The 242,359-nt window shown below is 48.2% G+C and overlaps 2 protein-coding genes across 24 annotated transcripts; one reads left to right on the top strand and one right to left on the bottom strand.

Annotated features, from left to right (window-relative positions):
* Nucleotides 1–1,462: 1,462 nt before the first annotated feature.
* GPR107 (G protein-coupled receptor 107) lies at nt 1,463–100,596 on the bottom strand. Of its 3 annotated transcripts, none has more exons than XM_069747499.1 (18): nt 100,448–100,596; nt 97,626–97,736; nt 97,074–97,124; nt 96,705–96,793; nt 96,452–96,600; nt 77,687–77,901; nt 75,913–75,954; nt 75,721–75,822; nt 74,296–74,429; nt 73,766–73,841; nt 73,584–73,657; nt 46,458–46,575; nt 45,568–45,698; nt 23,752–23,795; nt 11,080–11,129; nt 9,126–9,209; nt 8,573–8,700; nt 1,463–3,206 (listed from the first exon to the last, which is right to left on the bottom strand). In XM_069747499.1, exons 1-18 carry the CDS (start codon nt 100,517–100,519, stop codon nt 3,110–3,112), a joined length of 1,767 nt encoding a protein of 588 aa, XP_069603600.1. In that variant the 5' UTR covers nt 100,520–100,596; the 3' UTR covers nt 1,463–3,109. The 3 variants fall into 3 exon arrangements, with proteins under 3 accessions (XP_069603600.1, XP_069603599.1, XP_069603598.1); XM_069747498.1 differs by having other exon boundaries at nt 73,766–73,838; nt 97,611–97,736; nt 100,448–100,593; XM_069747497.1 differs by having other exon boundaries at nt 97,611–97,736; nt 100,448–100,593.
* Nucleotides 100,597–116,938: 16,342 nt separating this feature from the next.
* Nucleotides 116,939–226,037, top strand: FNBP1 (formin binding protein 1). 21 transcript variants are annotated; one of them, XM_069747502.1, is made up of 16 exons: nt 116,948–117,193; nt 142,081–142,196; nt 146,237–146,293; nt 146,780–146,927; nt 173,862–173,924; nt 175,080–175,184; nt 181,103–181,231; nt 181,548–181,694; nt 186,516–186,713; nt 187,994–188,183; nt 206,256–206,397; nt 206,823–206,955; nt 207,073–207,197; nt 222,377–222,513; nt 222,594–222,752; nt 223,980–226,037. In XM_069747502.1, exons 1-16 carry the CDS (start codon nt 117,170–117,172, stop codon nt 223,985–223,987), a joined length of 1,881 nt encoding a protein of 626 aa, XP_069603603.1. In that variant the 5' UTR covers nt 116,948–117,169; the 3' UTR covers nt 223,988–226,037. The 21 variants fall into 21 exon arrangements, with proteins under 21 accessions (XP_069603622.1, XP_069603603.1, XP_069603623.1 ...); XM_069747522.1 differs by lacking the exon at nt 223,980–226,037 and adding an exon at nt 197,175–197,189 and having other exon boundaries at nt 187,994–188,176; nt 206,270–206,397; nt 222,374–222,513; nt 222,594–222,900; XM_069747501.1 differs by having other exon boundaries at nt 116,953–117,193; nt 222,374–222,513.
* The last annotated feature ends 16,322 nt before the right edge of the window (nt 226,038–242,359 follow it).

Raw genomic sequence — 242,359 nt, forward strand, 5'->3', positions numbered from 1 at the left:
CACTGTTCTATTACCGCTGTTCTATCAGTGGTAATGCAGTGGGAGCAGCATGGACGCCATGGGGGCCTCGGTGTATCCTAAGGGTTCGCTCCCCTAGGATTTCACAGGGCCGTGTCTGGCTGTAAGCCTGGCTCAGAAGGGGGTACATAGACGCGACACTCCATGTTCCTGTCTGTTGTGGGGAGGACGGTGCCCTGAAGGGAACCGTCGCCCCTAGAGTAGCTCAGGCCTGGCATCCCACGTCGCAGGAGAGGATACTGGGAGGCAACACTCGCCGTGCTCACTTGTTGGTTGTGGGGAGATCGGCCCTTTGAAAGGGTCAGTCGCCCCAGTCTTTCTTGTGGAAAAAAGGTTTAAAAACAAAAAGTTGAAAAAAAAAGTATGGTCTGAATAGTTGTAGATTGTGAGCCCTTGCGGGCAGGGTCCTCTCTCCTCATGTACCAGTCGGGACTTGTATTGTATAAGATTATTGTACTTGTTTTTATTATGTATACCCCTCCTCACATGTAAAGCGCCATGGAATAAATGGCGCTATAATAAATAATAATAATAGCAGACCCCAGTGTGCCTCCTACGGACACTAAGCATGAACTGGAGCTAACCCTTTTTTATATTCACTTAAGTGTCAGCCTCCTAGTTGCAGCAGCAGACACCCATGGTTCTATGTCCCCCAATGTGGCGAAGGAGAAATACACAGATTCCACAGCCCTGCCTACTACAGGGACTTGCTGTCCGCTGGGGGTCCAACTCCAGAGACCCTTACTGAAGCAGACAGGGCTCTGAAACCCCTTGATGGAATGGACCGGCGGCCATGCAAGAGCACAGTCCTAGTCATTGTCTATGGGACCCCCAGAAATATCCGAGCTCTGTACTCAGCCAAAGGGGGCTATCTCAAAGTTCCATTCACAGATCAGTCAGGGTCCCCGCAGTCAGAACCCCGCAATCCCCATGGAGATCAGTAGTCCTGTAAATGTGCCCATAACGCCTAAAAAACTTTACCCTCCGTCATCCCTCCTGACTCCCCCCACACACAATGCACCTCATGTCCTGGGAGAAAAAGACATAGAAATGCAGCATTCCTGACCCCGAAGCCCCCACACCCATTAGATGATCAGCGCGTCCCGCCACAATCATTGGCTTCGCTGGCCTTCCTTCTCTACGGTGTATATGGTGCAGGGGACACAATGACCATCTCTACGGACAGTTTAGTGGGATATATTCTCCTGCTCGCTGTTATCAGCCACGTCTGCCATCAGTATTTTACAGCAGGATTAGGGACAAGGAGTTGGAAACCTTCCTGCAGCCCCCCAGAAGACTATTTCATGTCACAGCATTGTGCTTTTTTCAATGTGACTATGAGGCGGACCCCCAGCGATCAGTGCTACGAGCTTCATCCCAAAAATGAGCATCGATATTATACAGAGTTGTATCTGATCATAAACTGGACAAGGACATGAGAAGCTGCTTTTCTGTCGCTCCCCTTTTATTTCACTTGCATAGAAGGTAAAATATAAAGACCCTCATTCCACAATCCTCCCACAGACATCACGGGCCGGGTCCTTGGCTACACGGACAACAGGGGGGCAAGAATTAATAAAACAAAACTTTAGATTTTATTCACAAAAAAAAAAAAAAAAAGAATAAATGCATCAATTAAAACACTCAGCGTTCAGCGGGGGGGGGGCCTCAGACCTGCGGCTTTAACCCTTCCACCTCTGCAAAGAAAGGAAAATAAACAAAACCCATCACAACCCACACCCAAATCCCACCTGATTTACACCCTCATACCAAAGAACCCCACCAGCCAAGAATGCTTAACCCTTTGGTCCATTGTCGTCTCCACTTAATTCCATTTATTTTTATAAAGTTTAATTTTTGATTAATGATAAGTTTTGTGATTTTCTAGCCATCTGGGTCTCAATTTCTCAACGTGTTTGAACCTCTGCTTGCAGTCAGTGGATGGAGTCTTGCAGCTTTTCAATGTTTCATTTCCCTGACTGCAAGCAGAGATCCTGAAAACGTACAGTAATTGAATTATAAAGCGTATTAGAAAGTTGTACGACTGTCAGCTTAATTTACAGCAAACAGGTGACCCGAGATAGAGAGTAAAGAGAAGACGTTCTGCAGCATCTGAAACCCTCTTATATATAGAGCCGATGTCTGACCCTTGCACCCCCTGGACTACTACATGATAAGAGATTCATTCAGAAATCAATATTTGCCATAACGCAGCATGGAAAGGGTGAAATTGACACCGTATCTGCGCCCCCACCAAACGCCCCAGGCCGTGAAACTAACTCGTGAATATTTATGAGCACCAAGACTGTGCAGCCCCAAAACAGGTGGAAAACGGAAATCTACGTATCCCGCCATAGAAAAATGTGCTACAGGCGGTGTCAGAGCGAGGGAGAGGCTGGGGCACACCCGACCTGTGGGTAAGGTGGCACGACGGGTGATAACCACCAGACACATGGCTCTTGTTTTGCTACAGCTGGTACTGATCACCCAGCTTTCCCAGACACAGAAAAGTCTCTTCTAAGTCTCACAACAGGCGACACTGGAAAGGGGTCATCTCCCGGATCTCACCCCAGTACTGAAAGAGGCCGCAGGGCCCTGGAAGCACGATATACAGCCCTGCCTGCGCCTCGGGGACACAGAGCATCACTCCCTCTAGAAACCATAGAGATCTGCTAAAAAAATGAAAATTATATTTACAGACACGAGTCTGCCGCAGGGGAGGAGGGGCGCGACCTGGAAAGGAAGATTCTCACACAGCAGCCGGGCTCCTATGTACCGTTACTTGCTGGCCCACAGCGTCCTGGACCGCCAGAGGCAAAACTAGGCAGATTTATTGTTATTTTACACTGGTAAATTAATAAATCCTGGATTTGTTGACGTTCTCATCACCTGGCATCAGAGCAGTCTGGTACTGGGGTCTCCAAACACCAGGGCTAATTTTTGGAGTGGAAGCTGAATGAGTGGTGCTGGTCCTGTATTGGGGGATGATGGGGGTAATAGGTGCAGCAGAGAGGATGGAGGTGCAGAGTTTCTCAGTGAACCGCGTATCATAGGAGTAAATAAATTAATTTCCAGGTGCTCAGCTGTCCATTCAGGCAGAGTTCTCCCACTCTGATCGGGGGTCCGACGACCCGTTCACGACTTTTTTCACTTTCTTGATACCCTCCGTGGATCCTGTGGTCGTCACTCTGAAAGAGGCACAAAAGCAGCTGCTCATTAGTTCGGGCAGAGTAACAACAACCCAAGAAACATAATTCAACATCTCCAAGATCTCTGCTTGCTTCTATTGAAAAGAAACCAGTTCACTGATCTGCAGTTTCTGATTGGGCGCTTGGATGGCTTTCTCTCTTTATTAGCAGGTCGCACTGTCTCCTTAACTCTGCGCTCACTGACCTAATGACAGAGGAGCTCTGTCTAGTAGCATGAGCAGGATAGTATGTGGCTCCCCCGTTAGACCAGAGGCAGAGAGTCATCTGCTGCTACCATTACCTATAAGGGAGCTGGTCACCTTTAAAAAGCCTTTTGACAAGTCCACATGCGGCGACCTCCACCGTTCACTAAAATAAAGGGGTAGAAGTGCAGACTCCTTATTTTCGATAAAGCCTCCATAGAAAATCTACGAATCCACACTCCACACCACAGAGAGAGATGGCGAGGTCCGCTGCTATGAGTGGAGAGGGTGTGAGGCCTGGGGCTCCTAAAGTAGAGGCCTAGCACTCAACTGAACGAAGTCTGTGCCTTTTTTTGTGATTGCTTAGACTCCACTGATAAACATGTCCTTAAGAGATAATGATAGTTTCTTAAAGTCATATGTGACCCTTAAAGGTGTTGAACAGTCTAAGGCTTCTTTCACACTAGCGTCGGAATCTCCCCGTCGCAATGCGTAGGGGAGAGATTCCGACGCTAGCGTTTGCTGCATTGCACAATGGGTGCAGCGGATGCATTTTTCCGACGCATCCGCTGCCCCATTGTAAGGTGCGGGGAGGTGGGGGCGGAGTTCCGGCCGCGCATGTGCGGTCGGAAAAAGCGGTCCATCAGGAGAAAAAAACGTTACATGTAGCGTTTTTTTTCTCCCGACGGTCCGCAAAAGCACGACGCATCCGTCGCTCGACGAATGCGACGTGTGGCAATCCGTCGCAAATGTGTCGTCAATGCAAGTCTATGGGGAAAAAACGCATCCTGCAAGCACTTTTGCAGGATGCGTTTTTTCTGCAAAACGACGCATTGTGACGGATTGCAGAAAACGCTAGTGTGAAAGTAGCCTTAGGAGGAAGATCATGGAGTAAAATGAAAAAATAATTTGTCACCTTTTTCACCAGATAATTGGTGCAAAGCCACAAATACAGTTATGTGCAAAATAACAGCAGTGTGTTTAAAACAACTGAGATAAAGCCCAATCTTCATAGCAGTATTTATTTCATACTAGATGGTGGCCCAATTCTAACGCATCGGGTATTCTAGAATATGCATGTCCACGTAGTATATTGCCCAGCCACGCAGTATATTGCCCAACCACGTAGTATATTGCCCAGTCACGTAGTATATTGCCCAGTCACGTAGTATACAGCACAGAGCCACGTAGTATATTGCCCAGTCACGTATTATATTGCCCAGCCACATAGTATATTGCACAGTGACGTAGTATACAGCACAGAGCCACGTAGTATATTGCTCAGCCACGTGGTATATTGCCCAGACACGTAGTATATTGCTCAGACACGTATGTAACAGGTTAAAAAAGACTTAAAATAAAAAGTAAACATATACTCACCTTCCGAGGGCCCCTTGTAGTCCTGGCGCCTGTGTGCGGTGCATGCGGCAGCTTCCGGTCCCAGGGTTGGTATGAGCGCAGGACCTGTGATGACGTCGCAGTCACATGACCGTGACATCATGGAAGGTCCTTCTGGCATAGCATCCTTGGCACCGGTGCCTGCCGCTTGCACTGCCGAGGACAGCGCGACGTCGGAGGGTGAGAATAACCTTTTTTTTTTTAATTATTATTATTATATTATTATTTGTAACATTAGATCTTTTTACTATTGATGCTGCATACGCAGCATCAATAGTAAAAAGTTGGTCACACAGGGTTAATAGCTGCGTTAATGGAGTGCGTTACACTGCGGCATAACGTGGTCCATTAACACTGCCATTAACCCTGTGTGAGGGCTGACTGGAGGGGAGTATGGAGCGGGCACTGATTGCGGGGAGGAAAGAGCGGCCATTTTGCCGCCGGACTGTGCCCGTCGCTGATTTGTTGTGGCAATGGTTGTGGGCGTTTTGCCACGACCAATCAGCGACTTGGATTTCCATGACAGACAGAGGCTGCGACCAATGAATATCCGTGACAGACAGACGTAAGTGACCCTTAGACAATTATATAGTAGATACACACAGGCTCTGGGAGCTGCGCAGTTACTGTATTTTTGAGATTATGTGACGCACTTTTTCCCCAAAAATTTTTTGGGGAAAATGGGGGTGCGTCTTATAATGCGGATATACTTTACCAGCCGCAGTGGAGCAGGGTCGCTGCTGGAAGAGGAAAGAGTGGAGCGTTGCTGCAGGCTGGGATGAGAGGGTGTTCGGATGTGCACTGCTGCGGATGTTCAGTGGTGCGGGGGCTCTGCCGACATTTTGTGAAAGCCCAGAGCCCCCACACTTACATGGTTTACTATGCGGTGGACTTTGGGAAAATGGCTGCCGAGGCGGCGCATGCGCGGATGGAGATCTCGGCACCAAGATCTCAGGAGATGAGGCCTTCAGACCCAATAAGAACCATCTTGCTCTATCTGGCCACAGAATGTTGCACCTCTTCTCTTTAGGCCAGTCATTGTGTTCTTTGGCAAACTGTAACCTTTTTTTCAGCAATGGTACTTTATGAGGGTTTCTTGCAAATACTTTGGCGTCACGTAGGCGTCTTCTGATGGTTGCAGGACTCACAGGTAACTAGATCTTCTTTGATCTCCCTGGAGCTGATCACTGGATGCTTCTTAGCCATTCTTGTGATTTTATGATCCATATGGATGGTAGCATCTATTTTCCTACCACGTGTTTAGTTTGCCATTTTAAAAAATTGATAATCTTTTTAGCTGAGCAGCAAAATTATTTTCTGCAATTCTTTATGTTTTCCCTCTCTAATCAATTTCTTGATAAAAGTTCTTTCTCCTTCTATCCTAGGATGTGAATATCCAGATATCCATTGATAGGAGTGTTAACAACTCAAGGACCCACAGGCGTAATATCCTCCTTATATACCTTTCTACTAAACTCCAGAAATGTTTCTACTCAACCTGCTGTAGCTGATGATCAGTGGAACGATGCCCTATAGGCACATACGATGGTGTCGACTGCCGCAAATAATAAATTAATTCAACTATGTATCCTACATCAATCTTACCCTACTCCAATCAGACTACATAGATTTGGCAGACTAGCGTCGGATGAATGCCATAGGTGTGGGGAATCGGGAGTGGACTCCTGGCATCTTATTTGGAGTTGTGGGATAATACGAAGATACAGGAGTGAAGTGATAACTACATTAGAACGGATAATTGGGATACCTATTGAGCGTGTCCCAGAGATACGTATCTTGGGTATTGTGGATGAAGAATTGTGGCCGCACTATGATAGGATACTTCTCCGGGAGGTTACAGTTATTGCTAGGAAATAAACAGCCTAAAGTGGATGGGGAGAAGCCTCCCACTATCAACCAGGGGAAAAAATGAGTTAATAAAATAATACCATATGAGAATATATTATAGAAGATGTCCCCAGAAGTTCCACAGGATTTGGGAGAGATGGTGTGACTCACTCTTAACACATTTATCCCCTAATGCCATGACTTGGTCAATTTCACGTTGCGAGCCCTGCTGTGTGTTCCTTTAAACACATGGACTGTGATATATGATATTGCATAGACTAAAAGAGTGTTCTTCTGATATGGCCCGAATTGGTACGTGTTCGGAATTTTGATAAGAAACCAGCTAATTTAGTTGAGAGTGCACTGCTTCATAACGGAACCTGCCTAATACATTACCTTCCAATCTGTTTGCTTTTCTCTATTATTAAGAGTGTGATGTTACATCCATGTTATTGTATTGCATGGATAAAGGTAAATGTCTGAATCAGTCTGACCTTATACTGCGATATTATATGTTTGTAACTTTTGTCCTGTGGAATCTTTCAATAAAAAGAGTTTAAAAAAAAAACCCTCACTCTCTCACTGAGCAAGGGCTAAAACCAGCGGGTACATTTGCGGCCCTCCTTCATTAAATAAGGGCCATAATTGACACCTGCTTCTTCACAGAATGAATGACCGCACTAATTAAACTCTGCACTGCTATTAATCAGAGCATCCCCCTTTCATTAAAGGAGTCAATTACACCCAATTAGCAGCGTGCACGTCATGACTGTTGATTCTGCCCATTACTCGCCTACATCTTCATTTTTTTTCCCCATGTTGTATGATCTTTTCTGTCAAAAACATGCATTATTGATGTTAGACTGCCATTTTGCACACAACTGTAAATCTCAATTCACGATCTCAGTTTGCTGTCAGAATCAGAACCGAAAAGCTAACAGAGTTCATTGCACCACGTTTTTAAACCTGGAATTGCTTGCTGTAAGCGAATTGGAACAACCCTCTATACAATGGCCTCAGAGACGAACACATTAACTGTGCAAACTAGACTGAAAACCGCACCCGACTTCGCAGCTGAGGGTTTGTGTCAATCGTATCCAGTGTGGCCAACCTTGTACAAAGTAAACCTTGCATGTCCACATTGGACGTTTCCTGCAGAGGAATGTGAAGACCAGACCCAGGTGCAACTGTAACAGACCCTCAGCTATGAGAAGCAGAAGGTCAGGATGGGTGTTTAGCCTCTGGATATAAGCAGTAATGCTCATATTCACAAACAGCAAGCAGATATGTTCCTTGACCCCGGCTCATGACTGCAGGAAGATGGAAGAACTATGCAGGGTGTCACCGCAGGAGGAACTTGGTCTGCAGCCACAGTGCGTGTATATATGTACGCAGATGGCTGCAGACATCCAGGCACATATGACTCTGATGTTCGAAGAAACAGGACCCAGCTGCCTAAACTAGGACATCTGACCAGGGGGGACACTAAACAGACGCCAGGAGAGGGGTGGGGCGCCCGCGAGGAGAAAATCTCCATCCATAGAGAGGTGACACCCTGAAGATGAGAATCACCTATTTTCCTCATCACCAGCATGCTCTGAAGGCATGCTGAAATACTCTGTGCTGCTGGAGACTGATATACTACTTAACTTCCTGACCTCCAGCAAGAGGGGTACAATCCTGTACTGCAACACTCAATACTCTGTGCAGCCAGACATTCCTGATCCTCTCATTTATGCTCCTTCCCTCTCTTCACATCATGTGAAAGCACACCTTCCCCTGTAATACTCTGTGCTGCTTAGACTCCTGTTCTAAGTTTGTGACCCCCGCCCAACGACTTCATGGCATAATAGATAGTCTCCCCCAGGGTTAAGTGTCACGGGGAGTCTGCCAGCTGCTTATCCCTCCTGTACTCACACTGCCTCCATCTCCAGATCATCCGTGTCCTCGTCCTGGGGAAGCTGAAGGTACGGGTTGTCCGATGCCGGCCGGAACTTGTACCCGGTCAACACGAAGAAGATGAAGGTGGCGAGTTCATCCAGAAGCTGTGGAAAGTCAGAAGATGTCTAGAGCGGACCACCATGGTGTAAATTAAACCTGTCGCCATCTTCAATATTTTGGCTTACCATCAGTGAATAGGAACATTTTTGTTTACATTCAGAATCTCAAAACCTGTCCTAAAACTTCTCGCAGCTCAGGGTTCGGTACAGTGTATCAGTGCAGATTAGATACAATTGTAACCAACCCTCAGCTGTGAGAACGTCCCAATGGGTTTTGAACATCTGGATGTAGAGAAGATGGTTTATGTTCACTCACAGGGATCTAAAAAAAGGCAATGAATTTTACTACGTCTTACACTAGGAATATGCAGAATACATGCAAAAGGATTTTTGGAGTGTAGATATCAACCCAGGTACTCATGTTTGGATATGCAGCATGGACTGGGCACCAGTGGGGGGCACCTACCTACCTGGTACATCCACTTCCACTGGAATGGCACTGCCAGCTTGATGAGAAAGGCGATAATCCGGGTGAAGTATATGAAGCACACGATCTACAGAAAAACAAAGAGTTAAAACTAAGACGTAAAAGTCTTCCTCTGTGTTGATGATCCCACCATCCCCGCAGAGCCTAGCCTGTGCCCCCCACTAGTCTGTGCTGATATTGCTGAGAAGCACAAGTCAGGCTGCAGATCTGGGATTAATCTCGCTAAGAGGAATTTATGGCACCCACTTAATAGATTGCTCCTGGTGCTGCAAGTTATTATGTCTGTATCTCAGGCACAGAGATCACCTAATGCAATTACCGCAGGAGCCGACTATCAGCCCATCCAGTAACCTCAATGTCACAGCCGCAAAGGGCCACGGGAAGGAGACGGAAAATGGGGCAAGCCGGATATGAAAGGACATACTAACAATATGAGCAGTATTATAGTAGTTATATTCTTGTACATAGGAGCAGTATTATAGTAGTTATATTCTTGTACATAGGGGCAGTGTTATAGTAGTTATATTCTTGTACAAAGGGGCAGTATTATAGTAGTTATATTCTTGTACATAGGGAGCAGTATTATAGTAGTTATATTCTTGTACATAGGGAGCAGTATTATAGTAGTTATATTCTTGTACATAGGGGGCAGTATTATAGTAGTTATATTCTTGTACATAGGGGGCAGTATTATAGTAGTTATATTCTTGTACATAGGGGGCAGTATTATAGTAGTTATATTCTTGTACATAGGGGGCAGTATTATAGTAGTTTTATTCTTGTACATAGGGAGCAGTATTAGGCTACGTTCACATTTGCGTTGTGCGCCGCTGCGTCGGCGACGCAACGCACAACGCAAATAAAAACGCACGCTAAAATGCTGCGTTTTGCGACGCATGCGTCCTTTTTTGCCGAAATTTGGACAAAAAAAAAATGCAACTTGTTGCGTTTTCTGCGCCCAACGCTTGCGGCAAAGAAAACGCATGCATCGCACAACGCAGCACAACGCATGTCCATGCGCCCCCATGTTAAATATAGGGGCGCATGACGCATGCGTCGCCCGACGCAAACACGCAAAACGCTAATGTGAACGTACAGGGCAGTATTATAGTAGTTATATTCTTGTACATAGGGGTATTATTATAGTAGTTATATTCTTGTACATAGGGAGCAGTATTATAGTAGTTATATTCTTGTACATAGGGAGCAGTATTATAGTAGTTATATTCTTGTACATAGGGGCAGTATTATAGTACCGTATTTACATTCTTGTACATAGGGAGCAGTATAATAGTAGTTATATTCTTGTACATAGAGCAGTATTATAGTAGTTATATTCTTGTACATAGAAGTATTATAGTAGTTATATTCTTGTACATAGAAGTATTATAGTAGTTATATTCTTGTACATAGGGAGCAGTATTATAGTAGTTATATTCTTGTACATAGGAGCAGTAGTATAGTAGTTATATTCTTGTACATAGGGAGCAGTATTATAGTAGTTATATCCTTGTACATAGGAGCAATATTATAGTAGTTATATTCTTGTACATGCGGGCAGCACGGTGGCGCATTGGTTAGCACAGCAGCCTTGCAGCGCTAGAGTCCTGGGTTCAAACCCCACCAAGGACAACATCTGCAAAGAGTTTGTATGTTCTCTCCGTGTTTGCGTGGGTTTCCTCCGGGCACTCCGGTTTCCTCCCACATTCCAAAGACATACTGATAGGGAATTTAGATTGTGAGCCCCAACAGGGACAGTGATGATAATGTGTGTAAAGCGCTGTGGAATATGTTAGCGCTATATAAAAATAAAGATTATTATTATTATAGGGAGCAGTATTATAGTAGTCATATTCTTGTACATAGGGGGCAGATAAGACGCAGATGTTTCCTTGTCAGATACATCACTTCCGTCTCCTCCTTTCTTCCTGACTCACCATGACGTAGTAATGTCTGAAAAGCTTCAGTTTTGCCAAGTTGATTGCAGCTGACAAAAATAAGAATAAATAAGATTAATAATGAGTGTGAGGAAATATCAGTGCTCGGTCACTCCTCACAATCTACTGGAAACAGGCAACTACAGACTTTCTTGAGCAGTCTCTCGTCCTGCGGTATGGTGGACCTGCGCATCGCTCCTTATTTATTATTATAACGCCATTTATTCCATGGCGCTTTACATGTGAGGAGGGGTATACATAATAAAAACAAGTACAATAATCTTGAACAATACAAGTCACGACTGGTACAGGAGGAGAGAGGACCCTGCCCACGAGGGCTCACAATCTACAAGGGATGGGTGAGGATACAGTAGGTGAGGATAGAGCTGGTCATGCAACGGTTCGGTCGATTGGTGGTTACTGCAGGTTGTAGACTTGTCGGAAGAGGTGGGTCTTCAGGTTCTTTTTGAAGGTTTCGATGGTAGGCGAGAGTCTGATATGTTGTGGTAGAGGGTTCCAGAGTAGGGGTGATATGCGAGAGAAATCTTGTATGCGATTATGGGAAGAGGAGATAAGAGGGGAGTAGAGAAGGAGATCTTGTGAGGATCGGAGGTTGCGTGTAGGTAAGTACCGGGAGACGAGGTCACAGATGTATGGAGGAGACAGGTTGTGGATGGCTTTGTATGTCATGGTTAGTGTTTTGAACTGGAGTCTCTGGGTAATGGGGAGCCACTGAAGGGATTGACAGAGGGGAGGCCGGGGAATAGCGGGGGGACAGGTGGATTAGTCAGGCAGCAGAGTTTAGAATAGATTGGAGGGGTGCGAGAGTGTTAGAGGGGAGGCCACAGAGCAGGAGGTTGCAGTAGTCAAGGCGGGAGATGATGAGGGCATGGACTAGGGTTTTTGCAGATTCTTGGTTTAGGAATGTACGGATCCATTAAATATTTTTGAGTTGAAGTCGGCAGGAAGTGGAAAGGGCTTGGATATGTGGTTTGAAGGAGAGATCAGTGTCAAGGATTACCCCGAGACAGCGAGCTTGTGGGACTGGGGAGAGTGGGCAGCCGTTTACTGTAATGGATAGGTTCGTTGGGGGGGGGGGGGGGGGGTTGCGTGAGATGGGGAAAGACAATGAATTCTGTTTTGTCCATGTTAAGATTTAGAAATCTAGCGGAGAAGGATGAAATAGCGGACAGACATTGAGGGATTCTGGTTAGTAGGGAGGTGATATCTGGTCCAGAGATGTAGATCTGTGTGTCATCAGCATAGAGATGATACTGAAAGCCGTGAGATTCTATGAACTGTCCCAGGCCAAAGGTGTAAATGGAGAAGAGCAAGTGCCCTAGGACTGAACCTTGCGAGACTCCCGACAGATAGGGGGGAGGTGAGGAGGTGGTGTGTGAGTGGGAGATGCTGAATGTTCGGTCAGTTAGGTATGATGAGATCCAGGATAGGGCCAAGTCTGTGATGCCAAAGGATGAGAGGGTCTGTAGTAATAGGGAATGGTCCACTGTGCCAAAGTCAGAGGACAAGTCCGGAAGAAGGAGGACAGAGTAGTGTCCCTTGCTCTTGGCGGTTATAGGTCATTGGTGACCTTAGTTAGGGCAGTTTCAGTGGAGTGGTGTGACCAGAAGCCAGATTGTAAGCGGTCGAAGAGGGAGCAAGAAGAGAGGTGGGAGGACAGTTCAAGATGGACATGTTGTTCCAGTAGTTTTTAGGCATTGGGGAGAAGTGATATAGGGCGATAGCTCGATACAGAGGATGGGTCAAGAGAAGGCTTTTTGAGGCTAGGTGTGATGGAGGCATGTTTAAAGCTTGAAGGGAAACCACTGTTCCCTCTAATATGGATGAAGGGTCATTGATGAAGGTCTATGTCACTCGTTAGTGGGGACTGTGATTCTCTCAGTTCAGTGGATTACTATCTGGTCTGGAAAAGATTGGAGCAAATAGATCCCAAAATTCAATATGTGAACACAGGACTGGTGATGCCACTCCTTGTAAGGCGGAGATCTCCTTTAACCATTCTGTCTATGAGCAGAAATAATGTGAATTCTCCATGGAACTGATCATCCATACCTGGCACATTCTGCTCCGCTAATTGAATGGCTCATAGTAAACGTCGCCAAGAATTGGTTTAGGAAAACAGTGAGCTGAGAAGGGGCAGCTGGGAGATCTCCGGCCTCGGGGCCATGTGGAGATCATCTCCTGGTGACGTCCCGTTGCTCCAAACCTTTTGTACAGAGTATTGCACTTCAGAGCAGAACAGCCAGAGACAGATGATTTATTGTGCGGGTCCTCATTAGCAGCCACCAGCAGGAACTCCAGATTTTATGGGAGGACTGTCAAGGTTCTTATGTGCTCATAAGAAGTCAGATGATACGGGAAGAAGGAAAAAAAAAGTATGCAAAAGCCATGGGATCACCACATAGAGGTGAGAGACTCTGATAAGACCAAGGTATCCAAGAACAGTAAGGAATAGAAAACCCAATAATAAATGCATAACATGCTGAGATGAACAACACTCATAAAGAGGAATATATACAAAAAGGACAGAATTGGAAGGAATGTCCAATGTTAGGCCATATGGGATCACTATGATAAATGGAGAAAATAGAATTATTCTTACCGTTAATTCGGTTTCTAGGAACCTTCCACGACGGCATATGGAGGTTGTTTCTTTGCCCTAATGGGGAACAGGAAACACAGAGAGGTTTAAAAGGACCTCCCACCTACCACCTGCCAGTGACTTACAACTGAAACCATAGCACCGATTTACTTTCTGAATCCCAGAACTAGTCCAGGAATATGTATCGGGTGGGAAATTAGTGCCGTCGTGGAAGGTTCCTAGAAACCGAATTAACGGTAAGAATAATTCTATTTTCTCTAGTCACCTTCCACGACGGCATATGGAGGAATACCAACTAATTTGGCACTAGGGAGGGACAACGGCCTGCAGAACTTTACGGCCGAAGACTAAGTCCTTATTGGACAATACATCTAATCTGTAATGTTTAGAGAAAGTATGAAGTGAAGACCACGTTGCTGCCCTGCAGATCTGCTCTGGGGATGCACCTGCTCTTTCTGCCCAGGAGACTGACGTAGATCTTGTTGAATGGGCCTTGATCCCTACTGGAGGTATTTTGTTTTGAGCAAGGTAGGCTTCCGTTATAGCCTTTTTGATCCATGTAGCAATGGTACTTTTAGCTACTTTTTTACCCTTATTTTGCCCAGAGGGATGGACAAAGAGGTTATGATCGATTCTGAAAGCACGGGTCTGATCTAAGTATTGCAGCACAATACGCCGGACATCCAGAGTGTTGAATCTTCTTTCTTCCGAATTTGCAGGATTATGGCAAAAGGTTGGTAGAACAATCTCTTGGAAACGATGAAAATCAGAGACTACCTTCGGAAGAAAAGAAGGATCTAGACGAAGTACTATTGAGTCATCTCTCACTAGAAGATACGGCTCTCTTATAGATAAGGCTTGTAGTTCACCCACTCTTCTAGCCGAAGTTATGGCTACCAAAAACACAGTTTTATAGGCAAGATTTTGAAGAGAGCAGGAGGACAAAGGTTCAAAAGGCGGGCCTGTAAGACCTTGAAGCACCACATTAAGATCCCATGGGGGAACTATTATCTGTTTTCTAGGATTCATCCTAGTTGCTGATGTTAAGAATCTTTTGATCCAGCGATGACCTGCTAGATCTTGATCAAAAAAGGAGCTAAGTGCCGATACCTGGACTTTGAGAGTACTGGGCCTAAGACCCATTTCTAAGCCTTTTTGTAAAAAATCTAAGATGTTAGGTATATTAGGCTTGAGAGGGTCTGGAAGGTTAGGTAAACAAAAAGACGAAAACTTTTTCCATATTTTGTTGTATATGGCGTTGGTTACTGGCTTTCTCGACTTTTGGAGAGTAGCTATGACGGGGTCCGATAGACCTTTTGCTTTCAACACGTGGGCTTCAGTAACCACGCTGCTAAGTTCCATTTCTGAGGGTCTGCGTGGAGAATAGGACCCTGAGAGAGGAGATTGTTCTTTTGAGGTAATATTACCGGTCCATCCACTTGTAGTTGGATGACCAAGTTGAACCAACTTCTCTTGGGCCAAAAAGGAGCTATCAAGATAGTCGGAGTCCCTTCTGATCGTATCTTCCTTAGAACCTTTGCCAGGATTGGGATTGGCGGAAATGCGTAGGCAAGCTGGAAGTGCCAATCTTGGACTAGAGCATCCAGACCTCTGGGATTGCCTCTCGGGTTTAAGGAAAAGAAGGTTTTGACTTTTGCGTTCTGGTGAGAGGCAAAGAGGTCGACCTCTGGAAGACCCCACTTTTGAACTAGCATATTGAACGTCTGAAGATCCAGGCTCCATTCGCCAGGATGAATGTCCTGGCGACTCAGGTAATCTGCTTGAATATTTGCAGTCCCTTTTAGGTGAATTGCCGTCAGGGACAGCAAGTGTTTTTCGGCCCAATAAAAAATTCGAGCGGAGATCTTTTTCAGACTGAGGATTTTTGTACTGCCCTGGTGCTTGATATGAGCCACCGTGGTCATATTGTCTGAATAGATCTGGACATGTTGACCAGAAATCTGATGGCTTGCTGCCAACAGGGCCTCTTCCACAGCTTTGAGTTCTCTGAAATTTGACGATTTGTTGCTGATTGACTGGTTCCAAAGACCTTGGTAAGGAACATGATTTATTATGGCTCCCCAGCCCCTCCTGCTGGCATCTGTCTTGATTGTGACTAGCGGAAGCTGAATCCAACTTACACCTTTCAGGAGGTTTGTGGAATTCATCCACCATGTTAAGGATGCTTTCACTCGACCGGGTGTGTGAATCCTTTTTATTAGAGTGCCAGGACGACCATCCCATCTGTCTAGAATGTGGGCTTGAAGAATTCTCGAGTGAGCTTGAGCCCAAGCCACTGATTGTATGCAGGCTGTCATGGAGCCTAAGAGAGACATTCCCTCCCGAAGAGTAGGAAATCTCGTCTCCTTGAATCTTCTGACTTTTGCTACTAATGGTAGCCTGTGATCGTCTGGGAGAAAGGACATCTGTTTTGCTGAGTCCAGAACCACACCCAAGAACTTTCTGGTTTTTGAGGGTTGAAGCTGTGATTTCTTCATATTTGGAATCCAACCCAGAGACTTCAATATCTCCAAAGTGGTTGACACATGGGACATCAGGAAAAGAAGAAAAGCAGCATCCATACCAGGTGATGAAAATCCAAAACGTATCTTTATTCTGCCATGGTAAAATACAACGTTTCGGCCAGGTTGGCCTTTGTCAAGTATGATGGGACATCAGGGTCATCTCGGTGGGGGCTACTATCAGGAGATCGTCCAGGTAGGGCACTATACAGACACCTTGGCTCCGGATAAATGACACTGCCTCTGCCATGATCTTGGAGAATACTCTTGGTGCTGAGGAAATGCCGAAGGGAAGGACTCCAAACTGATAGTGCTCCACACGATGACTCCCCTGTATCGCAAACCTGAGGTATTTTCTGTGTCTCGGGTGGATAGGGATGTGAAAATATGCATCCTTTAGGTCGATGGTTGCCATAAAGGAGTGATGTCCTATCAGAGGAATTGCAGATCTTACAGACTCCATCTTGAACTTGCGATATTTCACATGTTGGTTTAGACCTTTTAGGTTTATAATAATTCTTACATCCCCTGAGGGTTTGGGTACTAAGAACAGCCGGGAATAATGTCCTTTTCCCTGTTCCAAAAGTGGAACTGGGGAGATCACATTTGATTTCATAAGATCCCTGAGACCTAACGTCAATAAACTGTGATCTCTTGAAGTCGGAAGGGTAGTAATTTTTAGACCCTGAGGGGGGGGGGAAGAAATTAACTCTATTAATAGGCCCTCCTTGATGACATTGAGGACCCAGTGGGAACTGGTGATATTTTCCCACTGACCCACATATTTCGAGAGTCTCCCCCCTACCGGGTCGGAGTCATTGCTTGTCCTGTTGGGACTGTTGCTGCTGCTGCTGGGGGACAAAAATATTTTTCCCTCTACCCTTTGCGTAACTCCACCTGCCGGTTTTGCCTTTCCCTCTTTGAGGGGGCTGAGACTGTGGGGCACGAAAAAACCGTTTTCTCGGTTGTTTTTGCTCCGGGAGTGCCTTTTTCTTGTCAGTAGCCTTGTCAAGAATATCGTCTAAGGCCGGACCGAAAACATAATCTCCCTTAAAGGGTATAGCACACAACTTGGCCTTTGAGGTGATATCACCGCTCCATATTTTAAGCCAGAGGGCTCTTCTAGCAGAGTTGGAGAGTACGAGAGATCTGGCAGCCACTAACAGATTCTAGAGAAGCGTCAGCCAGAAACCCAGAGGCTCTATGCAGGATGGGAAGTGAATCTAATAATTCACCTCTCGGGGTACCCTGAGATATATGAGACTCTAATTTCTCCAACCAGCAGGAGAGGGCCCTGGCAACACAAGTGGAAGCGACATTGGCCTTAAGGATAGACGTAGAAGTTTCCCAAGATTTCTTTAGGAGACTTTCAATCTTTCTGTCCATAGGATCTTTTAATTGTGAAGAATCCTCAAAAGGGAGTGCTGTTCTTTTGGCGACTCTAGCCACCTGCACATCAACCTTTGGAATGTCCAATTTGATTACTTCACCCTCTAGAGGAAATCTATGCTTCATTTCTGCAGGGGTAGTGAGGCGTTTCTCAGGCTGTTCCCATTCCTGATTAATCATACTAACAATGTTAGCGTGCATCGGGAACCCCACTCTCTTCTCCGATCTGAGTCCACCAAACATTTGATCCTGTACGGACTGTGGTTCATATTCCTCTTCTAGGCCCATAGTATTACGGACAGCAGATACTAAATCCTCAATATAATCTGAGGAAAAGAGGTATTTCCTGACCTCAGCTTTAGGTGATACAGGATCTTCCCAGCCCACAGATGAAGTATGGGAGAGGTCTGAATCAGAGTCCGATTCGACCACCTGAATTTTCCTCTTTTTAGCTGGGGAATGTGGTGGCGGTGGCGGAGGTGGAGGAGTAGTAAAAGCTGCTAACGAAGATTGCACCTCCTGTTTTACTAAGGAGCGAATTTCATCCAGCAGAGATGGTTGCTCAGCTTTTACAATCTTGTCAGTACATGGCTGGCAGAGTCTTTTGTCCCAGTTAAGAGGGAATTTAGTAGAACAGACTGGGCACTTCTTTTTAATAGCGGCTTTAGGGGCAGACTTCTCTCCCTGAAATGACAAGGGAGAGGGGAGTGAGGATATTAAACCCCCTATAGGTACTACCTCCCGGATCCTATCCCTGCAAAACACTTACTGTAGCAGGGGTAGCGCTGGGCTCCGCAGATGCAGGGCACAAGGAACCATCCATACTGGGAAAAATAGTCTTACCTCAGTGGTGGTTCAGCAGGGTTTAAGAACGCTGTCCGCACCTGCCTCCAGCAATCAACAGTTCCCCCTCCCCCTCCGGGATCCATGTGAGGGGACGCCATCAGTCCGACACGCCGGCCGGCGAACCCGGAAGAAGCGGCCTCCAGGAGAACGAAGGACCGGAAGTGACGCGCGAGACCGCCGACGTCACATCCGGAACGCCGAGCCGGCAATGGAGGGGGAGAACGCCGAGCAGCTCATAGAGGAGCCCGGCGAGGGATCCCAGGCCTGCTTTGCCCTCGTGGGGGCGCGGGAAGGCCGGGAGGGGGTCCCTGAGGCACCTGCATAGCAGGACGACGGGAGCAGCAGGGGAGGAGGCGGAGCGCGACCATCAGCTGCCCGGCTACAACAGGCAGAGCCTGCACAAAGGTACCGCAGTCGCCGGCCACAACAGCACCTGGAGACCTCTCCCTGTCCCATGGGGAACAGGAAAGACACTGGCAGGTGGGAGGTGGGAGGTCCTTTTAAACCTCTCTGTGTTTCCTGTTCCCCATTAGGGCAAAGAGACAACCTCCATATGCCGTCGTGGAAGGTGACTAGAGAAATCAAGCATACAAGCCAAACCTGATAAGTGAGCAACATCCATGATATAGAATATAGAAGTATAACCCTCAGGAAAAGCTATGTATGGGAGAGGAATGTCCAATGTTAAGCTGAAGTAGGATCACTAGAATAAGAGTCAAAGGGCAGACAAATATTGCTTACTGTTGGACTTTCCCCTCTCATACATTGCTTTTCCTGAACGGTTATAAAATAATATAAAATATTATATATATATACAGGGTGGAGCGCGGTAATTTGCTTTTTTGCACTGCATGCTGTGGCAGCACTGTCGGTCGAAGAGAGGGGAGAGTGGGTGTGGCTTACAGTGGCTGATGGGAGATTTGTATTCCTCTGCCTTTCAGTTGCCATCATGCAGTGGACACGTGAGGAGAGGTCATTTTGTGTTGAAGCGTATTTTTCAAATGCCCACTCGATCATTGCAGTGCAGCGTGCTTTTCGTTTACAATTCGCTGTTCCTCCACGCGGACGTGTTCCTGGACGGCAATCAATTGTAAATTGGGTGAATGCATTCAGAACAGCAGGGAATGTGTCATGTGTACGAAGGGGACCTGAGAGAAGGATTACAACACCACAAAACATCGAGAGAGTTAGAGCAGCAGTACTGCAATCTCCGAAACGCTCTGCTCGGAAGCAATCATTTGCTCTTGGCATTTCAAGACGTTCTCTCCACCGGATTCTTCATGATGAACTGAATTTTCACCCGTATAAAATGTGCGTGGTCCAACATTTGTCAGCATGGGACTATTTGACACGGCGGACCTCTTGTGAAGACATGTTAGCAACGATACCCCGTGACGCAATTGTGTTTTTTTCTGATGAGGCACATTTTCACCTCAGTGGGTGTGTAAACAAACAAAATATGCGTTACTGGAGTGAAACAAACCCCAGAGAAGTTCACGAGAGACCTCTGCATTCGGACCGCGTCACTGTGTGGTGCGCCATATCACGAGTAGGCATCATTGGTCCTTACTTTTTTCAGGATAATGGTTGTGCCATAACTGTGAACTCCGAACGGTACTTGTCTATGATACAGGATTATTTGAGGCAAATGTTTCCTGGACGGCTTATCTCTTTGAGGGGAGATGTGAACTGGCCAGCACGCTCACCAGATTTAGCCCCATGCGATTTTTTCCTTTGGGGTTACCTGAAGTCTAAGGTGTATATCAACCGTCCCAACACCTTGGAAGACCTAAGGAACAATATTGAAGCTGAAATTGGCAGAATACCAGTGGACATGCTTGTTAGAGTTCATGAAAACTTCAGAAAACGTATGCAGCAGTGTGTGGATAGCGAAGTTCGACATTTGCCAGATACACTATTTAAAACCATGTAATTTAAAAATGCCATTACTGTTCAGTATAATTAAAATATAAAATAAATTTTTCTAATGATCATAATTTTTTTATTTCATTCCCAAATCAGCAAATTACCGCGCTCCACCCTGTATATATATATATATATATATATATATATATATATATATATATATATATATATATATATATATATATATATATATATATATATATATATATATATATATATATTTCATCGATTAATTTGACAAATGAGCGTAGGTGTTAGCCCTATCATAGTCTCACATCTCTGTATATATGTATGGCACATTGGCTTTTTAATGTTTTTAACTCTGTATTTTGCATCACTAGTTTTATCATTAATTTACATCTGTTAGCCAGCATAAATACATGTGGGGGTTGCCTGGTTGCTAGGGAATCCCCACATGTACTTATAATGGCTAAATGATGCAAATCATTCAGCTGTGGCAAGAAAAACAATCTCCGAGGACCCCCGAGCATGCTCGAGAAATCTCGAGTAACGAGTATATTCGCTCATCACTAGTCGCTACGTCTATACATATACCCTCAATATCTCCATACAATGATGGCAGCTGCAGCAGCACAATCACTAGCACTGAGGAGCGGGTAGCAGTATTTATAGGGAGGAGGGAATGCTAGAAATAGTGCTAATCTCTATCTGTGGCGGTGGACCCCACCAGCACCCGTCTCCAGAAGATAAACATGTGGTCACTACTGATAACCCCGATTGCATCCTCCTTCATACGTGGTTACAGGCTTCGCCGATCCTCCCCCATCAGTATAATCTGTGTACACTGGAAAATAGGCGTTGGGGACCCCAATCTACGATGCCCGGAAGGAAAAGGCCGATGATGCTGCAGTGACAGGTGAAGGCAGGTACCCTGACCCACCATCAGCCGTGGCAGAAGTGGAAAGCACCCAGATATCCTCCATCTAAACCGCTCCGAGACCGAACCCTCATTGTGCCCCAGACGGGGCCAATACAGAGGCCCCAGAAAAGATCCTCACACCCATCACTGCTAAAACCTGGCTGTAAGTGACGTGAGGCAGCGCACATCCAGCCACTGCGTCCTTCTTAACTAAACTGCACTGTTGGAAAACTTTGTGGCATGACGCGCTGCCAGATGACAGCGAATAAAACGCAGCAGCCGATCACTGCGGGCCAATGTCAGTAATGGAGGTTATGTTTACATGTGTAACCATGCTGGGCTCCCGGGGTCACAGCACCAGGCGGAGGCACAGCAAGCAGCCATATATAGACAGGTCAGGGGAGAGGTATGTGACGGAGGAGATCTGCTACCTAAACCCAGATATTAATTACTAACACAGCCTGTACGTGGTGAAGAAGGGCGACGGGGGAGGACGGGGACCCACACACATCGCTCATCCACACCACTCCCAACCCTACAGCTGCTGGACCGGCCGACCATTCATGGGGTCGCAGGGAAACGGGACAATCACTAACTATAAACTGCACCCGCCCCGGCTAAATCTATCAATTTAACCCAAAATTCAACATCTCTGCTTGCTGCCTGTGAATAATAAAATTCTTATGTATTAAACTAAGACATCTAACAAATAAGAATTTTCTACAAGTCGTATTCAGCCTGATACATTGCAGCTAGCTAGAAGATCTGTGCAGTGTGGACTACATACAATGGGAGACATGCTAGGCCAGCTCGTCTCACACTGCATGTAGTCCACACTGCACAGATCTCCTGCTTACGGGGAGGTCGGCTTCTGCTAAAAATGAGTAGACTCCAACCTTAGGCACTGCTGGAAGTTGTAGTTCTACAACAGCCAATCAGACTCATTGGTCAGGACCCCCCAAATTCAAGCTCTTTCCTTGCTTTCAGTGAGAACAATACGGAGTCTACTCATTTTTAGCAGAAGCCGACCTTCCTGCAAGCTATGATGCTGCTGTAATCGGTCTCCACTATTTCCTCCCTTCGATGCGTTCTTGGCACGTCATCAAACCCATCACTTTGTGAAGAGTAAACATGTCTGACTTCACCCCCGGAAATCGTCTACACTCCCACCCACGCCCTCCACAATTATCCGGGGTGCCATTAACTAATGGCAAAGACCATTAAATCAGGGATCGATAGCTGGCGGCGGCAGGGGAAGGGTGGGGTAGATAATGCAGGATGTTGGATGCAGGTGATGGGTTTTTGGGCACAGGAAGGCTCATGTCCATACAGGAGAGGCTTCGAGGAGCAGAAGAGATGCAGAGTCATATGGAAGCTGGATTGGCGCCTTGTAAAAAGCAATGGAAGCACTTAATATGCATGGCTATATACTGGGCACAGCTGGGAATGGATATAAACTACCCATCATGGTGGAGTATCAGAAAACGATCTGCAGCCAAGAGTAGGAACATGGCTTCCTATACTCCACGAGAGGTGACCGGGTGGCGCAGACAACAGGGACACTGTATGTGCAGCTGCCTATGTTAGTGCATGTGAACACCGATGGAAACTTTCTATTACTATAATGCAGCTAAAATAAATAAAGGTATGCAAATAATCCAGTGTACAAATACCCTGCCGTTACATGTACACAGCTTATATGCGGATGTATGTGTGCCCATGGTTGCAGAGCTACTAACAGATCTGCCTGACTGCTACATACAAGATGAAGGTGATTTTTTTCTTAGAGCTGGGCTGAGATGGGCATCTGGACTGTCAGGGGGCTTCAGAAGTCTCAAGAACGGATTATCCTGAACGATGCGATGATTGCAGACATTTCTATGCATATTTGTATACTGTGAGGCCTCGCAAGCAGGGTCCGCTCTCCTGTACCAGTCCGTGACTCAGATTGTTAATCATCATTCTACTTATTATTATGTATACTCCCTTTTCACATGTAAAGCGCCATGGAATAAAAGGCGTAATAATAATAGTAATAAGTGCTGCGATACCAATCACACACGCTGGGAGATTTACTACCAACGATGATGCCTGGTCATGAAGGCAATTCCCATCATTTCTAACCAAAGCCAAATACTGGAGAAAAAAGTGCCATCGTGTTTGCTTTCTCCAGACACGGACCCTGCAGCAATGACGTATTCTGCGAGCGCTTACTACACATGCTATATACCATGTTGTATACAAGCTGCCGTGCAGAAAGAGACTGTCCCTGTGTATGACGTGCTGCGATAAAGTGGCAGCGCGAAGATTTATATCGCCACCTGCTGGAGAAGAATGGCATTACATTGGCAATGGAGCAGCCCAGCACGGTGCCTCCGAGATCAGAGGCGGCTGTGATTTAAGGGCACCAACTCCGACTACAATAACTGAGCGCGTTACTCAACACTAAGCATATGCAAAAAAAACAACAAAAAAAACAGCTTTACCTTTTCCATCTGTCGCTGAAGCTTCCTGAAGATGTCGGATGGACCTGGGGGGAAATAGAGAATTTAAGAGCTCATGGAGACGGTCAGCACACAAGGCGTGTAATGGGACAGGATGAAGAGAAATCACTAACTCTAAACTACAGCCGTACAACCAGACTGGTATAACCATAGTTTAGAGGATGAGGAAGAAGATGGATGGCTCCAAAATCTGCCTCGTTACCTGCAAAACGATCGACAGCAGAAGATTACCCCTGTAGTTCCTAGACGGATGCAGGATGATATAGAGGGTGAAATAAGTATTTAACACGTCACCAATTTTTTAAGCAAAGCAATCCTGTCACTTACTGAAAAAACAGGATTTTTGGTTGCTTACCGTAAAATCTGTTTCTCGGAGCCTTCATTGGGGGACACAGGAACCATGGGTGTATGCTGCTGCCACTAGGAGGCTGACACTATGCAAATAAAAAAGTTAGCTCCTCCTCTGCAGTGTACACCCCACCGACAGGAAGTAGGATATTCAGTTAGTGAGAAAGCAGTAGGAGAAGCAACGTGTAAAAGAAAAAATAATAATATAATAATAATAATAAACTTTATTTATATAGCGCCAACAAATTCCACGGAGCTCCACAGATTAACAGTTTCAAACACTCCAAGAGTGTTCAAAGAACTCAAACGTACACAGTAAACAGAGCTGTTCAACTTGGGAGGGTGCTGTGTCCCCCAATGAAGGCTCCGAGAAACAGATTTTACGGTAAGCAACCAAAAATCCTGTTTTCTCTATCGCCTTTCATTGGGGGACACAGGAACCATGGGACGTCCCAAAGCAGTCCCTGGGGTGGGAAAAACATACTTCCATCAGGTCCGAGGACTCACCACTGCCGCCTGCAGGATCCTTCTGCCCAGGCTGGAGTCCGCCGAAGCATAGGTATGGACCTTGTAGTTCGGTGAAACGTGTGGATGGAAGACCACGTTGCCGCTTTGCAAAGCCGTCGGCGAAAGCCCTGTGACGTACCGCACTGGATGCGCCGACTGCCCGGGTAGAGTGAGCCTTTATCTCAGGAGGGGGCACTCTGTTCTTGACCCGGTAAGCTTCCAAAATTGCCGTTCTAATCGAGCGAGCAATAGTCGCCTTGGGAGCCGGCAGGCCTCTACGCACGCCATCAGGGATGGCGAAAAGAGAATCCATCTTTCGGAAAGCGGCCGTGCTAGCCAGGGAGATCCTCACTGCCGTGACGAGGTCCAGCCTGTTCAACGATCGCTCCAGAGGATGAGTCGGAGCTGGACAAAAGGAAGGAAGAACGATGTCCTCGTTGAGGTGGAAAGATGAAAACCATCTCGTGAAAGGAAGGAAGGCGGAGGCCTGGGACCACCTTGTCCTGGTGGAAATCAAGAAAGGAGGTCGGCAAGAAATGGCCGCCAACTCAAAAACGCGGCGGATCGAAGAGATGGACCTGAGATAAGCCACCTTCCGAGATAGAACTGACAGAGAAAAACTCCCTGAGAGGTTCAAAGGGGGGAACCCCTAGAACAACCAGCACAACCTTTAAATCCCATGAATCCACAGAGGCCCTGTACGGAGGGACAGCGTGGGCTACTCCTTGAAGGAAAGTCTTAACCTGTGGCTAAGAAGAAAACGTCTTCTTAAAAGGGAAGAAGAGCGCAGGAACCTGGCACTTTAGGGAACTGAGAGCGAAGCCCGAATCCAGTCCTTCCTGAAGGAAAACCAAATGGAAGGCAGGGAAAAGGACATAGGTGAAAAGCGGTTGGACTCGCATCAACGAAAGTAAGCCTTCCAGGTACGATAGAAGATCCTTGAAGAAGACGAAGGCTTCCTAGCCTGGATTATAGTGTGACTCATCCGGGCCGAAAGACCGGACGCTCTTAGAACTGTGGAGTCCACAGCCACGCCGTTAAACAGAGCGACCGATAATTCGGGTGGCAAATCGGACCCTGAGACAGCAGATCGGGTCTGTTTGGAAGGCACCAGGGGTGTCCGCGAGGAGATTGACGATGTCTGCAAACCAAGACCTCCTGGGCCAATCCGGGACGATCAGAATGACCGGCACCCATCCCGCCTTGATCTTTTTCGACAGCTTGGAAAGCAAGGGAAGGGGAGGGAAACGATAGGGTAGCACGAACTGCGACCAAGGAATGGCCAGAGTGTCAACACCACTGTGAGAGGATCGCGGAACCTTGGGCCGACCCGAGGGACCTTCCTGTTCAATCGGGACGCCATGAGGTCCACCTCTGGAGTCCCCCATCGAAGAACAATCCGATAGGAAACCTCCTGAAGTACCATTCCCCTGCAGCGAGGCCCTCGCGGCCGAGGAAGTCGGCGGCCTAAATGTCCACGCCAGGGACATGCACTGCAGAGCTCACCAGGACCGTTGCCTCTGTCCAAAGGAGGATCCTGGAATCTCGGCCGATGCCAGAGAACGCCGAGTCCACCCCTGGTGGTAGACATATGCCACAGCTGTGTCATTATCTGTCTGGATTCGAATTGGCAGGCTGCCGAGAATCCTTGCCCAGTGAAGGAAAAGACAGAAAGAAGATCCGGAACTCGAGGACATTGATCGGCAAAGAGGACTCCTGCGCCGACCAAACAACCCTGAAAAGAACAGGTGACAAAGTCCCGCGCCTCCGCCGAGCGGGCTGGCGTCCGTCGTCACCACCTGCCAGGGAACTGGAAGGAAGGATATGCTGTGAAGGATCTACTCCGGGATAAGAGAAGCGACCTCGGCCACCAGTCGAGGAACCGTTTGACCCGGGAGAAAGCCGGATCGGACAATGCAGGAGATGAGAGACCTGTCCCCCTGTGATAGAATACCCTGCTGAAGAAGTCTTGAATGAAACGGGCAAAGGGAAAATTGCTTCCGATGTTGCAACCAACCTCCTTAGGACCTTTAAGGCCCATCGGAAAGGAGGGGAGCCGAAAACCCTGGAGCAAGCGAACTTCCTGACAAAGGAGGGATATCCTGTCTTCGGTAAGGAAGACTCTGGTCCGACAAGTGTCGAAGAACATGCCCGGAGATACGAGGCACTGAACAAGACTGAACTTCTTCCTGTTGACGAGCCACCCGCAACGGCTAGAGTGTCGGGAAAGATGGATAGACTTTCGGTAGCCTGAAACCGAAGTTCCTGAGCCTCCATGGAAGCGATTACTGAACGAGGGAATATCATCCTGAAGTGTCTCCGACGAAAACTTCCTGTTCAGCAATTTGAGATCCGGACTGGGACGAACCTTGTCGTCCTCTGTCAGTACAAAAGGATTCTAAGAGAAGCCTGTGAACCGTTGAACCGTTCCTGTTCTGGGACGGGAACGATTACCCCGGATTTAAGGAGGGAAAGAATGGCTGTAAAGAAACACGGGACCAGAGCGGGGTCTCTTGGAAGTTGGGATTCGAAGAAAACGATCCCAGGGCCGAGAAATGAAGATTTTGTATCTAGAGGATACAAGTGCCCTGGCCCAAGCGTCCTCTACTGAGGAGACCCAGACGTCCTTGAGGAACAGGAGACGGCTGCCCAGCCTGAGAAACGGGCTGGGGTCTAGTCGTGGGTCCTGCCTAGGTGGAACTTCCAGACCTGGACCTGGAGAATCCACCTTAGGAGTAGCGGGAACACCAGGAAGGAGTGAGTCGAAGAATACCTTCTTCCCTTAACGTGCCTGTGGCCTCTGCTGAGAAAAGGAATATGATGTCGCGAAACGACGAAAAAAAGGCCGAAAGGACCGAAGTTGCCGCCTAAGAAAAGAACTGGTGCCGCCAGTGGCGTTTTTAATAATTTGGTCCAGCTTGGAACCGAAAAAACGTGATCCTTGAAGAAGGCAGGCTCGTAAGGGACTTCTTTGATGACTCGTGTGCCAAGCAGAGCGACGGCTGGCAACATTACTGGGTGTCTGAGCAGCAGAAGACGCGACATGCAGGGAACAAATTATTCCCCGGCGTGATTAATCTGGGTGGCAACTTCCGCCAGCCAGACTGGTGGAGCTCCGGCTTGAATGCCCCAACGGAGTTGTTTTAGCCCCTTCGGATATCGACTTCGAAACCCAAGTGGAAGCAAAAGCCGGGCATAGGGATGATGCGGCAGGTTCGAGAGCCGAATTCACGAAGGATTCCATGATCCTATCGATGGAATCTGTCAGAGTCGCCCCACCGGACCGCATGAGGACTGTGTTAGTGGCAAGTCTAGCAGCCGGCGGATCCACAGAGGGAGAGGTCGTTCTCCATCGCCTCTCATTCCGGTTGGCGATGAGATCCAGAGGAAAGAGATATGAGACTCCAAGACGCTTTCCTCTTTGAGAAACGTCTGGTCGAATTCTCTCTCTCTCTGGCCAGAAGCTCCTCGATTCAGGATGAGGAGCGCATCCCTTGGGAGGAAGTTTAGACCGTCTAAACGAAACCGCCTGATCTGCGGGTTCCGTAGAGGAATCTTTGATGCCACAGGTCAGATTGGACGCTCCAATGAGGCTTTGAACCATATCCCTCATGTTAAGATATGGTTCGACTCCGGTTCCAAATTATCCTCCGAAGGCACATCAGAGAAAGCCTCGCCTGACTCCGGGGGTGGGGAAGGGTGGGGGGAGGATAAGGGGGAGCTCGACCACAGAGAAGGACCGTGAGATGGATCGAGAAGAGAACTCAGACCGGCGTTCCCGTCTGGATCTTACGCGGCCTGTATTGGAAGACTCGGACAGAGCTTCTTGCGACCCACTGGCTACTACGGAAGTCTGCAGGGGCAACCGATTGAGCACGGACACAAGGGTCTGGGAAACCGGAGTTAGATCCGCTACTGATAGAGACAGAGGGGAGACCCAGCCTGTGGTTGGGACTTCGCTCTGAGGCGGAGCTGAACATAATGTGGGCTGCTGCAGGCCTGTCTGAGGGGAGCTTGCGGGTACAAGGCGAACCCTGAAAGTGTTTCACTAAGACACAGGAAAAGGTAGGAGGCCGGGAGCGACCTCCCTTAAAATTAGACCGCACGGGCCCCTGAGGGAAATGTCAGAAGATTAGGGAACGGGGGGGGGGGCAGGGGATTGAGTGAAACTGCGGTGCAGAGGTACTCACGGCAGACGCTGCAGTGTCCAGATGGAAGGCTGCACTGCTTGGAAGATGCTCCTCTGGAACGATAGCCCCTAGGAGAACAGGTAGACACATCTGGGGCACTCTTGTCCGGAACTTTCTGCAGGCCTGAAGAACAGCAGTGGAACAGAAGGATGGAGCTGCTGCCCTGCGGCCTCTGTTGCAACGATGTGCTGTGCCCCCAGGTGAAAATGCGGGCACGAGTGAAATCTCCTGCCCTGTGCTCAGCAGCGACGTGGAGGAAGGGGCGGAGTCAGCCCAGATGGCGCCGGTGGGCGGAGATTGCAGGGCAGTTTGTCGGGCGGGAGAAAGCCCGCCCGAAGAAACCGGAAGTGGAGGAGAGCGGTACCGGAAGTAGGCCCCGGCGGAAGCCGGGCCCTAAATTAGAGGCCGGCGCCGCTGGAAAAGAGACTGCGGCCCCGGAACAGTGCGCCGCAGAGCAGCATGGCAACCTGCCAGGGCCGCAGGGTGAAGCGGAGCTGAGGGACGCGACGCCGAAGTAGGCCCCGGCAGAAGCCGGGACCTAAATTAGAGGCCGGCGCCGCCGGAAAGAGGAACGCACCACCGAAGCCCGCAGGGCGGCCGCAGGGGAGAGCGGTGTCAGCGCCGCCAGAAAAGTGACATTGCGGCCGCTGCGCAGTGCGGCTGCAGGGAGGACACTGCGGCCCTGATGAAGGGGATAGCCAATAGTGCAGAGCTACTGCTCGTCTTGGTGCCCCAGGGATCCCTTTTAAAATAAGATCAGCGCCGCCCTAGAAGATAGTGCAGCGCGCATTTAGGGACTTCTACTCCCCCACACTGCGAGAGTAAGGGGAAGATCTGGAAACTTAGGGGAAATACTCACCTAAACATCCCACGCAGTTACTAACCTGAGGGGATTGAGACGTCCACGGAGCTGTGATGGACGTCCTCGTCTCCTCCAACCGACAGGCTCTGGTGGGCGAGTGGGTGGGGGACGGAGCCAGGACCGGACTTCTGAGCACGCTTGTGTGCTAGGATCTTGGTCCTGGTGAGGGATCTATGAGGATACGGGGTGGCAGTACACGCCGTACTCATAGTCCGCATTGTGGGATTACAGGTGTGACTATTCACCCTGTATTCCTCTGGAAAAACCTGAAAAGGAACGACGCACATTGAGGTAGATAAGGGTCTAATGAAAGACCCGTGTCCACCTCCTACTGACACTAAGCTAAACTGAATATCCTACTTCCTGTCGGTAGGGTGTACACTGCAGAGGAGGAGCTAACTTTTTTATTTGCATAGTGTCAGCCTCCTAGTGGCAGCAGCATACACCCATGGTTCCTGTGTCCCCCAATGAAAGGCGATAGAGAAATAATATCAGCTGGTTCAACTGATGGTCTATAAAAAGGTGACTCATAACAAAGGTGCCACACAAGAAACATCTCATGAAACCAGTGAGCTGTCTCAAGACATTCGCAACCTTATTGTTGCAAAACATACTACTGATGGCATTGGTTACAGAAGAAATTCAAAATTTATGGCAATAATCTTAAAGTAGAAAGAACATAATTTCACCATAAACTGGCCACTACTAGGTGACCCCCGCAAGATTTCAGAGGAGTGAAAAAAATCGCAAGAGTTGTCCAAGAGCCAATGACCACCTGTAGAGAGCAACATAAATACCTGGAATCAGCAGGTACAATGGTTTCAAAGAAAACTATAAGTAATGCACTCAACCTCCATGGCCTGTATGCATGCTCACCACACAAGACTCCATTGCTGAACAAAAAGCATATTCAGTAGAGTTTATAGTTTGCTCAACAACATTTAGACAAGTTTGTGAAATACTGGGAGAGTATAGTCTGGTCAGATGAGACCAAAATTGAACTCTTTGGATGCCATAATACACACCATGTGTGGAGGCCAAAATACACTGCATATCACCCAAAAACACTACACGAACAGTGAAGTTTAGAGGTGGATACATCTTGGTGTGGGGCTGTTTTCAGCATACGACACTGGCAAACCATGTGATTGAAGGATGAATGGATAAATATCTGCTGCCATCTACCAGGATGATGAAGATGAAACGAGGGTGGACATTTTCAGCAAGGCATTGATCCGAAACCCACAGCAAAGGAAACTGTGTAGTCAGTAGAGGACTGGCCTACACTGTGAATGGTACAGTGACCAGTCCCTACTACTTGGATAACATCATTAATCCAGTCACTGTGCCTCTGCACGAACAGCACAGTCCTAATTACATCTTCATGGACGACAATGCTCCAGTTTATAGAGGTCGCATCACTAGGGAATGGCTGCTGAAGTCGGGAGGACCTCAAATACAGCAGCCTGCACTTTCTCCAGACCTGAATCCATAGAAAACCTATGGGATCAGCTGAGTCGCCATGTAGAGGCTCATGACTCTGTACCCCACAACCTCAATGACCCGAGGGCCGACTTTCAAGAAGACTGGGATGCCTCAGACAATAACTCGTGCACTTGTGAGGAGCAGGAGATGTCGTTGTCAAGATATAATGGATGCTCAAGGCCACACGACAAGTTACTGAGACATTGACATTTCTTGGGGTGTATACCACCACTGTTGTTGGCTTGTGTTTCAATAAACTGTTTGAGATGAGGAAATCACCATTGCGGCTTCCATTTAAATGCCCAACTCTCATGAGGAAATATCACTGTAGCATGAACTTTTTATTTTCCATAAATTTCACCCGAAAGCCAAATATCCTTAAGATTTTGTGACTAGTGTACATACACATAAGCTCCCTGTGGGTTCCCCAATAACCGGCCTAGTAGCAGAAGCTAGAGTTGAGCGACCTTGACCTTTTTAGAGTCGAGCCGGGTTTTGCGAAACCCGACTATGTCCAAAGTCGGGTCGAGTGAAATCGGCCGATTATGACGTAAAGTCGGGATCGACCGAAACACGAAACCCAATGCAAGTCAATGGGGCAGCATAGTCGGCAGTGAGTGGGGGCCAGGAAAACACCTAGAGTACCCATTTTAATGTCAAAACCATCCATTCTTCTTAATGAAGCTTGTCAAGCGTAATTTACCTTATAATAATTGGAAGGCATTTGAAATTGGGGGTCATTTGGCTAAAGTTGTGGGGGGTAGGGCTGGTTCAAGTAATTAGTGGGCCCAGGAAATCTGGACCACGTCACGGCAGTGGAGCAGGGAGAGGTAAGTATTTCAACTTTGCAAGTGCTGTGAACCTGAGCAAGCAGGGGGGGCCCACTCGTTGGCATTGGCACTGGCACAGGGCCCCTCAAAGTACAGCGGTGTGTTTGCACGGCGGGGGCGCCTCCCACCGGCAGCAACACTTTTGCGTACTATGAGAGGCCCTGTGCCAGTGACGTCGCCAACTAGTATTCCTCCCCCCACCTGATGAAGGAACCTGCACTTTCATCTGCACCTTCCTCTTTGTCCCCGTGTAAGGTGGTATGGTATGCGGGAAGAGCAACCTGACTTTCAGCAGGGTCACAATGTTGTTGTGTAGCGTGCACGGGGAATGTTGCGTTATGGGTCAATGTACCAGCAGACTCATCTATCACTGGCTGGGCAATGGGCACGATGAAGTGGAAACACAGATATAGGCCCAAAGAAGAAAGTGGGCTAAATGCAGTTCAAAATTGGTAACACAGGAATAACCAGGGGGCATTGCAGTGGAGGACAACTGGAATGAGAGGCTGACACAGAGAGTAGGGCCAAATCAGTAAGTAGTCGAAATGCAGTTCAAAATTGGCAACCGTAGTAAACAGGCGGCACAGCTTTGTTCAGTGGAGGAGAACAGCAAGGAGTGGCAGACACCGATAGTAGGCCCCAACCCAACTAGTAGGCCAAATGCAGTCTAACATTAACAACTACTTAACGAGAGGCTGAAAATGGAATTTCAGGACAGGAAACCAGGAGAACAGCAAGGAGTGGCAGACACCGATAGTAGGCCCCAAACCAACTAGTACGCCAAATGCAGTTGTTCCATTTAACCACAATTTAATGAGAGCCTGAAGATAGAAGCTCAGGAAAGGCAACCTGGGGAACACCTTGGAGTGTAACACACCATCTCTCTCCACCCCATACCCATTTTGTAGGCCTAATGCTGTGTACTTTTCTACAACTACTAAACGAGAGTCGGAAGACCGAAGCAATGGCAAGGAAACCTGGGGAACACCTTGGAGTGTAACACACCATCTCTCTCCACCCCATACCCAATTTGTAGGCCTAATGCAGCCTACTTTCCGACACCTAGTAAACGAGAGCATGAAGATCGAAGTTCAGGAAAGGCAACCTGGGGAACACCTTGGAGTGTAACACACCATCTCTCTCCACCCCATTCCCCATTTTTTAGGCCTAATGCAGCCTACTTTCCGACACCTACTAAACGAGAGCATGAAGATCGAAGCTCAGGAAAGGCAACCTGGGGAACACCTTGGAGTGTAACACACCATCTCTCTCCACCCCATACCCATTTTGTAGGCCTAATGCAGCGTACTTTTCTACAACTACTAAACGAGAGCATGAAGATCGAAGCTCAGGAAAGGCAACCTGGTGAAAACCTTGGAGTGTAACACGACCTGTCTCTACACCCCATACCAAATTTGTAGGCCTAATGCGGCGTAGTTTCCACCAACTACTAAACGAGAGCCGGAAGATCGAAGCTCATGAAAGGCAACCCGGGGAACACCTTGGAGTGTAACACAACCTCTCTCTACACCACGAAAGGGCTGATTCTTAGGAAGGAAGGCTGTTGTAAATAAGCATTGCGCGTCCGAGGGTGATTATATTCTTATTCGGTATCTACTCACCCTCGGACGCGCCATGCTTCTTGATTTGTAATTAATGTTTATTTGCAATGTGCTTTTGACTTACTCAATTATTTTTTTAATTATTGATTTTATTAAATTAATAGTTTAACATCTTATTGGAAATAATTTAAAGGAGACGCGACAGGACAACACTCGGTGGATGCCATATCTGTGTTAACAACTCCAAAAAACTTTCAGTTAACTTCTTGCAGGAGAAAGAAATTGTAGCTGTTGGACCTTTGTAGTACAGTTCCAGATATTTGTTGTGTGTTTGTTTTGATTGTTAAAATGTCTGCATTTGAGATCTCAACACGATCTTATTTTTTATAATCAAATTAATTTTTTAAATATTTTATTAGGTTGGTTCAAGGGGTACACGGGCCGCAGTAGACAGGTCAGTGGAGGCCTAGTGGAAGGAGGGACCGCAGATGCGCCACTGTTTCACCCATACACAATTAGTAGGCCTAATGCAGCGTAGTTTCCAACAGCTACTAAACGAGAGCCGGAAGATCGAAGCTCAGGAAAGGCAACCTGGGGAACACCTTGGAGTGTAACACAACCTCTCTCTACACCACGGAAGGGCTGATTCTTAGGAAGGAAGGCTGTTTTAAATAAGCATTGCGCGTCCGAGGGTGATTATATTCTTATTCGGTATCTACTCACCCTCGGACGCGCCATGCTTCTTGATTTGTAATTAATGTTTATTTGCAATGTGCTTTTGACTTACTCAATTATTTTTTTAATTATTGATTTTATTAAATTAATAGTTTAACATCTTATTGGAAATAATTTAAAGGAGACGCGACAGGACAACACTCGGTGGATGCCATATCTGTGTTAACAACTCCAAAAAACTTTCAGTTAACTTCTTGCAGGAGAAAGAAATTGTAGCTGTTGGACCTTTGTAGTACAGTTCCAGATATTTGTTGTGTGTTTGTTTTGATTGTTAAAATGTCTGCATTTGAGATCTCAACACGATCTTATTTTTTATAATCAAATTAATTTTTTTTATATTTAATGATGTTGGTTCAAGGGGTACACGGGCAGCAATAGACAGGTCAGTGGAGGCCTAGTGGAAGGAGTGACGGCAGACAGGCATCAAAAGCCTAACATTGGGCTGGCTGTAGGCAAGTTAAAATTGGTTCCAGGGGAACACGGCCATCAGTGGCCTGGTCAGTGTAGTTGTAGTTGAAAGAACGGGACGCAGACAGGCTTCGAAGGCCTAACATAATAACATAGGGCTGGCTGTAGGCAAGTTAAAATTGGTTCCAGGGGAACACGGCCATCAGTGGCCTGGTCAGTGTAGTTGTAGTTGAAAGAACAGGACGCAGACAGGCTTCGAAGGCCTAACATAACAAACTTGGGCTGGCTGTAGGCACTTTTAAATTTGTTCCAGGGGTACATGGGCAGCAGTGTATGGTCAGTGGAAGTCTAGTGGAAGGAGTGACCGCAGACAGGCTTCGAAGGCCTAACATAACAAACTTGGGCTGGCTGTAGGCACTTTTAAATTGGTTCCAGGGGTACACGGGCAGCAGTGGTCTGGTCAGTGGAAGTCTAGTGGAAGGAGTGACCGCAGACAGGCTTCAAAGGCCTAACATAACAAACTTGGGCTGGCTGTAGGCACTTTTAAATTGGTTGCAGGGGTACACGGGCAGCAGTGGTCTGGTCAGTGGAAGTCTAGTGGAAGGAGTGACCGCAGACAGGCTTCGAAGGCCTAACATAACAAAATTGGGCTGGCTGTAGGCACTTTTAAATTGGTTCCAGGGGTACATGGGCAGCAGTGTATGGTCAGTGGAAGTCTAGTGGAAGGAGTGACGGCAGACAGTCTTCGAAGGCCTAACATAACAAAATTGGGCTGACTGTAGGCACTTTTAAATTGGTTCCAGGGTAACACGGCCAGCAGTGGCCTGGTCAGTGTAGTAGTTGTAGAAAGAAGGGACCGCAGACAGGCTTCGAAGGCCTAACATAACAAAAATGTCAAAACAATGGCATTGTCAGTGCCAGGCATTGAAGGATGTCAGCGCCTAGACTACACATTGGTGAAGCTGTGAGAGATAATTTTGCTAGTGGTAGAGCACTGTTTGAGCTGGGGGGGGGGGAACTGTCTTGTGGCCGGCGGTACAGGCACAGGGCCCCTCATATTACAACGGTGTGTCTGACGTTGGGTGCGCACCACCACCGCCAGAGACACTTTATTGTACTATGAGGGACCCAGTGGCAGTGCCGTCGACCAAAAGCGGCCACACCCACCTCTTCAGACAAACAGCACTCTCAAGGGTCCAAGCGCAAAGTGGCGATAGCACGGCCCCGTGTGGGGAGTTTGGCCATTTCGTGAGGTGGAAACATGTCGTATGCTGGACAATCAGGTGAAGAAAATTACGAGATTGGAAAAGTCATTCAGAATAGTCCACAGGCAAGACCTTTTCATAGGAAAGCTAGGTGTCAGCCGGGCAGGGTGGGGCAAAAGATTTTGAAATCCAGTTGTGGTTCATTTTAATGAAGGTTAGATCATCTACATTTTGGGTAGCCAGACGAGTCCTTTTTTCTGTTAGTATTGAACCTGCAGCACTGAATACTCTTTCTGATAGGACACTAGCTGCCGGGCAAGCAAGCTCCTGCAATGCATATTCTGCCAATTCTGGCCAGGTGTCTAATTTGGATGCCCAGTAATCAAATGGGAATGACGGTTGAGGAAGAACGTCGATAAGGGATGAAAAATAGTTTGTAACCATACTGGACAAATGTTGTCTCCTGTCACTTTGAATTGATGCTGCAGTACCTGTCCTGTCTGCGGTCATAGAAAAATCACTCCACAACCTGGTCAGAAAACCCCTCTGGCCAACGCCACTTCTGATTTCTGCCCCTCTAACACCTCTGGTCTGCTGGCCCCTGGAGCTCGTGTGAGAACGATCACGGGCGCTGTGTGCAGGGAATGCCAGAAGCAAACGGTCAACAAGAGTTGATTGTTTTGTTGCTAATATTAGTTCCAAGTTCTCATGTGGCATAATATTTTGCAATTTGCCTTTATAGCGAGGATCAAGGAGGCAGGCCAACCAGTAATCGTCATCGTTCATCATTTTTGTAATGCGTGTGTCCCTTTTGAGGATACGCAAGGCATAATCCGCCATGTGGGCCAAAGTTCCCGTTGTCAAATCTGCGGTTGTGCTTGGTTGAGGGGCAGTTGCAGGCAAATCTACGTCACTTGTGTCCCTCAAAAAACCAGAACCCGGCCTTGCCACGCCACCAATTTCCCGTGCCCCCGGGAAAGCTTCCTCATTAAAAATATACTCATCCCCATCATCCTCCTCATCCTCCACCTCCTCTTCGCCCGGTACCTCGTCATGTACACTGCCCTGACCAGACAATCGCTGACTGTCATCAAGGCTTTCCTCTTCCTCTGGTGCAGACGCCTGATCCTTTATGTGCGTCAAACTTTGCATCAGCAGACGCATTAGGGGGATGCTCATGCTTATTATGGCGTTGTCTGCACTAACCAGCCGTGTGCATTCCTCAAAACACTGAAGGACTTGACACATGTCTTGAATCTTCGACCACTGCACACCTGACAACTCCATGTCTGCCATCCTACTGCCTGCCCGTGTATGTGTATCCTCCCACAAAAACATAACAGCCCGCCTCTGTTCGCACAGTCTCTGAAGCATGTGCAGTGTTGAGTTCCACCTTGTTGCAACGTCTATGATTAGGCGATGCTGGGGAAGGTTCAAAGAACGCTGATAGGTCTGCATACGGCTGGAGTGTACAGGCGAACGGCGGATATGTGCGCAAAGTCCACGCACTTTGAGGAGCAGGTCGGATAACCCCGGATAACTTTTCAGGAAGCACTGCACCACCAGGTTTAAGGTGTGAGCCAGGCAAGGAATGTGTTTCAGTTGGGAAAGGGAGATGGCAGCCATGAAATTCCTTCCGTTATCACTCACTACCTTGCCTGCCTCAAGATCTACAGTGCCCAGCCACGACTGCGTTTCTTGCTGCAAGAACTCGGACAGAACTTCCGCGGTGTGTCTATTGTCGCCCAAACACTTCATAGCCAATACAGCCTGCTGACGTTTGCCAGTAGCTGCCCCATAATGGGAGACCTGGTGTGCAACAGTGGCAGGTGCGGATGGAGTGTTTGTGCGACTGCGGTCTGTGGACGAGCTCTTGCTTCTGCAGGAGGAGGAGGAGGAGGAGGGGGTGCGAACGGCTAAAGACAACTGTTTACTAGACCGTGGGCTAGGCAGAACTGTCCCAAACTTGCTGTCCCCTGTGGACCCTGAATCCACCACATTTACCCAGTGTGCCGTGATGGACACGTAACGTCCCTGGCCATGCCTACTGGTCCATGCATCTGTTGTCAGGTGCACCTTTGTGCTCACAGATTGCCTCAGTGCATGGACGATGCGCTCTTTAACATGCTGGTGGAGGGCTGGGATGGCTTTTCTGGAAAAAAAGTGTCGACTGGGTAGCTCGTAGCGTGGTACAGCGTAGTCCATCAGGTCTTTGAAAGCTTCGCTTTCAACTAACCGGTAGGGCATCATCTCTAACGAGATTAGTCTAGCTATGTGGGCGTTCAAACCCTGTGTACGCGGATGCGAGGCTAAGTATTTCCTTTTTCTAACCATAGTCTCATGTAGGGTGAGCTGGACTGGAGAGCTGGAGATCGTGGAACTAGCGGGGGTGCCGGTGGACATGGCAGACTGAGAGACGGTGGGAGATGGTATTGTTGCCGCCGATGCCCTAGATGCAGTGTTTCCTACTACGAAACTGGTGATTCCCTGACCCTGACTGCTTTGGCCTGGCAAAGATACCTGCACAGATACAGCAGGTGGTGCGCTAAATGGTGGTCCTACACTGCCGGAAGGGATGTTGCGTTGATGACTAGCTTCATTGGCCGAGGGTGCAACAACCTTAAGGGTCGTTTGGTAGTTAGTCCAAGCTTTCAAATGCATGGTGGTTAAATGTCTATGCATGCAACTAGTATTGAGACTTTTCAGATTCTGACCTCTGCTTAAGGAAGTAGAACATTTTTGACAGATGACTTTGCGCTGATCAATTGGATGTTGTTTAAAAAAATGCCAGACTGCACTCTTTCTAGCATCGGATACCTTTTCAGGCATTGCAGACTGAGCTTTAACCGGATGGCCACGCTGTCCTCCACCAGGTTTTGGCTTTGCCACGCGTTTTGGGCAAGATACGGGCCCGGCAGATGGAACCTGTGGCGATGTTGATGCCTGCTGCGGCCCCTCCTCCTCCTCTGCTTCAGAACTGCTGCCGCCTGCACCCTGTTCCCCCAATGGCTGCCAATCGGGGTCAAGAACTGGGTCATCTAATAACTCTTCTTGTACCTCCTGCGCAACTTCGTCTGTGTCACCGTGTCGTTCGGTGGTATAGCGTTCGTGATGGGGCAACATAGTCTCATCAGGGTCTGATTCTTGATCAGCACCCTGCGAGGGCAATGTTGTGGTCTGAGTCAAAGGACCAGCATAGTAGTCTGGCTGTGGCTGTGCGTCAGTGCACTCCATGTCAGATTCAACTTGTAATGGGCATGGACTGTTAACTGCTTCACTTTCTAAGCCAGGGACGGTATGTGTAAAGAGCTCCATGGAGTAACCCGTTGTGTCGCCTGCTGCATTCTTCTCTGTTGTTGTTTTTGCTGAAGAGGACAAGGAAGTGACTTGTCCCTGACCGTGAACATCCACTAACGACGCGCTGCTTTTACTTTTACCAGTTTCACGAGAGGAGGCAAAAGAGCTAGAGGCTGAGTCAGCAAGATAAGCCAAAACTTGCTCTTGCTGCTCCGGCTTTAAAAGCGGTTTTCCTAATCCCAGAAAAGGGAGCGTTCGAGGCCTTGTGTAGCCGGACGACGAACCTGGCTCCACAGCTCCAGACTTAGGTGCAATATTTTTTTCCCCACGACCACCTGATGCTCCACCACTACCACTACCCTCATTACCAGCTGACAATGAACGCCCCCGGCCACGACCTCTTCCACTAGACTTCCTCATTGTTTTAAAAACGTAACCAAACTAACGTTATTTGTTGCAGTCACACAACTTACACGGTGAGCTATAACTTCAGTATGATTTAGCTACCCCTTTACAGGTTGGTGAGACCACAGCGAAAATCAGGCCCAATGTTACACACTCTTTTTTTGGTGGCTGCAAATTAGAGAGATGCCACACACGCAGGACTGTCACTGAAGCACAAATGTTAATATTAATGTCACACTATTATTTTTTTTTTATTTTTATTTTTTTCAGGAACACTTTAGAAACCCCCCAAAAAAAAAAAATAGATTTTTGCAGGGAGAATTTAGAAAACAAATGTAACAAACTATATGCTTTCTATGGGCCACTGAGTGAGAGATGACGCACACAGGAATCAGGAGTGGCACACAAGCCCAGAGGCCAATATTTTTCTACCAATGATTGATGGAGTTATTTTCTCTGGTAGATTTTGGAACCCAAATCAAGGAAAAAAAATATAGGCTTTCTATGGACCACAATTGGAGAGAGAGAGAGAGAGAGAGAGAGAGATGGCACACCCAGGAGTCAAGACTGGCACACAAGCAGAAAGGCCAATATTAATCTCCCACTGTTTTTTTTGGTTGTTTTTTTTTTTTTTTTTTCAGGGAGACTTTAGAAAAAAAAATAATAAAAAAAATATGATTTTATCAGGAAGAATTTAGAAACCAAATAAAATAAAATGATTTTTTCAGGGAGAATTTATAAAACAAATAAAAACAAAAATAGGCGTTCTATGGCCCACTGACTGAGAGATGACGCACACAGGAGTCAGGAGTGGCACACAAGCCCAGAGGCCAATATTTTTCTACCAATGATTGATGTAGTTATTTTCTCTGGTAGATTTTGGAACCCAAATCAAGGAAAAAAAATATAGGCTTTCTATGGACCACAATTGGAGAGAGAGAGAGAGAGAGAGAGAGAGATGGCACACCCAGGAGTCAAGACTGGCACACAAGCAGAAAGGCCAATATTAATCTCCCACTGTTTTTTTTGGTTGTTTTTTTTTTTTTTTTTTTCAGGGAGACTTTAGAAAAAAAAATAATAAAAAAAATATGATTTTATCAGGAAGAATTTAGAAACCAAATAAAATAAAATGATTTTTTCAGGGAGAATTTATAAAACAAATAAAAACAAAAATAGGCGTTCTATGGCCCACTGACTGAGAGATGACGCACCCAGGAGTCAAGACTGGCACACAAGCAGAAAGGCCAATATTAATCTCCCACTGTTTTTTTTTTTTTTTTCAGGGAGACTTTAGAAAAAAAAATAATAAAAAAAATATGATTTTATCAGGAAGAATTTAGAAACCAAATAAAATAAAATGATTTTTTCAGGGAGAATTTAGAAAACAAATAAAACCAAAAATAGGCGTTCTATGGCCCACTGACTGAGAGAGAGAGAGAGAGATGGCACGCTTAGTACTGGCACACAAGCCCAAAGGGCAATATTAATCTCCCTTTTTTTTTCAGGGAGAATTTCTAAAACCCAAAAAAAAAAAAAAAATAGGCTTTCTATGGCCCACTATTTGTGAGAGAGATGGGACGCTCAGGACTGGCACAGATGGCACGCTCAGGACTGGCACAGAAGCCCAGAGGCCAATATTAATCTCCCTTTTTTTCTGGGAGAATTTATAAAACCAAAAAAATATTTAAATAGGCTTTCTATGGCCCACTATTTGTGAGAGAGATGGCACGCTCAGGACTGGCACAGATGGCACGCTCACAACTGGCACACAAGCCCAGAGGCCAATATTAATCTCCCTTTTTCAGGGAAAATTTATAAAACCAAAAAAAAAATTAAATAGGCTTTCTATGGCCCACTATTTGTGAGAGAGATGGCACGCTCAGGACTGGCACAGATGGCACGCTCACAACTGGCACACAAGCCCAGAGGCCAATATTAATCTCCCTTTTTTCAGGGAAAATTTATAAAACCAAAAAAAAAATTAAATAGGCTTTCTATGGCCCACTATTTGTGAGAGAGATGGCACGCTCAGGACTGGCACAGATGGCACGCTCACAACTGGCACACAACCCCAGAGGCCAATATTAATCTCCCTTTTTTTCAGGGAGAATTTATAAAACCAAAAAAAAAAATTAAATAGGCTTTCTATGGCCCACTATTTGTGAGAGAGATGGCACGCTCAGGGCTGGCACAGATGGCACGCTCACAACTGGCACACAAGCCCAGAGGCCAATATTAATCTCCCTTTTTTCAGGGAAAATTTATAAAACCAAAAAAAAAATTAAATAGGCTTTCTATGGCCCACTATTTGTGAGAGAGATGGCACGCTCAGGGCTGGCACAGATGGCACGCTCACAACTGGCACACAAGCCCAGAGGCCAATATTAATCTCCCTTTTTTCAGGGAAAATTTATAAAACCAAAAAAAAAATTAAATAGGCTTTCTATGGCCCACTATTTGTGAGAGAGATGGCACGCTCAGGACTGGCACAGATGGCACGCTCACAACTGGCACACAAGCCCAGAGGCCAATATTAATCTCCCTTTTTTCAGGGAGAATTTATAAAACCCAAAAAAAAATTAAATAGGCTTTCTATGGCCCACTATTTGTGAGAGAGATGGCACGCTCAGGGCTGGCACAGATGGCACGCTCACAACTGGCACACAAGCCCAGAGGCCAATATTAATCTCCCTTTTTTTCAGGGAGAATTTATAAAACCCCCCCAAAAAAAAAATAGGCTTTCTATGGCCCACTATTTGTGAGAGAGATGGCACACTCAGGACTGGCACACAAGCCCAAAGGCCAATATTAATCTCCCACTGTATTTTTATCAGGGAGAATTTATACACCCCACAAAAAAAAATACAGAAAAATGAAAAGGCTTTCTATGGCCCACTATGTGAGAGAGATGGCACACACAGGGATGGCACTCTAGCAGAAATGCCAAATTGCCAATCTTAATCTCCCACCAAAAAAAAAAAAAAAAAAAAAAAAAAAACAGGGAATGTCCTACAATTACTATCTCCCTGCCTGCAGTAATCTCAGCCAGGTATGGCAGGCAGCTACTATCTCCCTGCCTGCAGTAATCTCAGCCAGGTATGGCAGGCAGCAATAAGGAGTGGACTGATGCACAAATGAAATAAAAAGTGTGGACAAACAAAAAAGATAGCTGTGCAGAAAGGAAGGAACAAGAGGATTTGTGCTTTGAAAAAAGCAGTTGGTTTGCACAGCGGCGTACACACAGCAATGCAGCTATCAGGGAGCCTTCTAGGGCAGCCCAATGAGCTACAGCGCTGAGGGGGGAAAAAAAAAAAAAAACTTCCACTGTCCCTGCACACCGAGGGTGGTGTTGGACAGTGCAAATCGCTGCAGCACAAGCGGTTTTGTGGTTAATGGACCCTGCCTAACGCTATCCCTGCTTCTGACAAAGCGGCAGCAACCTCTCCCTAAGCTCAGATCAGCAGCAGTAAGATGGCGGTCGGCGGGAACGCCTCTTTATAGCCCCTGTGACGTCGCAGACAGCAAGCCAATCACTGCAATGCCCTTCTCTAAGATGGTGGGGACCAGGACCTATGTCATCACGCTGCCCACACTCTGCGTTTACCTTCATTGGCTGAGAAATGGCGCTTTTCGCGTCATTGAAACGCGACTTTGGCGCGAAAGTCGCGTACCGCATGGCCGACCCCGCACAGGGGTCGGATCGGGTTTCATGAAACCCCGACTTAGCCAAAAGTCGGCGACTTTTGAAAATGTTCGACCCGTTTCGCTCAACCCTAGCAGAAGCAGCTGCGGCCTCGTCCATTACTCGTCAGTCAACTACTTAATTCTGACGACTGGAGCCAGCGGAGTTACGTCTCCCTGACAAACTAGTGGAAGCGGTGGGATCTGCATAATCTCTCTGGCTGATATCCGTGACAATATTATATATACAGTGGTGTGAGAAAGCATTTCCCCTCTTCCTTCCTTCTCTATTCCTTTGCATGCTTGTCACACTTAAATGTTTCAAATCACCAAACAAATTTAAATATTAGACAAAGATAGCACAATAAACACAAAATGCAGTTTTTAAACTAAAGTCTTTATTATTAAGGGAAAAAGAAATCTAAACCTAGAGGGCCCTGTGTGAAAAAGTGACCCCCCCCCCCCTTAAAACATAAATTATCTGTGGTCTATCACATATTTGGGAAGCTGAGTTCAAACTCCCTACCCACACCCAGGCCTGATTACTGTTACACCTGTTCTTAATCAAGAAATCATTAAAATAGGACCTGCCTGACAAAGTGAGGTAGACCAAATGAACCTCAAAAGCTAGACATCTTGCAGCGATCCAAGAAATTCTGGAACAAGTAAGAAAAAGTAATTGAGATCTATCAGTCTGGAAAAGGTTATAAAGCCATTTCTCAAGCTTTGGGACTCCAGCGAACCATAGTGAAAGCCATTAACCACAAATGGCAAAAACATGGAATAGTGGTGAACCTTCCCAGGAGTGGCCGGCCGACCAAAATGACCCCAAGAGCGCAGCAATGACTAGTCCAAGAGATCTCACAAGACGACACAACATCATACAAAGAACTGCAGGCCTCACGTAAGTTCAGCGTTCATGACTCCACCATTAAGAAAGACTGTGCATAAATGGTCTGCATGGCTGAGTGGCAAGACAAAAACAACTGCTGAGAATTAAGAACAAAGACTCGTCTCAGTTTTGCCAGAAAACATCTTAATGATCCCCAAGACTTTTGGGAGAATACTCTGTGGACTGATGAGACAAAAGTTTAACTTTTTGGAACCTGTATTGTTTCATTACATCTGGCATAGAAGTAACACAACATTTCAGAAAAGGAACATCATACCAACAGTAAAATATGGTGGCGACAGTGTGATGGTCTAGGTATGTTTTGCAGCCTCAGGACCTGGAAGACTTGCTGTGGTAATGGGACCATGAATTCTGCTGTCTACCTAAAAATCCTAAAGGAGAACGTCCGGCAATCTGTTTGGGACCTCAAGTTTAAGTGCACTTGGGTTATACAGCAGAACAATGATCCAAAACACACCAGCAAGTTCACCTCTGAGTGGCTTCAGAAAAACTAAATTAAGACTTTGGAGTGACCTATTCAAAGCCCTGACCTTAATCCAATTGAGATGCTGTGGCATGACCTTAAAAAGGTTGTTCATGCCAGGAAACTCCCCAATGTGACCGAGTTACAACAATTCTGTAAGGATGAGTGGGCCAAAATTCCTCCAGAGCGTTGTAAAAGACTCATTGCCAGTTATCACAAATGCTTGATTGTAGTTGTTGGTGCTAAGGGTGGCCCAACAAGTTATTGGGTTTAGGAACAATCACTTTTTCACACAGGGCACTGTAGGTTTGGATTTCTTTTTCCCTTAATTCTGTAGAAGGACGTAGATCTGGGTATTTATTATGATGGAATATAGGCTGAACTGGATGGACAAATGTCTTTTTTCGGCCTTACTAACTATGTTACTATGTTACTATGTTAATGATAAAGACCTTCATTTATAAACTGCATTTTGTGATTACTTGTGTTATCTCTGTCTAATATTTACATTTGTCTGGTGATCTGAAACATTTAAGTGTGACAAACATGGAAAAGAAAAGGAAATCAGTAAAGGGGCGAACACTTTTTCACACCAATTTATATATATGGTTGTTGGTCTCCTAGCAGGAAAAAGGATACATACAGTAGCTGCAGGCGATGTGACCACCACTGACCTCCATGTATACGTCACTCCTATTCAGAACCTGATATGAAGGCAAAGCAAATCTTCCTCATCCACAAACCATCCCCCCATAGAGCAGATGAATGAGCATTGCTATAAGCAATGCTGCAAATGTTCTGTTAGGTGTAGGCCCAAAACATGAAGTAAATAGGAGGAGACGCACAGATTCATATTCAACAGTGGCTTGTTACATAAAATAATGTGGAGACTGCTGCCATATATTACCATATAACAGGGAACAAGATGGCGCCACAACACATGAGGTCCACAAGGAACAGGATCTCTTTCCACAGCCCGGAATCCGTGGTGCCCTCCTCTGTCGACTCTATGATGATATAAGCCACATTGGCCAAAACCTAAGAGTAAAAGCGAGATGTTAACCCCTAAAATCATACTGAAGACACACTATATGGAGAAAAGTATGTGCAAACAGGTTCCCATAAAGCTGAAGATACAATTGTTCACAATGTCTTGTGCTGAAGATTAAGATTCTCCATCACTGGAACTAAGGGGCCGAAGCCGAGCCCTGATAAGGCCATGGCTTTATCCTCCTCCACCAAACTGTACAGCGGGCACAATGCAGTCAGGGGGGCGACGTTCTCCTGGCATTCACTAAACCCAGACTCATCCACCAGACGTAAGATAGAGAAGTGCGATCCATCACTGCACACTTAATGAGAATCCGGAATTCAACAGGTACAATGTGCGGCCCAGGACTTGTCTATAGAGCGTATGTGATCCACACCTACGACTAATATGAGATCACGGCACTATTACTAGGAGTGGCTTGATTACTGCTGCACAGTTATAAGATCTGGATATAACGTCGGGGCACAGTTAACCCTCGACTTCCTGCAGCCATTTCTTTTATTCCTTTTCCCAGCACAATACCTTTTCCACTTTCCCAATGGTAATGCTTTATGAGCCGTTGTCCAACCACTTAGATGCTGCAGCCCATCACAACTAGGTATGTAGATGGCGACTCATACGGTTATATTGCTGGAAACCTGAAAGCCCACAACTAGAGCGATATGGACATCCTCCATATAAAAGGCACGGATGTGTATGACCCAAGGGTGAAGGCAGCACAAATGTGCACTGCGTCCTATCCCTACCTGCAGTGGGATCACAATCATGAAGATCTTCTTATCCTTATCGGACAGAATGTGCTTGACGAAGGCCCAGCCGGTTCCGATCAGAGCGATGGTAATGAACAGCAGTGCACCTTTCAGCCTGTCAGGTAACAATCCCAGGGTTAGTACCAGATTGGGCAGGAAATGTTATCACACACTGTACAGCAGCAAGCCATCCGCTCCACATCCGTCATCTGCAAATCACTGGAGGACACAGACACCGGGAAGAGAAGTCCTGTGCAAATGTCAGGGATATTAATGTATTATCACTGTCTGTATCAGCCAGAGAAGAATGGTGAATACCGCTCTGGAAACTGTACGAATAGACTTTATATCTGAGCACCGAAGTGTCCATTACTAGCCTGACCTGGCTCCAGTGCTGTGCCACAGCTCCTTCTCCTGTGGCCGGCTCTTTCTGTACTAGGCTGTCCTAGGTGACCCTGAAAGCATCTCAGATTTCATCACCCAAAACCTTTTGAGGCTGGCTCAGGCAGCTAAGAGATGCCAGAGTATTCAGGAAGTATAGCACCTAGCTAACACACGTTTTTGTAGGCTTTAGGCTATGTGCACACGTTCAGGAATTCATGCAGAAAATTCCTGAGAATTCCGGACATTTTCTGCATGAAATCCACAAGAAAACCGCATGCGTTTTTGCCGCGTTTTTGCCGCGGTTTTGACGCGTTTTTTTCCGGACACTTCCCAATGCATTTTGGAGTGGGAAATCCGCAAAAAAAAACACAAAAAGATAGAGCATGTCCGGATTTTGTGCGGTATGCGTTTTTTTTGCGGAAAAAAACGCATCATGTGCACAAAACATGCGGAATTCATTCTAAATGATGGGATGCTTATTGTATGCGTTTTTTTTGCGGTTTTATAGCGTTTTTATCGTGAAAAACCGCGAAAAAACCGCAACGTGTGAACACAGCCTTAGTCTCATCTTCCTCCAAACTCTGCTTCAGCCAGATGGTTAATTATCCTCCCTACAACTCCGGTCTGCTCCCCAGCATCTACTTCTACCTCCAATTCCCCGACCCATAAATTCCCTCTCAAGCTAATCGCTGCTATCACGGTACTGACTGCATATATGTCTCTGCTATTAACCCCATCCCTGCTGAAAGTTCTTGATTACATAAATGGATAGAATTAATGTGAATCAATTCACAGGGCAGTAATCTCTGGCTGCTGTACTGAAGCCTTGAGAGCCACCCCTACCTCCTGGCATCTAAGGCTCTTCTTCTGAGCTGTCACCCTGGCACGACACCACGTGTGACACAACAACGTCATACCAGACAGACTAATCAAAAAGAGCTGCGGAGGCCAGGAGGAAGGAGGCAGTTCTTGGACTGTCTAGACGTGGCCCCTGGACCGGGTCATATGAATCAATTTGAACCAACTCCAGTCTCTGCTATTAACATCATCTCTGCTGCAAGTTCTCTGATTGCATAGATAGTACTGTGAAAAAGCTCTAGGCAGGTGTGGAAAAAATGATGCCGAGTTAGAAGCTTTCATATATAGAAATGTTAATAGATAACTGCATGGCTTCAAAAAAATTTCACAGAAAACTAATATTTGTAATTTCTCCAAAAATTATAAATACATTTTTCACTGTCAGTGAAAAATAACTGCGTCACTTCTTCTCGTCACTTGCACACAGGTTATGAAGGAACTCAGCAGGTTGTTCCAAACATCTTGGAGAACTGACCACAGATCTATAATATAACGCTGGGAGCGTCACTCTGTCCGAAGCCGTTATAGACTGCGCAGGCGCGACGCTCCTAGCGTTACATTATAGAGTGTCAGGAAAACAAAAAATGGCGCCGGAAGGCGCGGACTGCCGGGAGCAGGGGTACACCGTGCACATATTTGCGCCCTGATTATGCTGTGGCACTTCATGCCCCAGCAATTTGTTACTTACGCCATTCCTTTCCGCCCATTTTCTTCGTCCTGCTGCCGGAATCGGCGCCTGCGCACTGCAGTGTGTCTTCGAGAAAATGGCGCCGGAAAGCGCGGACTGTGCAGGCGCCGATTCCTGCGGAAAGGGCGGAAAGGAATGGCGTAAGTAGCAAATTGCTGTGGCATGAAGCTGTGGCACTTCATGCCACAGCAATTTGTTACTTACGCCACCTGATTCCTTTCCGCCGCCATTTTCTTGGTCCTGCTGCCGGAATCGGCGCCTGCGCAGTCCGCGCTTTCCGGCGCCATTGCAGGGTGTCTTCAAGAAAATGGCGCCAAAAGCGCGGACTGCGCAGGCGCCGCTTCCGCCAGCAGGAGGACCAAGAAAATGGCGGCGGAAAGGAATCAGGTGGCGCGAGTAACAAATTGCTGTGGCATGAGGCTGTGGCACTTCATGCCACAGCTATTTGTTACTTACGCCACCTGATACGGGGAATATACTATGGAGCATCTTATGGAGCAGCGTATGGGGCATATGGATGGGAGCAGCAAATTAAAGAACGGTGGCGCAGGATGGGAGCAGCACATGACAGAATAGGGCAGCACATGACAGAACGGGGGTGCAGGATGGCAGCAGCACATGACAGAACGGGGGCGCAGGATGGGAGCAGCACATGACAGAACGGGGGCGCAGGATGGGAGCAGCACATGACAGAACGGGGACGCATGTCATGTGCTGCTCCATCCTGCGCCCCCATCCTGGTATGTGCTGAACCCATCCTGCACTCCCGTTCTGTCATGTGCTGCTCTATCCTGCGCCCCCATTCTGTCATGTGCTGCTCCCATCCTGCGCCCCCGTTCTGTCATGTGCTGCTCCCATCCTGCGCCCCCGTTCTGTCATGTGCTGCTCCCATCCTGCGCCCCCGTTCTGTCATGTGCTGCCCTATTCTGTCATGTGCTGCTCCCATCCTGCGCCACCGTTCTTTAATTTGCTGCTCGCATCCATATGCCCCATACGCTGCTCCATAAGATGCTCCATAGTATATGCCCCGTATCAGGTGGCGTAAGTAACAAATAGCTGTGGCATGAAGTGCCACAGCCTCATGCCACAGCAATTTGTTACTTGCGCCACCTGATTCCTTTCCGCCGCCATTTTCTTGGTCCTCCTGCTGGCGGAATCGGCGCCTGCGCAGTCCGCGCTTTCCGGCACCATTTTCTTGAAGACACACTGCAGTGTGTCTTCAAGAAAATGGCGCCAGAAAGCGCGGACTGCGCAGGCGCCGATTCCGGCAGCAGGACCAAGAAAATGGCGGCGGAAAGGAATCAGGTGGCGTAAGTAACAAATTGCTGTGGCATGAAGTGCCACAGCTTCATGCCACAGCAATTTGCTAATTACGCCATTCCTTTCCGCCCATTTTCTTCGTCCTCATGCTGCCAGAATCGGCGCCTGTGCAGTCCACGCTTTCCGGCGCCATTTTCTTGATTACACACTGCAGGTGCAGGCGCCATAGCATAATCAGGGCGCAAATATGTGCACGGTGTCCCCCCTGCTCCCGACCCCCTGCTCCCGGCAGTCCGCGCCTTCCGGCGTCATGTTTTTTTTTCCTGACACTCTATAATGTAACGCTAGGAGCTTCGCGCCTGCGCAGTCTATAAAGGCTTCGGACAGAGTGACGCTCCCAGCGTTATATTATAGATACAGCTGCAGAGCAGCGTATCTAATCCAATCACGTGTGATACAGTCTGCAGTGCCACGTATCTAATGACATCATGTGTTATACAGCCTGCAGCACCACGTACAGTACAGTCCAAAAGTTTGGACACACCTTCTCATTTAAAGATTTTTCTGTATTTTCATGATTATGAAAATTGTACATTCACACTGAATGCATCAAAACTATGAATTAACACATGTGGAATTATATACGTAACAAAAAAGTGTGAAACAACTGAAATTATGTCTTATATTCTAGGTTCTTCAAAGTAGCCACCTTTTGCTTTGATGACTGCTTTGCAAACTCTTGGCATTCTCTTGATGAGCTTCAAAAGGTAGTCACCAGGAATGGTCTTCCAACAATCTTGAAGGAGTTTCCAGAGATGCTTAGCCATGTTGGCCCTTTTGCCTTCACTCTGCGGTCCAGCTCACCTCAAACCATCGTGATTGGGTTCAGGTCTGGTGACTGTGGAGGCCAGGTCAGCTGGCATAGCATCCTATCACTCTCCTTATTGGTCAAATAGCCCTTACACAGCCTGGAGGTGTGTTTGGGGTCATTGTCCTGTTAAAAAATAAATGATGGTCCAACTAATCGCAAACTGGATGGAATAGCATGCCGCTGCAAGATGCTGTGGTAGCCATGCTGGTTCAGTATGCCTTCAATTTTGAATAAATCCCCAACAGTGTCACCAGCAAAGCACCCCCACACCATCACACCTCCTCCTCCATGCTTCACTGTGGGAACCAGGCATGTAGAGTCCATCCGTTCACCTTTTCTGTGTCGCACAAAGACACGGTGGTTGGAACCAAAGATCTCAAATTTGGACTCATCAGACCAAAGCACAGATTTCCACTGGTCTAATGTCCATTCCTTGTGTTCTTTAGCCCGAACAAGTCTCTTCTGCTTGTTGCCTATCCTTAGCAGTGGTTTCCTAGCAGCTATTTTACCATGAAGGCCTGCTGCACAAAGTCTCCTCTTAACAGTTGTAGAGATGTGTCTGCTGCTAGAACTCTGTGGCATTGACCTGGTCTCTAATTTGAGCTGCTGTTAACCTGCGATTTCTGAGGCTGGTGACTCGGATAAACTTATCCTCAGAAGCAGAGGTGACTCTTGGTCTTCCTTTCCTGGGGAGGTCCTCATGTGAGCCAGTTTCTTTGTAGCGCTAGATGGTTTTTGCCACTGTACTTGGGGACACTTTCAAAGTTTTCCCAATTTTCCGGACTGGCTGACCTTCATTTCTTAAAGTAATGATGGCCACTTGCTTTTCTTTACTTAGCTGCTTTTTTCTTGCCATAATACAAATTCTAACAGTCTATTCAGTAGGACTATCAGCTGTGTATCCACCAGACTTCTGCACAACACAACCGATGGTCCCAATCCCATTTATAAGGCAAGAAATCCCACTTAATAAACCTGACAGGGCACACCTGTGAAGTGAAAACCATTCCCGGTGACTACCTCGTGAAGCTCATCAAGAGAATGCCAAGAGTGTGCAAAGCAGTCATCAAAGCAAAAGGTGGCTACTTTGAAGAACCTAGAATAGAAGACATAATTTCAGTTGTTTCACACTTTTTTGTTAAGTATATAATTCCACATGTGTTAATTCATAGTTTTGATGCCTTCAGTATGAATGTTCAATTTTCATAGTTATGAAAATACAGAAAAATCTTTAAATGAGGTGTGTCCAAACTTTTGGTCTGTACTGTATTTAATCCCATCATGTGTTATTACAGCCTGCAGTACCACATATCCAACACCATCATGTGCGATACAGCCTGCAGTACCACATATCTAATCCCATCATGTTATACAGCCTGCAGTACCACGTATCTATCACTATCATGTGCGATACAGCCTGCAGTACCACGTATCTATCACTATCATGGGCAGCACGGTGGCGCAGTGATTAGCACCGCAGCCTTGCAGCGCTGGAGTCAACATCTGCAAAGAGTTTGTATGTTCTCTCCGTGTTTGCGTGGGTTTCCTCCGGGCACTCCGGTTTCCTCCCACATTCCAAAGACATACTGATAGGGAATTTAGAGTGTGAGCCCCATCAGGGACAGCGATGATAATGTGTGCAAACTGTAAAGCGCTGCGTAATATGTTAGCGCTATATAAAAATAAAGATTATTATTATTATCATCATGTGCGATACAGCCTACAGTACCACATATCTAATGCCATCATGTGAGACAGCCTGCAGCACCACATATCTAATGCCATCATGTGAGACAGCCTGCAGTACCATGTATCTAATATCATCATGTGAGACAATTTGCAATACCACATATGTAATACCATCATGTGAGACAGCCTGCAGTACCACGTATCTAATACCATCATGTGAGACAGCCTGCAGTACCACGTAGCTAATGCCATCATGTGAGACAGCCTGCAGTACCACGTAGCTAATGCCATCATGTGAGAAGCCTGCAGTACCACGTATAATACCATCATGTGAGACAGCCTGCAGTACCACGCATCTAATACCATCATGTAAATCAGCCTAACACAATATACAGGAGGACACATAGTATATAGGTGCATAAAAATATAATTCATCTACTTCATAAAATATAAAGGTATGGCACAAAAGACACTTTCAGGAATCGACAGAAACATAGGGGTCTTGGTTTGAAAATATACCAAAATCGCACGTACCCACAATATCCAAATCTTGTAAACTAAATGCTGTAATACAAATGCTTATATCCAGGTAAGTGATCACTGGGTGAAGAAGTATTCCAGCAATGTAGTCATATTTAAATGGCGTAACGTCCCGAACCTGGTACAGATGGTCATCGCATAAGGGGCTACACAGTGTTAAAGTCAATACTCCTAAATAGAATTATATATGCCCCACATTATACCTAAGGAAAGTGCGATCGTGCTATATAACAAAGGAAGGTACCGTTCAGTAGTATACCATATTTTTCAGACTATAAGACTCAATTTTTTTCCTCCCAAAATATGGAGGAAAATGGGGGTGTGTCTTATAGTCCGGATATATTTGCTCTGGCGGGGGAGCGGTATCGGAGGAGCAGCGGGTCACAGTGGCAGGAGCCAGCGGCTCCAGCTAACTCCTGTGCCCGCTGCTAAAGAGAAATGAATATGCACTGCATTCCACGCCCATGGGCGTGGAAGGCAATGAATATTCATTGCATCCTGGTATGATTGATTGGCCCCATCCCCTTGTTGGTATGATTGGCCCCATCCCCTTGTTGGTATGATTGGCCCCATCAGAAAAGAGTTAAAAAAAAAAACCCTTACTCTTACCTTATTCCACTCCCTCGCAGTCGCAGCGTCCTGCTCCGGTGCCAGCAGTTGCTTAATGCTTGTAAGCGGCGCATGGCAGGGACATCATGCACTGCTCACAAGCAGAGCACAGCTCCCAGAATACTCACCGGTGTTCATCAGAGATCGCGGTATCTATTCCTCTTCAGTAGTGCGCACTGTCAGCCGCCTGCTTCCTGCGGCTGCCGGTAGTCACATGTGTTGATACTTAAGAGAAAATGAATATTCTGAATATTCATTTCTCTTTAGTATTGGCATATGTGACCGTAGGCTGAATATTCATTTCTCTTAAGTATCGGCACACGTGACCGCCGGCAGTAGCAAGAAGCAAGCGGCTGACAGTGTGCACTACTGAAGAGGAATAGATACTCACCGTGATCTCTGATGACCATCCGGGTGAGTATTCTGGCAGCTGTGCTCTGCTTGTGAGCAGCGCATGATGTCCCCGCTATGCGTTGCTTACAAGCATTAAGCAGCTGCTGGCACCGGAGCAGGACGCTGCGACTGCGAGGGAGTGGAGGAAGGGAAGAGTAAAGGTTTGGCTTTTTTAATCTTTTCTGATGGGGTCATGGATACCAGGACTGGGATGGAGCCAATCATACCAGCAAGGGGGTGGGGCCAATTATTATTATTATAGCGCCATTTATTACATGGCGCTTTACATGTGAGGATGTGTATACATAATAAAAACAGGTACAATAATCTTGAACAATACAAGTAACAACTGGTACAAGAGGAGAGAGGACCCTGCCCGCGAGGGCTCACAATCTACAAGGGATGGGTGAGGATACAATCAATCATACCAAGAACTGGATGGGGCCAATCAATCATGCCAGGAACGGGATGGGGCCAATCAATCATACCAAGAACTGGATGGGGCCAATCAATCATGCCAGGAACTGGATGGGGCCAATCAATCATGCCAGGAACGGGATGGGGCCAATCAATCATACCAAGAACTGGATGGGGCCAATCAATCATGCCAGGAACTGGATGGGGCCAATCAATCATGCCAGGAACGGGATGGGGCCAATCAATCATGCCAGGAACTGGATGTGGCCCATCAATCATACCAGGAACGTGATGGGGCCAATCAATCATATCAGAATAAGAATGGGACCATGCATGCCAGGACTGGGATGGGGCCAATCATACCAGGATGGGGATGAGGGCCATGCATATCAGGATATGGCTGAGGGGACCATATTTACCAGGATAGGTGATCTTGGTACAGGATTGACCACATTTTTTGCTCCAGGTTTTTTTTCTCCCCAATTTCCTCCTCTAAAACCTAGGTGCGTCTTATGGTCCGGTCTTATATTCCGAAAAATACGGCATCATCATGGTATTTGGGAAGTAATCATTATACCCTTATCTAGCAGGTCCTTACCAAAGGCAAAACAGTGACACCCCAAGTCAGGTGAAGCAATCCCGACGCACGTTTCGTAGGTGTAGCTCCCCGCTTTCTGATGAACAGATCCGTCTCACCCTAAGAAACTGCCCGACCGGGACGGCCCCTATAGCGGCTGGATTATGTGCGCCGGCTGCCTCCCGTGTGGTGTGCTGGTATCGATACATTGATGATATTTTGTTTCTGTGGGATGGGATGGCGCATCAGCTCGATAATTTTATAAAGGACTTTAATCATAACTCATGTAACATTCATGTTACTTACAGTTATGATTATAAGAAAATTAACTTCCTGGACATCGCTCTGGAGGTAGACGAGTGTGGATGTATCCAGACTGATGTCTATAGTAAGCCTACGTCCGTTAATGCTTTAATCCATGCCACATCGGCACATGATCCAGCCACTACAGGGGCCGTCCGGGTCGGGCAGTTTCTTAGGGTGAGACAGATCTGTTCATCAGAAAGAAAATTTGGGGCACAGGCTTTGGACCTGAAAAAACGCTTTCAAATACATGGATATAGTCGCAGGTGCATAAAACGAGGATATGGACAGGGCCAGAAAGACCCCCCCCCCGAAGTGATCTTTTACATTCACAGAAATGTTCTATGGGTAACGGAGATGGACCTATTAGGTTCATATCCACATACAATCATGAATGGGAACAGATGCGCCAAATTCTTTAAAAGAATTGGGCAATTTTGGGAGCCGAGCCTTCCCTGGGCACCGCGCTGGGGGACTTCACCCTAATAACATCTAGAAGATCTAAGAATCTAAAGGACCTACTAGTCCGGAGTCATTATACTCCAGCTCTGGTTAATCCATCTGGGTCCAGAGGCCCTACCCCTGGATCAATACCCTGTGGCCACTGCCTTGCCTGCGCTAATGTCCTGCGCTGCTCTACCTTTCAATCCTCTGATGGAAAGAAAGAACTTAATATCCGTGAACAGATTTTGTGCAATAGCACTAACGTTATATATTATTGTACACTACGTGTGGGTGCCCTAAGATCTATATTGGCCTCACCTCCAGAGAGTTGAGGGTGAGAGTGCGTGAGCATGAGCGGGACATTTGCGCGGCCAAGACAGTGACCGATCCCTCTGACCTGAAGACTATTCCGCGTCACTTTTTGCAATATCATAATGGTGATGCTAGGACCTTTAGGGTCAGGGGATTGATGTATTACACTTAGGTATCAGGGGGGTAATAATAGGAAGATCCTGGCCCAAATGGAAACAAAATGGATAGTGGAGAGGAAACCGCATTAACCCCCGATGACCAGAAAGGAAAAAAGATCTTAAACGGAGGGAAACCAGATCTGCCACAAATCCAAAAATGGATCGTGACATGTGCACTCACTGCTGTGTCATTACACCCTACTAGTCTGGTGTTTTATTTTTTTTGTTTTTATGTTATGTTTTAGTTATATATTGCTTGTAATTTTTTGTTTTTCAGTTTACATGATCTTCTATATTGTGCATCTATTGGATTTTATTGTCACATACTATATAATCGACTCTCCTCTACACGTTACCCTGGATAGATTCTTTGAACAGAAAACCCACTATTTCATCATCCAATGTTCTCACCTTAACCCCTTCCTGACCCATGACGCCACGTAGGCGTCATGAAAGTCGGTGCCAATCCGACCCATGACGCCTATGTGGCGTCATGGAAAGATCGCGTCCCTGCAGATCGGGTGAAAGGGTTAACTCCCATTTCACCCGATCTGCAGGGACAGGGGGAGTGGTAGTTTAGCCCAGGGGGGGTGCCTTCACCCCCCCCCCCCCCCCCCCCCGTGGCTACGATCGCTCTGATTGGCTGTTGAAAGTGAAACTGCCAATCAGAGCGATTTGTAATATTTCACCTATTATAACTGGTGAAATATTACAATCCAGCCATGGCCGATGCTGCAATATCATCGGCCATGGCTGGAAATACTAATGTGCCCCCACCCCACCCCACCGATCGCCCCCCCAGCCCTCCGATCTGTCCGGTACACTGCCCCGCTCCCCTCCGTCCTGTGCTCCGCTCCCCCCCGTGCTCTTGTCCGCTCCCCCGTGCTCCAATCACCCCCCGCACTCCGATCCACCCCCCTGCAGTCCGATCCACCCCCCCTGCAGTCCGATCCACCCCCCGATGCTCCAATGCACCCCCCCGCGCTCCGTTCCACCCCTCCCGCGCTCCGATCCACCCCCCCATGCTCCGATCACCCCCCCCCCCCGTGCTCCCCCTCACCCCATCATACTTACCGATCCTGCCGGGGTCCGTCCGTCTTCCTCCCGGGCGCCGCCATCTTCCAAAATGGCGGGCGCATGCGCAGTGCGCCCGCCGAGTCTGCCGGCCGGCAGATTCCTTCCAAAGTGCATTTTGATCACTGAGATATAATCTATCTCAGTGATCAAAATAAAAAAAATAATAAATGACTCCCCTTCCCCTTTGTCACCCCCATAGGTAGGGACAATAAAAAAATAAAGAATTTTTTTTTTTCCACTAATGTTAGAATAGGGTTAGGGGTAGGGTTAGGGTTTCGGTATGTGCACACGTATTCTGGTCCTCAGCGGATTTTTCCGCTGCGGATTTGAGAAATCCGCGGTGCTAAACCGCTGCGGATTTATGGCGGATTTACCGCGTTTTTTCTGCGCATTTCACTGCGGTTTTACAACTGCGATTTTCTATTGGAGCAGTTGTAAAACTGCTGCGGAATCCGCACAAAGAAGTGACATGCTGCGGAATGTAAACCGCTGCGTTTCCGTGCAGTTTTTCCGCAGCATGTGTACAGCGATTTTTGTTTCCCATAGGTTTACATTGAACTGTAAACTCATGGGAAACTGTTGCGGATCCGCAGCGTGTGCACATAACTTTAGAATTAGGCTATGTGCACACGGTGCGGATTTGGCTGCGGATCCGCAGCAGTGTTTCATCAGGTTTACAGTACCATGTAAACATATGGAAACCAAATCCGCTGTGCCCATGGTGCGGAAAATACCGCGCGGAAACGCTGCGTTGTATTTTCCGCAACATGTCAATTCTTTGTGCGGATTCCGCAGCGTTTTACACCTGTTCCTCAATAGGAATCCGCAGGTGAAATCCGCACAAAAAACACTGGAAATCCGCGGAAAATCCGCAGGTAAAACGCAGTGCCTTTTACCCGCGGATTTTTCAAAAATGCTGAAAAATCTCACACGAATCCGCAACGTGGGCACATAGCCTTAGGGTTAGAATTAGGGTTAGGGTTGTGGTTAGGGGTGTGTTGGGGTTAGGGTTGTGATTAGGGTTATGGCTACAGTTGGGATTAGAGTTAGGGGTGTGGGGGGGGTTAGTGTTGGAGGTAGAATTGAGGGGTTACCACTGTTTAGGCACATCAGGGGTCTCCAAACGCAACATGGCGCCACCATTGATTCCAGCCAATCTCGTATTCAAAAAGTCAAATGGTGCTCCCTCAATTCCGAGCCCCGAGGTGTGCCCAAACAGTGGTTTACCCCCACATATGGAGTACCAGCATACTCAGGATAAACTGCGCAACAATTACTGGGGTCCAATTTCTCCTGTTACCCTTGTGAAAATAAAAAAATGCTTGCTAAAACATCATTTTTGAGGAAAGAAAAATGATTTTTTATTTTCACGGCTCTGCGTTGTAAACGTCTGTGAAGCACTTGGGGGTTCAAAGTGCTCACCACATATCTAGATAAGTTCCTTTGGGGGTCTAGTTTCTAAAATGGGGTCACTTGTGGGGGGTTTCTACTGTTTAGGCACACCAGGGGCTCTGCAAACGCAACGTGACGCCCGCAGACCATTCCATCAAAGTCTGCATTTCAAAAGTCACTACTTCCCTTCTGAGCCCCGACGTGTGCCCAAACAGTGGTTTACCTCCACACATGGGGTATCAGCGTACTCAGGAGAAACTGGACAACAACTTTTGGGGTCCAATTTCTCCTGTAACCCTTGGGAAAATAAAAAATTCTGGGCTAAATAATTATTTTTGAGGAAAGAAAACGTATTTATTATTTTCACGGCTCTGCATTATAAACTTCTATGAAGCACTTGGGGGTTCAAAGTGCTCACCACACATCTAGATAAGTTTTTTTCGGGGTCTAGTTTCCAAAATGGGGTCACTTGTGGGGGGTTTCTACTGTTAAGCCACATCAGGGGCTCTGCAAACGCAACGTGACGCCCGCAGAGCATTCCATCAAAGTCTGCATTTCAAAACGTCACTACTTCACTTCCGAGCCCCGGCATGTGCGCAAACAGTGGTTTACCCCTACATATGGGGTATCAGCGTACTCAGGAGAAACTGGACAACAACTTTTGGGGTCAAATTTCTCCTGTTACCCTTGGGAAAATAAAAAATTGCAGGCTAAAAGATCATTTTTGAGAAAAAAAATTTTTTTTATTTTCATGGCTCTGCGTTATAAACTTCTGTGAAGCACTTGGGGGTTCAAAGTCCTCACCACACATCTAGATTAGTTCCTTTGGTGGACTAGTTTCCAAAATGGGGTCATTTCTGGGGGATCTCCAATGTTTAGGCACACAGGGGCTCTCCAAACGTGACATGGTGTCCGCTAATGATTGGAGCTAATTTTCCATTTAAAAAGCCAAATGGCGCGCCTTCCCTTCCGAGCCCTGCCGTGCGCCCAAACAGTGGTTTACCCCCACATATGGGGTATCAGCGTACTCAGGACAAACTGGACAACAACATTTGGGGTTCAGTTTCTCCTTTTACCATTGGGAAAATAAAAAAATTGTTGCTAAAAGATCATTTTTGTGACTAAAAAGTTAAATGTTCATTTTTTCCTTCCATGTTGCTTCTGCTGCTGTGAAGCACCTGAAGGGTTAATAAACTTATTGAATGTGGTTTTGAGTACCTTGAGGGGTGCAGTTTTTAGAATGGTGTCACTTTTGGGTATTTTCAGCCATATAGACCCCTCAAACTGACTTCAAATGTGAGGTGGTCCCTAAAAAAATGGTTTTGTAAATTTCGTTGTAAAAATGAGAAATCGCTGGTCAAATTTTAACCCTTATAACTTCCTAGCAAAAAAAAAATTTGTTTCCAAAATTGTGCTGATGTAAAGTAAACATGTGGGAAATGTTATTTATTAACTATTTTGTGTCACATAACTCTCTGGTTTAACAGAATAACAATTCAAAATGTGAAAATTGCGAAATTTTCGCCAAATTTCCGTTTTTCTCACAAATAAACGCAGAATTTATTGACCTAAATTTACCACTAACATGAAGCCCAATATGTCACGAAAAAACAATCTCAGAACCGCAAGGATCCGTTGAAGCGTTCCTGAGTTATTACCTCATAAAGGGACACTGGTCAGAATTGCAAAAAACGGCAAGGTCTTTAAGGTCAAAATAGGCTGGGTCATGAAGGGGTTAAGCATTTTATTGCTGCAGATCATTGTTGTTAAATGCTGTGTATTTTGGTGATATGTTGCTTTAAACATTGGTGATTCGTGGCTGTGCACATGCGCGCTGTTGCTCGTGGTGTCCGGCATGTTGCTGGGCATCCTTGGGCTTAGCACGTGCGCCCGGGGACCTCACCCCTCCCCGCGCAGTGACGCTGGACGTCTATGCAGCACTTACCGGGACCTTTCAGGTGCACTGTGCATGCGCCACGATGATTGGTGATTTCTGGTCATGTGACCGGCAATCCGGGGCTTAACAAGGTCCTGTCAGCACAATAGAGCACTTTCCCTTGAGAAAGCGGGGAGCTACACCTAAGAAACGTGCGTCGGGATTGCTTCACCTGACTTGGGGTGTCACTGTTTTGCCTTTGGTAAGCACCTGCTAGATAGAGGTATAATGATTGCTTCCCCAATACCATGATGGTATATTACTGAACGGTACCTTCCTTTGTTATATAGCACGATCGCACTTTCCTTTGGTATAATGTGGGGCATATATAATTCTAATATAGATAACGATATATCCGCGCTAGGAATAATAGCCTTTCATTTGTATAAAACAAGATCCCTGAAGAAGGAATACGTTTATTCCGAAACGCGTCGGTTTTTGGTCCATCGCGCTATCCGTAGCCGGTCACGTGCGTGTACACGTGACTGTGACGTCACGCTAGGTCCTGCATTGTCGGGAGACCTAGCGGCTAACTTCTACAGCGCGCAGCCACCCCACGCTGCTGAAGCACAAACAGCGGCTGTGTTAGAGCGCTGCTTCCGGCCGGAGCAGCGTTCACCGCCCGCCGAAGCTCGTGAGCTTACCTGCAGGTCAGGCTATATCAGGAGGACTTCTCCAAGTGACGTAACAGAGAGAAAACAACCGGACCACAGGAGGTAATCTCGTCCTGGATAGTCTCCTCGGTGCAACTATACTGTTTTATATATGGTTCCATGTGTTCTTCTCATATACAGATTTTATGTATCCTCTTGGTAGGATTTTTTCAGTGATTTAAAAGTGAGTGCGCCCTTATAATATTAAAACACTTTTATATTATAGTATCCAAATTGTGACGAAACTCACATTGAAAAGCGCCCAGTGGGTAAAACTGAATGGAAAAATACTGAAGGTCTTCACTGTGTTTAAAAAGGTACAACCATAGATAGAAGTGGGGCTAATTGGTAATCAAGATCTGATAGGCTGTTTTTCGGTCTATTGTTTTATACAAATGAAAGAGTATTATTCCTAGCGCGGATATATCATTATCTATATTACTTTTAGTATACGACGCAGATAAGTGGTACTGTGACAATATCTGCTGCAAGGAAGGAGTGTAGCAAGCGCCACTGATATCCTTTATACGAAATTTCATATATAATTCTGTTTAGGAGTATTGACTTTAACACTGTGTAGCCCCTTATGTGATGACCATCTGTACCAGGTTCGGGACGTTACGCCATTTAAATATGACTACATTGCTGGAATACTTCTTCACCTAGTGATCACTTACCTGGATATAAGCATTTGTATTACAGCATTTAGTTTACAAGATTTGGATATTGTGGGATAGGTGCAATTTTGGTATATTTTCAAGCAGTGACCACTATGTTTCTGTCGATTCCTGAAAGTGTCTTTTGTACTATTGTCACGCTCGCACCCAGACTGGTTGGCGCGGGCGTGTGGCCCCACTGGACCACAGACCAAACTTCCCTTGAAGGGTCGTAACTAAGTAGTTTCCTAGGTGTTCGCTGGAGCCTCTGATGGTGAGGTCAGACTTGTGCAATAGGAAGCTACCAGGTACCACTCCAGGGTGGAGTCTGACTGTGGATGCTGATCCCACCGGAGAAGGGAACACAGACAGGCAAGTGGGCACGGCTGGCACTCTGGCAGACAGGCGGGCACAGCTGGGACACAGGCAGACAGACGGGTACAACAGACACTGGCAGGCACGGCTGGCTCTCTGGCAGGACAGGCGGACAAGGCTGGTATACTGGAAGAACCGGTAGGGACCGGTCTGCAGACAGGTATATAAAACAGGTAAGAACCTGTTCAGACAGGAGGACTTAAGAAAAGGTAAAGGAAGACCGCAAGAGCAGATGCAGAGTGAAAGCACAGGAGCTAGAGCCAATAACAGAGATGCCGGTGGCGGAGCCAAAAGCAGGCGGCGGAGCCAAGTGCAGGAATGCAGGAGGCGGAGCCAAGAGCTGGAGGCGGAGCCAAGTGCAGAATCACAGGAGGCAGAGCTAAGAGCAGGAGAAGTAGAACCGCAAAGAGCGGAGCCAGGTAGAACCGCAAGGAGCGGAGCCGCAGAGCTAAACGACAGAGTGCAGAGCAAGGTCAGAGTGCAGAGCAAAGCCACAGAGTGCAGAGCAAGGTTAGAGTGCAGAGCAAAGTTACTGAGAGCAGAGCAAAGTTACTGAGAGCAGAGCAAAGTCAGAGTGCAGAGCAAGACACAGAGTGCAGAGCCGAGAGCAAAGCCACAGAGTGCAGAGCAAGGTAACAGAATGTAGAGCAAGGAGCAAAGCAAGGTCGCAGAGAGTGGAGCCGAAAGCGGAGCAAAGCAAGACACAGAACGCACAGCAGGGAAAGGAAATCAAGACAGGGATATAAACGAACACAGGAACAGGACGAGACTAAGACAGAGTCAGGAATGAGACAAGGCACAGAGACATGGACACAAGCCAGGGTACGATGCCCCTCTGGGTGGCAGACATAGGCCAGGGCACGAAGCCCCACTGGGTGGCTACACAGGACACGCACCAGGGTACAACGCCCCCCGAGTGGCGGAACACAAGAGTAACAGAAACATGGCCTGGCACTTCAGCAGCTAAGAACTGACTGAAGGAGTAAGTGGCACAGGCCCCCACCAATGGGTGAGGATGTCTTAAATACAGGAAGCCTCATGGCGATTGGCCAGGGACACCTTAGCAAGGTGCACACAGTCTCTATAAGAAACAGGAGTTGCCGGCGCCACCCCCCTATTCTCACAGACAGAGCATGCACAGAGCAAACAGCAGACATGAGGCACACAGCATGGAGATGGCAGCAGCGAGAAGTCACAACAAGGCCCAGAGAAGTAAGTGAGTTTGAGTGTAATGCAGGTGAGAGATTGGAGGCCATGCAGTGATGCCAGCAGGGCTGTTACAACTATACATTTATAACGAAAAATGTAAGAAAAACGAGCACTCACCATCCGTACAAAAAATGTCCTTTCTTTATTGAGGCTTCATGATAAAATAGCAGAGTATAGCAGGGAGAACCCGTAGAAACTCAGGAGAGCGAAACGGCCGTCGTCACTTGGAACCACAGGTTCTCCCTGCTATACTCTGCTATTTTATCATGAAGCCTCAATAAAGAAAGGACATTTTTTGTACGGATGGTGAGTGCTCGTTTTGCTTACATTTTTCGTTGTTGCAGATACTGTCTCCTGTTTTCAATGAGCACCCGATTCCGTTGTGGCTTACATAACGCTGACTTGTCCGAGGGTGGTGTAAGAGGTGTTTAGGAGCGGATTGTGCGTCAAACTTTTTTCTTTTTTGATTTTCTTACTATAGATTTATATTTTATGAAGTAGATGAATAAAGATTATATATTTTTTATGCACCTATATGCTATGTGTCCTCCTGTATATTGTGCATTCTGCTAGAGTTGGTGTTCGTTTATTTGGGGGCGGACCACCACTGTGTGGTACCCCCCCTTGGCATACAAAATGCAACTGAGTGTTTTGTTTGCATGTGAGACAGCCTACAGTGCCACGTATCTAATCCCATCATGTATGATAACCTACACTCAGCCCTGTATCTAATCCCAGCAAGTGACAGTGAGCAGCACCAACTAATGGAATTGGAGCTTCCAGTTGTCTTCAGTGACACTATCCACATCTCACTCTCACTTTGCAGCCTGCAGTTATCTCTCGGTACTGTGATCCTAAACTTCATCCTCCCTTATCCTTTTGCAAGAGCCCAGAAGGTGAGGAGAAAAGTGATGTCACACAGGTGAGCAGACTCCGCCCACTTTTACTACAGTCATAGTGCGAGCTAGCACTTCACTAGGTTTTCATGGCAAATTTCAGCAGATGCTCCCCCTAGTGTTTAAAAGTGGAAAAACCTTTTTAAATTATTTTTGATATTTTATACCATTAAAAAAACATTCCACAAGATTTAAAAATAAATAAATAAAACATTAATGACACATTATCTTCCCAGTGGATTGACCCTAGAAAGCTCCTAGCGTGTTTATCTATATGATTGGACCCATATTCACAAGACAGGGGTCAACAATGTTTTCTAGGCCCAATCATCATTCTCGTATATCACAATCCATTGTAGAAAAGAGTGGATCCAGCTTCGAAAGTTCCATATAAAACGTAGAAAATTTATTGAAGTGGTTTTAACCCCTTCCCGACCTGTGACACAGCGTATGCGTCATGAAAATCGGTGCCAATCCGACCTGTGACGCATATGCTGTGTCACAGAAAGATCGCGTCCCTGCAGATCGGGTGAAAGGGTTAACTCCCATTTCACCCGATCTGCAGGGACAGGGGGAGTGGTACTTCAGCCCAGGGGGGGTGGCTTCACCCCCCCGTGGCTACGATCGCGCTGATTGGCTGTTGAAAGTGAAACTGCCAATCAGAGCGATTTGTAATATTTCACCTAAAAAACTGGTGAAATATTACAATCCAGCCATGGCCGATGCTGCAATATCATCGGCCATGGCTGGAAATACTAATGTGCACCCACCCCACCGATCGCCCCCCCAGCCCCCCGATCTGTGCAGCGCTCCCCTCCGTCCAGTGCTCCGCTCCCCCGTCCTCCTGTCCGCTCCCCCTGTGCTCCAATCACACCCCCCGTGCTCCAATGAAACCCCCCCGTGCTCCGATCCCCCCCCCGCACAGCGAGCCCCCCCCCCCGTGCTCCGATCCACCCCCCTGCACAGCGATCCTCCACCCCGTGCTCCAATCCACCCGCACGCACACCGATCCTCATCAATGCTCCGACGCCCCCCCCCCCCGTGCTCCGACGCCTCCCCCCCGTGCTCCGACGCCCCCCCCTTATACTTACCGAGCCTGCCGGTGTCCGTCTTCTTTCCCGGGCGCCGCCATCTTCCAAAATGGCGGGCGCATTTGCAGTGCGCCCGCCGAATCTGCCGGCTGGCAGATTCGTTCCAGAGTGAATTTTGATCACTGAGATATAACCTATCTCAGTGATCAAAATAAAAAAAATAGTAAATGACCCCCCCCTTTGTCACCCCCATAGGTAGGGACAATAAAAAAAATAAATAATTTTTTTTTTTCCCCACTAAGGTTGGGGTAAGAACTAGGGTTAGGGGTAGGGTTAGGGGTAGGGTTAGGGTTCGGGATGTGCACACGTATTCTGGTCCTCTGCGGATTTTTCCGCAGAGGATTTGATAAATCCGCAGTGCTAAACCACTGTGGATTTACCGTGGTTTTTCTGCGCATTTCACTGCGGTTTTACAACTGCGATTTTCTATTGGAGCAGTTGTAAAACCACTGCGGAATCCGCAGAAAGAAGCGACATGCTGTGGAATGTAAACCGCTGCGTTTCCGTGCAGTTTTTCCGCAGCATGTGTACAGCGATTTTTGTTTCCCATAGGTTTACAATGAACTGTAAACTCATGGGAAACTGCTGCGGATCCGCAGCGTTTTCCGCAGCGTGTGCACATACCTTTAGAATTAGGCTATGTGCACACGGTGCGGTTTTGGCTGCGGATTCGCAGCAGTGTTCCATCAGGTTTACAGTACCATGTAAACATATGGAAAACCTAATCCGCTGTGCCCATGGTGCGGAAAATACCGCGCGGAAACGCTGTGTTGTATTTTCCGCAGCATGTCAATTCTTTGTGCGGATTCCGCAGCGTTTTACACTTGTTCCTCAATAGGAATCCACAGGTGAAATCCGCACAAAAAACACTGGAAATCCGCGGAAAATCCGCAGGTAAAACGCAGTGCCTTCTACCCGCGGATTTTTAAAAAATGGTGCTGAAAAATCTCATACGAATCCGCAACGTTGGCACATAGCCTTAGGGTTAGGGTTGGGTTGGAATTAGGGTTGTGGTTAGGGGTGTGTTGGGGTTAGGGTTGTGATTAGGGTTATGGCTACAGTTGGGATAAGGTTTAGGGGTGTGTTGGAGTTAGAATTGAGGGGTTTCCACTGTTTAGGCACATCAGGGGGTCTCCAAACGCAACATGGCGCCACCATTGATTCCAGCCAATCTTGTATTCAAAAAGTCAAATGGTGCTCCCTCACTTCCGAGCCCCGACGTGTGCCCAAACAGTGGTTTACCCCCACATATGGGGTACCAGCATACTCAGGACAAACTGCGCAACAATTACTGGGGTCCAATTTCTCCTGTAACCCTTGGGAAAATAAAAAATTCTGGGCTAAAAAATTATTTTTGAGGAAAGAAAACGTATTTATTATTTTCACGGCTCTGCGTTATAAGCTTCTGTAAAGCACTTGGGGGTTCAAAGTGCTCACCACATATCTAGATAAGTTCCTTTGGGGGTCTAGTTTCCAAAATGGGGTCACTTGTGGGGGGTTTCTACTGTTTAGGCACACCAGGGGCTCTGCAAACGCAACGTGACGCCCGCAGACCATTCCATCAAAGTCTGCATTTCAAAAGTCACTTCTTCCCTTCTGAGCCCCGACGTGTGCCCAAACAGTGGTTTACCCCCACACAAGGGGTATCAGCTTACTCAGGAGAAACTGGACAACAACTTTTTTGGTCCAATTTCCCCTGTAACCCTTGGGAAAATAAAAAATTCTGGGCTAAAAAATTATTTTTGAGGAAAGAAAACATATTTATTATTTTCACGGCTCTGCGTTATAAACTTCTGTGAAGCACTTGGGGGTTGAAAGTGCTCACCACATATCTAGATAATTTCATTTCGGGGTCTAGTTTCCGAAATGGGGTGACTTGTGGGGGGTTTCTACTGTTTAGTCACATCAGGGGCTCTGCAAACGCAACGTGACGCCCGTAGAGCATTCTATCAAAGTCTGTATTTCAAAACGTCACTACTTCACTTCCGAGCCCCGGCAAGTGCCCAAATAGTAGTTTACCCCCACATATGGGGTATCACCGTACTCAGGAGAAACTGGACAACAAATATTGGGGTCAAATTTCTCCTGTTACCCTTGGGAAAATTAAAAAATTCTGGGCTAAAAAATTATTTTTGAGGAAAGAAAACGTATTTATTATTTTCACTGCTCTGTGTTATGAACTTCTGTGAAGCACTTGGGGGTTCAAAGTGCTCACCTCACATCTAGATAAGTTCCTTTCGGGGTCTAGTTTCCAAAATGGGGTCACTTGTGGGGGGTTTCTACTGTTTAGTCACATCAGGGGCTCTGCAAACGCAACGTGACGCCCGCAGAGCATTCCATCAAAGTCTGCATTTCAAAACGTCACTACTTCACTTCCGAGCCCTGGCATGTGCCCAAACAGTGGTTTACCCCCACATATGGGGTATCAGCGTACTCAGGTGAAACTGGACAACAACTTTTGGGGTCAAATTTCTCCTGTTACCCTTGGGAAAATAAAAAATTGCGGGCTAAAAAATCATTTTTGAGAAAAGAAATTTTTTATTTTATTTTCATGGCTCTGCGTTATAAACTTCTGTGAAGCACTTGAGGGTTCAAAGTGCTCACCACACATCTAGATTAGTTCCTTTGGGGGTCTAGTTTCCAAAATGGGGTCATTTGTGGGGGATCTCCAATGTTTAGGCACACAGGGGCTCTCCAAACGCAACATGGTGTCCGCTAATGATTGGAGCTAATTTTCCATTTAAAAAGCCAAATGGCGTGCCTTCCCTTCTGAGCCCTGCCGTGCGCCCAAACAGTGGTTTACCCCCACATATGGGGTATCTGCGTACTCAGGACAAACTGGACAACAACATTTGTGGTCCAATTTCTCCTATTACCATTGGCAAAATAGGAAATTCCAGGCTAAAAAATCATTTTTGAGAAAAGAAAAATTATTTTTTATTTTCATGGCTCTGCATTATAAACTTCTGTGAAGCACCTGGGGGTTTAAAGTGCTCAGTATGCATCTAGATAAGTTCCTTGGGGGGTCTAGTTTCCAAAATGGGGTCACTTGTGGGGGAGCTCCAATTTTTAGGCACACGGGGGGCTCTTCAAACGTGACATGGTGTCCGCTAAAGAGTGGAGCCAATTTTTCATTCAAAAAGTCAAATGGCGCTCCTTCCCTTCCAAGCCCTGCCGTGCGCCCAAACAGTGGTTTACCCCCACATATGAGGTATCAGCGTACTCAGGACAAATTGGACAACAACTTTCGTGGTTCAGTTTCTCTTTTTACCATTCGGAAAATAAAAAAATTGTTGCTGAAAGATCATTTTTGTGACTAAAAAGTTAAATGTTCATTTTTTCCTTTCATGTTGCTTCTGCTGCTGTGAAGCACCTGAAGGGTTAATAAACTTCTGGAATGTGGTTTTGTGCACCTTGAGGGGTGCAGTTTTTAGAATGGTGTCACTTTTGGGTATTTTCAGCCATATACACCCCTCAAACTGACTTCAAATGTGAGGTGGTCCCTAAAAAAAATGGTTTTGTAAATTTCGTTGTAAAAATGAGAAATCGCTGGTCAAATTTTAACCCTTATAACTTCCTAGCAAAAAAAAATTTGTTTCCAAAATTGTGCTGATGTAAAGTAGACGTGTGGGAAATGTTATTTATTAACTATTTTGTGTCACATAACTCTCTGGTTTAACAGAATAACAATTCAAAATGTGAAAATTGCGAAATTTTCAAAATTTTCGCCAAATTTCCGTTTTTATCACAAATAAACACAGAATTTATTGACCTAAATTTACCACTAACATGAAGCCCAATATGTCACGAAAAAACAGTCTCAGAACCGCTAGGATCCGTTTAAGCGTTCCCGAGTTATTACCTCATAAAGAGACACTGGTCAGAATTGCAAAAAACGGCAAGGTCTTTAACCCCTTCATGACCCAGCCTATTTTGACCTTAAAGACCTTGCCGTTTTTTGCAATTCTGACCAGTGTCCCTTTATGAGGTAATAACTCAGGAACGCTTCAACGGATCCTAGCGGTTCTGAGATTGTTTTTTCGTGACATATTGGGCTTCATGTTAGTGGTAAATTTAGGTCAATAAATTCTGCGTTTATTTGTGAGAAAAACGGAAATTTGGCGAAAATCTTGAAAATTTCGCAATTTTCACATTTTGAATTGTTATTCTGTTAAACCAGAGAGATATGTGACACAAAATAGTTAATAAATAACATTTCCCACATGTTTACTTTACATCAGCACAATTTTGGAAACAAAATTTTTTTTTGTTAGGAAGTTATAAGGGTTAAAATTTGACCAGCGATTTCTCATTTTTACAACGAAATTTACAAAACCATTTTTTTTAGGGACCACCTCACATTTGAAGTCAGTTTGAGGGGTCTATATGGCTGAAAATACGCAAAAGTGACACCATTCTAAAAACTGCACCCCTCAATGTACTCAAAACCACATTCAAGAAGTTTATTAACCCTTCAGGTGCTTCACAGCAGCAGAAGCAACATGGAAGGAAAAAATGAACATTTAACTTTTTAGTCACAAAAATGATCTTTTAGCAACAATTTTTTTATTTTCCCAATGGTAAAAGGAGAAACTGAACCACGAAAGTTGTTGTCCAATTTGTCCTGAGTACGCTGATACCTCATAAGTGGGGGTAAACCACTGTTTGGGCGCACGGCAGGGCTTGGAAGGGAAGGAGCGCCATTTGACTTTTTGAATGAAAAATTGGCTCCACTCTTTAGCGGACACCATGTCACGTTTGGATAGCTCCTGTGTGCCTAAACATTGGCGCTCCCCCACAAGTGACCCCATTTTGGAAACTAGACCCCCCAAGGAACTTATTTAGATGCCTAGTGAGCACTTTAAACCCTCAGGTGCTTCACAAATTGATCTGTAAAAATGAAAAAGTACTTTTTTTTCACAAAAAAATTCTTTTCGCCTCAATTTTTTCATTTTCACATGGGCAGTAGGATAAAATGAATCATAAAATTTGTTGGGCAATTTCTCCCGAGTACGTCGATACCTCATATGTGGGGGTAAACCACTGTTTGGGCACTCGGCAGGGCTCGGAAGGGAAGGCGCGCCATTTGACTTTTTGAATGGAAAATTAGCTCCAATTGTTAGCGGACACCATGTCGCGTTTGGAGAGCCCCTGTGTGCCTAAACATTGGAGCTCCCCCACAAGTGACCCCATTTTGGAAACTAGACCCCCCAAGGAACTTATCTAGATGCATATTGAGCACTTTAAACCCCCAGGTGCTTCACAGAAGTTTATAATGCAGAGCCATGAAAATAAAAAATAATTTTTCTTTCCTCAAAAATGATTTTTTAGCCTGGAATTTCCTATTTTGCCAAGGATAATAGGAGAAATTGGACCCCAAATATTGTTGTCCAGTTTGTCCTGAGTACGCTGATACCCCATATGTGGGGGTAAACCACTGTTTGGGCGCACGGCAGGGCTCGGAAGGGATGGCACGCCATTTGGCTTTTTAAATGGAAAATTAGCTCCAATCATTAGCGGACACCATGTCACGTTTGGAGAGCCCCTGTGTGCCTAAACATTGGAGATCCCCCAGAAATGACACCATTTTGGAAACTAGACCCCCAAAGGAACTAATCTAGATGTGTGGTGAGGACTTTGAACCCCCAAGTGCTTCACAGAAGTTTATAACGCAGAGCCATGAAAATTAAAAAAAAAATTATTTTCTTAAAAATGATCTTTTAGCCTGCAATTTTTTATTTTCCCAAGGGTAACAGGAGAAATTTGACCCCAAAAGTTGTTGTCCAGTTTCTCCTGAGTACGCTGATACCCCATGAGTGGGGGTAAACCACTGTTTGGGCACACGTCGGGGCTCAGAAGGGAAGTAGTGACTTTTGAAATGCAGACTTTGATGGAATGGTCTGCGGGTGTCACGTTGCGTTTGCAGAGCCCCTGGTGTGCCTAAACAGTAGAAACCCCCACAAGTGACCCCATTTTAGAAACTAGACCCCCCAAGGAACTTATCTAGATATGTGGTGAGCACTTTGAACCCCCAAGTGCTTCACAGACGTTTACAACGCAGAGCCGTGAAAATAAAAAATCATTTTTCTTTCCTCAAAAATTATGTTTTAGCAAGCATTTTTTAGATTCACAAGGGTAACAGGAGAAATTGGACCCCAGTAATTGTTGCGCAGTTTGTCCTGAGTATGCTGGTACCCCATATGTGGGGGTAAACCACTGTTTGGGCACACGTCAGGGCTCGGAAGTGAGGGAGCACCATTTGACTTTTTGAATACGAGATTGGCTGGAATCAATGGTGGCGCCATGTTGCGTTTGGAGACCCCTGATGTGCCTAAACAGTGGTAACCCCTCAATTCTAACTCCAACACTAACCCCCCCACACCCCTAACCCTAATCCCAACTGTAGCCATAACCCTAATCACAACCCTAACCACAACCCTAATTCCATCCCTAACCCTAAGGCTATGTGCCCACGTTGCGGATTCGTGTGAGATATTTCCGCACCATTTTTGAAAAATCCGCGAGTAAAAGGCACTGCGTTTTACCTGCGGATTTTCCGCGGATTTCCAGTGTTTTTTGTGCGGATTTCACCTGCGGATTCCTATTGAGGAACAGGTGTAAAACGCTGCGGAATCCGCACAAAGAATTGACATGCTGCGGAAAATACAACGCAGCATTTCCGCGCGGTATTTTCCGCACCATGGGCACAGCGGATTTGGTTTTTCATATGTTTACATGGTACTGTAAACCTGATGGAATACTGCTGCGAATCCGCAGCGGCCAATCCGCAGCCAAATCCGCACAGTGTGCACATAGCCTAATTCTAAAGGTATGTGCACACGCTGCGGAAAACGCTGCGGATCCGCAGCAGTTTCCCATGAGTTTACAGTTCAATGTAAACCTACGGGAAACAAAAATCGCTGTACACATGCTGCAGAAAAACTGCACGGAAACGCAGCGGTTTACATTCCGCAGCATGTCACTTCTTTGTGCGGATTCCGCAGCGGTTTTACAAGTGCTCCAATAGAAAATTGCAGTTGTAAAACCGCAGTGAAATGCGCAGAAAAAAACGCGTTAAATCCGCCATAAATCCGTATGGTTTAGCACTGCGGATTTATCAAATCCGCAGCGGAAAAATCCGCAGAGGAACATAATACGTGTGCACATACCGAAACCCTAACCCTAGCCCTACCCCTACCCCTAACCCTATTCTAACATTAGTGGAAAAAAAAAAATTTCTTTATTTTTTTATTGTCCCTACCTATGGGGGTGACAAAGGGGGGGGGTTCGGCGGGCGCACTGCGCATGCGCCCGCCATTTTGGAAGATGGCGGCGCCCAGGGAGAAGACGGACGGGACCCCGGCTGGATCGGTAAGTATGATGGGGGGGGGGGGGGGGGGGCGGGAAATCGGAGCGCGGGAGGGGTGGAACGGAGCACGGGGGGGCTGGAATGGAGCACGGGGGGGTGGAACGGAGCACCGGGGGGGGGGGGGTGGATCGGAGTGCAGGGGGGGTGATTGGAGCACGGGGGGGTGATTGGAGCACGGGGGGAGCGGACAAGAGCACGGGGGGGGGGAGCGGAGCACTGGACGGAGGGGAGCCGGAGCAGTGTACCGGCCACATCGGGGGGCTGGGGGGGGCGATCGGTGGGGTGGGGGCACATTAGTATTTCCAGCCATGGCCGATGATATTGCAGCATCGGCCATGGCTGGATTGTAATATTTCACCAGTTATAATAGGTGAAATATTACAAATCGCTCTGATTGGCAGTTTCACTTTCAACAGCCAATCAGAGCGATCGTAGCCACGGGCTAAACTACCACTCCCCCTGTCCCTGCAGATCGGGTGAAATGGGAGTTAACCCTTTCACCCGATCTGCAGGGACGCGATCTTTCCATGACGCCACATAGGCGTCATGGGTCGGATTGGCACCGACTTTCATGACGCCTACGTGGCGTCAAAGGTCGGGAAGGGGTTAAGGTCAAAATAGGCTGGGTCATGAAGGGGTTAAATAAATTTTCTACGTTTTATATGGAACTTCCGAATCTGGATACACTCTTTTCTGCTATAGATTGGTCTCCTGCGGCACTGCTGATTTTCCACGCTCCGTACTTAATCGGTGAGCTGACAACCTTTCTTTTTCATTCATTCGTATATAACAATATTTCTTTATCCTGCACAACGTGCTGCCTTATTCCGTAGCGAGTTCTTCAGACCTGTAGAGAGCACACATCACGTCTCCGAGTGCCATCGAGGACATATATCACCCACTATGTAGATATGTGATGGACACTTTGTGAAGAGGTGGAGGACAGAGCGGTACCTGGTTACTTACAGGTGGGTGATGTAGTACACCACGGCCCAGCCCTCGATCGGATAACCCTGAGTTGCGATATAGTGATAATCGATCTGGAGGTACAAAAGGCAGAATTAGTGACTGGCAGACTCGTGTCCTAATATTCTCCTATGCGGCCGCCCAGCACGGAGCCCTGGTATACCAGGGAGTCAGGTACCTACCGTGTGGAACACCAATGAAAGTGACTTGGTGAAGGGCAGCGCAGCCATCAACCAGTGGATCTTGAATACATCACTTCTAGAAAAGAGGGGCACAGATTATTAACCTTTTCTACACTGGAGCCATTGCTGTGCATTTATCAACAGCGGCAAATCCAGCGAGGAGCAAGTAAAGTTGAACCCAAACGTCAGATCCTAAGCGCAGAGACTGCAGGACCCGATGTGAAAGGACTTGGACACTATGTGCCCCCTCTGATATACACAGCTCCTTATACTGTCATTTTCATGGGGCTCACGCAGTGGCAGCCATATTTCCTGTGCACGCGAGGCAGAATGTCCCATATCGGGTTAATGACACTGCAGTAATCAGATGGAGCCTGAGAAGTCTCAGTGGATTACTGAATGCATCAGTCATTTCACCGCATGCTTATGTGAAAAGGATTTATCAAAAAAGTGTCCGGCACACAGTCAGACGGACGCAAGCGCAGAGGACGCTGCAAGAAGATCAATGCAAGAAGGAGGCGATGCTACACCTGCGCTTCCGGAGGATGTGAACCCAGATGAGGCCGGAGATGAAGAAGAACAGAGCCATGGAGATGTACAGTTTAGGCAGAGGGATCTCATCTGCAGACAAGAAGCTCTCAGGATTTCTCTCGGTGATGGAGATCTAGAAGACGAGCAAACAGAAGAAACAGAAATCCATTTTTAACCCCTTCCGGTGTCAACCATCATTTTTGGACTTGCCTTTATATTTCCCTTCTTCTTCTTGCAAGAGCCGTAACCATTCCCCACCCCCATCTATACGGCTGTAGGAAGCCTTGCTATTTTTGCGGGATGAGTTCACTGTTCACCCTTTTACCATATAATATGCTAAAAACGTGGAAATAAATTCCAAAGTGTAGTGAAATAATGTAACAAAAATTGCAATGACCCCGCACTTTCATAATTCTCCCCGATCAGTGCGATTACGGCGTCATTCAACTTGGTTGTTTTTTTTCTCTTATTTTAGTGGTACAAAATGTCAGAACTTTGTAGAAAAAAAAAAAAAAAGTGTTTTATTTCTTTTGCTATTTTCTTAAAGCCGCATATGTTTTACTGTTATGTAGACAGTTGTGTGCGGGCTTGTTTTTTTGTGTGGCGAGCTGCAGCTTTTATTCGTACCATTGCGGGGTACGTACGTCATTTTGGGTTATTTATTCCATTTCTTGGGGATGTGAAATGTGCTAAACGTCCAATCCAACTTTTTTTTCTTTCTTTACGGCATTGGCACTATGGCTTTATTAATTTTATTGGACTTTTACCTAATAAAGGAATATTTTGCTTATTTTTAAAATGAAATCAGTGGTGAATAAACTACCGCAATATCTGAAATAATTTCTATAATTCTTGATACTTTTATTTTAGACTTATTCTTTTAGTTCTGACGGGACTGGAGCCTGCGATCATTTGATCTCTTGGACTATATACTGTAATACCCAAGCATCGCAATATATAGCAAAAAGGACGATCTATGATTGAGCTTCATGGGAGCATGAAGATAGCAGTGACTGGGCCCTTCGGTAAGGGTGGCTTCACACCAGGGTATTTCATGATCCGCATACGGACTCCAATGCCCAGACTGACTATGGGTCTCCTGACCCAAACGAGCAGGACACATATTAAGCCGCAATTTCGGCCTCGGAGATACGTGGACAGTTTGGGCATTACCGCTCCTATGAGGACCATTAAATATGCTGGTGTGAACCGGCCTGACCCATTGGAACCCACGTTCTTGTTGCAGGTTGATCGCAACAATTTGCTTGCGGCTGTCAAAAATTCTCAATGGCATCTAAGTAGTCAATCGTCCGTAATCGGAGCTGCCGATAGCGGCAAGTTCTGGCAAAAAACCCGATGTACGATTATGGCACATCCTTACGTCTGACCACAGGGGTCCAGAGATGACACAACAGTACACTTACATCCAAACTGAAGGGGTTCTGCTGCTGGTTGTCGCTGATGCAGCTGTGGAAATAAAGGCTGTACTGCCCCTCCATCTCTGGCTTGGTCACATTAAATGAGAACTAAGGAAGGAGGAGATGGATGAATAGATGATGCTGATATTGACCAGTGCCAGGTAATAGCAGTGAGCGCATATTATATTCATAACTTACCTGAAATGAGGCCACCCCGTCCTTCACCAGCATCTTGTAACACTGCAATGACAGGTGACATTAGGAAAGGGAACAGTCCTATACCCCATCATACATCACAGCCTAAATCACAGACTACTTCTTCCCTCACTGACATTTCCCCAGCCTACAGCCCAATCATGCCTTGTATTTATAATTGTTAGAACAGTTTCCAGACAATGTGATGGAGCCGCAGTACCTGGCATGGCCATAACCCAATATGCAGCGCTATGCCTCGTATACAACGAAGGGAGAATAAGCAATTCCTATAGAAATGGATCATGTATCGATTCTAATTCTGGTCTGAGCAACACATTTCAGAAGGAAAATAAACATTGGGCCGCTGACAGATCAAGATTTACAAGCAGATTAAGTCTGGCATCATTACACCATGTGAAGATGGGCATACGTCTGACTGATGGAGGGGCGAACAGAAGCACCACTGATGGAGGGGCAAAGAAATTACCAACACAAGGACTAGTGATGAGCGAGTATACTCGTTGCACGCTCGGGTGGTCTCTGAGTATTTGTGAGTGCTTGGAGATTTAGTTTTTGTTTAAAGCAGCTGCATGATTTATGGCTGCTAGACAGCTTGAATACATGTGGGGATTCCCTGGCAACCAGGCAACCCCCACATGTACTCAGGCTGGCTAGCAGCCGTAAATCACGCAGATGTAGACGACAAAATCTCTGAGCACTAACAAATACTCGGAGACCACCCGAGCATGCTCGGGAAATCTCGAGCAACGAACATACTCGCTCATCACTAATAAGGACCAATATACCGGTGAGGGATCAGGAGGGAATGTGAATCTCTCACTAGCGCCACCTCAAGCACTAGGCCTGTAACTTCAAGGATTCCTTAAAGGGCCACTGTCATCCCCCTCCAGCCGTTATAAACTAAAACAGGGGTCCCCAACTCCAGTCCTCAAGGCCCACCAACAGGTCATGTTTTCAGGATTTCCTTTGTATTGCACAGGTGATGCAATTATTACCTGGGCAAGACTAAGGAAATCCTGAAAACATGACATGTTGGTGGGCCTTGAGGACTGGAGTTGGGGACCCCTGAACTAAAAGAGCCACCTTGTGCAGCAGTAATGCTGCATTCTAACAAGGTTGCTCTTTTAGTTTTAGGTTCAAGTATACCCCAAATAAAGCGTTTTTATACTTAGCCACAATTCCTGTCTCTAGCCAGGGAGGCGGGTCCTCACTCCCCAGCTCTAACCGCTCCTCTGCCGTCACTCCAATCTTCCTGCACTTTCGGCGCCGCCCCCTCAGCGCTGTGTACGTTTCAAAACCGGCGCCTGTGCTGCGCAGACTCAGTACTGCTGTGCTGCGCAGACTCAGTAAGCTCTGGCCGTCTGACGTCCCAGCCAGGCTTGCAGACTGCGCCTGCGCAGGCATTGCGGCCAGCCACCTTTGGAATCCCCGCCCCGCACTGGGCATAATGCATAAAAGTGTGGGGCGGGGATTCCAAAGGTGGCTGGCCGCAATGCCCGCGCAGGCGCAGTCTGCAAGCCTGGCTGGGACGTCAGACGGCCAGAGCTTACTGCGTCTGCGCAGCACAGCAGTACACTGCGCAGGCGCCGGTTTTGAAACGTACACTAAAAGAGCCACCTTGTTAGAATGCAGCATTGCTGCTGCACAAGGTGGCTCTTTTAGTTTATAACGGCTTGAGGGGGGTGACAGTGGCCCTTTAAAAGGCAAAATTTAGAAATATCACAGCCACTATAGTTTTCTATCACAAGAAACTTACAGTGTTTTTTTTCTTTTCTTTGTCATTTTTCACAGCCTTGGGGCCCTCCTTGGCCTTGGGGCCCTCCTTGGCCTTGGGGCCCTCCTTGGCCTTGGGGTCCTCCTTGGCCTTGGGGTCCTCCTTGGCCTTGGGGTCCTCCTCATCTCCCAGCTTGCTATCCGCCTTGGTTTTGGATTCAGTCTTTTCCTCCATATTTTTATTTAGCTTTTTTTCATCTGCATCAACAGAAATTGATGTGATTGGATTAGAGGGATTCTCCAGAACCTTCCAATATCTGGATGAGCATTACAATATCCAGAAAAAAATAAAAAGATTACTACTTAAAAGGGTTTACCCCCAAAAAACTGTTATTTCCTCCTCAGCCCCCGACTATTCATGTGACACCAGAAGCACAAAAACCATCAGTAAGAGCCCCTGTCCCTCGTGTCACAGTGGTGAACACTAGAGTTAAGCGTATTTGTTTGGGTTCCCTCTTATTCGGCAAGCTATAGAGCAGAGGGACCCCGGATACCTGGATCTCGCCGGCTCATCAGCTGATCGACACCGCAGCTGCATATGTTGCGGCTGTGTCACAGTCACAGCACACGCATGGAAAGCCTGCATGTTGGGATCTCCATGCATGTGCTGTGACACAACCACAACACATGCAGCTGCGGTGTCGATCAGCTGATGAGCCGGCGAGATCCAGGAATCCAGGATCCCTCTGCGCTATAGCTTGCCAAATAAGAGGGAACTAACAAATTTGCTCAACTCTAGTGAACATCCCCAGCGTTGGCACATCACAGTATCCTGTGCCCATAATAGTGCCCTCTCCTCGCTTGTCTTTCTCCTCTACAGGCTCGCTATCCGCATGGTGAAAAGAGAGGAGATCTTTGCTGCGCTCAGTGAAGGACGGGCTTAGGAATGTAAACAAATGACAGAAAAGCCGCCAGGACTGAAGACACGACCGTCTTTATCTGAGTGGATGGGACAGTAGTATTTAGCAGTTAAAAAGATTTTAGTTGAAGACCCTTTAACCCCTTAGTGACAGAGCCAATTTGGTACTTAATGACCGAGCCAATTTTTATAATTCTGACCACTGTCACTTTATGAGGTTATAACTCTGGAACGCTTTAACGGATCCCGCTGATTCTGAGATTGTTTTTTCGTGACATATTGTACTTCATGTTAGTGGTAACATTTCTTCGATATTACTTGCGATTATTTATTTTGCAATTTTCAAACTTTGTATTTTTATGCCCTTAAATCAGAGAGATATGTCACGAAAAATAGTTAATAAATAACATTTCCCACATGTCTACTTTACATCAGCACAATTTTGGAAACAAAATTTTTTTTGTTAGGGAGTTATAAGGGTTAAAAGTTGACCAGCAATTTCTCATTTTTACAACACCATTTTTTTTTTAGGGACCACATCACATTTGAAGTCATTTTGAGGGGTCTATATGATAGAAAATAACGAAGTGTGACACCATTCTAAAAACTACACCCCTCAAGGTTCTCAAAACCACATTCAAGAAGTTTATTAACCCTTTACGTGCTTCACAGGAACTGAAACAATGTGGAAGGAAAAAATGAACATTTAACTTTTTTTTGCAAACATTTTAATTCAGAACCATTTTTTTTATTTTCACAAGTGTAAAAACAGAAATGTAACCATAAATTTTGTTATGCAATTTCTCCTGAATACGCCAATACCCCATATGTGGGGGTAAACCACTGTTTGGGCGCACCGCAGAGCTTGGAAGTGAAGGAGCGCCGTTTGACTTTTTCAATGCAGAATTGGCTGGAATTGAGATCGGACGCCATGTCACGTTTAGAGAGCCCCTGATATACCTAAACAGTTGAAACTCCCCACAAGTGACACCATTTTGGAAACTAGACCCCTTAAGGAACTTATCTAGATGTGTGGTGAGCACTTTGAACCCCCAAGTGCTTCACGGAAGTTTATAACGTAGAGCCGCGAAAATAAAAAATATTTTTGCCCCCAAATTTTTATTTTCACAAGGGTAACAGGAGAAATTAGACCACAAAAGTTGTTGTGCGATTTCTCCTGAGTACGTTGATACAATATGTGGGGGTAAACCACTGTTTGGGCGCACGGCAGAGCTCGGAAGGGAAGGAGTGCCGTTTTGGAATGCAGACTTTGATAGAATGGCCTGTGGGCGTTATGTTGCGTTTGCAGAGCCCCTGATGTACCTAAACAGTAGTAACCCCCCACAAGTGACCCCGTTTTGGAAACTAGACCCCCCAAGTAACTTATATAGATGTGTGGTGATAACTTTGAATGCCCAAGTGCTTCACAGAAGTTTATAATGCAGAGTCATAAAAATAAAAAATATTTTTTTTTTCCACAAAAAGATTTTGTAGCCAAGTTTTTATTTTCACAAGGGTAACAGGAGAAATTGGACCCCAGAAGTTGTTGTCCAATTTATCCCGAGTACGCTGATGCCCCATATGTGGGGGTAACCCACTGTTTGGGCGCACGGCAGAGCTCAGAAGGGAGGGAGCACCATTTGACTTTTTGAGCGCAAAATTGGCTGTCGTGTTTGGAGACCCCCTGATGTACCTAAACAGTGGAAACCCCCCAATTCTAGCTCCAACCCTAACCCCAACACACCCCTAACCCTAATCCCAACCCGATCCATAATCCTAATCACTAACCCTAACGATAATCACAACCCTTACCCCAAAACAACCCTAATGTCAACCCTAACCATAACCCTAATCAAAACCCTAAATCCAACACACCCCTAATCCTAATCTCAACCCTAACCTCAAACCTAACCCTAATCCCAATACACCCCTAATCCCAACCCTAACCTTAACCCTAATCCCAAACCTAACCCTAATCCCAAGCGTAACCCTAATGCCAACCCTAACCCTAATCCAAACCCTAACCCTAACCCCAACCCTAGCCCTAACTTTAGCCCCAACCCTAACCCTAGCCCTAAGGCTACTTTCACACTTGCGTCGTTTGGCATCCGTCGCAATCCGTCGTTTTGGACAAGAAACGGATCCTGCAAATGTACCCGCAGGATGCGTTTTTTGCCCATAGACTTGTATTGCCGACGGATCGTGACGGATGGCCACACGTCGCATCCGTCGTGCACTGGATCAGTGTTTTGGCGGACCGTCAGCACAAAAAAAGTTCAATGTAACGTTTTTTTGTACGTCGCATCCGCCATTTCTGACTGCGCATGCGTGGCCGTAACTCCACCCCCTCCTCCCCAGGACATAGATTGGGCAGCGGATGCGTTGAAAAACTACATCCGCTGCCCACGTTGTGCACAATTTTCACAACGTGCGTCGGTATGTCGGGCCGATGCATTGTGACGGCCCCGTACCGACGTAAGTGTGAAAGAAGCCTAACCCTAAATTTAGCGCCAACCCTAACCCTAAATTTAGCCCCAACCCTAGCCCTAACCCTAACCCTAACTTTAGCCCCAACTGCTCTTCTCCTGCCGGCCGGCAGTTGGAGACAGATGGCGGGCGCACTGCGCATGCGCCTGCCATTTTCTTTTCCCCGGCGGCCAGGAGGAGCAGCAGGAGGACCCAGGGACACCGGTGAGTATGATAGGGTCCCTGAATCTCCCTATTTCTCTGTCCTCTGATGTGCGATCACATCAGAGGACAGAGAATTACACTTTGCTTTTTTTTTTTTTGCGGTCACCGGTAAACAGTTAACCCCTTCAAGACCCAGCCTATTTTGACCTTAAAGACCTTGCCGTTTTTTGCAATTCTGACCAGTGTCCCTTTATGAGGTAATAACTCAGGAACGCTTCAACGGATCCTAGCGGTTCTGAGATTGTTTTTTCGTGACATATTGGGCTTCATGTTAGTGGTAAATTTAGGTCAATAAATTCTGCATTTATTTGTGATAAACACGGAAATTTGGCGAAAATTTTGAAAATTTCGCAATTTTCACATTTTGAATTTTTATTCTGTTAAACCAGAGAGATATGTGACACAAAATAGTTAATAAATAACATTTCCCACATGTTTACTTTACATCAGCACAATTTTGGAAACAAAATTTTTTTTTGTTAGGAAGTTATAAGGGTTAAAATTCGACCAGCGATTTGTCATTTTTACAACGAAATTTACAAAACCATTTTTTTTAGGGACCACCTCACATTTGAAGTCAGTTTGAGGGGTCTATATGGCTGAAAATACCCAAAAGTGACACCATTCTAAAAACTGCACCCCTCAAGGTACTCAAAACCACATTCAAGAAGTTTATTAACCCTTCAGGTGCTTCACAGCAGCAGAAGCAACATGGAAGGAAAAAATGAACATTTAACTTTTTAGTCACAAAAATTATCTTTTAGCAACAATTTTTTTATTTTCCCAATGGTAAAAGGAGAAACTGAACCACGAAAGTTGTTGTCCAATTTGTCCTGAGTACGCTGATACCTCATATGTGGGGGTAAACCACTGTTTTGGCGCACGGCAGGGCTTGGAAGGGAAGGAGCGCCATTTGACTTTTTGAATCAAAAATTGGCTCCACTCTTTAGCGGACACCATGTCACGTTTGGAGAGCCCCCGTGTGCCTAAAAATTGGAGCTCCCCCACAAGTGACCCCATTTTGGAAACTAGACGCCCCAAGGAACTTATCTAGATGCATAGTGAGCACTTTGAACCCCCAGGTGCTTCACAAATTGATCCGTAAAAATGAAAAAGTACTTTTTTTTCACAAAAAAATTCTTTTAGCCTCAATTTTTTCATTTTCACATGGGCAACAGGATAAAATGGATCCTAAAATGTGTTGGGCAATTTCTCCTGAGTACACCAATACCTCACATGTGGAGGTAAACCACTGTTTGGGCACATGGTAAGGCTCGGAAGGGAAGGAGCGCCATTTGACTTTTTGAATGAAAAATTATTTCCATCGTTAGCGGACACCATGTCGCGTTTGGATAGCTCCTGTGTGCCTAAACATTGGCGCTCCCCCACAAGTGACCCCATTTTGGAAACTAGACCCCCCAAGGAACTAATTTAGATGCCTAGTGAGCACTTTAAACCCTCAGGTGCTTCACAAATTGATCTGTAAAAATGAAAAAGTAATTTTTTTTCACAAAAAAATTCTTTTCGCCTCAATTTTCTCATTTTCACATGGGCAGTAGGATAAAATGGATCATAAAATTTGTTGGGCAATTTCTCCCGAGTACGCCGATACCTCATATGTGGGGGTAAACCACTGTTTGGGCACTCGGCAGGGCTCGGAAGAGAAGGGGTGCCATTTGACTTTTTGAATGGAAAATTAGCTCCAATTGTTAGCGGACACCATGTCGCGTTTGGAGAGCCCCTGTGTGCCTAAACATTGGAGCTCCCCCACAAGTGACCCCATTTTGGAAACTAGACCCCCCAAGGAACTTATCTAGATGCATATTGAGCACTTTAAACCCTCAGGTGCTTCACAGAAGTTTATAACGCAGAGTCATGAAAATAAAAAATAATTTTTCTTTCCTCAAAAATGATTTTTTAGCCTGGAATTTCCTATTTTGCCAAGGATAATAGGAGAAATTGGACCCCAAATATTGTTGTCCAGTTTGTCCTGAGTACGCTGATACCCCATATGTGGGGGTAAACCACTGTTTGGGCGCACGGCAGGGCTCGGAAGGGATGGCACGCCATTTGGCTTTTTAAATGGAAAATTAGCTCCAATCATTAGCGGACACCATGTCACGTTTGGAGAGCCCCTGTGTGCCTAAACATTGGAGCTCCCCCACAAGTGACCCCATTTTAGAAACTAGACCCCCAAAGGAACTAATCTAGATGTGTGGTGAGGACTTTGAACCCCCAAGTGCTTCACAGAAGTTTATAACGCAGAGCCATGAAAATAAAAAAAAAAATTATTTTCTCAAAAATGATCTTTTAGCCTGCAATTTTTTATTTTCCCAAGGGTAACAGGAGAAATTTGACCCCAATATTTGTTGTCCAGTTTCTCCTGAGTACGGTGATACCCCATATGTGGGGGTAAACTACTGTTTGGGCACATGCCGGGGCTTGGAATTGAAGTAGTGACGTTTTGAAATGCAGACTTTGATGGAATGCTCTGCGGGCGTCACGTTGCGTTTGCAGAGCCCCTGATGTGCCTAAACAGTAGAAACCCCCCACAAGTGACCCCATTTTGGAAACTAGACCCTGAAAGGAACTTATCTAGATGTGTGGTGAGCACTTTGAACCCCCAAGTGCTTCATAGAAGTTTATAATGCAGAGCCGTGAAAATAATAAATACGTTTTCTTTCCTCAAAAATAATTATTTAGCCCAGAATTTTTTATTTTCCCAAGGGTTACAGGAGAAATTGGACCCCAAAAGTTGTTGTCCAGTTTCTCCTGAGTACGCTGATACCCCATATGTGGGGGTAAACCACTGTTTGGGCACACGTCGGGGCTCAGAAGGGAAGTAGTGACTTTTGAAATGCAGACTTTGATGGAATGGTCTGCGGGTGTCACGTTGCGTTTGCAGAGCCCCTGGTGTGCCTAAACAGTAGAAACCCCCCACAAGTGACCCCATTTTAGAAACTAGACCCCCCAAGGAACTTATCTAGATATGTGGTGAGCACTTTGAACCCCCAAGTGCTTCACAGACGTTTACAACGCAGAGCCGTGAAAATAAAAAATCATTTTTCTTTCCTCAAAAATTATGTTTTAGCAAGCATTTTTTTAGATTCACAAGGGTAACAGGAGAAATTGGACCCCAGTAATTGTTGCGCAGTTTGTCCTGAGTATGCTGGTACCCCATATGTGGGGGTAAACCACTGTTTGGGCACACGTCAGGGCTCGGAAGTGAGGGAGCACCATTTGACTTTTTGAATACGAGATTGGCTGGAATCAATGGTGGCGCCATGTTGCGTTTGGAGACCCCTGATGTGCCTAAACAGTGGTAACCCCTCAATTCTACCTCCAACACTAACCCCAACACACCCCTAACCCTAATCCCAACTGTAGCCATAATCCTAATCACAACCCTAACCCCAACACACCCCTAACCACAACACTAACCCCAACACACCCCTAACCCTAACCACAACCCTAATTCCAACCCTAACCCTAAGGCTATGTGCCCACGTTGCGGATTCGTGTGAGATATTTCCGCACCATTTTTGAAAAATCTGCGGGTAAAAGGCACTGTGTTTTACCTGCGGATTTTCCGCGGATTTCCAGTGTTTTTTGTGCGGATTTCACCTGCGGATTCCTATTGAGGAACAGGTGTAAAACGCTGCGGAATCCGCACAAAGAATTGACATGCTGCGGAAAATACAACGCAGCGTTCCCGCGCGGTATTTTCCGCACCATGGGCACAGCGGATTTGGTTTTTCATATGTTTACATGGTACTGTAAACCTGATGGAACACTGCTGCGAATCCGCAGCCAAATCCGCACCGTGTGCACATAGCCTAATTCTAAAGGTATGTGCACACGCTGCGGAAAACGTTGCGGATCCGCAGCAGTTTCCCATGAGTGTACAGTTCAATGTAAACCTATGGGAAACAAAAATCGCTGTACACATGCTGCGGAAAAACTGCACGGAAACGCAGCGGTTTACATTCCGCAGCATGTCACTTCTTTGTGCGGATTCCGCAGCGGTTTTACAACTGCTCCAATAGAAAATCGCAATTGTAAAACCGCAGTGAAATGCGCAGAAAAAAACGCGGTAAATCCGCCATAAATCCGCAGCGGTTTAGCACTGCGGATTTATCAAATCCGCAGCGGAAAAATCCGCAGAGGACCAGAATACGTGTGCACATTCCTAACCCTAACCCTACCCCTACCCCTACCCCTAACCCTACCCCTACCCCTACCCCTAACCCTAACCCTACCCCTAACCCTATTCTAACAGTGGAAAAAAAAAATTTCTTTATTTTTTTATTGTCCCTACCTATGGGGGTGACAAAGGGGGGGGGGGGGGGTCATTTATTATTTTTTTTATTTTGATCACTGAGATATAATCTATCTCAGTGATCAAAATGCACTTTGGAACGAATCTGCCGGCCGGCAGATTCGGCGGGCGCACTGCGCATGCGCCCGCCATTTTGGAAGATGGCGGCGCCCGGGAGAAGACGGACGGGACCACGGCTGGATCGGTAAGTATGATAGGGTGGGGGGGGACCACGGGGGGGGGGATCGGAGCACGGGGGGGGGGAATCGGAGCGCGGGAGGGGTGGAACGGAGCGCGGGGGGCGTGGAACGGAGCACGGGGGGGCTGGAATGGAGCACGGGGGGGTGGAACGGAGCACGGGGGGGGTGGATCGGAGTGCAGGGGGGGTGATTGGAGCACGGGGGGGTGATTGGAGCACGGGGGGAGCGGGCACGAGCACGGGGGGGAGCGGAGCACTGGACGGAGGGGAGCCGGAGCAGTGTACCGGCCAGATCGGGGGGGTGGGGGGGCGATCGGAGGGGTGGGGTGGGGGCACACTAGTATTTCCAGCCATGGCCGATGATATTTCAGCATCGGCCATGGCTGGATTGTAATATTTCACCCGTTATAATGGGTGAAATATTACAAATCGCTCTGATTGGCAGTTTCACTTTCAACAGCCAATCAGAGCGATCGTAGCCACGAGGGGGTGAAGCCACCCCCCCTGGGCTAAACTACCACTCCCCCTGTCCCTGCAGATCGGGTGAAATGGGAGTTAACCCTTTCACCCGATCTGCAGGGACGCGATCTTTCCATGACGCCGCATAGGCGTCATGGGTCGGAATGGCACCGACTTTCATGACGCCTACGTGGCGTCATGGGTCGGGAAGGGGTTAAATACCGGCGATCGCAAAACGGTTTTACCGACCCCGATCATGCTCTTTGGGGTCTCGGCTACCCCCGGTAGCCAAGACCCCAAAGATTCTCCCGGGGCCGGCCGGCGGGCGCACTGCACATGCGCCCGCCATTTTGAAGATGGCGGTGCCCATCGGGAGCCACGAGGAGCACCGGGGGAGACAGGTGAGTATCGGGGGGCGACCGGGGGACCCCTTTTATCTGTCCTCCGATATGCGATCACATCGGAGGACAGAGAAATTAAAAAGAAAATCTCGTTTTATTTTTTTTTTTGCGATCACCGGTAAACAGTTAATTACCGGCGATCGCAAATGCGGGGTCGGTACAAAACCCCCCGAATCATGTTCTCTGGGGTCTCGGCTACTCCCGGCAGCCGAGACCCCGGAGAAAATCCGACTCTGGGGGGCGCTATTCACTTTTTCCACAGCGCCGTTAATTAACGGCGCTGTGGTTTAAGTACCCTTAGCGGCCGCCGTTAAAAGGCGTATCGGCGGTCGCTAAGGGGTTAAAGGGAATCTGTCACCTCATTTTGCCGCTATAAACTGCGGCCACTGCCATTAGGGGCTTATCGACAGCATTCTGTAATCTAGATAAGCCCCCCCCCCGATGTATCCTGAAAGATAAGAAAAACAAGTTAGATTATACTCACCCGGGGGCGGTCCAGTGCGGTTCGGGTCCGATGGGTGTTGCAAGTCCTGGTCCGGCGCCTCCAATCTTCATACGATGACGTCCTCTTCTTTGCTTCTGTCGTGGCTCCTGCGCAGGCGTACTGATTTGCCCTGTTGAGGGCAGAGCAAAGTATTGCAGTGCGCAGGTGCTGGGCCTGACTTTTCCCGGCGCCTATGCACTGCAGTACTTTGTTCTGCCCTCAACTGGGCACAGAATTACACCTGCGCAGGAGCCGCGATAGAAGCAAAGAAGAGGACGTCATCGTATGAAGATGGGAGGCGCCGGACCAGGACTTGCAACACCCATCGGACCCGAACCGCACCGGACCGCCCCCGGGGGAGTATAATCTAACTTGTTTTTCTTATCTTTCAGGTTATATCGGGGGCTTATCTACGGCATTACAGCATGCTGTAGATAAGCCCAAAATGAGGCGACAGATTCCTTTTAAATCCCTCACTGCTCTGATGCATCCCATCGGAACTGGAAGTAAGGACATCCCATCCATGAATCAGCGCCCTGACCACTGAGCAACTGAAGGGCTGGATGGCTGGTGAACAGGACATGAACAGTCATACGACCCTGCTGCCACCCAGTGGTCTGAGAGATCACTACCCCACTGCCTGTCGAGGTGCATTGTGGGAGTTGTAGTCTGTATTACGCTGCCTGTCGGGGTGCATTGTGGGAGATGCAGTCTATATTACACTTCATGTCGGGGTGCATTGTGGGAGATGAAGTCTGTATTACACTGCCTGTCGGGGTGCATTGTGGGAGATGTAGTCTGTATTACACTGCCTGTCGGGGTGCATTGTGGGAGATGTAGTTTATATTACACTGCATGTCGGGGTGCATTGTGGGAGATGTAGTCTGTATTACACTGCCTGTCGGGGTGCATTGTGGGAGATGTAGTTTATATTACACTGCCTGTCGGGATGCATTGTGGGAGATGTACAGTGGGGCAAAAAAGTATTTAGTCAGTCAGCAATAGTGCAAGTTCCACCACTTAAAAAGATGAGAGGCGTCTGTAATTTACATCATAGGTAGACCTCAACTATGGGAGACAAACTGAGAAAAAAAAATCCAGAAAATCAGTCTGTTTTTTTATCATTTTTTTTGCATATTATGGTGGAAAAACAGGATTTTTGGTTGCTTACCGTAAAATCTGTTTCTTGAAGCCTCCATTGGGGGACACAGGAACCATGGGTGTATGCTGCTGCCACTAGGAGGCTGACACTATGCAAATAAAAAAGTTAGCTCCTCCTCTGCAGTGTACACCCCACCGACTGGCATTATACTCTTCAGTTAGTGAGAAAGCAGTAGGAGATAATGAAACAAGGTTGAAAAACCATAACCACAAACTTGAGAACTGTAACGTGAGAACAGTCATAGAACAGATAACAACAGAAAACATTGGGAGGGTGCTGTGTCCCCCAATGGAGGCTTCAAGAAACAGATTTTACGGTAAGCAACCAAAAATCCTGTTTTCTTTATCGCCTCTCATTGGGGGACACAGGAACCATGGGACGTCCCAAAGCAGTCCCAAGGGCGGGAAAACGGACTTCCATCAGGTCAGAGGACTCACCACTGCCGCCTGCAGGATCCTTCTGCCTAGGCTGGCGTCCGCCGATGCGTAGGTATGGACCTTGTAAAATTTGGCGAACGTGTGGATGGAAGACCAAGTTGCCGCTTTGCAAAGCTGTAGGGCGGAAGCCCTGTGGTGCACCGCCCAGGAGGCGCCGACTGCCCGGGTAGAGTGAGCCTTAATCCCAGGAGGGGGCACTCTGTTCTTGACCCGGTAAGCCTCTAAAATTGCCGTTCTGATCCAGCGAGCAATAGTCGCTTTAGAAGCCGGCTGGCCTCTGCGTGTGCCATCAGGAATGACGAAAAAAGAATCCGTCTTCCGGAAAGAGGATGTTCTATCCAGATAAATCCTCACTGCCCTGACTAGGTCTAGCTTGTTCAACGATCGCTCCAGAGGATGAGTCGGAGCTGGACAAAAGGAAGGTAGAACGATGTCCTCGTTGAGGTGGAAGGTGGAAACCACCTTAGGAAGAAAAGAAGGTGGAGGTCGGAAGACCACCTTGTCCTGGTGAATGACCAAAAACGGAGGGCGGCAAGACAGTGCCGCCAGCTCGGAAACGCGGCGAATGGACGTGATGGCCACAAGAAAGGCCACCTTCCAAGATAAAACTGATAGAGGAATCTCCCTAAGAGGTTCAAAGGGAGAAACCTTCAAAACGTCCAGTACCAGGTTTAGGTCCCAAGCCTCCACAGGGGCCCTGAACGGCGGGACGGCGTGGGCTACCCCCTGAAAGAAGGTCTTAACCTGTGGCCGAGAGGCCAAGGTCTTCTGAAAGAGGATGGAAAGCGCAGAGACCTGACCCTTCAGGGAACTAAGAGCCAGGCCCGAATCCAGTCCTGCCTGAAGGAAGGCCAAAAGAGAAGGCAGAGAAAAAACCATAGGCGGCACGCGGTTGGACTCGCACCAACGGAAGTAGGCCTTCCAGGTGCGGTAGTAGATCCTGGAAGACGAAGGCTTCCGAGCCTGAATCATGGTGTGAATCACCCGGTCCGAAAGGCCGGACGCTCTTAGAACCGCGGTCTCAACAGCCACGCCGTTAAACTGAGCGACCGAGAATTCGGGTGGCAGATCGGACCCTGGGACAGCAGATCGGGCCTGTCTGGAAGGCACCAGGGAGCGTCCGCGAGAAGGTTGACGAGCTCCGCGAACCAAGCTCTCCTGGGCCAATCCGGGGCGATCAGGATGACCGTCACCCCTTCCGCTTTGATCTTCTTCAACAGTTTGGGAAGTAATGGAAGGGGTGGGAACAGGTAGGGCAGCTCGAACTGTGACCAAGGAATGGCCAGAGCATCGACGCCCACTGCGAGAGGATCGCGGGACCTGGAGACGAATTGCGGAACCTTCCTGTTGATTCGAGACGCCGTGAGATCCACATCCGGAGTTCCCCATCGAAGACAAATCTGATGGAAGACCTCCGGATGCAGGGACCATTCCCCTGCCGCGAGACCCTCGCGGCTGAGGAAGTTGGCGGCCCAGTTTTCTACGCCGGGGATATGCACCGCGGATATCACCGGAACCGTTGCCTCTGCCCAAAGGAGGATCTTGGATACCTCGGCAAGGGCCAAGGAGCTCCGAGTCCCCCCCTGATGGTTGACATATGCCACAGCCGTGGCGTTGTCCGTCTGGATCCGGACTGGAAGGCCCCTGAGGATCCTTTCCCAATGGCGGAGGGACAGAAAGATGGCCCGAATTTCGAGGACGTTGATCGGCAGCGCAGACTCCTGCGGCGACCAACGGCCCTGAACCGTCAGGTGGCGAAAAACCGCACCCCAGCCGATCAGGCTGGCATCTGTTGTCACCACCTGCCAGTGAACCGGAAGGAAGGACCTGCCCTGGGAGATGAGAGGAGACGTCAGCCACCAGTTGAGAGACCGCTTGACCCGAAAGGAGAGTCTGATCGGCCGATCCAGGGAGAAGACCGACCTGTCCCACTGAGACAGAATGGCTTGCTGAAGGGGTCGAGAATGGAATTGGGCGAAGGGAATCGCTTCCAAGGTAGCTACCATCCTCCCCAGAACCTTCATGGCCGATCGGAGGGAGGGAGGCCGAGGACCCTGGAGCAAGAGTATGTCCCGACAAAGGGTGGATCTCTTGTCTTTGGGAAGGAAGACTCTGGACTGACGAGTGTCGAAGAGCATGCCCAGAAAGATGATGCGCTGAGAAGGAATAAGGCAGGACTTCTTCCGGTTGACCAGCCATCCGAAACGGGATAAGGTGTCGAGAACAATGGACAAGCTTTCGTGGGCCTGAGCAAAGGACGGAGCCTTGATGAGGATGTCGTCGAGGTATGGAAACAGGACCAAGCCTCTGACCCTCAAAATGGCCATCAGCGCCGCCATGATTTTCGTGAACACCCTTGGCGCGGTTGCGAGACCGAACGGCAGGGCGACGAACTGAAAATGATCTTGTTGCACTGCAAAGCGCAGGAAACGGTGATGTCCGGGAAATATTGGAACATGTAGGTAGGCGTCCTGGATATCTATAGAGCATAGAAATTCCTGAGCCTCCATGGAAGCAATTACTGAACGAAGGGATTCCATCCTGAAGTGTCTCAGGCGAACCCTCCTGTTCAGCAATTTGAGGTCCAGAATGGGACGAACCTTGCCGTCTTTTTTCGGTACCACAAAGACGTTCGAGTAGAAACCCGTGTACCGTTCCTTTTCTGGGACGGGAACAATTACCCCGGATTTTAGCAGAGAAGCGATGGCTGCGAAGAAGCCCGGAAACAAAGCGGGATCTTTTGGAGGACGAGATTGGAAGAAACGATCCCTGGGTCGGGAGGCGAACTCTATTTTGTATCCCGAGGATACAACTTCCCTGACCCATGCATCCTCTACTGCGGAAATCCAGACGTCCCTGAAACGGAGAAGACGGCCCCCCAACCTGGGAGTTGGGCTGGAGTCTTGCCGAGAGTCATGCGGAAGTGGATCTTCCAGTCCTGGGCCTGGACGATCTACCCTGGGAATAGCGCGGACGCCAGGACGGAGTGGGCCTGAAGGACACCGCCTTCTTCTCTTGACGTGCCTGTGGCCTCTGTTGCTGCTGGGAAAAGGAGTTTGATGCAGCGAAGCGACGAAAAGGCCGAAACGAGCGAAACTGCCGTCTAGGGGGAGGGCGACGAGGTTTAGCCTGGGGGAGAAGGGAACTTGTGCCCCCAGTGGCGTCCTTAATGATCTGGTCCAGCTGGGAACCAAAGAGACGAGAGCCCTGGAAGGGCAGACTAGTGAGGGACTTTTTGGAGGACAAGTCCGCCTGCCAGGCCTTGAGCCAAACGGTCCGGCGGATGGCAACGGCATTGCTGGAAGCCTGAGCCGCACAAGAGGCGACATCCAGGGAGGTGGAAACCAGGTATTCACCCGCGTGGGAAATCTGGTTGGCAAGTTCCGCTAATTGCGCGGGAGGAGCCCCGTCCAGGATACCTCGCCGTAGATACTTGGCCCATTTTGAGATGGATTTTGAAGCCCAAGTGGAAGCAAAGGCTGGGCATAGCGCTGCTGAAGCCGCTTCAAAGGCAGATTTCGCGAAGGATTCTATAACTCTGTCGTTAGAATCCTTCAGAGACGCTCCGCCGGACAGTGGAAGCACCGTGTTGGTGGACAGCCTGGAAACAGGGGGATCCACCGAGGGAGAGACCGTCCAATTGGCGGTAAGATCTGGTGAAAAAGGATATAACACCCCCAGGCGTTTTCCCCTCTGAAAACGTCTGGTCGGATTCTCTCTCTCTCTGGCCAGGATTTCCTCGAATTCAGGATGAGGAGCAAAAAATTTTGAAGGTGGTTTGGCCCGTCTAAACGAAACCGCCTGATCTGCGGGTTCCGTAGAGGGATCCTTAATGCCACAGGTTTGGTTTATAGCCCGAATGAGGTTCTGGACCGACTCACTCATGGTGGCGATTTGGCTAGGATCCAGCTCCGAAATCTCCTCTGAGGGCGCATCAGATAAAGCCTCGCCTGACTCAGGGGAGGAGGAACGGTGCGACACCAACCGCGGGGGAGGGCCGGGCGGCGAGATGGAACGCGAAGAGGACTCAGACCGACGTTCCTGTCTGGACCTTTTGTAGCTTGGCAAGGAGGTCTCGGGTGGCGGTTCCTGCGACCCGCTGGCCACGGCAGGGGTCTGCAGGGGTAACCGATCCAGCGCGGACACCAAGGTTTGAGATACCCGTGTTAAATCGGCCACCGATTGTGACAGAGAGGCGGCCCAGCCTGGGATGGGGGGATCACTCTCGGGCGGAACAGTCGGGGGATCCTGGGCGGTGGGAACAATCGGGTTGCTGCAGGACTGACACAGCGGAGAGGACTGACCTGAGGGAAGTTTGCTGTTACAGGACGAACATGCAAAGTACGTGACTAAGGCAGAAGATGAAGAGGTAGGGGGGCGAGAGCGGCCCCCTTTAGAAGACATTTTGAGAGATCCCTGAAGATGCCAGTGGGTTAGGGGACAGTGGGGCAGAGAAGGGTGTCAGTCTGCAGTGCAGCTACTCACGGACCCGGTCCTGGAAGATGTCCCACTTGTTGCTGTATTCTTGCGATGCTGAGCCCACAGAAGATGCGGGCGAAGGAGCGTGGCGCGCTGCGTGAGGTGCTGCGAGGGCTGCTTGCTGTGTGAAGCGGCGCACACCAGCTGAGAGTCCCACGAGGAAGGGGGGCGGAGCCAGACGTAGAGGCGCCGGTGGGCAGGGCGCAGTATGTCGGGCGGGAAAAAGCCCGCCCGCAGAAGCGGAAATGGAGAAAGCCAACAACCGGAAGTAGGCCCCGGCCGAAGCTGGGGCCTAAATTAGGGACCGGCGGCCGAGAAAAAAAAAAAGGCCGCGGCGCCGAAATAGAGCGCCGGAAACAATGCGGCGTGAGGGAGGCTGGCGCCGCTGAAGGGCGCCGCAGACAACACCCTCCCGCGGCGCCAGAGCAATGCGCCGCAGGGAGAAGCGGCGCGACAGCCTGCAGGTCACAGAAGGGCGCCGCAGATAACCACCTCCTGCGGCGCCAGAGCAATGCGCCGCAGCGAGAAGCGGCGCGACCGCCTGCAGGGCTGCCGCGCAAAGGATGTGCCCAGAGTAAAAACCGCAGCGCCGGTAATGCGCCGCGGAAGGAGCGTACGGCAGCCATAGAGCTGTCGTGGAAGAAATGCTGGCCACAGGGGAAAAGAGCGCGGTGGCCTAAAAGGGGGGCCCCGCGCTGGAGAGCAGAAGGCCCCTGCAGAAAAGGGGAAGAAATGTGGAAATACCAGCCGCGCCACCGAAAGACAGGCGATGACCGGGTAAGCGAGTCGCCAGGGAGCCCCTAACAAGAACCCTATCAAAGGTCTGGGATGGGAGGGGAAGGGAGAATATACTCACCTAAAAATTCCACGCGTACTAACCTTGAAAAAGGGTTGAGACGTCCAGGGAGCTGATGGACGTCCTCGTCTCCTCAACCGACAGGCTCTGGTGGGCGAGTGGGTGGGTGACGGAGCCAGGACCGGACTTCTGAGCACGCTTGTGTGCTAGGCTCTTGGTCCTGGAGAGGGATCTATGAGGATACGGGGTGGCAGTACACACCGTACTCATAGTCCGCCTTGTGGGACTACAGGTGTGACTGTTCACCCTGTATCCCTCCGGGAAACCTGTAAAGGAAGTGACGCACATAGAGGTAGATAAGGGTCTAATGAAAGACCCGTGTCCACCTCCTACTGACACTAAGCTAAACTGAAGAGTATAATACCAGTCGGTGGGGTGTACACTGCAGAGGAGGAGCTAACTTTTTTATTTGCATAGTGTCAGCCTCCTAGTGGCAGCAGCATACACCCATGGTTCCTGTGTCCCCCAATGAGAGGCGATAAAGAAATAAGTATTTGGTCAGAAACAAACAATCAAGATTTCTGTCTCTCACAGACCTGTAACTTCTTCTTTAAGAGTCTCCTCTTTCCTCCACTCATTACCTGTAGTAATGGCACCTGTTTAAACTTATCAGTATAAAAAGACACCTGTGCACACCCTCAAACAGTCTGACTCCAAACTCCACTATGGTGACGACCAAAGAGCTGTCAAAGGACATCAGAAACAAAATTGTAGCCCTGCACCAGGCTGGGAAGACTGAATCTGCAATAGCCAACCAGCTTGGAGTGAAGAAATCAACAGTGGGAGCAATAATTAGAAAATGGAAGACATACAAGACCACTGATAATCTCCCTCGATCTGGGGCTCCACGCAAAATCCCACCCCGTGGGGTCAGAATGATCACAAGAACGGTGAGCAAAAATCCCAGAACCACGCGGGGGGACCTAGTGAATGAACTGCAGAGAGCTGGGACCAATGTAACAAGGCCTACCATAAGTAACACACTATGCCACCATGGACTCAGATCCTGCAGTGCCAGACGTGTCCCACTGCTTAAGCCAGTACATGTCCGGGCCCGTCTGAAGTTTGCTAGAGAGCATTTAGATGATCCAGAGGAGTTTTGGGAGAATGTCCTATGGTCTGATGAAACCAAACTGGAACTGTTTGGTAGAAACACAACTTGTCGTGTTTGGAGGAAAAAAAATACTGAGTTGCATCCATCAAACACCATACCTACTGTAAAGCATGGTGGTGGAAACATCATGCTTTGGGGCTGTTTCTCTGCAAAGGGGCCAGGACGACTGATCCGGGTACATCAAAGAATGAATGGGGCCATGTATCGTGAGATTTTGAGTGCAAACCTCCTTCCATCAGCAAGGGCATTGAAGATGAAACGTGGCTGGGTCTTTCAACATGACAATGATCCAAAGCACACCGCCAGGGCAACGAAGGAGTGGCTTCGTAAGAAGCATTTCAAGGTCCTGGAGTGGCCTAGCCAGTCTCCAGATCTCAACCCTATAGAAAACCTTTGGAGGGAGTTGAAAGTCCGTGTTGCCAAGCGAAAAGCCAAAAACATCACTGCTCTAGAGGAGATCTGCATGGAGGAATGGGCCAACATACCAACAACAGTATGTGGCAACCTTGTGAAGACTTACAGAAAACGTTTGACCTCTGTCATTGCCAACAAAGGATATATTACAAAGTATTGAGATGAAATTTTGTTTCTGACCAAATACTTATTTTCCACCATAATATGCAAATAAAATGTTAAAAAAACAGACAATGTGATTTTCTGGATTTTTTTTTTCTCAGTTTGTCTCCCATAGTTGAGGTCTACCTATGATGTAAATTACAGACGCCTCTCATCTTTTTAAGTGGTGGAACTTGCACTATTGCTGACTGACTAAATACTTTTTTGCCCCACTGTAGTTTATATTACACTGCATGTCGGGGTGCATTGTAGATGTAGTCTATATTACACTGCCTGTCGGGGTGCATTGTAGGAGATGTAGTTTATATTACACTGCCTGTCAGGGTGCATTGTAGGAGATGTAGTTTATATTACACTGCCTGTCAGGGTGCATTGTGGGAGATGTAGTTTATATTACACTGCCTGTCGGGGTGCATTGTAGGAGATGTACTCTATATTACACTGCCTGTCAGGGTGCATTGTGGGAGATGTAGTTTATATTACACTGCATGTCGGGGTGCAATGTTGCATATGTAGTCTGTATTACACTGCCTGTCAGGGTGCATTGTCGGAGATTGTGGTAAAGTTTACAACAACCACGAGTGATCCAGTACATCGCTATTAATGCAGCACATCGGCCTTTATCCTTCACAGACCCTGAACATGCAGATCTGAAGCCTGAGAGCTCACGGATTGGCAGCAGTGTTTTGCAGAAAGGACAGGCTTTGGTTTACCTGCGTCTCTGCGCTCCTTCTTTCCGGCTGAGGGTTTGGGCTCCGTCTTCTCTGCAGACCTCTGAGTGGCAGAACTTTTGTCGCCCTCCTTCGGGATGGTGAAGACGAGGTGAGGTAGAAGGTTGTCGTCAGCAGTGTTCACACAAATGCTGCGAGGGAGGGAAGAGGAAGACGAGGGGAGGCGGCAGAGATGATGACGATTGTATAAAAGATACAATGACAGAAGATTGCAGAAAAAAGCAAAAAAGTACACCTTCTATTAGAGAAGTTGAGCTGCAGGAGGGCGGCATCTTTGGGGCGACTATCCACCTTTTTTAGGATGCAGTCATGGATTTCCTGGTCCTGGTCGAGAAAAGGCACAAAATCATCTATAAAAGTAACTAAGCTGGAGAAAGTGATCAGGGCCGCAGAGTAAAGCAGAAGTGACAGAACAAGAACTAATGGGCCAGGTAGGAGAATTCATGCTCCAATATGGAACTTTTTAAGATAAGATCAGAACATAAACAGATAAATAGGGATTGGACTACAGCAGGGGAACCAGACTGCACAAGGCGAAGGGGGCAGAGTGTTACGTAAATGACCCCCACTGCCTGTCCATTATGGCATAAGCCGAGCCTCTTACCAGATATGTAGAAAAGCCGTCATTTTTGGTTCGGTCCAAGCTGAATCCAAACTGCAGAAGAACAGAATGAAGGTGAGAAGAAGAAAGGCCGAGATGTCCCCCCCCCAAAAAAAAAATGCTCAGTTAAAAAAACAGAATCCGTCCCCGGATTCCGTCATTTGATGGATCTGGTGCTCATAGGCTTCCATTCGAGCAAACGACGGATCCGTCACTAACCGATTTTTCGACGTACACAAAATTTTTTTTACTTTGTCCGTTGTCTCCGGCCACCAGACAAACAATTTTCGTCGGATCCGGCAAACGACGGATGAATCGTGAGGCCATCCATCGCAATCTGTCTCTAATACAAGTCTATGAGAAAAAAAATGGATCTGGCGGCATCAGTCACCGGATTCGTTTTTTTCAAAATTCGACAGATTGCGACTGATAGCAAGAAAACTAATGTGAGAAGAATAAACCTGGGCAACAACCTCCACCCATCAAAGGAAGCCAACAGTGGCTGCATCACGACACCCACACAGCATGCCCATCACGTACCACCCGGTTGCTCACTTCTGGGAGGTTGCTGAAGCCCTTTATAGAGAGGCTGGTGACTGTCACATTCATGTAGCCGTTACTGAAGAAGCCGAACGTGTTCAGACGAACCTTCTGCCGTGGGTCATCCTGTGCAAAGGTGAGAAACACAGAGTCAGGGGGTCTGGCCATCAGAGAGCCCCAACATGACACTGCATCACCTGACACCCCCTGCACTCCTGTTACCACCTCGTACTCTTCTCATCCTACCGTCACCCCTCATGTGTAGCCCCCACATCACCCTGAACCCACACATGCTCCTCTCTCCTCCAGCCACTCGCCCTCACCTGCTCATCCCTCCATCCAGTCGTGACCTCCTTTATTCCATCTCTTCTCCTCACTCTACCGTCACTGTTCTCACCCATCCTCTTCTCTATCGCACTTTTTATCACCCTTTGTCCAATTTCCTCACAACCGGACACCTCACGTTTCCTCGTTTTATTTTCATTGCCAACATGATGCTCTCCTCTCAATCCTGTCTCTCATCTCCCCCTCTCCTACCACTACTGCCCCTCTCTACTTCCATCTGTCACTGTCCTCCTACTACTGTCACTCCCCACCCTCTCCTACCCCTACTGCCCCTCTCATCTCCTACCTGTCACTCTACTCCTATTGCTCTTTCCCTTTTTTCCCTTCTGTCATTCCCCCCACCCTCCCTCTCTTCTTCCTCCGGTCACTCTCTCCCACTTCCTATCACACTCTTCTCTCTCCTCCTCCTACTTGTCACTCTCCTACCGCGACTACTTACCTTGACTCTCCTCTTTCTACTGTCCCTCTCTCCTCTCCCTCCTGTCACTCCTTTTCTCACTTACCCTCTGCCTCTCTCTTCCCCTTCCTGTCCCCTGTCCCTACTGTCACGCTCTCCTCCCTCCTATCCCTCTCTCTTACCTCCTGTCCCCTTCCTCCTGTCACTCTCTCCTCTCCTTCCTATCACTCTCTCATCCCTCATGTCCCTCTCCTCCATCATGTCCCTCTCTCCTCCCTCCTGTCCCTCTCCTACTTCCTGTCCCTCTCTCCTCTCCTCCCTCCTGTCACTCTCTCCTTTCCTTCCCATCACTCTCTTCTTCCTCTTGTCCCTCTCTCCTCTCCTTCCTATCACTCTCTTCTTCCTCCTGTCCCTCTCTCCTGTCCCTCTCCTCCTACCTGTCCCTCTCTCCTCCCTCCTGTCCCTCTCCTCCTACCTGTCCCTCTCCTCCTACCTGTCCCTCTCTCCTCTCCTTCCTATCACTCTCTTCCCTCCTGTCCCTCTCCCCTCCCTCCTGTCCTCTCCCCTCCCTCCTCCCTCCTGTCACTCTCTCCTCCCTCCTGTCACTCTCTCCTCTCCTTCCTATAACTCTCTCCTCCCTCCTGTCCCTCTCTCCTCCCTCCTGTCCCTCTCGTCACTCTCTCCTCTCCTTCCTATCACTCTCTCTTCCCTCCTGTCCCTCTCTCCTCTCCTTCCTATCACTCTCTCCTCCCTCCTGTCACTCTCTCCTTCCTATCACTCTCTCCTCTCCTTCCTATCACTCTCTCCTCCCTCCTGTCCCTCTCTCCTCCCTCCTATCACTCTCTCCTCTCCTTTTTATCACTCTTCTTCCTCCTGTCCCTCTCTTCTCCCTCCTGTCCCTCTCTCCTATCACTCTCTCCTCCCTCCTGTCCCTCTCTCCTCTGCTTCCTATCACTCTCTCCTCCCTCCTGTCACTCTCTCCTCCCTCCTGTCACTCTCTCCTCCCTCCTGTCACTCTCTCCTCCCTCCTGTCACTCTCTCCTCCCTCCTGTCACTCTCGTCACTCTCTCCTCTCCTTCCTATCACTCTCTCTTCCCTCCTGTCCCTCTCCCCTCCCTCCTGTCACTCTCTCCTCTCCTTCCTATCACTCTCTCCTCCCTCCTGTCACTCTCTCCTCTCCTTCCTATCACTCTCTCCTCCCTCCTGTCCCTCTCTCCTCCCTCCTGTCACTCTCTCCTCTCCTTCCTATCACTCTCTCCTCCCTCCTGTCCCTCTCTCCTCCCTCCTATCACTCTCTCCTCTCCTTTTTATCACTCTTCTTCCTCCTGTCCCTCTCTCCTCCCTCCTGTCCCTCTCTCCTATCACTCTCTCCTCCCTCCTGTCCCTCTCTCCTCTCCTTCCTATCACTCTCTCCTCCCTCCTGTCACTCTCTCCTCCCTCCTGTCACTCTCTCCTCCCTCCTGTCACTCTCTCCTCCCTCCTGTCACTCTCTCCTCTCTCCTCCCTCCTGTCACTCTCTCCTCTCCTTCCTATCACTCTCTCTTCCCTCCTGTCCCTCTCCCCTCCCTCCTGTCACTCTCTCCTCCCTCCTATCACTCTCTCCTCTCCTTTTTATCACTCTTCTTCCTCCTGTCCCTCTCTCCTCCCTCCTGTCCCTCTCTCCTATCACTCTCTCCTCCCTCCTGTCCCTCTCTCCTCTCCTTCCTATCACTCTCTCCTCCCTCCTGTCACTCTCTCCTCCCTGTCACTCTCTCCTCCCTCCTGTCACTCTCTCCTCCCTCCTATCACTCTCTCCTTCCTCCTGTCACTCTCTCCTCCCTCCTGTCACTATCTCCTCCCTCCTGTCACTCTCTCCTCTCCTTCCTATCACTCTCTTCTTCCTCCTGTCCCTCTCTCCTCCCTCCTGTCCCTCTCTCCTCCCTCCTGTCCCTCTCTCCTCCCTCCTGTCCCTCTCCTCCCCCTTGTCATTCTCTTTCCCTTCCTGTCACTCCCTTCCTCACTTACTCTCTCTTCCACTTTCACTTTCTGCCCTCCTCCCTACCCCGTCCTCGCCCCTGTCCCCCAGGGTCACTGCTCCGGGCGTCGCCCTCGGTACCTTGAGGACGAGGTGATGGACCCGCGCCGAGCACAGCGGCAGCAGCAGGAGGCTCAGGACCAGCAGCGCCATGTTTATTCCAGCATCAGCATCCTCTCACTTCCGGGAGTTGGCCCCGCCCCTATCACGTGTCCCTCCGCTTCCTCCTGACACTAATCCGGAAAGTGACGTCAGCCTCGTGCGCCGTGGCAGCAGAACCGGAAGGCATGCTGGGACTTGTAGTGTAGGTTGGTGTACAGCTGTCCTCGGGGACGAGGCTGCCTTCATCTGTCACTCTCCACCATTCGCCTCGTGTGTCTTGGGGACGAATGCAAAAACCGCAGCGACCAGATATGGCGCAATGTGAACGTGACCGCGGACAGGAGAAGATGCGGAGTCCTGAGAGCAGAACAGCGTGAAAGATGCCACTGCCTCATACCTTACATGCCGCTCCTTTTTCCAAGACGTCTGCTTGCTGTCAGTGAATGGAACCAGTCATCTTTACATTCAAAAGCCGGGGCGTAGATAGAGAATACGGGCAGAAGTCCTGATGGCCCCACAACTATAGTATTCGGCGGAGTCACATAAGAGCACAGCTCACATCTCGGCATTGCAAAGTAATGTTCCTACGATTGGAGCTCGGGGTTCCCCTCTCATTGCCCCCTAAGGCTATGTGCACACGGATTTTGGAGCTCTGCGGAAAAGGCACTGCGTTTTACCCGCGGATTTTGTGCGGATTCCACCTGTGGTTTTACACCTGCGGATTCCTATTATGGAGCAGGTGTAAACTGCTGTGGAATCCGCACAAAGAATTGACATGCTGCGGAATGTAACCCGCGGCATTTCCACACGCAACATGGGCACTGCGGATTGCGGTTTCCATGGTACTGTACACAGCATGGAAAGCTGCTGCAGATTCTCTGCGGACCCGCAGCAAAATCCGCAACGTGCACATAGCCTAAAGGATGATGCCAGGAAAAGTGCCACACAAACACTGGATGATTCCCCACAGTGACTTCCTCCGCAGTACCCCCGACACACGGTGTGATGACCCTACTGTATCCCTCCAGCAAAAGTATGGTGACCCCAACACAGTATGATGCCCAACTGTAGCCCCCACACAGCCCTCCATGCGGTATAATAGTTAATATTGGATCTCAATAGAGGTGCAGGAAGAGTTCCCCTTTTAATAACTATAATTTAGTATTTTATGACATCTTGTCCTTTATTAGATAGATGAAAAGCCTGCAAATGATCTGCATACAGTATAATCACAGAGTGACAGGTTAGACTATAAATACAGTGCCCGCACCTCTGCTAAACAGACCTATTTCACCAACCTTGTATGTTCATTATCCTATAACCCAAAACAACTCTCCCCTCTGCCCACCACTGCCACCTCCAACTCCCCTCATCTCTTCTGAGGGCTTTGCCACCTACTGGCAAACCTTTACTGTTCCACCACCCCATATACCAGCAGACCTCTGCCCTTCACTAATAACCTCGCTCTCCAACACTGTCATGTTAATGTAAAAATGCCATGTTCTGAGTAATTCTTTAGAAGGTAATATGGTGGCAGACACACGCTGTGGGCTCTCTGACCCCCCCCCCCTCTCTGCCTGTCAGCTAGGGGAAATTCTAAGTCACTCTTTTCCCCCCTCCATCAGGAATGTCTTTCTTTGCAACTGTGAAACCGAAAGTAAAGAGTAGCAGCACATGGCAATCCCTTTGTGTAGCTACAGTGGTCCTTTAAGACCAAATATATCAAACCATGATAGTCACAGAAATAGGCAGTTCATATTTCCGGAAACAGCAGGGACCGGGCTCCCAACTGGTGGTTTTTGTGAGCTCAGCGCTTAGCAGAAATTGAGAAACGCATTACTGCTTAACTGGGGCTCTTAGCCAAGACGTGTTTACACTTAAACGAACCCCCAGGTCTCGCGGAGCATAATAATAACTTTGTCTTTCTTCTACGAGGTTCGTACACCAAGATATGTATATGAATGGCTTGTCATAACTTTAAGAAAGGGGTGTATTCAGCCTCTGAATGAGGTCAACACAGGGGGAGTGCTTTGGTTTTGGGCACAGGGATAAGTGAGACCTCAGTCTACACTAGTCTTTGTCCAAGGAACGAGCTGAGAGTCACATCTGCGAGGCACTGGGTTATATGCACCCATGATATGAAAGAAGTGTAAGTCTATTTTCCCAGGACGTCCCTCCTGACAGCACCACCAGGAGGTTGTCCTTCATATCTTTGATAGGGACAGGAAATACAGAAGAGGTTTAATAGCCCCTCCACCCTTCAGTGTTTTTCCTGTCCCTATCAGGCACAGACGCAGGAAGAGGAGCACAGACGTGCGAAGATCTGGTTTACCTGGGCTCCTGCGGGGTTCGGGGAGCGGGTGGGGTATGTCCGCAATAGCGCTGTTACCGTGAGAGGTCCCTCAGCGTTTGGTAGAGCAGAGCTCCCGTGTGCAGCCACATTCCCTTTGTGGACCCTGGGCTGCAGCTGCTGCGCGGCGCCCTCTCGGCGGGCATCCGCGATGCTCGATACGGTGCCACTGCAGGTGGCTGAGAAGTTGCCGCTCGCCGGGTCGGCGTCTCCCTCCAATGCGGCGCCATGACACTGGAAGTCGCGTGGTGACGACTTCCGGGGGCGGAGCTGAATGGGCCGGCAGGCGCTCCTGGAGGGGGTGTGGCGTATGAGCACAGGTCCAAGATCAGGGTGCGTTCCACGCGGCGAATGCGCTGTCAGAAGCGACAGCAGGATCCAAACAAGCAGCAGCTGTGATCGGAAGGAGGAGGATTCAGAAGGCGGGTAAGACTGACTAAGACAGACAGCTGACAGCACACACTGACCCAGTAACATGGAGAGTGCTAGCAGTCCTTACATCCAGTCCGAATCTCCCTTGGACCATGTGAGTGAGCTATGATAGCATCTTCCAAGGCAGTCTATATACATTAGCTATAGGACCTTCCTTTCCGTATCTTTTAGGATAAGGAAACGTCTAAGCGCTCCACAACAGCGGTCAAAAGAAGATCTAATATGTGCCCATTATGTGCCATGAAACTTCCACATACGAAAAAAAGCTGTGCGAGTCATGCATCGCCAAGCTGCTCAAACAGGAGCAATCATCCTTATTGGATAATATATGCACCATGATCAGAGAGGAGGTGCACGCCACTATAACCAGTACTGAACCGGCCCAGGTCCCCTCCCCTAAGAGATCCAGATGGAACATGGATACGAGCTCTGAGGAAGGAGAGGTATCGGGCTACTCTGATCTAGATTCAGTAGAAGGTGAATCTTTCTCTGTACTCCCTGATCAGAAGAGATATCTATTTTCTTTTGAAGACATGGACACTCTATTGCAGGCAGTCCAAAACACCATGAAAGTGGAAGAAACCACAGAGCCAATGACAGTCCAGGATGAAATGTTCGGAGGACTTACAGCTCGAAGAGATAGGGTCTTCCCCATGAATAATCACATATCGGCAATGATATTAGAGGAATGGGAAGATGTGGGGAAGAAACTTATAGTCCCAAAAGACTTTAAATTCCGACTTCCCTTTAATCCGAAGGATACTAAAACATGGGAAACAGTTCCAAAAATTGACATACCAGTAGCCAGAGTGTCGAAGAAAACAGCCATCCCATTCGAGGATTCCTCAGGCCTTAAGGATCCCATGGACAGGAGAGCGGAGGATCTCCTTAAAAAATCATGGGAAGCCTCTGCAGCAATTATAAAGGCCAATGTAGCTGCGACCTCAGTAGCAAGGTCAATGTGTATATGGGTTGAAGAGTTGGAAACCCAAATAAAAAATAAAACTCGAGAAGAAATATTAAAATCCTTACCACTGCTTAAGATGGCAACTGATTTTATGGCAGATGCCTCGGCGGAGTCAGTCCGCTTTGCGGCCAGGGGCAATGCATTGTCTAATGCTGCAAGGCGTGCGGTATGGTTAAGATCATGGTCTGGAGACACTCAATCCAAAAATAAACTGTGTTCAATCCCATTTTCCGGTCTCCACGTATTTGGACTGGTATTGGATGAGTTACTGGACAAAGCATCCCATAAGAAGATGGTCTTCCCAGAACAGAAACAAAAGAAAATGCCAGTGTTTTGCAAGCCCCGAGTCAATCCCAGGCAGGATTATAGTGGCAGGGGTAAAACTGGAAGATGGAGCTACCCTAAAGGAGGCAGGGGTAGAAGCGCCTTTCGTGAACAAGGGACTGGGTCAGGTAAACAATGACGTCAAGCGCATCGGAGCAAGACTTCAACGGTTCAGGGAAGGATGGCAGGGTATTACCCCCAAACCATTGGATACTTCAAACAGTCTCTCAGGGGTACAAAATAAAATTTATTCAAAAAACCCCCAGAAGATATTGTCTGACCCGCAGCCAATCTCCAGAGGTCCATCGAAGACTTTTAGAAGACATACAAGAACTCAGACAGAAGCCATAGTTCCGATACTCCTGACGGAACAATTCCAGGGCCACTATTCCAGTCTCTTTTCAATAAAAAAGCCAGGAGGCGAATACCGGACCATAATAAACTTAAAACCACTGAACCAGTGGGTCCTTTAAAAGCGCATATTATCATGTGCCCATTCATCCCATACACCAAAAATACCTCAGGTTCGCTATAAAAGACCGAGGGAAAATTCTTCATTTCCAGTTCCAGTGTCTGCCATTCGGACTATCATCAGTTCTAAGAATCTTTACAAAACTCATGGCAGAGGCGATGCCCTTCCTACGGACAAAAAATGTCATTATAGTGCCATACTTGGACGACTTGTTGTTGGTGGCAGACTCAAGTCAGCAGATGGAACAATGTCTAAAAGACATTAGGTCGCTTCTGGAAACCCTAGGATGGGTAATCTAAAAAAGTCAAGTCTAGAAGCAGAAAGGAAGAAAACCTTGGGGGTCCTTCTGGACTCAGAAAAAGAGTATTCATTTCTTCCAGCTCACAAACAACTAGCTGTCTCACGAGAGGCTCAGATATTGGGAAAAAAGCAGTACACCACTATCAGGAAAGCCATGAGACTTCTGGGTCTGATGACCTCATGTATTCTGTGCGTCCAGTGGAGCCAGTTCCACTCAAGGCCATTACAGCGAGACATACTCGCCAGATGGGATGGAAAACAGACGTCATTGGACGACAAGATATCCTTCACCATAGAAGGAAGACGCTCCCTGTCCTGGTGGGTCAGCATCCCAAATCTGCAGCAGGGCAAACCTTAGCGAGTGTCTCCATGCATAAATATAATGACGGACGCAAGTGTCAGCGGCTGGGGAGCCCACATAAACGGTCGTTATCTTCAGGGAACATGGCCCTCATGGATACGCAACAGCTCCTCAACCTTCAGAGAACTCAGAGCAGTTTGGGAAGCGCTGAGCAGATCTCAGCAACAGCTCAACGACCTTCACGTCAGAATATTCTCCGACACCTCAACTACATTCTCTTTCATCCTACATCAGGGAGGTCCAAGACACCATCATCTTCAGGACCTAGCAAACATATTCTCTTGGGCAGAGCTCAACGTAAAATCCCTAACGGCGATACATCTGAAAGGCGAAATAAATCAGATAGCAGATTTTCTCAGCAGAAAGAAGATCCAACCCACAGAGTGGGCCTTAAATCAAGAAGTCTTTCTACATCTTACCGACACCTGGGGCTTCCCAGAGATAGACTTATTCGCTTCAAGGATAAACGCAAAAATAAGACGCTTCTTTTCGCTGAATCCTGGAGACAACCCGGGAATTGGGATATGGAACTGGCTTATGCCTTCCCTCCACTGCCCTTCATTCCGAGAGTTCTACGGAAGATTCTGGAAAGTCTGACGACAGTTATCCTAATAGTGCCGCATTGGCCCAGGAGAAGCTGGTTTCCAGTAGTGAAGCAGATTGCAGTAGAAGATCCAATCATTCTACCACTACAGCGAGATCTCCTAACGCAGGGCCCTCTTGTCCATCACAATCCAGAGTTCCTACAGCTTTCAGCCTGGATCCTGAGAAAGAAATGCTAAAATCAAGAGGTTTCACAGAATCGGTCATATCTACCTTACAAAAGAGTAGAAAGCCAGTCACTTCAGCTGTTTATCTTAAAGTCTGGAAAACATTCTGCTCATGTTGTACAGGTCCAATTTCCCTTAAACAGGTACCTGATATTTCTCAAATCATAGATTTTCTTCAGGCCGGCTTTGACAAAGGTCTAAAGCCCAGTAATCTCGGCTCTGAGCTCCTTCTTGGATTACCCGCTGGCAGAACACCCTTGGGTGGTAAGGTTTATCAGAGCCACTCAACGGATTAGACCTACAATATGTAGCTCCGTCCCTCCTTGGGACCTAAATTTAGTTCTAAATAACTTACGGGAAAATCCTTACGAACCCCTAGACTAGGCAGATCTCAGAGCGGTAACACTTAAAACAGTGTTTCTGGTGGCAATAACCTCAGCCAGATGCATAGGGGAGATTCAGGCCCTTTACATAAAGGACTGTGATGCAGCGGTAGGACCATATACAGTGAAACGACAGTGACCCAAGCAAGTTCAAACAAAACTTTCTTTTATTGTGTTACTTCACACAGTCAATATAGTATACGGCTTCTTCATATAGTCCATTAATAATGCATGGCTATATGACACAGTCAATACAGAGGCCGAACTTCCCTCTGTCCCGTTTCCCTGGGTGACCGCATGCCGGTAACAAGTCTCTGTACTCATTCAGCGCACTGCACTCTTCATCCTCTGGAGTGCAGCCGGGTACACATAAGACAGACCAAGACGCAGGGTGTCAGTCTCTCTGGTTCCTTTAGTCTCTGTGTTGCTCCACACAGAGAGAGCTCTGCAGACAACTGCCCTGTCTGCTTCCAAGAACACACTGACACCCTTCCCCCAGTACTACAGGGCTTTTTAATCAGTCACTGCTTCACTCTTCTAATTACAGCCACAGCTGTGTCTGTAGTACGCCCTCATGGCTTCACTACGCTTCCTTGCACATTCTGGAGAGCACATACAGCTCCCCCTAGCTGTAACAGGGGTCACTGCCTCACATATCCTCCCCCCCCTGTTCATACCTGTGGGGTTGAACATTTGTTACCCCGTAAGGGCGAAAGACAGGGCATCGGTATGCCCCCCTGACATCCCCGCTCACTACATTAAGAAACCAAAGTAGGGACCGGAACCATCGCTCAATGCATGCATCCCTCCCCTTTGCGTTTCTCCTCCATATTTCATTACGGGACCACCCACCCTGATTTCTATTGCAGAAGCCAAACCCTCTTTTCTGATTTACCGCAGATTTGGGCCAGTTTTGGGTGGTCTTTACTTTGTTTACTTCAGGTTCACTAACCCCACGGGTCATCCTGTCACCTAAGTATCTACTTTCGGGCCCCTGATACCGCTTCTTCTGTACCCTTACCCGTGCCTCAGTGACTATATCACACTGAAACGCCACGGACCGCGCTGGCAACTCTGGGCACATATCTGTACTACGCCGCACCCGAACCGGAGCCTCCCGACACTGCGGTCTAGCGAGCGCTCTATCAAATTTATTCTGACCTCCGGCCCCTTCCTTGACCGGTGCCAGAGGGTTCCTCATGCGCACGTCCCCAGTCGCCTCTGCGATCGTACACCCTTGGCTCTTATACCTGCGTCTTTTATATCTGCGTCTCCGAAAAAGACCCTGGATCTGAGCTGTCCCAACCTTACCAGGGAACACCTCCAGCTCAGGGTTCAATGGGGACCCCACAATCTCTACTGCCACAACCTCTAGAGGGAGCCTATCGGGATTACACTCTAATCCTAAATTGGCGACCCCTGTGGCATACATCTTATGATCTTCGGGTTCTACGCCCGAAACATCTTTAGCTTCTCCTTCAATTACCTCTAGGGGGAGCCTGTCGGGATTACACTCTGTCCCTAGGTTGGCGACCCCTATGGCAGGTATTTCAACATCTTTGGGTTCTGCACCCGGTATAACTTTTTCCATGAGAGGGTTTACCCTGGTCTCCCACAGCGACCAAAACAGGGAAAATCTCTTCCCAACACAGTCCCATAGGGAAGGGTCTTTGCCACTCCCACCACATGTCTAATGTCTCCACATGGTGTAGAAACGTTGACCGCCACGGTCGGGTACTCCCGGATTTCCCCATGGATACCCATCACCTCCACTTTCTGTCCGTTGGTGTTGTCCACAGCAACAAGAGAACAGTGGACCAGAGTCACTTTACTCCCCGTGTCCAGGAGAGCCTCTGTTCGGCACCCATTCACAAGTACCTGGCACAGCTCTGGTTCGCCGCTAGCTGTGACCCTAGTGGTGACACAGACAGGCTGGGCACACATAGACTCCTGACCAGTGTTCCCACAGTCCATGGGCTTAGATGTTACTGAACAGTTACTAGGTCCATGCCCGGGCTCTGGTGCAACGTCCTGAGTGGACTTAATTCAATCAATTCTATCAGCAGTTCCAGGTGGCCTAGGTCCCTCAGCCCGACCCAACGCTGCATAGCGGCCGGCAGAGCCCTCACCATACGATCAGCCACGATTCTCTCCATCATCTCATACGGAGAACAGAACTCAGGCTGGAGCCACTCCTCCACCAATTGCAACAAGTCACTTGCTTGAGACCTGGCAGACCGAGTCTCTACATAGGACCACTGGTCCACCCAATGATCGCCCCTTACCTTTGGGGTCTCTTCAGGACTCTGCTGTTCACCCCTCACATTAGAGGTCTCCACTTTACATCGATGAAGCTCTGCTAGCTCCTTCTGCATTGTCTCCTGCTGCTGCCGCTGCTGCTGCTGAAAAATCTCTTGCTGGGAATGTTGAAACTGCAGCATCTCTTGTTGAAGCCTTTGCTGACTGAGCACAACCTGCTCCAAAAGTTCCTCCATTTTTCCAGCTGGCTCAAACTGTAGCCTTGCAGGCTTAATCAGTGACATGCAGCACGCTCTGGGTATGCCTCAGTTCACATGGCCCGCATTCTTTCCACCATATGTGATGCAGCGGTAGGACCATATACAGTGAAATGGCAGTGACCCAAGCAAGTTCAAGCAAAACTTTCTTTTATTGTGTTACTTCACACAGTCAATAAAGTATACGGCTTCTTCATATAGTCCATTAATAATGCATGGCTATATGACGCAGTCAATACACAGGCCGAACTTCCCTCTGTCCAGTTTCCCTGGGTGACCGCACGCCGGTAACAAGTGTCTTTACTCACTCAGCGCACTGCACTCTTTATCCTCTGGAGTGCAGCCGAGTACACATAAGACAGACCAAGACGCAGGGTGTCAGTCTCTCTGGTTCCTTTAGTCTCTGTGTTGCTCCACACAGAGAGAGCTCTGCAGACAACTGCCCTGTCTGCTTCCAAGAACACACTGACACCCTTCCCCCAGTACTACAGGGCTTTTTAATCAGTCACTGCTTCACTCTTCTAATTACAGCCACAGCTGTGTCTGTAGTACGCCCTCATGGCTTCACTACGCTTCCTTGCACATTCTGGAGAGCACATACAGCGCCCCCTAGCTGTAACAGGGGTCACTGCCTCACAGGACCCATAGCTAAAGATACAAGATGACTATCATTCTCAAGCTAAATCCGGCATTCCTTCCAAAAGTAGTAACTGACTTTCATAGGAGCCAGGAAATAATATTGCCCACCTTCTGTCAGGACTATAAAAAGAAAAAGAACGTACACTCCATTCGTTGGATGTTAAGAGAACAGTCCTACAATACCTGAAACTCACAGAAGTGTGGAAACTAGATTCAAATCTCTTCGTACAGATGGCAGGGAAAAATAAAGGAAGGAAGGCATCAAAAGCCACTAGCTAGGTGGATAAAACTAGCCATTTCCACAGCATATATCTCGGCAGGGAAAATTCCGCCGGAAGGCCTTAAGACTCATTCGCTGAGAGCAGTCTCGGCTTCTTGGGCAGAGAGTGCAGGGGCCTCTATGGATCAGATTTGCTGGGCCGCAACTTGGTCCAAAATAGATACCTTCTGTAAACATTACAAACTGGATGTTCTGTCAAACCAACAGATGGCCTTTGGGAGGAACGTCCTCCAAGCAATAATCCTGCCCTAATAGGAGTTATTTGGTACTTCTCCTGGTGGTGCTGTCAGGAGGGACGTCCTGGGAAAGTAGGAATTAGTCCTACCGGTAATGTAATTTCCAGGAGTCCATCCTGACAGCACCCCTTATATTCCCTCCCGTATATTTTCTATCTGATGTGATATAAACATTTGTAATGGAAATTTAATTAAAGAGTGTTGAATCCATCTTGGTGTGGTACTTGGAAAAGACACTGAAGGTGGGGAGGGGCTATTTAACCTCTTCTGTGTTTCCTGTCCCTATCAAGGATATGAAGGACAACCTCCTGGTGGTGCAGTCAGGATGAACTCCTGGAAATTACATTACCGGTAGGACTAATTCCTACTTCATTCCGTTAAGCCCTTTTTATTTGTAATTGTCTGTACACAGGATACTTGTCTTCTTTTATAATATTCTTTTACCCTTTTGTAAACACTGCCTACCTTTTTGGAGTAAAATATATAAAATTACTAGCTTCGTTTCTCCTTGCTCTGTAACGTACTGTCACATCCTCTGAAGTGAATTATGCTACTAATTGGGTCGGCTCCTGACCCGTTAATTCAGAGATAGGAGCTGGTGGCAGCGGATTTGTCCTGCCCCTTTGGGAAACTTGGTAGAGACGAACGGCGTTGATAATTATTGTTCCCGCCTGAATGTTAGTAGTTATATCGCCCTCGCTGCAGTGTGCCCATTAGCCAGTACATAATAAGGCAGCCTTTCTGGCAACTAATTATCCTAGGTGCAGTACCCTGTCTGACCTAAGGGTAATTGGGGTGCTAGAGAACAGCAAGTTCCAAACCGGACCTGGGAAGTGGGATATAGATAAATCCCCTTCAGAAAAGAACTGGGGGCAACTAAACAACCCCGGTTCATGACATATTGGGGTCAGCAGGGTGAGTTGATAAAGTTATCCCCCTGTGATTCGTGACAATCACTGAAGGAGAGCTTACCTCCTTTCCAAATCACACCTCACCACCTGTGCACTTGACCCCATCCCTTCCCACCTGCTCCCCAACCTCACTAACACGCTCATTCCAGCCCTAACCCATCTCTTCAACCTATTGCTATCTTCTGGTACCTTCCCCTCTGCCTTCAAACATGCCACCATCACACTCGTCCTCAAAAAAAGAACCTTGACCCAACTGCTATGCCCAGGTATCGCCCCATATCACTGCTCCCATTTGCTTCCAAACTCCTTGAGCAGCATGTCCATGCCCAACTTTCCTCCCACCTCTCATCTAACTCTCTCCTTGACAACCTTCAATCTGGCTTCCGCCCCACCACTCCACTGAAACTGCCCTGACCAAAATTACTAATGACTTACAGTCAAAGCTAACAGACAGTTCTCCATCTTCCTCCTTCTCGATCTGTCCTCTGCCTTCGACACAGTCGACCACTGCCTACTGCTACAGATTCTTTCTTCCCTTAGCATCAAAGACCTTGCCCTGTCCTGGATTGCCTCATACCTTTCCGACCGCACATTTAGCGTCTCCCACTCCCACACTACCTCCTCACCCCGCCCCCTCTCTGTTGGAGTCCCTCAAGGCTCTGTCCTGGGGCCCCTACTTTTTCCATCTATACCCTTGACCTAGGACAACTCATAAAATCCCATGGCTTCCAGTACCACCCGTATGCGGACGACACTCAGATCTAACTCTCTGGCCCAGATGTCACCTCCCTACTGTCCAGAATCCCGGAATGTCTATCAGCCATATCCTCCTTCTTCCCCTCTCGCTTCCTAAAACTCAATGTAGACAAAACCAAACTCATCATCTTTCCTCCATCTCGCGTATCTCCCCTATCCGATCTATCTATTATGGTAAATCACGCTCATCGCACCTGTAATCCGTTGCCTTAGAGTAACCCTTGACTCTGCCCTATCGTTCAAACCGCACGTCCAAACTCTTGCCACATACTGTCGCCTCCGACTCAAAAATATTTCCAGAATCTGTCCCTTCCTCAGCCCTCAATCTACTAAAACTCTTGTGAATGCCCTCATCATCTCCCGCCTCGACTACTGCAACACCCTCCTCTGTGGCCTCCGGCTAACACTCTTTATCCACTCCAGTCCTCAACTCTGCTGCCCACTTAATCCACCTATCTCCTCGCTACTCCCCTGTTTCTCCCCTCTGCAAATCCCTCCACTGGCTCCCAATTCTCCAATGAATCCAGTTCAAACTATTAACACTGATCTACAAAGCCAACGACAATCTGTCCTCTCCCTATATCTCTGAACTAATCTCCCAATATCTTCCCTCACATAATTTTTGTTCCTCCCAAGACCTCCTACTCTCCTCCACACTTATTCGCTCCTCACCCAGCCGCCTCCAAGATTTCTCCCGAATATCCCCCATCCTCTGGAATTCCACGCCTCAACACGTCCGATTATCCACCGCCCTCGGATCCTTCAGACGGAACCTCAAAACCCATCTCTTCAGGAAAGCTTACAACCTGCAATAACCATTCTGCCGCCTCACCACCCAAGCTGCCGCCTCACCACCACCCGAGCTGCCGCCTCACCACCACCAGAGCTGCCACGTCACCACCACCCAAGCTGCCGCGTCACCACTACCAGAGCTGCCGCGTCACCACCACCAGCGCTGCTGTCTCACAACCACCGGAGCTGCTGCACCCCGACCTTCTGTCTCTTCCCCATTATCCCGTAGAATGTTAAGTCCGCAAGGACAGGGTCTTCTCCCCTCTGTACCAGTCTGTTATCGTAAATTTGTTTACTGTAAATATCTGTAACTTTGTATGTAACCCCTTTTCATGTACAGCACCATAGAATTAATGGTGCTATATAAATAAATAATAATAATGGCCCCCACACAGCCCCCATACAGTATAATGGTTCCCACACACCCACCATACAGTGTAATAGCCCCCACACAGCCCCCATACAGTATAATGATCCCCACACAACCCTCCATACAGTATAATGGCCCCTATACAGTATAATGGTCCCCACAGAGCCCTCCATACAGTATAATGGCCCCACACATCCCTTCAAACAGTATAATGGCCCCCTGTACATTATAATGGCCCCTGCACAACCCTCCATACAGTATAATGGCCCCCATACAGTATAATGATCCCCACACAGCCCTCCATACAGTATAATGGCATCCACACAGCCCTCCATACAGTATAATGGGCCCCACACAGCACTCCATACAGAATAATGGCTTACACACAGCCCTCCGTACAGTATAATGGCCCCCACACAGAAGGAAGATGAGACACCAGACCCAACAATGCAGACGAGCTGAAGGCTGCTATCAAAGCAACCTGGGCTTCCATAACCCCTCAGCAGTGCCAACAGGCTGATCGCCTCCATGCTACGCCGCATTTATGCAGTAATTGATGCACAAGGAGCCCCGACCAAGTATTGAGTGCATTTACTGAACATACATTTCAGTAGGCCAACATTTCGGATTCTAAAATATTTTTTCAAGCTGGTGTTATAAAGTATTCTAATTTACTGACATAATGGTGCAACACCCCAGGTAACCGGTTGTTGCAGTAATGTTGCCTTCCCCTTGAGGAGGGTGATGTCATGCTTGGAGGCAAGAGAGATTCTTTCTATCAGGCAAGGCACTTGGATTCAACACATCTGAATCTAGGCCAGGAGGGGGAGCTCAGGACCCGAATTCAGGGGAGCTTCCTTACACTTTATGTATCCTGGTCTGGAGGAGGGGCCAGTCACATCTTAGCCAGTCAGTGTTAGACAGTGGAGGGGGATTATTGGTCTCCAGGAGTGAGAAGAAGGACGTCTGGAGCAGAAGTGGGGGCCGAGCAGCCACGAGGGAGCGGCAACCCCTGGATAGAGGACTACTGAAAGAGTTGAATTGTGGAGGAGCTTAGAGGGAACAAGCACAGAGGAGGAAGAGGCTCAGCAGGGAAACAGCGGAAGGACACCCTGGGAGCCAGAGTGCAGAACTGGGTACCGAGAGCCCAAGGCTATAGTGGGACTCTAGGACACTTCAGGTCAGGTCATGATAGAGGTCATGATAGAGACCCTATAAACAGGCTTGCACTGCCTATCGTACAGACATCTGTATTAGGACAGGAGAGAGGGGACTTGCACTAAACTTCAAGCGGCAGGGACCTAAATCAATTAAAAAGCGCAAGTAGGAAAGGCTCACCTGGGAGAGGGATCTCCTATTGCCTCCAAGCCGGCCGGACTACAGCTACCCTGCACTTGGTACCCTGGACTGAGGACTACTACCATCAGTAAACCAGGTAAAGACTGCAAACCTGTGTCCTCATTCTTTCCTATACCATCCACCACACCATCGGTGCCCTACACTTGGGAAGCCCTGGGGACCCCGCTTCACCTGTGGGAAGCGTCACCATCTTGCTGCATACCATCACCCCAGAGGACCCCTTTAAGCAGCGTCGGTCCCCACTGACCGAACACCACAGGTGGCGTCACGAACATAGACTTTAACAATACCCCTTAAAAGACCGATCCCCTTTAATTGGGCACCCAGGGCCACGCACCGGGTCGCAGCCACCGTGACATCCCCTTTAAGACCGGACCCGGTACCGAGTATCCCCAGTGCCCTGGTAGGGCGATTCAATGACGTTTGGGTTTTCATTGGCTGTAAGCCATAATCATCAACATTAACAGAAATAAACACTTGATATAGATCACTCTGTATGTAATGACTCTATATAATATAAATTTCACTTTTTGTATTGAAGAACTGAACTAAATTAACTTTTGGATGATATTCTAATTTTGTGAGAAGCACCTGTATGTTAATAAAGTTCTGTCAAAGCAAAAAAACAGGAAGTGTCAAAAACAAAGCAGCTTTATTTACAGCACAACAAACTAACAAGAGGCCAAAGTGCAGGTGAAAAAAGGCAAGAAACCTAATGTACATGATAGGTGGAGAAATTCTGCCACATTAGGCTGGGTTCACACTTGTGAGTGAGTCTCTGGCACCAATACCCGGCACTGCCGCTGGCACTCGGACCGGCGCAGGAGGCTGCATGTATTTCTATGCCGGCGGCAGTGCCGGGTAGTGATGGCAGAGACTCGCATTGCACTCACAAGGGCGACCCCGGCCTTAGTGACTGATCAGCGGGCTTTGTACGTCTCATCGCTGCTGCCAAGGAGTCTTAACTTTTCCCTCTTCTGCAGCCATCGCAGGGGAAAGGGGAAAAAACGCAATTATGGGAGTTCTTGGTAACTTTTTTATTTCCAAATAAAAAAAAAAAGTGTAAAATCCAAGATTCCTCATCTATAGGACATGGCGATGAGCACCGCACCTGATCGTATCTGTACTACAGGGGCAGCAATGGAGATATAGGGCCTGGGGGGGGTGAGCCTATAAGGCACGTGCAGCAGAATGAAGCCCCTAGAGACCATAGTAGAGGGGATCAGAGGTCACTGAGGTCATTATCCAGAAGGCCTGGGCCACACAGCGGCTCCTGCACTGCAGGACTTGCTGCACAGACTACCCCCATGGACCAATCATAATGGTGCATTTCTTTCTGCTGTCACCAGAGGGCGCTCACTGCACTGAAATGATGGAGCTCATCTACTCCCCCTGCTGGCGGGTACCTATCATTCTACTACGTGACTTGAGCTGAGCGTGGATTTCGGAGCAGTGTCTCAAAAAACTGGGGCTGCGACCATCCCAGAAGACTGATGCATCAACACTTTATAATAATCTATAATAATCTTTATTTTTATATAGCGCTAACATATTCCGCAGCGCTTTACATTTTGCACACATTATCATCACTGTCCCCGATGGGGCTCACAATCTAAATTCCCTATCAGTATGTCTTTTGAATGTGGGAGGAAACCGGAGTGCCCGGAGGAAACCCACGCAAACACGGAGAGAACATACAAACTCTTTGCAGATGTTGTCCTGGGTGGGATTAGAACCCAGGACCCCGGCGCTGCAAGGCTGCTGTGCTAACCACTGCGCCACCGTGCTGCCCATGTAGCCCTTTAACAGCAAATAAATGATGTAGGCCACCAGGTACAACGCCTACAGACCCCGTACCCGTCTCTGTATGAACCATATGAGGTCATTCATGTAAATAGTTGAGAGACTCCGTATATTGGAGGCCTGCGCATTCGGACCTCAAATAAATAACCATAATAATCCGAAATGTCGCTGTGCAGATTTTGGCCACCAGGGGTCGTCGCAGCACCTTTACCCATTGGTCTCCGATAAACCGTTATAATGCGAGATCCGCGCTCCCGAGCTGTCAAATCTGACCCCGCCCACTGAGCACCGCCTCCTAGCACATTTTGCATGAGGGTGGAGCCTGTTGTCATAGTGGAGACGAGAAGGGTGACGCCTCTTTTTCGGTTCTGCCACAGAGTGACTCGGGGCGGAGCCTGTTACCACAGCACTGGCAGCAGACCACGCCCACCACCAGGACGCGCATCTCTCACAGTGCGCGTTCACGCGGTTCCTCCCGTACTGGCAGTGGTCCAGCTCCTGCGCTCCTTCAGGGGAGACGCTACACCCGGATCCCGCGGACACAGGCAGGAGACCCGGGGACACCGGAGGGACGCCCGACACTGACACCGGAGAGGGCACCGCAGAGACACGCCTCCCCGGACACTGCCCGTTATCCTGCGGCACTGAGCGGGAGACGGTCCCCGCCGCCCCGGGACACCATGAGCTGGGGCACCGAGCTGTGGGTGAGGGGACGTCTGTAAATACCGAGTGTATCGTATATACCGCATCATATACTGTATAAACCTACAATATGTACCTCTAAATACCACATATACACCCGTATACTGCACCATATACTGTGTATACCACACATACACCCTGTATACTGCACCATATACTGTATACAGCTCTATATACCACACATACACCCTGTACACAACACCATATACTGTATACACCTCTATATACCACATATACACCCCGTATACTGCACCATATACTGTGTATACCACACATACACCCTGTATACTGCACCATATACTGTGTACACCTCTATATACCACATATACACCGTATACACACATATATGCACCATATACTGTATACACCTCTATATACCACACATACACCCTGTACATAACACCATATACTGTATACACCTCTATATACCACACATACACCCTGTATACTGCACCATATACTGTATACACCTCTATATACCACACATACACCCTGTACACTGCACCATATACTGTATACACCTCTATATACCACACATACACCCTGTATACTGCACCATATACTGTGTACACCTCTATATACCACATATACACCGTATACACACATATATGCACCATATACTGTATACACCTCTATATACCACACATACACCCTGTACATAACACCATATACTGTATACACCTCTATATACCACACATACACCCTGTATACTGCACCATATACTGTATACACCTCTATATACCACACATACACCCTGTACACTGCACCATATACTGTATACACCTCTATATACCACACATACACCCTGTATACTGCACCATATACTGTATACACCTCTATATACCACACATATACCCTGTACACTGCACCATATACTGTATACACCTCTATATACCACACATACACCCTGTACACTGCACCATATACTGTATACACCTCTATATACCACACATACACCCTGTACACAACACCATATACTGTATACACCGCTATATACCACATATACACCCGTATACCGCACCATATACTGTATACACCGCTATATACCACACATACACCCTGTATACTGCACCATATACTGTATACACCTCTATATACCACACATACACCCTGTACACAACACCATATACTGTATACACCTCTATATACCACACATACACCCTGTACACAACACCATATACTGTATACACCGCTATATACCACACATACACCCTGTACACAACACCATATACTGTATACACCTCTATATACCACACATACACCCTGTATACTGCACCATATACTGTATACACCTCTATATACCACACATACACCCTGTACACAACACCATATACTGTGTATACCACACATACACCCTGTATACTGCACCGTATACTGTATACACCTCTATATACCACACATACACCCTGTACACAACACCATATACTGTATACACCTCTATATACCACACATACACCCTGTACACAACACCATATACTGTATACACCTCTATATACCACACATATACCCTGTACACAACACCATATACTGTATACACCTCTATATACCACACATACACCCTGTACACAACACCATATACTGTATACACCTCTATATACCACACATACACCCTGTATACTGCACCATATACTGTATACACCTCTATATACCACACATATACCCTGTACACAACACCATATACTGTATACACCTCTATATACCACACATACACACGTATACTGCACCATATACTGTATACACCACACATACACCCTGTACACAACACCATATACTGTATACACCGCTATATACCACACATACACCCTGTACACAACACCATATACTGTATACACCTCTATATACACACATACACCCTGTATACTGCACCATATACTGTATACACCGCTATATACCACACATACACCCTGTACACAACACCATATACTGTATACACCTCTATATACCACACATACACCCTGTATACTGCACCATATACTGTATACACCTCTATATACCACACATATACCCTGTACACAACACCATATACTGTATACACCTCTATATACCACACATACACACGTATACTGCACCATATACTGTATACACCTCTATATACAACACATACACCCTGTACACAACACCATATACTGTATACACCGCTATATACCACACATACACCCTGTATACTGCACCATATACTGTATACACCTCGATATACCACACATACACCCTGTACACAACACCATATACTGTATACACCGCTATATACCACACATACACCCTGTACACAACACCATATACTGTATACACCGCTATATACCACACATACACCCTGTACACAACACCATATACTGTATACACCTCTATATACCACACATACACCCTGTACATAACACCATATACTGTATACACCTCTATATACCACACATACACCCTGTATACTGCACCATATACTGTATACACCTCTATATACCACACATATACCCTGTACACAACACCATATACTGTATACACCTCTATATACCACACATACACCCTGTACACAACACCATATACTGTATACACCTCTATATACCACACATACACCCTGTATACTGCACCATATACTGTATACACCTCGATATACCACACATACACTCTGTACACAACACCATATACTGTATACACCGCTATATACCACACATACACCCTGTACACAACACCATATACTGTATACACCTCTATATACCACACATACACCCTGTATACTGCACCATATACTGTGTATACCACACATACACCCTGTACACTGCACCATATACTGTGTACACCTCTATATACCACACATACACCCTGTACACAACACCATATACTGTATACACCTCTATATACCACACATACACCCTGTACACAACACCATATACTGTATACACCGCTATATACCACACATACACCCTGTACACAACACCATATACTGTATAAACCTCTATATACCACACATACACCCTGTACACAACACCATATACTGTGTATACCACACATACACCCTGTATACTGCACCATATACTGTATACACCTCTATATACCACACATACACCCTGTACACAACACCATATACTGTATACAGCTCTATATACCACACATACACCCTGTACACAACACCATATACTGTATACACCTCTATATACCACACATACACCCTGTACTCAACACCATATACTGTATACAGCTCTATATACCACACATACACCCTGTACACAACACCATATACTGTATATACCACACATACACCCTGTACACAACACCATATACTGTATACAGCTCTATATACCACACATACACCCTGTACACAACACCATATACTGTATACACCGCTATATACCACACATACACCCAGTACACAACACCATATACTGTATACACCTCTATATACCACACATACACCCTGTACACAACACCATATACTGTATACACCTCTATATACCACACATACACCCTGTACACAACACCATATACTGTATACACCTCTATATACCACACATACACCCTGTACACAACAACATATACTGTATACACCTCTATATACCACACATACACCCTGTACACAACAACATATACTGTATACACCTCTATATACCACACATACACCCGTATACTGCACCATATACTGTATATACCACACATCACCCTGTGTACTGCACCATGTACTGTATACACCTCTATATACCACACATCACCCTGTACACAACACCATATACTGTATACACCTCTATATACCACACATACACCCTGTACACAACACCATATACTGTATACAGCTCTATATACCACACATACACCCTGTACACAACACCATATACTGTATACACCTCTATATACCACACATACACCCTGTACTCAACACCATATACTGTATACAGCTCTATATACCACACATACACCCTGTACACAACACCATATACTGTATATACCACACATACACCCTGTACACAACACCATATACTGTATACACCTCTATATACCACACATACACCCGTATACTGCACCATATACTGTATATACCACACATCACCCTGTGTACTGCACCATGTACTGTATACACCTCTATATACCACACATCACCCTGTACACAACACCATATACTGTATACACCTCTATTTACCACACATACACCCTGTACACAACAACATATACTGTATACACCGCTATATACCACACATACACCCTGTACACAACACCATATACTGTATACACCTCTATATACCACACATACACCCTGTACACAACACCATATACTGTATACACCTCTATATACCACACATACCCCCGTATACTGCACCATATACTGTATATACCACACATCACCCTGTGTACTGCACCTTGTACTGTATACACCTCTATATACCACACATCACCCTGTATACTGCACCTTGTACTGTATACACCTCTATATACCACACATACCCCCGTATACTGCACCATATACTGTATATACCACACATCACCCTGTGTACTGCACCATGTACTGTATACACCTCTATATACCACACATCACCCTGTATACTGCACCAAGTACTGTATACACCTCTATATACCACAATTCATCCCGTATACTGCACCATGTACTGTATACATCTCTATATACCACACATCACCCCGTATGCTGCACCATGTACTGTATACACCTCTATATACCACACATCACCCGTATACTGCACCATATACTGTTTATACCTCTATATTCCACACACCACCCCGTATATAGCACCATGTACTGTATATATCTCTATATACCACCCATCACCCCGTATACTACACCATGTACTAGGAGGGATGTGGAAACCTCAAAGAAACGACCAAAAGGAAGAACTATAGGCAATAAAAACAACTCTTTATTAGATACAAATATTATAAAAATGTATAGACAATGATGGAACAAAAAATGGGGGAAATGGCACAGGTCATAATACGAATACTGCCGTATAGATACCGAACGTGCAGGCCCAACACTGTCTCCCTACAGTATATAAGATGTTAGTATGGGGAGTAGACACCAATACACCAGAGTGGCTGGTATGTACATAACGTAGCAACGCTCAATCATTAACCCCTGGAACACTCCATAAGTACATCCCCCACTTGTATAAAACTACTATAACAGTGTGTGTGAGAGGCTCAAGAAAACAATAACTTGAATGTCCAAGGATGCTGACAGTGCTAGTCATCAATAGCAGCCATCACTGGACTCGTGTAACCCCGCGCCAGGCAAAACACCAAGGTGGCAAAGACACTACCCATAAGTCAAACAGCCCATGCTGTATCAATATATTACCTGGTCCTGGGCGGTGCACGAATATATGTCCAGTGTGCGGCCCGCACGTCTACCCGACGCACGTTTCGGAGCAGGGCTCCTTCGTCAGGGGGCGTGTCGGAAGGCCGGTGTGCCGGGGCTTAAATACGCTCGCGCCATGTACTGTATACACCTCTATATACCACCCATCACCCCGTATACTGCACCATATACTGTTTATACCTCTATATACCACGCATCACCCTGTATACTGCACCATATACTGTTTATACCTCTATATACCACGCATCACCCTGTATACTGCACCATATACTGTTTATACCTCTATATTCCACACACCACCCCGTATATAGCACCATGTACTGTATATATATACCACAGATACGATACACTTTATTGATCCCGTGGGAAATTATAGTATCACAGCAGCACAACTTAAATCATAAAAATACACCCTGTATACTGCACCATATCCTACTGCACCATATCCTGTTTATACCTCTATATTCCACACACCACCCCGTATATAGCACCATGTACTGTATATATCTCTGTATACCACCCATCACCCCGTATACTGCACCATGTACTGTATATACCTCTATATTCCACACATCACCCCACATATAGCACCATGTACTGTATATATCTCTGTATACCACCCATCACCCCGTATACTGCACCATGTATTGTATTTACCTCTATATTCCACACATCACCCCGTATATAGCACCATGTACTGTATATACCTCTATATACCACACATACACCCCGTATACTACACCATGTATTGTATATACCTCTATATTCCACACATACACCCTGTATACTGCAACGTATACTGTATACACATCAATATACCACACATCACCCCATATACTGAACAGCCGTACAGCCAGCTCTTCCCTCTCCTAGTGTATCCTCACCCATCCCCTGCAGACTGTGAGCCCTCGCGGGCAGGGTCCTCCCTCCTTATGTACCCGTGTACCTGTTATCTGCTCATGTTTAATGTATTTGTCTATATTTACCTCATATTCACATGTAAAGCGCCATGGAATAAATGGCGCTATAAAAATGTATAATAATAATAATATACTGCACTGTATACTGTATACACCTCAATATACCACGCATCACCAAGTATACTGCACCATGTACTGTATATACCTCTATATACCACACATCACCCCGTATACTGCACCATGTACTGTATATACCTCTATATACCACACATCACCCCGTATACTGCACCATGTACTGTATACACCTCTATAACCTGTAAACCTGTAACAGCATATTTCTCCTGTATGTAATGTCCTTATACAGAGGTGACCCCCCCCGCTGTATACAGTGTGGGTCTCCTGTATATAGTGTCCTTATACAGAGGTGACTCCCATGTATACAGTGTATATCTCCTGTATATAATGTCCTTATACAGAGGTGACTCCCATGTATACAGTGTATATCTCCTGTATATAATGTCCTTATACAGAGGTGACCCCTCCCCTGTATACAGTGTATATCTCCTGTATATAATGTCCTTATACAGAGGTGACTCCCCTGTATACAGTGTATATCTCCTGTATATAATGTCCTTATACAGAGCTGACCCCTCCCCCGTACACAGCGTATATCTCCTGTATATAATGTCCTTATACAGAGGTGACCCCTCCCCTGTATACAGTGTATATCTCCTGTATATAATGTCCTTATACAGAAGTGAATCCCATGTATACAGGGTATATCTCCTGTATATAATGTCCTTATACAGAGGTGACCCCTCCCCTGTATATAGCGTATATCTCCTATATATAATGTCCTTATACAGAGGTGATCCCTACCCTGTATATCTTCTGTATATAATGTCTTTATACATAGGTGACCCCTCCCCTATATACAGTGTAGATCTGTATATAATGTCCTTATACAGAGGTGACTCCCCTATATACAGTGTATGTCCCCTGTATATAATGTCCTTATACAGAGGTGATCCCTCCCCTGTATACAGTGTATATCTCCTGTATATAATGTCCTTATACAGAGGTGACCCCCATGTATACAGTAGATCTCCTGTATATAATGTCCTTATACAAAGGTGACCCCCATGTATACAGTGTATGTCTCCTGTATATAATGTCCTTATATTATTTATTATTATTATACCCCATGTATACAGTGGAGATCTCCTGCATATGATGTTCTTATACAGAGGTGACCCCCATGTATACAGCGTCTATCTCCTGTATATAATGTCCTTATACAGAGGCAATTCTCCTGTTTACAGTGCAGATCTCCTGTATATAATGTCCTTATACAGAGGTGATCCCTCCCCCCTGTATACAGCGTCTATCTCCTGTATATAATGTCCTTATACAGAGGTGACTCTCCTGTATAGAGTGTATATCTCCTGTATATAGTGTCCTTATACAGAGGTGACTCCCCTGTATACAGTGTATATCTCCTGTATATAATGTCCTTATACAGAGGTGACTCTCCTGTATAGAGTGTATATCTCCTGTATATAATGTCCTTATACAGAGGTGACTCTCCTGTATAGAGTGTATATCTCCTGTATATAGTGTCCTTATACAGAGGTGACTCCCCTGTATACAGTGTATATCTCCTGTATATAATGTCCTTATACAGAGGTGACTCCCCTGTATACAGAGTAGATCTCCTGTATATAATGTCCTTATACAGAGGTGACTCTCCTGTATAGAGTGTATATCTCCTGTATATAATGTCCTTATACAGAGGTGACCCCCATGTATACAGTGTATATCTCCTGTAAATAGTGTCCTTATACAGAGGTGACTCCCCTGTATACAGTGTAGATCTCCTGTATATAATGTCCTTATACAGAGGTGACTCCCATGTATACAGTGTATATCTCCTGTACATAATTTCCTTATACAGAGGTGACTCTCCTGTATACAGTGTAGATCTCCTGTATATAATGTCCTTATACAGAGGTGACTCTCCTGTATACAGTGTATATCTCCTGTACATAATTTCCTTATACAGAGGTGACTCCCATACTATTCAGTGCAGATCTCCTGCATATGATGTTCTTATACAGAGGTGACCCCCCCCCCCCCTTTCCCCCCCTCTGTATATTAGTCTGACTTTTTGTTCTGCTCTCGGCCCAGACCTATATACTGCATAAGGGGCCATGGAGATGACTGCAGCCCAAGGGACCCTAAAATGTCAGCTCCGCATGTAACAACCGTGTGGTGGGATGTCTCCCTATATAGTGGACTCACAGAAAAAATCCCCCCAAAAAAAGAAAAATATACTAAAATTTATCCTTTATTAATATATATTAAAACCATACATGTGCACTTGACAACACCATCACCAATAGATGCAAGCGTACTACAGGAAAGGCCGGGTGGTGCCAAGCCCTACACTTTCTCAATACTCCCTACCTGCCAGCGGAGGTTGGCACCCTATTATCCTGCGCCGTGGCGCCCCCGCTCCTCGTCGGCTAACCCTGCTATCCCTATAGTGCCCTAATAAGGTCAGGAGAGAAAATCTCACTTAAACAATAATTAAATATGGATAGCTTGAGAGGGCATGAATATGTCAGTAAAATATCTGACTAAATCTAGGGGTCTCACCTGACTTGGTAGTCTGTGTCCCTTACTTCTTATATATATACATAAAGATTATTATTTAAGCAAGATGATATAAGCAACAGGTAGAGATGTTACAAAGAGACTAAAAATACATATGTGATCTTGGTCTAGCTATATATGTATTACGGTCACCAGATACTGTGATGACAATAGGGAAGATGTATTTGCTGTAATGTCAAACATATCCCATACAGCCATAACGAGATCAAGCTGCAGCTCTCATTAAATAATCAATACAAAGTAGCCACACGCCGTCCCCATATACTTGTTTGTTGTGACCCACGTGCTGACCAGATCCATAAACCACCTCCTATCTCATACCGAGGTTAATAAACATATCCCTTTTCTACTCAACGCGTTTCTCCCCTTCTGCGCTACTAAGACAAGGGGATCGGCCCGGTGGTGCAGCTGTCTACCATGCCAATGTGCTGTTATCTTATTGCAAGCTAAGTAACCCTTTGTTATTTGGATGTACTCCTGATGAACCCCTTTTCATCAGAAGGGGAGAAACGCGTTGAGTAGAAAAGGGATATGTTTATTAACCTCTGTATGAGATAGGAGGTGGTTTATGGATCTGGTCAGCACGTGGGTCACAACAAACAAGTATATGGGGACGGCGTGTGGCTACTTTGTATTGATTATTTAATGAGAGCTGCAGCTTGATCTCGTTATGGCTGTATGGGATATGTTTGACATTACAGCAAATACATCTTCCCTATTGTCATCACAGTATCTGGTGACCGTAATACATATATAGCTAGACCAAGATCACATATGTATTTTTAGTCTCTTTGTAACATCTCTACCTGTTGCTTATATCATCTTGCTTAAATAATAATCTTTATGTATATATATAAGAAGTAAGGGACACAGACTACCAAGTCAGGTGAGACCCCTAGATTTAGTCAGATATTTTACTGACATATTCATGCCCTCTCAAGCTATCCATATTTAATTATTGTATAAGTGAGATTTTCTCTCCTGACCTTATTAGGGCACAATAGGGATAGCAGGGTTAGCCGACGAGGAGCGGGGGCGCCACGGCGCAGGATAATAGGGTGCCAACCTCCGCAGGCAGGTAGGGAGTATTGAGAAAGTGTAGGGCTTGGCACCACCCGGCCTTTCCTGTAGTACGCTTGCATCTATTGGTGATGGTGTTGTCAAGTGCACATGTATGGTTTTAATATATATTAATAAAGGATAAATTTTAGTATATTTTTCTTTTTTTGGGGGGATTTTTTCTGTGAGTCTAGTTCAATTTACCCCAAGTGTATATTTTGACTGTGAGATACTCCCTATATAGTGCCGGTGCTTTATCTCACCCTCCCTGTCTGTGCCTTGTACCCCCCTTCCTTATGTGTCCTTGTCCTTGGGGGGCCTCGGGTATGCCATCTTCTGCCTTTCTGTGGCGCCCACAGTTATACACAGAGATCTCTGACTACTTGCTCAGATGTCTCCTGCAGTTGTCAGAGCTTCCATCACTGTCTGCTCTCAGCTGATCAGGTGACAGCGCTTGGTGCTGCCCATTACTGCCAGGACCTGTGAGTTATCATAGAGCTGACCTCTGACCTTCATGGCCCCCTACCCCCTGACTGCTGCCGGTTGGCGGGGCACACATTCGGAGGTATTGTCTGTTCTGTGTCTCTGGGGGGAGTGAGGGGGCTTGTTACTTTGTATCTCGTCCTTTCTGTTTTCCAAGAAATATCGTTTCTCCTTACGGAGACCGACATGGTAAGCATACCGAGATGAGGAGACTTAAAGCCGCAATGCTCTTCTGGGTAATATGCTAATTATGCAAATTGTCTCTTCAGAGAGGAAGAGAGCTAGAACTCTAGTGCCACCTATTGGAAGGTAGCAATCCTAAAAGTCAATGTTGACCCTTTAACGAGCCTTGTCACATGACTTAGGATAATAGCCAAACCAGAATCTTAGTTATCCTAAGTCCTTTCTGTTTGAAATTATTTGATAGAATGTACATTGTATCCTGCAGAGTCCTGACCAATAGGAACAGTTGTTGCAGAGGTGAGGGGGCAGTTTCTCTGCTCTGACTAATAGGGAGTTTCCTCACTAGGGGTTCCCCTCTTTTGCTAATAGCTCATATGCATAGAGGTTGGCACAGTGGGCACCTCTTAGTCATTTCCTGATTTCACTGGTTTTGATAATTCTTTCCTTTATTTACCTTCTACTGATCTAGAATCTTCTACTCCTGTCACATCTAAAGCAGCATTAAAGGTACCTTCACACATAACGATATTGTTAACGATATCGTTGCTATTTGTGACGTAGCAACGATATCGTTAATGAAATCGTTCTGTGTGACAGCGACCAACGATCAGGCTCCTGCTGGGAGATCGTTGGTCGCTGAATAAAGTCCAGAACTTTATTTCGTCGCTGGACTCCCTGGAGACATCGCTGGATCGGCGTGTGAGACACCGATCCAGCGATGTCTTCACTGGTAACCAGGGTAAACATCGGGTAACTAAGCGCAGGGCCGCGCTTAGTAACCCGATGTTTACCCTGGTTACCATGCTAAAAGTAAAAAAAAACAAACACTAGATACTTACCTACAGCTGTCTGTCCTCCAGCGCTGCGCTCTGCACTCCTCCTGTACTGGCTGTGAGCCGGAAAGCAGAGCGGTGACGTCACCGCTCTGCTTTCCGGCTCCCAGACAGTACAGGAGGAGAGCAGAGAAGCAGAGCGCAGCGCTGGAGGACAGACAGCGGTAGGTAAGTATCTAGTGTTTGTTTTTTTTTACTTTTAGCATGGTAACCAGGGTAAACATCGGGTTACTAAGCTCGGCCCTGCGCTTAGTTACCCGATGTTTACCCTGGTTACCGGCATCGTTGGTCGCTGGAGAGCTGTCTGTGTGACAGCTCTCCAGCGACCAAACAGCGACGCTGCAGCGATTCGGATCGTTGTCGGTATCGCTGCAGCGTCGCTAAATGTGAAGGGGCCTTTACTCTTCACTTCTCACAAGCTAATAGTTGGTGCAGTGACTGAAGTCACTAAAGATAAGAGGTGTCACATATATTCACTTGATGCTTATCTTCACCAATAGCTGTGTATGGCGTAAGGACTGGAGTCCTTGTGGCCCTAGTGACTGCAGCTCTGGATATGACTGGAGGATAAGACCCGATGTAACAGCAGAATAGTGACTGCAGCTCTGGAGGTGACTGGAGGAGAAGACACGATGTAACAGCAGAATAGTGACTGCAGCTCTGGAGGTGACTGGAATATAAGACATGATGTAAAGGCATCATTTTCACTGCAGCTTTGGAGGCAATTTGAGTACAAGACATGATGTAAGAGCAGAATAGTGACTGCAGCTCTGGAGAAAGAAGACACAATGTAAGAGCAGAATAGTGACCGCAGCTCTGGAGGAGAAGACACAGTGTAAGAACAGAATAGTGACTGCAGCTCTGGAGGTGACTGGATGCACCCTGATAATTGCTGGAGTAGACCTCCACTGACATGGTGCCAGAGATTTTGGGTGCAGTTCACTAATAGGTCATATAAGTGTATATTCTCTTGTGCGAGAGAATCGGGTCTGATTATGCAAAAGACAATTCGCTCAAACTCACTGTGCACTGTGCTCAGATTGTCTCGCATGACAAACCTAAATTTCTGTGAGAGCTGCTCGTACGCTTGCTATAGAAACAAATCAGAACCCCTGCTTTACTGTGCAAGACTTTCAGAAAGATTTAGACTTTGGAGTTTTGTTACATTGATCTACTGTTTAGAGACACCTGCACAAATATGGCCTTAATGGTAGAGTCATGAGAAGAAAACCTCTCCTGCATACTCACCATAAAATTCAGTATCAAAAGTATGCAAAAGAACATCTAAACAAGCCTGATGCATTTTGGAAACAAGTCCTGTGGACTGATGGGGTGAAAATAGAACGCTTTGGCCACTATGACCAAAGATATGTGTGGGGGAAAAAAGGGCACAGAATTTCAGGAAAAGAGCATCTCGCCAACCAATAAGCATGGGGTTGGATCAATCATACTTTGGGGTTGTGTTACAGCGCATGGCACGGGGAACATTTCACAGGTAGAGGGAAAAATGCATTCAATGAAATTTCAACAAATTCTTGATGCAAACATAACAGCATCTGTAAAAAAGCTGAAGTTGAAAAGAGCATGGCTTCTACAAATGGATAATGATCCTAAACACAAGTCATAGTCCACAACAGACGACCCAAAAAGGCACAAGATGAAGGTTTTACAATGGCCCTCACAGTCCCCTGATATGAACTTAGTTGAAAATCTGTGGCTAGACCTCAAAATAGCCGTGCATGCAAGACGACCCAGGAGTCTCAAAGAACTGGAAGAATTTTCCAGGAAAGAATGGATGACAATCCCTCAAACAAGAATTGAAAGACTTTTGGCTGCTACTAAAAGTGTTTACAAGCTGTGATACTTACAAAAGGGAGTGCTACTAGGTACTATCCATTCAGGGTGTCCAAGCTTTTGCATCGGCCCATTTCCCTTTTTTCATTTTTAAAATGTAAAACCTGAAAATATATATATTTTTTGCCTAAAATACGAAGAAAATATTTCATCTTTAGCTTTACTCCTTTTAGAGATCATTTCATCTTCAACTTACTTAACTGTTATAGCAGTAATACTAATAACAATAACAGTCATTTTTACCAGGGGTGCCCAAACTTTTACATGCCACTGTTTCTGCTGGGGTCTGGGAGGTGATATCTGTTGTGGTGTGAGTGGTGATATCTGAAGGGTTTGGGGTATGATATCTGATTGGAATCTTGGTGGTGATATCTGTTTGGGGTCCGTGGGATGACATCTGTTTGGCGTCCGGGAGGTGACATCTGGAGGACTCATGGGTTATATCTCATTGTGGCCCGGGTGATGATACCTGGAGGGTTCAGGGGTCATATCTGGTTGGGGTCTGGGAGGTAATATCTCTTGGGGTTTGGATGGTGCTATCTGGTTGTGATCTTGGAGGTGATATCTGGTTGGGGTCTGTGGGTGATATCTATTGTGGTATAGGTGGTGATTTCTGGAGAGTTCAGGGGTCATATCTGGAGTGTCTGGGGGATGATATTTGGTTGAGTTCTGGGGGGTCATATCTGGAGTGTCTGGGGGATGATATTTGGTTGAGTTCTGGGGGTGTCATATCTGGAGTGTCTGGGGATGATATTTGGTTGAGTTCTCGGGGGGGGGGTCATATCTGGAGTGTCTGGGGATGATATTTGGTTGAGTTCTGGGGGGGTCATATCTGGAGTGTCTGGGGGATGATATTTGGTTGAGGTCCAGGGGATGATATCTGGTTGGCATCTGGAGGACGATATCTGGTTGAAGTTTGGGAGATGATATCTGGGCTGGAAGGGGGTCCTAGTGTGATGTCCTGCCTCCCCTTTGCTTGAAATGACCTCTTAATACCACAATGCAGGGGTCAGACTCTGGATCTGTTTCCTGTGATGATTAAGGAATAATCCAGGGGCCGCCACTGTGATCTTAATGCTCCCCCCACCATCTGCTACGCATCATATAATGTATCATGTGTCGCCTTCATCATTACATTGGACCGTCTTCTACATTGGGCTCTGTATATTATCTGTATACGATAAATAAAGCTCAGATCGTTTCTTTATAGCAAATTGCCCCCTGGGAATCGCAATTTTATGAAAGGGGACAACCCTTTTAACTTGTCTGCACCCTCTGTCACACTGGCGCTGTGTGTAATTTGCCGGGTTTCCTCTTGGCTGTGGCTTGTCATTTTTTGCAGAATTAATTTTTGCTGCTTCTTTTCCTGACAAATGTCCAAACAAGATCAGTGCCGACAGGAGCTGCATGAGAGAGACCTAGACCCTGAGAAAGAATGGGGAGATGAGCTGCATAAGAGTGTCCTAGACCCGAGACTGGAGAGTTGAGCTGCGTAAGAGGGTAGACCCTAAGACTGGAGAGATGAGCTGCATGAGAGGGACCTCGACCTGAGACTGGAGAGATGAGCTGCATGAGAGGGACCTCGACCTGAGACTGGAGAGATGAGCTGCATGAGGGTCCGAGACTGGAGAGATTAGCTGCATGAGAGGGATCTAAACCCAAAACTGGAGAGAGGAGCTGCTTGAGAGGGACCTTGACCTGAAACTGGAGAGAGGAGCTGTATGAGACGGACCTAGACCCAAAACTGGAGAGAGGAGCTGTATGAGATGGACCTAGACCCAAAACTGGAGAGAGGAGCTGTATGAGATGGACCTAGACCCAAAACTGGAGAGGGGAGCTGCATGAGATGGACCTAGACCCGAAACTGGAGAGGGGAGCTGCATGAGATGGACCTAGACCCGAAACTGGAGAGATCAGCTGCTTAAGAGGGATTTGTAGGTAGAGGGGAGCATGTTGGTAGATAATCTATGTGTAGGTGTTGGGGTGGAGGGCGGTAGATAATCTATGTGTAGGTGTTGGGGTGGAGGGCGGTAGATAATCTATGTGCAGGTGTTGGGGTGCAGGTCAGTAGATAATCTATGTGCAGGTGTTGGGGTGCAGGTCAGTAGATAATCTATGTGCAGGTGTTGGGGTAGAGGTCGGTAGATAATCTGTGTGCAGGTGTTGGGGTGGAGGTCGGTAGATAATCTGTGTGCAGGTCTTGGGGTGCCGGTCAGTAGATAATCTGTGTGCAGGTCTTGGGGTGCCGGTCAGTACATAATCTGTGTGCAGGTGTTGGGGTGCAGGTCGGTAGATAATCTGTGTGCAGGTGTTGGGGTGCAGGTCAGTAGATAATCTGTGTGCAGGTGTTGGGGTGCAAGTCGGTAGATAATCTGTGTGCAGGTTTTGGGGTGCCGGTCGGTAGATAATCTGTGTGCAGGTCTTGGGGTGCCGGTCAGTAGATAATCTGTGTGCAGGTCTTGGGGTGCAGGTCGGTAGATAATCTGTGTGCAGGTGTTGGGGTGCAGGTCAGTAGATAATCTGTGTGCAGGTGTTAGGGTGCAGATTGGTAGATAATCTATGTGCAGGTGTTGGTGTGGAGGGCGGTAGATAATCTGTGTGCAGGTCTTGGGGTGCCGGTCAGTAGATAATCTGTGTGCAGGTGTTGGGGTGCAGGTCAGTCGGTGACCTATGTGCAAATTCAGGTGTTCTTAGGGTGGTAAATGGTCACTCTGAAGATTTTGGGGTTCAGGACGGCAGATGACCTGTGTGCAGGAGTTGGAGTGTCCGTCTTCCTCTCGCCCTGTGCCTTCCTCGCCCTCTTCCTCCTCTGGATTCGCGGTATGCATACTGATGAGGGATGTGAGGAGCGGCACATTCACAGGATTAACCTTCAGTGATGAGTCAGTCACTGTTCCTGCTTCTAAAGCGCAAAGTGGGCGCTCCAGATGCTGCACCTGTGGCTCTGCTGGACTCCTTTCACTGTTCATCCTGGGCCTGCTGGTTCTTGAGTACAATGCTAGATCTCCAGTGTGGACTGACATAGAGAGCTGGGCTGTAGATATTGATGCTACGTACGAGGGGGTGAGGTGTCACCTGCTGACCTAATTAGCAGTAATCTGGGCAGGGTGTGAGTCTGGGGTGCAGGATCCCTCGCCCCATTAATATTCATGTCATTCCTAGCGAGTTTCACATAATTACTGTAACTCACATGGCGGAGATCACATCCCCCGAGCCAAGACCGCTGGCAGCTGGGATAAGGATTCTGGTACCGGTCTATCATTAGAACCTCGCTGCTGATACCAGAGAGCAGTAGTTTTCACTTTGAAGCTTGGCAGTACCTGACCTTGCATGGTGTCGCATCTTCCCCTCTCTGCTGATCCCAAAGTGTAGGAGTCAGGGGTTGGCATTTTTAGCGGTTCAGATGCTCCTAATAGTTCCGATTCTTCAGATCCAGTTCTGTCTTCCTGTGACCCTTATTTTCCCGGGGTGTTGATTAGTTTCACACATGTTTAGCAGATCCTTCGTTTTTGTACGTCTTTATCTCACATAACATAAACCACCACCGACCCACGCCATCACGTAAAGGAGCTATGGTCCTGGATTAAAGGGATCCCGCAGCAGCATTCTGTCTCTTCTGCATTTACTGTTCAAGGCATGATGGCTCATTGTCCCCAGATATCAGCCATTACTGGGGAGAGGTGACTGTAGGATAAGTAAGTACAACCTATTACTCCCTGTTATCAGCCATTACTGGGGAGAGGTGACTGTGGGATAAGTAAGTACAACCTATTACTCCCTGTTATCAGCCATTACTGGGGAGAGGTGACTGTAGGACAGGTGAGTACAATCTATTACTCCCTGTTATCAGCCATTACTGGGGAGAGGTGACTGTAGGACAGGTGACTACAATCTATTACTCCCTGTTATCAGCCATTACTGGGGAGAGGTGACTGTAGGATAAGTACAATCTATTACTCCCTGTTATCAGCCATTACTGGGGAGAGGAGACTGTAGGATAAGTGAGTACAATCTACTACTCCCTGTTATCAGCCATTACTGGGGAGAGGTGACTGTAGGACAGGTGAGTACAATCTATTACTCCCTGTTATCAGCCATTACTGGGGAGAGGTGACTGTAGGATAAGTACAATCTATTACTCCCTGTTATCAGCCATTACTGGGGAGAGGAGACTGTAGGATAAGTAAGTACAATCTACTACTCCCTGTTATCAGCCATTACTGGGGAGAGGTGACTGTAGGATAAGTAAGTACAATCTACTACTCCCTGTTATCAGCCATTACTGGGGAGAGGTGACTGTAGGACAGGTGAGTACAATCTATTACTCCCTGTTATCAGCCATTACTGGGGAGAGGTGACTGTAGGACAGGTGAGTACAATCTACTACTCCCTGTTATCAGCCATTACTGGGGAGAGGTGACTGTAGGATAAGTAAGTACAATCTATTACTCCCTGTTATCAGCCATTACTGGGGAGAGGAGACTGTAGGATAAGTACAATCTATTACTCCCTGTTATCAGCCATTACTGGGGAGAGGTGACTGTAGGATAAGTACAATCTATTACTCCCTGTTATCAGCCATTACTGGGGAGAGGTGACTGTAGGATAAGTGACTACAATCTATTACTCCCTGTTATCAGCCATTACTGGGGAGAGGTAACTGTAGGAAAGGTGAGTACAATCTATTACTCCCTGTTATCAGCCATTATTGGAGAGAGGCAACTGTAGGACAGGTGAGTACAATCTATTACTCCCTGTTATCAGCCATTACTGGGGAGAGGCGACTGTAGGACAGGTGAGTACAATCTATTACTCCCTGTTATCAGCCATTACTGGGGAGAGGTGACTGTAGGACAGGTGAGTACAATCTATTACTCCCTGTTATCAGCCATTACTGGGGAGAGGCGACTGTAGGACAGGTGAGTACAATCTATTACTCCCTGTTATCAGCCATTACTGGGGAGAGGTGACTGTAGGACAGGTGAGTACAATCTATTACTCCCTGTTATCAGCCATTACTGGGGAGAGGAGACTGTAGGACAGGTGAGTACAATCTATTACTCCCTGTTATCAGCCATTACTGGGGAGAGGATGCCACTGTATTGTTCATCATTGAAATGAGTGACATGAAGTGTAGATGCCTCCTTGCCCCTTGACAAATACTCCATGTCACTTCGGCGATCTCTACCTATATGTGTGATTGAGAAATACCACTCTAGAATTTATAGTTAATGGTCCCTTAAAAGATGGGGAAAGCTGCAGCTCTGGGGCCCCGTGTTGTGAGTTATCAGGGACCACATCCCCAGGACGTCACTTTGTTCTGTGCTTTCCTCTTGTCCAGATGTGAGGGCTGCCATGTTGGTTATCACCCAGCTTTTCCCGGAGCAGATAAGACAAGAAGTGTTGCCTGGGGTCTGGGGCAGTGAAGGTCCACTGATGATTTATTCATGACCCTATTACACAGTAGCCGTGTTTTCTTTGTGGCCGCTCAGCACTTCTGTAAATGTCGCTCATTTTCTGCCCTCCCACGTTCACAACGGGCGCATTCCTCTCTGGCCAGAAACAATAAACCGCCTCTGTCGTATCCCTGGCACAACGGCGGAGCCCGGGACCCGTGACGCCACTCAGTGAGATAATGTTATTGCACTGGAAGCGGCCGGATCCGCTCCGATCAGCAGCTATATCAGTGTTGGGGAAAGCCTGGTAACTTTCAGTGCAACTCTGGTTCTGGCTCGTGTACTGGCATCCACCCAGCTTTCTCAGGTTCCAGAATGTCAGCTTAATGCTTACAATCGGGCGCTGCGTCCTCACATCTGCTTATTGTTCCTTTGCACATGGAGGATAGCCTGGGTGGCAGACGCTGATCATAAAGTAATGTTGCCCTGGCGGCGGCTGCATTGCCTTTGCATGAATGGCACAGTCTCCGGAGAGCTGGCGTCTGTTTACAAAGCAAGAATTAGGAAAATACAAACGTGTGATGCGTTCCAGCACAGACGGATCCCAGCTGAGCGTGAGTCACCCCGCAGGCCGCCAACCAAGAGAGGAGAGTAATGTGCGCCAAGCGGAAACAGTGATGTGAGGTCAGGGCTTGGAGGGGTTAATATTGATAAAACTCCATCCTGAGCCCCCTGGTGCATGCTGAAAATGCTAGAATAGCAGTAAAGGCTGCAGAAACCTGTGTGTCATAAACAGTGCCTTCCCCCTTCCCACCAATCCTGTAATGAAAACATCGACAGGCCTGGATGGGTTGAACAGGTCGGTCACAGTTTTTGATAAGCAGAGAAGGGCAATTACATTTCGCAACGGGCTCATCACTGAATGCCCTGTCTGTGACCGCCAGACGAGCAAGCCGATGAGCGGTTACGAACCTTTGCCCCCCTCTACACTGCCGACATGGAGGATCATGTGTATGACTTGCACAGGACTCCGACCCCACACCTACCCCTACAGTCACCTCTCCGCAGTAATGGCTGATAACAGGGAGTAATAGATTGTACTCACTTGTCCTACAGTCTCCTTCCCAGTAATGGCTGTTAACAGGGGGTAATAGATTGTAGTCACCTGTCCTACAGTCACCTCTCCCCAGTAATGGCTGATAACAGGGAGTAATAGATTGTACTCACCTGTCGTACAGTCACCTCTCCCCAGTAATGGCTGATAACAGGGAGTAATAGATTGTACTCACCTGTCGTACAGTCACCTCTCCCCAGTAATGGCTGATAACAGGGAGTAATAGATTGTAGTCACCTGTCCTACAGTCACCTCTCCCCAGTAATGGCTGATAACAGGGAGTAATAGATTGTACTCACCTGTCGTACAGTCACCTCTCCCCTGTAATGGCTGATACCAGGGAGTAATAGATTGTACTCACCTGTCGTACAGTCACCTCTCCCCAGTAATGGCTGATAACAGGGAGTAATAGATTGTACTCACCTGTCGTACAGTCACCTCTCCCCAGTAATGGCTGATAACAGGGAGTAATAGATTGTACTCACCTGTCGTACAGTCGCCTCTCCCCTGTAATGGCTGATACCAGGGAGTAATAGATTGTAGTCACCTATCCCACAGTCACCTCTCCCCAGTAATGGCTGATAACAGGGAGTAATAGATTGTACTCACCTGTCGTACAGTCACCTCTTCCCAGTAATGGCTGATAACAGGGAGTAATAGATTGTACTCACCTGTCGTACAGTCACCTCTCCCCTGTAATGGCTGATAACAGGGAGTAATAGATTGTACTCACCTGTCGTACAGTCACCTCTCCCCAGTAATGGCTGATAACAGGGAGTAATAGATTGTACTCACCTGTCGTACAGTCACCTCTCCCCTGTAATGGCTGATAACAGGGAGTAATAGATTGTACTCACCTGTCCTACAGTCACCTCTCCCCAGTAATGGCTGATAACAGGGAGTAATAGATTGTACTCACCTGTCGTACAGTCACCTCTCCCCAGTAATGGCTGATAACAGGGAGTAATAGATTGTACTCACCTGTCCTACAGTCACCTCTCCCCAGTAATGGCTGATAACAGGGAGTAATAGATTGTACTCACCTGTCGTACAGTCACCTCTCCCCTGTAATGGCTGATACCAGGGAGTAATAGATTGTACTCCCTGATAATGGGGAGTAGAAGCTCCTCGGCGATGCAGTGTGCGGCCCTCGCCTCTGACCCCATACTTTGGTGTGTCTGCAGTTTGGCCGCGGCTCCTCATTCCTTTTCCTCCCTCTGATCTGGATGAGTAAACCTTGTTTTTCTCCTCGGAGCTGCAGATGTGTGATCCCGTCCAGCGCTGAAGACTTTACATAACCACCATCCACCACTACTATAACCCCCACCGTCCACTCTGCTCTCAGACTCTGGAGCGGCCGATAATTCGGAAGCAATGAACACAGTGGCTTCATGTCTTAGGATGGAGATGAACTACATGCCACCCATCACCTCCCAATATACGGAGTACTCGTCGGCCGGCTCACAGCCATCAGTCCTATTCGCCTGTCGGCATTGCTCATCAGAGCCATCAGTCATCACCCAATATAACCAACATCATCTTTAATATTTTCTGCGTTTTATTTCTCATTTTTTTCCTTGTTTGCCCCTTTAATATCAGGCCTTTTATGATATATGTAGGTCACCCTGTGTTTCCTGGCCCAGGGGTCATCCTAGAGGTCAGCGCTGACCGTGATGGGCGCTTCGGCTGAGCTGATCTTGGCCAAGACTCAATGAGCCGGGAATCTTCATAATACATTCCTTCTAGATAAACTCAGCTAATGTTGCTTGAGTCACTGAGCCGTCGGGTGCGGTGAGAAGACTCCTGCAGTGTCACTGCCGCTTCCCGCAATCTGCAAATATTAATGATAACTGATAGTATGCAGTGGCTACGGGACTGCACATCCTGCAACCACGTCCACTCCATCATCTGCCACAGATATTGGGTCTCTGATGTTCTGTTCATGAAGCAGAACATATCCTTAGACAGCTGACGGGGCCGGACTGGGCATCTGGCAATTCTGGCAAATGCCAGAAGGGCCTGTCTGGTCGTGGGCTGCCTTGTCTGCTACGTTGTTAACAGAATCAGTGTTCTCAAGACCCCCATATTATTAACTGTTGAGATGGAGCGCAAAGTCACTGACTCCGTCACTTACCCCACCAGGCCACCGGTATCATTCAAAATATTGGTCTTGTAGTAAATCTTGCTTTTCTCCATCCAGGGGAATATCTATATATATAATTGTCTAAGGGGTACTTCCGTCTGTCTGTCTGCAACTTCCGTTACGGAAATCCCGCGTCGCTGATTGGTCTCGCCAGCTGCCTGTCATGGCTGCCGCGACCAATCAGCGTCGGGCACAGTCCGATTAGTCCCTCCCTACTCTCCTGCAGTCAGTGCCCGGCGCCCGCATACTCCCCTCCAGTTACCGCTCACACAGGGTTAATGCCAGTGGTGCCGGACCGCGTTATGCCGCGAGTAACGCACTCCGCCACCGCTGCTATTAACCGTGTGTCCCCAACTTTTTACTATTGCTACTGCCTATGCGGCATCAATAGTAAAAATATGTAATGTTAAAAATAATTAAAAAAAACAAAAAACCTGCTATACTCACCCTCCGTAGTCCGCTGAGTCGCGCTTGGCCTCCGCCAGCTTCCGTTCCTAGTGATGCATTGCGAAATTACCCAGAAGACTTAGCGGTCTCGCGAGACCGCTAAGTCATCTGGGTAATTTTGCAATGCATCCTGGGAACGTAAGATGGCGGCAGCTGCGCGCACATCGCCAGCGCTTCGCTGGATTGGATCCCGGCGGGTGAGTGTATAACTATTTTTTATTTTAATTATTTTTTTTTAACAGGGATATGTGCCCACACTGCTATATACTACATGGGCTGTGTTATATACCGCGTGGCTGCTATATACGACCTGGCCAGTGTTATATACTGCGTGGGCTGTGCTATATATTACGTGGGCAGTGTTATATACTGCGTGGTCTGTGTTATATATTACGTGCCCAGTGTTATATACTGCGTGGCCTGTGTTATATACTACGTCGCCTGTGTTATATAATGCGTGGCTGCTATATACTGCTTGGCCTGTGTTATATACTACGTCGTCTGTGTTATATACTGCGTGGCTGCTATATACTGTGTGGCCTGTGTTATATACTACGTCGCCTGTGTTATATACTGCGTGGCTGCTATATACTGCGTGGCCTGTTATATACTGCGTGGCTGCTATATACTGCGTGGCCTGTGTTATATACTGTTTGGGCTGTGTTATATACTGCGTAGCCACTGTTATATATTGCGAGGCCTGTATTAACGCATCGGGTATTCTACAATACATACATATACATAGCAGCCACATAGTATATAGCACAGGCCACGTAGCATTTGTCTGCTATATACTACGTGGCCTGTGCTATATACGATGTGGCTGTTATATACATACATACATACATACATACATACATACATATTCTAGAATACCGATGCGTTAGAATCGGGCCACCATCTAGTTAGTAATATATCCCATCTGGTTCATGGGGACGGGGACAGCATGGGCCTGTGTGATTTCACATGCCAGGACTGAATTTCAGCCCCAGTCCGTACCTGAGAGCTGATGTGTAGGGTTTTGGGTAACCCCCGAGGTGACATCCATAACGTCCTATAAGTAAATGCTGGGATACTTGCGGCCTTTTCTGCATGGTCTTGGATGCTTCTTTCATAGAAATCGTTTTCTCCTGAACCGATTAATTTACCTCCGCCCCCGCCATGCTGCAGAGGTCCAGAGATAAGTGCTTGCTGATGTAGGATTTCTTGGCTCGGAGCTAACCATTATGCTATGAGATGAGAGATCATCAGATCAAATTCTCCATTCTGCAATACTGCATCTACAGACTGATAGACACTGACATGTAAAGGCAATTCCATCTTAACCAGAGCTGCACAAAGAGTTACATCCTGTATTATACCCCAGAGCTGCACTCACTATTCTGCTGGTGCAGTCACTGTGTACATACATTACATTACTGATCCTGTACTGATCCTGAGTTACATCCTGTATTATACTCCAGAGCTGAGCTCACTATTCTGCTGGTGCAGTCACTGTGTACATACATTACATTACTGATCCTGAGTTACATCCTGTATTATATCCCAGAGCTGCACTCACTATTCTGCTGGTGCAGTCACTGTGTACATACAATGCATTTCTGATTTTGTACTGATCCTGAGTTACACCCTGTATTATATCCCAGAGCTGCACTCACTATTCTGCTGGTGCAGTCACTGTGTACATACAATGCATTTCTGATCCTGTCCTGATCCTGAGTTACATCCTGCATTATACCCCAGAGCTGCACTCACTATTCTGCTGGTGCAGTCACTGTGTACATACATTACATTACTGATCCTGTACTGATCCCGAGTTATATCCTGTATTATACCCCAGATCTGCACTCACTATTCTGCTGGTGCAGTCACTGTGTACATACATTACATTACTGATCCTGTACTGATCCCGAGTTATATCCTGTATTATACCCCAGATCTGCACTCACTATTCTGCTGGTGCAGTCACTGTGTACATACATTACTGATCCTGAGTTACATCCTGTATTGTACTCCAGAGCTGCACTCACTATTCTGCTGGTGCATTCATTGTGTCATTGTGTACATACATTACATTACTTATCCTGTACTGATCCTGAGTTACATCCTGTATTATACTCCAGAGCTGCACTCACTATTCTGCTGGTGCAGTCACTATGTACATACATTACATTACTGATCCTGTGCTGATCCTGAGTTACATAGTAACATAGTTAGTAAGGCCGAAATAAGACATTTGTCCATCCAGTTCAGCCTATATTCCATCATAATAAATCCCCAGATCTACGTCCTTCTACAGAACCTAGAAGGACGTAGATCTGGGGATTTATTATGATGGAATACATCCTGTATTATACTCCAGAGCTGCACTCACTATTCCACTCCTTGTCCTTTTGTATGTGTAGTTTGGTCCATGTGTAGCCGTCGCCCCCAGTTTAGATGGTCACCCCTCTCCCTCTTGTCATGACAGGACCAGTTTGATAACCTGGAGAAGCACACGCAGTGGGGGATCGAGGTGCTGGAAAGATATATCAAATTTGTGAAGGAAAGAGCGGAAATCGAGATCAACTATGCAAAACAGCTGCGGTAAGTTGTCTGCACCTTACATATGGTCGGAGGGTGGTCCTGGCTGTGGAGGGAGAGCGGCGCAGCACGAGAGAAGTCAGTGTGTCTCTATGCATGTATCATGGGCAGATTCTACAGCACAGGAGCAATCACTCCCATCATCCATGACCACAGGAGCTCGCACTCACCATACATTACACACGGAGTATCACTCTCATCATTCCCGTCCCCAGCAGCTTACACTCTAACCTCGTACACTGCGTCAGGGCAGAGTATTGTGCAGCCACTGATCCCGGGAGCTCGGCTGCTTCCTTCTCGCTTTCTGTGTTTTTGGTTTACTTTTTATTTTAACACATGAAGATTTCAGCAGTAAGTGTGTTGGAGAGGTTGTGGGCAAAGGGGGACACTGGCTCATACATGGTGGTCATGTCCGGTTATAGCTCACTTTTGGGTAGATATTGGTGACCTAATACGAGAGGTCTTTGGGGTCCGGTTGGTTTGGAGTCCAGTATGGGAGTCTGACATATTGGCATAGATAAAGTACCGCAGGTTCTTTCTCGCATATTTTGATTGCAGCCAGGTTAGCTCTGTTGGGTAGGTGGAGGGGGACGGGTTTGCCATCCGTAAAAGAGGTAATTGAGAAAGTTGATATACACTGTCAATATGAATTGGCTCATTCCATCTCAGCCAAAAAGAGAATTCCGGGTATATGGGATCCATGGCTGGATAGCCAGAGGTCAGCACCTGTTCCCTGAAGATGTAAAACCTTATTTGGCCCTATGAAACTTCCATTATTGGGATGATGTCACCATGCTTTAACCCGGGAGCTCCCGTGATGTCCCTGTGGGACGGTGAAGAAGTCACCTTTTAATGAGTATACGTAGAATGTGCACAGGTGCATATTGGACTTTGTTATTGTACATGTTTATGGGTTTTGTATGACCCTTTGTGTGTTCAAAAATTTTCTGAAAATGTAATAAAAAAAATTAATGGTTAAAAGAAAAAAAAAAAACTTTCAGCAGTAAATGTATCGTCTTAAAGGGTCCCCAACACTAACTACCGTACCATTTACAGGGGGATCATAGGTAAAATATGAGTGGTGGCAGTGGTTCAGCCCAGCAAACTCATCAGTATCCACATTTTCCTACAGTTGCCTCCAGAGCTGCAGTCACAATTTTGCTGTTACATCATGTCCTATCCTCCAGTTACACCCAGAGCTGCGGTCTTTATTCTGCTTTTGCTTAATTTCTTATCCTCCAGTCATCTCCAGAGCTGCAGTCGCTATAATATTACATTGTGTCTTATCTTCCTGTAGCCTCCAGAGCTGCAGTTACTATTCTGTGGTTACGTCATGTCATATACTCCAGTCACCCCCGGTGCTGCAGTCACCATTCTATTACATCATGTCTTTTCTTCCTGTCACTTCCAGAGCTGCAGTCACTATTCTGCTGTTACATTGTGTCTTATACTCCAGTCACTATTCTATTACATCATGTCTTGTTTTCCAGTCGCCTCTAGAGCTGCAGTCACTTTTCTGCTGTTACATTGTGTCTTACACTCCAGTCACCTCCAGAGCTGCTATAATATTACATTGTGTCTTATCTTTCTGTCACCTCCAGAGCTGCAGTTACTATTCTTTGGTTACATCGTGTCTTATACTCCAGTCACCTCCGGAGCTTCAGTCTCTATTCTATTACATCATGTCTTGTTTTCCAGTCACTTCCAGAGCTGCAGTCACTATTCTTTGGTTACATTGTGTCTTATACTCCAGTCACCTCCAGAGCTGCAGTCACCATTCTATTACATCATGTCTTGTTTTCCAGTCACCTCCAGAGCTGCAGTCACTATTCTTTGGTTACATTGTGTCTTATACTCCAGTCACCTCCAGAGCTGCAGTCACCATTCTATTACATCATGTCTTATCTTCTTGTCGCCTCCAGAGCTGCAGTCACTTTTCTGCTGTTACATCATGTCTTATACTCCAGTCACCTCCAGAGCTGCAGTCACTATTCTGCTGTTACGTCGTGTCTTATACTCCAGTTGCCCCCGGAGCTGCAGTCACCATTCTGTTACATCATGTCTTATCCTCCAGTCACCTCGAGAGCTGGCAACTTACAGATTTCTTCTGTTGAGTGTATGATTGGGCCTGCTCCGACCAATGGCCCCCATTATTACTCCGTCGATCGCAGTTTGTTTGTGTCTCATCCTGTCACGGTGAGGGGGGCCCGAGGCGTATGAGCCGGCGGATCTGCGTATCCATAACACAGCGACAGGTGTGGGAATAACCATCACCAAGGCTCACCTATAGGTTGAGTGTTAAAGGGACAGTATCAGAATGAGGCCCAGTGGGGGTCCGAGCTCTAGCACCCCCTTCTCTTTCACAGCTATCTGTTTGGCTTCTTTTTGCAGTGATGTTGGGGGGTCCTGTTCCCCACCCCGTTGTTGTGATTTCCGCGACTTTCTCCATCAGTGGTGTCGTTCTCGTGTTGCATTGTCGCCCCTGCGGCGGTTAGACGAGCTGGGCTGCCGATGATCTCATGTCACATTTTGACTGTCACAGCCAAATATAGGTGTGCTGTCACCAGCGCTGGTTAGTGGCGTCCACCCTTCTGTACCTCATTTACTAGAATGACTGGAATCCCGTTTATACAAAAATTCCGACAGAGGCCCCTAGGGTCCAGCTGCGGCCCCCCCACGTGTTACTATTACCTGCCCCGGGCAACAGCACTGATCCTCCCAGATGATCGCAGCTCTGAAGGTGCGAGCTGTGGCTATAGTGAGCGCAATTGTTTAGTAACTATCAGTAATAACATCATCCGAAGGGACAGCTGAGTGTCGGCTAACACAGCTTTCCCACACTCATATAGCCATAGACCAGCTAGGAGGGATCAGGGGCAGACCTGCCTGTCAGGGTTCTGGGAAAGCTGGGTTATACATTTATAATAAGAGGAGGGGACACTGCAGAGTCACACCGGCTTCCTACATTATACACAGTGATGGGATTACGTGGAGTGATGCTCCCCAGCATGTTAGGGGGGTGTTCTGGTGGGGACTGGCGCACGCCTCTCTGCCTGAGGGTTTTCTGCTCATTTACTCCTTTCCCATCAGAGTCCTGTTCTCAAATGTCTCCATCCACACCCTGCTCGTCACATAGTGCACCTCCAAATTCCCAGGGAAAACCCCAGACTCTGGTAAGATTTATCCGTTCTTGGGAAGGTTGAGTGATTGATCATGTGTGGAAGGCTTTTATTCCAGCTCTTAAAGGGGTAGGGTTACCTAGCTTTCCCAGGAGCTGCTAAAACTGATCTGATCTGCCAGAGTGCTCACTTGTGACTACAATTTATATTTGCTCTTCTGAATCTTGGGAAAGCTGGATTCCCTACCTTGCACTTGAAGGTGAAGGTGGCTTTTCCTTCATTATTCCACCGTACTCTCTGGATCATTTTTCCTGATAGGATATTACAATATACAAACAATCCCCCACCCTCCACAACCACCACCCTTTAAGATGGTAAAAATTATATGTTTGTTCTCAGGAAAGCTGGGTGACTACCACAACTTGTTTAGCTTTTAAGGGGCCATACTGAATTTTCCTTTCAGTTATGTAATGATAGATCTGCCCAGTGCGCAGGATGGGCTGTGTCATTACATAACTGGAGTGATTCAGCTTTCCTGCTTCTGGGAAAGCTGAGTGATATCAGAGATGTGCCCTTTTAATAGCTTTTAAAGGGCCAAACCCAGCTTTCCTAAGAATGGTCAGTTCTGAGCAGATCTGACAGAGGAAGATATATCATTATAAAACTAGGACATTTTGACACTCAGGGGCCCTGGGAAAGCAGGGTGACGACCAGTATGGGCTACTAGCATTGCGCAGAGGTCAGGTCTGGGCTTCACTGATAATTTCTGTCTTGAGTCATTGTGAAACTAAGAATGAGAACCTCGTCCCCCCCGATGGATATGGAGCACTCTGGCCAGGTGGAGGGGAACTTGACTCTTTTGAGAAGTTTCACTGATTTTTCAAGTTCTGATCGCCTTTGTTTCTTCTTCTTCTTTTATTACAGGAATTTGTCAAAAAAATATCAAACCAAGAAAAACTCCAAAGAAGAGGAAGAGTCAAAGTGAGTGTCCGGCGGGGGGAGGGTGCAGCCGTACAGATAGAAAGTCCCCACACTGCACTGTCCCTTAAAGGGACATTCCCAGTACAGTTTTAGAACGTGCCAAGAAGAGCTGACTTGTGGGATGAATACAGGACAACTCTCTGTCTTTCACCATTGAAATTAAAGGGGAGTGTGCACTTCTATCATCTCTCCAGTGCATCTAAAACAAAACACTGCTACAAATTTGTTCAGAGTTCTCTGTCGCTGTGGTAACAGACTACAAACAATCCATTCGTAGTCAGGGGTAATCCTGCAGACTGGACAGATGGTGCGGATCAGACTGCACAGGATTTGTCTGCTTGCAGAAGTTTTCCCACCCTTTCATAGGAGTCGCGTCTTCATGCATTTTCCCCAGCTCGCATTCCTTCCGGAGGGGATTGGGGGGCACATACGGGGGGGGAGCTGTAATTCATGAGTAGTCACTGACCGGCTGCTGTCATACGGCAGGTACACATCATGTAAAGCCTTCCAGACCACACTGAACGAGATGAACGACTACGCCGGGCAGCACGAGGTCGTCTCCGAGAACATGACGTCCATGATCATGGCGGAGCTGACGCGCTTCGTGCAGGAGCTGAAGCAGGAGAGGAAATCGGTGAGTACCGCGTCTCTGCGCGAGACGTCACATCTGATTGGTCGGGAGGTTCTGCCCATTCAAAGAATGTTCCACAGCTTATCAAACACTCTGCAGTTCTCACAAGTTTGATGCTTGCTGTCAGTGAATGGAAACTTCTTTGTTTTTATCCGAAAGCTGAAAATCAGGCTGGACCTTATACTTCTCACAGCTGAAGGGTTGTTTCAGTTGTAGCCTCTCTGTGAGCTGAACACATCCGCACCAGGCTCTCCTCTGCCCTGATAGCTTGTTACAATAAGTCACAACCTCCATAAGAATGAATAAAAATCTGTTTTTATTTATGAAAAAAATGCACAAACACCATAAAAATGCCATGCTGACTAGTGAATGGCATAATGAATAAGGGAACAATATCCGTACAATAATGATAGATAGAGGTTAACAGCGCAAAAACAGGAGGCACAGAGGAAACATGGAATATAAAGGTGAAAAAGGTTGTTTTGTATAGCTTTCAGTTATACAGGCATATATGTAGGCATATACTGTGTATTTAAGGTTCAGTGCCAGAGAATATAGAAAGGAAAAAAAAATAAATATCTATATATATAATTGCCTAAGGGTTTTTCCGTCTGTCTTTCTGTCTGTCTGTCTGTCTGTCCTGGAAATCCCGGCCCTCTGATTGGTCGAGGCCGCCAGGCCTCGACCAATCAGCGACGAGCACAGCGACGATGATGTCATAAAGGACGTAGACTTCCTGCGCCTCTGATTGGTCGAGGCCGCCAGGCCTCGACCAATCAGCGACGAGCACAGCGACGATGATGTCATAAAGGACGTAGACTTTCTGCGCCTCTGATTGGTCGAGGCCGCCAGGCCTCGACCAATCAGCGACGAGCACAGCGACGATGTCATAAAGGACGTAGACTTCCTGCGTCTCTGATTGGTCGAGGCCTGGCGGCCTCGACCAATCAGCAACGGGCACAGCGACGATGATGTCATAATGGTTGCCATGGTGACGATGATGTCATAAAGGTTGTCTCGACCAATCAGCAACGGGCACAGCGACGATGATGTCATAATGGTTGCCATGGTGACGATGATGTCATAAAGGTTGTCTCGACCAATCAGCAACGGGCACAGCGACGATGATGTCATAATGGTTGCCATGGTGACGATGATGTCATAAAGGTTGTCTCGACCAATCAGCAACGGGCACAGCGACGATGATGTCATAATGGTTGCCATGGCGACGATGATGTCATAAAAGTTGCCTCGACCAATCAGCGACGGACACAGTCTGCTGCGAATTCTGGAATCATCATTGTCCATATACTACGGGGACATGCATATTCTAGAATACCCGATGCGTTAGAATCGGGCCACAATCTAGTGTGTATATATATATATATATATATATATATATATATATATATACCATAAAAATTGGAACAGCACAATGCTCACCGGTGGGTGCCTGGCCTCCTGGGCAAGATGGTCCACTCATCTGCCCACATGTATACAAAAATAAGCAAATGAAGGCAGCACTCCAACTCCTCTTGAAGGTGAAAAATGTGACTTTATTGAACCCACATCTCTGTGCGACGTTTCGGCTCACACTGAGCCTTTCTCAAGCCTTTCTGAGCCTTTCTGTCTGTCTGTCTGTCTGTCCTGGAAATCCAGGCGGCCTCGACCAATCAGCAACGGGCACAGCGACGATGATGTCATAAAGGATGTAGAAATCCCACGTTTCTGATTCAGCGACGGGCACAGTATCGACGTAGATGTCATAATGGTTGCCATGGCGATGATGATGTAATAAAGGTTGCCTCGACCAATCAGCGACGGGCACAGTCTGCCGCGAATTCTGGAATAATCATTGTCCATATACTACGGGGACATGCATATTCTAGAATACCCGATGCGTTAGAATCGGGCCACAATCTAGTCTAGTGGAATATAAAGGTGAAAAAGGTTGTTTTGTATAGCTTTCAGTTATACAGGCATATATGTAGGCATATACTGTGTATTTAAGGTTCAGTGCCAGAGAATATAGAAAGGAAAAAAAAAAAATATCTATATATATAATTGCCTAAGGGTTTTTCTGTCTGTCTGTCCTGGAAATCCCGGCCCTCTGATTGGTCGAGGCCTGGCGGCCTCGACCAATCAGAGACGGGCACAGTATCGACGTAGAAATCCCGCGCCTCTGATTGCTGTCAATCAGCGACGATGATGTCATAAAGGACGTAGACTTCCTGCGTCTCTGATTGGTCGAGGCCGCCAGGCCTCGACCAATCAGCAACGGGCACAGCGACGATGATGTCATAATGGTTGCCATGGCGACAATGATGTCATAAAGGTTGCCTCGACCAATCAGCGACGGGCACAGCGACGATGATGTCAATGGTTTCCATGGCGACGATGATGTCATAAAGGTTGCCTCGACCAATCAGCGACGGGCACAGTCTGCTGCGAATTCTGGAATCATCATTGTCCATATACTACGGGGACATGCATATTCTAGAATAACCGATGCGTTAGAATCGGGCCACAATCTAGTATATATATAATTGCCTAAGGGTTTTTCCGTCTGTCTGTCTGTCTGTCCTGGAAATCCCGCGTCTCTGATTGGTCGAGGCCGCTAGGCCTCGACCAGTCAGCGACGGGCACAGTATCGACGTAGAAATCCCGCGTGGCGGCCTCGACCAATCAGCGACGGGCACAGCGACGATGATGTCATAAAGGACGTAGACATCCCACGTTTCTGATTCAGCGACGGGCACAGTATCGACGTAGATGTCATAATGGTTGCCATGGCGACGATGATGTCATAAAGGTTGCCTCGACCAATCAGCGACGGGCACAGTCTGCCGCGAATTCTGGAATCATCATTGTCCATATACTACGGGGACATGCATATTCTAGAATACCCGATGCGTTAGAATCGGGCCACAATCTAGTATATATATATATGATATTAAGTGGCACTGACAAGTCAGTATTGGTGTAAAGATATAATGTATCCTGGCAATCCCTCACTATAGTGCTAATTCACAGCCCATTTGGGAAATGGGTCAGCTCTACCCCCGTAGAAGCCCACGCAGAATGTGTGTGGGGGTATTGGGGAGTACACCCTGGGACATGGGTGAGGCGCTCTAACCTTTTCTATATGTTATGTAGCATGCAGATTGCCTGTGTTTCTGGATTACAACAATGCAGATATACACATATATACAGTATGGGCTGTGAATCGGCACTTTAGTGAGAGACAGCCTCCATTGTATCTTTGCATCAATATTGTCAGTGCCACCTAATATATATATTTTTCCTCTCTATATCCTCTGGCACTGAACCTTAAATACACTGCATATGCCTACATATATGCGTCGGTGGCTATCCATGGTGTATACGTCCAGGCTTATAACTGAAAGATATACAAAGCAACCCTTTTTCACCTTTATTCCCATGTTTTCTCTGTGCCTCCTGATTGAGCGCTATCTGTTAACCTCATCTATCATTCTTGTATGGATATTAGTCCCTTATTCATTATGCCATCTACTAGCCAGTATGGCATTTTTTGTGGTGTTTATGCTTTTTTTTATTAAGTAAAAACTGATTTGTATTTATTTATTTATTTTTTTGGGAGGTTGTGACTTCTTAGGCTATGTTCACACTTTGCGTTGTCCTTCTGCGGGTTCTCCCGCAGCGGATTTGATAAATCTGCAGGGCAAAACAACTGCGGTTCTCCCTGCAGATTTATTGCGGTTTGTTCCGCGTTTTCCGCTGCGGGTTTCCGCCTATACTATTGATGCTGCATATGCAGCAATATGCAGTATCAATAGTAATGTTAAAAATAATAAAAATTGGTTATACTCACCCTCTGACGTCCCGATCTCCTCGACGCTGCACCCGGCGGTCCGGTTCCAAAGATGCTGTGCGAGAAGGACCCTTCGTGACGTCACGGTCATGTGACCGCGACGTCACCGCAGGTCCTGGTCGCACAGCAACTCTGACCGGACGGCCGCGTGCAGCGCTGAAGACTTCAGTGGGTGAGTATAACATGATTTTTTATTTTTTAACCCCAAATATGGTTCCCAGGGCCTGGAGGAGAGTCTCCTCTCCTCCACCCCGGGTAGGAACCGCACATTATCCGCTTACTTCCCGCAACGTGGGCACAGCCCCATGCGGGAAGTAAGCGGTTCAATGTATTCCTATGGGTGCAGAATCGCAGCGATTCTGCACAAAGAAGTGACGTGCTGCGGGTTGTAAACCGCTGCGTTCCCGCGCGGTTTTTCCCGCATCATGTGCACAGCGGTTTGCGGTTTCCATAGGGTTTACATGTTACTGTAAACGCTATGGAAACTGCTGCGGACCCGCAGCATCAAAATCGCGGCGGTTCTGCGGTAAAAACCGCAAAGTGTGAATATAGCCTTAGTCTTTATAGGTTATATTCATTGTTCAGTCCTCTCCTAATTCAGGCCTGTTAACCCCTGCAGGGGTGGTGGTGGCGACTGTAATCTACTGCAGACGTGAAATGAGCGTGATCCTGATCCTGCCGCAGGACATTCTGAACAATTAGAGGATGACTGTGTGCCGGACCACCGGAGGGGAGAACCCTTACGTATCAGGATGGGGGAGGGGCGGTCATGCGAGGCCATTCACGTCCTCTCAGCTGCACATAATGCATCATCATACAATGGAGGGACCAGCAGAGATGCCGAGGATGGTGCCGCTTGTTACTGTCCTGTCTCTTGAGAGAAGGCGGCTGCTGCCAACCCATTGTCAGCCCGCATCTGCTAGCTCTCTGACAACAGCCCCACACCGGCATCATAAATAATGCACATATCGACCATGCACCGCTCTACAGGGTGAGCCACCTCCTCCGTGTTATCCTGTTCTCACGGTTCTGCAGGGTGAGGGGCCTCCTCCATGTTATCATCCCGACCCAGTTCTGTAGGGTGACTCGCCTCCTCCGTGTTATTCTGTGCACACGGTTCTGCGGGGTTGTGCCGCCTCCTCCGTGTTATCCTCTGCGCATGGTTCTGCAAAATGAGCTGCCTCCTCCATGTTATCCTCCGCGCACAGTTCTGCAAATTGACCTGCCTCCTCCATGTTATCCTTTGCGGACGGTTCTGCAGGTTGAGCCTCCTCAATGTTGTCACCCGAGCACGGTTTTGCAGGGTGAGGTGCCTTCCGTGTTGTCAGTCGAGCACGGTTCTGCAGGGTGAGGGGCCTCCTCCGTGTTATCCTCCGTGCACGGTTCTGCAGGGTGAGCGGCCTCCTCCGTGTTGTCAGCCGAGCATGGTTTTGCAGGGTGAGGTGCCTCTTCCGTGTTGTGAGCTGAATACAGTTCTTCAGGGTGAGGGGCCTCCTCCGTGTTGTCAGCCGAGCACGGTTCTGCAGGGTGAGGGGCTTTCTCCGTGTTGTCAGCCGAGCACGGTTCTGCAGGGTGAGGGGCTTTCTCCGTGTTGTCAGCCGAGCACGGTTCCACAGGGTACTCCTCAGTACTGTCAGCTGAGCACAGTTCTGCAGGGTGAGGTGCCTCCTCCTTGTTGTGAGCCGAGTATGGTTCTTCAGGGTGAGGGGCCTCCTCCATGCTGTGAGTCAGGCACGGTTCTTCAGGGTGAGGGGCCTCCTGCATGCTTTGAGTCGGGCACGGTTCTTCAGGGTGAGGGCCTCCTCCATGTTGTGAGCCGAGCACAGTCCTGCGGGGTGAGGTGCCTCCTCCATGTTGTCAGTCGAGTATGGTTCTTCAGGGTGAGGGGCCGCCTCCGTGTTGTGAGCCGAGTACGGTTCTTCAGGGTGAGGCGCCTCCTCCGTGTTATCCTCCGTGCACGGTTCTGCAGGGTCAGGGGCCTCCTCCGTGTACGGTTTTGCAAGGTGAGGGGCCTCCTCCGTGTTATCCTCCGTGCACGGTTCTGCAGGGTGAGGGGCCTCCTCCGTGTTATCCTCTGCGCATGGTTCTGCAAAATGAGCTGCCTCCTCCATGTTATCCTCCGCGCATGGTTCTGCAAATTGAACCGCCTCTGCAAATTGACCCGCCTCCTCCATGTTATTGTTTTCGGACGGTTCTGCAGGTTGAGCCTCCTCAATATTGTCACCCGAGCATGGTTTTGCAGGGTGAGGTGCCTCCTCCGTGTTGTCAGTCGAGCACGGTTCTGCAGGGTGAGGGGCCTCTTCCGTGTTGTGAGCTGAATACGGTTCTTCAGGGTGAGGGGCCTCCTCCGTGTTGTCAGCCGAGCACGGTTCTGCAGGGTGAGGGGCTTTCTCTGTGTTGTCAGCCGAGCATGGTTCCACAGGGTCAGGGTACTCCTCAGTACTGTCAGCTGAGCATGGTTCTGCAGGGTGAAGGGCCTCCTCCATGTTGTGAGTCGAGCACGGTTCTGCCGGGTGAGGGGCCTTCTCCGTGTTGTGAGCCGAGTATGGTTCTTCAGGGTGAGGGGCCGCCTCCGTGTTGTGAGCCGAGTACGGTTCTTCAGGGTGAGGCGCCTCCTCCGTGTTATCCTCCGTGCACGGTTCTGCAGGGTCAGGGGCCTCCTCCGTGTACGGTTTTGCAAGGTGAGGGGCCTCCTCCGTGTTATCCTCCGTGCACGGTTCTTCAGGGTGAGGGGCCTCCTGCATGCTTTGAGTCGGGCACGGTTCTTCAGGGTGAGGGCCTCCTCCATGTTGTGAGCCGAGCACAGTCCTGCGGGGTGAGGTGCCTCCTCCATGTTGTCAGTCGAGTATGGTTCTTCAGGGTGAGGGGCCGCCTCCGTGTTGTGAGCCGAGTACGGTTCTTCAGGGTGAGGCGCCTCCTCCGTGTTATCCTCCGTGCACGGTTCTGCAGGGTCAGGGGCCTCCTCCGTGTACGGTTTTGCAAGGTGAGGGGCCTCCTCCGTGTTATCCTCCGTGCACGGTTCTGCAGGGTGAGGGGCCTCCTCCGTGTTATCCTCTGCGCATGGTTCTGCAAAATGAGCTGCCTCCTCCATGTTATCCTCCGCGCATGGTTCTGCAAATTGAACCGCCTCTGCAAATTGACCCGCCTCCTCCATGTTATTGTTTTCGGACGGTTCTGCAGGTTGAGCCTCCTCAATATTGTCACCCGAGCATGGTTTTGCAGGGTGAGGTGCCTCCTCCGTGTTGTCAGTCGAGCACGGTTCTGCAGGGTGAGGGGCCTCTTCCGTGTTGTGAGCTGAATACGGTTCTTCAGGGTGAGGGGCCTCCTCCGTGTTGTCAGCCGAGCACGGTTCTGCAGGGTGAGGGGCTTTCTCTGTGTTGTCAGCCGAGCATGGTTCCACAGGGTCAGGGTACTCCTCAGTACTGTCAGCTGAGCATGGTTCTGCAGGGTGAAGGGCCTCCTCCATGTTGTGAGTCGAGCACGGTTCTGCCGGGTGAGGGGCCTTCTCCGTGTTGTGAGCCGAGCACAGTTCTGCGGGGTGAGGGGCCTCCTCCGTGTTGTCAGTCGAGTACGGTTCTTCAGGGTGAGGGGCCTCCTCTGTGTTGTGAGCCGTGCACGGTTCTGCAGGGTGAGGGGCCTCCTCCATTTTATCCCCCATGCACGGTTCTGCAGGATGAGGGGCCTCCTCCGCGTTATCAGCTGAGCACGGTTCCGCAGGGTGCCTCACCTCCTCCGTATTTTTAGCCAAGCACGGTTCTGCAGGTTGACAGGCCTCCTCCATGTTGTTAGCCGAGCACAGTTCTGCAGGGTGAGGGGCCTTCTCCGTGTTGTTAGCCGAGCATGGTTCTGAAGGGTGAGGGGCCTCCTCCTTGTTTTTAGCCAAGCACGGCTCTGCAGGTTGACAGGCCTCCTCCATTTTGTGAGCCGAGCACGGTTTTTCAGGGTGAGGGGCCTCCTCCATGCTTTGAGCTGAGCACGGAGGGGCTCTGCAGGGTGAGTGGCTTCATCAGTGTTGCGATCCTTGCACGGTTCTGCAGGGTGAGGTGCCTCCTCCATGTTTCCCTCCGTGCATGGTTATGCAGGGGCAGGGGCCTCCTCCGTGTTTTCCTCCGTACACGGTTCTGCAGGGTGAGGGACCTCCTCTGTGTTATCCTCCGTGCACGGTTCTGCAGGGTGAGGGGCCGCCTCCGTGTTCTCCTCCGTGCACGGTTCTGCAGGGTGAGGGGCCTCCGTGTTTTTCTCCGTGCACAGTTCTGCAGGGGCCTCCTCCGTGTTTTCCTCCGTACACGGTTCTGCAGTGTGAGGGACCTCCTCCGTGTTTTCCTCCATACATGGTTCTGCAGGGTGAGGGGCCTCCTCCGTGTTATCCTCCGTGCACGGTTCTGCAGGGTCAGGGGCCTCCTCCGTGTACGGTTTTGCAAGGTGAGGGGCCTCCTCCGTGTTATCCTCCGTGCACGGTTCTGCAGGGTGAGGGGCCTCCTCCGTGTTATCCTCTGCGCATGGTTCTGCAAAATGAGCTGCCTCCTCCATGTTATCCTCCGCACATGGTTCTGCAAATTGAACCGCCTCTGCAAATTGACCCGCCTCCTCCATGTTATTGTTTTCGGACGGTTCTGCAGGTTGAGCCTCCTCAATATTGTCACCCGAGCATGGTTTTGCAGGGTGAGGTGCCTCCTCCGTGTTGTCAGTCGAGCACGGTTCTGCAGGGTGAGGGGCCTCTTCCGTGTTGTGAGCTGAATACGGTTCTTCAGGGTGAGGGGCCTCCTCCGTGTTGTCAGCCGAGCACGGTTCTGCAGGGTGAGGGGCTTTCTCTGTGTTGTCAGCCGAGCATGGTTCCACAGGGTCAGGGTACTCCTCAGTACTGTCAGCTGAGCATGGTTCTGCAGGGTGAAGGGCCTCCTCCATGTTGTGAGTCGAGCACGGTTCTGCCGGGTGAGGGGCCTTCTCCGTGTTGTGAGCCGAGTATGGTTCTTCAGGGTGAGGGGCCGCCTCCGTGTTGTGAGCCGAGTACGGTTCTTCAGGGTGAGGCGCCTCCTCCGTGTTATCCTCCGTGCACGGTTCTGCAGGGTCAGGGGCCTCCTCCGTGTACGGTTTTGCAAGGTGAGGGGCCTCCTCCGTGTTATCCTCCGTGCACGGTTCTTCAGGGTGAGGGGCCTCCTGCATGCTTTGAGTCGGGCACGGTTCTTCAGGGTGAGGGCCTCCTCCATGTTGTGAGCCGAGCACAGTCCTGCGGGGTGAGGTGCCTCCTCCATGTTGTCAGTCGAGTATGGTTCTTCAGGGTGAGGGGCCGCCTCCGTGTTGTGAGCCGAGTACGGTTCTTCAGGGTGAGGCGCCTCCTCCGTGTTATCCTCCGTGCACGGTTCTGCAGGGTCAGGGGCCTCCTCCGTGTACGGTTTTGCAAGGTGAGGGGCCTCCTCCGTGTTATCCTCCGTGCACGGTTCTGCAGGGTGAGGGGCCTCCTCCGTGTTATCCTCTGCGCATGGTTCTGCAAAATGAGCTGCCTCCTCCATGTTATCCTCCGCGCATGGTTCTGCAAATTGAACCGCCTCTGCAAATTGACCCGCCTCCTCCATGTTATTGTTTTCGGACGGTTCTGCAGGTTGAGCCTCCTCAATATTGTCACCCGAGCATGGTTTTGCAGGGTGAGGTGCCTCCTCCGTGTTGTCAGTCGAGCACGGTTCTGCAGGGTGAGGGGCCTCTTCCGTGTTGTGAGCTGAATACGGTTCTTCAGGGTGAGGGGCCTCCTCCGTGTTGTCAGCCGAGCACGGTTCTGCAGGGTGAGGGGCTTTCTCTGTGTTGTCAGCCGAGCATGGTTCCACAGGGTCAGGGTACTCCTCAGTACTGTCAGCTGAGCATGGTTCTGCAGGGTGAAGGGCCTCCTCCATGTTGTGAGTCGAGCACGGTTCTGCCGGGTGAGGGGCCTTCTCCGTGTTGTGAGCCGAGCACAGTTCTGCGGGGTGAGGGGCCTCCTCCGTGTTGTCAGTCGAGTACGGTTCTTCAGGGTGAGGGGCCTCCTCTGTGTTGTGAGCCGTGCACGGTTCTGCAGGGTGAGGGGCCTCCTCCATTTTATCCCCCATGCACGGTTCTGCAGGATGAGGGGCCTCCTCCGCGTTATCAGCTGAGCACGGTTCCGCAGGGTGCCTCACCTCCTCCGTATTTTTAGCCAAGCACGGTTCTGCAGGTTGACAGGCCTCCTCCATGTTGTTAGCCGAGCACAGTTCTGCAGGGTGAGGGGCCTTCTCCGTGTTGTTAGCCGAGCATGGTTCTGAAGGGTGAGGGGCCTCCTCCTTGTTTTTAGCCAAGCACGGCTCTGCAGGTTGACAGGCCTCCTCCATTTTGTGAGCCGAGCACGGTTTTTCAGGGTGAGGGGCCTCCTCCATGCTTTGAGCTGAGCACGGAGGGGCTCTGCAGGGTGAGTGGCTTCATCAGTGTTGCGATCCTTGCACGGTTCTGCAGGGTGAGGTGCCTCCTCCATGTTTCCCTCCGTGCATGGTTATGCAGGGGCAGGGGCCTCCTCCGTGTTTTCCTCCGTACACGGTTCTGCAGGGTGAGGGACCTCCTCTGTGTTATCCTCCGTGCACGGTTCTGCAGGGTGAGGGGCCGCCTCCGTGTTCTCCTCCGTGCACGGTTCTGCAGGGTGAGGGGCCTCCGTGTTTTTCTCCGTGCACAGTTCTGCAGGGGCCTCCTCCGTGTTTTCCTCCGTACACGGTTCTGCAGTGTGAGGGACCTCCTCCGTGTTTTCCTCCATACATGGTTCTGCAGGGTGAGGGGCCTCCTCCGTGTTGTCCTCCATGCACGGTTCTGCAGGGTGAGGGGCCTCCTCCGTGTTATCCTCCGTGCACGGTTCTGCAGGGTGAGGGGCCTCCTCCGTGTTATCCTCCGTGCACGGTTCTGCAGGGTGAGGGACCTCCTCCGTGTTATCCTCCGTGCACGGTTCTGCAGGGTGAGGGGCCTCCTCCGTGTTATCCTCCGTGCACGGTTCTGCAGGGTGAGGGGCCTCCTCCGTGTTATCCTCCGTGCACGGTTCTGCAGGGTGAGGGGCCTCCTCCGTGTTGTCCTCCGTACACGGTTCTGCAGGGTGAGGTGCCTTCTCCGTGTTGTCCTCCGTGCACGGTTCTGCAGGGTGAGGGACCTCCTCCGTGTTATCCTCCGTGCACGGTTCTGCAGGGTGAGGGGCCTCCTCCGTGTTTTCCTCCGTACACGGTTCTGCAGGGTGAGGGGCCTCCTCCGTGTTTTCCTCCGTACACGGTTCTGCAGGGTGAGGGACCTCCTCCGTGTTTTCCTCCGTGCACGGTTCTGCAGGGTGAGGGGCCTCCTCCGTGTTATCCTCCGTGCACGGTTCTGCAGGGTGAGGGGCCTCCTCCGTGTTATCCTCCGTGCACGGTTCTGCAGGGTGAGAGGCCTCCTCCGTTTTATCCTCCGTGCACGGTTCTGCAGGGTGAGGGGCCTCCTCCGTGTTATCCTCCGTGCACGGTTCTGCAGGGTGAGGGGCCTCCTCCGTGTTATCCTCCGTGCACGGTTCTGCAGGGTGAGGGGCCTCCTCCGTGTTATCCTCCGTGCACGGTTCTGCAGGGTGAGGGGCTTTCTCCGTGTTATCCTCCGTGCACGGTTCTGCAGGGTGAGGGGCCTTCTCCGTGTTAGCCTCCGTGCACGGTTCTGCAGGGTGAGGGGCCTCCTCCGTGTTATCCTCCGTGCACGGTTCTGCAGGGTGAGGGGCCTCCTCCGTGTTATCCTCCGTGCACGGTTCTGCAGGGTGAGGGGCCTCCTCCGTGTTATCCTCCGTGCACGGTTCTGCAGGGTGAGGGGCCTCCTCCGTGTTATCCTCCGTGCACGGTTCTGCAGGGTGAGGGGCCTCCTCCGTGTTATCCTCCGTGCACGGTTCTGCAGGGTGAGGGGCCTTCTCCGTGTTATCCTCCGTGCACGGTTCTGCAGGGTGAGGGGCCTCCTCCGTGTTATCCTCCGTGCACGGTTCTGCAGGGTGAGGGGCCTCCTCCGTGTTATCCTCCGTGCACGGTTCTGCAGGGTGAGGGGCCTCCTCCGTGTTATCCTCCGTGCACGGTTCTGCAGGGTGAGGGGCCTCCTCCGTGTTATCCTCCGCGCACGGTTCTGCAGGGTGAGGGGCCTCCTCCGTGTTATCCTCCGTGCACGGTTCTGCAGGGTGAGGGACCTCCTCCGTGTTATCCTCCGTGCACGGTTCTGCAGGGTGAGGGGCCTCCTCCTTGTTTTTAGCCAAGCACGGCTCTGCAGGTTGACAGGCCTCCTCCATTTTGTGAGCCGAGCACGGTTTTTCAGGGTGAGGGGCCTCCTCCATGCTTTGAGCTGAGCACGGAGGGGCTCTGCAGGGTGAGTGGCTTCATCAGTGTTGCGATCCTTGCACGGTTCTGCAGGGTGAGGTGCCTCCTCCATGTTTCCCTCCGTGCATGGTTATGCAGGGGCAGGGGCCTCCTCCGTGTTTTCCTCCGTACACGGTTCTGCAGGGTGAGGGACCTCCTCTGTGTTATCCTCCGTGCACGGTTCTGCAGGGTGAGGGGCCGCCTCCGTGTTCTCCTCCGTGCACGGTTCTGCAGGGTGAGGGGCCTCCGTGTTTTTCTCCGTGCACAGTTCTGCAGGGGCCTCCTCCGTGTTTTCCTCCGTACACGGTTCTGCAGTGTGAGGGACCTCCTCCGTGTTTTCCTCCATACATGGTTCTGCAGGGTGAGGGGCCTCCTCCGTGTTGTCCTCCATGCACGGTTCTGCAGGGTGAGGGGCCTCCTCCGTGTTATCCTCCGTGCACGGTTCTGCAGGGTGAGGGGCCTCCTCCGTGTTATCCTCCGTGCACGGTTCTGCAGGGTGAGGGACCTCCTCCGTGTTATCCTCCGTGCACGGTTCTGCAGGGTGAGGGGCCTCCTCCGTGTTATCCTCCGTGCACGGTTCTGCAGGGTGAGGGGCCTCCTCCGTGTTATCCTCCGTGCACGGTTCTGCAGGGTGAGGGGCCTCCTCCGTGTTGTCCTTCGTACACGGTTCTGCAGGGTGAGGTGCCTTCTCCGTGTTATCCTCCGTGCACGGTTCTGCAGGGTGAGGGACCTCCTCCGTGTTATCCTCCGTGCACGGTTCTGCAGGGTGAGGGGCCTCCTCCGTGTTTTCCTCCGTACACGGTTCTGCAGGGTGAGGGGCCTCCTCCGTGTTTTCCTCCGTACACGGTTCTGCAGGGTGAGGGACCTCCTCCGTGTTTTCCTCCGTGCACGGTTCTGCAGGGTGAGGGGCCTCCTCCGTGTTATCCTCCGTGCACGGTTCTGCAGGGTGAGGGGCCTCCTCCGTGTTATCCTCCGTGCACGGTTCTGCAGGGTGAGAGGCCTCCTCCGTTTTATCCTCCTTGCACGATTCTGCAGGGTGAGGGGCCTCCTCCGTTTTATCCTCCGTGCACGGTTCTGCAGGGTGAGGGGCCTCCTCCGTGTTATCCTCCGTGCACGGTTCTGCAGGGTGAGGGGCCTCCTCCGTGTTATCCTCCGTGCACGGTTCTGCAGGGTGAGGGGCCTCCTCCGTGTTATCCTCCGTGCACGGTTCTGCAGGGTGAGGGGCTTTCTCCGTGTTATCCTCCGTGCATGGTTCTGCAGGGTGAGGGGCCTTCTCCGTGTTAGCCTCCGTGCACGGTTCTGCAGGGTGAGGGGCCTCCTCCGTGTTATCCTCCGTGCACGGTTCTGCAGGGTGAGGGGCCTCCTCCGTGTTATCCTCCGTGCACGGTTCTGCAGGGTGAGGGGCCTCCTCCGTGTTATCCTCCGTGCACGGTTCTGCAGGGTGAGGGGCCTCCTCCGTGTTATCCTCCGTGCACGGTTCTGCAGGGTGAGGGGCCTCCTCCGTGTTATCCTCCGTGCACGGTTCTGCAGGGTGAGGGGCCTTCTCCGTGTTATCCTCCGTGCACGGTTCTGCAGGGTGAGGGGCCTCCTCCGTGTTATCCTCCGTGCACGGTTCTGCAGGGTGAGGGGCCTCCTCCGTGTTATCCTCCGTGCACGGTTCTGCAGGGTGAGGGGCCTCCTCCGTGTTATCCTCCGTGCACGGTTCTGCAGGGTGAGGGGCCTCCTCCGTGTTATCCTCCGTGCACGGTTCTGCAGGGTGAGGGGCCTCCTCCGTGTTATCCTCCGTGCACGGTTCTGCAGGGTGAGGGGCCTTCTCCGTGTTATCCTCCGTGCACGGTTCTGCAGGGTGAGGGGCCTTCTCCGTGTTATCCTTCGTGCACGGTTCTGCAGGGTGAGGGGCCTCCTCCGTGTTATCCTCCGTGCACGGTTCTGCAGGGTGAGGGGCCTTCTCCGTGTTATCCTCCGTGCACGGTTCTGCAGGGTGAGGGGCCTCCTCCGTGTTATCCTCCGTGCACGGTTCTGCAGGGTGAGGGGCCTCCTCCGTGTTATCCTCCGTGCACGGTTCTGCAGGGTGAGGGGCCTCCTCCGTGTTATCCTCCGTGCACGGTTCTGCAGGGTGAGGGGCCTTCTCCGTGTTATCCTCCGTGCACGGTTCTGCAGGGTGAGGGGCCTTCTCCGTGTTATCCTCCGTGCACGGTTCTGCAGGGTGAGGGGCCTCCTCCGTGTTATCCTCCGTGCACGGTTCTGCAGGGTGAGGGGCCTCCTCCGTGTTATCCTCCGTGCACGGTTCTGCAGGGTGAGGGGCCTCCTCCGTGTTATCCTCCGTGCACGGTTCTGCAGGGTGAGGGGCCTTCTCCGTGTTATCCTCCGTGCACGGTTCTGCAGGGTAAGCCTCTACCTTCCGCCCTCGGCTTTTCTTAGAATACCGGCTGCGTTTCCTGCATCGTTTTATGGCTTCCTGTTTGACTTTTGCTATTCTCACCTTTCCTTGCACCTCGCTCTTCTTCTTTGTCCTGAATCAGGTGCTGCTCATCCTGAGCTTTTTTCCCTCATGAATGAACCTTACCCTTGTACATAGCGGTTCTTGTTTTGAAGTTAGATTTTATTAGTTCTTCACCATATTCATCATTTTTGCTTTCTGTAAATTTTGGTTTCCTGCTAAAGCAGCATCCTGCTCACACAGCTGAGGGTTTGCTCCAATTCCATCCAACCCAGGCAATCCTGTGAGCTCCAGTCTGGTACATTACACCTACACTGATATATCGTCACAAGGTGTCGGAGCAGGAGAGATTGATGCAGATGATTGCCTACAGTTGATACAATTGTCACAAACGCTCAGCTGTGAATAATGACAACTGGATCAGGAAATTTTTATAGCCACAATGTATAATCTATTCACTGACAGCAAGTCGACATCTTGTAAATGATGATGTAAAAAAATCTTACTCCGCCTTCACCATGTTTTCTTCAAGAGTGGAGAAATGCGACCAGCAGAGACCTTTTTAATGTGCACTGGCCCTTTAAATACACTTGATCATTGTTCGCTTTTTCACCTCTGTTCTTTGCAGAGTTTTCCCCAGTTAGTTGCCAAATAATGTGCAAATCCATTGTGCTAGGTGGACCTAAAACTCGGTGCCTAAGAATGCTGGGAGTGATGGTCCGATCTTCCCACAGGGATTCAGTGATTGTCCCGCTCTCACTGTGATGACACATCGGCCGCTTGTCCTGTCAGTGCTCTGCATATATGAGCAATCGCTGAGCTAATATTTACCATCAGCCCATTCTGTAATAATGTAATGGCGCTGGTGGGGATGGGGGGCGAGGGCGCCAGTGGGTATAGGGGAGAGGGCACTGGTGGAGATGGGGCAAGGGCGCCAATGGGGGCAAGAGCAGTGGTGGGGATGGGGGTGATAGCAAAAGTGATGGTAAAGGCTATGGTGTTGGGGATCGGGGGTGTGTGCAGATGGGGAGGGCGAGGGCACCGATGGGGGTGATGGCACCAGTGAGGGTGGAGGCTATGGTTTTGGTGAGGGTGGGGGCAAGGGCGCTGGTGAGGATGAAGGTGGGTGGGGATGTGGGTGATGGCACCAGTGCGGGTGGAGGCTATGGCTTTGGTGAGGATGAAGGTCGGTGGGGATGTGGGTGATGGCACCAGGGAGGGTGGAGGCTATGCACAATAAAAAAGCAAAGAATCCGCACCACTGCTACAAGGGTTCACTGCGTCTCACAATCACCACAGCCACGTGCCATAAACGCCCCAAAAGGATCGGGTGCTCAATGTGAGAAAAGTATGCAGGAAAATTCCAATGAAAGAAGAAAACTGAGAGCACTCACTGTCCTAAAAATATTCCTTTATTGCAATGGAAAAATCTTCAGCAGGGGAGAATGTGAATAGTGACAGACGACTATACCTGTTCAGGCATGGAGGTCGGTGGGGATGTGAGTTATGGCACCAGTGAGGGTGGAGGCTATTGTTTTGGTGAGGATAAAGGTTGGTGGGGATGTGGGTGATGGCACCAGTGAGGGTGGAGTCTATGATTTTGGTGAGGATGGAGGTCGGTGGTGATGTGGGTGATGGCACCAGTGAGGGTGCAGGCTATGGTTTTGGTGAGGATGGAGGTCAGTGGGGATGTGAGTTATGGCACCAGTGAGGGTGGAGGCTATGGTTTTGGTGAAGATGAAGGTTGGTGGGGACGTGGGTGATGGCACCAGTGAGGGTGGAGGCTATGGTTTTGGTGGGGATGTGGGTGATGGCGATGTAAGTTATGGCACCAGTGAGGATGGAGGCTATGGTTTTGGTGGGGATGTGGGTGATGGCACCAGTGAGGGTGGAGGCTATGGTTTTGGTGGGGATGTGGGTGATGGCACCAGTGAGGGTGGAGGCTATGGTTTTGGTGGGGATGTGGGTGATGGCACCAGTGAGGATGGAGGCTATGGTTTTGGTGGGGATGTGGGTGATGGCACCAGTGAGGGTGGAGGCTATGGTTTTGGTGGGGATGTGGGTGATGGCGATGTGAGTTATGGCACCAGTGAGGATGGAGGCTATGGTTTTGGTGGGGATGTGGGTGATGGCACCAGTGAGGGTGGAGGCTATGGTTTTGGTGGGGATGTGGGTGATGGCACCAGTGAGGGTGGAGGCTATGGTTTTGGTGGGGATGTGGGTGATGGCACCAGTGAGGATGGAGGCTATGGTTTTGGTGGGGATGTGGGTGATGGCACCAGTGAGGGTGGAGGCTATGGTTTGGGTGGGGATGTGGGTGATGGCACCAGTGAGGGTGGAGGCTATGGTTTTGGATGGCACCAGTGAGGGTGGAGGCTATGGTTTTGGTGGGGATGTGGGTGATGGCACCAGTGAGGGTGGAGGCTATGGTTTGGGTGGGGATGTGGGTGATGGCACCAGTGAGGGTGGAGGCTATGGTTTTGGTGGGGATGTGGGTGATGGCACCAGTGAGGGTGGAGGCTATGGTTTTGGTGGGGATGTGGGTGATGGCACCAGTGAGGGGGTGGAGGCTATGGTTTGGGTGGGGATGTGGGTGATGGTACCAGTGAGGGTGGAGGCTATGGTTTTGGTGGGGATGTGGGTGATGGCACCAGTGAGGGTGGAGGTTATGGTTTTGGTGGGGATGTGGGTGATGGCACCAGTGAGGGTGGAGACTATGGTGCTGATGAGGTGTGTCTGTGAGAATGGGGATGGTCAGGATTAGGATGGTGGCACTCATAATATTATATTAGGGAATTGTTACTTATGCATTTTTTCTGGTAGACTACTAATAAAGTTCCATCCACAGTGGCGTTCCATTTTAAATGCCGCGGTACTGTGCCGGCAGCCTGGTGAACAGACCACCCTCCCCTCACCCCGGCCATAGGAAGCTCTGCAGGAAGTGACAGCGGTCACACTTTGGTTTTGTAGTGAGCGGCTGCAGGAAATGGATGATGAGAGTTGAAAGATGCTGATGGCGGGTTTGTCTAATTAAAGGGGAACACTGCTCTGAGATTTCAGGATTTATCTCTTGCTCTACTAATGACTGACATCAGTGCTGACTGCTTTATGCAGCAGGAGGCACTGGATGAGCGCAGCTATCCCTCCCTGCTAGTAGAGCGAGTTTTCATCTGTCTGTGCTATTTCTGGGCCTCGGTGATAAGATGCGCGGCCCCCATTGGTTCTGGTTGTTATCTGTGGAGTGTCCCCGGGAAGTGATGATGTATTGAGGGTCCGGGGGTCTTAAGTTTTCCTCTGTAACACGAGACTATCGGACCCTGAATCCGAAATAGAAGAGAAGGAGGCGCTGTGCTGAGTAATTATAGACCCTGAGTCACAGCCAAGAAGAGCAGCGACAGGTTCCCTGAAGTGTTCACTGCCCCAAGCTCCAGCAATGATGGGGGTTAACATCTCTTAAAGAGGCAGTCATGCCATAGTACTTCATATGTTGTGCATGTATGTGGAAGCTATTGTCCCCTGTTATTATTATTATTATTATTATACATTTTTATAGCGCCATTTATTCCATGGCGCTTTACATGTGAATATGAGGTAAATATAGACAAATACATTAAACATGAGCAGATAACAGGTACACGGGTACATAAGGAGGGAGGACCCTGCCCGCGAGGGCTCACAGTCTGCAGGGGATGGGTGATGAAACACTAGGAGAGGGTAGGGCAGGTTGCGCGGCGGTTCAGTATATGGGGTGATGTGTGGTATATTGATGTGTATACAGTATACGTTGCAGTATACAGGGTGTATGTGTGGAATATAGAGGTATATACAATACATGGTGTAGTATACGGGGTGTATGTGTGGTATATAGAGGTATATACAGTACATGGTGCTATATACGGGGTGATGTGTGGAATATAGAGGTATATACAATACATGGTGCAGTATACGGGGTGATGGGTGGTATACAGAGATATATACAGTACATGGTGCTATATGTGGGGTGATGTGTGGAATATAGAGGTATATACAGTACATGGTGCAGTATACGGGGTGATGGGTGGTATACAGAGATATATACAGTACATGGTGCTATATACGGGGTGGTGTGTGGAATATAGAGGTATAAACAGGATATGGTGCAGTAGGATATGGTGCAGTATACAGGGTGTATTTTTATGATTTAAGTTGTGCTGCTGTGATACTATAATTTCCCACGGGATCAATAAAGTGTATCGTATCTGTGGTATATATATACAGTACATGGTGCTATATACGGGGTGGTGTGTGGAATATAGAGGTATAAACAGTATATGGTGCAGTATACAGGGTGATGCGTGGTATATAGAGGTATAAACAGTATATGGTGCAGTATACAGGGTGATGCGTGGTATATAGAGGTATAAACAGTATATGGTGCAGTATACGGGGTGATGGGTGGTATATAGAGGTGTATACAGTACATGGCGCGAGCGTATTTAAGCCCCGGCACACCGGCCTTCCGACACGCCCCCTGACGAAGGAGCCCTGCTCCGAAACGTGCGTCGGGTAGACGTGCGGGCCGCACACTGGACATATATTCGTGCACCGCCACCATATACTGTATACACCTCTATATACCACACATACCCCCGTATACTGCACCATATACTGTATATACCACACATCACCCTGTGTACTGCACCTTGTACTGTATACACCTCTATATACCACACATCACCCTGTATACTGCACCTTGTACTGTATACACCTCTATATACCACACATACCCCCGTATACTGCACCATATACTGTATATACCACACATCACCCTGTGTACTGCACCATGTACTGTATACACCTCTATATACCACACATCACCCTGTATACTGCACCAAGTACTGTATACACCTCTATATACCACAATTCATCCCGTATACTGCACCATGTACTGTATACATCTCTATATACCACACATCACCCCGTATGCTGCACCATGTACTGTATACACCTCTATATACCACACATCACCCGTATACTGCACCATATACTGTTTATACCTCTATATTCCACACACCACCCCGTATATAGCACCATGTACTGTATATATCTCTATATACCACCCATCACCCCGTATACTACACCATGTACTAGGAGGGATGTGGAAACCTCAAAGAAACGACCAAAAGGAAGAACTATAGGCAATAAAAACAACTCTTTATTAGATACAAATATTATAAAAATGTATAGACAATGATGGAACAAAAAATGGGGGAAATGGCACAGGTCATAATACGAATACTGCCGTATAGATACCGAACGTGCAGGCCCAACACTGTCTCCCTACAGTATATAAGATGTTAGTATGGGGAGTAGACACCAATACACCAGAGTGGCTGGTATGTACATAACGTAGCAACGCTCAATCATTAACCCCTGGAACACTCCATAAGTACATCCCCCACTTGTATAAAACTACTATAACAGTGTGTGTGAGAGGCTCAAGAAAACAATAACTTGAATGTCCAAGGATGCTGACAGTGCTAGTCATCAATAGCAGCCATCACTGGACTCGTGTAACCCCGCGCCAGGCAAAACACCAAGGTGGCAAAGACACTACCCATAAGTCAAACAGCCCATGCTGTATCAATATATTACCTGGTCCTCAGGCCTTAAAGGGACTCTGTCAGCACAGAATGACTGTTCTAAATCCCTCTGCTTAGTGCATAATGGTGCGGCCAGTCATTTATTCACACCTGCTTGTTTTCCCTCTTTCTTCACCTCCTCTTCTTTGATTGACAGCTCTGGCTTCATATAGAGCAAAAGAAAGGTGGAGATGGATGGAAAACAAGAAGATGGGAAGGGGAATATAAATCAATGGCTGCACCATGGAGCACCGAGCACCTGTACTTTCTGTGGACATTCTTTCTGTGCCGACAGTCCATTTAAACGGACTGATTTTTGTATAAGTGACCACAATCTTTTACTCCGTTATCAGCCATTACTGGGGAGATGTGACCATAGGACAGGTGAGTACAGTCTATTACTCCCTGTTATCAGCCATTACAGGGGAGAGGAGACTGTAGGATAGGTGACTACAATCTGTATGCAGGCGTTGTATACCCTCCCCATGGTGGCCGTCTGTCACCGGTGAACCCTTCAGGCTGTGTGTGATCAGCAGCTGACACGTTTTGCTCTCCTATTGTTTGATCTGTACCCAGCAGACTTCTCTTCACACCAGTGTCCCCCTGTCTGCACACTATAATCCAGCCATGTCGCCTCCGTCCTGACACCTCATCATTATATCAGGTGTGGACAAACAGGATCAGTTCTGATCTAGTGTGTGAATGGCACTGGATGAGCGCCCCTATAATTTTGGTAAGAACGACCTTGTTCCTGCTGTCACATTACCAGGAGATGGAAAAGATTTTATGTCTCATCTAGTCGCTGCACACTCCGCAGATATTCTTAAGGCTTCACATCCAGATCTGCAGTCAATGATCTGTTATATCAATTCACACACTCTAGTCCCTCCGAGAGCTGCAGTCACAGTTCTGCTGGTTCCTCACTAATGCCCTACTAGTTCAATGTCTGCTCAGAGCTCATGCTATATGGAGAGGGGTGTAATGTGATGTAATGTGGTGTGTGCTGTACAGTGGCTGATGCGGTGCTGGACTGGGGGTGCTGTAGTACAGTGCAACGCTGTACCGGGGGTTGCTGTAGTGCAGTGCGATGCTGTACAGGGGTTGCTGTAGTGCAGTGTGGTGCTGTACGGGGGTGCTCTAGTGCAGTGTGATTCTGTGCGAGGGGTGCTGTAGTGCAGTGCGATGCTGTAGGGGAGTGCTTTAGTGCAGTGTGATGCTGTACAGGGGGTGCTGTAGTGCAGTTTGATGCTGTATGCTGTACAGGAGGTTCTGTAGTGCAGTGCAATGGTGTACAGGGGGCTGCTGTAGTGCAGTGCAATGCTGTACGGGGGTTACTGTAGTGCAGTGTGGTGCAGTGCGATGCTGTACGGGGGTGCTGTAGTGCAGTGTGATGCTGTATGCGGGTGCAGTGTGATGCTGTACAGGGGGTGTTGTAGTGCAGTGCAATGGTGTAGAGGGGGAAGCTGTAGTGCAGTACGATGCTGTACGGGGGTTGCTGTAGTGCAGTACGATGCTGCACGGTGGTTGCTGTAGTGCAGTGCGATGCTGTACGGGGGTTGCTGTAGTGCAGTGCGATGCTGTACGGGGGTTGCTGTAGTGCAGTGCGATGCTGTATGGGGGGAGCTATAGTGGAGTGCGATGCTGTACGGGGGGGGGGGGTTCTGTAGTGCAGTGCAATGCTGTATGGGGGTGCTGTAGTGCAGTGCCATGCTGTCCGGGGGGTGCTGTAGTGTAGAGCTATGGTGTACAGGGGGCTGCTGTAGTGCAGTGCCATGCTGTACTGGGGGGTGCTGTAATGCAGTTCAATACTGTACAGAGGGTGCTGTCATGCTGTACGGAGGGTGATGTATAGCGGGTGCTGTAATGAAGTGCAATGCTGTATGAGGGTGCTGTGGTGCGGTGCTGTTTGGGGGTGCTGTAGTGCTGTGTGATTCTGTACTGGTGGCACTGTAATGCAGTACGGTGCTGTGTGCAGGTTGCTGTAGTGCGTTGTGTTGCGCATCTGTACAGGGGGGTGCTGTAATACATTGCTGAACTGGATGGAATGTGGTGCCGTGCTGTATGTGGAGAGCTCTACCGTACCGGGAGTGATTCAGTGCTGTACAAGGGGATGTTATGAAGTTGTGCTTATGGGAAGTGATGTGGTTCATTGCTGTATACGGGGGTACGGTGTTGTACGGGTGTGATATAATGTGGAGTTGCAGTGCTGTACGAGAGGTGCTGTACAGGTTGTGCTGTACTAGAGGTGCTGTTGTGCTATGCAATTCAGTACAGGAGGTGCGGTGCGGTACAAGAGCATGTTGTGATGCGGTGCGTATGGGGAGTGAGGTGATGCCGTGCTGTATATGCGGGGTACGGTGTTGTACGTGTGATGTAGTGCAGTGGTGTATGAGAGGTGCTGAAATGCGGTGGTGTACAAGAGGTGCTGTACGAGACGTGCTGTGGGGTGCTGAAGTGCAATGTTGTACAAGAGGTGCTGAGTGCACTGCTGTACGAGAGGTGCTGAAGTGCGCTGCTGTACAGGAGGTGCAGTGCTGTATGAGAGTGGCTGTGCTGTATGGGGGTGCTGAATTGCTGTGCTGTACAGGGGGTGCTGAAGTGTGCTGTATGAGAGGTTCTGAAGTGTGCCGTGCTGTATGAGAGGTGCTGAAGTGCGGTGCTGTATGAGAGGTGCTGAAGTGCGGTGCTGTATGAGAGGTGCTGAAGTGCGGTGCTGTATGAGAGGTGCTGAAGTGCGGTGCTGTATGAGAGGTGCTGAAGTGCGGTGCTGCATGAGAGGTGCTGAAGTGCGGTGCTGCATGAGAGGTGCTGAAGTGCGGTGCTGCATGAGAGGTGCTGAAGTGCGGTGCTGCATGAGAGGTGCTGAAGTGCGGTGCTGCATGAGAGGTGCTGAAGTGCGGTGCTGCATGAGAGGTGCTGAAGTGCGGTGCTGCATGAGAGGTGCTGAAGTGCGGTGCTGCATGAGAGGTGCTGAAGTGCGGTGCTGCATGAGAGGTGCTGAAGTGCGGTGCTGTATGAGAGGTGCTGAAGTGCGGTGCTGTATGAGAGGTGCTGAAGTGCGGTGCTGTATGAGAGGTGCAGTGCTGTACGAGAGGCGCTGAAGTGCGGTGCTGTATGAGAGGTGCTGAAGTGCGGTGCTGTATGAGAGGTGCTGAAGTGCGGTGCTGTATGAGAGGTGCTGAAGTGCGGTGCTGTATGAGAGGTGCTGAAGTGCGGTGCTGTATGAGAGGTGCTGAAGTGCGGTGCTGTATGAGAGGTGCTGAAGTGCGGTGCTGTATGAGAGGTGCTGAAGTGCGGTGCTGTATGAGAGGTGCTGAAGTGCGGTGCTGTATGAGAGGTGCTGAAGTGCGGTGCTGTATGAGAGGTGCTGAAGTGCGGTGCTGTATGAGAGGTGCTGAAGTGCGGTGCTGTATGAGAGGTGCTGAAGTGCGGTGCTGTATGAGAGGTGCTGAAGTGCGGTGCTGTATGAGAGGTGCTGAAGTGCGGTGCTGTATGAGAGGTGCTGAAGTGCGGTGCTGTATGAGAGGTGCTGTGCTGTACGAGAGGCGCTGAAGTGCGGTGCTGTGCGAGAGGCGCTGAAGTGCGGTGCTGTGCGAGAGGCGCTGTAGTGCGGTGCTGTGCGAGAGGCGCTGAAGTGCGGTGCTGTGCGAGAGGCGCTGAAGTGCGGTGCTGTGCGAGAGGCGCTGAAGTGCGGTGCTGTGCGAGAGGCGCTGAAGTGCGGTGCTGTGCGAGAGGCGCTGAAGTGCGGTGCTGTGCGAGAGGCGCTGAAGTGCGGTGCTGTGCGAGAGGCGCTGAAGTGCGGTGCTGTGCGAGAGGCGCTGAAGTGCGGTGCTGTGCGAGAGGCGCTGAAGTGCGGTGCTGTGCGAGAGGCGCTGAAGTGCGGTGCTGTACGAGAGGCGCTGAAGTGCGGTGCTGTACGAGAGGTGCAGAAGGGCAATGCTGTTCGTTATGTAGTGCTACGCTTTCTGCCGCGTGTGGACAGGTAATTGCAGGCTTTCCTCTGCGTCTTCCTTTGTCATTGTGGTCGGGGACAAGTGAGTAAATTATAGGTCGGCAATGACTGCGGTCACCACATGAGCATCTGTCGTCTGTTCACTGTAGGCTGCACAATCAATGCTGATCGATTCCTGCAGCCCCTGACATGTTCTCGTTTCTCCTATTAAGTCCTACGAATATATTTCGCTAATTATAAGTATATCTGCTTCTGAGCTGCCCAGACTGTACACTAATGATACATTGTAGCAAAGCATCTGTACAGGGGATTAACTAGACTGGAAGCAGCGTAACAGACCCTCAGTAGTTAGGTCAGAATAGGGTTAACAGTAGAATGTAAATAACATTTTTCCCATTCACTGACAGCAATCAGACATATTAAAAAATTCTTACGAATTGAAGGACATTAGTAAACTGACGTAGCAATAAAAGCCCCTTGTGTCAGACCCACCACACGACCACAGAGCGTCCAAGCAGGCGTGTATATGAAGAATGGGGAAACTCATCCCCATCCAGTGTCCCAGTCCGATCGCCTGTCTCACTGCCAGCTCCGAGCAGCGCTGCCTTTTATGGAGCCCGTTCTCCTCCAGCCGAAGAGCCTCAGTCATCCAAATTATCCAGAGGGAGTAACAGATTGTAGTCACCTGTCCTACTGTCGCCTCTCCCCGATATTGGCTGATAACACGGTAATAGATTGTAGTCGCATCTCCCGAGTATTGGCTGATAACAGGGAGTAATAGATTGTAGTCACCTGTCCTACAGTCACCTCTCCCCAGTAATGGCTGATAACAGGGAGTAATAGATTGTACTCACCTGTCCTACAGTCTGCTCTCCCCAGTAATGGCTGATAACAGGGAGTAATAGATTGTACTCACCTGTCCTACAGTACAGGGAGTAATAGATTGTAGTCACCTGTCCTACAGTCACCTCTCCCCAGTAATGGCTGATAACAGGGAGTAATAGATTGTACTCACCTGTCCTACAGTCTGCTCTCCCCAGTAATGGCTGATAACAGGGAGTAATAGATTGTACTCACCTGTCCTACAGTCACCTCTCCCCAGTAATGGCTGATAACAGGGAGTAATAGATTGTACTCACCTGTCCTACAGTCACCTCTCCCCAGTAATGGCTGATAACAGGGAGTAATAGATTGTACTCGCCTGTCCTACAGTCACCTCTCCCCAGTAATGGCTGATAAGAGGGGGTAATAGATTGTAGTCTCATGTCTCATTATCACCTTCTGGATGCTGTGTAACTGTATGTTGGGGGGGGATGTAATATTCAACTGTAGTGACCAAATATTGTGGGATTTCAGCTCTGAAGCAGAAGAATAGTGAGTGCAGCTCTGCAGTATAATACAGGATGTAACTCAGGATCAGTACAGGATCAGTAATGTAGTGTATGTACATAGTGACTCCAGCAGTAGAATAGTGAGTGCAGCTCTGGAGTATAATGCAGGTTGTAACTCAGGATCAGTAATGTTCTGTATGTACACAGTGACTGCACCAGCAGAATAGTGAGTGCAGCTCTGGGGTATAATACAGGATGTAACTCAGGATCAGTAATGTACTGTATGTACACAGTGACTGCACCAGCAGAATAGTGAGTGCAGCTCTGGAATATAATACAGGATGTAACTCAGGATCAGTAATGTAATGTATGTACGCAGTGACTGCACCAGCAGAATAGTGAGTGCAGCTCTGCAGTATAATATAGGATGTAACTCGGATCAGTACAGGATCAGTAATGTACTGTATGTACACAGTGACTGCACCAGCAGAATAGTGCGTGCAGCTCTGTAGTATAATACAGCATGTAACTCCGGATCAGTAATGTATGTACACAGTGACTGCACCAGCAGAATAGTGAGTGCAGCTCTGGGGTATAATACAGGATGTAACTCAGGATCAGTACAGGATCAGTAATGTACTGTATGTACACAGTGACTCCAGCAGCAGAATAGTGAGTGCAGCTCTGGAGTAAAATACAGGATGTAACTCAGAATCAGTAATGTAATGTATGTACACAGTGACTGCACCAGCAGAATAGTGAGTGCAGCTCTGGGGTATAATACAGGATGTAACTCAGGATCAGTAATGTAATGTGTGTACACAGTGACTGCACCAGCAGAATAGTGAGTGCAGCTCTGGGGTATAATACAGGATGTAACTCAGGATCAGTAATGTATGTACACAGTGACTGCACCAGCAGAATAGTGAGCGCAGCTCTGGGGTATAATACAGGATGTAACTCAGGATCAGTAATGTATGTACACAGTGACTGCACCAGCAGAATAGTGAGTGCAGCTCTGGGGTATAATACAGGATGTAACTCAGGATCAGTAATGTAATGTATGTACACAGTGACTGCACCAGCAGAATAGTGAGCACAGCTCTGGAGTATAATACAGGATGTAACTCAGGATCAGTAATGTAATGTATGTACGCAGTGACTGCACCAGCAGAATAGTGAGTGCAGCTCCGGAGTATAATACAGGATGTAACTCAGGATCAGTAATGTAATGTATGTACGCAGTGACTGCACCAGCAGAATAGTGAGTGCAGCTCTGGAGTATGCAGGATGTGAGAATTATTTGTGGCCACTTTGAAGCCTCCGGCCTTCTCTCCTGGTGTCTGATCTTGCTTTTCCTGCTTTGTTTTCCGTTTTTCCATGTAATGTTGTCTCTTTCCTTTGCAGAGTTTCCATGAAGGTCGGAAGGCGCAGCAGCACATGGAGACCTGCTGGAAGCAGCTGGAGTCGGTGAGTTGGGGAAGTGCAGGTCGGGGGTCAGCACGCAGGTCACATGACCATACCACATATAGAGAAGAGGGCAGAGGATGAGGAAGGTCTGATGTAATGATCTGAACACTTTTCTCTATTTCTGCTGCTTACAATGTGTTAGTGCAGACTAGATGCAATTGTAACAAACCCTGTGCTGTGTGCAGCGGCGCCCAGTGTATATAATCCTCTGTGAGCACAAGGCTGATATATACAGTGTAGCAAATGATCGGGGTGTGAGTTTCTGGCAGAGCAATGACACGCTGCAGCTCGGTCCCGAATCTCACATTTCAGGATGGGGCACATATTTGTCTCCTCGGTCACTGAGCTCAGTCCTGTCAGCCGGTGACCTGCAGAATCAGTGACTGCAGCGGTCTGATCTGCAGCCTCCCCTCTCACTGCTCTGCTATGTTGCATTCTGGGAGTTGTAGTGTTTTGTCTGTGTATTGCTTGCAGGTCTGAGACCCTGGCCCAGCGGGGCACCCTGGCATGTGTGCAGTCAGCACGGGGGTGGACTACAATGCTCATCATGTCCTGTGATTTTACTCATTTGCTTCTCATGTTTGGTGAATGCGAGCAGAAATCTGTGGATTACTGCAGCTACAGAACTGTGTCACGTGCATGGAAGAGACCTCGTGACACACTGCAACGAACCCTCCCCTGTCAGCAGGAATATAGTGACCAGGATCCCTAGTAACAGTCCTCATCTGACCGCATGCTGCCATGACGACTGCACTTCCTGTAGCAAACAATTTCCTGCAGTGATAAGTAATCCCCTCCCCCATATCGGGGTTTATGTCTTATGTGTCTCAGATAATAAGCGTTCCTCCCCCCAGTGGGAACTACTAGGGATATGTGAAGGCTTGCTTGGAGTAGTAGTTCTCCCAGACTCACCGTCTGACATGGCTTGGGCTGCCTGCATGTAAAAACAGACCAGCCTCTTTCTCTATTATGAAGGTCTGTGGGGAGCGATTGTGATAAGCTCCGCCCCTGCCTACGTACTTTCTAAGCCCCGCCCCAGAGGAGGCCTGATGGAGTACCACGGGTGGAAGGAAGAAGCGTTCACACCATGAGGATCCTGCATGGAATGGTTTTAATGTTTTCATTACATTTGTGTTTTTGTCGTTTTTTGCTCAGAGTAAAAGAAGATTTGAGCGGGACTGTAAGGAGGCGGACCGGGCCCAGCAGTACTTCGAGAGGATGGACGCCGACATCAACGTCACAAAAGCCGATGTGGAGAAAGTGAGTATTAGGATTGGTCATGTGACCAGGGTACAGAGCAACCGGTGGGTGACTGGCTTGCCCCGTGGTAGCCCTTGGGTCCTCTGTATAACAATCTCCTTATGTGTGCTGAGAGATTGGATCGTACAGATGTTAGATGGTGTTGTCGGTACTTACAGATGGTGTGGTGCCGGTGTCTGGTTCAGTGCATTGTATGAGAGTTGCGTCGGCCGGCGGGTGCCTGCGCTGTGTCGGCCGGCGGGTGCCTGCGCTGTGTCGGCCGGCGGGTGCCTGCGCTGTGTCGGCCGGCCGGCGGGTGCCTGCGCTGTGTCGGCCGGCCGGCGGGTGCCTGCGCTGTGTCGGCCGGCCGGCGGGTGCCTGCGCTGTGTCGGCCGGCCGGCGGGTGCCTGCGCTGTGTCGGCCGGCGGGTGCCTGCGCTGTGTCGGCCGGCGGGTGCCTGCGCTGTGTCGGCCGGCGGGTGCCTGCGCTGTGTCGGCCGGCGGGTGCCTGCGCTGTGTCGGCCGGCGGGTGCCTGCGCTGTGTCGGCCGGCGGGTGCCTGCGCTGTGTCGGCCGGCGGGTGCCTGCGCTGTGTCGGCCGGCGGGTGCCTGCGCTGTGTCGGCCGGCGGGTGCCTGCGCTGTGTCGGCCGGCGGGTGCCTGCGCTGTGGCGGCCGGAGGGTGCCTGCGCTGTGGCGGCCGGAGGGTGCCTGCGCTGTGGCGGCCGGAGGGTGCCTGCGCTGTGGCGGCCGGAGGGTGCCTGCGCTGTGGCGGCCGGAGGGTGCCTGCGCTGTGGCGGCCGGAGGGTGCCTGCGCTGTGGCGGCAGGAGGGTGGCGGTACTGTGCTGGAGGGTAGATTTGATTGCTACCGGGTGTCACAGTTGTAGTGTGTGTGGCCGATTATCACACATATTTGATTGTACACAGCAGCTTCCCGTTATTGTTATCTGGTGTCTGTGAGGAGTTTCCTGGGGGTTATGATAATGATGGCGCAGGCGGTGCCTCTCAGCCTATGAATTGTGACCGATCGTGCCAGGGGGCGCAGCATGTGACCCCGTCATTACATAACCCCTTAATTCAGCAGACCGGTCTGATGAAGGACTCATGTAAGCTTCCATTGTTCCTTGCGCCGCCGGATAATCACACGGATTGTGCGCTGCCCACGTGACTGTGCTGTCAGTGTCACCCCCTCACTCTGGCAGCAGTGACCCCCTTCATTTAGACAAGGGGCATCCAGTCCTCCACATGAAATCATCAGCAGTTCTGCTCCGTGTCATATACTTAGCCTTTTTAATTCCTTACATTTTTTTAAAATCTTTGCTGTCAGTGAATGAAAACCTTCTAGTTTCCAATCTGAGTTGGATGCCAGTCCTCAATCTCCTCGCAGCTGAGGGTTTGTTGCAGTTGTATCCTGTGTAGACAACACTTTGTGGACTCCAGACTGATCCATTGTAACAAACTGTCAGGGCAGGATTTTGGTGCTGATGGCTTCATCTCACAGAGAGTTGTCCAGACTTAAAACCTTGTGACAAGCCCTCAGCTGTGAGCAGTAGAATGTTCATCAACTGCTTAGAAACATGAATGTTTCCCGTCCCTGACAGCAAGCAGACATATTGAAAATGGTGGGGAATGAAATGCGAGTTCCTTTTTATCATATAGTGCTGCCCTTTCTCACCAAGGTGGAGATGTCTAATCCTGGCCTAGTCCTGCTCACAGAGCTGAGGTCTTGCTACAATGTCCCAGTGCGGCTGCCACCTCTTGAAAGGGGGAGATAATGTTCTACACTTGTTTTCATTCGCTCACAGCAAGCAGAATGGGCTTTATCCATGTGCTGCATGAGGAAACCATCCTGTGTGAGAGGCGTAGAGGACATCTCAGAGATGGCGGCGTCTTCCTGGAGTGTATGTTGGGGGGTTGTGACCACATCCGTGGCTCCAGTTCATCCTCCTGTCACAACGGAGTCCTCCACTAGCTCCTCGGAGAAGCCGCTCCCGTGACATGGCGCAGCTGCTGCAGGGAGGGGGCGCTGTGATATCTGTGTATAGCAGCAGTATGTACTACGGGAGGCAATGACCTGCCGTCTTATAGCGCCTCCATATACTGCAGCGCAGACACAGGAAACATGCAGAACAGCAGAAACAAACCCTTGTGCCAACCCCAGGAGCTTACACTCTACAGGTAGGAGATGAGCCCGGCCCTGTGATAAAGCACTGTGCGAGAGGCAGCGCCCCCTGATGGCAGACTGAGTGGTGACTACTGCTGCCCGCTGAGCGCCCAGTGTAGGATCACAGGGCGCTCCGTGCACCTCATCAATTATCTATGACTATGAATTATCCATCAGAGATGCCGCGCGGGTCACCGGCGAGCGGAGACGACCTTCCATGTGCTGCCCATTATCTCATCACTGATCGGTGATGCCACTTAACTGTACACTTCACCATTTTCAAGAGCTTTGTTTGCTGTAAGTGAATGAAAATACCCAGAGATTGAAAGCTATAGTCCAATTACGATACTGAGGGTTTGTTCTGCTAGTTGTCAGTGCTGCAGGTTTGTTACAATGTACCCTGAGTTCTCATGGGATGGTAGACGAGATACAATTGTAACAGACAATCATCTGCGAGAAGTTTTAGTATTCGGGCAATTGGGGCATCTGGATGTAAGCAAGAAAGAAGCTGCTATTCAATGTCAGCAAACAGAGATCTTAAGACATTTAATTAAATGGGCAGTAACCGGGAAATCCAGAAAGAAGGAAGGGAATTGTGGACACTTCTAGAGGGGAACCTTGTGCAGGAAGATAACTCTCATCATCCCCCCATCCATACTCCCAGATGTAATGGGGGATTCTCTAGGACCCCACGAGGTGTGGAGGCTTTCATCTGCAGCTCTCCAGAGGGAGCCATTGTTTTCTGGACATTGACCAGAAGCCGCACTGATGTGTGGTCACCTTCCACTGACCGCATCCTCCACCGCCAGACAGCCCCGATGTGAGCTGTACTTTATTATTATTATTATTATTATACATTTTTATAGCGCCATTTATTCCATGGCGCTTTACATGTGAATACGGGGCAAATATAGACAAATACATTAAACATGAGCAGATAACAAGGCACACGAGTACATAAGGAGGGAGGACCCTGCCCGCGAGGGCTCACAGTCTGCAGGGGGTGGGTGAGGATACACTAGGAGAGGCTGTCACTAAAGGGCAACTCTTCTGGGCCACAGTTAAAGGGCCCCTCTATGTAGGCCTCCTTAACAGGCCCCTTCACCTGTGGTTTAAGGGCCCCTCAGACTCTGGTTAAAAGGCTCATCCCCTTTTGAAATACCCATATGTCGATGTACTTTGACAGTGTGAGTGGTATACAGGGGGTCAGGCCAACCTGTGCTGTGGACTGCCGGCCAGGAGATGGGGCACCACACAATCTGGCAGGGGAACATTAGCTGCCAGGGAATTGTTATATAAGCGGTGCCCTCGTGCCGGCCCCCAGTTGGAGCTGCACTTTAAGCAATGCCCATGGTTTTGATGCCAGATGCAGGGGTAAATGTCCTGTATGTATCATGTCTGCAGTGGAAGTGTTAATCCGGGAGGCATCGTCCTCCTGTAATCTCGTCTCATGAGCAGCGCTGCTAAATCTGGGTCTCCTTAATTAAAGCCATGCTGGTAATTAGCGAGCGGATGACTGCGGTAATCTCAGGAGGCCACAAACGCAGCATGTGACTGCTGGTGACGAGGCTTTAGGTCTCTTCGTCCCGGTAATCACCGATAAGAGCCCACTTCTGTCCCTTTACTGAAATCCTCTGTGCTGCTGTGTGGCTCTTTCCATTATCACCTGTGGATTTCTCATGAAATCATATCCTATAACCTTGTCACCTGAGTGAGCAGGTCACTACCTCTGACAATATCTGCTCACTGCACTCCTGAAATCCTCTGTGCTGCAGTCTGCACATATAGCTTTCCCTGCTGCCGTCACATTCACTTGTCTGCAAGTGCAGACACCTTTACATCACATGTGACTAATATCAGCCCATGACTTTGTGTTTACTGTCCCTTTAAATCCTGCAGTGTGCCCGAGGCGCAGTCTCCAGTGGCGGATACAAGTTTTGTAATCACATAATGGGGGTTGTCATTCCCACAGCCTCGGCCACCTCAGATTTAGGGGTCCTGCCGGCTGATCCTCTTGCTCAGTCTTTTGAGTGTCTGTGCAGATGTTGGCTTGGAAGCTGGTAATTGGCAGGCGGCACGGGCATGCTGGGCATTGGTATGCAGATGAGGTGCAGATTCCCACTCTCCTTGCCATATTGCTTCCTCCCGGCCACAGCAGAGTCTTTTCATAGCTGCGGGCCGCTGGCACAGGATTTGGGGCCAGTGAATTCCTTGCACACAGATCAGTGGAGCAGCCACTCTGTGCCCATACAATGCCAGCCTTACCCCCCACACATAATGGGTAGCATTCAGCCATGGCTCCGCTCATCCTCTCACCAGGGTAATGAGGCAGGTATGTGCAGTGGTGCCCGGGGCGCAGGGGAACCTCACTCACATTTATGGAGGCAGACAGTTAGATTTATAGTGTTCAGCCAGTCTGGCTTCCCGGAAAGCTGGGTGACCGATGCGGTGGACGCTCAAGTCCATCAGGCATCCTCACCCAGCATCAAGACCACTGACACCTGCAACAGGATGACATGGTGTGTATGGACATAAGCGTCTGCCCGGCTGTCCCGCTTCTGTCTGACCGCACCATCCGTCTGTCGGGGAGACTACTGTTCTCCCTATATGTCGCAGGTGCTGCGCTCCGTGGGTAGCGATGCTGTAATTTGTGTGCCAGCTCCTCGCATCCTCCGCAGTTACCATGTGACAGTAAATATTTGGGTCGATACATATGTCTCCAGGGTTTGTGCCAGACGCCACTGAGCCCGGAGGATCGGCAAAGCAGTTGCCATAGCGACTCCCCGTGGTGGCAGCGGTAGCAAGGCATAAATCTCCAAACCTCAGTGTGAGAATTCGCAATACATGAGGCCGAAGATGTTATCAGGCACCGATACACAGAAACAAAGCTTCACCGATGAGCGCAGCATAGTGTTTATGACCATCGTCCTCCCCTTGTATGTGTGACCCCCATCATCCTCCCCTAGTATGTGTGACCCCCATCATCCTCCCCTAGTATGTATGACCCCCATCATCCTCCCCTAGTATGTATGACCCCCATCATCTTCCCCTAGTATGTGTGAACCCCATCATCTTCCCCTAGTATGTGTGAACCCCATCATCCTCCCCTAGTATGTGTGACCCCATCATCCTCCCCTAGTATGTGTGACTTCCATCATCCTACCCTATATGTGTGACCCCCATCATCCTCCCCTAGTATGTGTGACCCCCATCATCCTCCCCTAGTATGTGTGACCCCCATCATCCTCCCCTAGTATGTTTGAACCCCATCATCCTCCCCTAGTATGTGTGACCCCCATCATCCTCCCCTAGTATGTGTGACCCCCATCATCCTCCCCTAGTGTGTATGGCCCCATTGTTTGCTCTTGGAGTGTATGACCCCCATCATCTGCACACATGGGAGCGGCCGCTCACGGAGTCTGTTTTTTTGGATTGTCTGTAACTTTCCGCTGCGGTTTTGGAGATTAGTAGTCAGTGCCCGCTCCGGCTTTCACTGCCCCTGGCTCAGGGCGCCAATCACCAGCAGATAGGGCAGAGACGCCACTGTGTGACTCCGGAGTCTTAGAAACCTGGGTGAGAACTTCTGTGCAAGGCTCCCTTGTGTTACAGGTTGTCAGGTGTTGCTACGTCTCCTCCACCAGTGCGGCCTGGGAATCTTGTTTGCCAGGCTTCTGGATTGTTGGGTGCTGGATTATCGGATGCCCCCAGCGATTATATGTTTATGATGGTGGATTGTATCTGCCGCCCTCTCACTAATCCGGCTCTTTACCTCCCGCAGGCGCGGCAGCAGGCGCAAATACGTCACCAGATGGCAGACGACAGCAAAGGAGATTACTCCTCCGTGTTACAGAAGTTCAACCACGAGCAGCAGGAGCACTACCACACGCACATCCCCACCATCTTCCAGGTGACTCTCTGCTTCACTGCTCATGGAACCACAAGTCTCAGCTGCCCAAAGGCCCAGTGTATAACAGCTGTACTGTCTACTCCCAGGGATGCATGGCATGCTGAGACTTGTAGCTCTAGCTCAGTTGGAGACTGTGTACAGCTGTGCTGTCTCCGCTCTGCTCCCAGGTGTAAACCCATCCACACACTGCAATGTATCATCCTGGAGCTCAGAGAGGATCGTCCAGACCGGACACATTGTAGCAAACCCTCATCTATGAGCAAAACAGGATCATCCTCCTAATTGTCCTTCCCCATAATCTCATATTACCCCTTAGAAACTGCAAGACATGGAGGAGAAGAGGATAGTGCGGCTGGGGGATTCACTGAAAACCTATGCAGATATCGACCGCCAGGTGATCCCCATCATCGGGAAATGTCTGGACGGAATCACAAAGTCAGCAGACTCTATCAATGGGAAACAGGTATTAGTCAGAACATCGAGCGCAGCTCTGGAGAATAATGCAGAACATGTAATGTATGTAACTACTGACTCCAGCAGAATAGTGAGTGCAGCTCTGGAGTATAATACAGGATGTAACTCAGGATCAGTAATGTAATGTATGTACACAGTGACTGCACCAGCAGAATAGTGAGTGCAGCTCTGGGGTAGAATACAGAATGTAACTCAGGATCAGTAGAGGATCAGTAATGTATGTACACAGTGACTGCACCAGCAGAATAGTGAGTGCAGCTCTGGAGTATAATACAGAATGTAACTCGGGAGCAGTACAGGATCAGTAATGTAATGTATGTGCACGGTGACTGCACCAGCAGAATAGTGAGTGCAGCTCCGGAGTCTAATACACAGGATGGAAATGCAGATACAGCTATGGAGGCTGTGCTCCTATGTGCTACTACAGCCGTGTTGTCATGTGCGGTGTATGACCTCGGCTCGGCCGTTTTTCCTTCACCTCTGGGCCGTCCTCCAGGCTGCAGCCTCCATTCCTGCCATGGATATACCTGTATCAGTGCCAGACCTCCGGTTTCCTTCCTGAGCGCTTGGTGGAGATGTTTGTCGCCGTGTCTTATCTGTTGTTGAGTCCTGGGAAATCCTGCAGAGTGCTGAGGATGTGACACCTATCGATCAGGGAAAAAACATGATATGGCTCTCTGCTGTTCCAGCACGCCCTGCTTTCCTGTTATTAGGTCAGCGGATTATCACCCCCATCATCTGCTGTTATTCTACTGTGAGGATCATTTTCCACTCATCTGACACTACTGCACATACGTTCTCATGTGTATATGTAAATCCACCATTTCATCATGTGAAGTGATGCCTGAGACGCTCCTCAGCACACTTCTCTCCTGAAATACTCTGTGCTTCTGCCACTAAGTAATTCTCTTGTAACCTCCCACAAGGTGCGCACGCTCCCCTCCTGAAATACTCTGTGCCGCTGAAGGACAGGATTTCTTCCACCACTCTGTCTCGCAGTCATGGATGTGCCGAGTAGCTGAACCCCTTTTTTTCTCTGTGCCCATATGGATCTCATTACTGTAAAGCCATGTTTAGTAAGAGCGTGCGTGCTGGGGACTGCTGCCCTTCATTCCTGGCCACTGCCCCCCACTCATGTCAGTGGAGATTCCAGTGTAATGACACAATCCAACTTCTCGGGGGTCATTTCTCCTTTAAGACAAATTTTCCGGCAGCGTCTTATCATGACCGCAGAGCAATCTCCAGATGTGGGCGCCTCTCAGAGCCTCCGTCACATGGACTGGAGACAGATGTGTCGAGATGACATCACTGTGGTGGCGACTACAATACGTTGCCCTCGTCCTCCATTATCCAGACCCTGAATACAAACCTCCCCTGTGGATATCACTGTCACGAAGCCCCAGCAGTTGTAGCATCCAGTGATCCAGATGTCATATGCTGACGGAATATGGCATGAAATAGCACTATTTCTCCCATCATGTCTAGCATAGCTGTGTAATGCCTCTTATAGAATCGGGGGAGGGGATGCAACAGCACATGTATACGTCCCATGAGGTTCTTTTTTGCACTTCAGGGAGGCAGTGAAGAGTCAGTGTCTTTTCTCCTGGTTAATGGATGCTGCAAACCTGGAGCAGCAGCGATCTCCACAGGGTTCGGGATCATTGCAGTCGACATCTTCTCTCCATCATGTATAATGAGAGGGTAGAAGCTCCTAATCTGACCGCAGTGTGAAACAAGAAGCGCACGAGGCTGCCATCATCCCACTGCTCTCCAGCTGTCTCGCAACACCTCCCTTGGGGGATGGGGTCCTGGCACTGCTCCTGGCATTGTCCCCTCCACCAGGCGTCCCACTATATGCCGACTTCTCCATGTGTCTCATGTCACATTCCAGAAATGGTTACAGAGTGATAACGAGCGAGCGGCAATGATAGCACCCTGGATCACTGCGCCCCAGCCAATGATAGCGCCTCACAGTCTCGGGATCACTGCGCCCCAGCCAATGATAGCGCCCCAGCCAATGATAGCGCCCCACAGTCTTGGGATCGCTGCGCCCCAGCCAATGATAGCGCCCCTCAGTCCCAGGATCGCTGTGCCCCAGCCAATAATGCCGCACAGTCCCAGGATCACTGCGCTCCAGCCAATGATAGCGCATCACAGTCTCAGGATCGCTGCGCCCCAGCCAATGGTAGCGCCCCACAGTCTCAGGATCGCTGCGCCCCAGCCAATGATGGCACCTCACAGTCCCAGGATCGCTGCACCCCAGCCAATGATAGCACCCCACAGTCCCTGGATTTCTGTGCCCCAGCCAATAATGCCCCACAGTCCCAGGATCGCTGTGTCCTCGGCCAGTAATGCCCCACAGTCCCAGGATTGCTGTGTCCCAGCCAGTAATGCCCCACAGTCCCGGATCGCCATGACCCCGGCTGTAATGTCCCACAGTCCTAGGATAACTATGACCCGGCCAATAATGCCCCACAGTCTCAGGATAATTGTGCCCCGGCCAATAATGCCCCACAGTCTCCGAATAACTATGACCCCGCCAATAATGCCCCACAGTCTCAGCATAACTATGACCTGGCCAATAATGCCCCACAGTCTCAGGATAACTATGCCCTGGCCAATAATGCCCCACAGTCTCAGGATAACTATGCCCCGGCCAATAATGCCCCACAGTTTAGGATAACTGTACCCCTGCCAGTAATGCCCCACAGTCCCAGGATCACTGTGTCCTCAGCCAGTAATGCCCCACAGTCCCTGGATCGCTGTGCCCTCGGCCAGTATAATGCCCCACAGTCCTGGGATTGTTCTGCCCACGGCCAGTAATTCCCCACAGTCCCAGGATCACTGTGTCCTCGGCCAGTAATGCCCCACGGTCCCAGGATCACTATGTCCTCAGCCAGTAATGCCCCACAGTCCCAGGATCACTGTGCCCTCGGCCAGTAACGCCCCACACTCCCAGGATCACTGTGTCCTCGGCCAGTATAATGCCCCACAGTCCCAGGATCGCTGTGTCCTCGGCCAGTATAATGCCCCACAGTCCCAGGATCACGGTGTCCTCGGCCAGTATAATGCCCCACAGTCCCAGGATCACGGTGTCCATAGCCAGCATAATGCCCCACAGTCCCAGGATCACTGTGTCCTCGGCCAGTATAATGCCCCACAGTCCCAGGATCACTGTGTCCTCGGCCAGTATAATGCCCCACAGTCCCAGGATCACGGTGTCCGCAGCCAGTATAATGCCCCACAGTTCCAGAATCACTGTGTCCTCGGCCAGTATAATGCCCCACAGTCCCAGGATCACGGTGTCCGCAGCCAGTATAATGCCCTACAGTCCCAGGATCACTGTGTCCTCGGCCAGTATAATGCCCCACAGTCCCAGGATCACGGTGTCCGCAGCCAGAATAATGCCCCACAGTCCCAGGATCACTGTGTCCTCGGCCAATATAATGCTCCACAGTCCCAGGATCACAGTGTCCGCAGCTAGTATAATGCTCCACAGTCCCAGGATCACGGTGTCCGCAGCCAGTATAATGCCCCACAGTCCCAGGATCACTGTGTCCGCAGCCAGTATAATGCCCCACAGTCCCAGGATCACGGTGTCTGCAGCCAGTATAATGCCCCACAGTCCCAGGATCACGGTGTCCGCATCCATTATAATGCCCCACAGTCCCAGGAACACCGTGTCCTCGGCCAATATGATGCCCCACAGTCCCAGGATCACGGTGTCCGCAGCCAGAATAATGCCCCACAGTCCCAGGATCACTGTGTCCTCGGCCAATATAATGCTCCACAGTCCCAGGATCACAGTGTCCGCAGCTAGTATAATGCCCCACAGTCCCAGGATCACGGTGTCCGCAGCCAGTATAATGCCCCACAGTCCCAGGATCACGGTGTCTGCAGCCAGTATAATGCCCCACAGTCCCAGGATCACGGTGTCCGCATCCATTATAATGCCCCACAGTCCCAGGAACACCGTGTCCTCGGCCAATATGATGCCCCACAGTCCCAGGATCACGGTGTCCGCAGCCAGTATAATGCCCCACAGTCCCAAGATCACTGTGTCCTCGGCCAATATAATGCCCCACAGTCCTAGGATCATGGTGTCCGCAGCCAGTATGATGCCCCACAGTCCTAGGATCACGGTGTCCGCAGCCAGTATAATGTCCCACAGTCCTAGGATCACGGTGTCCACAGCCAGCATAATGCCCCACAGTCCCAGGATCACTGTGTCCGCAGCCAGTATAATGCCCCACAGTCCCAGGATCACTGTGTCCTCGGCCAGTATAATGCCCCACAGTCCCAGGATCACTGTGTCCTCGGCCAGTATAATGCCCCACAGTCCCAGGATCACTGTGCCCTCGGCCAGTAATGCCCCACAGTCCCAGGATCACTGTGTCCTCGGCCAGTATAATGCCCCACAGTCCCAGGATCACTGTGCCCTCGGCCAGTAATGCCCCACAGTCCCAGGATCACGGTGTCCGCAGCCAGTATAATGCCCCACAGTCCTGAGATTGCTCTGCCCTCTTGTATTATCAGACAGTGATCAGGTCTCCGCCTGGCTTGGAGCAGTGATGCTGTATCTACAAGGAGTTGTACCTGAGTGGCAGTGACGTGTGCACTATAGACTCTAACAGACCATGTCACCCCCATGTTGTTCTTCCTCTGACATAAGGAGGTTACAATGGAGGGTCCCTGGTAATTATTTCCTGCGCGGTTCCTCCCCTTCTCGTGGTGCTCTTCTTCCTCTCGTGATGTCTTTTCTTTGGTGATCGATCACCTCACGCTGCGGCCTCTTTCCGTTTTCCCTCAGGACTCTCAGACGGTCATTGAATCCTATAAGTCCGGCTTTGAGCCTCCCGGAGACGTTGACTTTGAGGACTTCACCCAGTCCATAAAGCGCACTGTCTCTGACACCAGCCTCACCAACAGCCGGGCCGATGGCAAGAGCGACCCCAAGATCTCCAGCAAATCCCGTGGCAAACTGTGGCCTTTCATCAAGAAAAACAAGGTACTGTGCGCTGGCTCCTGGACCGGTGCACCCTTACTGGATTTATTATGCTTTATTTATTTTTACATTTTTTTTGTTGTTGATTTTCTTGATTGTTTTACCACATTTTCTCATCTTCACCATTAATTTAGATTAATCGCCATTAATCAGCGTTCCCGATCAGCATGCTAACAGCCCTCTCCTCTGGGTACGGTTTATAGCAAGCGTTATAAACCCTGGATCTCTTCTCTGCATTTCATGGCACAAACCCGGGTGTTCCCCAGTCTCCCCAGCTTGTCAAGTCAGGTCTGAAAGGGTTAATAATGAGTCCCACGGTCCCTCATAGTCGAGGCTTCAGCTGGGTCACCGGGGTGTGACATCACAGTATACAGTGGCCACTCCTCCCATTTCAGTGATGTCATCAATTTGATGCATGTTTATTGGCTGCAGGGTTGGGGGGCTATCGGACCAATGGGGGACCCTCGCTTTATGCCATGCTGATATTCTGGTAGACTTTTTCTACTTATACTTGATCTTGGTTTTGCGCGGTGCATGCTGACGCGCGCCATTCACCGCTACAGAAGTGTGGGGGAGGGGTGATATTTAATAGGGACCCATTTTACAGTCTGCACCCCAGGGACTGATCTGCAGACCGTGCTGCAGGACTCTGTCCTCTGTGTAGCTCTTAATCAGAAATAAAGGAGACAGTGCCCTTAATTAAAGGGGTTGTCCAGGGTTAGGAAATGAAGCCTCTGTTTTCTTCCTAAAACAATGCCACCTCTAGCTGTAGATTATGGCTGGTATTGCAGCTTAGACCCATCAAAGTGAATAAGAGTAAAGTACAGTACCGCACCGTTCTTATGACGCCGTGCTCACTGGACGTCTTTTCCTTTAATAAATATAAAAGGGTTATAAACCTAGTGGGTGATACGTGATTACAGTAGCGTGGAAGTGCAGGGCTATGAGCAGATGGTGTCCGCTGCATGCACACACAGGTGGCAGGTGCCGTTCAGGGAGGGGGGAGATGCTGCTGCAGGAAGTTTGCATGGCTTCGGAGCAGTTTCTTCGCGGAGTATCGCTTCTTCTCCTAACATTGCCGGCTTCCTTCCTCTCTGTCACAGCCGCCACCACCTCCATGGAATCGCCTTTTTTTAAATGATTTTAGTTTGTCCTTTTTCTTGATTTGATGTCATTGGTTTGGATTTCATGTTGTTTTTAACCCTTTTGGTTTTGTGTTTTTATTATTTTTGTTTCTTTTGCTTTGGTTTCTCTTCTGTCACTGCTCCTTCTCTTACACATAGCTTATGTCCCTCTTAACGTCCCCTCATCAGCCCCCTCCTCCGCCCCCGGCCTCTGCCTCACCCTCTGCTGTTCCCAACGGCCCCCAGTCTCCCAAGCAGCAAAAGGAGCCCCTCTCCCATCGCCTCAACGACTTCATGACCTCCAAACCCAAAATCCACTGCTTCAGGAGTCTAAAGCGCGGGGTAAGTCGTGCTCTGGTGTGTCCCCTGTATGCTTCATCTGTACCCTCATCACCCGCGACTACCAATCACTCATCACTGTGGCCACCGGCTAGCTGAATGGTAATAGTGGAGAGCGCAAGTACTGGGCTGAGGTACTGGTGTGTAAAACTTAGATCAGTGGCTGAGAATACCACCTATCCATCACTAGAGATCAGCGGTGACATCACTGAGAATGCCTCCTATCCATCACTAGAGATCAGCAGTGACATCACTGAGAATGCCGCTTATCCATCACTAAAGATCAGCGGTGACATCACTGAGAATGCCTCCTATCCATCACTAGAGATCAGCGGTGACATCACTGAGAATGCCTCCTATCCATCACTAGAGATCAGCGGTGACATCACTGAGACTGCCGCCTATCCATCACTAGAGATCAGCGGTGACATCACTGAGAATGCCTGCTATCCATAACTAGAAATCAGCGGTGACATCACTGAGAATGCCACCTATCCATCACTAGAGATCAGCGGTGACATCACTGAGAATGCCTGCTATCCATAACTAGAAATCAGCGGTGACATCACTGAGAATGCCACCTATCCATCACTAGAGATCAGCGGTGACATCACTGAGAATGCCTCCTATCCATCACTAGAGATCAGCAGTGACATCACTGAGAATGCCTCCTATCCATCACTAGAGATCAGCGGTGACATCACTGAGAATGCCTCCTATCCATCACTATAGATCAGCGGTGACATCACTGAGAATGCCTCCTATCCATCACTAGAGATCAGCGGTGATATCACTGAGAATGCCGCTTATCCATCACTAGAGATCAGCGGTGACATCACTGAGAATGCCTCCTATCCATCACTAGAGATCAGCGGTGACATCACTGAGAATGCCTCCTATCCATCACTAGAGGTCAGCGGTGACATCACTGAGAATGCCTCCTATCCATCACTAGAGATCAGCGGGGACCTCACTGAGAATGCCGCCTATCCATCACTAGAGATCAGCAGTGACATCACTGAGAATGCCTCCTATCCATCACTAGAGATCAGCAGTGACATCACTGAGAATGCCTCCTATCCATCACTAGAGATCAGCAGTGACATCACTAAGAATGCCTCCTATCCATCACTAGAGATCAGCAGTGACATCACTGAGAATGCCTCCTATCCATCACTAGAGATCAGCATAGTAACATAGTTAGTAAGGCCGAAAAAAGACATTTGTCCATCCAGTTCAGCCTATATTCCATCATAATAAATACCCAGATCTACGTCCTTCTACAGAACCTAATAATTGTATGATACAATATTGTTCTGCTCCAGGAAGACATCCAGGCCTCTCTTGAACCCCTCGACTGAGTTCGCCATCACCACCTCCTCAGGCAAGCAGTGACATCACTGAGAATGCCGCTTATCCATCACTAAAGATCAGCGGTGACATCACTGAGAATGCCTCCTATCCATCACTAGAGATCAGCGGTGACATCACTGAGAATGCCTCCTATCCATCACTAGAGATCAGCGGTGACATCACTGAGAATGCCTCCTATCCATCACTAGAGATCAGCGGTGACATCACTGAGACTGCCGCCTATCCATCACTAGAGATCAGCGGTGACATCACTGAGAATGCCTCCTATCCATCACTAGAGATCAGCGGTGACATCACTGAGAATGCCTCCTATCCATCACTAGAGATCAGCGGTGACATCACTGAGAATGCCGCCTGTCCATCACTAGAGATCAGCGGTGACATCACTGAGAATGCCGCCTATCCATCACTAGAGATCAGCGGTGACATCACTGAGAATGCCTCCTATCCATCACTAGAGATCAGCGGTGACATCACTGAGAATGCCGCCTATCCATCACTAGAGATCAGCGGTGACATCACTGAGAATGCCTCCTATCCATCACTAGAGATCAGCGGTGACATCACTGAGAATGCCGCCTATCCATCACTAGAGATCAGCGGTGACATCACTGAGAATGCCTCCTATCCATCACTAGAGATCAGCGGTGACATCACTGAGAATGCCGCCTATCCATCACTAGAGATCAGCGGTGACATAACTGAGAATGCCGCCTATCCATCACTAGAGATCAGCGGTGAAGACCCGCCAATAGCTCAACCCAGTACGCAGCTCCCTTCACTCAGTGATTTTGCTAATGTAATGATGTTATTTTCAGATTGGGGGATGGAATGAGGGGTTGGGGTCTGTATTTCTTACGTCGTTGAGAAGCCGTCATCCTCCTCCTGGTGCCGGACACCACGGTGCAGAATGTGAGGACCTCGCTGAGTGCAGCACAGACACACTGTATGCGATAATCCACGCCCCTGAGGAGCTGAGCCTGGCCACTTCTTCCTATAGCTGTAGTCACAGCTGCGTCCTGTCTTATATGATCACATACATAGCTGGGGCTGTTGTCTTCTTGCAGAGCTGTGGTGCCTGTACAGTGTGACAGTGTGTCCCATGGAGACAGCAGAGCTTCCCACGCACCCCCCTGCACAGCGTTAGGTTACTGACATTACTACATTTTGTGCAGCTGTCTCTTCATTTTCTGGTCCTGGGAAAGCTGGGTGACCAGTAATATGGACTGGAAGCAAATTGGCCCCCCAACACCACCACCCGGCAGGTGCTGGCGACCACCCTAACTCCTTTTTTTGTTTTTGCTTTTGTCTCCTCGCTCACTCTGCCGCAGCCTCAGTCTTTGTGTTTTCACAAGACAATGATGAAGAGGACGCTAGGAAAAGCCACGTGCGCCTTTGAGGCTAGGGACTATGTCGTAAGTGACGCAATGGCGATAGACCGGCGGCCGGCTCCTCCATTCACTGCGCTGACCGATCCGAGGAGATGAAGGGAACCGTGCGGCCTCCTGGATGTGAAGCGCCATCGCTGCCACTTTCTTACATTCATACTATTTTCAAGACACCTGCTTGCTGTCATTGAAAGGAAGTATTTTTGTATGTGTTCAGCACAAGTCTCCCCCACTTCTTGACAGCACGTCACCTTGTGCCCTCCTGGGGTCCGCAGGGGATTGTCCAGGCCGGATACAATTGTGAGAAGTATTCAGCATTGGGATGTGACAGTGTTCCCATTCTCCGACAGCAAGCAGTGATCTTAGGAGTGGTATGAAATAAATACACAGGGTGTGTTAGAAAGCTTTCTTCAGTTTTATGTCGATATAACAGGAGACCCCTCTAACACAAGTTTTTGCAAGCCGGCATGGACAAGACTGTTGTGCCATGTGATTTTGGGAGCGGGCGTATGACTCTCCTCATTGTTCTAGGAAAAGGCGGAGCGTGCCTCAGACCTCCTGATCAGCGCCCCCACCGGTCAGTTACGTTTTGATTATTGCAGTGGGATACAAGGCGCGGTCGGCGCACATCATCAATAGTTATTTTTGGTTCATAAATAAAGTTGTAGAGCGAGGCCTGCAATGGGACCCTGATGTGTTTCATCACCTATCACCTTTAATTGGGCTCGGAAGGTCTGCTCTATTTGAGCACCTTTAATCCTCCTTCCGTGCACCTTGGCGCCATCCTGCCACTTGTCACTGAATGTGCGGAGCCGGCCGTGTCTGGACTATCACCAAAAGCTGAAATCCCTGTCCGCCATGACAGCCAAGAGGTGGAAGGTCCTGAAGGGCTCTAGAGCAGGCGGATTACATGTTCTCGGCCCATATTAACACTTTGCTTGCTGAGTACGCTGGGCAGTCTGTGCGCCGCACTCCGTGTCTGCATCCTGCAGATGGCTTTGGACAGATTAGACGCTATTCAGTCCTCCCCTCCCTGTCCCGCCATAGACCGTGTTGTCACTCTCTCGGGGACGGGCCACATTTCACAGCTTGTTAGATGCGTGTTGGGCTTCTGCCCGCCATGTGCTCTCCATGTGAGGCCTGCACACATTGCCACTGGGCACCATGCCTTTAAACGTGTCCGTGTGGCCCAGTATTGAACCTTGCGGGACCGGTGGCATTGACGCACAAGCTCCGCAATTGCTTCGTAGGCAATTCCCAGGACATGTCCGCCTTCCTGCCGTGTGTCTGTGCCCATCTCTGTCTGGATCTAGAAATGTGTTCATCAGAGCCGCGCCAAAGTTCACAAGCAGCAACAGCGGGCAAAACAACGGAAAATGAAGGGATTTAGCCCAAAATGTGCCCTGTAGTGTTATACTGAGACAACGGGAGCTTATATCACAGCGCTGCACCAACTAATCACCCACTAATCCAGGGAACCCACAGACTAATCTATCACCCCCATCATCCCTGACCCCAGGAGCTCACAGTCTAATCTATAACACAATGTATCACTACTCCCATCATCACCGACCCAGGAGCTCACAATCTAATCTCCAATCACACAATGTATCACTACTCCCATCATCCCCGACCTAAAGCCCCCGTCACACACAGCGAGATCGCTAGCGAGATCGCTACTGAGTCACATGTTTTGTGACGCAACAGCGATCTCAGTAGCGATCTCGCTATGTGTGACACGTAGCAGCGACCAGGCCCCTGCTGTGAGATCGCTGGTCGTGTTGGAATGGCCTGGACCATTTTTTGATCGTTGAGGTCCCGCTGGGTAGCACACATCGCTGTGTTTGACACCTTACCAACGACCTCGTTGACAGGACGTCCCATTGAATCATCATGAAATAGCATCGTTCTACAGGTCGCCGCATCGCTGCTGCGTCGTTGGGGAGATCGCACTGTGTGACATCTCACCAGCGACCACATAGCGACGCAGCAACGATCCCTGACAGGTCGTATCGTTGTCGGAATCGCTCAAGCGTCGCTATGTGTGACGGGGCCTTAAGAGCTCACAATCTAATCTCCAATCACACAATGTATCACTACTCCCATCATCCCTGACCCAGGAGCTCACAATCTAATCTATCACACAATGTATCACTACTCCCATCATCCCCGACCCAGGAGCTCACAGTCTAATCTATAACACAATGTATCACTACTCCCATCATCTCCAACCCAAGAGCTCACAATCTAATCTCCAATCACACAATGTATCACTACTCCTATCATCCTCGACCCAGGAGCTCACAATCTAATCAATCACACTATGTATTACTACTCCCATCATCCCCGACCCAAGAGCTCACAATCTAATCTCCAATCACACAATGTATCACTACTCCCATCATCCTCGACCCAGGAGCTCACAATCTAATCAATCACAATGTATCACTACTCCCATCATCCCCGACCCAGGAGCTCACAATCTAATCAATCACACAATGTATTACTACTCCCATCATCCTTGACCCAGGAGCTCACAATCTAATCAATCACACAATGTATTACTACTCCCATCATCCTCGACCCAGGAGCAGGAGCTCGCAATCTGATCACACAATGTATTACTACTCCCATCATCCCCGACCCAGGAGCTCACAATCTAATCAATCACACAATGTATTACTACTCCCATCATCCTTGACCCAGGAGCTCACAATCTAATCAATCACACAATGTATTACTACTCCCATCATCCTTGACCCAGGAGCTCACAATCTAACCAATCACACAATGTATCACTACTCCCATCATCCCCGACCCAGGAGCTCACAATCTAATCAATCACACAATGTATCACTACTCCCATCATCCCCGACCCAGGAGCTCACAATCTAATCAATCACACAATGTATCACTACTCCCATCATCCCCGACCCAGGAGCTCACAATCTAATCAATCACACAATGTATTACTACTCCCATCATCCTTGACCCAGGAGCTCACAATCTAATCAATCACACAATGTATCACTACTCCCATCATCCCCGACCCAGGAGCTCACAATCTAATCAATCACACAATGTATTACTACTCCCATCATCCTTGACCCAGGAGCTCACAATCTAATCAATCACACAATGTATCACTACTCCCATCATCCCCGACCCAGAAGCTCACAATCTAATCAATCACACAATGTATCACTACTCCCATCATCCCCGACCCAAGAGCTCACAATCTAATCTCCAATCACACAATATAGTTAGTAATTAAGGCCGAAAAAAGACATTTGTCCGTCCAGTTCAGCCTATATTCCATCATAATAAATCCCCAGATCTACGTCCTTCTACAGAACCTAATTGTATGATACAATATTGTTCTGCTCCAGGAAGACATCCAGTCCTCTCTTGAACCCCTCGACTGAGTTCGCCATCACCACCTCCTCAGGCAAGCAATTCCAGATTCTCACTGCCCTAACAGTAAAGAATCCTCTTCTATGTTGGTGGAAAAACCTTCTCTCCTCCAGACGCAAAGAATGCCCCCTTGTGCCCGTCACCTTCCTTGGTATAAACAGATCCTCAGCGAGATATTTGTATTGTCCCCTTATATACTTATACATGGTTATTAGATCGCCCCTCAGTCGTCTTTTTTCTAGACTAAATAATCCTAATTTCGCTAATCTATCTGGGTATTGTAGTTCTCCCATCCCCTTTATTAATTTTGTTGCCCTCCTTTGTACTCTCTCTAGTTCCATTATATCCTTCCTGAGCACCGGTGCCCAAAACTGGACACAGTACTCCATGTGCGGTCTAACTAGGGATTTGTACAGAGGCAGTATAATGCTCTCATCATGTGTATCCAGACCTCTTTTAATGCACCCCATGATCCTGTTTGCCTTGGCAGCTGCTGCCTGGCACTGGCTGCTCCAGGTAAGTTTATCATTAACTAGGATCCCCAAGTCCTTCTCCCTGTCAGATTTACCCAGTGGTTTCCCGTTCAGTGTGTAATGGTGATATTGATTCCCTCTTCCCATGTGTATAACCTTACATTTATCATTGTTAAACCTCATCTGCCACCTTTCAGCCCAAGTTTCCAACTTATCCAGATCCATCTGTAGCAGAATACTATCTTCTTTTGTATTAACTGCTTTACATAGTTTTGTATCATCTGCAAATATCGATATTTTACTGTGTAAACCTTCTACCAGATCATTAATGAATATGTTGAAGAGAACAGGTCCCAATACTGACCCCTGCGGTACCCCACTGGTCACAGCGACCCAGTTAGAGACTATACCATTTATAACCACCCTCTGCTTTCTATCACTAAGCCAGTTACTAACCCATTTACACACAATTTCCCCCAGACCAAGCATTCTCATTTTGTGTACCAACCTCTTGTGCGGCACGGTATCAAACGCTTTGGAAAAATCGAGATATACCACATCCAATGACTCACCGTGGTCCAGCCTATAGCTTACCGCTTCATAAAAACTGATTAGATTGGTTTGACAGGAGCGATTTCTCATAAACCCATGCTGATATGGAGTTAAACAGTTATTCTCATTGAGATAATCCAGAATAACATCCCTCAGAAACCCTTCAAATATTTTACCAACAATAGAGGTTAGACTTACTGGCCTATAATTTCCAGGTTCACTTTTAGAGCCCTTTTTGAATATTGGCACCACATTTGCTATGCGCCAATCCTGCGGAACAGACCCTGTCGCTATAGAGTCCCTAAAAATAAGAAATAATGGTTTATCTATTACATTACTTAGTTCTCTTAGTACTCGTGGGTGTATGCCATCCGGACCCGGAGATTTATCTATTTTAATCTTATTTAGCCGGTTTCACACCTCTTCTTGGGTTAGATTGGTGACCCTTAATATAGGGTTTTCATTGTTTCTTGGGATTTCACCTAGCATTTCATTTTCCACCGTGAATACCGTGGAGAAGAAGGTGTTTAATATGTTAGCTTTTTCCTCGTCATCTACAACCATTCTTTCCTCACTATTTTTTAAGGGGCCTACATTTTCAGTTTTTATTCTTTTACTATTGATATAGTTCAAGAACAGTTTGGGATTAGTTTTACTCTCCTTAGCAATGTGCTTCTCTGTTTCCTTTTTGGCAGCTTTAATTAGTTTTTTAGATAAAGTATTTTTCTCCCTATAGTTTTTTAGAGCTTCAATGGTGCCATCCTGCTTTAGTAGTGCAAATGCTTTCTTTTTACTGTTAATTGCCTGTCTTACTTCTTTGTATCACTACTCCCATCATCCCCGACCCAGGAGCTCACAATCTAATCAATCACACAATGTATCACTACTCCCATCATTCCCGACCCAGAAGCTCACAATCTAATTAATCACACAATGTATTACTACTCCCATCATCCCCGACCCAAGAGCTCACAATCTAATCAATCACACAATGTATTACTACTCCCATCATCCCCGACCCATGAGCTCACAGTCCTGCACTATCAGTCCCATCATCCTCCAGACCTGGCCCCTGCTGTGTGCAGGGATCAGTGGTGGGGTCATAGCTGGCACATATCCCCCTCTTCGTGCAGCATGAGGTGGTGACCCCCCAGGCATCACTTGATGTGGGGGGATGGTGGATATTTCCCGGATCTCTGTGCCAGGCTGAGTGCCCTCTCTGCTGTGTTTTGTATTCTCCTCCTGATGTCACTGCAGCGAGCTGTCACCATCTGTCACCCTGTGCCAGGAAGGTCACTGGCTGCAGAGCGCCCCCTGTCTGCATGAGGTGGGGCCAGCAGTTTGACGCATCCCTCAGCTGTGCAGCGCTGCTCACGGAGGATGGTCGCAGATGGTGGCATTCCTATAGCAGTGCCTGCTGTCCATGAATGGAATGTCAGAAGCGCAGTATCCTCTGACACCGGTAGAGCTGCAGACGATCGATTGGGAGGGAAGGATAGCAATCTTACCCTGTAGGTTTTATCCCCATGACTCTTTCATCTGCTCTGTTTGTGGGTTGCGCTGTATTTTCACCTGGGGGGGGATTGATGCTGTGGACACGAGTACGCTGCAGCAGCACAAGCACGTCCTCCAGTGACTCGTCGCCCTGGCCTGCGGGGGGCGCTGTGCGGCTCTTGTGAACTTTGGCGCTGGCTATGTTTGGTGTGAGGTTCGGCGGCGACATTCATCCCTCTCTGACATGCACGTTCTCTTTCTCTTTTTTCTCTTTTTTTATCATTGTTTCTCTGATCTCCTGTGAAGCTTTCTCTGAAGTTGGTAAGAAATGTCTCAGCATGGACCCCTACACCCACGTCCAGTCCCAGAGGCACTAGCAGGCGCCTGTCCTCTGGTACCCACTGACCGCCCATGAAATAATGACATTGGCAGCTCCAGAGATTGATGCCATCCTCTAGTCACACCCAAAGCTCCAGCAGCTCTCCCACTGCTTTTCTTCCGTTGCTGGGACAGGCACGTTTTCCAGACAGCAGATTCTGCTGTGCATTCTGTGAGTTGTAGTGCTCACCTGCAGGCACTATACATCCTGCAGGGGCCGGTGCAGCTCTGGATGTGACTGGAGTAGAATCATGTAATCGTTACATTTCCCTTAATGCAGCATAGCAGACACTGAACAAGCAGCTGCGCCGGGATGTGGCTTAAACAGGTTATACTCGACAGTATTGTGATTCACACCTGGCGGGCCGCTACATCTGCCCATGGCTGCTGGCACTTGTTGTTCCCCAGGTCAGTGGCTTGTGGCCTGCTTGTTCCTCTGGCGATGCCCCCCACCCCTTATCATACATTTGCATGTGTGTGGTGTGTGTTCCCCTTCTCCAAGTGCCACCACCTTGTGTGTCCTGTGACCTGTAATCCACCGACTTCCCCAGTAAGTGTCATCAATGGGTGTGGCCATTAACGCACAACAACACAGTCTGAGACTTGTAGTTCCCCACAGGCTGCCTTCAGAGCACAGAGAGGGTTCGATCTGTAGATACAATACATCACAACCAAATCTTATACTCCAGTGCCAACCAAAGCTGCATTCAGAACTTGAGGACTTTTCAACAAAGTCCCATATAAAGAGGCAAAGAGACAGAGCAGCAGCCATTTTTGATGTCCCTCAGGTAGTTCCTCCTGGTGCCGTATTACCTATATAACGTAATAAGATGGCGCGTATAGCCAGCAATATGGCCGCCCTCTGGATGACAAGTTTAATAAGCTTCATGGAGCAGAGGAACAATGTCAGCGCCTCCTAGAGGTCATTGTAGAAAGTTGCTTTATCTGAAAGGCCAAGGTAATAAATAATAATAAATATTATACCCATATGGGACATGCACGTTCATTCAAAACTCTAAACTACAGGAACATGAACACGGCAACACCCAGAGTATATTAAACCAGAAGTCTTTATCAATATGTCATTAAAATCAACAATATTTAAGTAGAGACATAGTGCTGCTATGAGCTTAAGGGGTTCTGTCATCAATATTGCATTAAACCCCCATAAAGACCACTTTGCAAAATACAGTAGTGGATTTAACCCTTGGTACAAAATATCGCCTATGGTTACACATAGAAGAGCTTCATAAATTACACCATGTGATTCATATGGAGCAAAAAAAGGGCCACAATGGACAATAAAGTGGCAATTAAACATGCATGTACATATAAAGTGTCGGCATCAATAAGACACGCGTGATTAGTGTCTATAAATTACAGGCCTATATAATACACACAGCTCTAGGTACAAACTGAGAATATAAGGTGACAAGTGGTAAAGTTAAATATAGTGAAGGTAAAAGCCATGGGTATAATCACTTTGTAAACCTGATTATCATTACTGTAAGATGTGCCAGGATGAGCACCAGCGAAGGTGAAGTTCGGAGTAAAGAATTACACTTACATAAGTAGACGGTGGTGAGCATGAAGCCCCCTCCACCCCAGCGCGCGTTTTGCCCGCTCTTCATTAGGGGACGTGTGTTTAGGAAGAGGATCCAATCACAGTGTGCATAACGTAATCCTCCACGTCTGTAGGCTGATGATGCTCTAGGTTAGTGGCACATGCGTCATTGGGACCTGCCCTACCGTGTATGGATATTTCCATTGGCAGGCCTGTGAACCGCAAGCGTACCACCATTGCTATGCAACAACGCATGCACACGTGTCCACCTCAACTGCTTCCTAAAGATACCGTACATGGTTATCTCAGCCGGGCATGTGCATAACCAAGTGTGTTCATCTGTAGGGGAAATGCCGAGTTAATACATGTATTACATTCTAGAGATGATAGTAACTATATAAACTGAGGCCATAAAACCAGCATGATTGTTAATAAGTCATTATGTAATGAGTCTGACATAATAGTAAATATATTTTATAATATATATTGTCAAATATTGTTTTTTGATAGGTCTAAATCAAACAAAATAAATATTGTATGAATTGGTGCCTAATCTGCATTTGTTCATTCATTATATAAATTGACAAGTCGAACATAATGGATTATTATATTGATTTGGCTATTACACTGTCATTGGCCATTGAATGTGTGTGTGTGTGTGCGTATATATATATATAATCTAATATATAAAGCTGAATGTGTGTATGTGTGTATGTATGTCCGGGATTGGCATCTGCACCGTCGCAGCTACAGCCACAAAATTTTGCACAGTCACACGTCTGGACCCCGAGAGCGTCATAGGCTATGTTGTGAGGTGAAATTTTAACCCCGCGCGTTCCAATTCACCAAACCATTTTGCCCCTATCTTAATAATGGGGGAAAAAAGGGAAAAGGAAAAGTGTTGGAGGCGTCGAAACTACAGCCACCAAATCTTGCACAGTCACAGGTCTGGACCCCGAGAGCGTCATAGGCTATGTTGTGAGGCGAAATTTTAACCCCGCGCGTTCCAATTCACCAAACAATTTTGCCCCTATCTACATAATGGGAAAAAATGAAAGGAAAAGTGTAGGAGGCAAATTGACAGCTGCCAGATGTGAACAAGGGGGACGTAAAGAGTGACAGCGATGGCGCCAAAGAGTATATACCGTACAGTTGCTAAGGTGGGGCCCCGACATGGGATACTCACCACACACGGGGATATGAACACACACAAAATGCGCCACACACTACCACGTGCTTGAACACATATCACCCTCAGCACACATTTCACCACACATACGCCAACCTCGCCACATAAAAGTCCAAACACAAAAGTCGCCGCTCAAAACTCGCCACGCGCAGAACTCGCCACATGCAAAAACTAGGCTCTTGCAAAACTCACCACAAGTGCAAAACTCACCTCATGGAAAACTCGCCACACGCAAAACTTGCACACGCGGAAAAATTGCCACATGCACAAAAGTTGCAACACATGCAAAATTTGCCTCACACAAAACTTGCACATACTCAAAAGGCACCACACAAAACTCGCCACGCGCAAAACTCGCCATGCGCAAAACTTGCTGCACACAAGTTGCTACACTAACCTGTCACATGCAGCTCGACACACAAAAAGTTGCTACACGCATGTTGCCACACAAAACTCATCTCACAAAAGTCGCTACATGCATGTCGCCACACGCAACTCAACACACACAACTTGATAAACGAAACTCGCCCTAAAACACACACAAGTCTGGTCTTATCCTTCAAAAATAAAAATCTGATTAATAAGCAGACAAACTACAACAAATGTACCATATAGGAAATATGGCAGCTGTCAGTCACATGACCTGTCTATTATGTATATGTGTGAGCTAATATATACTGCCAGGAGGGAGGGCTTCCTGTTGGCTGGGGATTTATCAGACTGCCAATTTAGCTTACAAATAGTGAGGTAAAAATACTGAGCAAATAACGTGTGAACGAGGTCTAATACAGGAGGAGATGACACACAGGTATATACTATATACAGGGGAGATGACACACAGATATATACTATATACAGGAGAGATGACACACAGGTATATACTATATAGAGGAGGAGATGACATACAGGTACATATATATACAGGAGGAGATGACATACAGGTATATACTATATACAGGAGGAGATGACACACAGGTATATAATATATACAGGAGCAGATGACCTACAGGTATATACTATATACAGGAGGAGATGACGTACAGGTATATGCTATATATAGAAGATGACATGCAGGTATATACTATATACAGGAGGAGATGACACACAGATATATACTATATACAGGGGGGATGACACACAGGTATATACTATATACAGGAGGAGATGACATACAGGTATATACTATATATAGAAGGAGATGACCTTCAGGTATATACTATATATAGGGGAGATGACACACAGCAGGTATATAATATATACAGGGGAGATGACATACAGGTATATACTATATACAGGAGATGACATACAGATGTATACTATATATAAGGGAGATGACAAACATGTATATACTGAGGTGATGAGGTGAAAATGAGAGGTGTGAGGTGAAAATGAAAAGGTGTGAGTGCAAAATGAGAGGAGTGAGGAAAAATAGTGGAGTGATCAGAAAATGACAGATGTGAGGTTGAAATGACAAGTGTTAGGGGGGAATGAGAGGAGTGAGGGAGAAAATGAGAGGTGTGAGGGAGAAAATGAGAGATATGAGGGGGAAAATTAGAGATGTGAGGGAGAAAATGAGAGATATGAGGGGGAAAATGAAAGATGTGATTGGGAAAATGAGAGGCGTGATGGGAAAATAAGAGAAGTGAGGTGCTATAACTAACCACAGATATTTACTATGCCCAGGCAACGCCGGGCTCTTCAGCTAGTATATATATATAATTATAAACACAAATCCATTTGTTCACTGAAAACCCACTAGATATATTTACATGATTTGTAGATACAAATATAGATTTATTTATATGTAAGGTATATGAATGTGCATAAATAATGGAGTATGAAATATGTTACATATGGGGCCTAGATAGTGTCGTAATATGAAAATACCTGTATTAAGTGCAGTTACGTAGTGAAAGTGCTGCAACACATAGTGTGAAAATTGTACTAGGTATAAATAAGTTTGACGTCGACACGACCCCTGTGTTGTGTGAAGGAAATAAAAAGTGCCCTAGAGATAATAGAATATACCAAGTACATATAGTGACTGAATAAGGTGCATGAAAGTGTATAAAAGTAAATCTGTAAAGATTAATACGAAAATATTAGTAAAAGTAATTAAAGAGAGTTTAAAACATATGGTATGTACTGTCCGTATTAGAGTATGGAAACAATTGCATAGAGGTTAATCACCTTAGACTATATCGAAAACATCGATATGATGATGGTACGAGGACCCGCTGGGATATGGCTATTCATCATCTCATATGCAGCATGAAATGGCCCCGTCAGGACATGGCTGCTTATTGCTTCCCAAAAGGCAATAATGAGGCCAATCATTTTTTTATTATAATTATGAGCCATATTAAAAATCAGACGCGTTTAAATAAGTATTATGTTCAGCTCAAAAGCCCATTATAAATCTGATCGCCTGCCATAGTAGATCTTCTACATGTGCACAGTAACTCAAAAGAGCTGCTGCAATAGGAATACGTTTTTCATAATAGAAAAATGTCCTCCAGAATAAATAGATATAAGCCATGAGGATTGTCCAGGATCCAAGACGTAAAAAAGTTCTTAGCTGCCGTCATCTGCGGATATCCCTGATGCATGCACCAGACGATGACGTCTCATTTCAAGCAGACGTATTGATGGTAAAAATGTCTAGGTAAGGAAATGATAAAAACAAGACGTCAGTAAATATTATCTAACTACATAAAATCATGAACATAAGCCCCAGACTATCCCCTAAATAACCAAGGACTCCTTAAAAGTAGCCATTTATTATAAACTAGATGGCAGCCCGATTCTAAAGAATCGGGAGTCTAGAATCCATATATACTTTATTTATTCAAATGTAAGAATAATACAATTAATAAATAATAGTAAGAAAGAACAAAAATAATAGGCAGTATATGGAGAAAACACCAAACAAAAGTTCAAAATTGGTGTGAAAATGTCACTGAACCACTTCACAACTAAATATATATAGTTTTGGTAAATGGTATTATCATTTTTTTGACGAAATTCGGCAGGAGCTTGAAGAGCAACGTCACTGGGCCCGCCTCCACGCAGTAGAAACTTGCTGTGAGGTAAAAATTCAAAAATCACACCAAAATGGCGGGCGGAGTGTGTCACAGTACGGCACGTTTCTGATTGGTCGCTCGCAGCAGGCGGCAACCAATCAGACACTGGACACTGTTGACGTCACTTATCTCCGGACATTAGCTCCGGACATTAGCTCCGGACATTAGCTCCGGACAAAGCCACGGAAGTTGGCACAAATTGCAGGAAGTAGTATTCTAGGCAGTTATATATTAGAAGGGACCCAAAGGTAAAGTTTTAGTTCAGGTCAAAGCTGTGTGTATTACATAGGCCTTTCATTTATAGATACTAATCACACATTATTGATGCCAACACTTTGTGTGTGATGTTTAATTGCACCCGACACTTTATTGTCCATTGTGGCCCTTTTTTTTGCTCCATATGAATCACATGGTGTAATTTATGAAGTTCTTATGTGTAACCATAGGTGATATTTTGTACCAATGGTTAAACCCACTATTGTATTTTGCAAAGTGGTCTTTATGGGGGTTAAATGCAATATTGATGACCGGTCCCGCAGCTCATAGCAGCACTATGTCTCTACTTTATTAATTAATCATTAATATCAACATTTAAAGAACTATGGTTTAATATAGGCTACGTTCACATTTGCGTTGCGCGCCGGTGCGTCGGCGACGCAACGCACGACGCACAAAAAACGCGCGCAAAAACGCTGCGTTTTGCGATGCGTGCGTCGTTTTTTGACGAAAATCGGACGCACGAAAAATGCAACTTGTTGCATTTTCTTGCGTCCGACGCTAGCGTCGGAAACGACGCACGTGTCGAAAAACGCTAACAAAAAAACGCACGCGTCCCCTATGTTAAACATAGGGGCGCGTCGCCGCTGCGTCGCCGACGCAACAGCGACGCACATTAGCGTAACGCTAATGTGAACGTAGCCATACTTGTATTCATGTTCCTTTATCTGAAAGGGCAGATTTTTTGCACATAACCACTTTCCCTTTAAATGACCCCTTAGGTACCAGACCCCGTTACCCCTCTAATCATGTATCAGCCATGTCTTCTAATAATTGCCTGGCTATTAATGGACTCCTGTATCATACATGTAACCTGGGCAGGGATAAGAACGTTCCCCCACCCTACAGTGATGCCGGGCACCGAGACGGGCCGGGGTATTGGCACAGAGCAGAGGCCGGCCAGGAATATGGGGTGACGCAGGGGGACAGAGGCCAGAAGACAAAGCTATTGTTCTCTGTCCTGCTTTGTGTCTGGGGTGTAGTGACACAAGGTTCTGCGTGGACGGAGCGCCACCTAGTGCTGCGAGCCGCTCACTGCAGCCACACACTGCTCAGAATATACCAATCAGGACACTGTTACCACCTGCCGCCTGGTGGGCAGATTCTTCCTTTAACCCATTCAATGCCAGGAAGATCCTGCCAGCAGCATAAGGAGTGAGGAGGGGAGGCCACCGCGCATGTGCGCAGGGAGGGGGTACTCAGTGCACTCTCCCCAGGCAGGTGAAGAGGAATGTTGTGTCACTCCTGTACTCAGCCGGGATACCGCCATGATGCACGCAGGAAGCTGTGTCTGATACTTGTATAATGGATAGTCCTGCTTGTAAGTCCAACCTTCTGAGCTAAGCAGAGGCAGGGCTCCTGCGCTGGTACACTGTAGCAGACTACCAGCAATGTGTGTACACGGCCCACGACTGTGACACTAAAACTGCGGTGAAGTTTATTACACTGTCTCAGTCTGTAGTGAAGGCTGAATGTCCAGACTGTATTCAATGGGAACAATCCCTCCGTGCTGAGAATTGGGTCAGTGTCCTTCATGGACAGGATGCAGGGATCTGGAGAATAGTGAAGAACTGAGTCTGGGAGTTAGACAGGCACAGAACATTTCATCACACAGCGACTCCCCAAGGTCCTATAGTGAGCGATACGCAGAGTCCGAGCTGCAGGGTCAGGAGAGGACAACGCAGGAGGGGAGAGTACAGGAGGGGACAGCGCAGGAGGAAACAGCGCAGAAGGGGTGAGTACAGGAAGGGACAGCGCAGGAGGGAACAGCGCAGAAGGGGTGAGTACAGGAATGGACAGCGCAGAAGGGGAGAGTACAGGAAGGAATAGCACAGGAAGGGTCGGCGCAGGAGGGGAGAGTACAGGAAGGGACAGCGCAGAAGGGGAGAGTACAGGAAGGGACAGCGCAGGAGGGGAGAGTACAGGAGGGGACAGCGCAGGAGGAAACAGCGCAGAAGGGGTGAGTACAGGATGGGACAGCGCAGGAGGGAACAGCGCAGAAGGGGAGAGCACAGGAAGGGACAGCGCAGGAGGGAAACGCGCAGAAGGAGAGTACAGGAGGAAACAGCGCAGAAGGGGAGAGTAAAGGATGGGACAGCGCAGGAGGGAACAGCGCAGAAGGGACTGCGCAGGAGGGGAGAGTACAGGAAGGGACATCGCAGGAGGGGGCGGTGCAGGAGGGGAGAGTACAGGAGGGGACAGCGCAGGAGGAAACAGCGCAGAAGGGGAGAGTACAGGAAGGGACAGCGCAGAAGGGGAGAGTACAGGAGGGGACAGCGCAGGAGGAAACAGCGCAGAAGGGGAGAGTACAGGAGGGGACAGCGCAGGAGGAAACAGCGCAGAAGGGGAGAGTACAGGAGGGGACAGCGCAGGAGAAAACAGCGCAGAAGGGGAGAGTACAAAGGGACAGCGCAGGAGGGGAGAGTACAGGAAGGGACATCGCAGGAGGGGGCGGTGCAGGAGGGGAGAGTACAGGAGGGGACAGCGCAGGAGGAAACAGCGCAGAAGGGGAGAGTACAGGAAGGGACAGCGCAGAAGGGGAGAGTACAGGAGCGGACAGCGCAGGAGGAAACAGCGCAGAAGGGGACAGCGCAGGAGGGGACAGCGCAGAAGGGGAGAGTGCAGGAGAAAACAGCGCAGAAGGGGAGAGTACAAAGGGACAGCGCAGGAGGGGAGAGTACAGGAAGGGACATCGCAGGAGGAAACAGCGCAGGAGGGGGCGATGCAGGAGGGGATGGCGCAGGAGGAGACAGCGCAGGAGGAGACAGCGCAGGAATACTTGGGTTTCTGACACCTCTACCCTGGTTTGTGGTGGGCGCCTTCTCCTCCACCCCTGATTTTCCTTATTGCATGCGGTGCATGGGTGTAGTTGTGCATGCCACCTGAACGGATGGTAGACATGACATTTCAGTGTTTCGGCTTCCACCAGGGGGCGACACCGGAGGACTTCAGCAACCTGCCTCCCGAGCAGAGGAGGAAAAAGCTACAGCAAAAGGTGGATGAGCTGAACAAAGACATCCAGAAGGAGATTGACCAGAGGTGAGCAGAATAGTGAGTGCAGCTGTGGAGTATAATACAGGATGTGACTCAGGATCAGTAATGTAATGTATGTACACAGTGACTGCACCAGCAGAATAGTGAGTGCAGCTCTGGAGTATAATACAGGATGTAACTCAGGATCAGTAATGTAATGTATGTACACAGTGACTGCACCAGCAGAATAGTGTGTGCAGCTCTGGGGTATAATACAGGATGTAACTCAGGATCAGTAATGTATGTACACAGTGACTGCACCAGCAGAATAGTGAGTGCAGCTCTGGGGTATAATACAGGATGTAACTCAGGATCAGTAATGTAATGTATGTGCACAGTGACTGCACCAGCAGAATAGTGAGTGCAGCTCTAGACTATTTTACATGATAAGAATTAACCATTTCAGCTCACATCTGTTTTGTCTTATACAGAGATGCATTGACGAAGATGAAGGACGTGTACATGAAGAATCCGCAGATGGGAGACCCCGCCAGTGTTGCACAGAGACTGATAGAAATCAGTAACAACATTGAAAAGCTTCGTGTCGAGGTGCAGAAGTTTGAGGCGAGTACACATTGTACATTGCTCTGCCACAATCTCATCAATGACCGTTCTACCTTTTATCGATAACCCATAGGTTAGGACCATATTCACATTGTGTTTGAACCGCCTTTTCTCCAGGGGTGGCTAGCAGAAGTCGAAGGGCGGCTCCCTGCTCGCAACGACAACTCGCGCCGGCAGAGCGCTCTGTATGAAACACAGAACACCACGACGCCCGTCAGTAACTGCGCACAGGACCGCGAGAGGTACAGTATACTGGGCGTGAGGATGGGGCTCTGATCCTCTCTCCTCAGTGGTTTGCCACCCAGCCATAGGAACGTTTCATTTGCTGCATTATTTGGGGCCATGCACCAGGAGGGTCAGGGTGAGCAGTGCCAGTTACTGCGTATATGTACAGCTAGGTCTGGAAATATTTGGACAGTGACCGGATCTCTGTGATTTCAGCTCTGCAGGCCACTATATATATTTTTTTTTAAATGAAACACCTGAGATGTAATTGAAGTGGAGACTTCCAGGTTTAATTAAAGGGGTTGACTACAAATATCCTGTGAAACATTTAGGAATTGCAACCATTTTTCTACAAAGCCTCCTCATTTCAGGGGCTCAAAAGTAATTGGACAAATTAACTTTTCCATAAATAAAATGTTCATTGTTAATACTTTGTAGAGAATCCTATGCAGGTAATGATGGCCTGAATCCATGGACGTCACCAAAAACTGGGTTTCCTCCTTTGTGATGTTTGCCGCCTTTACTGCAGCTGACTTCAGTTGTTACTTGTTTGTGGGTCTTTCCGCCTTAAGTTTTGTCTTTAGCGTGTGAAATGCTGTTCGATGGGGTTGAGATCTGGTGATTGTCATGATATGTACTTTTGCCCTGTCCTGTATTTGAATAATATGCCATTTGATGTATGTAACTGTTCTCTGGTTTCTATTAGCTGTAATTTATATATTTTCTTGTGCTGGGAGTTCACCTGTAACAATATGTCTCCTTCCCCCAATACTTGCAGCCCTAAGCTCTAATGTAATTAAGCTTTGTCAACATCACTAGTGGAGGAATAGCCATTCTTCCTCACAGCAGGTGGCTAGTCAAATGTACATACTACATAGACTACTTGGAGCCCACCAGTCTAGAATCTTCTGGTGGATTCCACCTTCCACCATTGAATAGAAGGTGTGACCCCTACCCCCCTTCATGGGCGGATCCCAGGAGCTCAGACAATCCATTCTTATTTTGAGATCAGATGTGAGTTGATCCTTAAAGGAGAAGGAGTGGGGATTCTTAGCTGAGGCAAGACCCCATGTCCATCTGTGACTGCGGAAGCGAACGGGGCGAGACTTGAGCTGAGGACATATCTCGTCGTTCGTGGGATTGTTTTGGGATCCCTTGGACTCGTGTGGACTATTGCTTTGTTACCTGGCACAAGGATTATCGGGAGGTGCCCCCGAACCTGTTCAGTTGGACTAATTGTGGACTCTGCAGATCTACCTGCATGTGTTGTTCCAGCATTCTTGATAATAAATCTGTGGAATCATCCCTTGGCCTGTTGTCCCTTCTTGCTCTGCTGTACACCCCGTCACAAACTGGTTGGCAGCAGAGGGATCAGAGCAGAAGGAATGGAGGACAATGGCCCAACATCGGGAACCAACACCGCAGAGTACAAGAATTGGACTTTGGGGAGCCTACAATCAAAGGCCCGTGAAGTAGGAGTCCATTTTAAAGGACTCTCCAAGGAGCAGCTAATTGAGGCTTTGGAAGGAGTTCGCCTGCAAGATGACGCTGAGGAAGGATCCTCACAGCAAATGGAGGAAAGAAGGCAGCCGGAGGTAAATACCCAAAAAAAGTCAGTGGGTTGTGTGGTACGAGGAGGAGTTGGCATTGCTGGGAGAAGAGGCCACCATAGACTATAAGAGGGAGGCCATTCACAGAGCTCAGGAGAGGGAGAGGAAGGCCATTCACAGAGCAGAGGAGAGGGAGGCCATTCACAGAGCCGAGGACAGAGCTCAGGAGATGGCATTGCTGGAGAGGCAGATCGCTTTGGAAGCAGCTAGAAACTCCAGACAGACTCTAACCCCAGCACCCACCATGAGGGAACTCCTCAGAGTGTCCCGCAAGGACTTCAAGCCCTTTAATGAGGCTGCAGGCGACATTGAGGGCTTCTTCCAGGACTTTGAGCATCAGTGTCGATTAATGGAAGTCCCGGAAAGGGACCGAGTCCGACATCTGGTGGGGCTCTTAGAGGGTGGAGCTGCCGCAGCCTATAGAGCTATTGACCCTCAGGGGAACTGTGAGTATGCAGAGATTAAACGGACTATTCTAGAACATTATGCTGTTACCCCAGACACTTACAGGACTCAGTTCCGTACTTTAGCCTGTGATGAGGAAGTGTCTTTCAAGATGTATGCCCACAGACTCAAACAAATATGTCATCGCTGGCTGGAGGCAGAGGAGGCCTTAACCTGGGAGACCTTCCTCCAGGTTATCCTAAAAGAGCAGTTTTACTTCAAGTGCCCTGCTGAGATCCGGGAATGGGTGCGTGAGAGGAGACCAGCCACTGTGGAGGAAGCTGCAGCTCTAGCTGATGAGGCTCTCACCATCAAGCCTCAGTGGAGGGTTCTGTTGGAGGATGGAGAGAGGCCTACCAGCTCCACAACACCGGTGGCCCCCTGTTCTTCTGTCCCTATTGTTCCCCGTTCCCCTAAGCCACCACCTCATGCTGATGCCCGTGTAAATGTGCCTCCAGTTGCTTCTACTGTGTTTTCTGGAATACGACGAGGAGAGGAAGTAGCAGAGTGCAGGTGTGATGGTTGTGGGCATCCGGGGCATCTGCAGGCCTCATGCCCAGCCAGCCCATGGAGGAGTCGTCCTCAACACCCTACAGCACCTTCAGGTGGGGGCCGACCTCAGGGTTCCCTTACTTCTCGCCCAAGAGGACGCCTTGGATGGAGTGAGACCCAGTACAGATGCTATCGATGTGGACAGCCGGGGCATCTGTAAGCCTCCTGCCCAGCTGTTCAAATGAGGATTAATCCTGTACCCAGTCGTATTATTAATTATGTACAGCCAAGTGCCATGGAGGACGACGTGTCACCACTACGTGAGGACTGGCCTTGTGCCTCAGCCACTCATGTTGCACCACTAGGAGTTTCTGGTGTGCGACCTGCAGCTATGACGACTTCTGCTCATCGAGGTAAGCACTTGCAGGAGGTTGTGCTGGATGGACAGAGACTTATTGGATTTTTTGACTATGGGGCTTTCCTCACACTGGCTGATCCCCGAGTGGTTCGGCCTGAGGCAATCCATCGAGGACCTGGGATTGTCATTGAACTGGCTGGTGGACAATGGAGGACTATTCCCACAGCCACTGTGGATCTGAACTTTGGTTTTGGGGTCAGGCGATGTGTGGTTGGGGTGATGGGTGGTCTGCCTGCAGATGTTCTCCTGGGCAATGATGTGGGAGAGCTACGATGCCAATTCGTGGCTGCATGAAGCCACATGTAAGTTACGCTCTGCCTGTGTGTACTTAACCAGCGACCTGTAGAGGTCCCTAGTACGTACACAAATTGGGAGGGGAAGGGATTGTCATGATATGTACTTTTGCCCTGTCCTGTATTTGAATAATATGCCATTTGATGTATGTAACTGTTCTCTGTTTTCTATTAGCTGTAATTTATGTATTTTCTTGTGCTGGGAGTTCACCTGTAACAGTATGTCTCCTTCCCCCAATACTTGCAGCCCTAAGCTCTAATGTAATTAAGCTTTGTCAACATCACTAGTGGAGGAATAGCCATTCTTCCTCACAGCAGGTGGCTAGTCAAATGTACATACTACATAGACTACTTGGAGCCCACCAGTCTAGAATCTTCTGGTGGACCCAACCTTTGAATAGAAGGTGTGACCCCTACCCCCCTTCATGGGCGGATCCCAGGAGCTCAGACAATCCATTCTTATTTTGAGATCAGATGTGAGTTGATCCTTAAAGGAGAAGGAGTGGGGATTCTTAGCTGAGGCAAGACCCCATGTCCATCTGTGACTGCGGAAGCGAACGGGGCGAGACTTGAGCTGAGGACATATCTCGTCGTTCGTGGGATTGTTTTGGGATCCCTTGGACTCGTGTGGACTATTGCTTTGTTACCTGGCACAAGGATTATCGGGAGGTGCCCCCGAACCTGTTCCATTGGACTAATTGTGGACTCTGCAGATCTACCTGCATGTGTTGTTCCAGCGTTCTTGATAATAAATCTGTGGAATCATCCCTTGGCCTGTTGTCCCTTCTTGCTCTGCCGTACACCCCGTCACAGTGATGATTCAGCCATTGCAGAATATTCCACTTCTTTCATATAATCATAGAATGTTAGAGATGGAGGGGACCTCTAGGGTCATCGTGTCCAACCCCCTGCTAAATACAGGATTCACTAAACCATCTTAGACTGATGTCTGTCCAGTCTCTGTTTGAAGACTTCCGTTGAAGGAGAACTCGCCACCTGTCGTGGCAGCCTGTTCCACTCATTGATCACCCTCAATGTCAATAAGTTTTTTCTGATATTTAATCTATATTTTCTCCCTTTCAGTTTCATTCCATTGCTTGTCGTGTTTCCATGTGCAAATAAGGATGATCCCTCTACATTGTCACAACACTTCAGATATTTGTCTATTAAGTCTCCTCTTATCCTTCTTTTTTGCAAGCTAAACATTCCCAGCTCATTTATCCTTTTCTCGTAGGACATACAACTGTTTCTCACAAAATTAGAATATCATCAAAAAGTTAATTTAATTCAGTTCTTCAATACAAAATGTGAATCTCATATATAGAATAATTACAGAGTGATCTATTTCACATATTTTTTTCTGTTAATGTTGATGATTATGGCTTACAGCCAATGAAAACCCAAAAGTCATTATCTCAGTAAATTAGAATACTTTATAACACCAGCTTGAAAAATGATTTTAACTTCCGAAATGTTAGCCTACTGAAATGTATGTTCAGTAAATGCACTCAATACTTGGTCGGGGCTCCTTTTGCATCAATTACTGCATCAATGCGGCGTGGCATGGAGGCGATCAGCCTGTGGCACTGCTGAGGGGTTATGGAAGCCCAGGTTGCTTTGATAGCAGCGTTCAGCTCGTCTGCATTGTTGGGTCTGATGTCTCTCATCTTCCTCTTGATAATGCCTGGGGTTAAGGTCTGGCGAGTTTGCTGCCAATCAAGCACAGTGATACTGTTGTTTATAAACCAGGTATTGGTACTTTTGGCAGTGTGGACAAGTGCCAAGTCCTGCTGGAGAATGAAATTTCCATCTCCAAAAACCTTGTCGGCAGAGGGAAGCATGAAGTGCTCTAAAATTTCCTGGTAGATGGCGGCGCTGACTTTGGCCTTGATAAAACACAGTGGACCTACACCAGCAGGTGACATGGCTCCCCAAACCATGACTGATTGTGGAAACTTCACACTAGACCTCAAGCAGCTTGGATTGTGGCCTCTCCACTCTTCCTCCAGACTCTGGGACCTTGGTTTCCAAATGAAATGCAAAGTTTACTTTCATCTGAAAACAACACCTTGGATCACTGAGCAACAGTCCAGTTCTTTTTCTCCTTGGTTCAGGTAAGACGCTTCTGGCATTGTCTATTGGTCATGAGTGGCCTGACACAAGTAATGCAACACTTGTAGCCCATGTCCTGGATACGTCTGTATGTGGTGGCTCTTGAAGCAATGACTCCAGCAGCAGTCCACTCCTTGTGAAACTCCCCCACATTTTTGAATAGCTTTTTCTTAACAATCCTTTCAAGGCTGCGGTTATCCCGGTTGCTTGTGCACCTTTCTCTACCACACTTTTTTCTTCCACTCAACTTCCCATTAATATGCTTGGATACAGCACTCTGTGAACAGCCAGCTTCTTTAGCAATGACCTTTTGTGGCTTACCCTCCTTGTGGAGTGTGTCAATGACTGCCTTCTGGACATCTGTCAAGTCAGCAGTCTTCCCCATGTTTGTGGAGCTACTGAAACAGACTAGGGGACCTTTTTAAACGCTTACGAAACCTTTGCAGGTGGTTTTTTGTTAATTATTCTAATTTACAAAGATAATCACTTTTGCGTTTGCATTGGCTGTAAGCCATAATAATCAACAACAGAAATAAACACTTGAAATGGATCCCTCTCTTTGTAATGACTCTATATAATATATGAGTTTCACTTTTTGTACTGAGGAACTGAAACTGATTAACTTTTTGGTGATATTCTAATTTTGTGAGTAGCATCTGTAGCTCACAGTTCTCTCACAATCCTGGTAGCTCTTCTCTAAACTTGATCCAGTTTTTTTTATGTCTTTTTTTTAAAATGTGGTGCCTAGAATTGGATACAGTATTTCAGATGAAGGAGGAATAGAAGGGGATAATTACTTCACGTGATCTAGACGCTATGCTTCTCTTAATACATCTTAGAACTGTTTGCTTTTTATTCTTCTGCATCACACTGTTGACTCATGTGTAGCCTGTGATCTATTAGTATACCCAAAATCTTTTTCACACGTTCTATTGCCTAGTTCTCTTTCTCCCATTCTGTATTCTTGCATTTCTCCCTACTAAATACCATTTTGATTAGCCCGCTGCACATTATTCAAGCTTATCTAGATCCTTCTGAATCATTTCTCCTCTAGTGTTAGCTATCCCTCCTAGCTTTGCATCCTCTGCAAATTTTATCAGTTTACCTTCAGTTCACTTACCTAGATCATTTATAAAAATGTTGAACAACCCTGGGGCCAGGACAGAGCCTTGTGGTACCCACTTGAAACACTCTTAGAATTGGATGTGCAACCATTTATTACCATTCTTTGAGTTTGATCACTGAGCCAGTTATGAATCCACCTAACCGTAGCCTTGTCAATCCCATACTTGGTAATTTTTTCAATAAGGATAGTATGAGATACATTATCAAATGCTTTGCTGAAGTCGAGATATACTATATCTACCGCATTTCCGTCATCCACACAGTCAGCGATTCCATCATAGAAGGAAATTAGATTAGTCTGGCATGAATTTTTTGCTAAAAACCCATGCTGGCTTTGGTTAATTACTGTATTCTTATCCAAGTACTTACATACATTCTGTTTAATAATTTGTTTAGCAAAATCTTCCTTCCTTCTAGGACATTTCTTTCCTTTAGAACATCCAGCTATTGGACCTTTCCTTCCCTCTTTGCGAGTCCATTAAAATATGGCTTTCTGAGGTCCGGCCTTAAAGTCTGAGTCCACAATGGTCTTCCTCCTGTTGTAATCCAAAATTCGAGGATGGCATGATATCTGCCTCCTAAATTTCCAGCCAAATTTACTTACTCAACTATTTCCTGTGTTGGTAAGAATTATGTGCTAGATTGCAGATCTTCTTATTCTCTATTCTACATTTTGAAAGATAAAGTTGTCAGCAAGAGAAGAAAACATTTCTGGACCCGTGAATTTTGCCAGAAAGATATTCCCAACAAATATCTGAATAGTTAAATCTCCCATTATCACTATGTCATACTTTTTTGAGAACAGAGACATCTGATGTAAAAAGAGTTAATCCATATCTTCAGTCTGTCCAGGTGGGCTATAGTAAACACCGACAACAGTGGTCTTTCTGTGCTTTCCTTGAATTCTTACCCAAACTGTTTCTACAGAGCTACCAGTCTCTGAAGCTTGGATCTCTATGGAGATATACATTTTACTAACATACAATGCAACACTTCCTCCCTTCTTGTTAATCCTGATTCTAATAAATAAGTTGTAACCTTCAAGGTTTGTATTCCAATCATGTGTATCATCCCACCAAGTTTCAGTGATGCTTGTGACATCATATCTCTCTTCCTCCAATTCTCCTTGTTTGCTTCCTATGCGCTGTGCATTTGCATAGGCACATTTTAGTTTGCACTCTATTTTCATTCAGAATTTGTTGTTTCTTTCTTTCCACTTTTAATAGCAGGGTTTTCAAAAGAATTCATTAGCTGCATATCTATTCCTGGCCGTATATATTTCCCATCCCATATTGCTCTTGTTTAAAGCTCTCTTAATGAGTGTAGCAAGGCGTCTACCAAACATGTGTGTTCCTGTTTTCGTAAGATGCAACTCATCTCTAGCAAGGAGTCCATCATACGGGTAATTCACTCCATGGCCATGAAACCAAAAACGTTGCTCACTGCTTCATCGACGTAGCCAATTGTTCACCTGTAAAATCCTGTTCATTCCCCTTGGTTCATGTCTATCCATTGGATGGAAGGATGAGAAGACAATCTCTGCTCCAAGTTCCTTCACTTTCTGACCTAGGTCTTCAAAGTCTCTGCAGATAGTTTACAGGTACTTTCTTGCGGTGTCATTTGTTCCTACATGTATAAATGCCCTTGGGTAGTCGTCTGTAGCACTGAAGGGTCTTAATACCCTATCAGACACATCTTTGATTTGACAGTCAAGTGTATTGCAGTCTCTGGGGAGCACAGAGGAAGCAGGTAGGTCGGATGGAATGAAAGGTCCACCGCAGCTCCAGCCATGTGCCTCCAACGGAGGATGGGTGCAGTAGTAGAATGAAAAAAAACGGTCAGAGGAGTGCTAGGAACTTGTCTGGTTATGCAAGCATGCATAACACCTTTGAAAGCATGTGTGTAGATTAAAATCCCATAAGCAGATCCTGCCACCAGAGATATCCTGGATATACCGTTCCTGCAGTAAGCAGCGTTATCCAGGTGGATATCTTTGATTTGGACGCCTAGAAGACAGCACACTTCTCGTGAGGTAATGTCCAGTCGGCAGATGGAGGCTTCTGTTCCTCTCAGTAGGGAAACCTCCACGATCACCACTCTCCTTTTGCTCTTCACAATGGTGCTTCTTTTTTCCCCTTTAATAGTCTTATGATTTGGTACAGGGATGTTCTTTGTGGGCAAAGCTCTTTTTTATGTACATCTTCATACTCGTCATGCGTGAGAGCTGGTATCGGTTCTTCAGCAGTATGGGTGATGACTGTCTCCTCATCCTCCTGCTTCTTTGGGTCACATACATCCATTTCTCTTCTTCTGCAGGTACATTGAAAGCTGCTTCTCTTCGAACATTCTGAATAGTTATTTCTATTCTCTCATTAGCTTTTGCGGGAACACTGAAAAGTTCTTCTCTTGCAACATTCTGAAGAAATTATTCTGCTCTGTCAAGGAAATCCTGATCTTCTTTCTTGAGCTTCAGTGTAGCTATTCTCTCCTGAAGACTTTGCACCTTTTCCTCTCAGTCACAAGCTTGCATTTCTGGCATGTAAAATTAGTCTTTTCCTCTGGCAAGTCTGTAAACATATAGCACAGACTGAATCACACCATATGGGTAATCTCCTTCTCCATGTTGAACAAAACAAATTTATATAGAATTGCTGTGAAGGTTTGACGATGTCCTCCAAGCAGCTCAATCCTGCTACACCCAAAGATCCTCAGACTCGCAGCGACTCTTCACTGTTCCCAGAATGCACCAACAATATGCAAATTATCTCCCACAAGCTTCAGTTCCTTTGCCTTCTCCTGTGTTGCTTTCTCAGCATATTTTGGGTCATTGTCCATCTGTGTTGTGAAGCGCCGTCCAATCAACCTGTCGCCCTGTACACACAGGATTCATCTGGCTGCTTCTGTCTTCTGTCAGATCATCAATAAACACTAATGATCCAGCGCCACTGGAAGCCATACATGCCCACGCCATCACACTGCCTCCACCATGTATTACAGAGGGTGTGCTGTGCTTTGGATCATGAGGCTTTCCAAGCCTTCTCCATACTTTCTTCCTCCCATCATTCTGGTACAAGTTGACCTTAGTCTCATCTGTCCACAGAATGATTTTCCAGAAACGGGCAGCTTCTTTAGAAGTTTTTTTTTTTGCAAAGTATAATCTCGCTTTTCTATTTTTATGGCTGATTAATGGTTTGCACCTTGTGGTGAACCCTCTGTATTTGCTCTCATAAAGTCTTCTCTATAATATTATAATAATTTTATTTATTTAGCACCAACATATTCCACAGCACTTTACAATTAAGCAAGGACACGTAGAGACAATAAAGACATTAGAAAGTAACACATTTCACCAGTTACAGGAGGAGTGAGGGCCCTGCTGCTTACAAGCTATAAGGATATAGGGAGACACAATAGGTAGAACGCGCTGTTATGTTCGGTCCGCCATCATTACAATAAATAATGGCTTTCATATAAAGCTGTATGATCCGGTCATCAGGCAGGATCTGTCAGAGTCCAGTTACCGTGTGCTATTAGGTGCATGGAGGATGTGGAGACAGATGAGTAGGAGGGAGCAGATTATGATTAATATTTAGGAGGGAACAAGGGAGAGTTAGGTGAGTGAGTTGAGATGATAGGCTTGTCTAAGCAGATGTGCTTTTAACCCCTTTCTGACATCGGACGTACTATCCCGTCCATGTGGGGTGGGCCCCTATGACCATGGACGGGATAGTACGTCCAGCGCGATCGGCGGCGCTCACGGGGGGAGCGCCGCCGATCGCGGCCGGGTGTCAGCTGCCTATCGCACTATGTGCCAGGAGCGGTCACGGACCGCCCCCGGCACATTAACCCCTGGCACACCGCGATCAAAGATGAGTCCCTGAGTCCCCCGCAGCAACGCGATGTGATCGCGTTGCTGCGAAGGTCTTACCTCCCTCCCTCCCTGCTCGAGCCCCGGATCCAAGATGGCCGCGGATCCGGGTCCTGCAGGGAGGGAGGTGGCTTCACAGAGCCTGCTCAGAGCAGGCACTGTGAAGGCTGCACTGCTCTAAGTCAGATCAGTGATCTGACAGAGTGCTGTGCAAACTGTCAGATCACTGATCTGTGATGTCCCCCCCTGGGACAAAGTAAAAAAGTAAAAAAATTTCAAATGTGTAAAAAAAAATAATAAAAAATATTCCAAAATAATGAAAAAAAAAAAAAATATTATTCCCATAAATACATTTCTTTATCTAAATAAAAAAAAAAAAAACAATAAAAGTACACATATTTAGTATCGCCGCGTCCGTAACGGCCCGACCTATAAAACTGGCCCACTAGTTAACCCCTTCAGTAAACACCGTAAGAAAAAAAAAAAAGAGGCAAAAAACAACACTTTATTATCATACCGCCGAACAAAAAGTGGAATAACACGCGATCAAAAGGACAGATATAAATAACCATGGTACCGCTGAAAACGTCATCTTGTCCCACAAAAAACGAGCCGCCATACAGCATCATCAGCAAAAAAATAAAAAAGTTATAGTCCTGAGAATAAAGCGATGCCAAAATAATTATTTTTTCTATAAAATAGTTTTTATCGTATAAAAGCGCCAAAACATAAAAAAATGATATAAATGAGGTGTCGCTGTAATCGTACTGACCCGAAGAATAAAACTGCTTTATCAATTTTACCAAACGCGGAACGGTATAAACGCCTCCCCCAAAAGAAATTCATGAATAGCTGGTTTTTGGTCATTCTGCCTCACAAAAATCGGAATAAAAAGCGATCAAAAAATGTCACGTGTCCGAAAATGTTACCAATAAAAACGTCAACTCGTCCCGCAAAAAACAAGACCTCACATGACTCTGTGGACCAAAATATAGAAAAATTATAGCTCTCAAAATGTGGTAACGCAAAAAATATTTTTTGCAATAAAAAGCGTCTTTCAGTGTGTGACGGCTGCCAATCATAAAAATCCGCTAAAAAACCCGCTATAAAAGTAAATCAAACCCCCCTTCATCACACCCTTAGTTAGGGAAAAATTAAAAAAATGTATTTATTTCCATTTTCCCATTAGGGCTAGGGTTAGAGTTAGGGCTAGGGTTAGGGCTAGGGTTAGGGCTAGGGTTAGGGCTAGGGTTAGGGCTAGGGTTAGGGCTAGGGTTAGGGCTAGGGTTAGGGCTAGGGTTAGGGCTAGGGTTAGGGCTAGGGCTACAGTTTGGGTTGGGGCTTAAGTTACAGTTAGGGTTTAGATTACATTTACGGTTGGGAATAGGGTTGGGATTAGGGTTAGGGGTGTGTCTGGGTTAGAGGTGTGGTTAGGGTTACTGTTGGGATTAGGGTTAGGGATGTGTTTGGATTAGGGTTTCAGTTATAATTGTGGGGTTTCCACTGTTTAGGCACATCAGGGGCTCTCCAAACGCGACATGGCGTCCGATCTCTATTCCAGCCAATTCTGCGTTGAAAAAAGTAAAACAGTGCTTCTTCCCTTCCGAGCTCTCCCGTGTGCCCAAACAGGGGTTTACCCCAACATATGGGGTATCAGCGTACTCAGGACAAATAGGACAACAACTTTTGGGGTCCAATTTCTCCTGTTACCCTTGGGAAAATACAAAACTCGGGGCTAAAACATATTTTTTGTGGGAAAAAAAAGATTTTTTATTTTCACGGCTCTGCGTTATAAACTGTAGTGAAACACTTGGGGGTTCAAAGTTCTCACAACACATCTAGATTAGTTCCCTGGGGGGTCTAGTTTCCAATATGGGGTCACTTGTGGGGGGTTTCTACTGTTTAGGTACATTAGGGGTTCTGCAAACGCAATGTGACGTCTGCAGACCATTCCATCTAAGTGTACGTTCACATTAGCGTTACGCTAATGTGCGTCGCTGTTGCGTCGGCGACGCAGCGGCGACGCGCCCCTATGTTTAACATAGGGGACGCGTGCGTCTTTTTGGTCGCGTTTTTCGACACGTGCGTCGTTTCCGACGCTAGCGTCGGACGCAAGAAAATGCAACAAGTTGCATTTTTCGTGCGTCCGATTTTCGTCAAAAAACGACGCACGCGTCGCAAAACGCAGCGTTTTTCCGCGCGTTTTGCGTGCGTTTTTTGTGCGTCGTGCATTGCGTTGCCGACGCACCGGCGCGCAACGCAAATGTGAACGTAGCTTAAGTCTGCATTCCAAATGGCGCTCCTTCCCTTCCGAGCTCTGCCATGCGCTCAAACGGTGGTTTCCCCCAACATACGGGGTATCAGCGCACTCAGGACAAATTGGACAACAAATTGTGGGGTCTAATTTCTCCTGTTACCCTCGGGAAAATACAAAACTGGGGGCTAAAAAATAATTTTTGTGGGAAAAAATTTTTGTTTTATTTTTACGGCTCTCCATTATAAACTTCTGTGAAGCCCTTGGTGGGTCAAAGCGCTCAGCACACATCTAGATAAGTTCCTAAGGGGGTCTACTTTCCAAAATGGTGTCACTTGTGGGGGGTTTCTACTGTTTAGGTACATTAGGGGCTCTGCAAACGCAATGTGACACCTGCAGACCATTCCATCTAAGTCTGCATTCAAATGGCACTCCTTCCCTTCTGAGCCCTCCCATGTGCCCAAACAGTGGTTCCCCCACATATGGTGTATCATCGCACTCAGGACAAATTGGGCAACAAATTTTGGGGTCCAATTTCTCCTGTTACCCTCAGGAAAATACAAAACTGGGGGCTAAAAAAATAATTTTTGTGGGAAAAAAATTTTGTTTTATTTTTACGGCTCTGCATTATACATATGGGGTATCAGCGTACTCAGGACAAATTGTACAACAACTTTTGGGGTCCAATTTCTTCTCTTACCCTTGGGAAAATAAAAAATTAGGGGCGAAAAGATAATTTTTGTGAAAAAATATGATTTTTTATTTTTACGGTTCTACATTATAAACTTCTGTGAAGCACTTGGTGGGTCAAAGTGCTCACCACACCTCTAGATAAGTTCCTTAGGGGGTCTACTTTCCAAAATGGTGTCACTTGTGGGGGGTTTCAATGTTTAGCCACATCAGGGGCTCTCCAAACGAAACATGGCGTCCCATCTCAATTCCAGTCAATTTTGCATTGAAAAGTCAAATGGCACTCCTTCGCTTCCGAGCTCTGCCATGCGCCCAAACAGTGGTTTACCCCCACATGGGGGGTATTGGCATACTCAGGACAAATTGTACAACAATGTTTGGGGTCCATTTTCTCCTGTTACCCTTGGTAAAATAAAACAAATTGGAGCTGAATTAAATTTTTTGTGAAAAAAAGTTAAATGTTCATTTTTATTTAAACATTCCAAAAATTCCTGTGAAGCACCAGAAGGGTTAATAAACTTCTTGAATATGGTTTTGAGCACCTTGAGGGGTGTAGTTTTTAGAAAATACCCAAGTGTGACACCATTCTATCATATAGACCCCTCAAAATGACTTCAAATGAGATGTGGTCCCTAAAATAAAATGGTGTTGTAGAAATGAGAAATTGCTGGTCAACTTTTAACCCTTATAACTCCCTAACGAAAAAAAATTTGGTTCCAAAATTGTGCTGATGTAAAGTAGACATGTGGGAAATGTTACTTATTAAGTATTTTGTGTGACATATCTCTGTGATTTAATTGCATAAAAATTCAAAGTTGGAAAATTGCAAAATTTTCATATTTTCGCCAAATTTCCTTTTTTTTCACAAATAAACGCAGGTACTATCAAAGAATTTTTACCATTGTCATGAAGTACAATATGTCACGAGAAAACAATGTCAGAATCACCAGGATCCATTGAAGCGTTCCAGAGTTATAACCTCATAAAGGGACAGTGGTCAGAATTGTAAAAATTGGCCCGGTCATTAACGTGCAAACCACCCTTGGGGGTAAAGGGGTTAAAGCACGCTTAAAAGCATGGGGTCTAAATATTAGTCTGATCCTTTGGGGTAGTGCATTCCAGAAAACTGGCACAGCACAAGAGAAGTCTTGAAGATGGTGGTGCAAGGTTTAGTATTGATGTTAGTCTTGGGTCAGTTGCAGAATGGAGCACGTGTAGGGCGATAGACAGAAATGAGCAATGAGATATAGGTTGGTGCAGAACTGTGGAGAGTGTGGGTGAGAGATGTTTGTATTGTATTCTGTAGCAAATGGGTAACCAGTGCAATGACTGGCACAGGGTAGAATCATCAGTGAAACGGCCTGATATAAATACAACCCTGGCTGCTGCATTCATGACAGATTGGAGAGGAGAGAGTTTGGTTAGAGAGAGACCGATCAGAAGAGAGTTGCAGTAGTCTGGATGAGGGTGACTAAGAGCGACAGCAAGAGTTTTTGCGGTTTCAATGATGAGAAAAGGTCAACCTCCGCAGGCAGGTAGGCTAAGCATTCGACACAATGCCCCTGCTCAACGACGGCTGTCCCTGGTGTCTCCTAAAGTGAATACACATACATTAACAAAAACACATACACACAAATAATGGATACCAACATTAGGGCTCCAATATCTCTCAAATTACTGATTTTGTAGAAATGTTTTAATAATAAATGTATTGATAGATAATGTTTTTAGTAAACAGTGAAAATGACCAAACTTGTGTCACTGTCCAAATATTTGCGGACCTAACTGTATGTGTGGATATGTAGAGAGTGTAAGGCTCGGACAGGGGAGCCCCCTGCTGGCCGTGGGGTGTATTGCTATAGTGATTGTATGACTTTGTCTCTTGAGCAGTCCAGATGGGAGTTATACAGAAGATCAGAGCCAGGAGACGGAGGTGAAGGTGACGCCCACGGAGTTTGACGACGACTTCGATGACGAGGAGCCGCTCCCTACCATAGGAACCTGCAAGGCCTTATACCCCTTTGATGGTAACGTTTGTGCCCCCACCGTGCAACCGTGTCATCGCATCTGACCGGATTGGTGCTGACACTCGGTCTTGTCCATCCAGGTGAAAACGAAGGAACCATCTCCGTGTCGGAGGGAGAAGTCCTGAGTGTTATTGAGGAAGACAAGGGTGACGGCTGGACGCGGATCCGCAGGAACGAGGAGGAGGAGGGCTACGTCCCCACGTCCTATATCGAAGTGTACCTGGACAAAAACGCCAAAGGTGCGAAGACCTATATCTAGGCCTGTCTGCCTGTGCGGGGGAGGGGAGCGGCACCCCGCCATTTAGACTCTGCGTTCATGGCTGCAATAATAACCGAGCAAAGGCTGTAAGTGCCCAGAATTGCCCCTAAATCCATAGCTCTGCCCCATAGTACTCCTCCCAACCCCACTTCTCCAACATGGTCATAGCTCCAGCTGGTAATGTTGATAGGACGCACACATCCAGAAAAGTCCCATAATCTGCCATTCATCTCAACACGAATTACTGGAATGTTGTGGCTTGGCGCGGACACCGTTGCATACTATAGTGCGCCTGTGAGACATGGTATTAAATGTGCATTGCCGAGGACTCTGTGGCACCAAAAAAGGAGCCATTGTTAATGCCCACTGTGTGCGGCTGCCCGTGGATGCTCTTCGTACCCCGGGATGATGAGCGTATGAGGCTTAGTATGGAGCAGAGACAGGACAGACGTCTTCCCATAGCAGAGGATCAGTGTTTCCGGATTATTGGACTGTGGTCTAAGAATATGTGTATATTGTAGAGACAGGAGCATATAGCGAGTCTTGTCACCGCCGTCCCCGAGCCTCTGCGCATGTCTGCCCGTCTCACCATGTTTGTTCTCGGTGGTCTTGCCGTCCTCTTTGTAATATTGTGGCTCATAGTTTATTTTTTATCAAGGGGGCGACTCCTCCGGCCTCATAATAAAGGACGTTATTTTTTACACTGACCTCCAGATCATTGCTCCGAGGTAATGAAATGTAACCTCTATGCCAACCCTCCAGAGCTGCACTCACAATTCTGCCTCAAGATCAGTGCAGAAAAGGGGGCGCAGCATCAAGACAATGCACTGCAACATTTACCCTTTTAAGGTTTACCCTTGAATTGAAGTTGTAGTGTTCTTTATTGTGTTGAAGATCTCTGCTTGTTGTCAGTGAATAGAACAGGTCTTAGTTCCATGCTGAGGCCGATGACCCATCCTGACCGAACATTTTCTTGCAGCTTAGGGTTCATTACAGCCATGTCCAGCCTGGAATCTGAAACCATGTAACAAGCCATCATACCCTCAGTGAGGGGTCAGGGCAGGTTCTCCGCCTCTTCCACTCGCAGACAGCAAGCAGAGATTATGTCCACGCTGTAAATGTGCTGGCCGTATTCTGAGGCACCATGGCACCGAAGACCAGTTGTTTTTGCCGCTCCCTAACATATTTCACGTGTGTTTTGTTGTAGATTCGTAGAGGTGTTGCTGATGTAAGGACCTCGGGGCGAGCAAATACAGGAGGAAAATAAGACCCCCACACTCCTCCATATCAACCCGACTGTTGGACCGAGTAGCCAAAAAACCCCTCCTGACATAGGAGAATCCCGCAAGCGACCAGCGATACCGTAAAACGGACGCGGTTATCAGTGTTACAGTGTGTTTTGGTGCGGACCCCTCTATAGTTACCCCTAAATAACGCCCCACCCACAATACTGGAGGGGTCACCCCTGTGTCATATAGCAGCAGACTCCAGGCTTTGCCGCCATATTTAACCCACTAACCACCCCGACTTTATTTCCCCTCTCGTCTTCTCTCTTTCCCACTTTTTTTCCCCTTGCTGCTCATTCCGCCTCCGCACTTCCTTTCTAGTCACTGCCCCTTTAAGGGCCGCTCTTCTTACACCCTGGTCACTCTTTTTTTCCCACCTGCATGCTCGCCCTGTCTCCTTGTCTATGCGCACCTTTTAAGGGGCATCTCACCCTTAAATTTATTTTGGGTTCTTCTTAACCTAGACCTGCTGCTGCATGTGCGCTAAAAAAACACACAAAAAAAAAGCATTCTCTTCTAAAACAAAAGACCCCTGTAGAATTAAAGGGGCGGGGTGAGAATAATATTTTTATATCAATAGTTGGACAATGATGGCCGCCCAGAAGGGGCTGCAAATCAGAAGACAGAGGCGCGAGGTATCGTAGCCTCTAGACCGCACCTTTATATCATGGTCCTCGGATGAACCACTATCCTGTGAAGACAGGACTTCTGCTGCCTGTGTCCGTGTGTTTCACCGTCGCCGCCAAGATGGTGGCTCACTCGTCCTCTCTCCGTTTATGTGCCGGCTGCTGGACTGGAGCTGCCTCTGTTGACTTAAAGGGCACCTCCATCTTTGCAGGAAATGGCTTAAATAGTTGTCGCCTTATATGGTGTAAATAGCAGAATGGCTTCCTGAGGGCTCCAGATCTATAGGAATTGTCCTGTTTGTCCCCTGCAGGCTGCCGTAGTGTCCTTAGCACTGAAAGCCTCAGGTGACTTGCCTCCTGGTCTATGTTTTTTTGCGCTCTCACGTCCATTGGGAGCAAATCTGTTACTAACAATATATTGGGAAATCGCCACTTAGGTCCTTTCCTAAAATATTCCGCAGAGTGCCACGAAGGCTGGCATGCCCCTTTAAACCCCTCCCTTGCCAGCCCTTCCCCTATAGCGTGGCTATTGTTAGTGTTTTAGCACGGCAATGACCTCTCGGGCTTCCCGTAGGTTCTGCGTCTCGGTGGACAGTATATTATTGTCAGCACTGGCAGCAGATCCAAGCTTTAGCGCTATACTCGTGTCTCGTCGTCTACAGAAAGGAATAATAATTAAAAAAAAAACACGTATCCTAATCTACAGAATGTAAAACGTATAAAAATAGAAACTATTAACCCTGTCCCCCCATAATGTGCACTGCACCCCTCCCCCGTGTGCACAGGATGCGATACCCTTGTCACGGCTGTTACATGTTCAGACTTTTGCGCTGTTTTATGTCTCGTCAACGGTTGTTTTGTTGTTGTTTTTTTTCCACTTTTATGTTATTTTTAGAGATTTAAAAAAAAAAATCGTTTATCTATGAAATTACTGCCAAAATGTATAGATCTATTTTATTCTCCATGATCCTGAGTGCCCGCGCTCATCCCGTAACCCGATAATTATCCACGTGCCATAAACCGTAAGATATAAAAACTCTGCTGTTCAGTGTTCCTGTGCCAATGAGGACTGGGCCCCGCCCCCGAGGAGCCAGGAGGTGGGGCTGAAGATGCCAGGAGTGTGCCATTACCCAGAGGCCTCTGCGTCTTGTGCGTTTCATTGTGTATCCGTAGAGCACTCCCTCTTCACTTTCTGCATCTCTGTGGTAGAGACTGGGCCCGTGTACCCCAACAACTGCACCCTGACTGTTCGCTGGCACAGAGAAGCTTCCAGAAGTTTCCATCCGCATGATACAATATGCCATTCAGTTCTGAGAACTGCTGTACCGCTGGAAATAAAACGACTACCAGAAACCCCTCGGACCACGTCTCTTATTATCTGCCGGGCCTGATTGGCTACATTTACAGGACCCCTTCCCTAGGAAAAGTTTGTAACTTTATAAATACTTTGTAGCTTGTGCTGAGTTACATTTTGTCTTTTACTCCAGTCACCTCCAAAGCAGAAGCTTCACAAGTCGTGGGCTCCCACAATGCACTGCTCTCCAGCTCTGGATGTGACTGGAAGGTAAGAGGCATTATTATTGGGCTGCATAGATAAAGCTGGATGAGGTGAGCTCCCCCTAATGGTGCTTGCCGGTAGTGAGAACTTTTTTCAAGTAACTGCAAGGGATTTGGGACTGTGTCAGAATAATGAAGCTCCGATCATTACACATACTGATGGCCTATGCATATAAAAGATTCATTCAGCTAATAAGTGGAGCCCCCGGGAGTCGGACCCTTGTCAGTCGCATAAATGATATTTTATCACAAATAACCTCCCCTCCCCGGGATAATTATTGTATTTTGTGTTCATTTTCTTCCCATTTTCAGGATCTCTGCTTGCTGTCAGAGGATGAACATTGCTTGTAACCGAATACATCTCACAGCTGAGGGTTTGTTGCAATTCTCTGTGACCTGAACTTGGCAGCATAAATCTTCATCATGTTCTGGTTTGTTACAGTGTGTCAGACAGGATGCAATTGTAACAAACCCTCAGCTGTCTGTAGGCAATGTTAGGTCCAGACGGGTGTTAGTGTTTAAGGAATATTTTTTGATTCACGAACAGCAAACGGTGATGTTAAAAACATTGTTAAATGGAGACAAAAAAAGGAAAGGGAGTTTCGTCATACAATATTGGGGGGGCGACACTGACTGAACATTGGCCGCATTGTGCCCCGCTACCTCGTGGTTGCACCCTGCTGTTTGTTTTTTGGGGGTCACTTAGTGGCCACAGACTTTTGGCCTGAAACTTGCAGATTCCTGGTTACGTAAGCGCCTGCCGGAGCCGTGCTGGTAATTATCCCGATATGATCACTGTGCCGGATAACTGCTAATAGGAAGAGACAGCCGCCGCCTCGTCTTATCCGGAGCATCACGTCTCCCCTCACGCACAACACCTGAGAATTTGGGGCGAGGACTCCGCAGCTGCTGTTTACAGCAAAGCAATCACCGTGATTAATGGGGTAACCGGAGGTCTCGCTCCACTCACCTGAGAGGTAAGTGCTTCTGTTTTTAGCCTTCACTGATACACCGGGACAACCCTGCAGCTGGGAATAATATTTGGTCTGTCAATGTTTTCCGTTGTTTCCATTCACTGGCAGTTAGCAGAGATCATTAAAAAAAAAGTGAGAAACACAGAAGCTATAAAAAAAAAAAAAAAAAAGTGCATCCTTTTTCATTACACGTGAAAATTCCTTTAATCCGGCACAAATGAGACATACTATCAGTTATTCCAGATTATTGGATGGTCCTAGATAATGGTCCAGAAGATCGGGAGCGATTTCTCTGCTTGGGCTGAAGCCTCCAGATTATCAGATACTGGAATCTCACACGAGAGTATCGTCCGTGATCGGGTTATGGTACATGATGGGGGTAGTGGTTGGTCTGAAGGTTACGCTGGGACTTGGGGCTGCTCCAGCGCTGTCGTAACCTGCTGACATGTCTGTGTCACGCTCAGGTGAAGTCAGATGACAGCGGCGGCAAACAGTGAGCGGCCTTGACTCTGGACAACAGAGACATGATGTATCATCAACTAGAATAAAGGGGGGTTGTAGTGAGAATAGTGGGGAAGTTACTGCTCGTCACATCACTCATCCCATAACACAGTGGTCCCACAATCAGCTCCCACCCCTCACAGTAGTGGCAACCAAAGCCCCTATTACAGGTATAAAGATGACAAAAGCTTTTCCACAGAAATCACTCCGAGACATAGCAAGGCCGAAAAATGACATTTGTCCATCCAGTTCAGCCTATATCCCGTCAAAATAAATCCCAAGATCTACGTCCTTCTAAAGAACTTAATAACTGTAAGATACAATATTGTTACGCTCCAGGAAGACATCCAGGCCTCTCTTGAACCCCTCACCTGAGTTCGCCATCACCACCTCCTCAGGCAAGGAATTCCAGATTCTCACTGCCCTAACAGTAAAGAATCCTCTTCTATGTTGGTGGGAAAACCTTCTCTCCACCAGACGCAGAGAATGCCCCATTATGGCCGCCACCTTCCTTGGTATAAATAGATATTCAGAGATATTTGTATTGTCCCCTTATATACTTATACATGGTTATTAGATCACCCCTAAGTCGTCTTTTTTCTAGACTAAATAATCCTAATTTTGCTAATCTCTCTAGGCACTGTAGTTCCCCCATCCCCTTTATTAATTTTGTTGCCCTCCTTTGTACTCACTCTAGTTCCATTATATCCCTCCTGAGCACTGGTGCCCAATACTGTACACGGTACTCCATGTGCGGTCTAACCAGGAATTTGTACAGAGGCAGTAAAATGCTCTCATTATGTGTATCCAGACCTCTTTTAATGCCCCCCCCCCATGATCCTGTTTGCCTTGGCAGCCGTTGCCTGGCACTGGTTGCTCAAGGTAAGTTTATCATTAGCTAGGATCCCCAAGTCCTTCTCCCTGTCAGATTTACCCAGTGGTTTCCCGTTCAGTGTGTAATGGTGATATTGATTCCTTCTTCCCATGAACCTTACATTTATCATTGTTAAACCGCATCTGCCACCTTTCAGCCCAAGTTTCCAACTTATCCAGATCCATCTGTAGCAGAATACTATCTTCTCTTGTCGGCTTTACATAGTTTTGTATCATCTGCAAATGTCAATATTTTACTGTGTAATCCTTCTACCAGATCATTAATGTGTTGAAGAGAATAGGTCCCAACAACGACCCCTGCAGTCCCCACTGGTCACAGCGACCCAGTCAGAGAACATACCATTTATAACCACCCTCTGCTTTCTATCACTAAGGCTTCTTTTACACATACCGTGTTTTTTTCTGGCCATTTTTGCAGCCCCAATAGATTTTTATGGGGCCGCAAAATCGGCCAGCAAAAATTCCACTGTATGGCCGTGAGGACCATATTTGCAGCCGTGAAAAAAAGATCGAGCGTGCTCGATCTTTTTCATGGCATACGGACATGGCCCCCATTGAAAATCAATGGGTGCCGCAAAAACAACTTCCGTTTTTGCGATGCACCGTCACTTCTGGTTCTGCAGAATGCGTTTTTTTTCCCAATACTTCTTCCATAGTATTGAAAAACGGCAATCCGCAAGTTTTTTGTGGTTCATTATTGCAGCAGACCGCATTTTTTACGACGATACAGCCCGCAATAACAGGCCGCAAAAAAACGGCAAGGGTAAAAGCAGCCTAAGCCAGTTGCTTACCCATTTACACACACATTTTCCTCCAGACCCAGCATTCTCATTTTGTGTACCAACCTCTTGAGTGGCACGGTATCAAACGCTTTGGAAAAATCAAGATATACCATGTCCAATGACTCACCTTGTTCCACGCTATAACTTACCTCTTCATAAAAACTGATTTGACATGAGCGATTCCTCATAAAGCCATGCTGATATGGAGTAAACAGTTATTCTCATTGAGATAATCCCTCAGAAACCCTTCAAATATTTTACCAACAATAGAGGTTAGACTTACTGGCGTATACTTTCCAGGTTCATTTTTAGAGCCCTTTTTGAATATTGGTACCACATTTGCTATGCGCCAGTCCTGTGGAACAGACCCCGTCACTATAGAGTCCCTAAATATAAGAAATAATGGTTTGTCTAGTACATTTTAGTACTCATCGGTGTATGCCATCCAGACCCGGAGATTTATCTATTTTAATCTTATTTAGCCGGTTTTGCACCTCTTCTTGGGTTAGATTGGTGACCCTTAATATAGGGTTTTCTTTGTCTCTCGGCATTTCACCTAGCATTTCATTTTCCACCGTGAATACCGAGGCAGAATAATAGCATCCAGGAGGTCCCACAGCAGCCCCATTCAGTTTTCTCCCACCACACTGTCACATCGAGCATCTTCCGAGCTCCAGCTCACCAGACTTACATTATCTGTTAACCGTAACACCAGCATATGTGCATCCAGATCTGCTCTGTGCCGGTTACTCACAGTTCACCACTCAGATCTGCTCCTCTGTGCCAGCTACTCATAGTTCACGACTCAGATCTGCTCCTCTGTACCGGCTACTCATAGTTCACTACTCAGATCTGCTCCTCTGTACCGGCTACTCACAGTTCACCACTCAGATCTGCTCCTCTGTGCCGGCTACTCACAATTCACCACTCAGATCTGCTCATCTGTGCCGGCTACTTAAAATTCACGACTCAGATCTGCTCGTCTGTGCCGGCTACTCACAGTTCACCACTCAGATCTGCTCGTCTGTGCCGGCTACTCACAGTTCACCACTCAGATCTGCTCCTCTGTGCCGGCTACTCACAATTCAACACTCAGATCTGCTCATCTGTGCCGGCTACTTAAAATTCACGACTCAGATCTGCTCGTCTGTGCCGGCTACTCACAGTTCACCACTCAGATCTGCTCCTCTGTACCGGCTACTCATAGTTAACTACTCAAATCTGCTCCTCTGTGCCGGCTGCTCATAGTTCACCACTAAGATCTCCTCTGGGCCGGCTACTCGCAATTAACCACTCGGATCGGCTCCTCTGTTCCGGCTACTCACAATTCACCACTCAGATCTGCTTCTCTGTGCCGGCTACTCACAGTTCACCACTCAGATCTGTGCCGGCTACTCACAATTCACCACTCAGATCTGCGCCTCTGTGCCTGCTACTCAAAATTCACCACTCAGATCTGCTCCTCTGGGTCGGCTACACACAATTCACTCAGATCTGCTCCTCTGCCCAGTTTACTCACAATTCACAACTCAGTTCTGCTCCTCTGTGTCGGCTACTTACAATTCAGCACTCAGATCTGCTCGTCTGTGCCGGCTACTCACAGTTCACCACTCAGATCTCCTCCTCTGGGCCGGCAACTCGCAATTAACCACTCAGATCTGCTCCTCTGTGCTGGCTACTTACAGTTCACTACTCAGATCTGCTCCTCTGTGCCGGCTACTCACAATTCACCACTCAGATCTGCTCCTCTGGGCCGGCTACTCATAGTTCACTACTCAGATCGGCTCCTCTGTTCCGGCTACTCACAATTCACCACTCAGATCTGCTCCTTTGTGCTGGCTACTCACAATTCACCACTCAGATCTGCTCCTCTGCGCAGGTTACTCACAATTCCCTACTCAGATCTGCTCCTCTGTGCTGGCTACTCTCAAATCCTCTGTGCCTGCTACTCACAATTCACTACTCAGATATGGTCCTCTGCGCTGGCTACTCACAATTCACCACTCAAATCTGCTCCTCTATTGTGGCTACTCACAATTTAGTACTCAGATCTGGTCCTCTGCGCCGGCTACTCAGTTCACCACTCAGATCTTGTCCTCTGTGCCGGCTACTCACAGTTCACCACTCAGATCTGCTCCTCTGCCCAGTTTACTCACAATTCACGACTCAGATCTGCTCATCTGTGCCGGCTACTCACAGTTCACAACTCAGATCTGCTCCTCTGTGCCAGCTACTCATAGTTCACCACTCAGGTCTGCTCCTCTGTGCCTGCTACTCACAATTCACCACTCAGATCTGCTCCTCTGGGTCGGCTACACACAATTCACAACTCAGATCTGCTCCTCTGTGTCGGCTACTTACAATTCAGCACTCAGATCTGCTCGTCTGTGCCGGCTACTCACAGTTCACCACTCAGATCTGCTCCTCTGTGCCGGCTACTCATAGTTCACCACTCAGATCTCCTCCTCTGGGCCGGCAACTCGCAATTAACCACTCAGATCTGCTCCTCTGTGACGGCTACTCATAGTTCACCACTCAGATATGCTCCTCTGTACCGGCTACTCATAGTTCACTACTCAGATCTGCTTCTCTGTGCTGGCTACTTACAGTTCACTACTCAGATCTGCTCCTCTGGGCCGGCTACTCAAAATTCACTACTCAGATCTCCTCCTCTGGGCCGGCTACTCGCAATTAACCACTCAGATCGGCTCCTCTGTTCCGGCTACTCACAATTCACCACTCAGATCTGCTCCTCTGTGCTGGCTACTCACAATTCACCACTCAGATCTGCTCCTCTGCGCAGGTTACTCACAATTCACTACTCAGATCTGCTCCTCTGTGCTGGCTACTCTCAAATCCTCTGTGCCTGCTACTCACAATTCACTACTCAGATCTGGTCCTCTGCGCTGGCTACTCACAATTCACCAGTCAAATCTGCTCCTCTATTGTGGCTACTCACAATTTAGTACTCAGATCTGGTCCTCTGCACCGGCTACTCAGTTCACCACTCAGATCTTGTCCTCTGTGCCGGCTACTCACAGTTCACCACTCGGATCCGGCTACTCACAATTCACCACTCAGATTTGCTCCTCTGGGTCGGCTACACACAATTCACCACTCAGATCTGCTCCTCTGCCCAGTTAACTCACAATTCACAACTCAGATCTGCTTCTCTGTGCCGGCTACTCACAATTCACGACTCAGATCTACTCCTCTGTGCCGGCTACTCACAATTCACCACTCAGATCTGTGCCAACTACTCACAATTCACCACTCAGATCTGCTCCTCTGTGCCGGCTACTCACAATTCACCACTCAGATCTGCTTCTCTGTGCTGGCTACTCACAGTTCCCCACTCAGATCTGCTCCTCTGTACCGGCTACTCATAGTTCACTACTCAGATCTGCTTCTCTTTGCTGGCTACTTACAGTTCACTACTCAGATCTGCTCCTCTGTGCCGGCTACTCACAATTTACGACTCAGATCTGCTCCTCTGTGCCGGCTACTTAAATTTCATGACTCAGATCTGCTCCTCTGTGTCGGCTACTCACAGTTCACCACTCAGATCTGCTCCTCTGTGCCGGCTACTCAGTTCACAACTCAGATCTGCTCCTCTGTGCCAGCTACTCATAGTTCACCACTCAGATCATCTGCTCTGTGCCAGCTACTCATAGTTCACCACTCAGATCTGCTCCTCTGTGCCGGCTACTCAGTTCACAACTCAGATCTGCTCCTCTGTGCCGGCTACTCAAAATTCACCACTCAGATCTGCTCCTCTGGGCTGGCTACTCGCAATTAACCACTCAGATCGGCTCCTCTGTTCCGGCTACTCACAATTCGCCACTCAGATCTGCTCCTCTGTGCCGGCTACTCACAATTAACCACTCAGATCGGTTCCTCTGTTCCGGCTACTCACAATTCGCCACTCAGATCTGCTCCTCTGTGCCGGCTACTCACAATTCACTCAGATCTGCTTCTCTGTGCCGGCTACTCACAGTTCACCACTCAGATCTGTGCCGGCTACACACAATTCACCACTCAGATCTGCGCCTCTGTGCCTGCTACTCAAAATTCACCACTCAGATCTGCTCCTCTGGGTCGGCTACACACAATTCACCACTCAGATCTGCTCCTCTGCCCAGTTTACTCAATTCACAACTCAGATCTGCTCCTCTGCGCCGGCTACTCACAATTCACGACTCAGATCTACTCCTCTGTGCCGGCTACTCACAGTTCACCACTCATCTGCTCCTCTGTGCCGGCTACTCACAATTCACCACTCAGATCTGCTCCTCTGCCCAGTTTACTCACAATTCACAACTCAGATCTGCTCCTCTGCGCAGGTTACTCACAATTCACTACTCAGATCTGCTCCTCTGTGCCGGCTACTCAAAATTCACCACTCAGATCTGCTCCTCTGGGCTGGCTACTCGCAATTAACCACTCAGATCGGCTCCTCTGTTCCGGCTACTCACAATTAACCACTCAGATCTGCTCCTCTGTGCCGGCTACTCACAATTCACTCAGATCTGCTTCTCTGTGCCGGCTACTCACATTTCACCACTCAGATCTGTGCCGGCTACACACAATTCACCACTCAGATCTGCGCCTCTGTGCCTGCTACTCAAAATTCACCACTCAGATCTGCTCCTCTGGGTCGGCTACACACAATTCACCACTCAGATCTACTCCTCTGTGCCGGCTACTTACAATTCAGCACTCAGATCTGCTCGTCTGTGTCGGCTACTCACAGTTCACCACTCATCTGCTCCTCTGTGCCGGCTACTCACAATTCACCACTCAGATCTGCTCCTCTGCCCAGTTTACTCACAATTCACAACTCAGATCTGCTCCTCTGCGCAGGTTACTCACAATTCACTACTCAGATCTGCTCCTCTGTGCCGGCTACTCACAATTCACCACTCAGATCTGCTCCTCTGCCCAGTTTACTCACAATTCACAACTCAGATCTGCTCCTCTGCGCAGGTTACTCACAATTCACTACCCAGATCTGCTCCTTTGTGCTGGCTACTCTCAAATCCTCTGTGCCTGCTACTCACAATTCACTACTCAGATCTGCTCCTCTGTGCCGGCTACTCACAATTCACCACTCAAATCTGCTCCTCTATTGTGGCTACTCACAATTTAGTACTCAGATCTGGTCCTCTGTGCCCGGCTACTCAGTACACCACTCAGATCTTGTCCTCTGTGCCGGCTACCCACAATTCACCTCTCGGATCTGCTCCTCTATGGTGGCTACTCACAATTCACCACTCGGATCTGCTCCTCTGTGCCGCCTACTCACAATTCACCACTCGGATCTACTCATCTGTGCTGGCTACTCTCAATTCCTCTGCGCCGGCTACTCAATTCACAACTCAGATCTGCTCGTCTGTGCCGGCTACTCACATTTCACCACTCAGATCTGCTCCTCTGGGCCAGCTACTCACATTTCACCACTCAGATCTGCTCCTCTGGGCCGGCTACTCACATTTCATCACTCAGATCTGCTCCTCAGACCTGTATGCTGGACCTGGAGCTTATGCACCAAGCTGGCCGACAGCCACAAGCCACCAGTCATGGGACCACGAGGCTGGCTACTCTCTATTCCTATGCACCGGCTACTCACAATTCATGACTCAGATTTGCTCCTCTGTGCCGGCTGCTCACAACTCACCACTCAGACCTGCTACTCTGTGCCAGCTACTCACAATTCACCACTCAGATCTGGTCCTCTGTGCTTGCTACTCACAATTCACTACTCAGATCTGGACCTCTGCGCTGGCTACTCACAATTCACCACTCAAATCTGCTCCTCTATTGTGGCTACTCACAATTTAGTACTCAGATCTGGTCCTCTGTGCCGGCTACTCAGTTCACCACTCAAATCTTGTCCTCTGTGCCGGCTACTCACAATTCACCACTCGGATCTGCTCCTCTGTGCCGCCTACTCACAATTCACTCAGATCTGGTCCTCTGTGCCAGCTACTCACAATTCAACACTCAGATCTGCTCCTCTGTGCAGGCTACTCAGTTCACCACTCGGATCTGCTCCTCTATGGTGGCTACTCACAATTCACCACTCAGATCTGCTCCTCTGTGCCGGCTACTCACAATTCACCACTCAGATCTGCTCCTCTGTGCCGCCTACTCACAATTCACCACTCAGATCTGGTCCTCTGTGCCAGCTACTCACAATTCAACACTCAGATCTGCTCCTCTGTGCAGGCTACTCAGTTCACCACTCGGATCTGCTCCTCTATGGTGGCTACTCACAATTCACCACTCAGATCTGCTCCTCTGTGCCGGCTACTCACAATTCACCACTCAGATCTGCTCCTCTGTGCTGGCTACTCACAATTCACCACTCGGACCTGCTCCTCTGTGCTGGCTACTCTCAATTCCTCTGCGTCTGCTACTCATAATTCACGACTCAGATCTGCTCGTCTGTGCCGGCTACTCACATTTCACCACTCAGATCTGCTCCTCTGGGCCAGCTACTCACATTTCACCACTCAGATCTGCTCCTCTGGGCCGGCTACTCACATTTCACCACTCAGATCTGCTCCTCAGACCTGTATGCTGGACCTGGAGCTCATGCACCAAGCTGGCCAACAGCCACAAGCCACCAGTCATGGGACCACGAGGCGAGAAATATGTGGCTCCTGAGCTACAGGATGGGGACCCCTGCCATAAAAAAATACTGCAGTATTTCACCAGTAATGGCTGATAACAGGGAGTAATAGATTGTAGGTCTTTTATTAAATAAAAAATACTTTCACGTGACACTAACTATGATACATTACAAATAAAACACAACAGAACAAAATATAAGAACAAAGCTCCAATCAGACGACAACAAACAACAAAAATCACAAAGAAATAAACCAGAAATGGAACCAAAATGGAGAAAATTAATGACCTGCAAACCGGGGACAAGAAAGAAAAATTCCAATAAAATAAAGACAGCAAAACTAAAAGACAACAAACAAAATACTCATAACTTACATGAATACCGTAAAAATTATAAATAATAAATAGTATAAAATCATGTAAGATTCCCGGCCAAGCTTCATTCATACTACTATATACAACCCAACTACATTCACACCGTCCTATATACAATATTATATACAATATATACACTATAAACACATTATACTAAACCAAATATTATACAACACCGCAAACACAACAAAACCCTACTGGTCCCACTGCCTTACCTTACAGCCACCCCCTTACACCACCACATTCACCATACAACAAACCTAAATACAATACAGTGTACAAAATTAACTATTTTTCTTAATTACTTTATTATTTTTTTCATTTTTTTTCCATTATTTATTTATTTTAAATATATATAAACACACACCTACACGAACTATCCCGCTACCTCTGATCCAGCTCTGGCCACAAAGTTCAGGAATTATCCGAGCTAGGATCAGGCCTCAAAGTTTTTCCCCAGGCGGGGCCTGGGCCAGGCCAGATCAGTCTCTTATCACCGCCGTTGAACCCCCCCAGCCCCCCTACCCAACCTAACTAAGACCCTCTATTATATACAATACATACAATACACTATATACAATATATACATAAACCAACATTACAGAACACAACCTACATACCACCCAAGGCTCAAGTTCGATGCCTGCAAACCTTCTATTCAGGGAACAGAAATCCAAAACAAAAATCTAGGGTGTAAAGACATCAGCCCACCACCAGGATATAGGAGCGCTAAGGGACAAAGGCACCCTGAAGGAGAAACCCCTCCAGAGATGGGCCGCCCTCCGGGCACCCAGTCTTTGGCACTACAGAGAACGCACCTTCACCAGGGCACCTAGGATGCAGCTACAAACTTCATCTACACGGAGGATTTTACTCTGCGTGTAAACTAAAAGTCGTGCGTTCCATGTGAAGTACCTGACCACTGCGCTGACTAAGAATAAAGTGGCTCAGTCCCTTCTCCCGAGGTCTCTGAACGCTCCATAGGCCCACTCGGCATGGGACAGAGTGGCCAGCCGCGGCCAACCAATGGAAGCGCCCACCCTGTTGTACACCTCTGTATTAAAGGGACAATGAAGCAGGAAGTGCTCCATGCTTTCCAGCATGGTAGCGCAAGCCTCACTGGGACAATTCCTGTCCTCAGAGCTTCTGTACTTTAAATTGTCCCTCACCTACAACTTACCTTGGAAGCAGCGCCAAGTCAAGTCCCAATACTTCTTGGGGATCCTGCTAGAATTTAACAAACCTCTAGATCCCGACTCGGGCAGTCCTTGAGGACCAATGGTTTCTGAAAATGCGAAAGCAAGACCCGCATGTTGAGGAGTTTCCTCTGGAAGGAACCTCACTTCCCACATTCCCAGACCCCACCGGCGCATCATTTTCAAAACCAGGGTAACATAAGCCGGGAGATATCCGTGCTGTGTGTGAAGATCCTTCAATCTTCCCCCTGTCTCCCATTCCTGGAAGAAAGGCTGAAACCATCCCTTGCAGGAGAATACCCACGGAGGAGCCCTCTCTTTCCAGCGGTTTGCCACATTAACTTTCAAAAAGGTGTTCACTAGGAACACCACAGGGTTCACCATATTAAACCCCCCTAGTCTCCTCGTGCGGTAAGTGACCTCCCGTTTGACTAGGTTTAGTCTATTCCCCCATAACATCTGGAAGAACAGACTGTAGACCCGTGTCCAGAGAGGCTCTGGCAAGACACAGACGCTACCCAGGTAGATTAGCAAGGGGAGCAGGAAAGCTTTGCACAGGTCCAACCCTTCCATTGGTCCACTCTTTGGGCGAGACCTTTGATTCTGCCTTCCCAGTTTTTTGTGGGGTTATCACCCTGGCCAAATTCGATGCCTAGGACTTTGGCATGTTCTTGGGGTTCAGGAGGGTGTCCAGAAGATCAAAAGCGGGATCCCCGCCTCCCAGCCAGAGACTCTCACACTTGTCCTGGTTGACCTTGGACCCGGATGCCTCCGCGTAGCTCTCCACTTCTGACATCACCACCATCGCCTCCCCTTGTGAAGAAACAAAGACGGTGATGTCGTCCGCGTAGGCCACTACCCTCAGGATAGCCTCTGGCGCCACCCCGCCCATCCTCACCCCCGCCAACGGTCCACAATCGACCCTTCTGAGGAAGGGATCAATCGCAAACGCGTAAAGCAAGGGGCTAAGAGGGAAGCCCTGGTGGACACCAGATACTACCCCGAAAGGTTGTCCAATCCACCTGTTTACCAGAGGGAAAGTCTCAGCCCCTGCGTACAAGGTCTTAAGCCAGTCCACAAACCCTCCAGGCAGACCATACCTCAAAAGAGTGGACCAGAGATACTCGTGGTCGACCCAATCAAAGGCTTTTGCCTGATCCAGGGTCAGCAAGAACCCCTTCCAAAGGCCCGCCCTGCCTTGCTCCACGGCCTCTCGGACACCCAGAACAGCACTGAAAGTGCTACGGCCAGGAACGCAACAGTGATGGGCCTCCGAAAGGAGCCGCGGTGCAAACTTCACCAGCCTGTTGAAGAGTATCTTAGCCAAAACCTTCCTGTCCACATTGAGAAGTGCTATGGGACGCCAATTCTCAATGCGTGACGGATCCTTACCCTTTGACAAAATGATCAAAGCCGACCACCTTAGTGATCTCGGTAGAGTGCCCGAGGAGAGACACTCATTAAACACCTGAGTCAAGAGGGGGACCAAGGAGTCCCTAAAGGTCCTAAAGAACTCTGATGTTAAGCCATCCGGACCTGGCGATTTTTTTTTTTTTTTTTTTGGTCCGGAGCCCATCGATTGCCAGTCTCACTTCCTCTTCTTTGATCGCTTCTGCCAAACCGCCCAGCGAGAGGTCAGCCCCTGGCTCAGGAACAGCTTCAGCCAGGAAAGCCGACATCTTGTCACGATCCAGTTCCTTCCTCCCCAAGAGATGCGAGTAGTATGAACTGACGACCTCCAAGATCCCTGATCTGGACCTTCTCAGGGATCCCGTACTGTCCATCAACCCCGTCACTATCTTACTATTCACTGACATCTTGCAGCTTCTGTGAGGGTCGGGCGAGTAGTACTTCCCGTAGTCCCTCTCAAAAACCAAAGATGCGTGCCTATCGTACTGACACGTCATTAGCAAGGATTTCACACTGGAGATCGCCTCACGGCTACCCCCAGTCGAGGCAAGATGCTCGAGTTTCCTCCTCAGGCTTTGATACAGGCGATCCCTGTTCAGGCTTCTGAGGTTCGAGAGTTGCCGGAAGATTCTCGCCACCCGATGTTTGAACATCTCCCACCACTCAGACTTAGTGTTACTTAGGCCCAGCAACGGTACCTGGCTCTGTAGAAATTCCTCAAAGGACCGTCTAACAGCTTCTTCCTGAAGGAGTGACGAATTCAGCTTCCAATAACCTTTTCCCATCCGAGGAGTCTCTGTAACACTCAGAGAAAACATAATCAAACAGTGATCGGAGAACTCCATCTCCACAACCGACAACGGTGATGAGACAGCCTCCTCCTTCAAATAAAACCTGTCTAACCTAGACCTGCACTGATTACCTCTAAAAAAAAAAGGTGAATCCCGCGTGGCCTGTGTTGTGCCGGATGTGGACATCCACCAGGCGCACCTCCCTTACTATCCTATTTAGCGCGACGCAAATCGTAAGTCTCCGGAACCTCCTCTATCACAGAGTCTCGTGACGTTGTTGAAATCCCCTCCAAAGACCACCTGCCGACTCGAAAATATGAAAGGTTTGATCTTTATGAAGAGACATTTTCAGACCCACTTGGACTGGGGACCATAGATGTTAATGAGCCGAAGCTCCTGTCCCCCCATGGAGACATCTAGGATCAAGCATCTCCCCATTTCTGACTCAATCAATCGTCTGCATTCAACCACTGCGGTCTTAAAAAGGACCGCCACCCCACTATACGGCTCGGCCGCAAGAGACCAGTAGGAGGGCCTGTACCTCCTCTCCCGCCTTGCTTTATGCATGGTTGATAGGTCGGTCAACCTGGTCTCCTGCAAAAACAAAATGTCGACGTCAAGTTGGCCGAGAAAACGAAAGGCCTTGTACCTTGCCGCTTCTGACTTTATGCTGGCAACATTAATGGCTGCCAGCATCAACGGGGTGGGTGCCGCCATCATGATTGATTGAATTAGATAGCCTTTTTCTTCCCACCCCCAACAGTTTCGCCCTCTTCCTCTGACAATGATGAGTTTTTAGTGCGCTTAAGACAAACAGACTCATCCATTCTCTCCTCACATACACTCTGGCCCTGCCCTGGTCCTGAGGTAGTCCCCCCCCCCCCCAGAAGGCTTTGTATTTGCCCCCTGAGATGAAGACCCAGCAACCTCCTGAGCCCCAACAACCCCGCCCGCAACCTGCGGGTCCCCATCGCCCCCCTCTGGAGGGGAGTCCTGGAGGGCCCGGAACCGGTTAGAGAGATCCACCAGAGGGGGGGCGGCTGGACCTTCCAATGGCACCTGGATCAGGGCTACGGAGTCAGAGGGGTCGCACTCCAAGGAGGAGGCTCGAGGACGGACCCCCTCTTATCCTTAGTTGTTTTCCTGTTACCCTTTTTCTTTTGGTGTGACTACTCCCCGTCATCCAGACTGTCACCGGACGAAGGTTCCTGGGCAGACATGGCGTCCTTTTGCTCCTCCCTTTCAAGTCTCTTGACTTCCTCGCTCAATTTGCTGTCTCTAGGATCCTCAGCTGCAAGTGAAGCACCTGGGTCAGAGTTTAGGGTCATTACTCCCTGCCCCCTGTTCCCATGGCGCTGCTCCTGCCGCCTAATATTGGATGGCGGCAGCCTGCTCCTCACCAGTTCCCTGCCTCCTCTGCCGGTCACTTCACTGGCGAGATTAGTCCCGGCTTTCGCCTGTCCCGCACTCGCCGCTTTCAGGACCGCATTGGCAAAGGAACGCGACAGCGACTGAACGGGTGACTGAGGTCACCACACAAGTTACACCTAATCCTGCCACAGATAGCAGCGAGATGGCCAAGGTCCCCACACAGTGCGCATTTCTGGGTGGTACACTGCGCACTGAAGTGTGTGGGGATGCTGCACCTGTGACAGACCTTAGGCTGCCCCCGGAGAAAATCAAGATCCTGTCCCTCCCCAAAAATGTTGAGGAAGGGATATGGGTAACGGTGTTTCCTGAAACCTTCAATTTCACCATGAAGGTCCAGGCTCCTGACCAGATAACAGGGTCGTCTAGGGTCTTTTACTTTTAGGGAATACCGACGATGTCGCTGTATCGTCCAACCCAGGTGGAGATGTCGACACAGGAAAGTGACTCGTTACTGGTCAAAACGGTCACCTTCCTGACTGAGTTCTGGCGGGATATTGCTACAGGGAGGAAACCCTGCCATTCGGGGCGACCCCAAGCCAGCTCATGGTGAGACCAGAAAAGCTCAAGGCCCTCCGGTCTCACGAAGCTGACATTGAAGTAGAAGGTCCCATAGGGATGGATCAAGGCGAAGATGTCATATGCCTTGAAGCCCATCCCCAGCAGGAGCTCAGCAACCTTTGACCGATAAGGACAGGCATCCTTACTTACCCACTGAATACGGGCTACGTTCCTACTGTTACTCCTCTGCCCCGGTGTCGGCAGAGACCAGACAGTCTCTGCCCCTCTATCTCAGAAGGCGGAAAGACCGTGTCTCTCTATCCAGAAAGACAGATCAACCTCCCTCCCCTCTACATTGATGGAACTCTCCCCTTTCCTCAGGGCGTCCAGGAAGCGCTGTTGCAAGTCACCATCCTCAGGGTCACCAGACAAGGGCGCACTTCTACCCCCAGCAGTGACAGCCCCTGAATAGCTTGGGGCTGAAGCCCCCGCCACCGCTGGGGGGGCAGTGGGACCACTACCTAGCTCCCCTCCACCAACACCAGTAATGCTCTCCTCATTCACTCCACCACTACTCCCATCATTTGCAACTCCACTACTTCCATCATTCACTCCACTACTACTCCCATCATT

This window comes from Ranitomeya imitator, chromosome 2, assembly GCF_032444005.1.
Source record: "Ranitomeya imitator isolate aRanImi1 chromosome 2, aRanImi1.pri, whole genome shotgun sequence".
NCBI lineage: Eukaryota > Metazoa > Chordata > Amphibia > Anura > Dendrobatidae > Ranitomeya > Ranitomeya imitator.

Bases quoted from the DNA above. Each gene is read 5' to 3' on its own strand.
- GPR107 (XM_069747497.1), bottom strand. From the start codon at position 100,519: ATGGCGCTGCTGGTCCTGAGCCTCCTGCTGCTGCCGCTGTGCTCGGCG. The intron at 73,842-74,295 runs GTGTAGCATCGC...CCTCTTTTCTAG, and splicing joins CACATCCTCCGGAAGCGCAG to AAGTGATGTATTCAAGATCC. The intron at 45,699-46,457 runs GTAGGGATAGGA...TTTTACTCTTAG, and splicing joins TGATTGTGATCCCACTGCAG to GTTTTGGCCAATGTGGCTTA.
- FNBP1 (XM_069747522.1), top strand. From the start codon at position 117,170: ATGAGCTGGGGCACCGAGCTGTGG. The intron at 146,928-173,861 runs GTGAGTACCGCG...TTTCCTTTGCAG, and splicing joins TGAAGCAGGAGAGGAAATCG to AGTTTCCATGAAGGTCGGAA. The intron at 173,925-175,079 runs GTGAGTTGGGGA...TTTTTTGCTCAG, and splicing joins GCTGGAAGCAGCTGGAGTCG to AGTAAAAGAAGATTTGAGCG.